Source organism: Zeugodacus cucurbitae, chromosome 5 (genome assembly GCF_028554725.1).
Source record: "Zeugodacus cucurbitae isolate PBARC_wt_2022May chromosome 5, idZeuCucr1.2, whole genome shotgun sequence".
In the NCBI taxonomy this organism is placed as follows: domain Eukaryota; kingdom Metazoa; phylum Arthropoda; class Insecta; order Diptera; family Tephritidae; genus Zeugodacus; species Zeugodacus cucurbitae.
The window spans coordinates 8,207,402-8,475,000 of record NC_071670.1 but is presented as its reverse complement, the minus strand read 5'-3'; the positions used below and the strand labels follow the sequence as shown (position 1 = coordinate 8,475,000).

Genomic DNA, 267,599 nt, shown 5'->3' with positions numbered 1-267,599 from the left:
TAAGGCACTTGCTTGTTCTAATGTTAAATAGTTTGTGCATAATCACATGACGTTGCTGCCACGAAAAATATATGCCGCCTGACTTATGCTCATAAATATTTATGGTTTTAACTAACTTGCATAGCTTTCACACTTAAAATTGCTGTAAGAAATGCAAATTTTTATTCACTAGCTCGCTTTCATAATTCATTTTTATACAAATATTAAATTAACGGAATAATCGACGAAATTCCTCATAGCTATACCCTCCGCGCGGGTGTCAACTGGGCAATGGGTGGCGTTGCTTGTACGGTGGTGGTCTTAGGCTGTCCATGGACGGGCTAAGCCACTGCATTGCAGGCAGGCGTACCTAGCTAAGGCTGGTGTAATTCCTCATCCACCTCGTCATGGTGGTCAGCTCCACATGCAACCTCACGAGGGGGTGGATGAGGGGCTACACTGGTCATTGCTAATGAGGTACCTGTCGATAGGTATAAAGCGCTAGGGGTAGAGTCCCCCGAATTTTAAAAAACTCAACATGAAGGACAAAACGAAGGATAAAGAGCGAGCTTGGATATTAGCCCAAACGTCGGTGGGAGGCGTGGCTGCAACCACCGGCGGGCACAGTGAGACTACAAGCTGTGTCGCCAGCGGCTGAGGGTTCCAACTCTGGCAACAAGAGAGGGCCCGGAAGAAGCCAAGCAAGGAGGGGTTGAAGGTAAAGGCGCGTTATAAGGCGGCGGTCGGGATTTGCAGCCGATTCGAAGGCAAGCCTAACCTGAAAGAGGAGGAAGAGGAAAGGTTGGCTTCGCCACTCGTAATTGGTGTAATGTTTCAAATCCAGCGTTTGCGAATCGCATTGAGGAGCATATTGCGGAAAAGAGGCAGCGCTCTACAGAAGGTGAAACGAAGGCACCTACGAAAAGGAGGAAATGCAAAGACGCAGCTGAGAAGCTAGACGTCAGACATACGGACGAGAAGCCGATAACGTCCAAAGCAGCGGCGGCGGTCAATGAGTTGCGAAACGACACTTGATCGTTGCGCTCATAGATCACAGTAACCCACTGGGACAGATGTCACAAGAGTGGTGGAAGGCAGTGGAGATGAAGCTGTTAGAAGACCTCTTCGCAAGGATGGACTCCGATCCAAGCGCACCCATGCCATGCCACAAAGTATGTAAGTTCAAAATAAATTTTAAATTTTGAAATTGCTACATTTAAAAAAAAATATTTTGTGTAATTAATTGATAATAAATATCGTGATTTAGCTTCCTCCTTTTATTTGCGAATATTGCATGATATTTTTATATTTATTTAGATAAAATACGTGAAATAATAAAGTATATTTAAAAAGAAATCAGAACTTTTATCAAAGTGGGCGTGTCTCCTCCCCCTACTAAGTTTTTTGTGCATATCTCGCAAACTACTAAAGGTATATCAAGGAAACTTTCTAGAGTCGTTTCTTTTAGGTACTACCTTATACAGTCCAAAAATGGAGGAAATCGGATTGTAACCACGCCCACCTCCCATACAAAGGTTATGTTGAAAACTACTAAAAGTGGGTTAACTCAATTACGAAAAACGCCAGAAACACTAAATTTCACATAAGAAATGGCAGATGGAAGCTGCACTCAGATTTTTTTACAAAATGGAAAATGGGCGTGGCATCGCCTACTTATGGGTAAAAAATCATATCTCAGGAACTACTCGACCGATTTCAATGAAACTTGGTTTGTAACAGTCAATCCATCCCAATGATATGTTGTGAAAATAGGCCAAATCGCTTCACAACCACGCCTACTTCTATATACCAGAACTTTGAAGTGGATCTGAATCGTTTACTTTACAATATATAAAGTAAGCACTAGTAAAGATATTGGTGCAGAAATTTGCCCAAATGCTACGTATATAGTGTGGCAGCCCCATTCTAAAAATCGCCGAAATCGGTCCATAGGTTTTTAAGGCCCTATACATCGAACACGAGGACTTCGGTACTTCTAACCTAATATTATGGTTTCCAACTTTCAATGGACTTTATACAATATATATGACGAATATGTGGGTTAAATTGCGTATTATATAATATAAATAAAGTTAAATAAATAAATTGCGAGAGTATAAAATGTTCGGTTACACCCGAACTTAGCCCTTCCTTACTTGTTAAATTAAATTTTTTTTTATAAATTCTTTTGAATTTAAAAAACAGGTTTTTTTATTATTTTTTCAGATAATTTTTTTTTATATTTTTGATTTTTATTTATATTTCTTTAATTCTATTTTTGTTTTAATTCTTTTATTATGTTTTTTAGATTAAATTTTTTTTTTATATTTTTAATTTTTATTTACATTTCTTTAATTCTATTTTTTTATAAATTCTTTATTTATTATTTATTTTTGTTTTTATTAAAAATTTGATTTTTCATGTGAAAAATATTTAACAATGCCACTCATGGTCAAAATATGCATGCATAACCAGCCAGCTTCATACACCGCCTTATTTGTACCGCACATAAATAATAATAAAATCAAAACTCATAATTCCTTTAACTCGACTATGAGTAGATCATTTGCTCGGCAAACATAATAACTGTCAATATTTACCACATTTTTTACATGACAAATCGCTTAAGTGAAATATATGCGTTTGCAATAAAAACAAGAAAAATTTTAAAATAAGTAAAAACAAATACAAGCAATAAAAATTTCTTGGACATGTACAAACATGCATTTGTTTGTGTGTGTTGCATAGAATATTTGTCTTGCTGGCAAAAAAAAAAAAAACACAAAGTTGTGCTATAAAAATTGTTTAACTGTCAGTTGTCTATGCGCATTTGATGTTTGAATTAGCAACATAAATTTATAATTTTAATTACTTACTTAGCACATACTATTGGCTGTTTATTTTTAATGCTTGAAATATAACATTTTTACTGTTGCCGCTGCTCAAACAAATAAAATCAATTGGACGCGGCGCAGCTTTTAATTACGCGAGCGTAAATGTTTGAAAGTTAACAATGTACAAACGTACAAACATAATTTTTAGCAACACATAGGTACAGCGAAATGTATTTATGTGCTGTGATCATTTGTATTTTAAGATTACTATTAGCCAACTTACTAGCCTTACTAGCATTAATTATTGCTTCTACTTATTTTTGCAGTATATAAATTTCCGCATAATTCGTTAATATTTCAATTGTTACAGTTAATAAAGTGTAATAATTTTTAAATGTACATAAATACATAGCATAGACATGTGCGGTACATAAATCGTGTAAATTTATAAAATATAAAAATTCGTCTTAAATAAGGGTAAATGTACGACTGACCATGATCAATTGTCATAAAATATGCTTGTTTTGCAGATGTGCTCATACAGCACGTATGAAGAAGGTCTAGTAAATTTGATAAAATCTCAAAGTAATCTACTTTTTTTTAATAGTAAAACATTAAAAATTTAAACGAAATATTTTTTTAAGAATATTTTAAGTGGTTAAGCAGGAAGTTGTATAAATGTTTCCGCACTTACGAATGAGAGCAATAAAAAATATTTAAAACAATTAATTTTTAGATTTTTTAAAACAATTTTTTTACGATTTTTTGACGTTCATTCAACGGAAATTTGTGTATTTAAATTAATTATTGAATTATTTAACAATAAAAATTGTAATTGTTAATTGTTGTGTTACTTGTCAATAAAATATTTTTATTTTGGATATTTTGTCTGATGAAATTCATTAATTTCAACTATTGCCGTAGTTAGCTGCCGCCTCTCAGCATCTCAAGGCTAAGCATATGACAGTTCACTGTCCGTTAGATACAATACAAATCTGTATGCTGCTGATGTGTACAAATTAGTATTTAATCCAGCATTTATTGAAGCTTGACCAATTTTTAATAGCACACTAGATTTGTGTGGAAATATTTGCATGTGTTAAATGATATTTTAACTATAATTATATTTTATAGCAAGCAGCAGGCTACGTATAATTTCAGTTATAAGTGCGGAAATAAATTGAAAAGATGATTTTTAATGCTAAGAAATTTACTTAGACTTGCTTAAACTATGCGAAGTTTTGTTTAAACACCCTATTCATTGATAATTCAATTAATTATGGTGTTTTACAATGAAAAATGCCAAGTTAGACACACGCGCCAAACGAAATTTTTCAGTTTACACAAGCAAATCACAATATTTAGTTGCATGAACTACTAAATATTATATTCCAACGATTTTATTGCAATTTCTCAATTTGAAATATGCAAATAAAATGCTAATCAGCAAATATTAAAAACAACAATTATCCACATTTGCATATCAATGTAGTGATTGCTGCCCTTTTACTGCCATAATAAGTTAGTAGCAATGACTAACACATTTGCATAAATAAACAAGCCCTTTCACCAGAATAATTATACACTGCGAGCGCGCTAGTTGAGAACTAATGCGAAAATATTGCACTTAATTTAATTTCAAAACCAAATTAATTATAATAATAATAAACGAAAGCACAACAAGAAATTGTAAATAAACTGAAAATAATAAAACAGGGTGCACTAGAGGCGGCATATATATATTAAGTACAGTGTGTTATATAGTATATGCATTATTTTCAATTTAAAAGTGTTTTTATGTATATTAATTATTATTTTTTTATACTTAATTTAAAAAAAATATTTTTTTATATTTGATTTTGCTGTTTGTTAATAATAATAATGTAATTATATTTTTATTAATCAAAAATATTTTATAAAAATATTTTTTTTTTATAAAAAATTTATTTCTTTTTTGCTGCATTTTCAGCATCTGCATGGTATATACCTTTTTATATTTTTTATAAAAATATAGTTGTTTTTTTTTAATAAAATTTTTGTATAATTTATTTAAAAATGTATAAAAAAAATTGCTAAAAAAAATTATTTGTTAAAAAAATATTTTTTTTTTATATTTAATTTTGCTGTTTTTTATACAAATAATTATTTTTTTATAATAATATTACTTTTTAATAGCAAACATTTTTTTTTTTTATTTTTATTTAAAAAAATAATTTTTTTTATATTTGATTTTGCTGTTTTTTTTGCAAATAATTATATTTTTATAATATTTTTTTTAACGAAATTTTTTTTATAAAAATATTATTTTTTTTATAAAAGATTTATTTATATTTTTTCTTTTTTGCTGCATTTTCAGCATATGCATGGTATATACCTTTTTATATTTTTTATAAAAATATAGTTGTTTTTTTTTATTAATATTATTTTATAATTTATTTAAAAATGTATAAAAAAAATTATTTGTTTAAAAAAATATTTTTTTATATTTAATTTTGCTGTTTCTACAAATATTTTTTTTTACAATAATGTTGCTTTTTTATAGCAAACATTTTGATTTTGCTGTTTTTTATGCAAATAATTATAAAAATAAAAAATCGAAAATTTTTTTATAAAAATATTTTTTTTTATAAAAGATTTATTTTTTTTCTTTTTTGCTACATTTTCAGCATCTGGTATATGGTATATACCTTTTTATATTTTTTATAAAAATATAGTTGTTTTTTTAATAATATTTTTCTTATAATTTATTTAAAAATTTATAAAAAAAATTGCTAAAAAAAATTATTTATTTAAAAAAATTTATTTATTTATTTAAAAAAATAATTTTTTTTTTTTTATATTTAATTTTGCTATTTTTTGTACAAATAATTATTTTTTTATAATAATATTACTTTTTAATAGTAAACATTTAAATATAAACATTATTTATTTAAAAAAATAATTATTTTATATTTAATTTTGCTATTTTTTATACAAATAATTTTTTTTAAATAGTATTACTTTTTTATAGCAAAAGTTTTTATAAAAATATTATTATTTTTTATAAAAAAAAATATTTTTTCAATAATCAATTTTGCTGCATTTTTTACGTAGAGTGGTATATTGTTTTTTAATAACGAAATTTTTTTATAAATATATTTTTTTTATAAAAATATATATTTTTTCTAAAAATATAATATTTTTTTCTAATTTTTTTTACTGCATTTTTTCAGCGTATATATTATGATGCGCACGTATTTCTTCTAAAGCATGATGCAACACATGACAACTAGCTTTAAACATTAATCGTGACTACATTTGTCGAATAAATCATATTGTTGTTTGATAATGATCAAACATGGCGCTCATCAATTGTGCAATTAATTTGTTGCTATTGTAAAGGGTAATGTAAACGAAAAACACAAACAATTTTTCGCTGCATTAAATTGTATTAAATAAATAGTGCTTAATGAGTTTGTTGCGTTGCAAAGAAATGATTGTTGGGCGGTAAGCTATTTTATAAAGACGAGTATACACGTACAACTTTTACTACTGATAAATTCTCTGATAGTTTATGCAAGCAATTTCATAATATTCTTTAATGACTTCTAAAGTATTCTGACGAAATAATTACAATAAAAAAAAATATATTGCACAATATTATGAAACAATATTAAGTGCAACTATGCAATGCAAGTAGAAGATAAGAAACGCAAATATTTTTCATATTTGCAACACATCAACGTAAAAGTTAAACGTTAGTACCACTAATTTCGGGAAATCATGCAATTTTATAAAGAAATAAGTTAACGTGCTGTTTAATATTAAACACAGCGAGTTACGTTTGCCTTTTCTATAACAAACTTGTAGTTTCTCTACTAAACATTGAAATCAGCTACTTAATTATAATAAAAATAATAGAAATATGAAAGCAGCAAATTTATATGCAAATTATAGACATGTGCTACAACTTTTGTAGCAAAACTAAATAATATTCTCAACTAAGAATAGAATTTATTAAGCATGTTGTTTTTGTAAATGTTATTTTTGTGCTTGTGATTTCATATAAAGTTTATTTTCTGGTTTACCATTTAAAGTATTTGATTAATGAAGAAATTCTGGTTAACCAAAGTGTATAAGAATGAAAAAAAAATGTGTTTGCAAAAAAAAAAATTGCGTGGTTGCTTTGTGGTATGTTTAGTATTTCAGCGTCTGCTTGTTGCTTGTACGAATATATGTATGTATGTGTGTGTGTAAATAGGTGTAGAACAACGCATTGAAAGGTTTTCAAGTCATTATCTATGAACACTTGTAGTTTATATTTTTCTTTTTTTTATAAATTTTACGTACATATGTATGTATGTATGTATTAGGGAGGAAAGCACAAAATTATTATTTATTTAATTTTTTTCAAATATTTTTTTTAAGAATTCTAATTTTTTTAAAGTCATAATTCTTGTCTTATTTTCAATTAAAGCAAGTTAAGTTTAAAAAAATTAAAACACAAATTTTTCAAAATAAAAAAATAACAATATTATAATTTTAAGCAATTTTTTTTCAAAAAATATTTTTTTCTTTCTTATTAATTTCATAATTATTAATAATTATTTTTACATTAAGTGTTATTATTATTTTTAATTAAAACAATTTAAGTTAAAAAATAGAAGAAAACAAATTTTTTAAAGTAAAAAAATAACAATATTATAATTTTAACATTTTTTTTTTTCAAATTAAAAATTTTTCCTAAAAAAATTATAAAATGTATGAGATAATAAGTGTTATTATTTTTAATTAAATCAAGCTAAATTAAAGTAAAAATTAATTCAATTTAATTTAATAATTAAAAAAAAAAGTATTTTTAAATAAAAAATCATTTATATTATAATTATAAACTTTTTTTTTAATAATAATTTCTTACTTTTTTTTTAAGTTTGAAAATAAAATTTGTATTTTCTCCTAATTGCAGTACTTTAGAACTTTCATTACTTTAGCATTGAACATAATTATATTCTTTTTGCTAATATTGAAGTATTGAAAAAAAAAATTAAAGTTAAAAATATGACCAGTATATGTCTGTTTAAGAAAAAAGTAAAATAATTGTGTTATTTATGCACGAAAAAAATTTTATGTTTTCTAAAAAAATATAAATTCAGTTCAAAATTTTAAAAATAATCCAAAAAGTTCAAATTTTTTTAAAAATGTAAAATTATGTTTTCTATAAAAATAAATAATAAAAAAAAATATAATTTGTTTAAAAAAAGGAAAGGAATGAAAGCATTTAGTTTTTATGCAAGACAAAAAATTGTATGTTTTCTAAAAAAAAAAAAAATAAAAATTCAGTGCAAAATTTTATTAAAAATGTAAAAAAAAATTATGTTTTCTAAAATATAAATAAAATTTCAGTTCAAAATTGTATTAAAAATCGAAAATTTTTTTTTATTGTATTTAAAAAATCAATTAAAAAATGTTTCTACTCAAAATAATTTGAAGGAGTAAAAAATGTTTTTTGTTTTCTAAAATGTATTTAAAAATTTAGGCAGAAAATTTTTTTTGTACTCAAAGTTATTACTTTTCTTTCAAAATAAAATTATTTTACATAACATAATCCCAACTTACATATTTTTTATTTTAATTATTATTTATTCATAGAAAAAACAATAGACTCAAAACACTGAAGCATTATATTAAATATACTTTATTTTTTATGAATTAAAAAAATATTTCTTTTACTGCAATTAAGGAATTTTTACATGGCATAACGCCAATTTATATATATTTTAAATATTATTTTTCCATAAAAAAATTTTAAAAAACTCAACCAAAAAAAAATTTTAATTTTTATGAATTTTTGCTTTGATTATTTGGTAAAAATTCACGCAAAAAAAATATTGATCGAAATTAAATAAATATGTAAGTATTTCTACATCACTGAGCTGGTGTTAAAAAATCGTTTTTAGTTTCAATTTGTTTTCTAAAATTATTATTTTTTAATTAAATAAATAAATATTTAAATTAAATAAATAAATAATTTCGTTTCAATTCGTTTTTTGAAATTATTTTTATTTAATTAAATAATTAAATATTTCTAGATCACAAAAAAATCACTTTATTTATTTATTATTTATTTTTTAAATAAATTAAATATTTTTTTTATCCATTCATTCATATTCAGTTTCATTTTTTTAATTTCCGAAATTAAATATTTTTTATTAAATACACAAAGAATATTTTATCATTTTTTTTACTCAAAATTATTACCTATCCTTCAAAAAAATACGTAGAATTGAGTTAAAAATCGATTTTAGTTTCAATTTTTTTTTCTTCAAAAAATATTCTCTTATTTCATCTTGTTTTACAGAAAATTTTATTATCCTTTTATAATAAAATACCACAACTACACTAATTTATAGTTTTTCGCATTAATAAATATTAATTAGTAAGTATTTATAATGATATTTAAAAAATAAATCTGTGCACTAACCTTTAATTATTTATTTTCCAAAAGTTTATTTTTTTTAATTAAGCCAAGCTTTGCGTTTATTTTTCTTTCCCAAAAAATACGCGCAAACTTTTACACTTTTCTTCTTTTGTTGAATTGCTTTCGCGTTGTTTGTTTGTGCTACGAAATGAAACGCTTTCGTACAGAAAAAAAATATCAAAACTATTTCAAATGCGTTAGAAATATTTTTCTTATCAGCGCATACGTTTCACAAGTAAGTAATCGCGACACTCAATTCAATTGATTTCTACTGCACAATTGTTTATAAATATATGTATTATACTACGACGACTATCAACTTTGACGAAGACGACGACGACGCTCAATTAGAACTTCTGCGCGTACATAGGCGACTTTATTAATTAAAACTATAGTTATGTGTATGTATGTACACAATAATATTATCGCTGAACCGTCGCGCAGACTCGAAACACCGTTTATGCGGAGCACCGTCCGCTTTGAGTTTTGTGAACAGAAGAAACTGAACTTGGACGTCGCCGTTGACTTATAAAGGAAAAATCGCACCGTGTGTATATGTATGGGGCCGCACACCAGCCGAACGCCTTTAAGCGCGCGGGGGTTTATCACTGTTATTGCTGTTGTTGTTATTAATATCGTTGTTATTGCTGTCACTGCTGCTGCGTGCGCGTCATCATCTTGTAGTTCAGCTGATTTTGATTGTTTCTTAAAATTGTAATATTTTTTTGTACTTGTTTTGATACTTGTTTTTGCGCCTGTTTTTGCGTAAAGGCAATAAAAGCAATAAAAACCAAAACACTCACACACACACACTTTGTATTTATATCATTCATGAGTGTATCGGAAAGAACATTCACTGAGCTTCAAACATGTTTGTTACGAACCGCATACAAAAACGTGATTCAGCAGTTAATGAACTTTTTGCTGCTGAACACATTGCTTGCTGATTGTCGACAAAAGAGCACGAGCCCACTAAGCAACAACACGCGCCACGTTGGACGAGACGTCCATGTGCGTGCACTTGTTGGTTTGTGCCTGACTTTCCTTGTTGCATTTGTTAGCTTTATTTTACGCGCTTTTTTGGCTTTGATTTTTCTTTATATACTCGCAACATGTTGCACAGAGTAGAATAGTTTTGTTTACCTAAAGGTTGTTTCTAAGCCCTTAAACTAAACGAGGTAGGTATAGAGTTATATCTACCAAAGTCATCAGGGGTGAAATTGAAATCCGGAAATCTGTCTGTCGGTCTATCTAACCGTGCCAGCGATAACTTGAGTAAAAATTACGATATCTTGAACTTAGTAGACAGGTGCCTTGTGACCGTAGAAGGATTGCTATTGAAATGGGCGTAATCGAACCATTGCCACGCCCACAAAATGGCGAAAACCGAAAACCTATAAATTGCCATTAACGAAACCATAAATAAAGTTATGAATGTAAAATTTGGTAGAAAGGATCGCACTAGGAAAGAGCACATTTGGATATAATTTTTTGGGAAAGTGGGCGTGGCCCCGTTTTTTAAGTTTGTAGTATATATCTCTTATACTAATAAAGTTATATCAACCAAATTCTCTAGAGTCCTTTCATTTGCACATTTCCTTAAAAAGCAAAAAAATGCTGGAAGTCGGATTATAACCACGCCTACCTCCCATACAAAGGTTATGTTGAAAACGACTAAAAGTGCTTTAATTTAGTAAGGAAAAACAATAGAAACCTAAAATTTCATGGTATAGAAGACACAGAAGAGCTGCATTCAAATTTTTACACAAAATTTTAAATGGGAGTGGCTCCAACAACTTGTGGGTCAGAAACAATATCTCAGAAACTACTTGACCAATTTCAATGAACGTCATTATACGCTTCATAACATTTTCCTGACATCCGAATGATATGTTTTGAAAATGGGCCAAATCGTTTCACAACCACGCCTACTTTCCATATACCAGCACTTCGAAGTCGCTCTGAATTGTTTACTTTATTATAAAGTAAACACTAGTGAAGATATCGAAACAGAATTGTGCACAAATGCTGTATTTATAGTGTGGCATCGCCCTTTTAAAAAAACGTCGAAATCGGACCATACGTTTTCAAGGCCCCATATAACGAACATGAGGACCTCAGTGCTTCTAATAAATATGTTATAGGTCTTTCAGATATTTCGAAGAAAATTCAGAAGGAATATTTTTTTTGGTCATAACTTCCCCTAGCTCCCATATACATGCATAATACCATATATATCGGTTAATAAGTGAGATATGTTAGCAAAATTTAGTGAGCATATAATCTTGGATAGAATATAGCTTCTTCTTCTTGTCTGGCGTAGACACCGCTTACGCGGTTATAGCCGAGTCCACAACTGCGCGCCACGCATCTCTCCTTTTGGTAGTTTGGCGCCAATTGGTAATACCAAGTGAAGACAGGTCCTTCTCCACCTGGTCCTTCCATCGGAGTGGAGGTCTCCCTCTTCCTCGGCTTCCACCAGCGGGTACAGCATCGAAAACTTTCAGAGCTGGAGCACTTTCGTCGAACAACACATACAGTTCATCATTCCATCTTCTGCGGTATTCGCCGTTCCCAATGTTTAAGGGACCATAAATCTTCCGCAAAACCTTTCTCTCGAAAAATCCTAGTGCCGTCTCATCGGATGTTGACACCGTCCACGCCTCTACACCATAAAGTAGGACGGGAATGATGAGGGACTTGTAGATTTTAGTTTTTGTTCGTCGAGAGAGGACTTTACTTTTCAATTGCCTACTCAGTCCATAGTAGCAACTGTTGGCAAGAGTGATTCTGCGTTGGATTTCAAGGCTGACATTATTATCGGTGTTGATGCTGGTGCCTAGGTATACGAAATTATCTACAACTTCAATGACTGTCAACAGTGACGTGGGAGCCAAGACGCGAATGCGCTGACTGTTTGTTTGATGACAGGAGATATTTCGTCTTGTCCTCGTTCACCACCAGACCCATTCGCTTCGCTTCCTTATCCAGGCGGGAAAAAGCAGAACTAACGGCGCGGGTGGCAAAAATAGTTGGAATCGGTCAATGGATTACCCAGCCCCCATATACTATATATAATGCTTTTTGTTTCCTAATGGACTTTATGCCGAATATATGGTCCCAATTGTGTGTGTTATCTTAATAACATTAAAGAAATAATTTGCAGGAGTATAAAATTTTCGGTAACACCCGAACTTGGCTCTTCCTTACTTTTTGTTTTCAATTTGTTAATGTTATACTATCTATTCCATCATCTAACTTTGTTTACTATTTGAAGTATGGAATTGTCAGTTATGTGCGTGTCAAAAGTTCACTTATGTATGCCTTTCACTTACTTATCGATTTGTAATCGCCTGGCTACTAAATAATAATTCTTAATCACTTGACCTGAACAGTTATGGATCACATTTTTTAGTAGTTTTGCAATTATTATGAACTCACTAATGGGAACAAAAATGAAATAATTTGCTAGGAAGTCTAATTAACTGTAAATTACAACTTAATATGTTCTCTATACTTAATATCTTTCTCTTGTGTTTTAATTAGCAGTTTAATATTCAGTCAACGCAACAGAAATTATGCACACACTATCTAACTGAGGGTTAGGTGGGAGCATATGCATATTAGAATATGTTTACTTTCGCATAGTAAAAGTAAAACATTGAAGGAAGGAAATAGTGTAAACAAGGTTTCGAGCAAGGTAATTAATTGTAGTTTATGATATTAAATATTTATGTAGCTCAAGCTGCAGACACAATTCAGTTGAAATTACTTGGATATTAGAAGTTATAAAAATGGATAAATATTACTAATATTACTATTAAAACTTGCCAAATGTTTGTGCGTACAGAGATGCAAGATTAAAGCCTCCTTTGAACAGTTCATCGATTCAAGAACAATCGAGAAAAATAAATAAAAATTGGTAACACACGTATAATTTCTAGAAGCACTTTTTCTGACTCAAAAAATATTTACAAAAATAGTGTTTCAAAAAAACTTTAAATTGGCTCGTTTTGTTCGAATAAAGACGAGATTTCTAATGTTCTCAAACTGGGCATCATTAAAAATAATATTGGTCTACAACTTTGCTTCCGTCGTTTTTTTTTGTAAATTTATTTTTTTTTTGTATAAAAACGGTTACAAATGTCGATGAGCCTCAGCCGCACTTTTCTTGGAATTAAAAAATAAAAGCAAAATTTCCCGCAAATGTCGAGAATTCGGCTCAAAAAGTGACATTTTCAGATCTTTCTTTTGTTGGGTTAATGCACACAAATGTTCAAGATCGATATAAAAAAAAATCGATATAATCGACCAGTCTCTACGTCTATTGGAAAACGACGGAAGCAAAGTTATAGACCTAATAAAAGAAAAGGTTCAGAGATATTTCTTGCTTGATATCTGAGAAGAATGGAGTTCACGCTTAAAATAAAAAATATATAAAAAATCGTATTACGATCTCTAAGCCTCCAATGTAATATATGTATGTAAGGAAAATCTAAATACAAGTGTAACCGAACATTTTATACTCTCGCAATTTATTTATTTAATAGCATACAAGGGAACGAGCTTGCGGACTAGCTCGTACAGCAGCTGCAACTAAACTGCTAGGTCCTGAACCTTTTTTAGTAGTAGGTCCCCATACTATCCGGGAAATGATTTGGACAGAAGAAAAGAGGGACAGAGAGGAGCACTGGCGTCAGTCAGCTGTATTGAGCCAATAAAAATGCCTATTTGGAGGTTATAACACAAAAATATTCAAGTGCTTAACAAACCTCCCAAGCAGCAATCTAATGTTAGTGGTGAGAATATACACTGAAGCCACTGAAGCTCAGGAAACACCTTCATAACCAGGGCTTGGTCTCGTCGTAGACCTGCCGCTTCTGTGACATGGAGGCTGAAATTCCCCTAAACATGCTTTAGAATGTGTAGCGCTTCACAGGAGCAGGGGCAATGCCATCCTAACAGAGGGGCACATCGTCTCCCTAACTCCCAGCACCATGCTGGAATTTGTCAGAGTGCTGGGACTAATGGAGTCGTTGTAGACTTGGAGAGGGCACAATAGACCACAGGTCGCAGTGCATTTCACTATTTTAATATTATATTCTATTTTTTTAATTTTATTAAGATAACACACAATTTTACCCATATATTCGTCATTAAGTCCACGAGAATAACGAAAATCATTATACATATATATATGGGATAATATATGAACCGATTTCACAAATTTTCACAAACATGCTACATTTTATACAAGACTATATGCTCGTTTTATTCATTGGGGTATAAAGTCCACAGGAAGTTTGAAAATCCTAATATAAGGTATATGAGAGCTAGGGAAAGTTATGACCCGATTTTAGCCATTTTTGGCACAAAGACACGCTATTAGAAGAAAAATATTCCCTCTTTAAAAATAATGAGAGATTTACCGTTATTTTCGGTAAAAAATTTTACATGGACATTGAGGTCCTCATGTTCGATACCTGGGGTCTTGAAAAATTATAGTCCGACTTTGACAATTTTTTCAACGAGAGATGTCACATCTCCAAAATTGTATTCCGATATCTTTAATGGAGCTTGATTTATATACATATTGTCAAGACAATAAATCAGATGAAATTTGTGTTTTATGTATGGGAAGTAAGCGTAGTTGTTAACCGATTTCATCCATTTTAAATCAATTACATCAGGGTGTCAAGAACTATTATGTACAAAATTTCGTTGAAATCGATTGAATAGTTCCATGGATATGGCTTTTGATCCAAAAGTGGGCGACGCCACGCCCATTTTTCATTTTTTTTACAAAAATCTGAGTGCAGCTAAAGAGCTCATTTATTCTGTATAATTTTACATTTCAACATAACTTTAGTATTTGGGATGGGTGTGGTTGTTTCCGATTTACCCACTTTTCATGCCCGATAGCATTTCTTAATACATTTTTAGAATTTATTTATTAATTTGATTTATATGTTATGTGGCACAAAATTAACGACACCACTTTGACATTTCCGATTTAAGGCTACACTAAAGTCTAACCTTAACGTCGGCTTCTGCTCATCAAGGGATTTTACTGAGCGAGAGAAGACAACTAAAAGTAAGTATATTGTTGTAGTAACGGTAGAAAATTTTTTTTCGGATAATAATGAAAAAAAGCCGATCTTTCAGTCCTTGGTCAGATAAAAGTTAGGGTCCACTCTGGTTTAGGTAGATCCAACTATCATGAGTACGACAATAGTGGGTCAAATTATATATCGTACGTCATAAAATAAACTATTTCGATAGGAAAAGTTTTGAAAAACAAAGTCTACTCATTGCTACTGCTGAGATAAAAGCACCCAATCAGTGTTTACGTCAGCAACAAGTCTTCAGTCTGCCGGTTTCACACCAAACGTAGACTAATTTTCTTGACCGGCGTGCTAAGTCTCGACTTAGATCTTGCATAATTAGCTGCTTTGTAGTATGAATAAGCGTATATACGAGTTATATTTGTTTATAAAAGACATGTGTCTTCTGCTTTGTTTTGTTTTCGTTTTTTCTTCTTTTCTGTTTTTTTACGCAGTTTTGTTTCAGACACATTTATGCATATTTAATTTTGAAGTTCAACATTTCTCAGTCAACTTGTATATTAATAATTATAAATTTCTTAAAAAAAACACAAACAAAAATAAATTCTTTTACTTGTTTAAACGAACTCTTTGCTTACCAACTTGTTTTACCTGCAGTCGTTTGTGTTTTACTCAACTTTTTTTACACATTTTAAAGGGAAATGTTAATTATACATTTTTGTTGTGTTTTTTTTTTTACATAAATAATTGTCGTTTTGTTGTTGTTATTTTCCACACAACTCGGGGATGTTTCCATTGCGGTTTGTTCCATGACTGTCTGCTTGTCTGTCTGTCTTTCTGTGTATTGTCTCGGCAATTTGTTGGGGTACGGCAACCAGATTTGTGGGTTGGTCCATGACGTTCGGAGTGATTCAAAGGCTAGCACTTGGTAATAAATATAAACACATACGCATGTGTGTGTATTGCTTTTAACTTAATTTTACTTTCTTAAGTATTTAAGCATAATGAAATCACGAATTTCTCGCGAAAGCTACATTAATCGATTATCGAACTGATTGAGATTTTCCGATACACTTTTGCTGTTACGTGCTTCGTTCATATCGTTTAGGCTTATAAATTGTTTTAATTACTTAATAAGGGCTTAAACAAAAATAAATGAAGCAAATAATAATAATTACACAGAATTCATTAATTAGTGTTAAATTGTTTGTGGTTTCACGCCTCAAATCAAATAGAATACATTGGTACATACATGTATGTATGTATGTATATGCACATATATTTAAAATGATTATAACGTAAAAATTGTATGTGATATTATAACGTAACCCTTAGATTTACAGAGAAGAAAAAAAAATCAAAATAAATAATTATTAATAAATAGTATTCATAAAAAAATACAACTCTTCACTCAAATTGTATAAGAACTTCCCTGATGTCAGTGCGTATGAGCAACCTTTTGACGAATACTAAGCATTTGATAACTAGTCATCAACTTCTAGAAAACTGAAGAGTTGAATAAATATTCTAAATTTAACTTTTTAATTTAGTGTGTTGTAAATAGACTTATTGACATTCTTCTACTTGATTGGCGTAGACATCGCTGACGCGGCTATAGCCGAGTCCACAACAGCGCGGTATTCATTCCTCCTTTCGGCAATTTGGCGCCAATTGGTGATACCAAGTGAAGCCAGATCTTTCTCCACCGGGTCCTTCCAACGGAGTAGAGGTCTTCCTCGTTCTCGCCTTCCACCAACAGGTACTACATTGAACACTTTCAGAGCTTTCGTCCATTCGAACAACATGATGTAGCCGCTGTCTTTTTATTCGCTGAACTATGTCAATATCGTCGTATAACTCGTACAGCTTATCATTCCATCGTCTGCGTTATTCGCCGTTGCCCATGTTTAAGGGACCGCAAATCTCCCGCAAAGCCTTTCTCTCAAAAACTCCTAGAGCCGTCTCATCGGATGTTGATATCGTCCACGTTGAATGATGATGGAGGACTTGTTGTTATAGCGGTTACACAGGCCTGCCTGGCCGCCAAGCCTAGTCAAATTGTCATCGAAGTCATCTAACGGGAAGCCCAGGAAACGAGCTGTTTCGATGGGGTCGGACCAAAGGAAAAGGGGTGTTAGATGAGTAGGGTTAAGGGAGCAAGCAAAAAGGTGGTTAGTGTCATGCGGGGACTCTTTGCATGCAGGACATATGTTGAGTATGTCAGAGTCTAGTCTGGATAGGTAGAAGTTTAGTCTGCTACAATATACAGAACGAAGTTACGCAAGGGTCACTCTAGTTTCTCGAGACAACTCGAGCTCTGTGTTTGCGGTGGGAGTTGTTTCTCCAAGCACGCCATTCATGGGTAGGTAGAAGGTGTTAATAGCTCCTCTGTGAATGGCGTTCAGTGCTTGTATGTAAAGGGTGATTTTTTAAGAGCTTGATAACTTTTTAAAAAAAAAAAACGCATAAAATTTGCAAAATCTCATCGGTTCTTTATTTGAAACGTTAGATTGGTTCATGACATTTACTTTTTGAAGATAATTTCATTTAAATGTTGACCGCGGCTGCGTCTTAGGTGGTCCATTCGGAAAGTCCAATTTTGGGCAACTTTTTCGAGCATTTCGGCCGGAATAGCCCGAATTTCTTCGGAAATGTTGTCTTCCAAAGCTGGAATAGTTGCTGGCTTATTTCTGTAGACTTTAGACTTGACGTAGCCCCACAAAAAATAGTCTAAAGGCGTTAAATCGCATGATCTTGGTGGCCAACTTACGGGTCCATTTCTTGAGATGAATTGTTCTCCGAAGTTTTCCCTCAAAATGGCCATAGAATCGCGAGCTGTGTGGCATGTAGCGCCATCTTGTTGAAACCACATGTCAACCAAGTTCAGTTCTTCCATTTTTGGCAACAAAAAGTTTGTTAGCATCGAACGATAGCGATCGCCATTCACCGTAACGTTGCGTCCAACAGCATCTTTGAAAAAATACGGTCCAATGATTCCACCAGCGTACAAACCACACCAAACAGTGCATTTTTCGGGATGCATGGGCAGTTCTTGAACGGCTTCTGGTTGCTCTTCACCCCAAATGCGGCAATTTTGCTTATTTACGTAGCCATTCAACCAGAAATGAGCCTCATCGCTGAACAAAATTTGTCGATAAAAAAGCGGATTTCACATTTCGAACCGAACACTGATTTTGGTAATAAAATTCAATGATTTGCAAGCGTTGCTCGTTAGTAAGTCTATTCATGATGAAATGTCAAAGCATACTGAGCATCTTTCTCTTTGACACCATGTCTGAAATCCCACGTGATCTGTCAAATACTAATGCATGAAAATCCTAACCTCAAAAAAATCACCCGTTAGTTAGTCGCGTCCGAAGTCCTGTCGGTATAGTCTTTTAAGTCGTCGACGTGTTTCAGGAAGATACTCTTGATGCCTCTGGGAGGCGGCTCGGCTTCCAACAGGTAACTGCAGGGGTGATTTCTACGAAAGCATCCCAACAGAAACTGCTTGGTAAGTATTATGCTATACTCCTTAACAGGTAGCATGCGGTCCTCATTGTGAAGGTGCTCGACCGGAGACATCAAGAGGTAACCTGTGGCTGTTCGAAGGGCGGTATTTTGACAAGTCTGAAGCTCGCCATCTACATCCTACTGCATCCAGGCGACTATATTGGGGCTGCATAATTAAGGACATGTAGAGTTTCGTTTTTGTTCGTCGAGAGACGAACTTTTACTTTTCAATTGCCTACTCAGTCCAAAGTAGCACCTTTTGGAGAAAGTGATTCTGTGTTGAATTTCTAGGCTGGCTTGTTGTTGTTACTCCTTACTCTAACGTAACCGTTATTACGTCGGGTTTACGTAACCGGAACGGACCCTGAATTTTTGACGCACAGAATTACCAAATTGCCGCAAAATATTATTGTCGGATAAATTCTCAATGAATTCAGAATGAATTCTTGCGAAAAAAACGTGAAAATTCCAATATTATTGATCAAATTTAATATATTAATACTCTCGTAACAAAGATGCAAAGAGAGTATTATAGTTTTGTTTAAATTCGAAATATTGAAAGTTAAAACCTCTTGATTCTAGTTAATACATATGTTACCGAGGTAAATGTCCCAGATTTTTTTTCGTAATTCAGAAGGTCTTGTTTTCTTCTAATAATTTGTCTCTGTGTCAAAAATGGGTAAAATGTGGTTATAAATTCCCCTAGCTCCCATATACTTAATATTAGGATTTTCAAACAACCGGTGAGCTTTATAACGTATATATCGGTTAATATGTAAGAAGTCTTAACAAAATTAAGTGAACGAATAGTTTTGGATATAATGCTACTTGGTGGTGAAAATGAGTAAATCGTTTCAGGAATTACCTCAGGCCCCATATACTATACATATGTATATAAACACTATCATTATTCTAGTGGGATTTTTGCTGAATATATGGGTAAATTTGTGTGTTATCTTAATAAAATTTCTTAAATTAATTGCCAGAGTATAAAATGTTTGGTGAAACCCGAACTTAGTACTTCCTTTCTTGTTTGCACTAATTCTAATTCTTAATAAATAAATGTATATTTAACACTGTGAGATTATAAAAATGAAATTAAAATACATTGCAATTCCACTGAAAAATTCTTTAAAAAACAATTCAAAGAAATCACACACAAGATTCAAACTATTTTCTTCGCATACAAATCATACACAAAAATATGTAGTATAAGCATCTTTGGTATTCATCTTCAACGCTTATCATTACAGCATTTATCTCAAATGCTATCTGACATGTGTATGACGTCACTGTGCATACACACACAACCTATATCATGGCAACTACTAGCAGCTAGATAGTAATCAGTTATTGTTTTTTATGATTGGGGACAGCGCTAGTCTTGGCCATCGGTTGGTTCACCTCAATTTGGTCACGCTTGACTGGCTCGTGATTAAGTCTAGGCGGCTGTTAGCTAACACCATGCGTGCAAATAAAACATTAGAACCGGAGCCGGCTGATTGTCAACAATGTGAAGAGAAAAAAAAAAAATAAAACAAGTATGGAAGGGCTAAGTTCGGGTGTAACCGAACATTTAATACTCTCGCAATTTATTTATTTAACTTTATTTATATTATATAATACACAATTTGACCCATATATTCGTCATATATATTGTATAAAGTCCATTGAAAGTTGGAAACCATAATATTAGGTTAGAAGCACCGAGGTCCTCGTGTTCGATATATGGGACCTTAAAAACCTATGGTCCGATTTCATCGATTTTTAGAATGGGGCTGCCACACTATTAACATAGTATTTGTGCAAAGTTCTGCATCGATATCTTCACTAGGGCTTACTTTATATATTGTAAAGTTAACGATTCAGATTGTCTTCAAAGTTCTGGTATATAAGAAGTAGACGTGGTTGTGAAGCGATTTGGCCTATTTTCACAACATATCATTGGGATGTAAGGAAACAATTACAAACCAAGTTTAATTGATATCGGTCGTGTAGTTCCTGAGATATGGTTTTTGACCCATAAGTGGGCGACGCCACGCCCATTTTCCATTTTGTAAAAATATCTGAGTGCAGCTTTCATCTGCCATTTCTTATGTGAAATTAAGTGTTTCTGACGTTTTTCGTTAATGAGTTAACCCACTTTTAGTAATTTTCAACCTAACTTTTGTATGGGAGGTGGGCGTGGTTATGATCCGATTTCTTTCATTTTTGGACTGTATTAGGAAGTGGCTAAAAAAACGACAGCAGAAAGTTTGGTTTATATAGCTCTATTAGTTTGTGAGATATGTACAAAAAACTTAGTAGGGGACGGGGCCACGCCCACTTCCCAAAAAAAATTGCATCCAAATATGCCCCTTCATATTGCGATCCTTCATAGCAAATTTTATTTCCATAGCTTTATTTATGGCTTAGCTATGGCACTTTATGTGTTTTCGGTTTTCGCCATTTTGTGTGGGATTTTGTTCATTTTCGAAAGCAACCTTCCTATGATGCCAAGAAATAAGTGTGCCAAGTTTCATCAAGATATCTTAATTTTTACTCAAGTTACAGCTTGCACAGACGGACGGACAGACAGACATTCGGATTTGAACTCCACTCTTCACCCTGATCACTTTGGTATATATAACCCTATATCTAACTCGTTTGGGTGTTACAAACAACCGTTATGTGAACAAAACTATAATACTCTCTTTAGCAACATTTGTTGCGAGAGTATAAAGAAAACCTGTTGTCACAGCCATTGTTGCGGATTTGCAAAAGCTTACTTGCATATAGCTCACTACAGTAAATAACTCTCCTTTTCAAAGCGCTGTACTTTTTCTTTACTTTTACGTTTTTTGTTTTATTACACGGCATTATGTTCTTAACGCCATCATGCGCATGACCCTCAATAAAGTGGCATATGAGAAGCATTTGAATTTACTATTGAACATAAATGTATGTATGTATATATGTATGTAAGTAGGTATGCAGCAATTAATTTGCGCCTATAATTGCCTCAAATTGGTTTGCATGCTTAAGCGGATGCGATTAAACGTCATTGTGCAGCATACATAAAACACAAGCACGTAAACACTTACGCACTTACATACGTACTTGAATAGATACGTACATGAATATATGTATATGTACATATAAGCTTTAGCTCAGAATAGGTGAATGTAACACAAATTAAATAATTCTTAGATTTTAAGAACCAGTTTTAGCATCACATAACTGAACAACAAAATTTTTATAATTAAAAAAAAACAACAATAAATTACTTACGTTGCAAAAATTCTGCCATGACTCAGTGATTGCGTAGAAACCGCATATCAATTAGCATCTTTAAGCATCCAATACGCGCATTTTTAGCGCTTTTGGGAATTCCCTCCAATTCCCCAGCGCACATACTTAAATGAATGAAAGCGTGTGTAAATCAACAAAAACGCAAAAAAAAACAGAAACGTCACTGCGTTCCCAATTCACTACAGCAACACCGTTTACCGGTTCACAGTTAAACAACAACATCGCCTGCCACTTAGTATAACATTCGCAGAAATTGTCATTTTGCATAATTTAAATTTTAATTTTGACAAAAAAGCACAAGCGTGGCACAGGTGCTGCTGCGTTGACGTCGGCAAACACTGTTTGTGTATATTTACGCGTTAAAATGTACCACTTTTCTACCACGCTGGGTAAATCCCCAAAAACTGCATGTATGAACATGATATCTTGGTACGGTTATGATTGGATGGTGTGCAAAAACATGTAGACGTCATTACTGCACATTGGAGTTGCCAATCAGATTAATTGTGTGATGTTCGTAGAATTTGGCGCAGGTTTGGTTTGGGAAAAACTATTCAACTGCAAGTAAATGAAGAAAAATGAAAGAAAATAAATAAATAAATATAAAAAAATAAATGCATAGGAAAAAAATTAAAAAGAATAATAAATAATTAATTAAATAAATAAAAAAAAAATTAATTTAATTAAAATTAAAATTAATAATAATTAATTTAATAAATTAAAATAAATAATAAATATAAAATAATAAACATAAATAAATATAAAAACATTATTAAAAATTTATAAATAAAAATAAATGTTGAAAATAAATAAATATGAAAAAAATAAAAGTAAATTAATATAATAAGACAATATGAAAAAATACGTAAAAAAATACATAAAAAATAAAATAGAGTAAAAAATCAAACACACATAAGAAAGTAAATTCAATATTCTCAAAAAATATACATATTGTATTCAGAATGATTTTGAGAAAACAATAGAAAGGACATATGTATACATATAGAAAAAGATATATTAAAAAATAAATAATTAATTAAATTAAAATAAATATAAAAAATAAATAAATTAAAAAAAAATATTAATTAAAAAATTAATATAAATATAAAAAACAAATAAATAATAAAACTAAAATAAATATAAAAAATAAATAAATAATGAAATAAAAAAATTAAAATAAATATAAAAAATAAATCAATATAATAAGAAAATATAAAAAAAAAATTAAAATATGTAAAAAATAAAATGGAGTAAAATATCAAGCACACATAAGAAAGTAAATTCAATATTCTCGAAAAATATATTGTATCAGAATGATTTTGGGAAAAACAAGAGAAAGGAAGTAAAGAAAAATAACAAACAAATAAATAAATAAATATGAAAAACATAAATAATTAATTAAAATTAAAATAAAAAATAAATAAAAAAATTAAATTAATTATTAATTAAAAATTAATTATTAATTAATTAAAAAGTTAAAATAAATTTAAAAAATCAATAGATATAAAAAAATTAATATAACAAAAATAAATTTATATCATAACAAAATATGAAAAAATATATAAGAAAATATGTTAACCCTTTCGACCCCGATTTTCTTCCTGTAATCTTAAAATTTTTTTTTTAGTTTTAATCTCATTATATTTATTCTAGAAAGGTATAGTAAAATTTTCAACTCGCCACTCCCACCCGTTTGAGCGCTACAGAATGTTGCCTGTGAGCAACGTTGGGCAATGGTGGTATAGAATTTATTAATATTTTTTTTTTCTAATCGCATTTTATTTTATTTATTGGGGAAAAATTAGGTATGAAAAGACAAAAAACAGTTTTTATTGTTATTGCAGCAAAGATGGACCTTACATTTAAGACATTTGGACATTGGAGTTCCTGTCTTGCACAACCTGCAGCGCCCTTTTTCACCGAATACTACCCAATGTTCCGTCTTATCATATCGTTTCGTTTCTGGAGGGTTCGGCTGGAATCTGTACTTTTTCGTGTTATGCGACGACACACTGCTCGATGGAGAGTTTGTATCGCTATCATTCCTCTCTGCGTTGGACGGTCTGCCTCGCTTTCTTTGCATAGAAACTGCAGAAGACGTAGATTGCAGAAGGGCATCAGCAATTTCCAGTTGAAATTTTATTTCCTTCAATGCAATCAGAAGGCTTACTGATGTAAACCAGTTATCAAAATAAAGTTTGAAGTTCTTGTGTTTGGGAATAGTTTTCGCTAAATAGAGAACTATATCCGAGGAAAGTCCCAATCCATATGATTGACAGGTGCCTTCACCAACATACAGCGTGAAATCATATACAAGTCCAGACGTTCCAGCACGCGTAAACATTTTCAACCCCCATTTGTGAGGCTTAGCTGGATTGTATTGTTTGTACGTTGATCGTCCTGTAAGCAAAAGTAACAACAAAAATACGGATACAACACATGTGTAAGCACATACCTTTGAACGCAATTATTTGCTCATCAACGCTTTGATGTTCTTCTTGAGGAAGTTTATTGAAGTTTTCTCTGATGATATCGAGCAGTGGACGTATCTTGTATAGCTTGTCATAATTTAAATCTTCTTTTTTAGGCTGCTTGCTGTTATCATTAAAATGTAAACACTGTTTAATTTTGTCAAATCTATTACGAGGTATTGAATCTGTTATAGCGGTAAGCTTAATATTTTGAGACCATGCCATTTTAAATTGGGGTAGTTTTAAAACACCTAAGTACAGTAGAGTACCAATATATCGTCTTATTTCTACACTGGTACATTTAAGTTCAAGGCCCAGTTCTTGAAGTCCATACAAATCAGTTTGCTGCGTGATCAAATCAATAGCACGACAGTCAAAAAATTGTGAAAAATATTCTACGGGCATCATGACGTCGTGAATTTCCAAGTCGACATCTGCCTTCCATACACTTTCAGGAGCTTCAAATGGCTTTGATCTCCATTTTAATGCCTTCGAATCAATTTTTTCAATGCAAAACCCTTCACTAGAACAAGATTCATGCTCGTTGTCTTCCGTAATTATATTGTCAAGAAGTCCGATTTCTATGCTTTCCCCTCTTTCCATAATCCCTTGCAAATTCTGCTCCAGCACTGCAGACACATCCTCTATCTCATCACCACTTTCTTCATCAGTTGAAACATCCCAATCGAAGTTTAAAATTCGTTGTACGTCCTCATTTGACAAACCTTTATCTTGAGGCCTCATAACTAAAGTCATGGAAATTTTATACCACAATTGCCCAAAGTTGCTCACAAGCAACTTCGCATATGTAAAAATTACTCACCTGATGTTGGTTTAAAACTAAAGAAATTTTCTTGCAAAAATATTTCACTTAACAATCGCTGAAAAGTAGTTCATTTACAGATTGATAATTTTTGTTACAATTATTTAAAAAATTCTCTCTTTTAAAAATGTTCTCCTTCATGCAGAAATAAATTTTCGCCGACACTGCTGCAGTCTTTATCAAATTGCTTTGCTAAATGATTTACTAGTGATTTTTTTTTTGATCACACCACGTGCTGACTCATAAGACTACCGTTATCATATCGGTTCAATAAACAAAAACAAAAATAACGCTGGTGGTAGGCCTATGAACTAGCGAAATTGCCCTCAGGCAACATTGGGGTCGAAAGGGTTAAATATAAAATGTAGTAAAATAGCAAACACACAAAAAACCGTAAATTAGATTTTCTCGGAAATTATATTGCATTCAGAATAATTTGTTTAATTTTTCGTATATCCAGTTCGCTGTATAAGTCTTCGGTTTTCAAACAACAACAACAACGTGCACTTGCACGAGTGTCCCCCACGAGCTAAACACGCTGAGTAGCCAATATAAGGGAGATAATTTTGCATTTTTTTTTTTGTTTTTTTGAAAACCAGTAAAGCAACCACTTGTAAAGGAAGTTACTTAAATGCATGTGACAATTAAATAAAAAAATATGTCAACACAAGCGTATAAACGCATGCGTTGAAATGTCATAAAACATTTTATAATCATTATATTTTTAATTTCAGCGATGGACGTTTTTATTGCGAAAAATACTGAAATAAAATAAAAATAAAATAAAAAAAATAAAAAGTAATAACCGTAACACGTTTTTATTATTAATTTATTATAATCGTACAAGTGTTACGTATGTATGATTCATTGCTTCCGTTAACTCTTCAGCTGTCAAATAGCGTCATTTAAATGCGTGTTTACCGCATGGGAAATTTTGTAATTCAATAGAAATTATTAATTTAGAATTTATGTATAATCTAATTTGTTTTGCACGCTGATGTAATTAGAACACGTTGTGTGTGCGCTGTGTGAATGGGAATTACAAATTATGCATAAATACTATCTATGTGTGATTACAAGTTTGTCTAAATAAAAATTAATCATAAGATTAGAGTGCGAAATCAACACATGTCGGAATTGATTATGTAATTTCCAAGTTAAAAATTGGAACAAGTAGAACTTCGCATTAAAATCGTATTCGGGAAACTAAAGCATTAGCGTTCAGCTACGTTTCTAGCATGAGATCATGTTATTGTGTCTCTCAATCACCACTTAGATGCTTTGAAACGTTAGTATTCTTCTAGATTAACTTCACAATCTAGAGAAAAGTAACAACTTTAAACGCTTATCCAAAGCAGAGAAGAGCGAAGAAGTCTAAAAAAAGCAAATTTAATGAAGACAAACTTCTTTTCAAGATTCATAGATACGAATGTACAGTATTCATCCAATGAATTTTCGCCCCTATAACCACACTCTAACTTTTTTTTTTTCAACAGGAATGAAAATCATAAAAATTATTGTTGGTATTTCTTCAATTCATAAAAAATATATTTATTATTTATTTTTACACTTTTCAACTTTACGCATATTTCTTAATACACACTTCATCACCAAAGTCGCGTAAACATATACATACACACTAGAACTGAAAACTAGACAAATTCTTACAACTAATTAATATAAACTAATAAATTAATGAAATCTACAATTTACAGTTATTTTCTATTATTATTATTTCTTTCATAAAGTATGCTTAATAGTAGCAAAACTAAGAGCTAGTAATACAGTTAGGAAAAATAGCATGAAATGAGCGTGAAAAAATATGATAAAATTAATGTTTTTAATAAGAAGCACCGCTTAATGAAAATTTAAATTAAATATTTTTTTGAAAAATCATAAGTTAATTTAAAAAAAATTTAAAATTTATTATTGAAAATTTTAAATTTAATTTAAAAAAATATATTCTTGAAAATTTTAAATTTAATTTGAAAAACATATATTTTTGAAAAATGTAAATTTAATTAAAAAAATATATATTAAAAAATTTAATTTTAATTTAAAAAAATATATTTTTGAAAAATTTAAATTTCATTTAAAAAAATATATTCTTGAAAATTTTAATTTAATTTAAAAAACATATATTTTTGAAAAATTTAAATTTAATATAAAAAAATATATTTCTATAAAATCAAACTTTAATTTGAAAAAATATATTTTTGAAAATAAATAAATTGAATTTTAATAAATATATATTTGAAAAATTTAAATTTAATATGAAAACATATCTCCATTTTTTTTTAATTTTAATTAAGGAAAAATTAAATAGTTAACAAATGTATTTTATATTCAAAGCTAATCTGAAAATATTTTATATATTAAACAAAAAACATTTAAAAATATTAACATAAAAAAAATTTTAACGTAATATTTATTATTAAATTTATTATTAAAAATATTGATTTTTGATTAAAAAATTGTGCAACTTTAAAAAGGTAATTAGTGTAAAGTTGTCAAACTTTGAAATTAAAAAAAAAATTTAAAAAAAACTAAAAAAATTATAAAAAAAATAAAAAAATTATAAAAAAAATAAAAAAATTATTAAAGAAAACTAAAAAAATTATAAAAAAATAAAAAATAATTATACAAAAAAAGTTTAATTATACAAAAAAAATTTAATTATACAAAAAAAAATTAATAAAAATAAAAAAATAATTATACAAAAAAAAAATAAAAAAATAATTATAAAAAAAAATAAAAAAATAAAAAAATAATTATACAAAAGAATAGATAACAAAAAAAAAATAAAAAAATATATAAAAATAATTATACAAAAGAATATATAACAAAAAAAATATTCAAAATTAAAAATTACTGCTGTGAATTTCCTCCGCATAAATATGACAACCGTTATACAGTTAATTGAATACGGATTTCATCCTACTGTCTTTTAAAAACTTTTATGCGTATAATAATTTAATTTACAAATATTGAAAAAGAATATTGAAATTTTATAAAAATATTTTTTATAGTATCAAAAAATAATTTTAAAAGTATGAAAAAATTATTTTGAATTTTATAAAAAATATTTTCAAAATTTTCAAAAAATAATTTTTAAATTTTTAACAAATAATTTTTAAATATTCCAAAAATAATTTTTAAATTTTCAAATAATAATTTTTAAATGTTCAAAAAATAATTTTTAAATATTCAAAAAATAATTTTTAGATATTCAAAAAATAATTTTTAAATTTTTAACAAATAATTTTTAAATATTCAAAAAATAATTTTTAAATATTCCAAAAATAATTTTTAAGTTTTCAAAAAATAATTTTTAAATTTTTAACAAATAATTTTTAAATATTCCAAAAATAATTTTTAAATTTTCAAATAATAATTTTTAAATGTTCAAAAAATAATTTTTAAATATTCAAAAAATAATTTTTAAATTTTTAAAAAATAATTTTTAAATTTTTAACAAATAATTTTTAAATATTCAAAAAATAATTTTTAAATTTTCAAAAAATAATTTTTAAATTTTTAACAAATAATTTTTAAATAGTCCAAAAATAATTTTTAGATTTTCAAATAATAATTTTGAAATAAAAAAAATGTTTTTGATAATTTCAAAAAAACTCAGTTTCGCTGTAAATGCATAGCATTTATATTTATTTGGCTGCACAGAGACGACAGTAGCAAACTGACTTGTCGATCTGTGTAAATTGTATGTTATTTCGAGCAAAAAACAGAGTTTTTTAAACTAAAAATTTTTATACCAGAATTAAAAAAAAAAAAAATATTTTTTTGAAGAATGATGGGATATGATTATTAATGTTTTTTGGCACTCACGCCTTTTCATTTATTTAAACCTGTAGCACATCATTTAAATGAAATAAAATGTATAAAATATTGTTGAAAAAATAAAAGTAATACCTTAATAAAAGCAAAATGAAAAATAATTCATATTGTATGCTAAGAAACAATGTGTTTACGACAAAAAAATACGCAACAAATCAATACATTTTTTTAATTAAATAATAATATAGAATTCTCAAATGATTAGCAGCTAAAGCGGTGCTTGTCGTAAATAGAACTAATGTACTAAAAAATATGTATGTGTGTTTGTATGTAAAACTAAAATGTTTGAGTTTCAAATTTGCTTAAACGCTTAAAATTTTGTTCATTTTGCTACCATTAATTTAATGTGTTTAATTATAGTTTAATAAATATTACTACTATTTAAAATAATGCTAAATTTTACGACAATGGCGCACTTACAAACAAATATATTAACTAAATTATATGTACATGTGTGTGTGTATGTATGTTTAATGCGCATATATAAAAAAAAACTAAATTTAATTATAATTATAATAAAAATGCCTACAATTAACGCTTACCACTAGTAGCATCTTTTACAAAAACAAATATTCATGTTTTATCTTTCAATTAAAGCTTAGCGCCTAATACAAATACTTTTGATTTACATTGGAAATCAAGACGGTGTAAGGAACAGTTAATCATATTTTTTTAGTACACTTGTTGTTGTTATTCTCTTTTAACTGCACACAGAAGACTATTGTTGCACCGTTTCACAGACTTTGCAATTTTTTTCCGAATTTTTTTTTACTTTTTTATTTTTTTTTTAATTTTTTAAATTGCAATTTTTTTCAATATTTTGAATTTTTTAAATTTACAATTAATGCGCGTGCATTTACTAATTTTCCATTTCCTTTATTTCGAACCATAAAAAATTTTAGGTCAATAATGCAGTGACCTATTAAATAAACATATTGTTTTTAGTAATAAAAATTGCATTTTCTTTAGATTTTTGCTTTTTGCAGAATTTCTGTAGCGAAAAATTAGAGTATAAACCAACTAAACGTTATAATTTACAGAAAAAAATATTTTTTGTTACGCCAATTCTCACAGTTTTGTGCCAAAAAATGGCTGGCTTAAACCACAAACAATAACAATGCAAATAGAGCGCACCAATTGTTTACGTTTTCTGTTTTTGTTTTTTGAGTTTTTTGCTTTTTGGATTCAAAACGTTTGGTGTCTAGCATGCTTTCAGGCATTTTTGTACTAAATAACTTCACAATAACATATCGAAATGCAGTAGCTTTCATTTAACGATTCAGTCTTCTACCATTGCGTCCGCCACTACGCGTCAACATAATTGTGCTCGCGCTGCTGCCGCCGCCCACTGCGCCACTACGCAACGCCGTCGTGCGCTTGCCATACGAGGTGGGCGTCAGCGACGTTGTTGTGCCGCCGCCGCCACCACGTACACCACTCGCACACAAACTGCTTGCCGACCCAGCGCCAACGCCCGCCGACTGCTTGGCCATGAGCAGCGCATGTGCGCGCGACCGCGACGCCGCCGCATTCACTCCCGCTGCGCCATTAAGCAATTTCGGCGTCGGCGCTGCACTGGACGGCAATGTGTACGCGCACAGTCCGGTCGCATGCAAACCGGAGCGCGTCGTGGACTTGCCATAGGCATAGTCACGTTGCCCATTGGCAGACATAAGACCGGACGGACTAGCGACGTTGCGCGTACTCAAGCTGCGCAAATTATGGCGTTCGCGTCGCAGCACTGTGGACGCCGTTGTGGTTAGCAGTGTACCGCTGCTGCCGACAACACCCTTCGGACGGCGCGTCGTTTGTGTGTGATTGACTGCTGCCGCGGCTGCTGCTGCGGCTACCGCAAAATGTGCGACTTTACGTGAACGCAAATTGATGACATGTGAGAAGGCAGCCTCCAAATTGTCCGTGCTCGTCGTTAATAGTTTCTCCGCACGCGATCTGCGTCCAACGCTACTGCCGCTGCTGCAATTGCTGCTGTTCGTGCCGCTGCCGCTTCTGTTCAACGACAAGCTACTGTTGGCGCCCCCATTAGCGCTGCGTTGCTGTTGTCGCTGCTGGGCTAACGCTGAATTGCTGCTCATCAGACTGACAGCGGTCTCATGCAGGAATTGTGTGGTCACACGCCGCATTGTTGAGGTTAGCGATGCTTTTGCTTTCAAATCTTTGGTGAGCGAGTTGCGTGTGCGCAAGGTGCGCTTGGAGTAGTCCACAATGCCACTGTTGCTGCGCAATTGACGTTTTTCCAAGGCGATAGTGCCACAGTTGGTGCTGCCGGCATGCGCCAGCGACGCGTTACTGTTGCAGCGACGATTGCGACAGTTGTTGTTGCTGTTTGTGTTATCTGCATCAATATCGGTTTTATTGCTCGTGCTGCTAACCGCACCCAACACAAAGTCATTGTAGGCGTCATAGCGCCGCCGCTTGCTGAGCTCATGCGCTGATGTCGCCTCACTTGCGGCGCGCGCGTTCTCATTTGGTATATTGGGGAATTGCGTTTGTGCGCGCTTAAGCGAGGTGCGCGCCGGACAAGCTTTGGGTGGACGTGAGGTGAATTCGTACGTGGTAACTTTGACCTTTTCACTTTTGTTGTTTGAAGTTGCGTTTGCCGCCGTTGTGGCAGCTGTAGCCTTCTTGTACTGTGTGTGGCGTGGTGTTTTCTGCGTGAGCAGCGTTTGGTTGGACAAACGCTCCAATTTTGTTGGCAATTTATGTGGCAGTATTTCAATCTTTTCGATTTTCTCAATAACTTGTGTTGTCTTGTGGCTTGTAGTTGTTGGCATAGCGGTAATGGACACCAAAACTTCATTATCACTGCTACTGCTATCACATGACGGCATGCTGGACGAGATTTCGTTGATTTGTACGCTAGCATCTTTATTGGGTACTGCATTTGATTCTTCCTTTAGTAGTTGTTCCACATTGTCGGCATCTTCCTCAATATACTCCTCGACCAACACGTCTTCAAGTTCTTCATCAGCAGGTAATGTGGCGCGCTCCGCTTCCACTTCCACTTCTGCTTTACTGTCTTTTACCGTACGCTCCGCGTGTCCCACCGCTACCTTATTCACATCTGTCTCCGCCAAGCGTCGCTGCATTTCGAGTCGTTCATAGGCAACTTGCTGTTCTTCTTCGCGTTCTTGCTGTAGCAGCGAATTCAGCTCCAAAGGCTTTTCATGTTCAGCTGGATAAGCGAGCAACTGGTTGATTGTCGTAGCCAGTGGCGCACATTCCGGTTCCCAGGTGAGTGCAGCCTCCAGTTCGCGCGTTTCCTCAACTGTGAGTTGCGATGTGGCAGTTGTTTGTAGTTGCAAGTTTGCATTTCGCCGTGCCGTTGGCGCAACCACTTGCTGCAGATTACTCTCATGTTGTGCCACACGTTGTGGCACATAGCTTGTGCCACTTGTGTCGAGTGTTTGGAAAATTTTAAACGTTTGTACACCAGTGGTGCAGCGTTGTTGTTCGCGTCGTGTCTCCAATTTAGTTAGCGAATAGCCTTCTTCCTCGGACATGCATTGCTGTTGGTACAACTGTTGTTCTTGTAATATCTCATTTGTACCGCTAATAATTTGACAATTCGAATTGGAATTCGAGCTGTTGGTGCTATCATGTGACATGTGTTCATTCAAAAAAGAATTGTACGATTCGGCGAATGTCATGAAGCCAGCAGCATTGCCCAACTCATTGCTGACATCACTCGATGCATTTGAGGCGTCCGCACTGTAATGTGTATAATTCAAAACAGCCGATTCACTTTCAGCATTATCACTAACTGCAAGCGCATGTACACCATCCACCGCGTTCTCATCGCTGTCACCTGTTATCGCACCGTTAGTATTGCACATTATGTTGTGGCTGGCTATGGCCTTGCCACAAATGCTAACATCACTATGTGTAGCCAAACTACCCACTTGTTGATGATTATAATCGCCAGCACAATCCGATTGACGCTCCTCCCAACTCCAGTTATTCCAATAGGAGAGATCTTCACTGCAATATTTACGCTCACAATTCTCCTCATGCTGCATTTGCAGTGTTGCATTTATAGCTTCTTCGTCTAGCAGATAATCGAAATTGCGGAACGCTTCAGGCATTGCATGTTTCTCGGCAATTTCTTCGAAAGAAATGCCATAACTCTCCGGTGTGGGTACTTCAGCACACATTTCTGTATATTCCAGCCCACAACTATCTTTCGGCAAGCTATTGTACGAGAGCGTATTGGGTGGCACACTGTTGGTATTTGCAGTGTCATTGGCAGATGGATACAGTATGACAGTTACTACAGAAGTGTTATCAGCGCGCATCTTTTTCGACGACCACGTCTTTAAAGCGCGCTCCACTAACCCCTTACTGGGATTTGTCCATTCATTATTGCCACTGTCGGCATTTGCATATGCTTGTAGGCGCTCATTAATGCACTCTCTTTCGTAGACGGTGTCCACAGCCTCTTGTGGTGTTACAACATTCCACAGACCATCCGTACCGAAAATTAAGCATCTAGAAGTGTCAAAAAACAAAATAAAAATTATACAAAGGCCATTCATATAGTAGAGTTGCCATATGTACATTCGTATATAATATACGTTGAACTCACCTAAAAGTCTTTGGATTTATTTTGATCACTTGTACATCTGGATCTGGACTAACTACAAACACATTACGTTTGGAATTATAACTCCACAAATCACCTAAACTACGCGCTACAGCCAAAAATGGCACCTCATCGACGGGTGTATTGCAGCGTATTGGACCTCTATGACCAGCTGTAAAAAGAATTATAAATTATTAATACACACTATTGCATATAATGTGTGTATGCACATACCATTACGTGGACGATTCCAAACGACACGCGGTACACCCGATTTGACCACCACTTTGCCGCCAGAGCGTTGTATACGTGCGCGCTCCTCCGTCGATTCAGGCTTATGATCAACCGTCAACTGTCGTGCACGCCAATATTTTTCACCCTCATTCTGATAGCCGAGCACAATACCCGAATCACCAACATGACCAATATATATCTTTTCACGTCTGATAAAGGCTATGGTGGCGGTGGTGCCTGCTGTGCTCAGCAAGCCATTTGCTGTTTTGGGCCAATTCTCTGCGAAAATGCGAAAAGGATTCGTGTTTTAATTGAAAATTGTAATTTAGTATTATAAATTATACAATTTAAGTCAACATTAATATTTTAATACAATATTATATTTAATATTAAGAAAATCACAACGAATAAGCAAACAAAACAAAAATTAAATGAAAACAAATGTACACCGCTCCACCCCCAGACCTTTGACATTCCAAACACTATAGTGTTGCCTTTTTTTGTTTACATTCGCGCCGTAACATCAACAAAATGTCAAAGTACAAGTGTTTTACTAAATATTCACGTGTGTAGCATTGTCGTTTAGAGATTAATATGAAAGAAACCTTTATAAGATTATAATCAAAAATGTAGAATGAGAGAGTGTGACAAATAGCATGAGACCCCATTCGAAAATGTATGTAAAGGAAAACATGAAAACTAAAGTGCGATTTGAAATGTCAAAATCTGCTTGATATTCGCGGTGTTTACTAAAAGGTGAGTAATCTAATTAACACCACAGAGTGGGGTAGTTATTAAGGCCACGGGTGAATGGCTGTTTTAGAGTATATTTGCATTGAGGGGATAAGGTGAATTCTAGCGTACAGTGTTGCATTTGAAAAAGCGTAAAAAAAAACAATTGCAACATAAGTTGTAAATTCAATTAACGTTTAGACATAAGATATCGGATATTTATAAAATGAATATAGCCAAAATTATATTAATTAATTTAAATTAGATTGTCATCAGTTTTTAAATGAGTTTTCAACGGAAATGCTTGTATTGCATAAGCAGGCAAAAGACACACGCAGTGTTATATTAGAATTGAAGGAAGTAAAGTCTAATTGAATTACATAAAATATGTTATTTATTAGATTTTTATAAAATATTGTTATTTATTAGAAAAATTAAAGAAACTTAAAATTTGTAAAATACAGCGAAAATGCGTATATTTCACTTTATCAAGAAAAAATATATTTGCTCTACAAAAATCATTTCAAAAGATTTCACTTCGACATTATATATTGCACGATTTATTTCCTGCTATTTACTACCCACACACCACTACAGCTACCACCTACTATAATAAACCACCACTCATTTATACCACAGCTATGCAACACTGTACTTGCCATCATTCCACCATTTAAAAATGCCTCACATACATACATATGTATGTAGTACCACTGTAAATTCATATATATTATAAAACACACCACCATTTTACTCATTTTGATACATTGCAAGGGCAACAACACAAATGCATTTTATATAAGTGAAGTCACCACAGCTACAGTGTGCACACCACAAGCACACATACCATAAAAATGTGTATCGTGATACGAGGCGCTCCCGTTTCTCTTGACTATATACGACAGTGTTGTCATACTACTTCTATACTCGAACACTTTTTTATACATACTTCTCTTCACTTTTGTAGTTACTCGTTTTCATACGTTTTCATTGCTTTCAGCTTGTGTGTGGAATATTCCACTGCGGATTTCGCCGTTCCTAGTACACTTTTCTTTCGTGCACAGTATGTTAAATAAACGATGGGGGAAAAACTTATATTTAAATCGCTACGAATTAAGGTTATTTACTGTAGGCGCACATATTGTTGTTTTAAGTGGTGAAATTCACTGGGCGATTGGGCAAAAGTAAAAAAACATATTTGGTGGGATTGCTATTTGATTTAAGATTTCTATACTTATGCTTGATTTTTTAATATTTTGTTGAATTATTAGTTTTATAATGAAAAATAGTATTATTCAACACCGCGCGGCGCGTAAAAACAAATATGGTGTGGCGGTGTTAATATGTAACTACAGAAATTAATTTGAAACTGTTCAGTTCTAGCACGACGTCTCAATATTAATTATTTTACACAAATTATTGTGACTTCCAAGTACTACAAGCTAATAAATCTAGTGTTCTACATAATTCCACAAAAACAAGCAACTACATTTATGTAAGACAATTCGTTTTAAATACCTTGATCCCGCCACATTGCATAGTGTGTGGCGATATATCCTTCGCGTATTGCACGTAAGACATCATGATCTGATTCCGACCAGAATGCTTTCTGACTGATAATCTGCATCATTAGATGCTCTTTGGCAAATGTAGCTGCCTCGGCGCCACCATGCCCATCGTAAATGCCAATAAATGCATATTCAAGATCCTTGGCATTCTCCGACTGTTGATAGGCGACCGAGAAGTAATCTTCCATATATTTACGTCCACCTTGGCTGCATTGGCCAGTTACGCGTAAATTGACACCCATTGTAGAAGGTGTTGTGTTGCTGCCACCGTAATTGCCAACATTCTGGGTGGTGGGTGGTTTTGCTGCTGTTGCATCCATTGTATTATTTGTGTAATTTATATTTGTATTAGCCGTTTGTGTCAGTTGCTCCTGATGAGGATTACTGGAGTCAAGTATAGTTGTACGTACTGGCGTTAATGTTGTAGCAGTATTGTTGTTCTTAGCTTTAATTAAATTGTTCATTGTTTGCTTGTAATTTGTGGGGAATGTTAGATGATGCATATTTTTGCCACGATTTATTTGGCGTTGTTCTTGTTGCAACATTTTGTCATTTGTTAAATTTTCTTTATTGTCTTCTTGGTAGCTGCAACTATAAATTTTTGTTGTAAAGTGTTGTTGCTGCTGTTTGCATATGAGTTGTTGCCGTTGTATCGACTGTTTATGTTGTTATTGTTGCTATTTAGGTTGATATTGTAAGCAGCTTGACATTTGCACTCACTCGATATTTGTTGCAGCCACTGCCGTCAGGGTTTCCGTTCGTATGTAATTTATTGCTGTATTTAATACATGACAGCTGGAGTGCAGGCACATCATCCAATGTTCGCAATATGTGAAAAAGAGATGGACAATGCTACACAACTGCTGCGTCGCATAGAGAACTGTATTTGTGTGAGTATACAAATTTGCTTTTTTAATTTACTTTACAGTTTTTGCTTGTACAATTTTATCGCAATGTCTGCTTCTTCTTCACCACCGCAAAATATTTATTTACAGCACTATATTTACAACTTTCTGTCTTTTTTCAGTTTTGCTTCTTTCCCTTCTGTTATTTACTTTAAGTTTTTTTTTTGTTTTACTTTTGACACTTCTCCTTTTCAGTTGTCACTCCTTTGCTTTCGTTGTTGTTGTTGTTTGCATCTTGTCTTTATATGAAATTAATTTTTTTTACACGTCTAGAGAAATTTTGTTCAATTGTAAAATTTTAATTCCGTTTGTATTGATTTTGACAACCAAGTCGTAGGAAAGAATATTTCTTTCGTTACTATTCGCGTTAGTCAAATGAACGATTGCTTTACACTCTACCCGAAACTTTTTATTTATATATTTACTACCGATAGCGCGATTCTATGTGCTGTAGAGACGATAGCATTTACAATTTTACTTAAATCGGCGTTTATTTTGCACCACACCTTGTTTGTAGTTTTTAAATTGTTTTTTATCGATTTAAAATCATTATATTTCTTCTCATTAAACAGCTCCGTTTAAATTTAAATTTCTTCACTTAATTCGATACAGCTAGCTAGCAATATTACACAGAGACGACTGTGCCCAAGTCAAATTACGAACTGTCAAACAAGGCCAAAGCGAGATGACGCACACATATAACACAAATATTGTATATAGACTTTACTCTCTCTGTCTACCACTACTACCTGTGGTGTGTAGTGTGGTGAACTGTGTTGGGCTGCGTTATTTTATTATAAGTATATGCACACATACAACCCTGTGTGTTATTACAATTCGCTTTTGTTGTTGCTATCGTTTGCCTCTACGTTTTGCCTTGTACCTGTTTTTCTATATTTCACATGCCACTTCCACTGAATTCCGAACGCTTATATGCTTGTTGTCGTATATAAAATTCGTTCGTACGCTGTAGATGTATTTGGATTTCTCTTTTTCATACAATATATATTCGCTTCTGTATAGAGACTTTTTAAACGCAACTCTGGTATTTCTCTACACTTTTAAATATGTATTTATAAAATAATTTTTTTGTTGGCCTTCTCAATAAATTTGTACTATTTGGTGTAATGTTTTGTTTTGTTTTTTGTTTTAGCTACAAATTTGACACTTGGGTGCAGTGTTGCACTTGGTACTGACATTTCTTTGCACTTCAATTATATTTTTTTTGCTGCTTTTGGCGCGTTAATCAATTTTCTTTGATCACCGAAACGGTTGAAATGTCATTTTACAACCTTCTACTTCAACTATCGTCACTCGTTTGGCCAACGCCGTCGTTGTATCGCTTCGTCTCCTCCATACTTTCCATCTATTTACCATACACAAGTTTCATATTGCGTGCTCGCTCGCACGCATACGATTTCTCGTTGCTGTATTGCTCGCTACCCCACACAGCGCTCGTTTGCACAAGCTATCTGCGATTACCCGTTGTCGATATTGCTTGCCTGTCGCCAGTCTGCTTCAATGCTTGCCTGTGTGCTATATACAGCACAGCTCATATTATTTTGAGATTATGTCTTACAGGGTGTGTCGACGTAACTACACTTATGGAAAATTATTTACACGTACTAAGTGCTTGCTTAACAAAATATGCAAATATAATTATGAATTAATATTTTTACAAAAATTATATTATTTTTATATTCAAGAAAATCGTTTTCTTTGTACACAAAAGCCCACATAATATGTATTTAATACACTTAAACCCTGTATGCGCTGCCTATTTTCCCCCATTTCTTGTCTACTCGTTTATTTTTGCTTGCCCTTTTTGTGTGCTCCTTCGCAGTGTGGTTTCACCACTGTGAAACTCACTATATTGCTTCATCTACATATTGTTGTTGTTGTTTTCATGCCTGATATTGTAACATTTTTGTTGTATTTTTTGTCTTCATATATGTATGTATGTGGAATTTTTTTTTCAACTTTGTTCATGGCAAGCGAGCAATTTCATTTCTGACTGTATGCTTGTAATTGTACTGTGGGCACAAATGTTGGGAAAAAATTGTCGATACACTACATGGGTATTTCGATAAGATAATTATTAAAAAGCTAGTATTTAATTTTTTAGGTAAACTTTTGCAGCGTTTGTTTTTATGAAAATGCTGTGTATATTATGATACGTTCACGTACTTATGTTAATGATGCGTTAAACGTAACATACATATTTACAGTACGAAATGTTTGTATGACCTTAAAAACAGTTAGGTGTTAATCAACACTCAAACTGGTTAAATAAAATATAAACAAAATAAAGAAAAAATATTTTTTTTTTTTATTTCCAATAAGAACTTACGTTATATGTAACGTTTAGCATTGCAATCTCCACTGTGCAGCATAATTGAAAGCTGGCGGATTTGAATTTTATTGCTGTTGCTTGTTTGAACGCACACTGTGCTTTGTTTTTGGTTTTTATTCTCAATTGCATTTCCTTTGATTTCTTTTTATTTATACACATGCCGTTGTGCTGTTACTTCGTATAATTCCCAACGACTGCAGTTTACGATTACACTTGACAATCCGCAACAACACGCCAACGTAATGCAACGCAACGTGAACGGCCAAACGGGCTGGCTATATGTACTATGTAGCTATGGGGGATTTAGTGGTGGGAAGCATAAGCAAATTCTGCTACTATGTTGTATTTGTGGTTAAAAATACCGGCAAATGACAGAAATTGCTATGTTTTGAAAAAAAAAAAAAATGCAACTGAGTTGCATAATGCATAATTTATTGTATGAAATTTTTATTGCATTTGCCAGCGGCGGTGGATGATGAGGAGAGTAAAGCCAAAATATGTACATATATGAATATGTATTGAGTAATATTAAAATAAATTAAAATTTGTGAGTAATAGCCAGCTTATGCAATTTTTAAAATTAAAAACGCGTTTTTTTTTTAATTCTAACTTTGATCCTAAAAAAATATTCTTACTGGATTCCTATTACTAAAGCCACCCTCGCGCCCCTTTTGGAATATTTTTTGAAGCCATTTTAATTTTCAATTCTAAATTTCTTAAATTCTAATAATTAATAGGGTTGAAAATATATATATTTTTGTAATTAAATATTATATGTCGTCGTAGGCATCTTTGTAAGTTTCTTCAAATGTTATTAAACACTTTTTTTAATGTTGTTTTGCTTTATTTTTTAATTCTAAACTTTTTTAATTCTAAAAAATAATACTCGAAAATATAATATTCGCAATTTTTTTTGTTTTTATAATTTAATATTATACGTCGACGGACAACGAACAACTTATTTTATTTTAATATTCGCAATTTTTTTGTTTTTATAATTTAATATTATACGTCGACGGACAACTTTTTCATTTTATTTGTTTTTTTTTTAATTCTAAAAAATCTTAATTATATACCGCAGTTTTTTGCTTTTGTTTTTGTATTTTTTTTTTTAATTTAATTTTTGTTTTAATTTTGTTTTATTACTATACGTCAACGCAGTTAAAATCCACGCATACGTTACGCTACTTATTATATTACGGAATAACAGAAATTTAAAGAAACAAGTTAAAACATGAAATTGTTGAACTAACAGTACATGAGCGCCCAAAAGCGCTTATCGCATGTTATTTTTGTGCGCGCCACAAAAGCCGGTCGCTATATCCCACTTCACTGTGTAAATTATGCATATTAGTGTTATCAGCTTCGCGCGCTTCTTAACATTTGTTTGATATGCGCGCGGTCTATTGATGTTTTCGTACACAACACAAACAACAAAAACAAAAAAAAAACAGCGTATCAAAGCAAATCGCAACCAAAACAAAGGTTGTGTAGCACAGCTGATTTTCATTGCTCTTGCAAATGCCTCTGTGTCTATTTTTTTTGGATTTTTTGTTTTTCGAGTGTGTTCATTATTTTTCCTGCTGTGGTGGTGGCGCGCGAAATCGTCAAGAAATTCACCTAAAAACCACAATCAAAACAAAACACAACAGTAGGTAGCACCTGACCCGCCGCCGCCGCCACCTCATGCTGTGCGAAATCCGAACACTTTTTATTGGGTTGACAGCCAGCAATCAGCGGATGGTGTTTTGCTGTTTCTTATTTCATGTTACTCTTTTGTTTACTTGCTTACGCGGATTTGACCGATTGGCGCCAATTTTTGGTGTCTATAAAGTGGGGGATAATTTACCGGCACATCAAGTCAATTGTGTATGTATATATGCATGTGCAATGCTGTGTAAGCTTGTTTAAAAATGCTGCGAGGGGTGGTGTACTGTTTGTTTTGTTGTTGCACATTATTGTTTTTTCATCTCTTTTGGTATGTTCAATATGTTTTATGCTTGTCTCAATCTACTTTGTCACGGCAACTTGAAACGTGAAATCCTGTGTGTGTGTGAGTTTCCTGCATTGGCATGCCTCGCGGACAGTTGGAAACGGAAATGCATGCAGTGCGCTGTTAATAGTCGTTGAATTTGAAATTGTTGGTACTTGCAGACTATGTAGACACGTATAGATGTATGTAGTATGTATTTAATAAAATATATAATGTTAGCTGTATAATGTATTTTTTAGCTGACCTGGCTTGTGCATATTAAAGCTCCAATACGTAAAAAAGTCAAATAAAGGTCAGAAGTGTTCAGAGAAAGAGTTGAAAAACAGTGAATACAACAATATTTTGTGTATATATGTATGCACATAAATATATAAGATAAAATATAAAAGGAAATGTTGGGAGAATTCTACTTCACCTTCTTCTAGGCAGCTTTTGCAGATAGCATCCGGTAAAATTTTTAATTCGACCGCGTGAGTCCCGATGGGACAATGGCCAGTTAGAACACCTACAACTTGGGAAAGATTGATCTTGTATAGGGCAAAGAGTTCCCTTGACCTCTTGCGATTTACTTTAGGCCAGAATGATCTTGCGACAGAACAGGTGCTAGTGACTGTCCAGCGCCTGCTCAGTTCAGCTGAGACCCATTCATCCAGAAGCAAGTTGCAAGAGGACAGCGGCGCTCCTATATGTTCCCATTCCACTGTAAGTGCGACAGAAGTGCCTAGCCTAGCAAGCTCGTCAGCCTTGCAGTTTCCTGCAATTCCGCTGTGGCCAGGCACCCAAACTAGTATGATAGCAAAGTGCTCTGATGCAACTGATAGCGAGGACTGGCAATCCTATACCAGCCTGGAGCGCACAGTCATTGAGCTTAAGGCTAATATTGCCGCCCTACTATCAGAGTGGATCGTCACCTTTCTGAAAGCTGCTGCTCTCCGCAGCAGTGAATCAGCTGCAACCTTTATGGCCGCCACTTCCGCTTGAAACACGCTACAATGGTCCGGAAGCCTGAAGTTGATGAGAAGTTCCGGACAATAAACTCCTCCCCCAACTTTCCCAGGAAACTTCGACCCATCCGTAAAGAAGCTTACCGCGCCTCTCCTCCAGCGACTCCTACCCACCCAACCTTCTCTTGAAGGTATGAGAGCAGAGAATAGAAAGCCTGGGTAGGGTTCGTCAGGATAGGATAGGGCATAATTTACAAGGGATTCTAAAGTGCAATATCTTATGGCAATTTTCACTTCTTGTCCCAGTTAAACGTGTGTGATCTTCCGAGTGTCTATCAGTCCTACCTTTTAGCTCTTAAACAAAAAACTGCACTAAAGTCGTTAAAACACGTTGACCACATCTTATTTTGAAAATTACATTTTCTGAACAATTTCATTTTTCACTAAAAAACCAACTTTCGTTAGGAAAAAAACATCCTAACAAAATTCTGTGAAGAAAAAGTTTCTTAAAATGATTTTTAACCACTTAAATTCGGTCTAGAGTTGTGGGATAACACCAAAGGGTAGCAAAGCAGCTCAACCAAGCTTCATGCAGAGATATAATCCTTAAAACCCCAGGATTTTAATCCATATTACTTCAAGAATATGTGTTCGAAAAATAACGGGAATTGTCGTTTTTTGAAAGTTGTCGACACCACTCATTTCATCTGTTCGTCGAGTTCATTATTCGTCATGAATGAAAATCAACTACAAACTACAGGTTTTTGAGCAACACCCTTGAAGAGACAAAGCTTATGGCAGGCGAGGTCATACTGTCCAGTCTTTTTTCGAAATTTTACTAATAAATTTCACAGCTTTTCGTTGGCTTCTTAAAAAAATTGAGTTCTCGAATACCAAGACCATCCCATAGCATAAAAAATATTAGATTTGGAGCGGATTTTGAATGGGTTGGGTCACTGGTCCATACTTGTTTATATGACATTCATAAGGCCATCAAACTTCACAGTAAATACTATAGATATATAATATTATGATAAGCAACTTTCTTAAGTCGAACTTGAAGGACTTCGACAGCATAACGATGCTACAAGCCACACAACGAACGAAAAGATGCGCGTTCCTCATGAAAGATTTGGTAGAATGGTTGTTAACTGATGCAGTTCTAACATGAACTTACCATTATGATCTAATTTTTGCAATCAAGCAATATCTTGTGAATTTTACTGGAAACTTAGGTGCAGTCCCTGTGTGAACTTTTTCACTTTGTCAGGACCACATGGTAGCTCAATGATGACTCGATAGTGTGAGGGATCTCAGTCCCAGTAGTAACCTAACCTAACCTAAGAACAGTCCCACCCACAACATCATTAAATCCGAAGGCTTTTGTATTTCTTAATGGAGAGACAGGGATATCGATTGCTATTATGGAATATATCAGTAGAGATCTCATATCTGCATTTAGAAATTAAGCACGAGTGAAGATACAAAACTTTCCACAAATACTACATTTATATCGTTCTATAACTTTTCAAGGACCCAGATACCGAACATGAGAACCTCAAGGCAAATTATTAATCGAAGTTATTCCAAAATATTCAGACGAGATGTTTTTCTTATAATAGTGTGTCGTGGTCTGTACCAAAAATGGGCAAAATCGGATCAATACTTCCTCTAGCACCCATATGTATATGTACCTCATATACGGATTTTCAAACTTTCGGTTAATCTTATACCTTATTTAACGGGTAATATGTGAGATATCTTAGCAAAATTAAGTGAATGTATCGGGTGATACAAGTAGAGGTACTTTTTTCAATAGCTGGTGAGAACGTAACCGTCAATAGCGACCGTTATCGTGTTATGATGACTATTTGATGCCTGAAATTTAAGCTCGTAATCTCGACGATATAAGGTTTCAACAAGACGGCGCTACTTCCCACACATCGCATCAACCAATGGATTTATTGAGAGAACACTTCGGTGAGCAGATAATTTCACGTTTTGGTCCGGTCGATTGGCCACTCAGATCGCCATATCAGACCGTTAGAATTTTTCCTGTGTGGATATGTAAAGTCTAAAGTCTATGCGTCCTATAAGACCGCTTCGATTCAGGCCTTGGAGCAAAACATCACGCGTGTCATTCGTCAGTTACCAGTCGAAATGCTCCAACGAGTCATCGAAAATTGGACTCAACGGATGGACCATTTGAGACATAGTCACGACCAACGTTTGAAAGAGATAATGTAGACGCAAAAGAATGTTCTTTTGAATGATAATACCCATTCCCCATTAAATTTTAATTTTCTGTGTTTTTTCTTAAAAAAGGTGAGGAACCTCGAAATGGTTCACTATTTACATATGCTATTTGGAATCGTTGCAGAAATTATCACAGCTTCCAAATACTATAAATAACGATTTTCGTTATTCTGGTAGATTTTATGCCGAATATATGGGACAAATTGTGTATTATCTTAATAAAATTATATCAGTAAATTGCGAGAGTAGCCCATCGAATTTAGCCCTTCCTTACTTGTTAATTATATTATATTATTTTATAACTCAATTCTACATAAACCACAAACGAGCGTGTGACGCAAGCTCTAACAATTTCTAAGACCGAACAGTGCAACAACCATACACCCCACTCAGACGAAAAGCATATATGTACTCCGCACTGAATTACTGGAAATTTGCTTGAGTATGCGCATAACCCCAAACTAAAGCAAAAAAATCGATAACACTTTGAATATGGGTATTCACTTGAGAATATCTTACATTTACGTAAAGAGTATATATAGTATGTATGTACGTACAAAACTAACAACAAATTCGTATGCAATTAACCACAATGTCATGCTTAATGTCGTTTACCCAACACTTGAAAACCCCAAGCAACAACAATTTCGAAATGTTGGTGGGTAGAAATATAGTAGATGTGAATATATAGCCTCAGTATGTATGCTTAGTGGTTTTTGTACGCGATTAAAGTCGCACGATAGGTTTGTATGCATGATAAATAGAAATGTTGAGCGAAACTTGTGATATATAGCATAAGTACAAAGGTAGGTAGCTAAGTATACATATATTTTACAATATTTATTTAAGTGCCAAACCTTTTGGCAAGTCACATACGAGTATACGATGACTAATACGCATTTCAAATGACTAACGAGTACAAGCGGAAACAAGAATAATTGTTCATTAGTTTTCATAGAAATTTTCGTTTGTATGTACATACATACATATGTGTATGTGTTGAGTTAGCAATGCGATAGCAGAGCACGTCTGAGACGAATGCGCACGAAAGCAAACGACTGCAAACGAAACGAACCCAGCCCGAAGTGTATGCTATGAAGGCAGAAACTCGAACGATAAATATATAGTATGTATAGTGACTATATACAGTGAGCAAATGAAATGTGAGTGAGAAAAAGAGATATATAAAAAAATATCGTAATTGCACACTATATAAAAATATATATTTACAAATGTGTGTATATGATTTCTAATACCCAGCGTACAGTATACTTTAAAAATCACTCGACAGCACAGTAAATGAGTATGCATGTATGCCTTACAGTGTTTTCTATTGTTTGCTATACTCGCATGTATATTGAGCGCTGATAGTTATCGCAAACAGGGTGTGTACGTGTAGGCAAAGTTGAAATTTCTATGCTTATGCATGTGTGCAACATATGCTTGGCTGTGAAGCGGATAAAGTTGTGAAAAACATGACACGATATAAGACGACGAGTGGGTATATTGTATATGAATAGCAGCATGAGAAACCCTACAACCAGTTTGACAAAGCATGAATACATTATGATTGTGTGTGTGTGGCTAAGTAGTTTTGCACAGTGGGACAAACGTTGAGAAATATTTGATGATCATAAGGAAGGAAATATAATGGTTTAGTTTGCTTAATTAATTTTTATTTTATTTTAACACCAATTTTTTATATTTTTGTATCGATAATTTGTAATCGAAATTTTTTCACGAAAGTGGCGGGTATTGAAAAATATTTAAGTTCGTACGACAAACGTTGAGAAATATTTGATGATCATAAGGAAGGAAATATAATGGTTTAGTTTGCTTAATTAATTTTTATTTTATTTTAACACCAATTTTTTATATTTTTGTATCGATAATTTGTAATCGAAATTTTTTCACGAAAGTGGCGGGTATTGAAAAATATTTAAGTTCGTAAGTCAGAAATGAGAATGGTTAGAAACTGTTTGTATAGTTTGCTTAGATAAAATCGATAATATAACACTAAAATCAAATGCCGATAACGATAATTTTGTTATCTTTATTTTATCGACAATAATTTGTTATCGAAAAAATGTCTTACGAAATGTATTAAAACATTGTTGGCACTGTTATACCAAATTCGATAACGATATTTTACAATCGATATTTTGTATCGATAATTTATAATCGAAAAATTTTTCACTGAAAGTGGACGTACTGAGAAATTGTTTAAAGTAGTTTTGCATAGTGGGGTATATTCGAAGCTCGAAAATAATAAATGATAATGGTTAGACACAGTTTAGTTTAGATAAAAATCGATAAAACAACACTTAAACCAAATATCGATAACGATAATTTTGCTAATGAGAAATATTTACGTTCGTAAGTAAGAAATGAGAATGTCTAGACACTGTTTGTATGGTTTACTTTGATAAAAATCTATAATATAACACTACAACCAAATATCGATAACAATACTTTTAATATCGAAATTTTACTAACGATTTGTAATCGAAGAAAAAATTCTCACAAAACGTATTAAAACATTGTTGGCTCTATCCTACCGAATTCGATAGCTTTATCGATAATTTGTAATAAAAAAGGAAAACATTATACCATTGTTGAAACTTAACTAAAACTTTGATATTATAAAATTTGTATCAAAAGTCCATATGGAAAAATTTACTATTGATAGCTTGTTATTTATATTTTTTAATATGAATTTGTAATCGATTTTTTTCACGAAAAGTATTTTCGTATCTTTGGCACTGTCAGTTTTCTAGTAGTTGAAGTTTGCTTAGTTATAAAAAAAATGGAAGAAATGGAAAAATTACGCACCAAAAACGTTAAAAAGTTGTTGAAACCGCCAATTTTCGTTAAAAGTGGTTTTGAAAAAATATAATCGAGGTTAAAGTAACGTAAACGTTAGAAATAACAATAATAAAGTAAACAAGTAAGGAAACGCTAAGTTCGGGTGCAACCGAACATTTTATACTCTCGCAATTTATTTAGAGATTTACCTCGGTGAAAAATTACCCTTAGGCACTGAGTTCTTCATGTTTGATATCAGGGGCCTCGATTTTGACAATTTTTCCACAAGTGATGTCACAGCTCAAAATTGAGTTATATGGGAAGTAGGCGTAGTTGTGAACCGATTTCGCCCATATTCCACCAGTGTCATCAGGGTGTCAAGAAAATATTATTAACCGAAAATAATCCATTGAATCTGTCGAGTAGTTCTGGGGATATGGTTTTTGACCCCTAAGTTGGCGACGCCACGCCACTCAGTGCAGCTTCCTTCTGCCATTTCTTATGTAAAATTTGGTGTTTCTGACGTTTCTCGTTAGTGAGTTATCGCACTTTTAGTCATTTTCAACCTAACCTTTGTATGGAAGGTGGGCGAGGTTATTATCCGATTTCTTTCATTTTTGGACCGTATAATGAAACGACTAAAAGAAAAGACTGCAGAAAGTTTGGTTTCTATAGCTTTATTGGTTTGCAAGATATATACAAAAAACCTATTTGGGGGCGGGGTCACGCCCACTTTTCCAAAAAAATTACATTCAAATGTGCCCCTCCCTAATGCGATCCTATGTTCCAAATTTTATTTTCATAACTTTATTTATGGCTTAGTTATAGCTCTTTATGTGTTTTTGGTTATCGCCATTTTGTGGGCGTGGCAGTGGTCCGATTCCGCCCATCTTCGAACTTAACCTTCTTATAGTGCCAAGGAACACGTGTTCCAAGTTTCATTAAGATATCTCAATTTTTACTCGTCACCCTGATCACTTTGGTATATATAACTCTATATCTAACTCGTTTAGTTTTGGGTGTTACAAACAATCGTTATGTGGACAAAACTATAATACTCTCTTAGCAACTTTTGTTGCGAGAATATAAATATAAAGTCATCGATTATAATTATCGTGATAAATGCATGTAAATTATACAGCAGTAATACTATGTTTACATATAACGAGATTATCTCCATTTTCGAGCTTAACTCGATAATCTGTAATTAAGAAACGAAATTTCCCATACAAAATTCCTCTCTGGATAATCCGAGATTATAAAATTATCTCGTTTTATACAACTAGATTTTCGGTGTTATTCCTAGGTTTATCGATAATTTTGGGAAGAAAAGGAGAAATGTCAAATGAAAATGTAAACAACAATGGCCGACAGCGATAGAAATATGTATAATACAACAACAAATGCAACACATTTGACAATTGATAATCTCATTTGACTATATGTAAACGGTTAGATTATCGAACGAGCTTAGAACGAGATTATATTCAAATGTAAACATACTACAAGGTTTATGAAACTACATAAAATTTGATTTTATCACATAAAACGATAATTCGATAAACGATTAAAATTATCGATTATTTGATAACGGCAAAAAATAATATACAAAAAGCGTGTAAATCAATTTCATTGAAACGATACTTAGTAAATATATAATTACGTTTAAATTAACGTAAACATTACCGTTGCGGTTGAAAAAAAATTATCGATTTCTAAACTAACTTAACACACATAATAATCGCGATAAATAAATATGTATGTATGTACATATTAACACCAATGCATATAATCACACACAGCTGCTTATAAACCCAGCATTACCACTTCGACCAAAAACCAGATACCGGATAAGTGGTTCGGTACACAGAAAAAAAATACGCTAAGCTCATACACTCATACATACAAACATACAATGAAGTGAACGTAGGCAGTCGGCTGCTGATTAAAATGAAATTGTGTGCCGGAATTGAATACAAGCAGGCAGGCAGCAAACACAGATGTGTACAAAATAACAGCAACAAATTACGAATATGACTAGCAAAGCGTACTAGAAACAACAAATACAAATATATACGTGCTGTTTGTACGGTATTAAACGCATACATATTCATACGAGAAATACATAGTTGAACACACTGTACATATGTAGCGAATGAAGGCTACAAAGCAATGTGAAATTTGAGCTGTTGTAAAATAAGAGGCAATAAAGCGGAGCGCAATAAATTGTAGATTTTCGATTTGATTGCTTTTGAATAAGAGTGGTGGGCGCGAAGTTGCGCTTTAAAGTAAGAAATTTAATTTTATATTTTTAGGTAGAGAAATAGAAGTAGAATTATGGGTTTAAAATATGGCGCACACACACATTATATCCTTCTAATATTATAACCTTAAATTCTATATGCTATATATCCAAGTCCTTGCGTGCAATTTTCATTTTATTGAAATCAATTTTCAGGCCATCACTTGGCAACACTATTTAATGCCAAACAATTTGTCATCGATATAAAGGCGCTTGGTGCGCATGCTTCCTTTTGACAACGAAGCGCCACCTAACGATAATTCACAAACAGCAGGAGTGAATTCCATTGAAACAAGGATATTAGTGGGGACTTTGGCACCAGGCAACAGTTTCCTGCTTATACACCAAACCCCTCAACCCCCATATTGTATAAATGTATGTATGAAAGTACTGAAGGAAAGTGACAAATGTGCTAAGGAATTGCAAAAACAGTGAATATGAACTGTGTATGCGAGTACGTACCATTTTATTATTGATTTATAAACAGTCAACTTGTCAGCGAGTAGCAGTAACATTAACAGAGGCAAAATCAACGTTAACTTGTGCAACCGCCAATTTGTGATAAGTAAAATATTTAAAGGAGCATGAATATAGTACGAAATTAAAGCACGCAATAAAACCATTGTCTTCGTCGTTTAAAAAATTGTAAAAGTATTAGGGAAAATTAGTTAGTAATTACACAAAAAAAAAAAGAATACAACAAAAAACGAAATAAGTGGTGTTATTAAGGAAACGTAGTAAGTTAGTTACAGAAACCGCGCCAAGTAGTTGAGAAATACCTTTACTGCGTTAGTGAGAAAGCAAGGTAAGTGCAAGACTTTAGCGTACGTAATGTAAAAGAACAACAAAAAAATATTATTAATGAATGTTTAAAAAATTATTTTAACAAAAAAAAAAATCATGAAAGTTTAATACATATAGGATATTACTATAAATAGTGCGTGCACTTTGTCTTGTTACTGTGGAGATATGCACAGTTTGAGAGCCACTTAAATATTACTGAATCAATGTGAGCGCATATGAGCAATAATTTTACTACTTCTTTTATTATTGCTGGCGAATTGTAATTAATTATTATTATCAATCATTTGTATAATTTCATTTGTATTTTTATTTATATTTTATTTTATTCTGTAGTATGTGAAATTTAATTTAATCAAAATTCTTTTTAAATATTAGCAAACACTATTGTGAATAGGCATGTTTTGACATTTCAGTAAACACAAGCAAAAAGCCGTTGTAAGAGTGCATTGAATTGATTTAATTTACACATTTTATAACGCAGATTTTATTTTACTTTATTAAATATTACATTTTAGATTTTTATTTAATTCTATCAATTTATAAATAACAAAATATATAAACCGGCACTTTTGTAGACGTATTTGCAGCAAATAGTAGGTCAATTCACAATGGTATGTCACATTTAAAAACTATTATGAATGTTTTTGGGAAATTTCTTAACACTGTAATTGTTGGGAAAAAAATATTCCCAATACACGAAGATGATAGAAGCCGCCTGCCAGAAGCTGCCTTGTCATCTTTTCTCCTGCTCTCGCATATGCGTGCTCTCTTTTCGCATTAAGCAGAGAACATAAAATGCATTTTAGCATTCGCCGTATAGCAAAATAGCAGAGTACCGCGAAAAGCCGTGCAAACAACACGTTAAACGTGAGTGGAATTTATTTGGTGGAAATTGTATAGCCAAATATATATTTTGAAAAAGTACCTATCTATATACAAAGGAATTTTGATTTGATCTGTTTTATTTTATATATATTCGTTATATCTGAAGTATTGAAATTTCCTCGAAAGAAAATTGCGTTGAAACGTTTTTAAGAAAACTTAGTTTTCATTGAGAAATTCATCGAGTGTGTGAAAGAAGATAACCAAAATTTTAGAGGAAAAAAATCTAAACTAGAAAAGGAATAAGTGCCGAAAAGCCAAGTAAAAAGCTGAAAAATAAGATTTGTTTGCTGAAAACTAGCACAAGTAGCAGAAATTGTACAGGTAAGCTAATGTTTAGCGCTGTAAAGCTACAGAAAATGTTCACATTTTCTATGGCATGTCTTTTGATGAAAAAAAAGAAAAAATATGTACAAAATTTGACCGTAAATGTTTTTCGTCAAAATGCGACGATTTGATTTGGTTGGTGCGACAAACGCATACGTTGATGGTACGGTGAAGTATTTGTTGTTTTTGTTAAATCCTTTGCACAAGTTGAGCGTACGTTGGATGGTCCGACAGGCGTTATTGTTGTAATGAAGATATGTAGAGCAGTTTCGTTTAAAAGTGGGTGGTGATATGAAATCATGCACCTAACCTACCAGCAGGTGGTACACTAGTGATTTTGCAAAATATTGTACCAACATGCTTAGGCGCACCGCTGATTTCATAATTAGCAACGAAATGAAAGTTCGAGAAGCTGAAGAACGTGTAAATTTCATTATTTAACACGCTAATTTCTAATACATTTTAATTGAAAAAAAGTAATATTAGTGTGCTTAGAAATATGTACGCACGTGTATAAAGACCTATGTACGTGTTACATCCAATGAAGTAAACGTGTAAAACATGAGTAAGAATAGAAGAAGCATTTCGCCGTTGTATAGAATACCAGTTTAATTTTGTACTATACTCGTGTTTAGCGGAAGCAAACCAGCAAATTTACATACTCGTACAAAAAATAACAACAATTTTGCTAAATCCAGTATTTTCTTGCATGCTCAGTGACTTGGGCTTGACTTAAAATGGTCATCGGCTAAATATACATTTGTGTGTTTATAAGGAATATGCTAAACCACTGTGTCGATTGACGGTTTGCCGAAATTTTTCTATACTGACGTAATATTTGCTTAAAATAGCAGCTTATTGACAAAATTGGTAACATTTGGACATACCCAGAAGTTCATATGCACAGTTTTGTATAGTTTTATTGGACATTTCACTTGCTTCAAAGTGTTGGTGGTTCAAGCAAGGTTTTAATTTATGTATATTGAAACTGACTGACTTTAACAAATTAGTATTTATTAAATTATAAAAATTTGAGTATATGTGTATAATTTAAAATTTCGTAATATAAAATAATATCGATTACATTTTTATTAAAGGAATCATTTTCACAACTAACAATTCAACAATTTGTAAGAAACCGTAAAAACGGGCAGTATAACACACCACTTATGACTTAACATAAATCATACATTATGGTTTTTACAACAAAACAATTTTCAACCATCATTCATATTGCACACAAAAGCAAAAAAACAGTAAATTGAAGTGTGGGCAATATCACCTGAGCTTCAAATTGCACTGACAGCCGACAGCCTTAAATATTTATGCACCTACATACATATGTATGCATGAATGGTATGTTTGTATGTTTTGCGCAAAAAAAAACGAAGAAAATTGCTTTAGTAAAATTGTAGAAAAACAATTTTGAGAAATTTCACACTATAATTAACTGACATTTCACAGCGGAATGCAAGTGAATGCTACAAGGTAACAGCAGTGTGAGTTGTTTGCAAGGGAAAAAGTTGTTGAAAAAAAAAGCAAACAACAATAGTAAAATGTTGTCTGTGAAATGGGGGCGTTAAAAATTTTCTATAGTGGTGGTGCTCTTTAGCATACTTTTTTTTTGTTGTAATGTATCATATTTTCCTCTTAAAGCTTTTATTTTTATTGAAACGTTAGTATTATTTAAATGCAGTTGAACTTGTATAACTCGAAATTTTCCATAACACTGAAGAGCAATTGGCAATAGAAGTAAAATTTCATACATATTACCTTCCGTAACTCGGAAGTCTCTCTAACTCGAAGTGGATTATATGATTCGAATTAGGGAAGTTCAACTGTATTTCTTTTATCTAGGTAGTTTCTAAGCTTTATAGATAATTTCCAAAAATATTTTCTTAAAAAAAAAATTAATCATAAGCACCTGTACTATTTCAGAGCACACGTTGCACATCAAGCACATGCCAGTCTTCAATTTTGCCTACACAAACAAGTTAGCAAGCCACACGCATTATAATTATAATAAAAAATAATATTTTTAATATATTACATACATACGAACACTTTTTTATGTTTAAAATTCAATTTCATCATGCAAAGTCGTCATCGCCCACACAGATTATATTGCATATACGATGACGATACTTCATTTCCTTCATGAAGGGGATTCATGTGAAATGCTTTCAAGTGTGTATGAGTAATTTTCTGTTGACGCCATGAAGTTATAATTTTAGGCATTTTATTATTTCAATTCTATAATTGAAGCAAAACACATATGTTTTAATTGTTTAAAATATGAGCAAATTATCTATGCACTGCTGGCGCTAACATGTTAAGCACCTTAGACTTGATTACGTGCGTTTTGTAATGCTTCAGTTAATTTAAAACCTTTGCAATCATTTTTACTTTTTATTTATTTTTATTGTTTTATTATTTTTTATTTTTTTTTTTTTATTTTTATTTTTATATTTTTTATTTATTTTTATTTTTTAAATTTTTTTTATATTATTTATTTTTTTATATATTATTTATTTTTTTTATATATTTTTTTTATTTTTATTATTTTTTTATTTTTATTTTTATTATTTTTTTATATATTATTATTTTTTTTTCTTTTTATTTATTATTATTTTTCTTTTTTTTTAATAATTTACACATTTCTCACTTAATATCACTTGATATTCATACAAATGCATTGCACACTTTTACTTTTCATTTGTTTACATTCCTACACATTTCTTTATTTTTTATTTTATTGTTACCATCTTAACCTACACCAATGTCGTCAGCTGTCCCTAGCATCATCATATGTGTCATCTGTTGATAGAGCACAATTTACAATTTCAACGACAAATTGCCATACAGTCCAACAAACGTTTCGCTACATTGTGTCGGTAATATGCATTTATTAAACAGTTGGTGTGGGGGGTATCGAGTGCTGGGTGTCAATTCGAATGTATGAGTGAATGTGCGCTGATTGTGTAGGTTTTTATTCACTTTTATTGTCGTTGATCATCAACAAACACTTTCCGTATATGTATGTATGTATTTTTGCCGGCACTTCTCTTGACATTTCATTTTGATCTTTGCCGTTTGATTGTATTTTGTTGCTGGTCGCATTGTTAGTGTTGTCGTTCATTCACTCACTAATTTAATTGCGTACATTATTTAATAAGCAAATTTTAATATTTAATTTTGAAGAAATTATGACGTTTTTCTGTGTTATCTGAATGAGGTTGTTCGCTAATTGAGTATATTGGTAATTTGAGTCATGTGAGTGTAACACGGCGTATGCGTTATTTTGTTTTGTTTATGAAGTGTCAAAACAGCAGTAATTGTGACTTGCATAAATTTGCTGTTTCTTGATTTTGTGAAAATTTGCGAAATGATTATTATAAATTAAAAAAAATGATTAAATTTTAATTTTTAGTATAAAATCAACAAAATTAATTTTTAATATAATTTACACTGATATGTAGTAAAGCAACGTGCATTGAAGAATAATTTGTGTTTAGTTTTTTAAATTTCGATCACTAAATTAGTGAAAAATTGTAAGCTGTAGTGTGTAATTGTACAACAACAACAAACTTAAATACAAACAACGAAAACATTGCATACTTCAAGGCGTTCGAACATTATACATTACTACAATTTTCAATTTCATTCAGCGTAAATTTTTGTAGCTTACTCTCCTTTGCTTGCACTTGCCACATAATTGCTGGTTTCTTTCTTCTCATTGCATGTACATTTAACAGTGATTTGTCGCGCTTCATGCTCGCTTGCAAGCGCCTATAATGCAATTAACCTGCCATTCATTTGCAATGACAACAACAACAACAAAATGTGTATGCAACAAATAAAGCAGTGCAATTGTTGTTGCGTTGGCCTCACATTGTTTCTTGCCGACATTGGCGACATTTCTTTACATTTCCTTGTGCAAAAACACGCCAACACCACCACCACCATCACTTTCATTTTCAATTGTGTGCTCACTAATTGCCCTCATCTAATCGAATTGCTGACTGCCTTTCTGCTCGTTAGCCGTTTACTTTACTTTTTATTTTTTTATTTTATTTTTCTTTTTCTCTTTGCCTGCATTGTTTGTCCATGAATGGGATCGGTGCTGGCCATATGCTATGTCTATTGCTGACACGCGCATTTATGGTTAATTCATTATCATTTTGTGGCATTTCATGGTTCACATTTAGCTTTTTGTTCTCTTCTGTTTGTCTTTGTATACTACTTTCTGCACTACGGAATTATTGAAATGCCTCTAGGCAGTTAGTTGGTCTACTAGTTGTCCTTTGGCAGTAGAAAGAATTCTACCGCTACCGTAGAACTAGCAAGAATGCGGAATTTCAATTTCATATTGATTGAATGCCTTCTTTGAAAGGAGTGTCAAGGGTTGATTTTACCCCCACAAATACACAGTTACGATGTGTTTATACGCTCAAGCTTTAAAAAGTCGCTTATATAGCACATTTTAGTTGCTTTCCGATTTGCGCCTGTTGATGATTTACTGACCCATTTAAAGCAGTGTAGTCTGCAATTTAGTCTGGCAGACGCATTATTACATACAGTTGAACTACCCTAACTCGAATCAGGAACTCAGGAGTTTTCCATAAATCGAACTCTTCAATTGGCAATAGAAGTAAAATTTCATACAAATTCCTTCCATAACTCGAAGTCTTTCTGACTCAAAGTTTTTTTTGGATCATGGTGATTCGAGTTATGGAAGTTCAACTGTATATCCTAAACGTTTTTGCCTTATATTAGTATATCAAGCTTTTTAATTTTTTTAATTATATTTAATTTTTTTTTAAATTATATTTAATTTTTTTCTCAAAATTAAAATTAAAATTATTTAAGTAGACCGCCTAGTGGTATGCTATGAAATTTTTTGTCTAAAAAAATGAGCACAAACGCCTTGAAGTATGCAATGATTTTCTATACTCTACGTAATTGCATAGTACGTCTTGCAGTATGCAACAAATTTTTCTTTATTGACGTCATCCTTATCAATTTCGGCGGCAAATCCAATGTAATACTTTTACAAAATTTCACTAATATTTTAATACGCCTGCGAGTATATAAAATTTCCCTAAGCTTAACTAAAAATAGAACAAAATTTTGATTTCGAACTGCCTGATATGTGCTTACTCAGCGCTCGAGTCTAATAGTACAGACCATATATAAAGTCGTATATCATGCCACCAGCTTGCGCTTGCCGCGATTCTAACATAAATAATGTGTGTAGTTGTTAAGCGGTAATAACAAAAATAATATGTATTGTAATGGCTTCTGCGCCACAAGGTAGGCTTTATAGGTCGCGTGAGCCACTACCATTTATATTTGTATAATTTTCTTTTCGATTGTTTAAAAAGTCCATGAAATGCAAATATACGAAAGGGGATGATATATGTATGAGAATGGGTGTATGTTTGTTTATAGTCATATATCGTATGATTGTGATTTGCTAGCGTTATTTACGTGATTATAAAATATATAAGAGGTTTCTTTTACTATTTTATAACAGTTTATTGTTGTTTTAATTTGTTTTAGTACTTTGAAAATAGTTCAAATGCGTATTTTCGAAATTTTAGTATTGAAATTTGTTATTTTTTTACTTTTTCATATTTATATTTTTCTAATTAATCTCAATTATTTTCCCTACTTTTCCAGTTTATTTGCAGATTTATTGCTAATTTTTATTAGAAGAAACCTAAAACAAAAAACACAAACAAAATGTCAGATCGCAAAGCAGTTATTAAAAATGCCGATATGAGCGAAGAAATGCAGCAGGATGCAGTTGATTGTGCGACACAAGCCCTCGAAAAGTACAACATTGAAAAGGTGAGTTGCAATTATTTGATGAATTTAAAAATAGTTTTTCAAATATTATTTATGAACGTCCTTAAAAGGGTTTAGAAGAGTGCTTAACCTTTTTATTTAAATTAATTTTTAATATTTATTGTATAGTTTAAGGCATAAATATATTTAAATGCAATTGCTTTGCGGCCACTTTTATCGCCACACGAACAGACCAAGCGCGCATTGCGGAAAAGTTCAACAAGCAAAGTTTGCAAACATTTCTCCGTTTTTTTTATGCAGTCTCTTTGCTTTTCTATCACTTCTATCTCCAAAGCAGATAAAAAGTTAACTGCTGCTGTGTGCTTCTTATTACTTACGAACGAGATAAGTGGCGCAGGAAAGCACGAAATTTTGTTGTTAAACGTTCGCTAAGCTGGTTATCCAGAAAAAAATTGTTAACAAAGTAAGAGTGTACAACTTTAAAGCAAATAAAAAAAGTCAAAAGAGCACTATAAAATCCGATCAAATGCATACAAAGATTTTCGAAAATTCTCGAAATAAATTTAACTTGATCCGGTTGTGCCCTTTTTAATACAGTTTTTTTTTTCAACTTTTGCATTTGTTATGCGTGTAAACTAGCTATTTTATAGTGTATTTTAGTTTTGTTATGCGTTTGTGTTTGTGATTTTTATTCACTCGGGCACCCCTCTTTGCTTAACAGCAAGGATTACATGCATTTTAGCGCTTTGCATATGTACATATGTATGTGATTGTGTGGCATTTCTTCTTTCTCTTTATATTTGAGTTGAATACACGCATTACTCGCCCTATCGCCCCCTTTTTTCTTCTTTAAATATGGTTGTTTCAACTTTAACCCGCAACAAATGCACTTTTAACATTGTAAGCGTCCTTTTGTAGGAGCTGCTTGTATAGACATGTAAAATGTTTCTAAACGTGTGAAATGTTTATACACAATTAAATGCAGTAATTTTACAGCTTTATACAATTTTAAAAAGTTTTGTTATAAAATTAAATTTGACCAAAATGCATATAATTTATCATTTTTTTTATTTTTTATTTTTTTTTATTTTCTTTTAAATTATTTTATATTTTTTAAATTTATTTAATATTTTCTTATATTGCTTTAATTTCAGTATAACTAACTTTAAGCTTTAGATTTTAATTTTATTTATTTTTTTTATTATATATTTATATTTTACTTTATATTATATATTTATATTTTATTTTTTAATATATATTTAATTTGTTTATATTTATCTACACTCTTCTTTTTTATAATAAATTTTCCATCCATGTGTGTTTAAACTGATTTTGATTGACGTCTTTCTTGTTATTTTCTTCTGCTAGTAGTCTTATCTTAGCTCTTAGCGCTCAAAATGCTCTTTTCATGTTTACTTTGTCAACTTAAAATTTATGAATATATCAACATTATTCAGACTGTTTGTTTAATTACAACTTTGAGATAAATAGTCTTGTTGTTGTAGTAAAATAGAGCACGAATTATAATATTTAGATTTTTCTTTAAATGTGTACAAAGTGAGTTAATAAAATCTACTTAAAGCGAGTAGAAATTAAAAAAACATATATTAAATAAAAGTTAAAGCGATGAAACAGTATAAAAATAATTAATCTTAATTTTAAAAACAAAAAAAAAATCAATGTAAATTGATTAAAAAAAATATAAAATAATAAAGAAAAATTTAAAAAATAAAAATAATAATAAATTAAAAGAAAAAAATTAAAATATAAAAAAAATTAAAAGAATTCAAAAACGATAAAAAAATTTGATGAATGATATTAAAAAAAATATTAGAATTACTTTTCTTAACATCCAAAGAGTATGAAACACTCATTCTCTTCAAAACATCCAAAGAAGAAAGAAGAATTAAACAAGGAGTTCCACAGGGTTGTGTCCTCCGTCACCTCTTACGCCGATGATTACACGATAATGACGTTGGGCAATGGAATCGATGACATGTATTTGAAAGTGAACAGCTACCTACTCGACCTTTCGCGCTTCTTCACCGCTAGAAACCTAACACTCTGCCCTACAAAATCCACAGCGACCCTATTCACCAATTGGACGAAAGAGTACAGTAGAGACTTGAACATTTCTGTCGATGGCATCAAACAACCGACTGTCCATAACCCCAAAATTGTGAGTGTTACACTGGATATCTTGTACTTTTTCACTCCCCATGCGACCGCGATTGTTACTATGGTACAGAGCCGCAATAAAATCCTCAAGTCGCTTGCCAACAGCTCATAGAGTAAATACAAAGAAACGTTGTTGGAAACGTTACAGGACCACGGATGCGACAGACTTTCGGCAAGCACTAAACACCATTCACAGAGGAGCCATTAATACCTTCATCGACTCTCTCCCCGTGAATGGCGTACTTGGAGATAAAACATCACTCAACGCTAACACAGAGTTCGAGTTGCCTTGCGAAACTAGAGTGACCCTTGCGCAACTTCGTTCTAGATATTGCAGGAGACTAAACTCCTACCTATCCAGAATAGACCCTGGCATACTCAACATATGTCCTGTATGCAAAGAGTCCCCACATGACACTAACCAACTTTTTGTTGACTGCCCCCTAAACCCCACTCATCTAACACCCCTTTCCCTGTGGTCCGACCCTATCGCAACAGCTCATTTCCTGGGCCTCCTGTTAGATGACTTCGATGACAATTAATTTGGACTTGCCGGTACAAGCAGGTTTGGGTAACCGTTACAACAACAACTCATTCCCTTGGCATAACAACAAACAAAATCGTCATCGATATAAATCAGTACCAGTACTTTTCCAACACACTGTAAATGTGCATTAATGTCTTCATTTCATGAATCCCAACAACACTTCGTGTATCCTACATGATTTCGATTACCAATTTGCAATCAAAATTAAATTTCCAGCGCTGATTATTAAACTGAATCAGTTTCGAAGCAAATATATACACACACACACCTAGCGACGCCGACCAAAGTTGAAGCGCATACATACATACACACACACGTGCATATATTGTGTGTTGACTTTCTCCCGTTTCTGCTCTAGTAAAGCTACAAGGCCGTCAGTGATTGCGTGCCGCCGCCTACCCCATTTGAGACTGCCAACATCGCCCATGAAATCGAAAGAGAATCCAACCAACCAACCCCTACATGTTGCTGATTTATTTTTGCTGCTTTCCCTACTTACGTTCAACACATTTATCATTATCTATTTAACGCTTAACTCCCTAAAAGCGCATCATGTAAAATACAACAACACATACACACAGTCAATGGCAGAGCCAAGCGCACACGCAATAATGTAAAAAGCCACAGTAACAAAACACCAAGAAATTGTATAAACATTGACACAAGCGTTGACAAAAAGCAACCATAACAGCAACAACAGCAACTAGAGCGCCACATTATTGTCCTTCAACGCAACGCATCACATATATACTATGCATACGCCCTCTCTCGCTCTTGCTCTCTCTTGGCCAATATGTTGTTAAATTTACATTTTTAACCAGGGCTCGGTTACAACAAACAATATAAAAACAGCAACAAAAACAACAAAGAAATCGTAACAACATAACGGCATAAGTGCCAATGTTGTAATGTCAACAATTGCGGCCGACGAGACTATAGTGAAAGTGTGTGTTTGTTTGTTTGTTGTTGTTGTTGTTGTATGTCCACCCATTGGGAATCCTGCTGCCACTCAAATGCTGGTGCATTTGTAAGTTAGGTGGTGGTGATTGTCGAGGGAGCAAGAGCTCCCGAATACAAACAACTTAGGCAAAGAGCTCCACTCCGCACGGCTTTCCTCCGCTTTGCTCCACATGTCATTGTCATTAGGAAACATGGCGCGCACGGGTATTAGACTAAATTGTTGCTGCCAACGATTGCGTCGGCATTAATTTGCCACATGCTGTGCAGTTGTGGCGACATTGTGTGTGTGTAGGGAGGAGTAGGGTTTTAAAGGCGTTTACAAACATACGCGTGTGTGGTATAAGAGCAACATTACTTACCGTTATTTGGTGTATTTGAGTAGCTGTTGTTGTTGGTGTTTTTTTTTATTGCTGCATTACCAGTTACAGTTATTATTATTGCTTCTCGCCGCTGTGGGTGTTATCGTTGACATTTTTTCGCCATTTACGCCCAATACTGGTGTGCATGTGCCTTCACATGCTGCGCAATTGTCTTGTGTTTGCATACTTCTAGGCGCATTATAGGCAAGTGTTCGCTATAATTGCGCAGTGTTATTGCGTTGACTGAAAAAATAAAAAAAAATTAAATTGTTTGAGCATCAATCATTTGGATTATATATTATTTTATGCTAATTTAATTTAATTTTTTTCTGTGATAATAAAATAAAATAAAATAAATTAAAAAATAATAAATAAAATAAAGTAAATTAAAAAATAATAAATAAAATAAAATATGATAAAAAAGTTAAATATACAATAATTAATCGTTTTAAAAGCTAAAAGTAGTAAAAAACTTAATTTTCTGTAAAAAATGAAAAAAATGCTTTTTAAAAGCTAAATATGCTTATAAAATATACATAAAATAATAATCACATAAAAATTATATCTCCTTAATTAATATAACAATAATAATAAAATATTCGGCAATATCATTCTAATTAAATAACAAAATTTGAATTTTTCGAAAAATATAAAATAATGAAACAGTAATAATTTAGTAAAAATTTCATAAAATAAAAAGTAAAATATAGTTTTATTTTTGTATTTTTTTATTTTATGCATTTATGTTTATTTTTATTTAATTGTTAAAATTTATTTTGTTTATTTATATTTATTTATTTATTTATATTTATTTATTTATTTATATTTATTTTTTATTTTTTTTATATTTTTTTGTTTTTATATATTTATTTATTATGATTTTTTTAAATTTATTATTTTATTTTTTTTATTTATTTTTTTATTTTTTTTATTTATTTTTTTTTTGTTTATTTATTTATGTTTTTTATTTTTATTATTAGTTTATTTTATTTTATTATTTAATTTTTTTTTTCATATTATTATACTTCTTTTATTTTATTCTATTATTTATTACTTTAATTTTTATATTCGTGTGTTTTAGTTTTTTTTTAATTTTTTTATGTTTTCTTTAATTAATTTTTTTTAATTTTCCATACGCCACGTCTTCAATACCGTTTCTTTCTCCAATACTGCTGAGAGTCCTTGATTTTTGCTCATAATATTCTTTGCATGCTACCATTTCACTGTACGCGCACCGCAAGAACACGAAGACTGTGTCTTTGCCTTGCCTGCAGCTTTACAATACATTCATGTAGCATTCATATAAACCGTTATTGTTAAACTTTTACTACCTCTGGCGATTTAATTTGTCTTAAAATTCATTTATTATTTTTTTCATTGGTTTCTTCATTTGCCACGTTTATATTTACTTCACACTAGTTCTTTTCTTTTATTATTTGTCTGGACACCACGGTTTTTGCATTTCAAATATATTGTTGGCGGCCAATAGTTGCTAGCTGAATTGTTGTTGTTGCTTTTTGAGCCAGTAGTTGCTAGCTAAATTATTGTTGTAAGCCACAACGGCAATTCGTACATTTTTGTTGCGCCGTTTGGCTGGCCGTCCATATTTGGCTTCAAGCTGTTCTTGGCTTTAGTCATTTTGCTTTGAAACAAGTGGATTGCGAGCAGCAGACAAACACAACTATGGCGTGCAAAAGTGACACTCATACAACTAAATGGAAAAAAATAACAATGAAATAAACGGTTTTGGCGAAGGCTGTGACTATGACTATGACTTTGGCTTTGCTCTTAATATTGGCTTCTGCATTTATATTTGGCCTTAGTCAAGGCTCATTTGTTCAACACCAGTTCTCACTCAGTGCGCTTGTGTGTGTGTGCTACTTGTCACGTATTTTTTCGGTTTATTTTTTCTTCTTGATATAGAAATGGCAATATTTGTTTATTCACTTGAACTTTATTTGATTTGCTTGCTGCCTTTTTTGGTCGCCGAAGTACCGTCTTTTCGTTTCGCCCACTTACTCATATCATAGTTATTCTCTTTCTAATTGTTTCACTCAGTTGTTTAGCTTTCTTAGAGTATACTAAAGACATTTCTTCCTGTTTTCTGCTGCCGCTGGTTGCTACTGCCTAAAATAATATTTTTTCCTCTAGGTCTCAGCATCTCAGCTCAATCATTTCGCATATTCTTCTTATTGGCAATTTATTGTTCTTTTGCCTTATCTGACCTTCCGCTATCTTGTGCGTGCCACTTTTATACATTTCGAAGTTTTTGTATAAACCCTTTTTGTCGCTGTGATTTATCTGCTTTATGTCTTCATAGCTGGCAGTTTAGCTTGTGGATTCCACTATTAAGATTGTCCACTTTTTAAAGTTAAGTATACTTTGCTTTTTTGCGTGTCTTGAAGACTTCAATCAACTTTTGTAAGAGGGCCGCCCTATTTTCAGTAGTTAAATATTTACTCATTTCGGCTAACTTTGCGTAAATAGCTAGCTGAGTAAAGCGGGAGGTTTGTTTGTATGTAATTGATATAATGGCATCCATCTTTGTAGGCTCTCATTCGGTCCCTCTCACTTCCATTGTTATTCACTTCTTTATACATTCTTCTGCTGCATACTTTGTTTTGTTGAGTTTCCAAATTGTTGCTCTCTGACGCTTTTTTGCTCAATATCAACGTAATAGTAACAACAAAAGCCACAAAAACTGACAGAAAATCTGTATTGAAGTGTTTGGCAAATAGTTGGTTAAGGCTCGATTTTTTATTATTGTTTATTCTGGATTAATAGTGGGTTGGATTCGTGAGAGGGTTACACCACTAACCAGACAATTCGTTCGAAAATTGATACACCGAGTGATTATGTCCACAAAGTTGTGTTAAACTGAATGGCGAGCTTTTAGGCGCCGGATAATATATTTATTGCCGGTAATTTTGATTTATAAGCTTTACATTTTCACAAAAAGCATAAAAGAGTGATTATTTGAAAAATATATGGTAACAATTAGCTCAGACACGCATTTAAAATTTTCATCGATTGGATGTATACAAGATTTTTGTATGAAATAAGTATCTAAACGTGATGTAGCTCATTGTCTCAATTGTGGAAGTACTAGCAGCTGTTCAAAATTGAAATTTCATCGTTTAGATGAAAAAGTATTCATTATAGCTATGAATAACTTATGATTAATTCTAATATATGTATTATCTGAGTTGCATATTTAGGTAACAATAAAAAAAATAAATTTTTATCCAATAATTGTATATTCGTCCTTTGGAAGAATTGTGTGATTTTGACTAAATAAGGTCTTTTTTAATTAAATAAAAATAGTGATAAATTCAAATATGATCCGTAAAGAAATACTCATCCATTCGATGAAAAATACGTCTTTTAGATGCAAAAATTTCAAATAAAATTCACCACTAAAGTATTTAAAATAATTATTTGATGCCTCAAATTATAATTTCATCGTTTAGATGAAAAATATTTCTAGAAACTATGATGACATTTTTTATTGCTAATTTACATAACAATAACTAAAATAGCTTTTATTTTCAGAAAGTTTACATTCGTCCTTTGGATGAATTGTATGATTTTGAATAAATAACCTGAAATATGTATATTATAGAAGCTTTTTTTGAAATAAATAAATAAATATAACTAATAATAATCAAATGTGGTCAATAAAACAATATTCATCCATTCGATGAAAATGAGTTTAAAAAAGTTCTGATTATAATATGTCGTTTCGATGCATAAATTTTCAAATGTAATTCACCACCAAAGCTGCTGCTCGTATAATAAATTATTTAACGCCTTAAATTATGCTATATTTTCCGCCACTACTAATTATTCACTCAACGCCGGAAAGTAGACAAACAACTTTATATTAATAAATTTGCTTACCACTACCACCATTCACTTGCAATGCATACCAACACACTAATTACCGCCGCCGCCCCACCTATTTAAGCTTTCAAACTAATGTGTTCTCTAGTCGCTCTTCACCTTCAATTTAATTATTTTACACTTCCCACTTATGTACGATACTTTCCAGCACAGGATGCAACAGTCAAATAAATTTATACACTTCCCCGCTTTACATGCGGGAATTGTTGCTGCTATTGTTGGTACGCCTTGGCTGTGTTGCTGCAGGAGCGACAAAGGAGGCGCAGGTAAAAATTAGATTTTCAACTGATGCTTGCTTTTATTAAAGAAGGATGTGTATGTCTTGTACCCAATAGAGCTGGGTTAACTTTGTGCTTTTGGCTCTTGGAATTCAACGCAACGCTCGTAAAGTTTATATGCCGCAATTGTTTGTTGTTGGCTTTTGTTTTTGTTGCGCATGCAATGCATTTATCGTCGTGGTGGTCTAGCGTACAAATTTAGAACATGTCCTTATGCCTGAAAATATGCAATTTTCTCTCCGTTACGCTATGTCTTCCTGTCTATCGCTGTGAAAATGCACTTACAGTTTGAGAGTATACGTCATCTAACGGTATGTGTGTGTAAACTTATACCACCGCCGTTCTTGTGCTGCTCTATTTTTAGGCTGTCAGCTGTGGTTTCGGTTGAATGCGGTGCCAATGCTATACACGTAGCCTACTTCACGGCGTTTATAATGTGTGCATGCATGCGTGTGTGTACTTGTAGTGGTAAACGACTGTTTTGCATACATTTGCATCGTTAACGGTTATAAAAGCTTTATGCATTCCATGACACGTGGCATTGTTGAGGAAAGTGTTTTATTTGGCGCTGTGCGCATTGGGATTAGTTATGTATGTACTTAGATGTGTGGTGCGCATTGTATTTAGCATATAATATTGCGATATTACATATGTTTCATGTAATTTGTATGCGTAAATTATGCAAAATGTTTTATGTAAATAATGCAAATAAATATAATTTAGTGAAACGGTTGAGTTTTTAAAGACTTAATTCGATCTCTATGGTATTGTTGATATTAACTGTGTATTATTTATAGTATTTATTAATTTATGTTTAATTTAATTTATTTTATTTTATTTTATTTTATTTTATGTTATTTTTTATTTTTTTTTTAATTTTATTTTGTTATTTTTTATTTTTTTTTTAATTTTATTTTATGTTATTTTTTATTTTTTTTTTTTAATTTTATTTTATGTTATTTTTTATTTTTTTTTTTAATTTTATTTTATGTTATTTTTTATTTTTTTTTTAATTTTATTTTTTTTATTTTATTTTACTTTATTTTATTTTTAATTTAATTTGATTTAATTTTTATTTTTTTATTTAAAAAAATTCCATAAATAAATGCTTTCAGATTTCAGAAAACGTTTTATTCAGATTTTTTTTAAATACTTCAAGGCCACTCCACGCAGTTTTTATATCATTTCCATTCGAACTAGTAGAGCTAACAAGCACATACATTTTAAGCAAAAGAAAAGACTAAGGCCGGCAAATATACGGCAAACAGTGTCTGCCAAAGCACGCGATCCTGCATTTTATGCACGAACGAACTCTCGCATGCCACCAAACGAGACTTAGGCAGACTACCGCCAGGCCGACGTGTACGTGCCAACGGGCTGCCCGCGCGCATTTCCTGTCTTATTTGTCGAGCCTCCACACGTACTTATGTACATACGTGAGTCTACATAGTAACACAGTAAATACCGGGGTCGTCATATATGCAATATGTACATGTGCATGTTCGTTAGTAAAATTGCACTGCAAAATTCTAAAACTTTTTTTTTTTCAAAACAATTTATACTCTTGTTTTTTTTTGGTTTATGCCTAAACACGCGTGTGACACACGTTGACAGTTTCAAAGCCACTGTTGCCGGTTGTTATGTGCCTTACGAAATCCATGCGTGTTTTCTTACTGTTGTTATGCTAGCAATTGTTGTTGTCGTTTTTGACTTGGTTGTTTTGCGCAGCGCTACAATGTTTAATCAATATGGAAAAAAGCTACATCCCCCGCAGCGTGTGTTTGGTTGAATAGCAGCAACGATAGCTTTGCTATACACATACATATTTACAGTCTAAGTAATCAGTTCTGCTGCCTGTTTGTATGCTACACCTTATTATACCGCGTCTGTATTGGAACTTATTACTTGTATAACTTTGCTGCTGCTATTGTAAATTTTTCCAGCAGTAAGTTTTTATTAAAAAAAGGAAAACTTAATTTGACACAGTTTTATTTTTCTTTTAGGCTGCCGGCAGTTTTACTATTGTTACATTACCGTTTACAATTTCATACACTTTTTTATTGTTGTCATTCGACCTATTTTCTTTTTTGCTTTTCTCCCTCTTTATTACACGCCGCATTGTCACATTTACTTATTTACTCGCACCAGTTAAAGTTAATATTTGTTTATGTAGTTTTAGCTTGCTGCTTTTGCCTCCCTTAAGGCTTAGACTTGTCTGCAACAATGTGCGTTGTTAATCGATAATTGTTGTGTTTAACAAGTTTATTTATTTGTCTGCATTACCTTAACTGCTAACTTGGCCTAAATTGATATGCGTCATAAAAAAGTTGTACTATTAGCAAAATAAATATGAATATTAATTGCTATACGAAGTTCAGACTGCATACATTATATCAATCAGATTTATATTTTTTTTTTAGATATTTTAGTTATTTTTTTATTATTTTAGTTTAATGTTTACCTTTTTCAGTTTTATATTATTATTTTTCTATTTCTAATTTTTTATTTATTTTATTTATTTTTTATTTAATTTTTTTCGTTGTTATTTTTTATCATTTTTTATTCTTTTATTTTTTTATTTTTTATTATTTTTTTATTATTTTTTATTCTTTTAATTGTTTATTATTTTTTTTTTCTTTTTATATTATTATTTCATATAAATTTTTAATATTTAAATTTTTTAATTATGCAATATAGTTAATTATGGTGAGTGCTTTATTCACTTTATAATTATTTATTGCTTAGTTTATCATATTTACTTTTTTAAATTAATAAAATATATTTTAAAATATTTTCCATTTTAATTAAATAATATTTTCTTTCCACAATCTCTCATGTTTTTTATTTTTAATTTAATTTTTTATTTATTTATTTTTATTATTTATTTATTTTACTGTTTATTTTTTTTATTTTTAATTTAATTTTATTTTTTTATATTTAGTTTAGTTATTTTAGTTTATTTTTTATTTATTTATTATTTCATATAAATTTTTAATATTCTAATTTTGTTTATTATGCAATGTAGTTAATTTTGGTGACTGCTTTATTCACTTTATAATTATTTTATTGCTTTATTTATCATATTTACTTTGTTTATATTAATAAAATATATTTTAAAATATTCTTCATTTTAGTTAAATACTATTTTCTTTATACAATCTCTCATGTGCATATTCCTGCTTAAATTTTATTCCACACTCTGAATCACCTTATTTACCGCATGATTTGACAAAAACTCACACCTACTTTCTTATTTGTTTTGTTTGCTGCTTGGTTACATACAATTTACTATTTGTTTAATGATATCTAGGTCAGCGACTGAAGTTACTATTGTTTTAGTTTTGTATGCTTACACACAAACTTGAATAAGTAAATATTTTCGCCTGAAACTTACTATTGGTATGACTTCTAGAACATATGGCACGCAATTTTCCCACTTGCTGATTAATAGCAGTGATTACATGTAAAAAAAAATTGATAAACACACTCACATTTATATGCAAATCAACATTATTATACGTTTAAACTGAGATTATTTGAAATTTATACGTGAGCAGTTTACACGAATTACAATTTACACACATTTTCACTTCACTTCGCTTGCAATTTGTAAAAAACGCAACACCGTTCCATTGCATTTCAAACATGCATAAACATGAACGCATTTAGAGCCAAACATGTAAACAAACGTTTAAATAATAAGGTGTTCACACTGCATTTAAATGATAAATATTTAAATATTTTATTTTAATTTTTAATAATTAAATTGTTTAACTAAAATGTTTACACTAAATTATTTATAAATGCATTTCAAACATGCATAAACATGAATTTATTTGCTTCCAATAAGGTAAACAGATGTTTACAGTTTGCAAGCTTAAATAATAAGGTGTTCACACTGCATTTGTATAGAAAAATGTTTTTATATTTTATTGTAATTTTTTATTATTAAAATGTTTACGCTAAATTATTTATAAAATTGTGTACACCACTTTAATTAGTTTATATTTAGAAATGTACGCCTGGTTGTACTCGTATCAATTATAAATTCTGCAAATCACTTCAATAATTCTAATTTTAGCTCATGCTACTATCGATTTCGGATATTTACAAAATTTTCGTATGAAAATAAACTCAGCTAAGTCCAAACTATTTGCTTACATAATTTTAAATAGTGAATCACGCATATAATTAACGCATGAATGCATAGCAAGTGTAGCTAAATGCCGCATGTTTAAACATACACACATAGATAGGCTTGTAACATGAGCGTAATCTATTTTTAAACGCATTAAATAATAAGTTTAAGCGCCGCCTGCTCGCCTATCTACAAACTATGGCTATTTGTGTCTCGCGTCACTCAAGCTAAGCAATTATATTACAAACCGTTGCATCATATACATACGTGTACTTGTACGTACATATATATGTATACTTAATACGTTTACGTGTTTGCGCAAAACGTAGCGTACTGACAATGACCTCTGTGTGTGTGTATGAGTAAGCGTTTGGCATTGCAAATTCTGTGCAGTTTTTTTTATAAATATTGTATTTGCACTAGTATTCTAAGAAATTTCCAGTTTGTGGGCACATATTCTATTTACCATTGCATTTTTTTTTCGATGAACATTTATTTTTATATGCAACTTGTTGGGGGTATCGGTCACTCCGTCCCTGTTTGCCGCTAGGTCGTTCGGTGGGCTCGTTTTTGCGCTCATTGCAGGCTTTTGTTTTAATTGTTGTTGTGTGCCATGCGTTTTGCAGGCTTTCTTTGCAACGTTTTTTTTTTTTTTTTTTTGAATTTCACTTTTCCGCATTCACATTGAAATTGCGGGAAAAATGCAATTTTATGCTTAAATGGCGTAGAAATGCCGCTATATAACTGTGATTTAAGTGCCGTGAAGGGCAATGTATTGCTTTATGAACTCGCTCTGTCCTACAGCGGCGTTCTGTGACATTCGAAATGTTTTATTGCTTGTGGCTTAATATTAAAAATGTAAGGTCTTTATTAAAAATGCTGAAGAACTGATATTAAATCGATGAAGTAATGGAAATTTATTACTTATAATGAAAATTATTAAAAATGTGAGAGAAATAATATTTAAATCTGAGACATTTTGTATGCCAAAAATTTTATGCTTAAAATTATTATAATTAATTTTTTTTTTAATAAAAATATGATATTATATTAAAATTATTTTTTTATTTTAATTATGCAAATATTTTTTTATACAAAAAATTGCATTATTAAAACAATTATAATTAATTCTTTGTTAAAAAAATTTATTATTTAAATTATTATTTTTAAATTTATTATTATTTTTTTTATTTAATATTATTGTTTTTTTCTTTTTAATTTATTAATATTAATATTATTATTTTATTTTTTTAAATTTATTATTATTATTTTATATTTTTTTGCATATAGCCCAAACTAATATAAAACATTTTCCTTTCTCATTCTCATTGCAGGACATCGCCGCCTACATTAAGAAAGAATTCGACAAAAAGTACAATCCCACATGGCATTGTATTGTGGGCCGAAATTTCGGATCGTATGTGACACATGAGACACGTCACTTTATTTACTTTTACTTAGGCCAGGTGGCAATTTTATTATTTAAGAGCGGTTAAAAAAAATTCAACAACAACAAAAACAAACCACAACAATAAAACCAATCCACAGCAACAGCAACAACAAAATACCACAACAACACACACATACACAACAACTTGGCAAGCAACAACAACTAAAACAAAAGAATTTGTAGTAAAAGTAAATCCTAAATTTCATGAAAGAAAAAAATGGCAAAGTAAAAAATAACAACAACAACAGCTGGAAAAATTCGCAGTCACAAAATATTTCAAAAAGTAAGGAGCAAAGAAAGGCAGCAGGCGGGTATTGGGTAACAGAAACTATGTGCCGCTGGCAAATGTAAAATGTGCAACCAAATTATTTGGTTGATGGTAACATTTTGAATAAAAAAAAGTGCGTAAAAAAGTTAGCTGGACTACGCACAGAATAAACTACCCATACAAAACTAAAAAATGCACGCGTTTGAAATGTGGAGCGTAATTTAAAACAAAGCAATTGGTAGAAAGGCAGAAATCATAGATGTGGAACATAATTTAGAACAATTGAATTCGGGAAAAATGCAAAAACCATAGCTGTGGAACATAATTTTACACAATTGAATTGAGAAGAATGTATAAAACATAGATGTGGAACAATTCAATTCAATTGGAGAAAAATGCAAAAACTAAATGTGGAACCTAATTGGAATACGTTCCCAGCGAACATTTGAACTTGTAATGTACACTTTTGAAATGTGGAACCGAATTTAAAACAATTCAATTGGAGAATTATTTAAAATATTGATGTGGAACCTAATTGAAATACGTTCCCAGCGCACTTTGTAGAACTAAAATAAACCGCACTATGTGTTATCCATGTAATTTGTCATATTTTTAAACTGTGTAATGCCATTCAGCATTCCCTTACCTCCCGTCATTCCGCAAACGCTGCTCTGGCCAACGAATCTGCTACAAGAAATTTACACTGCAGAAATTTAGCGATACATGGACTGGACAAAAGCAACAACAACAACAAATTCACGCGACTACTATTATGGGCACAATACACCAACAACAATAACAACACAACCCACACCGCAGCAAACAATTGTTGTAAGGGAAAAACTTCGCAGATTCGCAGTAAAATGCAGAATAAAATAGTAGAAAATAGCAGAACTTGAAGAAAACAAAATAAAAATAAAAATAAAAAGCAAAAACAAAAACAAATCTCAAATGGAATCATGGAAAATTTAACATTTTATGCGTATTTGTATTAGTAATATCAGCAAGCAACAACAGCAAATTATATATATATATATACACATATATATTTGTTAGTCTAAGTAACAAGAAAAATTAAAATCGATGAATGCAAAAAAAAAATAATATTTCAAATTGCGTACACAACAACAACAACAACCAAAATATATATACACACACACAAACACAAACAAAAGCGAGTAACACTTAAATGATATACGGAGTGGAGGAAGTCGAAAGAAATGCAAAAATTTGCACAACAATTCGAATTAGTGAAAAATCTTGATGAAAATTGAAACATTGTGTGCTGCGGCCAGAAAAGTTAGCGAATTATAAAAGACATAACTAAATATTGCCATCCACAAGCATAATTGGAGAAAAAAATTGAAGGGAGAAACACGCGAACAACAGTAAGCAGACGTGCGACAGTCAGCAAATGTGCAAAAAATAATAAAAACACTTGAAACACCTTTATGTGAACGCATACAATAGCAATAATAACAACAAGAACAAAAAACAAATCTATACAAAACTAAAAGTTGAATGCAAACAAATGCAAAAAGCGGCGAAGGAGTGTAGTGTTGAGCGCTGTTGATTGCAGCCAGGAGCGGAAATGCAGCAAACAACAACAACAGCGCATAACCATATTACTAGGCTAATATATGCGAATTAATAATCATAATTTTCTTCTGTGAAACTTCTATATTTTCTTTTGTGTTAAATAAATTGTAAATGTTTTTTCCCTTTTTTTTGATTTGTAAAAAATGAAAAATCATTTTGAGAGCGAAAAAAATTATCTATTTTAACACTTCTTACATTAGTAATTTAGTAGACGCCATTTTACAATTTATTGAACAAGTGGATGTGTGAGGGTATTTTTTTTGAAATTTTTCCGAAATTGGAAATTGATGAAAGATATGTGTTCAAATAATAAATATAAATTTTATTTAAAAAAATAATTGCTTTCTTTGTGTTTTTGTATTAATTTTTTGTGTTTGAAGTGGCAGTATAAGGAGGCGTGCGCTCGCAGTCATTTGCAAATTGTGTTTGTATGGTATATTTTTTGTTAATATATTTTTATTATTCACTTATTAATTTTGAATTATTTTTATATTGGAAATTATTTGTTTATATATGTAAGTCAACACAAGTTCATAAAAAATTAACACGTAATAAATTATAACAACCATCTTAAAAACAATTGTTTACTAAAATGTAAGAGTTTAAAAAAATTAAATTTAAAAAATTAAAATTAAAAAAAAACAATTTTTTATGGAATTTTTGCTTCTTTAAATTTTAATAATTTAATAAATATTAAATTAAAATAAATCGCTAGACCAGTTATTATTATTATATATAAATAAATTATATAACCAAATGACTTTTTGCTTTAAAAAATTATGAAATCGGCAATAAAAAAGTATATCGAGTGAAACAAATGAAAATTTTTTTTTTTTTTTCATTCAACTCCCACAGCAGCCGGTTCTACGCACCGGAGTTGACCCGGATTTTATCCGGTCAAGGGCTCCCCTTTCGGCGATCTAAAAAAAAAATCTAAAAAAAAAAAAAATTTCATTTGTTTCACTCGATATACTTTTTTATTGCCGATTTCATAATTTTTTAAAGCAAAAAGTCATTTGGTTATATAATTTATTGTATAATTATTTTTTAAATTTATTAATTTCTTATTGGTTTAATTACTTTTTAAGTTTGTTTCCAATTTTTATTTTATTTTATTTTTTTAATTTTTAATTTATTTAATTTATTTTTTATTCTTTTCATTTATTTATTTTTTTAATTTTTTTTAAATAAATTTTTTTATATTTTTTTAATTTTTTTTAATTTTTGTTTTATTTTCATCAATCGGTGGACCAGTTATTATTTTTTGTTTAACACATTTGATTTAATTTTTTACCGAAATAATTGTTTTTTTTAAGCTAAAAGTCACTTATTTTTTATTTACACAATAAATCATAATTTAATCATTTTAATTTAAACTAAATCATTTGACCAGTTATTATTTTTTGTTTAATTCACGTGATTTATTTTTTTAGCTTTATTTGTTTTAAAGTTAAAATTCATTTCATTTTTTTTATAGCCGATATAATTATTATTTCGGTTTTTAATTGTTAAATTTCTTTTTTAATTTTAATTTTATTTTTTATTTTTATTTTATTTTTTATTTTTGTTTTTTTTTGTTTTTTTTTTTGTTTTTTTTTTCTTTATGTTTATTATTTTTTGTTTCGAGTTTTGTAATATTTAATGAAAATCATTTTTATATTTTCTTTGTATTATTAACCTTGATTAAAGTTTAATAAATATGTTTGTGTCTGAAATTATTTAAAATTTTTGTTTACGTTTATATGTATGGAATATTTCAAAAAATTTATTTAACTTTTTGTATTTTTGTGTTGGCAGTATTTTTATTTTATTTATTTTTTATTTTATTTATTTAATTTTTTAATTTAATTTATTTATTCTTTTAATTTTATTCATTTATTTGTTTAATTTTATTTATTTTTTTATATTTTATTTATTTTTTATATTTTATTTATTTATTTTTTTAAATTTTATTTATTTAGTTTTTTTAATTTTATTTATTTTTTTATTTTATTTATTTATTTTTATTTTATTTTATTTATTTATTTTTATTTTATTTTATTTTTTTTTTTTAATTTTATTCATTTACTTGTTTAATTTTATTTTTATTTTTTTAAATTTTTTTTTATTATTTTAATTTTAATTTTTTTTTCTAATTTTTTATATACTTTTTCACCATTTTTAGAGCTTCATTATATTGTTGAAATACCCTCACTCACTTCGTTGAAAAATATAGCAAATTTTCACTAAAAGAAAACTGAAACAGTACACTCATGTAATATTAAAGTAAAAACAAAAAATAACAAAAACCAAAAAACGCGTGTAATTTTTTCTAACATTGTTGCTGTATGCTAGCATAAGAAAGTACATATTATTTTTGTTTCAAATGTATGCATGTGTAATAAAAATATATAATTGTGTTCTGCTAAAGCACAAAAATTTTCAAAACTCGCTACGTATACCAACATGCATGTTTTTCTGTATGTATAAATGTGCATACATGTGTCTCAAAACTCCTTTCGTATAACAAAATATGTAAGATTTTCATTCTAAATTTAATGTATTATCAAATTTTTACAAATACAACAAATTTCTCAACACAAGAACATTTTTATGTGTATCGACGCATTGTAAAGCTAAAAATGCTGCATATTCCATTCAAAAATTTGTTATTTTATACAAATGATATTCCATGTATGTAAACATATGGTTGGTTAGTAGTAAAATAAAATTCAACGTCCCCATTAAATACTTGTACTCTTTGCACGTACTATGTACTTCCACACAATACGCCTTTTCACACATTTAAATTATAATTTTTTTACATTGTATACTCCCTCTATTTACTGTTCTTAAATTGTAGTATAAAATTTATAAATTATTATAAATAAAAGTAAAGAAAAAAAATGATAAATTCACATACACATACAGACACATTTAGCTTTCTACCTACAATTCTTTTCGCGTATTGCTAATACAAGAGAAGAAGTAAAAACAAAAAAACAAATATATTAAATAATGAAAAACTTCGTAGTATAATTAAATATACATTTTATGTAAATGTTTATAAATTATAAATGAGAAATAATAAAATGAAAATGCGATAAAACACAAACTAGAAAAAACGACAACTTTTCTTTACACGCTGCTCTGTCTTTTATGCTACTTATGTTTGTTGCTGTGCTGCTGTGATTTTTTAAAACTCAAATATTTATTAACTGACTTTTTAGAAAATAAAAATTAGAGCACTGTTTAGTACTCTGTAACTATTTTCAAGAATTTTACAAGCTTTCCTACTGAGACTAACTTTTTTCCTCCATTTACTTCAACTTTTCAAAATTAAAAACTCATTTCTTTAACAAATGACATTTTTCAATTCAAGTTATACATACATATGCCAACAATTAGCATAATATATTAACATTCTTATATTTTTAACAAAATTTTTTGTGTATAAAAGATAAAGGGAATCCATTAAGTAAAATATATTGCTAATTCATCAGACAAAACTAAAAAAGTAACAAATACTTATGCATTAATTTGAGGGAAAACTTATTAAGAAGTAATTTTATGCAAATGTAAACAGCCCACTTAATAAAAAAAAATGTAATACATAGATGATAAAAATGGTTTTAACTTTATTCTTACCGATTGAGTGCCAGTTGTGTTAGCAAAAAAGCTGCTGGGATGAAAGTTGCAGGAGGGACTAGCCAATTGCTGATTAGCTCCACTTGCGCTGCACATTTCAATTTTAATCTTACTGATTGTGTTCATAAAAGAGCTGCTGGAATGAGAGTTGCAGGAACGACTAGCCAATTGTTGATTAGCTCCACTTGCGCTCCACTTTTAATATGTAGATGTTGGTGCAGATTGTCCAACTTGGTTAAATTTTGTATTAACATTCTTTAAGCTTCACTTATTTTATTGCAAACATAGTTACAGTTAACATAACTGTAGTAAAAATACCGCTGCAATAGCGCTGAGGAGGATGGAGTCATATGTAGAAGTTCACGTAAGTGAGGAAAGTTTCTGACTGCCATTCACTTGGGAGTGGCCAGGAACGATTCTTTTACATGTGGCTCAAGCAGCTCACAACTTCCGGTCTTAGACCAAGTATCCTCTGGGTAGCCAACAGACATCCGTCTGGAAGCGAGCTAAAGTGAGAAGGCGAATCCCGCTTATGCGGTTGTGCGTAGGGCTTGGGACCCACCACATAAAAACGAATAACCAGTGAATAAGAAACACAGGCCTCGGATGAGAAACCCCCCTTTTGATGACGACCACGGCAAACGTATAAAGGACTATGATTTAAGGGCATGCACCTGGAATGTCCGGACCCTTAATTGGGAAGGTGCCTCTGCCCAGCTGGTTGATGTCCTCGTAAGAGTAAAGGCTGACATCACCGCAATCCAAGAAATGCGATGGACGGGACAAGGACGGAAGAAGGTGGGTCCTTGTGACATCTACTACAGCGGCCATATAAAGGAGCGTAAATTCGGTGTGGGATTCGTGGTGGGAGAGAGACTCCGTCGTCGAGTCCTGGCATTCACTCCGGTGGATGAACGTCTAGCCACAATCCGCATCAAAGCGAGGTTCTTCAACATATCGCTGATTTGCGCCCACGCCCCGACGGAAGAGAAGGACGATGTGACCAAAGATACCTTCTATGAGCGCCTAGAACGTACATATGAGCGCTGCCCCCGCCACGATGTCAAAATCGTGCTTGGCGATTTCAACGCTAGGGTGGGTAAAGAAGGTGTCTTTGGCACAACAGTCGGAAAATTCAGCCTCCATGACGAAACATCACCAAACGGTCTGAGGCTGATCGACTTCGCCGGGGCCCGAAATATGGTCATCTGTAGCACTAGATTCCAGCATAAGAAAATCCATCAAGCTACTTGGCTGTCCCCGGATCGAATCACTCGCAACCAGATCGATCATGTTGTGATAGATGGACGACATGTCTCCAGTGTTTTTGATGTGCGTACGCTTCGTGGTCCCAACATCGACTCGGACCACTATCTTGTAGCAGCTAAGATACGCACCCGCCTCTGTGTAGAAAAGCGCACACGTCAACAAACACAAGGAAGGTTCGACATCGAGAAGCTGCAATCACAACCGACAGCCGAACGATTTTCTACTCGACTTGCACTCCTGCTCTCTGAGAGCACTCATCAGCATCTCGGTATAAGGGAGCTGTGGGACGGCATATCAAACTCCTTACGTACAGCTGCAACCGAAACCATTGGCTTTCGGAAAAGCCAAAAAAACAGCTGGCATGATGAGGATTGTCGTCTCGCAGTGGAGAGAAAACAGACTGCCTACCTCGCAATGTTGCGATCGACCGCAACACGAGCGGGATGGGAAAGATACCGAGAGCTGAAGAGGGAAGCGAGACGCATTTGCAGAAAAAGAAAGAAAGAGGCAGAAATGCGTGAGTATGAAGAGCTTGACAAGCTGGCCGACAGGGGTAATGCTCGAAAATTTTACGAAAAGATCCGGCGACTAACTGAAGGTTTCAAGACCGGAGCACACTCCTGTAGGACCCCCAGCGGTGATCTAGTGGTTGATGACCAGAGTATACTGTGTTTGTGGAGGGAACACTTCTCCAGCCTGCTGAATGGCAGTGAAAGTACAACACCAGGAGATGGCGAACCCGATTCCCCAATCGACGACGATGGAACAGATGTTCCATTGCCCGACCGTGAAGAAATTAGAATAGCAATTACCCGCTTGAAGAACAACAAGGCGGCGGGGGCCGATGGATTGCCGGCCGAGCTATTCAAATACGGCGGCGAAGAGCTGATAAGGTGCATGCATCAGCTTCTTTGCGAAATATGGTCGGAAGAAAGCATGCCCGACGATTGGAATCTCAGTGTACTCTGCCCAATCCACAAAAAGGGAGACCCCACAATCTGCGCCAACTATCGTGGGATAAGCCTCCTTAACATCGCTTATAAGGTTCTATCGAGCGTACTGTGTGAAAGACTAAAGCCCACCGTCAACAAACTGATTGGACCTTATCAGTGTGGCTTTAGACCTGGAAAATCAACAACTGACCAGATATTCACCATGCGCCAAATCTTGGAGAAGACCCGTGAAAAAAGGATCGACACACACCATCTATTTGTCGACTTTAAAGCTGCTTTCGACAGCACGAAAAGGAGCTGCCTTTATGCCGCGATGTCTGAATTTGGTATCCCCGCAAAACTAATACGGCTGTGTAAGTTGACGTTGAGCAACACCAAAAGCTCCGTCAGGATCGGGAAGGACCTCTCCGAGCCGTTCGATACCAAACGAGGTTTCAGACAAGGTGACTCGCTATCGTGCGACTTCTTTAACTTGATGCTGGAGAAAATTATAAGAGCTGCAGAGCTAAATAGAGAAGGTACAATCTTCTACAAGAGTGTACAGCTCCTGGCGTACGCCGATGATATTGATATCATCGGAAACAACACCCGCGCCGTTAGTTCTGCTTTTTCCCGCCTGGATAAGGAAGCGAAGCGAATGGGTCTGGTGGTGAACGAGGACAAGACGAAATATCTCCTGTCATCAAACAAACAGTCAGCGCATTCGCGTCTTGGCTCCCACGTCACTGTTGACAGTCATAACTTTGAAGTTGTAGATAATTTCGTATACCTAGGAACCAACATTAACACCGATAATAATGTCAGCCTTGAAATCCAACGCAGAATCACTCTTGCCAACAGGTGCTACTATGGACTGAGTAGGCAATTGAAAAGTAAAGTCCTCTCTCGACGAACAAAAACTAAACTCTACAAGTCCCTCATCATTCCCGTCCTACTTTATGGTGCAGAAGCGTGGACGGTGTCAACATCCGATGAGACGGCACTAGGAGTTTTCGAGAGAAAGGTTTTGCGGAAGATTTACGGTCCCTTAAACATTGGCAACGGCGAATACCGCAGAAGATGGAATGATGAGCTGTACGTGTTGTTCGACGACATAGACATAGTCCAGCGAATAAAAAGACAGCGGCTACGCTGGCTGGGTCATGTTGTTCGAATGGATGAAAGTGCCCCAGCTCTGAAAGTTTTCGATGCAGTACCCGCTGGTGGAAGCCGAGGAAGAGGGAGACCTCCACTCCGGTGGAAGGACCAGGTGGAGAAGGACCTGTCTTCACTTGGTATTACCAATTGGCGCCAAACCGCCAAAAGGAGAGATGCGTGGCGCACTGTTGTGGACTCGGCTATAACCGCGTAAGCGGTTTCTACGCCAGTTAAGAAGAAGAAGAATAGCGCTGGAGTACCAACGCCTGCCGGATATAAATCAGTTTGTTCCGGTAGTGAGTTCGATAATGCACTTTTCATTACTTTGATGTTATTAATACGCAGCTAAACACATTTACTATTATTTAGCAATTTTAACGCATTTAATTTATTAACTTTACAATAAAATAAAAATTAAAATGCATTTTGCGAACAGCGCACGAAATATCAAAAAGGCGGAAATGCTACGCTAAAGTGCTGCCAATAAGCGCGACAATTAAAATAGGCTATTATGTTGCCATATTTTCTGAAATATATTTTAATTGGCAATGTAATTATTTATTTCTACATAATTATTATTTCTCATACGTTACGCATTAATTTTTTGTTTAATAAATTATTTATAAAATTAAGAATTTCCATTTGCACGCTGTGTTTAGTAAACTTAACACTATGAGTATCGTGCGACACTGCGTTGTCCCAATCAGCTGTTTGCAAACGTCAATGGAAATAAACAAAAATATTTGTGGCAACGAATTAAAAAATTTATATTTTTCCTTAATTTGTGTATATTTTTAAAGAAAATTAGTGAAATATCGGTGGTGGTTTTAGTACAATGGGTTTCCCACGTATATTAAGTAAAAATAATAAGATATATACGAAACTGGGTGAGTTTTGTTTGTCGGGCGATGCGAGCTTCTGGATTGTTTGCCAAGTGTGCCAAGAAGAGTTGCAGACACAAGATCAATTCTGGAAACATATACAAGATGAGCACAACTTCATGCATGGTTTGGGTTTTAAGCAGGTGAGTGGCGTACAAGCAAATAGTTAAAGTAAATATGCTTACACACACAATTGTTTTGCGTCAAATTATCAAATAGGAACAGGCACGTAATTATATGGAGCCTGAGGCGACCACAACACACATTATGCCTTTGCCATTGTATCGTAAGGTAAATGAGGAGGAGTTGCGCGCGAGTGGTGCACTTGAGCATGGCGGCGATAATTCACAAGAGAAACAAGAGCCAAAGGACTATACAGAAATGCGCGCCATCGAACCGAATGCGGTAGAAATTGATATAAAAGTAGAACCGCCTAGTATAAGACATGCATTAGCATTGGCACCGCCACCACCCGTTACGCAGAATGTACACGGCACAGGAGCTGTTGCTGCTGGTACGGGCGCTGGTGTTGCGCATCAAAACGTTGAGGTAAGCACAGCCGCGCCAGCCTTATATCAACTGCCACAAGTGACACCAGCAAGTGCATATGGCACCACCATAATACATAGTGCACCGACACTAACGCACACAATGGGTATGACAAATGCAGCAGCGGCGGCGGCGGCTTTGATGTCACAAGAAATGCCAAAAGAATCGAATAGCACCACGGCGAGCGCCAGTAGTGCGATATCGTCGGAAGATGGTGAACGCTGGTATGTATGCGATTATGAAACCTGCGGCCTAAAGTTCAAATATCAGTCACGGCTAGAATTGCACCGTGCTGTACACAGTAAAGAGCGACGTTTTGCGTGCGAACTGTGTGGCGCCTCGTTCAAACAATCGTGCAATCTGTCGACGCATCGTAAGAAAAAACACTTTCTGAAAGGTTCGAAGGGACTAGTGCCGCAGCGTTTTTAAATTGCAATGCAACAAAAAAAAAATCATAAATTGCGTTTTTAATTTGTACACTGTTTTTTTTTTTTTGTATTTCTATATACTTTTTTGCGTCATTTGCAAATGTAGTTGCAATATTATTTTTTAGTAACAATAACAAGAAATAGTGTAGTTTATAGGGAAAAACAGCCTTTAAACAATTACAAATATTTCACACATAAAAAGGCAGAAAGTGTAGTAGGAAAATATGTTATATTTTTCCCAAACGTTTGTGCAAGTTCAAGTTTAGTCTTAAGAAAAATTGTTTTTTTTTTCTTCTAGTATTAAGTCATTTCTTTTGAAATACATATTTACGAAATATATATACTTTTTCTATACTGTATATGTAATTAACATTTTACATTATTATGTGCTTACGCATATATGTATATAATGTAAAATGTGAATGTTTGATTGTAAACAATTAAACACGATGGTACAATTAATATGTTTTTAAGATTTTAGTGAATAATAAATTCTTTTTGCCCCAATTCAGTACAAAAATAAAATATTGCGTTTTTTTTATTTGTAAATTGAGAAATAAATAGTTGGAGTCGCACTATAACCGATTTAAATAATTTTTGGCACAAGTGTTGCTTATTCAAATACAGTTGTAGTATCACTTTTCAATAAAATTGTTTATTTCACAAAAATCGTTTCATAAAAATATATTTGTATGTATAGTTTTGATTTATATATATTAATATTTGGCGCTAGCTTAAGTTTCTTAAGTTGTTTCTAAACGGAATGTAGTTTATAGTGTTAGACTCCGCCATTTCAACACTTTTATTTTCAATATCGGCGAGCTAACAACATTAAATGCATAGTTACATATTTTTCCTCTTAATATATTGGAATATTAAAATAAAAAAATACTTCAAGTCTTTCGCCCACATTGCAGGGTTAAATATAATACTTATGTACGGAATGTTTCATAGCGACGGTATACGGTTTTTTCGCACGTAAAATATTATTAACACTAAAATACAAGCAAATTACTGCTTCTTTCAATATGAAAATTTAGATTTCACCCACTAAACACTTCTTCAAATACGGAATCGACACTATCAGTACTTTCTTGTTCGTTACGCGCTCGTTTATAATCGCCATTTTGACCATTTGACGTTTCCTTCATACACAGAAAATCACAGCCATTATTTTCCACGTCCGTTTTATTTAATTGTTTTCTTTTCAAACGCTCATGTGCTTTATTAAAGTAGGTCATAGTGCGATCTTTGAAAACGTTGAGCGCCTGTTCGGGAAATTTTTCACGGAAAACTCCTGCAAAAAGCATACAAATAACAAAAACTAATTGAAAAATATGAGTTTTTGTGTACCTTGAAATACATCTAGCATCGTCATATCCTTAATTGGATATTTGACAATTTTGTCCGCGTTTACAACACCACGCCAACAGAACTGATTGGATACTTCATCGGTCATAATGAAACGCCAAAGTACACGACAGAATACATCAGCATTCTCGGTAGCTATAGCAAGTGTTTCCTCATGCTAAAATTTCACAAATAAAATATTAAAAAATGAAATTTTCTACTACAAACAATACAACATACTAGTGCGTCACGCATCTCTTTGCTATGGTGCAGCTCATCATCCAAAATGAGCACTTCGTCCCGACTGGTAAAGGGTTGATCTGGTATTATTTTCATATAACGCTTTAGCATACGACTACCAGGTGCTTTCTTCAATTCGGTTTCAATTAATTGCACTGCCTGTGTTAGCTTATTGAGTTTATATTTAAATTCATTATTAGCGCGTTGCATTTGCTGAAATATGCTTTTCAATAGTGTGCCATTCTCTAACAATTGCTTGGGTGTGAGCTTATCGATATCTATGTTGGTTTTAAGCTTACCATTTTTGCGTTGGGTATCAAGTATCTTCTCTGATTCATTATTGTCAACTGAAAATAGTACTTGTAGTTATAGTAAATATATATTAAAATGCTGTTTCAACTTACTTTGCTGCATATTAGCTTTATGTGGCGTTTCTACATCAGTCTGCGCTTCGGCTGGCTTTTCTTTGAAGTCCAAAAATGTATTTGCTATATCTGTTAGTTCCATAAGCGCATTCGGATCATTTAACACCACATTTTCTAGGTACTCAGCTTTGACATACATCGGTTCATTATTTGTCACCACTTGCGCCGACTTTGTTTTACACTTTTTCTCATCAGCCGTACCGTCCAGACAAATTGGCGAAGTGCAACGACTCTCATTATGTTCTCCATTGCAACTAGTTGCTTCAGGTTTACCCTGCATCACACAAAGCTGTGCTGGTGCATAGTCATGCATCTCTTGTATGTGCGTCCAGAAAGTCTGCTCATTGTGATGCTCCTGCTGACAGAAGCAGCAAATGATACAGCATCGATTTGGTTCTGCCTCTGTAATGCAATAATCGCCAAACTTTTGATAAATTGTATTATTTTGTCCCAGAATACGCGTAATGTTCATATTTTCTGGTTAAGTTAAACTGCAGTTATGTATTTTACTTGTTGGCTGCAAGTGCGTTGTGGACAAACGTAATTTGTAAATTCTACTATAATTTTTGAAACCTTTTGAATACTGTTAATAGTTGTTTATAAAATTATGAAAAAGCCGAAGTTGGCACAAAGAAATTGTGTGCAATAAACAAAATTTGCATCCTACTGCAGAAATTGCAGGGTTGCATTTGTGATAAGAAATTTGCAACATATGGGAGCAGCAGTTTTAGTGCCTTAGTGGAAAAATATTTGAGAGCTTATGTGAAAAATGTTATAATTAAATATTTAAAATAATCTTAACAAATATATTTATAAGTAAAATTTAATGAAACCAATACTAAAACAAATTAGCATTTTCTTTGAATATATTTGGATATACATATGTATTTATCGACGGAGTTAACATTTCTGTATAATAATTGAAAGATTTTCTTAAACAGTTTTAAAGTTTCAGTACTTACCGTTACTTTTGAATCATTGCCTTCTTTTCAATTAATGCATTTTCTTACAAATTATATATTAATCGCTTTAAAATCTATTTGGAATATATTTATGTGCAATTTTTCGTATAAATAATTAACCATCTACATGCATTTACAATTTGTTGCAACATTCTGAAGAAGCTTAAGTTTTGCTGTACAGAATAAGCTTGATTTACGCCAAAATGTTTTTTGCATAATCCGATATATGTAAAACACCATAACGCTCAGAAGCGACGTGCAGGTTTTTACCATTCACCATTTTTGAATTTATATGCGGATTGTGTAGTTCAGTGATCAGAGTACTGCAAGCAGCCGCAGGATCGCCGGAACCGCTAAGTGAGCCCTAAAGTGAAATTTCATTAAAAACCAATATAAATAACAAATTTGGCTGCATACACACCATCCAAAATTCATTGCCTGGCAAAGCGTTACCATCCCACGCATACGCCTCCACAATTAACATATTTTCAAATTCCGATGGCTGCAAAACAATTACAAATAAATAATTTGCTATAGCATGAGCTAATTTAACAAACGTTTACCAGCTTCTCCGCGGGATTGCGATTTTTTATCAGTATTTTAATGCCACCATTTGGATGTGTTTCTGCTGCCAGCAATGCGCCATTATGCAGCATACCGTAAGCATTGTCTCTGAAATGTGAGAAATGCACCACACCGATGTGTGTTAAGCGTGGCGCTAACGCTAGCAGACGTTCGCTAAAAGTGTGCAAAAATATCTTCGATTGATGTTGTACAACACGCCAAACACCCAAGCCAAAGCCGAAAACATGTAGATACACCTGCTTATCAGCTAGCGCACCACGCACATTTGCTTCCAGTAGCAGCGTATCAAAAGAGATGGCATAGCGCTTCTTCATTACTACATTGTCGAATATGAATGCGGTTTGTGGTACTTTATAATAGCGTGGCGTGTCCAATAGACACACCTTCTCATAAAGTTGATCTTGCTCCTCATAGAAACTTGACCAGAGCTGACGATAGTCAACAATGCGATTATCGCCTGTCTGTCGCTCCAACTCGCTCGGATTGTAGCCATAACCGCGTGCTTTAGTATTTTGCGTGGGTGTTATCATTATATCCTGCCACTCCATAACATCTATTACCTCAAAGCGTCCACCAATCATGCCGACAATCACACCAGTCGGCTCAATACGTGATTTATCCACTTCGATAATGCCTTCATTGTAACGATTGCCATCGTTGAGGAATTCTGTATGTGAGGTGACAGAGAGAAAAGCGGAAAGCTGTAGAATAAAAATGATTGAAGTTAAATGTGATTTTTGCTACATTTTCACGGTATTTACGCACTTTTATTTCATCATAGCTCAGCACATGTTTCAGGCGCAAGTAACCACGTTCAGCGCTTGTGCCAACATCATGAAAGCCGCCGCAACCTTGTTGCCCATTCAATAACAAATAACTATCAGATCCACCCACAAAGGCAACACAACGCTTTTCCAGTAAACGTTGCACCAAAGCGGTGAGTGTCATGTCTTTGTAGACGGCGCGTTCGATGGCATTACCTAAGAAGAAATAATAAATTTGTGACAAACTAATGCAGTTGCTGTTGTTGTAGCATTTTATATTACTAGAATACAATAATGTGAAGTTAGGTTAAGTGGTAGATCTCCGCAGCAGAGAAGCTCACTTAGACAAATTCAACTGTTCTTTGTGACATCCGTATACTCCTGACGCATCTCTAAGGCCCTTATGATACGACAAAGCGCTTGAACTGGTTTGTAGATTAGAAGGTGCTTAAATAAATAAAATAAAAATGCATTGCGATGTATTTCTTAGTTAAATAAAATATTTATTTTATACGAAAATATCACAAAAAGAATTGTAATATTAATAAATAGGTCTTATTTAAAAAATCATTGCACAATGTAAGTTTGTATAATTGAAATTAAAAAAAAAAAAATTATATAGCAACAATAACTGTAGCAACGTCAAGTCTGCCTCATGCCAAATATATTTTTAACATAATCTGCTATATGTAATACACCATATTGTGCAGAGGCAATATGCAAGTTAGCGCCATTCACCAGCTCCGTATTGATATGCGGATTATGCAGCTCAGTGACGAGCGTGCTGCATGCTGTAGACGAATCGCCGGTGGATTTAAGCATTTTCTGCAAAAAAAAAATTAAATTAATAAATATGCTTATTAAATAACAAAATAGTTGCTACAAACCATCCAAAACTCGTTGCCTGGCAGCGCATTACCGTCCCAAGCATATGAGACGATAAGCAGCATGTTCTCCAGCTCAGGTGATTTCTATAAAGCATAAATGTGGCAGTTAGAAAGCAAAGCAAATATATATGTAGATATATAAATTTACAACAACAACTCTACATGCATGCATTTATATTAGTCAAAATTACAGTTAATTAGCACTACTTACAGCCGCCGCACCAAATGCACCCGTTGAAATACCCGAAACCAAAGGACAAACAAAACAAAAAATTGTATTACCACATTTGTGCTCACCAGCTTATCGGCTGGATTGCGTTTGGATAAAAACGTACGTATACCGCCATCAGGATGTGTTGCCGACTTATAAATGCCACCGTGTTTCAAATCACCCCATTCGCTCAACTGGAACCAAGAGAAGTGCACCACAGCCACATGCATCAATTTGGGCAGCAACAACTTCAAACGTTGTGCAAAAGTTTCCAAAAATATTTTCTCTTGCTGCACCGCCGCACGCCACACACCCAAACCGATGCCAACCACATGTATATAAGCTTGCTTGCCTGCCGCCGCTGCGCGCGCCTCGCTCTCCAGCAGCAGCGTGTCAAAGGAGATCGTGTAACGTTTTTTCATCAGCACATTATCGAATATGTCATTTTGTGCACGCGCATCACCAAATCGTTTGCCATCACGCGTCACTTGCGCATACAGGTAATCACGCTCTTCATAGAATTGCTTCCAGACGCGCCTGTAATCAGCTGTACGTGTATTTGCCTCTGCATCGATAGGCAAGCCGTAACCATTTTCTTTGGTATTTTGTTTGCTTGTGATTATGATATCCTGAAATTCCATAACATCGCGTCGCACAAGCCGTGCGCCAATTAGACCAATTATGACACCATCCGTTTCAATACGTGATTTATTGCGTTCAATAACGCCACAATTCTGCCGATTACCGTCGTTCAGGAACTCCGTATGTGAGGAAACGGAAAGAAATGCGGAGAGCTGTTTGCGAGTGTCATGATTAGGTTAGTAGTAGTATCAGTAATATATGTATGTATGTATGTAGTCAACACTTACCTTGATCTCATCATAGCAGAGCACATCTTGTAGCAGCAACGGTGGCTTCTCGCCATCCGTGCCTATATCCAAGAAGCCACTGCAGCCACGATGGCGTGATAATAAAAGATATTTATCATTTTTACCGAAGAAACTAACACAGCGCTTCGCCAGCAGGCGTTGCACAAAATCGGTGAGCGTCAAACTTTGGTATATCTCAAGTTCGCGTTTATTTCCTGCAATTTTTGCATATTTCTAATGTATTTATAATACAACAGCAAATTGCGACTTTTAATTTAGTTTGTGCTTTGTAATACAAAGTTTTATAAAAAGAAATTTGTGTGTGATAAGAACAACTGCTAAAACAGAATTTGTTGTTGCTTTTACTGCGGTTTTCAAATTTGTTTCTTTCTTTGTTTGCAAGTATACACATTTATGCCGAATAAAAACAAAGAATTCGAATATCGTACCATGAAAAAAATAATCATCAAATAAAAAATAATAAATAAGAAAATAAATAAACAAAAAATATAAAAAAAAAAAATAAAAAAATATTTAATAATAATAATAACTACAAAAATAATTTAAAAATAATAATATAAATAATAAAGAAAAAAAATTAAAATAAATATAAAAAAAAATTAAAAGAAACATAAAAAAATTTAAATAAATAAAAAAAAATTTAAATAACAAAAAACTTCTTAATCTACAAATGCAAATTTCGTTGTAACTGCAGTATTTCAACAGTTCATAATCGTGTTTTTAACTTTTACATTGAATTGCGAAATGCCAATCAGGTGTTCAGTGTACATCGCAAGCAAAAAAACCCATATTTACATACCATATTTGCATTTGTGTTCCAAGAATGCCAGATACAAGCCCAACACACGTTCATGTATTATTGGATAGGCCGAAGCGATTTGTTTCTGTATTTCCGGATAACGCTCTTTTGGTTGACTTATAACACGGCAGGTGTTGGTGCCGAACTGCGGGAATAATAACATTAAATAATTATACTAAAAAATTTATGACAAATCAAACGTACTTCCACTGGAAAATTAGAAGACTTCTTGATGAAACTTTTAACATCGATATGGCTTACATCCGGCTTGTCAACCTTTAAACACTTTTGCAATAATTTTGTACCAAACTCTGTTAATTTCATAGCTGCGCCCGGCTTTGGCCAAGCCTCATCAAATTCTGCGCCGAAAGTAGACATAACTGCTTGCGTACGAAAGGTTCTTCTACTGCTACTGCCGTGATAATTTAAATACAGCTTGTTGTGTGTAAATTTATGTTGACTTGTTGTCTTGCTTAAATGACGTTGTATGCTTAGATATGTTATGTATTATTTAATAACCATATAATTTTATGCATAAAGTTGTTATATTTTATATGCTATAAAACACTTTCAACTTACAACGTATACGCTCGCAAACCAACTGAGCATTGTCCATGCATGCGTCACAATTTATAACTCGCCGGTGCAATGCGCCACAGAGAATTTAATATTTCACAATGGGACTGTCCCCATACATATTTTCACTCACATTTATGTTTTTATTTTACACTGTCGGTTAATTTCCTTGTTTGTTTTGTTCTTTGCTTCGCTGACGGTGGGAAACGGAAAGTGGGTCAGAAACGCAATTTGTACCTGTTTGATTATGCACGAAAATTTGATGTGTCTGATGAAATTCGCGTTGGAAAAGCAAGAAACAGGAGCTACAGCTGATCGGCGTCCCGCGTTGCCAACTAAACTTGTTAGCTGGAGAACATTTTATAAATAATTAAATAATTTCCGGTTGCTATGATTTTTTTTAAATTGAATTCTTATTGTTGCAAACAAATCCAACAATTTTTTATTGAAAAATATATTTTTTATATTATTTAATTGTAAAATTTGTATCTTTATCAAAACCATATTTGAAAAGTATTATAAAGAATTATATTGTTCTAAAACTTTCTTTGCATAATCTGCAATATGTAAAATGCCATAACGCGGAGAAGCAATATGCAAATTGTTGCCGTTTACCATATCTGTATTAATATGTGGATTATGCAGTTCAGATATGAGAGTACTGCAAGCGGCGGCAGGATCGCCGGAAGAAGCTAAAGCACCCTAAGTAAATAAGAAAATAATAATCTGCATATACAAAGTAATTATAAAGTAAAGAAATTCGCTTCCTTGAAGCTTTTTAACTAACCAGCCAAAAATCGTTGCCGGGTAATGCATTGCCAGCCCAAGCGTATGACTCCACTACCAACATATTTTCAAACTCCGTTGGCTAATACACATAAACATAGATTTGTAAATATAAACTCATTGCATATATTAACCTATACACGCTTTGCTGAGGGTTCGCGATTGCTCATAAATATTTTAATGCCACCTGCTGGATGCGTTTCTGACATAATCATACCGCCGTGCTGTAGATTGCCCCAGGCAGTTAAAGTAAAATAGGAGAAGTGCACCACAGCAATATGCGACAAGTGTGGTAATAACTGCTGCAGACGTTCGCCGAATGTCTCTAAAAATATTTTTTCTTGCTGTGGTACCGCACGCCATGAACCCAAACCTATACCGACTACATGTACATATATTTGTTTGTTAAGATTAGCACCGCGTGCTTCTGCTTCTAACAATAGTGTATCGAAGGAGATGGCATAACGTTTCTTCATCATTAAATTATCAAAAATATAATTGTTATGTGGACCTTTAAAGAAACGTTTTGTATGCTTTGCAATCACTTGCGTATATAGTAAATCAATTTCTTCATAGAAATCGATCCAAATGCGTCGATAGTCTACATTGCGTTTAGGCGCCAACGCTGCCTCTTGTGCTGTAAAACCATAGCCATTCTCTTTGGTATTCTGTGCGGCAGTTATCATTATATCCTGCCACTCCATGAATTCTTTTACTTGAAAGCGTCCACCAATCATGCCGATTACAATGCCATCTAACTCGATTTTAGATTTGTCCACCTCAATCACGCCTTCATTATAACGACTGCCATCATTTATGAACTCGGTTTGCGAAGAAATTGACAAGAAAGCGGAGAGCTGTGAAAAATATAAATATATAACAGCAACAATAATTGCATATAACTACAATACATAAAAGCATAATTTTACCTTAATTTCATCATAACTCAAAACATTTCGTAGCTGCAGCGGCGTCTTTTCAGCTTCAGTGCCAACTTCACAGAATCCACCATAACCTTTTTCGCCTGTGATGAGCAGATATTTATCTATACAACCATAAAATGCAGCGCAACGCTTTTCCAAAAGCCTTTGCACTAGTGCGGTGAGTGTAATGTCCGCATAAATTTCGCGTTCAATAGCATTACCTGCCAATAAGTAATTAAAAAATATAATTTTTTTGTTTTTAAAAATTTAATTATGTATATACATACATACCATATTTGCTTTTATGCTCCAAAAATGCCAAATATAAGTAGAGCACACGTTCATGTATCAAGGGATATGCAGAAGCTATTTGTTTTGCAATTGCTGCACTTCGTTGCACGGGTTGACTCATTACACGACAGTTGTTGCTGCCAAACTGTGTGTGTTAGAAGAGCGTATTATTTTAAATATTAACATATTGTAATTAATACGCACCTGTAAGGGAAACCTGTCTGACTGTGCCATAAAGCTTTCAATATTTATTCTACTGCCATCCGGTTTATTTACTTTTGCGCACTTTTGCAACAATTGCGTGCCAAAAGTTGTTAGTTTTAATGCTGAATTATTAGCTGGCCATATTACGTTATACTCTACACCAAGTACTGGTGCTATGTCATCCCTACTAGGCATTATGCGCGAAAAGAGCGCTCGTATAGTTTCCCACATTATATGGCTTGTTAACTGACTAGCGTATGCACACGTCGATGTGCAAATGTTTAAACTTTACGTTTGCTATTGCTTTATATTAGTTTCTATAGCTAATTGCATCATTAATCTGTGGGGGAAAAACCACCAGCTGCCAGCTTCTTTAGTTACACGTACACCCGTCATTTGTAACTTGTCGTACTGCATTTCAGGAGTTTAAGTAATCAAAGTATATGCACATATGAAATACATATATATACATGTATGTATGTTTTCAGTCAATATTTTCATTAATATTACTACAAATTATTTAAAAATCTAAATTGCGTACTTAAAAATGGTATAACTGTAATTCTAATTGGTTTGTCAACCTGTTGGAAAAAGAACAAAAGAAAATGGGGTGATGTGAAACAGCTGTGTATATGCGTTGCCAACTATTGGCGCAAAGTAAAGAGTTTTAGGGTAGCCGGAAGCAATTAATTGGAGCAAATTAGGTACATGTTTTCCGGTTCCTCACAGTAATAGAAATATTTATGTAATAATTTCATTATCTAAAAATGGTAAAATAATTCTTAATAAACAATAACTGCTGATTTGTGGTACGTAAGTGTATATTTGCGAAATAAGCTCGCTAAAAGTCGCGCAGTGTATCCAACTCTTAAGAAAATATGCCGGAGATGGACGCCAATAAAATAACCGCCATATGCAAATTAAAACGCCATTAGTGATTTTGATTTCGCGTTGATCGCGTCGGTCGTGCGTGTTAAAACTTTAAATTGTAGTACAAAGTAAAATTAAGTATAATAAATGTATAGTTTCGGTGTATAAGTATAATAGAAATGCCAATTGTAATATTTACTACGTTAAAGTAATGAAAAATGCTTATTAGCACAAATGAATCAAGTGCTATAAGCTAAGCTAATATTTTCTTGGCGTACTCAGCTATATGTAAGACACCGTAGCGCTCCGTGGCCACATGCAAATTTACGCCATTCACCATACTTGTGTTAATATGGGGGTTATGTAGTTCTGCAATTAAAGTGCTGCAAGCAGCAGCAGGATCACCGGAACTGGTGAGAGCGCCCTAAAAGCAAAGAAGAATGAATTGTATATTCATACATATAAGTACATATGTATGCATTAGCATATTCGCAAAAATACATATATACACACCTTCCAAAATTCATTTCCTGGCAATGCATTACCATCCCAGGCGTACGACTCAACTATTAACATATTTTCAAATGCCGGCGGCTGCAATGAATTACTATTGTATATTTCTGCTTTACATTTTCAACATCATTATATTACTTACCAATTTCTGCGCTGGATAACGATCATGCACAAACGTTTGTATACCACCGTTAGGATGATTTGCCGCCACAGTCTTAGCATTATCCGTTATGATATCTTTCGCAGCGGATGGTCTGAAATTTGAGAAGTGTACCACCGAAATATGTGTAAGACACAATAGCAGCTCTTGCATGCGCTCTTTAAACGTTTGCAAAAATATTTTATCTTGTTGCTGCACAGCGCGCCAGGCGCCCAAACCAATACCAACCACATGCAGATACACTTGTCTGCCAGCAGCTTTACCACGCGCTTCCGCCTCCAACAGCAGTGTATCAAATGTTATGGCGTAACGTTTTTTCATCAACAAATTGTCAAAAATATAACGTGTAACGACATTTTTATAAAAACGTGGCGAAGTTGTGTTTTCTACTTTATCGTAAAGCAAATCTTGTTCTTCGTAAAAACGTATCCACAATTGTCGGTAGTCAACTTTGCAATTTTTGGCTTTCTTCGCTGCTTTCGCCGTATAACCATAACCACGTTGCTTCGTATTCTGCATTGGTGTTATCATTATATCCTGCCACTCCATTACATCTTCTGCCTCGAAGCGTCCACCGATTATGCCAATAATAACACCTTCAATTTCGATTTTTGATTTGTCCGCTTCAATGATGCCGCAATTGAAACGTCTGCCATTGTTTAAAAATTCAGTATGTGATGATACTGAGAGAAAAGCGGAAAGCTTTTGGCGCAAATTGGCAAAATTAATTATTAATTATAATGGAAATTATGTATGCTTGTACCGGCTCACCTTTATCTCATCATAACTTAAAACATCTTTTAATAACAACGGTGGTTTCTCATCGACGGTGCCCACATCAAAGAAATTTGCCAGAGTTTTTCTACCCTGCAACAGCAGATAGTCATCGAGTGGACCTACAAAGGACACACAACGTTTCTCAAGTAAACGTTGTACGAGATCCATAATAGTCATGTTCACATAAATTGCGCGTTCCAGTTCATTGCCTACAAATGTACAAATAATAATTATTTATAATTCAAAAGGAAAGTACTTGTATGGAAGAGTTGAAATATGCAAATAATAATTATTAATAATACAAAACAAAAGTGCATCGCATTAATTTTTATTTAATTAAATAAAAAAATGTGTGTTTAAGTGTTAATTAATTAATGCGAAATTCTGTGTGTGTAAAAATAAAATTTAAATAATGAAATTAATAAAAAAATCGTAATCCGTAACCGTAAATTGACATTAAAATAATAAAATTAAAAACATTGACATTCAAATATTGAAACTAAATAAACTTTTTCTGTGAAAGACATTTTTGAACTTTGGAAGTATGAAGATTTACAACGTCGTTCAACAGGTAATGTTTTTATATTATATATATGTAATATATTATTTATTTATACATATTTTTTTCTTGCATTTTTTGTCTATACACGTATATGTAAAGTTTAGCTATAGCAGCATAAAATATAATTTTATTTTTTTTTATTTTTTAGACTTCGGCAGTATTAAAATATATAACGACATTGTAACAGGTAATTTTTTGCTATTATCTATACAGATATAAACATGTTTTTTATACATACTTATTTTATTTATTATGATTCATTGTTCATACACGTATATAAACTTTACTTTTTGTAGTAACATAAAATATAAATTTAAAAAAATATATAAATGCAACATATACATATGTACATAAATACGAATATTTACTAAAATCCTATATTTTGTATGTGCACACATATGTATTTATACTAAAATCCTCTATTTTGTTTTATACCAACCCACCATATTTGCATTTATGCTCCAAGAATGCCAAATATAAACCAACAACACGTTCGTGTATTATCGGATAAGCAGAAGCGATTTGTTTTTTAATCTCTTCATAACGTTCCTTTGGTTGACTCATTACACGACATGTATCGCGACCAAACTGTATGTATTTATAATAAAAAAAACCTTCAATTAAATTAAACATTTCTATCTTAATAAAATACAAATACTTGCCTTGATTGGGAAGCTTAATGATTTCGCTATAAATCGCTCTACATCAATATCACTTATATCGGGTTTTTGTAAATTTACCGATTTATGCAATAATGCTTTGCCGACTTCGGTGAGTGTAATATGCGCACCATATGTTGGCCAAATTTGTTCAAATCCTTTATCATCAAATTTAGAAGTTTTAGGTTTAAACCAATTTTTGCAGAGCATTTTTGACTTTATCGTTTTTTGTTTTTTGGTAAAAAATATAATTTTTAACACTTTTCTGTACTAATTGCGTTGAAGCACTTCCAGCTCCAGCGAGCATATGTATAGCTGTTCCATATTTGTGTATGTACATATGTGCATATATTTTATAAGTTGAATATTTTTGGATATATTGTTTACATTATAGCACAAATTATGTGCAAATATCACATAGAAATGCCTCAATGCGCAGTTCGATTTAGTGCAATATATATATTTTTTTTTCTTGTATTCCAACTTTTATTCATATTTCAAAATATCAGTAAATTTATGTGCATGAACAAATGTAAACAAATAATCAGCTGCAAGCTGACGCGTTGCCAACTACAAGATTGCTTTTGTTTTATTCTATGAATTTGTACTTTTTCTTTGGAAATTGTATGAGAGAATGTCAACGTTCTCTAATTGTATTTATCATTTTTGTTTGGAAATGCTGAATATAAAACAACAACAAAAATATGTAAAATTCGAAGATTGTTTTATTTATTTACTTTACCATATGAAAATTTTAATAAAATACACTTTATTGCATTTGACAGTCAATAATTATATGTAAATATTGATAACCAGAAAAAATTATATATTTATTTTTATAATACATGTAAAAGTCAAAATAAAAATAATCAGCAGTTAATACTTTAAGAATTTGAATATTTTCATAAAATTTGCACTATATAGCAGATGAAGAGAACAGCACTTTCTTCGCATAATCCGCAATATGTAAAACACCGAAACGTTCCGTGGCTACATGTAAATTCTCACCATTCACCATTTTTGTATTGATGTGTGGATTGTGTAGTTCCGTGATGAGTGTGCTACAGGCGGCCGCAGGGTCACCGGAAGTAGCTAAGGTACCCTGTACAAAAAAAAAATTCTTTTATAATTTCAAATATTAATTTTTCCATTAATAACACTTACAAACCAAAATTCGTTACCGGGCAATGCATTGCCATCCCATGCATACGATTCCACTACAAGCATATTTTCAAATTCCGGTGCCTAAAATTTGAATTATATACAGTACAGTGAAGTACAGTATTGAGTTGTGAGAGTAAAAATTTTTTCAATAATTTACCAATTTCTGCGCTGGGTTTCTATTGCTGAGGAATATTTTGATGCCACCATTGGGATGCGACTGCGTGTCTAATACACCGCCATCTACAAGGTTTGCATATGACGTCACGTTGAAATAAGAAAAATGCACCACACCAATATGTTGCAAGCGCGTTAGTAGTTCTTGTAAACGTTCGCCAAAGGTCTGCAGAAAGATTTCATCTTGATGCTGTACAGCGCGCCAAGCGCCCAAACCAATACCAACAACATGTAGATACACCTGTTTGCCTGCTGCAGCGCCACGTGCATTAGCCTCGAGCAGGAGTGTATCGAATGTTATAGCGTTGCGTTTCTTCATGAGGTTATCGAAAATATACATTGTGTTTGGAATTTTGTAGAAACGTGTTGAATCTCGAACGCTTACATTATCATATATCAAATCTTGTTGCTCATAGAAGCTGTTCCACAAATGGCGATAATTAACAGCAGCATTCGTTGTACTCTCCGCCTCTTGTGTTGTATAACCGTAGCCATGTGTTTTGGTATTTTGCTCTTTGCTGACTATGATGTCCTGCCAATCCATGCGTTCGCGTGCTTGAAAGCGTGCACCAATAATGCCAACAATAACACCCACGCGTTCAATCTTCGATTTATCCACTTCGATTACGCCAGCGTTTCTACGTTTGCCATCGTTTAAAAATTCCGTGTAGGAGGAAACAGATAGAAAAGCTGAGAGCTAATAGTGCATGTAAAAAGAGAAGTTTATCAAAATTTACAAAAAAAAAAAAACAAACAAAATTAAAAAAAAAAAAAATAAAAATAAAAAAATAAAATAAAATAAAATAAAACTTTTCAAGTCCTTCAACAATTTTTAAGTCTTCTCACGCACCTTCATTTCATCATAGCTTAGCACATCCTTCAACAGGAATGGTGCCTTCTCTTTGTGCGTGCCCACATCATAAAATTTACACAAACCCGTTTCACCGCTGACCAACAAACAATTATCCAGTGGTCCTACAAACGCCACACAACGTTTTGCTAGCAAACGCTGGACCAAAGCGGTTAACGTCATGCCATCATACAGTGCGCGCTCAATAGTTGTGCCTATAAATAAACATTTTTTTTAATTTTTTCCATAAAAATACATATACAATTTTTATTTTGTACACACCGTATTTAGTTTTGTGCTCCAAAAAACCTAGATACAAGCTCAAAACACGCTCATGTATTACGGGATATACAGTTGCAATCTGCTTAGTGATTTCTGCATAACGTTCTGCAGGTTGACTCATTACACGACACGTATCCGTGCCGAACTGTTGAGAAAACAGTTACATATTGCATATATAAGTATAAGTATTTAAATATGCAAAAGCATACCTTTATTGGAAACTTTGCCGATGTTTTCATAAAATCCTCAATACTTATTGCTGTTCCATCAGGTTTCGGCACATCAGCGCATTTCCGCAGTAATTCCTTACCGAAGTTTGTAAATAACAAACTCGCATCTAATTTTGGCCATACTTGCTCCATTTCACTATTTTTCTCACTTGTACGGGATGTGGGTGTAAATATATTTTTCAAATATTGAAGCATTATCGTTGTATTTGAAAATGGTACTAATCAAGATAGTAACTACAACAATGTGCACTATGTAGCCAAGCACTCGTACATACACTAATTTCATTCATGGTATTTCATCACAATGCATAATACATATCGCAATTTCAGGAACTCCATGAGTAATAAAATCATTATTTTTTTTCTCCACCTGTGTATAAGTTGAATTAAACATTTTTTGTTTTGTTTTTTTGTTATCACCGGCTGTTGTACATAGCGGCTGTTGATTGTGTTTGTTCGCATACTGCGTATTTTCGCAAGTTTTAAAAGCAAATGACATAAAAATTGCCTTTTATTCGTTTAATGTATTAATTCTAAATAAATAAAACATTTCTCAGCTATAACTATTGATATTTGTTTATATATTTGTAATTTGCTATTAATGGAAGCGCTTTAAAATTAATTTTGATGTAAACAAACACAGCTGATGACAGTTATCCAATTGCAGTTGTTGCAGTTGGTACAACGCGTTGCCAACCACTGTATTTTGTTACAAAGAAATTAGTTTAATGTATAAATGTAATAAAGTGTACAAAAATTAAATAATATGAAATTCCCAGCTATAAATATCTATATTTGTATGTATATTTGTCATCTTCAGTTTGTTGAATCTTCAGAAAATTAATTTTGATGTAAACAAACACAGCTGATGACAGTTAACCAATTGCAGTTGTCGCAGTTGGTACAACGCGTTGCCAACCACGGAATTTTGTTAAATAGAAATACGTGCTATTGGAAAATAACGCATAAATGATGAATATTTAAATAAACGCATCCATTTTATAGACGATTCGTTGGAATAATTATTTAATGAAATTATAATTATTTAAAGAAAATGTTTACACAAATATTAACATTTAATTACTCAATTAAATGTATGGAATTTGTTGCAGCAATCTTTGTATAGACGAATATTAATGTGGAACGATTTTTTTCTTATTAGACTTATCAGAATTTGCCTAGTGTGTCGCTTTGCGTATATTTTTTTGTGCTCTGCTATATGTGGGTTTTCTTTTTCTAAAATTACTTGCCTCAAACCAGGTGTTCCTTTACCTTGATGGTTGAAATTTGATTAAATTTTTTTTTATTTTTTCCAAGTACAAATAAAACAACATTGCTTTAAGATAGTAATTCCTTTTTTTTTTTTGCTTGGTACTCGTATTTTTTTAATTTATTTCATAATTATATTATTTTTAAATTTTTATTTTCTTACATTAGTAGCTATGCATTTGCATTTCAATAAAATATATTTTTTGACTCACAAATCATAATTAGTTTAAAATATGTATGTATATTTTATTTAGTTTCAGTTTTTTTTTACATTGATAGGGACGTTATAATAGTAAATGTTGGCAACGCGAAATCTTTACAACATTCTAGCGCTCAACTTTCCATAAACGTTTTACTTTTAAACTGCGAATTTTCAATTTTAAATTTTTGTTTTTTTTTTACAAATAATCGTATATTTAGTACACGCCTTAAAGGCGCCGTTAATAGTTGTTGTTTTCTGTAATTATAATCATAAAATTTTTGCTACTCAAACAACGGGAGTTTTTGTTTACTTTTTTTTACAAATTCGCACAGAAAAAGTAGTAATGAATTTGCGTTAAATTTAAATAATTAATATTCAGTTAATTTTTTTTACACGCTAATATTTTGCACTAATATGCCACATATTTTTTTTGTTATAGGCATATTTTTAATACTACTTTTTTTTTCATTTAGATATTTGCTTTGGTTTCAGTTGCTTCGCTACTTAAAAACTAACAGTTTGCGACTTTTTTTTTAATATATATATATATTTAAATAATGTTTTTTTTTTTAATTTTAATTTTATTAATTTTAATATTTAAATACAATGCTTTTAAGTATTTTTCTGTATTTGCGTTTGTATTTTCACTGAGCTTCATACAACTGCATGCCTTACTTTCACTTGCCTTCAAACAAACACTTTTTTATCGATTGCTTCAGTTCTTACATACTTTGCGTCGCATTATCCGCACTTTTACTTTCACGCCATACATATATATAATTGTTTAAATTTAAATATAAATTTAACAAACGAATCCATTTCAATTCAATAATTGCAATTCGACAGGGAGTTTTTGCTATCGCAACTAAAACTATTGTTCAACTAAAGTTAGTATGTATGTATGTAGCTTCCAGTAGGCTTCTATTTATTTACCGTTATTATTTTATATTTTCATCATCTTATTATTTCACCAGAAAATATATAGTATGCATATACATATGTATGCTTGCTTGCTTTAAGTGAAATTAAATTTAATAAAAATTACCATTCATAAGTTCATACGCAGCGCAATTTGACGAGAGTTTAAAAGTACTTAAGTTCACTAAACATTTACTATCCATAATATATAGTGTATACATACTATTTTTTTATTTAATAAATTCAGCTAGATTTTCGGAAATTAATGCACAACTATTTAATAATCATTTGCTAGGGCATAGGTGAAAGTGTGTATGGCAACACTGCGTTACCAACTACAGTGAAATTGTGTGGTGGTGGTGGAAAGGAAAGGTTGCGAGTGCTTACAGCGAAAGCTGGTACTACACTGTGCAAAATTAATTAATAAACTAGCGAGACCACTATCTAATAGATTCATAATCATATTTGTAGTGTGGTGAATTTCAGTTGAGTGCCTAATATGCTCGTTTTTATCATTTAAAAATTAAAAAAACAATATTTTTAGTTAAATTAAAATTAATAGAGCAAAATAAATTAATAAAATAGCGGAATTATAATTCTATAATAATATTTTATGTTGTGGTGAATTTCAGTTGAGTGCCTAATTTGCTTGATTTTAACGTCTAAAATTATAAAAAAATAATAATTTTAGTGAAATAAACATTAATAGAGCAAAATAAATTAATGAACTAGCGAAATTACAATTCCATAATAATATTTAGGGTGTGGTGGATTACAGTAAAGTGCCTAACTTGCTTGCTTTTTTCGCGAAAACTGCAAAAAAAAAATAATTTTAGTAAAATAATAACAAATAGAGCAAAATAAATTAATAAATTAGCGAAATTACAATTCTATAATAATATTTTTGGTGTGGTGAATTTCAACCAAGTGCCTAACTTGCTTGCTTTTATCGCGAAAACTACAAAAAATAACAATTTTAATAAAATAATAACAAATAGAGCAACATAAATTAATAAAATAGCGAAATTACAATTTGATAATAATATTTTTGATGTGGTGGATTTCAGTTGAGTGCCTAATTTGCTCGCTTTTATCATTAGAAACAAAATTGTAAGCTCTGCTGTTGCCGTTTTCAACATTATTTAATTGAGATCAAGTTCGTTATTAATACACCACGGTACTAATTTTAATTTTATAAAAGTTATTAAGGAAATTTGTTCAAAATTAATCACTTAAGGAAATTTGTTCACAATTAGTGCTGGTAAACTGATCAATATAAATTAATAAACTAGTGAAACTACAGTTTATATTCTATTTTTAGTGTGGTGAATTTCATGTGGGCGCTTTACTTGTACCATTTTTTGAATCCTCAGTTGTCTACAACTATTGCCTATACACTGAGCAAAAATAATTCGTAAATTTGCGACATTATAGCTTGATTATAATATTTTTAGTGTGGTGAATTTCATGCGCGAGCTGAACTTGCACACTAGCTTGATATTTCGTTGCTCCTTAAGCCTGTAATTTATCGAAAATTATCAGAAATTCTAGTTTCATGCAAAATCAAAAATTATAAACTTATATTTGCCTGTTATTACATTTTATGGTTTATAGTAACTGAAATTATTTTTATGTATTTGCTTTGAAAAAACTACAATTCTACATAACCCAAAATGTCAATAACCCTTTTAAGGCTATACTATGGTGAAATTTATTGGAGAAGTTGATGGAAAAAAATTTTGCTTTGTCGACTTTCTTATTTTTGCCTTTATTTTAATGACTTTGCAGTGATCTCAGCACTTTCAAATAAAGTTAACGGTTGTTTTTCAAAAGAATTAAATAATTTTTTCACCATTGTTCTCAAACAGCTTTTTCAACTTCACCTCTATTCACCATACACATACTCGAAAATATTTTTGGTGATTTTCTTTTATATATTTGTGTTAAAATTTCCCATTCTTTCCATTTATTGCATTTTGGCATACGGTATTTTTGGATTTTGGTGTTACAGTTATACTATTTTATTATAATATTATATACTAAAATCTCAAAATGTTTATATGTATTTGGGTATGTATGTATGTATGTACGTACTATAGGTATACTAAGTAAATAGGTGGTGAGGCGGAAACTCAAGTTACTGGGTATAGTTTGTATGTATGTAACTAGTACACTTTTGGTTTAATTGTTTATTTTCATATTTTTATATTCGGCATTATGTAGTTGAGAATACTGTCTATATCCTTTTTGTATTTTGTTGTTACTTACAATATTAATGTGGGGTTTTTTTATTGGATACATTTATTAATGTCTATACACTTTGCTATTACTTTATATTGTTGCTATTGTTGAATATGTGTTTTTTTAGAATACAAGTTTATATTTTATTTTAGAAATTTATTGATTTGTAACTTGCAACAATTGTTGTAAATCTATTTTTTTTAAACTTTTTTTGGTTTCTATTGATTTTTATTTTTTATTTTTTTGTTAATGAACTATTGAACTGTCTGTTGGGTCTTAACTTTTTTAATGTTGCCATATTGTTTTTTTTTTAATTTTGTTAATTTTATTTTATCTCATTTTATCTTTATATTTTTTTATTTATTTTTATTTTATTTTATTATATTCATTTTTTTTTTATTTTATTTATTAATTTTAATTTTATTTATTATATTTTATATTTTATGTTTTATTTATTAATATTTATTTTATATTTTATATTTTATATTTTATATTTTATATTTTATATTTTATATTTTATATTTTATATTTTATATTTTATATTTTATATTTTATATTTTATATTTTATATTTTATATTTTATATTTTATATTTTATATTTTATATTTTATATTTTATATTTTATATTTTATATTTTATATTTTATATTTTATATTTTATATTTTATATTTTATATTTTATATTTTATATTTTATATTTTATATTTTATATTTTATATTTTATATTTTATATTTTATACTTTATATTTTATATTTTATATTTTATTTTCTTATTTTTTTATTAATTTTGTTCTGTAAACGTTAAGTGTTACGTTATTAGTTATTGTTAACGCATGTTCTTAGCTTTTTTAAGGTTATAGTTGACTTAAACAAGTAATCGGTGTTAAACTTTAAACTCGTTTTTCAAGAGTTTCTCTGCTATAATATTTCGAATTCATTGCTGTTGCACTTATTTTACACTAGTTTACTAATAATTAATTTTTATTAATGCTAAAATTTTATTTTTTTTTATATATTTTATATATATTTTTTATATATGTATGTTTCTTCATTCTTTGCATAAATATATATATATATATATGTATGTATATAGAAATTTCACGTTACTTTACTATAAATAATTTTTCTTCAATATTCGCTTTGAAAGGTTTTACATAGAATTGCGTTCTAATATTTAGTTTTTTTTTTGTTTTTTTCTAAATTTTTAATTTATACTTTTTACTTGCTATAAATAATTAAATAAATATTAAATACTTAATAATATTATTTCGATTGCATTTTAAACTTTTACATAAGTGCAGCCTCTATGCCAGTGCCAATTGTCGTTTCGTTTGCCATTGAGACAGGCTTACACTGTAAGCGTTTAAGCGTTTTTTCACCACGTTTTTCACCACACCTCGTACACCACACCAATATTATAAAAGTGGCGCCTCCGCTGTTATGCTAGTTGCGTTCTAGGCATAGAATTCAGATTTGCCTTGTATCTTGTACGCCTCCTCCTCCATTTTGTACATATCGAGTAACTGTTTGTTGGGAGAAAAAGGTTGAAAATATAATGCGTGCGGTTAGTTGTATTTTTTTACAGTTTGGTGGAAATAAAACAGCTGACAATCAGTCAAATACTACAAAAGTGACGTTCACTTTCTGGCAATCATTTTATTCAGTATTCTACTGCAGCGCTTTTACAAAATTAAGAATACATAGACAATTATTCAACTAAATAGTAGATTAATTTGCTAATTAATGAACACAAAACTTATGAAACTAAAAACGCAAGCTTAACAACAGTTATGCAAATAAATAATTACATGTGTAACGGTTTAAAGTGTTGTATGTATTGAAGAGAGTAGTGTGAAATATATTTACATGCACGCGAGTAACCGGTAAATCACTCAGAGGTTACTCATTTGAAAATGAAAAGACTATTTGAGCTACATACATACATTGTAGATATATATATTTATAAATAAAAAATATATAATTTTAATAAATTAAATTTATTATTAATTAAAAAATAATAATTTATTTTTAATTAAAATTTTACATACATAAAAAGCCAAAAAAAAAATCAAAAAAATATGCATTATTGCCTTTTAATATTTAAAGTAATTTACTTCAAATTTTTTAAACAAATATTATACTCTTTCTTAAAATGGTACTTAAATTTAATAATTTATAAATAATTAATAAATTATTTTGAAGTGTTGTGCTGTGCTGAATAAAATTTCACAATCAAAAATTCAATAACAAAATTTTCGCCAAAAAATTTTTTCTAAAAATAAAACTAATTTTTCATTAAAATTGAAAAAAAAATTTAAAATTAAATAAAATAACTGAAATTTTAATAATTTTATTGAAATGAACTATTTTTTTTAATTAAAAAAATAACGAGTAATTTTTTGAAAAAAATATGAAAAAGTATTTTTCCCCAAGCAATTTTTTTAAAAAATATTTTTTTTAATTCTTTTCTAATAAAAATACAAAATTTATAATTTATTTAATTACAATAATTTAAATTAAAGTAATTTTTTATAAAATTAAATTTTTAAAAAATTTAAAAAATATTTAAAAAAAATTAAAAAAAAAATAATTATAAAATTAAAAAACATAATTTTCATCAAAATTATAAAAAAAAAATTAAGCAAAAATGTGAAATTCTAAACATTTTATTAAAAGAAGGTAATATTTTATAAAATTAAATTTTTTAAAATTAAAAAATATAAAAAAACTAATAATTTTTCGAATTAAATTTATTTAAATAAAAAAAATTAATTATTTTTATTAGATTTTTTTCAGAAAAAAACAAAAATAATTGTTTATAAAACTCTATAAAAAATTTAAAAGTATTTTTTTTAAATATGAAAAAAATATTTTTCTTCAAGCACTAATTTTAATTTTTTTCTAAAAAATAATACAAAATTTTCATTAAAATTATAAAAAAGTTAAACGAAAAAAAGTGAAATTCAAAACATTTTATTGATAGAAAGTAATTTTTTATAAAATAAAAAAAATAATAATAAAAATCTAATAAATTTTTTGAAATAAATTATTTTAAATAAAAAAATTATAATTATTTATTCACAGAAAATAACAAAAAAATTTTTTAAAATTAAAAAATAAAATAAAATATATTTTAATATTTTTGCCAATCGCTGTAAATATTTGACAGAAAATATGTGCAATGCTCTCAGCAAAATTGAAAAAAATATATAAATAAATTAATAAAAAAAAAAACAATTAAAAAAAATATAATAAATTTTAAAATTCCATTTAAATAAAAAAACGTAAACTTTTTTTTGAAGGATTTTTTACTTTAATTTATTAGTACTAAAAAATCCAATTAATATATACTTTATATGTAGGTTTGAAGAAAAATTTAAAAAATAAAAAGCATAATATTCTAAAATTTTGTACTCAACCAATTCTTCTATCTAATTTTTACTGCAGGCAGACACTTTTTAATAAGAAAAAATTTTAAAATATACTAATTTTGGTGTTAAAAATAGCTACATATTTGCATTTTGTTTGCCAATTTGAAATTTTAAAATGTTCCTTATGTTTTGAACATACCTTCTCTTTATAAAATTATTATTTTTTTACTTTGAATGTCAACTAATACTAAAACTCAACCTATTTACTTGTACTAATTAATTTGTAATTAAGTACTATTATTTGATACTATTTAGAACAGCTGTCATGGTACATTTTCAATGTATTTATTATGTACATAGATGACTTTTACTAAAATTTACATTTTAGTACAATTTTTGTACTATTTTAGTACCATATTTGCATTGAAAATTCATTCACTTTTGTTCTAAATTTAGTAACTCGAAAATGAACTACAAAGTATACTAAGTACAATTTTTGTTCAGAGTTCAGTACTAAAGAATAGTTGTACAAAATTTAGTACTGTATATAGTAATAAAATTTCGTATTTTGAGTTACTAATACAATGATACCATAATAGTAACTAATTAATACTAATAATTCGAACATCAATATTGTACTAATGGATCGAATTTAGAACTATTCTCAAGCTATAAATTTATTAATAAGAAGGTGAGGTAACTAGGGAATTTTAATGAAATAAATCATTTATGCCAAATTTAGTACTAAATTATTTGTTCTTTTGATAACTGTGCTTTTTCTAAATTTAGTTTAATCATATTTTATTAATATTAAAGTTTTTTCACGTTTTAACAAATATATTTTGTACTAAAATTTTTTGTACTAATTATAAAACCAAATTATTTATTGGAAAAATTAATTATTTCCTAATTATTTAGCACCAAAATTAGTTTTCAAAGTTTTCTGAAATTTTAATGCACTAAATCTGTTGTTCCAAATTTAGTACTAATTTTTCAAAAAATAATTTTGTAACTGAATTAGTTCTAAATGTCGTATAACAGTATATTTATTATTATATATAATTAATATATTAGTTTTCTTTACATTTCAAGAAATATATTTTTTTATTACTAATTTTAAAACCGAATTAATGATGGAAAACACGTCTCCAAATAATTATTTCGTAAATATTTAGCTATTTTTAGCACCAAAATTAGTTTTTTTTCAATTTTTCGCAATCGTATGCAGCCATTTGTGCCCACTGTGCTATACTTTTCTACTACTATTTTATAAAAATGTATATTGGTACGTTGCATCGAGCAAGACACATATTTATGCTTTAAAAAGTATTGTTGTGTGTACTTAAAGACAAGTTAATTATTTAAAATATTAAATTTTTCTAAGCATTTACTACTATTTCTACTACTACTACTACTACTATAATTACTTTGTTATGCAATTTAGCACACACTGTTTTGTGGCTGCTTCATTCAACAAGCACAACTATTTGGTCGCTAAGTTTTCAATACTACATATTTTATAGTTTTTGTTTTTGTTTTTAATTTAACTGCACTAAAGTACAGTCTCAATACTGGTTATAGTGTCGGTTTGCCGGAGTGTTTCGTTTAGTACCTTTTGCACGTCAGTACTAAATTCCTCGACTTGTTTGCCGTGTGCCATTTTGAGTTTTTCCATAGCACGTCCCTGTTTAACACCGATTTGCTGGCGGAAGAGAAGAATTGAAAACATATTTGTAGATTGTAAGCTTTTTTGAGTATTAAAATATATAAATGCTACACTGGGAATTTCATATCTTACATTTTAAAGCAACAAGTGTTGTGGAAATATCATTTTTTGTATTAAAAAACTCGGTATTTATACCACAATAAGGTGTAATAAAGTTGAAAAATCAATTATAGAGTTGCTTTAAAGCTTAAAGCTTTATAAACTGAAAGCTCTAACACATACTTATCTCTATAATTTTTATATAACTATCATTTATAAACTTAAAAGCTATATCGTGCTCGTATAAGGTATAAGAAAGCTGAAAAACTACTTGCAAAGTTCCCTTAAAGCTTAAAGCTCTGGAAACTGAATTGAGCTTTTACATTTTCATCTCTATAATTTTAACTGTAACTATCATTTATCGAATTAAAAATCATATCGTGCTCGCCTGGCTTAAAGCTTAAAGCTCCACAAAACGAAAGCTCTAACACATTCTCATCTCCACATTTTTAATATAACTATAATTTATCGACTCGAAAACTATGTTGTGCTCGCCACGCACTTATTTAAAGCTTTAAGCTCCACAAACTTAAAGCCCTAACACTTTCTCATCTCTATAATTTTTATATAACTATAATTTATCGACTAGAACTTATTTCGTGCTCGTCTGACTTAAAGTTTAACCAACTGAACGACGGACTTTAAACTTAAAGCTTCACAAAATTAAAGCTCTAACATATGCTCAACTCTATATTTATATTATAACCATAAATGCCGTGCTCACCTTTTTCTCCTCCATGAAGCGTTTGATATTATTTTGTCGTTTCTCACGCAATCGTCGATCCTTCTCATTCTTCGTCTTCAATGTTTTATCATTTTGCACCTCTTTGGCGGTATCAGCGGAGGTTTTGGCTTGCTTAGCATTCAAGTCTTTAATATCACTGGAGAATATTAATAATAAAAATATTTATTTATAGTCTTTAGCTGAAGTTTCTTCCAAGCTTACCGCGCATGTCGCTCCTCCAGCTGCTTCACTTGCTGCGCCTGCACGGTCAGCATCAAAGCCTTCATTGCTTCCTGCGAGTCCTGCACATGTTGCCGCAACATGTCCCACTCCTCTTTCTTGTGTTTGGCAATCATCTCGGTCCACTGTTGTGTCTGCTCGGTGATTGCATTCTTGATCGTGGTGTCATTGCGTATCTCATCTTTGCTGTAGAAAGAGAAAGTGAAAAAGAAAACCAGCAATTTATTTTCATTCATCAAACTACGTATTACAACCATTCCAAATCAATTGCCAACCTCTTTCCCTTGATGAGCCGATCGATAGCTGCATTCTGATTCTTCTGCATGGTCATGCGTTCTTTGGTGTGTTTCTTTTTAAGCGTATCGAGCTCTTTGTTCTGCTTTTTGGCCACCTTTTGGAAGCCCTTCTCACCGCGCAGTGATTCTAACGTTACCGGCTCGAATACGAGTGGTGGTTCTTTCTTCTCCTCCTCCTTGGCTTTGCCGGCATCACGTGCCGCACCACCGCTCTGCTCTTCAATGCCCAGCGCTTTCATTTGTTCATTTTGTTTTGCTGCAGCGCCCGCAAATCCTCTCGGATCCGACAGCATGGCCATGAAATCCTCAAAGCCATCAGGTACATAAATCTTTAATTCGATGTTGACGAAAAGCATAGGCAACGACATAGGGAAATTCGCTTCGGTACGCAGTGAGACGTGTCGATAGCCGGCCTGTAGACCATCCAACGGTAATATACGCTGTCCAATCATTTTGCCACTCTCTTCATAGACGCCGAAACGCAGCACAGCCAAATCGGGCAACACGACTTTACGAAAGACAAACGGATCCTCATTGTAAACGGGATTCAAACCGTTGTTAGGCACCAAACGTGTACGAAACTCTTTCTTTACGGTATCGGAGGGCAGACCGAACATGTCGACTTCGACGTAGGTGCCGACCTTTTTGTCCGACAAGAATTGACCGGCTATAATTTTCACTGAGCACTGCGCGGCAATCACACCGTCCACGGGCGCATCGGCAAACGGATCGAAATCCTTGTCGGAGCGACGCATAAAATCCGGCTTGAGCAGGTAGCCGCAGCCACCGTTATATTCAAATTTACCCTGATTCAATTGCATAGGCAGATCGGAGGTTTGGAAATTGAGCGAGACCATCTGACAGCCAGCGTTCCAGAACACTTGTGGCATATAGTTGGAAGAGTCGGCGCGTGTGCCTTTCGGGTAAATACGCGACATTTGACGTTTGTTATAATTGACAAAGTCGATGGAGCTCTGTTTGAGATAATTCATACCGGCCGCTTCGGCAAACGACGACATGTTGTGAGCGATGTTTTTCTCTGTGCAACAAAAAAAAAAAATAGTTATATTTTTCAAAAATATTGTTTTCTAAAATACTAACCGATAGCCTTATCGAAGCCCTGGAATTTAATAGGCTGCGCATAATTGACCATCGACGACAGCCAAGGGTGTACATTCGTCGTGGAGCCGCTGTAATTGACCGCTGCTGCCTCGGCCTCAGGCGCTGCACCATCAGCGCCGGGTTCGCCTGCTGGTGGTGCGGCAGCCGCCTCTGGTGGTGGTGGCGCTGCTTCAGGTGGTTTGGCGCTCGCATCTTCTTCCGGGTCATCATCGGTTTTCAGTTCACCCTTCAACCAGAGCTCCAATTCAACCTTCTCCACTTCCGGTTTCATGCGTTTATTCTTTATCAGTATTTTCCGTTTCAATTTATTCGGCGGTGGGAGCGGTAAACCAGGATCGAGCTGTGTTCGAGTAACAGTTAGCGGAATGTATATCAAACTATCGATTTACAACTCACCGGATGATCGGGCAACGGTTCTTTTAGTAATAATTCACCAAAGAAGTCATCACAGTATTTAGCTAATTTATATTGCTGCGCACGATTGCAGTGATTCTCAAAGGATAATATAACAGGATACTCGGAGGAGACAAATGCACAATCGGCGATGGCTTGAATGCAATCCTAGTGACGAGTATACAAAGTAATGACTCTGAAAACAGTTCGTACCAAACAGATTACTCACTTTAAATAGAATTTCAGTACAGTAGGCGTGACCGTGCGTAACGATGGGCTCCTCGTCTTCACCTTTGCCATTCCAACAGTCCAGCTCGACGCATCTGTATGAGACAGTTGAAAAAAGAGTGCGTCTCAAACTTTGTTTTAATCTTCCTAGTCTCTTAAACTCACCTACAACCCGCTAGTAACGTCTGCCGATACATTTCTACTGAACTCTTACCACCAATTTGTCGTCCCGACAGATAGGTATTATGCGAGCTATTGATGTAGTAATGCGCCAATGGATGATCCATTTCCATATACATTTCTAAGCGATCCAAGAATACGGGCGCATTCTCATCGGACATGAGATAACGCTTGAAGCCATCCATCGACAATTGACCTGAGTTTGTGGTGGTATATTAGTAGACTACTCAACTTAGAAGTAATATAGTTAGTAGTACTTACCCGCCTTCTTCTTCTCCTCGTCCAATTCATAATCGTTGATTATCTCCGTGCAACGCTTCTCATCATAGAGCGGATATAAAATTTCATTCATACGTGGATCACGTTGCTTTTCATTCATGAACTGTACGAACTGTACCATCGATATGACTTCCGATTTACCCTTCGTGCTGTTGTGTATGAGGGAGTGAAGGTAAAGGCAAATAAAATGTAGAAGAACAAATATAAATATTGGTTGTGCATTATGGAGTTAAAAAGTAAATAAATAAATATTAGTTGACGTTTAGCAGTCACTCGCCATATAAGACTAGCTGCTACTCATATAAGAGGGTGGTCCCAGTACTATACACAAAACTGTCAAAGTAAGCAATAAAATATTTTCGAGAGTTTTTTCTTCCAAAATATATACTCTCCGTCAATACATGGAAGACTCGAAGTTCATTATATTTGTTTCAATACCTCTCTCAATGCTAGAAACCTGTGGATGGTCCCAGTATTGAACCCAGAACTGTTAAGGAATGCAACAAAGCAATCTCTAAAATTATATTTTTCAATATAAATACTTAGTCAAGATCGATACTCAGAAGACTCGTCAAAGTTCGTTTCCTTAGAATCTTGTTTTAAGATAGAAACTGCTATGCTTCTCAATCTAACCAACTGTACCTCTTGTTTGGTTTCACATCTCTAACCAACACAACGCTTAATAATCCTGGAGAATAATCAAAGAATCTGGCTTCAACAGGATCTTGTGAATATTGATCATAAGAAAGCTGTTTCAGCTTCATCTCCCCGATTTCAGTCCTTCCGATTGACTCTGGTCGATACATTGTTCACAAAGAAAATTCTAAATCTCCTACTTTTTGAGTCCACCCTAGTAACTTCACACATATTCTCTATCCACTTAAATACAAACATTTCACCCATTCATGACCCCATTCTCAACTTACATGGAAGTGAACAGCTCTTCGATGTCATTGCGTGGGCACACCTTGTGGTATAACGCATAAAACTTATCGAATGTAAACTCTTCCTTCGTCATGGTGGCACTCTTATCGTCCGGTAGTCCGACTTCCTTAAAGCATTGATATACCAGCTTTTCCGTTTTGCCGGACGCAAAAGTTTTCGCTACCACTTTAATGGGTATTTTGCCACCCTTTTCCACCGAAAAACTTAAACGCATCCAACTGTGTGGGGTGGAAGAGATATATGTAAAGATTAAAGCGTGAATCGAAATGTTTATAAACAAAAGGGATTTGGTAAGAGTACTACAAATCTGCGCAGTATGTGTAATATTTAACAGTTGCAGCATGCATTTTTGAACCAAAAAGCCCGAAATAAGTACTTACCGTTGAGATCGTTTGAATGACTTACCTTGAGTTAGTTGTAGGCTGAAGGAATTCTGAAAATAATAAGATATTTTTGGGAAAACTTTAGGGGATTGGATTTGAGTCGTCGAAGTAAAAACGACGATCTAAACCTGGTGTTATAAGAAAGGGAATCATCATTTGTATAGTGATCTATATATTTACTTCGAAAATCTCGGATGACAATTAAGGTCTTAAATATTTGTTTTCATTTCATTTCGCCATTCAGATTTTCTAGTTCTGACTAAGATGAAGTTGAATATAAATAGAAGACATTTCGGAGAACTTCAAAATTGGTTCCAAAAGGAAAGAGAGCTTCTTATTCGTATCTAGATACGAAAACCCAACACCTAATTCACCATCCGAATGGACATTGATCCTAAAGCACTGAAGGTTTTCAATATGATTTTTGATGTTAGATGGAGACCTCTCCGTCGTTGAAAAGTTCATGTGAAGTATGGTAGCTATTACCCAGGGTTTTCGATCTCCTCACATAATTTTCGATCTCAATATCAGATTATCTTCTGTGGATCTAGTGGACTAAGTTAAGAAGTTGTGTGTTCATAAACATTTCTGATGAGTCTTTATTCGTTTCATGGCTTTCCGCATAGACTATTTAGGTTTTGAGTGGATTGCTTTCTATCTTGATCTGGTTCTGCTACTTCAATAAACCGTTTTTGAGAACTTTTTTTGAAACTTTTTGCTTGAACGACGACCTGAGCTTGGAGAAAGGTAACCTCGTTCTATTATTTTAATGACTTTGTTTTAGGGTCAGCAGTGTCTATAACGTTTTTGATTAGTGTTTCGAAATAATTTTTGGTTCTGTTTCGATGTTCTGCTATTTTTTGAGGAGCAAAGAGCAATTTTCGATGTCTTACCGTTACTTTATTGATAACTGTTTGACTTTGAGGCTTTTATAGGTTTAGTAGGGACTCTCACGATTGGGATTATTTCTTCGAAGTAATTTGATGATTCAGCTTCGATGTGTTACCGCTCATATATTGTTTACGGTATGACTTTGAAATAAATCTCGATAAATAACTTCGAAGTAAGTTGCTGGTTCTTCTTCGAGGTCCTACTATTTTGTCCGTTTATTTTTTTGAGATTATTTGTTGGATAATATGTAAGGTCTATGTCGGGAGGTTAGAAGAAGATTTTGGTTACAGTTTCGAAGTAATTTGGTGGTTCTATTTCGACGTTATACTATTTTGTCTGCTTATTTTCTTGAGGTAATTTGAAGAATTGGGAGATTAGTAAGAACAGTTTTCGATGGATTACTGCATGACATTGAAATAAATGAGACCCTCTTAGGGTCAATATGACAGATGGATTACTGTATGACATTACCCCTCTTAGGATCTTTAGGGTCTTTCACGATTTTTATTACTGCTTCGAAGTAATTAGCTAGTTCTACATCGATGTTCTACTATTTTTAAAAATATTTTTGAAGTTATTTGTTGCATAATATGTAAGGCCGACGTAGGGAAGTTAGAAAGAGCTGTTTTCGATGTTTTAACGTTAATGGATTGATTACTGTATGACTTGAATTATCTTCGTGAAGTTTTTATGTGTTTCAACTGTCAACTTTCAGTCTTCTTTTAAATCGAAGAAACCAACAAAAGAAAAAAGTTTTCAAATTCCCAGCAATTTTTACTTATTAACAACCCATTTTCTTAATTTCTTTCCCGTGAACTAAATTTTCAACCTAACCTCTTTTTCAACTCAATGCGCTACTTTTTCGCTCTCTCTTTCTACACTAATTGCAAATAATTAGTTTATAATTTATTGACTGTACAAACAAATTGCGGGCAACACATACATATACACTGATGGCAATGCTTGGGTTGTATTGGTCAATTTCCTGTGCAACAACAAAAACAAACTGAATGTAAAGGATAGCAAAGGACAATGCAAAATGTAGCAGCTCTCAACGCTAGTACACGTGCATATTACAACTGTGTGTGCATTAGTTTTTGTATGTTTTTTTTTGTATTTTTTGCTTTTACTCTGCTCCATGTTTATGTGCATGTCCTTCATTTCCTGTTACATAGTCAACATTTTTCCATATGAATAAGCAAACATACACACATACATATGTATGTGCAGCGGTGCGCCACAGTGCCAGCATTTATTTACTTATACTGGGTTAAAGTGGTCGAGACAAATAGCAAACGGAAATTAGGTTAAATGAGTGCAATTTGAATTAGTCAAAGTAACGGTGCATAGCAAATGGCGGGAGTAGATAATTTTTCAGAAAGTATATAACTTTGATAATTATTTTCGTTCTGTTTATTATTATACTTGTTGTTATTTTTGTTGTTGTGTGCGAGAATACTTTTTTGGTTTTTTAAGTAAAAGAGAGTAAATGCACTAGGTGAGTCCAATAAATAATCTAGACACTATTTTTAAGCGCAAAGTTTGTACATTTGGACCCATGAAACAGCTCACTTCACTAGCTTGGTTACCAGTTATCATTTTCTAAGCTCCTAGCATTTCAGGCTACCACTTCTGTTCTTTTTAATGAGTTTATTACTGTGTCTGAGTCCCCAATAAAAACTAAAAACTGGCCTTTCTCCGTTAAACTTCATATTTTCTGATTATTTAGAAGGTCCTAACCACAAAGAATATACCATTATAGTAGATATGACAAGTTATAGTCTAGTTCAGCCAATATCTTTGTCAACATTTTTGCAAAGAAAGAAAGTTTTTGTAGCAGTCTTTGGAAGCATTTGCCTCAAAGTATCTTTCTGATGATTCAACTATTCTCTTTCTGATAAATGTAGACTTAAACTCCCTTTTTAAAGGTGGTCTACTTTTAGAAACGGGTACTGTTGATATTTTAATAGACCTCTCTTAGGTTTTTTTTATGGGAGAATTGGTACTCTCTTTATCTTTCCAACGCCTGTATTCAAATGTATGTATCTACGGAAGCAAATAGTACTTTCTAGACCGTCCACTTTAAGCCCAAAGTCACTTTATCTTTCCATATATTTTAAGTCCAAACCCTTTTTGGAAGGCAATCACAAATAAGATAGAGAGATATAAAAAATCCGCCGGAGAAAATTTTGTCGTCCTCATTTAAGTTCATTAGTTAGTAAGAAACTCTTCTGTGGTATTGCTTGCTCTTCGTTGAATGACGCCTTTGACTCAAATAACACAGCCACACAGAAAAAAATTGCAGCATGACCTGGGGCTTTTATTATGTGTATTGTATGGTTATGGGGTCACTGAATCCGAATCCGAGGTCCATTCAAACTCATCAGATCAGGGTTTTGAGATAAACCCAGAAAACCAATATGGCCGACAGCGATTTTTGAAATTCATCGGATTCGTTTGAAACTCGATATTCGGGGGTTTTCGGGGTCGCTAATTATGAATCCGGTGCCGGTTTTTCAAAATTCAAAATGGGGGATCTATTATGGCGGACGCTTTTTTGAACAATTCATCGGAATCGCTTCAAACTCCTTACTCGGGAGTTCTCGGGGTCGCTGAATCTTTATTTTAGAATTATTTTAATCTTGATTTATTAAAGACTTTTCGGTTACTGAGACAAAATGTGATGGATTTCTTGTTCTTTAGACTAATTACCGAGATTTAGTATACTGCATTGCTCAGCATATTCTAAGTGAGATGAAGATATGTATAAGTTAGATCTAAAGATAGGTTATTTTGGTATAGAAGTTACACTAGGGAAAGTTTTGGATCTGAGGTTCCATTCTTGAGGAGTTTAAATATTATTCATGTCTTTTTGGGACTGGTTTCTTCAAACTTGTCTGAAAAGCTTCTTGAGTAGGATGACACCGAAGGAATGACTGGTTTCCTCAAACTTGTCTAAAATGCTTGTTGAGTATGAGGATGAAATCTTAATCGGCAATGTCTCTTGGTCGAATTAAAAGCTTTTTCGTATTCGATCCACCATCTAAATGAATTTTTTCAAGCCTATCGAAATTTTATAAATTTTTTAATGAGGTCTTTTATCTATTTACATATTATAGAACTAATTACCGTTAATATTTCGAATAAACATGCCTTGGAATTGTAAAACTAGATGTTAGGACTTTCAACTGCCCAACAAAACAGTTTCGGATTACTAAAAGACGACACATTTCGAACCGGTTAACCAGTTCATTGCAGCTCCCTGCATTCAGTTTTTTGCTTTGAAGAAACTTACGAAAGACAATAAACGTGCCTAATTTAATTTCTAGGTTGTCGAAAGGCCAATAAAATATGTTCTAACTGTTCTAAATTGAAACTAAAACTCCTAAAACTCCATCGTTGGTGGCTACTTTATCTCTCACACTTCCTTCGCAATTAATCTACTCAACGCACTCACCATAACCTCCAACTTTGGACAGCGGTTTCGCATAAACAGCTGATAAACAGGTTCACAACCAAAGAACATATGTTTTTGCCCCACACTACTAGCTCAAGAGCGCTTCCCACTCACACTGACCAACTTCACGCCTAAACAACACCCTCATTACTGTGCGTACTTCATCTATATAGTATACAGTTAGTCTGCAGCTTTTATGTGTTCTACTGCAATCATAAATATCCACCGAAATCCGACATTGCCACTAAAAGTCATTTATTTATTTTTTTTTTGTATGCGTAACTCTTTCGCGCGCTCAAATACATATAAATACGCGTACAATATGGCCTGAAGCACAATAATGCCACTCAGCGTCTCATAAGGCAACAAAATGCCAATAAGAAGACACACTCAAGGGCTCAAGTGCGCTGCGGATGCTGGTTGTAATGCGGAATGTAATATTTCAGGGGTAAGAAGGGAGCGTGAAAGCATAAAATGTGTGTTGCGAAAGTCAAGCAAAGCAAAATGAGAAGATAAATAAAATGAAGGCATTGCGAAAAAAACGAGAATTGAAATCTTTGTTGGCTTAGAAGCGCAACAACGCAGCGACCGCGGCAGCGCAGCCTCATTTGCGTGGCAGCGACTAAATATTTATTTATGCAAAAATATTGTGTTGTTTGCATAGTCAGGGGTACTGTTTGATTTTCTCCGCAGCAATAGCGGTTTTCATGTTGTTTTTGCCCGCGTTTATACTAAACAATTATGCTGCATAAATTTGCGCTGCGTTATAAATGTCTATTTGCCATGGCTTTTGTCTAAGTATTTCAACTGCCGCCGGCTTTTTGCGCAACTACACGCGTAAGCTCATCTACTCCAAACCTACTTTTTTGTTAGTGTTTCTTTACTTTCTACTGTGATTTAGCGCGTATTTCACAAATGCATTTCAGCCACAGCCTCTAAAACCTGTTGACACAAGGCGCTTGGCGCTGTAGCAAATCTAAACAGTTTCTCTTACATTCACTCTCTCGCTCCACCATCTGTGCCATAGTAGTCCTTGTTGCTCGGTTTACTGTAGGGATTTGCGAAATAGCAAAAATGTGCGCTTCTGGTGCTGCTGCCTATTTATCACTGAAGTGTTTGAACGTTCTTTGTCGTCTTCAATTGTTTATTGTCATTGATATTTCTAAGTGTCGACTGAAGCATGGCAATGGATTTTAATGGTGGATTAGGGTTGTGAGTGAGAACTTATACGCAGCTGGTACGGTGGGTACGCGTAGCTGGATCGACCAACGTGTCTGTGAAATATAATATTTTAAAGGGAGTGCAAAGTGTATTTCTCGATTACAGTTAGTGATTTTGCAATACCGTCAATACTTTTGGCATCATTAACAAATAATAAATTTACTCAAAGACCGGAAATTAATATCTATTGCATAAAATTTGACTAGTTCTAACTGTCTTTAGAGTTATTTCGTTCATATTTACTCGAAAAAATTTACTACTGCAAGCTCTATATTGCATCAGTCTGGCTTAAGCTTCCATCTAAGTTGACATAACGGTATATAAATGTAACTCAAATTTATTTTAAACGGATTACTTCATACTAACAACTCTCGTTAAGAATTCTTAAATAATTAGAACAATTTGAGCCGACGGAATTAAAATTTATTTTATAACAAAAGTACTCCCCAATGTTCCCTCTCTCAATCACTCTCCATTTCAAGTCACTTTCTTCGTAATTTCAGTGAACTATAATATCAAAAGATAGAGAGAGAGAAGAAGAGAGTTGATTTTGGTTTCTAATAATAATGAGTTCATACTTATTCCCACTTTTCTCAATTGAGTGATTTTTATTGCTTAGAAATTAATCAGTTTAAAGTGCTCAGATATCTGAGTTCTATATTTCACGCCATTGATATGCTAAAACTTGAGACTTTAGCAGGAAAAAACTGGTAAAAAATTGAGTATATTAAGTATTTCACGCACAAACACTTTTTTTTAAATTACTCCAATTTATTTGAGTGCTATCTTAGTATCACTCGAAGGTATTATAAATTTCAAGTTATATATTTTATTAAAACAGTTCAATAAATATTTTAAATTACATATTTTTTCTCTAAATTACTCATGTTTGAGTGAGATAAGTATTTCCGAAAAAAGTGCTCAACATGAGTGAAGTAAAAAGTATTAAAATTTTTGTTTTCAAAATTTTTTAGAGTGCATTTTTCATATCACTCAAGAGTAGTATAAACTCCTCTATTTTTTATAAATATTATAATCGCTCAAAACAACTGAATTTTGAGTGAGTGTAATATTTGTATAAATTTTGCGCGATTTGAGAAGGAAAAAGTGCTCAAAATGAGTGATATTCTACTGGAAGTATAACTACAATTTTTTCTTTCTCTAATACCCACTCAAATTGCTCAAATTTATTTGAGTGGGATGTTGGTATCACTCAAGAACAATTTAAACTTTTAATTTTATAAATATTATATTTGCTAATATAGCTGTCGAAATACTCAAAATGTGCTCAAGAGGACTAGAATATACTAAACTACTCAATAAATAACTCAAATTGTAAATTTTTACATAAATTGGGTGTAAAGAGTGTTTTCAAAAAATGTTAGCAAAATATTTTATTTATAATTTTTTAGTGTACATTTTACTGTTACTTAAGATGTACTTACCTTCTTAAATGTTTTGTAAATCGAATTTTGGACATGAAAATGTTTAAGAAAAATATTTTTTATATACATTTTTGTACTTACTGTTTCATTAAATTAGTTCTCGGGCACACATTGGTGGCCTTATTATTATGTGTTATGTAACGCAAACCCTCTTGCCAACGCTGTTTATTTACATTTAAATTTATTTTTTTTATATAATTATAACGTTAAATATTGAATTCGTGCAAATAAAATGTGCAGACATGCAAAGTAAAGAGAGTTTTATGAAAATAAATTAAATAATTTAATTGAAATGAAATAAATATTTAGAATATATACAATAGAATAAATTTGAAAAAGATAGAAATGGATTAAATAGTAGAAATGTATTTTAAAATTTAAAAACAAACACTTTGCAGAACGACTTAATGAAGAAAAGTTCATTCAAAGGTGACCGGAAAAAAGATCGAAATTAAGGTGACCAGATTTTTTTTTTGGAAAAGTGCACAAATTAAGTGTTGTTAGTGTATATAATAGGCAGAAATGAAATAAATACAGATTGAAATATTTTGTAAAATTTAGAAACAAACAAATTTCATTTCACCATGAAATTCATGACCAGAAAAAATATAAAAAATTCAGGTGACCAGAATGTTTTTTAATACACAGATTAAGTGGAGTTAAAGAGGAGTGGTAGTATATGTTTTTAATAGTTCTTAAACTTAATGACATTAAAATATAATAAGACGCACAACGCAATATTAAACGCATAAGACAGTGTAGTGTGAGACAAATGTATATACACAGAAGCAATTAATTGCTATAGTTAATTGCAAAAATCATGCTAAAGTAATTTTAAAAAGTGTGTTATATTAAAAAAAATGTCATGCTTTACTTAGAATTTTTTCATTTAATAAATATTTCATTTTTTTTTTACTTATTTATTTTTGTTTTATTTATTTTATTTTATTTTTTGAATTGTTTTTTTTTAATTTTGTCTTATTTAATTATTGTTAAATTAAATTTTTTTTATTTTTTTTAAACCATTTTCTTGAACTTACTGTTTTTTTAAACACATCATCGGACATATATTATTCGCTTTAACATTATGTGTGATTTTTCGTATGCCATCTAACCAGATCTAAAATGAAAGATAAGTGAGATGAGGGTGAATGAGATTTTGCATGATTAAACCTTTTTGTGATTTTCAAAAAAATATTTCGTATATTTTATTTGTATTTTCATCAATAATTAATAATATTTTATCTTCAAAAGAGGATTTCGAAAAAGTAAATTTTAATAAATTGAAATAACTAAACAAAAAGTTAAAAATACTTTTCCGAACAATTTTTAAATTTTATTAAAAAAAAATAATAAAAAATTAAATATTTTAATTAAAAATAAACAAAAATTTAATATATTTCTTTAAATGAATTCATGCAATTATTTTTTAATTATACCTTCATTTTTTTCATCTTCTTTAATATGTATAGGATAGGAATTATAAAGAGTTTAATTTTTTAGAAGAATTTAGTTTTTGATTGAATTCAATTTAGTTTATTTTTCACAAAAAAATGAAAAGAATTATAAAAAAAAATTTAAGTAATGAAAATAATTTTTTAAAAATTGAATAAAAAAATTGATAAGTTGTGCAAAATTTGTTTATACAAATTTATTTAAAAATAATAATTTATGAAAATTATATAATAATATATTTTTTAATATTAAAAAGTAGTTACATTAAAAATTCTGCAGTATAAATATGAAATTTTATTTTTAAAAACATATTCGAAAAAATAAATAATTATTTTTCATTTTTTGTTTAAATATATTAAAGTTTTTCATAATAGAGTTAAACAAAAAAATTTAAAAAAATTTTTAAATTAAAAATTTTAAATTTTTTATTTAAAAAAATTAAAAATTAAATTAAAATAAAATAAATTTAAATTTTTTGTTATTTTATAAAATTTAGAAATTTATTTCAAAAAATTATTATCAAATATTTTAAAATATTTTATAACAAAATAATAAAAAGCAATGTTATAAAGAAAAATTCGAAGGTTTAAATATGAAACTTTGTTCATAAAAACATTTTAGAAAAAAATTTCAAATTTTTTACAACAAACAAAAATTTTAACAAAAATTCGGACTTTTTTCCATTTCATCTTCTCAGCAAACACGTGTTATTTCTCTACAATTCCAAACAAAATATCTGTTTCCAGTATTTAGTATTTGTTGTTGTTATTGTTTTTTCTTCTGGCAACAAACATTTAATTATACTGCTTGCTTTCCGCCAACAACTGTTGCATTTAATGTGATTTTTGGACAAGCTACAATTTTAATTAAGAATTCTAAAGGGTCATTGTTGTCGAAAAATAAAACCAATTGTAATCAGAATGCATGCGTGTGTGCATGTAAGATGACACAGTTTTCGCATGCAGTACAGCATGTCAGTTGAAGCTTTTCTTCTCTTCATCTTCTTTATCTTGCTCGAGTACTCGCAGACACTGCACGCTGGCATTGTTAGCGTGCCACACAAAAGCCATGAAGGCTCAATAAATAACTGTATACATATTTGTGTGCATGTGTATCAAACGCTTGTGCCAGGAATTGCATTTATTGCCACAATTTTCATTAGCCACACTGATCCTATGCTCAGAAATTGGCAAAAAAATTTTGATTGGAGTTAAGTCATTGGTGAACTGTACTTCGCATTGTACGTGGGTGTGTGTGGGAGTAAATGAAGAGTGGGTGATCACAGGTATGCAAATGCAATCAATATTAAGCTCTCAACTTCGATAAATTTTTCGAGTTTTTTGTGTGGAAAATGATACGTATTATTTCTCCAAAAAAATTTATATTGGTTTAGTTTCATATTAAAAAAAAAACTCAAAAATTAATTTTTTCGACAAAAAATTTAAAATTATTTTTCGCAGAGTTGCATATTTGCTAAAATAATAAGTTTGTTAGAACAAATTTTCTAAAAGCAAAATAGTTTAAATCAATATATACTATTTTCCAAAGCAAACGTTCTTATTTACAACCCCGTAATATACAGGGTTGCATTTTAATTATGTCAAGGTTGCAAATTTTCTTAAAATATTAGTTCCGTAGTTATAAAAAACTCTCTCTAAACATGAAAGCTTTATATAAGAGTTAAAGCTTTTTATTGAATTGTAACCAGTTAACTGTAATCAGGGTTGCATTTTCTTTGAACAAAATGTTGCTTATAGGGAGAAGAAAGAATTTTTTATTTAACCACTTGTATGAACAAAAATACAAATTGTTTAAAAAAGTAAAAAAAAAATTGTATATCATTTTGTGGAGCTTTTTCGTGTGAGATTTTAATGAAAGTTCATTTTTAGGCTATTTTTTTGTTATCTACCTTTTTTTCAAACATATTCATAAGTTTTGAAAATATTTTATATCATTTTGTTTAGCTTTTCCCTGTGCGCTTTTAATGAAAGTTCAACTCTAGGCAATTTTGTTTAATTAAATACCTTTTTTTCATACAAATTCTTTAATAAAGTATTTTTATATCATTTTGTGGAGCTTTTCAGTGTGAGCTTTTATGAAAGTTCAACTTTAGGCTATTTAATTAACAACCTTTTTTGTTCATACAAATTCCTAAAAACAGTTTTGAATCAAGTAATATCACTTTGTGGAACTTTTCCGTGTAAGCTTTTAATGAAAGTTCAACTTTAGGTTATAAGACCGTAATTTCATAATAAAAATATCATAAAATTATTCATTAATAATTAAAATTTGGTTTGAAGTAACAAAGAGCTGCATTCGTAGAACAATTTGGGCCAGGGTTGATTGAATTTTTGAAAGCAAAAAATTGCATTTTTTTGCATAATATTTTATATTTCATTAGGAAAGTGAGTTTTTTGTCACTACTGGATCATGTTGTTGGTATTTTTCTTAAATACAATTTTTTTGAATACAATACAAAACAAATTGATTTAAAAAAATTTTGAAATTTTATTTCTTGAAAATTTTTTGAAAACTTTATTCAAAAATATTATTATAAATATGCAACACTCTCATTATATTAAAATAAAAAGGGATTATTCTTTTATATTTTATACAGTGTTGCATTTTATATCGAAAAGCTTTTTGGATTCATCAATTTTGTACTTTTTACTTTTTTTAATTTTTAAATTTTAAGATTATTTATATCTCAATTTCAGTGTTGCATTTCCGCTAGCACTTTCACTTAATAAAATATAATATGGTATGTACATGAGTCGCACACCTTTTAACAGTTCCAAAGTTTTCACCTACTTTTATCTTCCTTCCCTTTTCCCAAAATCCAATTGCTTGCTGCAGAAGTGTGATAACTTTTCAAACATTTCTCGGCACAAATATTTTATACTCGTAAAATCCCGTTAGCAAACATTAAAGTTTTAGCCAAACGTCAAAGTGTACCCAGTTGCCTATTTTCCTCATAGTGGTACTTGAGCGGTGTTAAGAGAGATAGAGCGACCTGGCTGTCGACTCACAATTTGTGAATTTAACTATTGCATTTGGCTTTAATAATCTTTTTCAACTGCGAGAAAGTATAATATGTATATACATATGTAGCTATTAAAATATTTAAAAGCGTTTGAAGCTGAAAACTTTGAAAACTTTAACAGTTGGCCAAAGTTACTTACTGAGCTTGCCAAAATTATGTTAGACCAATTTTGTAGGATAAAATGCGTAATTTGGCAATGCAGGCAAGCCAGAGATTTTGAGAAATTATTTAAGTTACACTGGCGCTTTCTAGGGGATCATTAAGTATCAATAAAAGTGTCTTTTCAACTCATCGCTTTCAAAAAGTTGTGATGCTTTCGGACATGAATCATTTTTTTGCTATTATTTTTGTATTTCATCACTTAGGATTCATTTAAACGGAAAATGTAATACATTAGGGCAGTATTGCAAACTAACAGGGTAACTGAAAATTAGGATATCTATTGAGCTTTCATCATTTTCGGTACTAAATGAGCTTTGGTTTATCTTAGTGAAGCTTTCATGAAAACTAACCTGAAAATCTTAGTTCGTACAAAAATTGTGTAGAACTTTGTTTAAGCTTTAGGGAAACCTGAATTGTTCAGATATTTTCAAAATTTTCACTCAACTTTAAAAACCTACTTTCAAAGCTTTCATATTTCTTAGCAGAGCTATCATGAAAAGCTTAGTTTTTGCCAAAAAATCGTACAAGCTTCTGTGTAACTCACTTTCGTCAACTTCAAAGCTTTCACAAAAAGTTTCGATATTTAACTTTAAAATTAGAAGAAAATATTTGTGCCACTCACTGTATGTATTTAGAAGCTTTTGGTGCTTGCATTTATTAATTGAAAGCTTTGCCAAAGCACGGAAATATTGTGGAAATAATTTTGTGCTTACTTTGGTTAAATGTGCTTTCCTCAGAAAACTTCATAAGTCAGTTGAAGCCAGGATTTCACTACTTTTAAGTGAAGGTTTTATAAAAAAAAATTATTATTTTTTGCTTAAAAGCTTTTTGTAAGCACAGCTGGTTTTTGGCTAATAAAGTGAAAGCTTTTGTGAAAGCTACTCTTCTGCGAATATCGTCGCATTTCCATTTTTTTTAGTGTATAATATATTAATATTTTTTTTTTTGTTTTTACAACTCACCTTTGCCGTTGCTGCATCCGGACAAATAACATGATGATATGTTATATTTATATAATCTGTATTCGAACATATTGTCAGTGAACGTTTATCCAAGGCCACCATATCGGTGCCATTCTTTTTCGTCACTTTATCGAGAATTTTCGGATCCTGTGTGGAAGATAGAAAGAAATTGAATATTTATTCGAATTAAAAGATGTTTGTTAGGATAAAATTGAAAATATTGAAAATTAAAAAGAAATTTTTAAAATATTATACATAAAATAAAATTTTTTTTTTTTTGAAAACAACAATTTTCGTTTAATATTTTTTGTTTAAATTTAAAAATATTTGTTTTTTATTCGAAAATATTTTTTTATAATTTCATAAAAATATTTTTTTTTTTAAATTTGTTTGAAAATAGATTTTTAAAATTTCACAATTATTTTTATTTCGACGAATTTTCAAAAAAACTCATATTTTTTTTTTGTTTAAATGTGAATGTTTTTTTTTTAATTTGAAAATATTTCTTAAATTTCATTTTTTTTTCCAAAATTTGTTTGAAAATAATTTTTTAAATTTCAGAAGTATTTATATTTCCAAAAATTTTAAAATAAATTTTGCAAAAAATTTAAAAAAATATTTTTGATTTTATTAAACTTTCGTTTTATGTTAATTGAGATTTTTGTTTTAATTGAGATTTTTGTTTTAATTGAGAGCTTCGCATATTTGTACATATACACTCTTTTCACTGTACCCCTCTATCTTATAAGTAAATGATGTGCTTCCTTCCATTCCACCTTTTCTCACACTTTTACACAAGTTTGTTGCTTCTTTGTTATTTCTTCCTGGTTTTGGCTTACAAATATTTGTTATGGTCTGAATAAATATTTTACTTTTACATCCAAGTTTCAGAAAACTCCCAGTAGTAGGGGTAAATCAAATATGCTCATATTTCTACTTGTTCCACATAAATTTGTTGGAATGGGTATCACAAACATACTCGTTCACTTCATTCATCCATCATTATTTTAGATTCAAACACGGCAATGTTCTAACCACAAACTACTATAGTTTGTATGTATTATATAAAGTTGCTGACTACTCTCAAATGCATCACTGGTCTCGTTAACTGTATATACGAGTACTTAAATATGGAGTATATGCAAGTGCCGTGAAAATGAGTCAATGAGTTTGTGAAAGCTTCTCACTCTATTTTGTGTTGTTGAAAGTTATCGAAAATATTGTCGTAATATAAGTGGTGGAAGGTTTGCTGGAGAAGTAGTTAGAGCGCTTAAATTTAATGGTTTAAGATTGAGCAGAAACATATATGGACAAACTTTAAGTTAAATATTAGATAGAAAGCTTTAGCTTCAACCATAAATATGATGAAGTGATCTTTAACAAGTAAGGAAGGGCTAAGTTCGGGTGTAACCGAACATTTTATACTCTCGCAATTTATTTATTTAACTTAATTAATATTATATAATACACAATTTGCCACACATATTCGTTATATATATTGTATAAAGTACATTGAAAGTTGGAAACCATAATATTAGGTTAGAAGCACCGAGGTCCTCGTGTTCGATATATGGGGCCTTAAAAACCTATGGTCCGATTTCGGCGGATTTTAGAATAGGGCTGCCACACTATTAACATAGTATTTTTAGAATGGGGCTGCCACTCTATAAACATAGTATTTGTGCAAAGCTCTGCACCGATATCTTCACTAGTGCTTACTTTATATATTGTAAAGTAAACGATCCAGATCGTCTTCAAAGTTCTGGTATATAGGAAGTAGGCGTGGTTGTGAAGCGATTTGGCCAATTTTCACAACATATTATTGGGAATAAGAAAACTATTACAAATCAAGTTTCATTGAAATCGGTCGAGTAGTTCCTGAGATATGGTTTTTGACCCATAAGTGGGCGACGCCACGCCCATTTTCCATTTTAAAAAAATCTGAGTACAGGTTCCATCTGCCATTTCTTATGTGAAATTTAGTGTTTCTGACGTTTTTTGTTAGTGAGTTAACCCACTTTTAGTAATTTTCAACCTAACCTTTGTATGGGAGGTGGGCGTGGTTATTATCCGATTTTTTTCATTTTTGGACTGTATTAAGAATTGGCTAATAAAAACGACTGCATAAAGTTTGGTTTATATAGCTCTATTGGTTTCCGAGATATGTACAAAAAACCTATTTGGGGGCGGGCCAACGCCCACCTCCCCAAGAAAATTACATCCAATATGCCCCTTCATAGTGCGATCCTTCATACCAAATTTTAGCTTTTTTTATGACTTTTCATAGCTTTATTTATGGCTTAGTTATGGCACTTTATGTGTTTTCGGTTTTCGCCATTTTGTGGGCGTGGCAGTGGTCCGATTTTGCTCATTTTCGAAAGCAACCTTCCTATGGTGCCAAGAAATAAGTGTGTCAAGTTTCATCAAGATATCTTAATTTTTACTCAAGTTACAGCTTGCACAGACGGACGGACGTACAGACAGACATTCGGATTTGAACTCCACTCTTCACCCTGATCGCTTTGGTATATATAACCCTATATCTAACACGTTTGGTTTTGGGTGTTACAAACAACCGTTATGTGAACAAAACTATAATACTCTCTAGCAACTTTGTTGCGAGAGTATAAAAATATAAAAAGGGCAAATAAAAGCCAAGGTGGTTCTTGAGGTGGTTCTAGGGCTTTGTGAAGCGATAAAAATTGATCAGAGAGATAGGTAGAATGATCTCGGAGGGCCATTTGTTCTTTATAGAGCACAAGTAGATAACACAACTCTCATTGCTTCTTTTCGTATTGAGATCTATCAAAGAGTCGTCTTCGAAAATAATTCAATCAGGGTCTGAAGATAATAGTTTGGTTATCTTTAGAAATTCGTGCGGCCATTTCTGTACTTTGTGGGTATGTTCTCCTGAATCTGAAATATTTAGCTTATTTTGGAAGATCCGGGCTTTGGTATTTTATGAATCGACATTTTACCGACTAAGGAATCTAATGGATCATTGAAACACCTAAAAGCTGTCAATCTTCTAATGTATATAAAATAGCAATCATATTTCGAAGGTCACGATTTTGGGATTTTAAACCTCGACACTTTGCTGACTATATAATCTGGTGGCTCTTGGAAACATTTGAAAGCTCTCAATTTTTTAACGAATCTGAAACAGGAAGCCTCTTTCGGAGTTCGCGATTTTGGAATTCTAATCTTCGGGATTTTGCCGACTATAGAATCTAAAAGCTCTTTAAAAGCTTTTAATCTCATAACGCTCTATTCGTTTTTAAAGATTTTTTCTGTGCTAAGCTTCCAAAACTTTATACGGTCATTTTGGGTTATCGGTTTATGTATCAAGTTCTTTTGAAAATGAGAAACCAATTTGATTACAGAGTTCATAATAAAAACTGGCACACCTTTTGGCCATTATACCAGTACCTGAAGTAATGAGAATACTGAAGCTTACTAGTACATTATGGAATATGATATTTAAACTTCCATATTTTAACAGTTATTGCTTTCTAGTTTTCTCACACTCTTCTTTTCAAGCAAATACTCACACTAATTCACTTAAATAATGCCTCTTGCTCGATTGACAGTCAGTCACATAAGGTAGCATCTAGCTACAGCGGCATAACTTCGTCAAAAATAGCCGTCGTATGTTGTCATTTGAAACCGGCATAGCAATACACCCACTGAAAATTCGGAAATTAAATTTTAAATTTGCAATTTCCTTTTCAACATTGACACAATTTATGAGCGGTACACACGCATATTGACATACCTATGCGGTGTTTAGTGATAGATATTACCATTAACAACAGTAGCAAATGACAAGTTTAAACTTGTTGTATGGTGGCAATAATAACTAATATTAACTATATTGGTGGGGTGAATGGTGTGGAAGGAGAGAAGGTAAATATGGAGTTTCGAAGTGTAGCTGACTGACAGTAGAGAGTATGGGGAATATTGTGGAGGAAAGTGTTGTGGGATAAGTCCCTAAGGAATTGAAAACATTTGTGTAGTTAGATTGAATGCGATACTTCCCCTGCCATTCTGGTCTTCCAAAATAGGTTATGGCGGTAGAAATGGTGGATAGATTTGTGATAAAGATACTGCTTAGACCAAATCATACTCTCGTTCTGTTTGTCTAAAATAGGTTCTAGTCGATATCTCTATTATAAAGATTGGGGTTAGGTCAAGGTAGTTCCGGTAAGATTGAGGATGACAATTGTTGTAGTGCTTGTTGTGATACTAATGAAGAATGAAGAATGTTCGTACGAAACTGAAATAAAACACTTTAACGACAAAAAAGCTCAAATACGACTTCCAAACGATCGGCTTGCAATCTTACGATTATCAATATTGCGTGCAATCGAATAAAATGAGAGCATAGAAAGGACAAATTATTGAACATATTACAACAACAAAATAAAATATTATATAACAACAACAACAAAACATAAATTACAGTCAAATAAAATCAACAAATTTCGTATAAAATTAAAATAAGTTCAACAACAACAACAACAAAACAAATTTTTATTCTACTCCAATCGAAAATAGTTGAATTAAATCGTCAAATTCTATCCAGTGCTTTATGAACTATTCACCAAAACTTGATTTGAGTTGACCTGTTATAAAGCATTTCTGATTTCCCATTCTAGAAGTATCTTTATTATAAATGATTAGGGTCACATGGAAATCTTAATAATGACCTACCTAATTTTCGTGTTTCTTGAGTAAAATGTATTGTTGAAAGTGTTAAAATTTGGAAAGATAATTCTGAACTGTTATAAAATAAAAGAAGACCGAGCTGAGAAATAAAAAAATAGAGAATACGATTTTTTTTACTCGTGATCATTTTCGAGACTTGGAGCCACAATTCGAGGGAATATCTAACTTGAAAAAGCCACTTTCTGCCTTACTATCATTCAGTAGTTTGTGGAAGTCTTAGATCTAGTAGAACTCTTCATTTTTATACAACAAAGCTGCTACGAGAGTGTTATAGTTTTGTGTTCACATAACGGTTGGTTGTAAGTCCTAAAACTAAACGAGTTAGATATAGGGTTATATATATCAAAATGATCAGGGTGACGAGAAAAGTTCAAAGTCCGTACGTCTGTCCGTCCGTGCAAGCTGTAACATGAGTAAAAATTGAGATATCTTAATGAAACTTGGAAGACGCACCATAAGAAGGTTAAGTTCGAAGATGGGCGTAATCGGACCACTGCCACGCCCACACAATGGCAATAACCGAAAACATATAAAAAGCTATAACTCAGCCATAAATTATTGAAAATATTGAAGTAAAATTTGGTATGAAGGATCGCACTATGAAGGGGCATATGTGGATGTAGTTTTTTTTGGGGAATTGGACGTGGCCCCGCCCCTACTAAGTTTTTTGTACATATCTTGCAAAGTACTAATGCTATATCAAGGAAACTTTCTAGAGTCGTTTCTTTTAGGTACTACCTTATACAGTCCAAAAATGGAGGAAATCGGATTATAACACTCAAAATGTTATACAAAATTTTAAATAGGCGTGGTTCCGTCCACTTATGGGTCAAAAACCATATCTCCGAAACTACTCGACCAATTTCAATGAAATTTGGTTCATAATATCTTCCTAGCTTCCCAATGATATGTTGTGAACATAGTCCAAAACGGTTCACAACTACGCCTACTTCCCATACTTCCTACTCTGAAGTCGGTCTGAATAGTTACAGTATATATAGTTAGTACTAGTGAAGATATCAGAACAGAACTTTGCAAAAATACTGTATTTTAAGAGTGGCATCGCCCTTCTAAAAATCGTCGAAATCGGTCCATGAGTTTTCAAGACTCTATATATCGAATATGAGGACCTCAGTACTTCTAACAATTTTTTTACCAAAAATATAGGTAAATCTCTCAGTTATTGAGAAGAAATTTTGAGGGAATATGTTTCTTCTAATAATATGTCTCCGTGCGAAAATTTAGTGAAATCAGGTCATAACTTCCCCTATCTCCCATATATTTAATATTAGGGTTTTCAAACTTTCGATGGACTTTATACCATATATATGCCGAATATGTGAGTCAAATTGTTTGTTATATTCATAAATTTAAATAAATAAATTGCGAGAGTATAAAATGTTCGGTGGCACCCGAAATTAGCCGTTCCTTACTTGTTTGGATCATATAATCAGATTATGCTTGAAATAAAATATATTGTTTTTCAATATTTCTCTGATTTTTCCTTAAATATTTTTTAATTCAAAATATTTCTGACTTATCTACCTACCCTCGTCCACCGCCGTGCAAATTAATTTTTTTCCTTAAATATTTTTTAATTCAAAATATTTCTGACTTATCTACCTACCCTCGTCCACCGCTGTGCAAATTAATTTTTGACAGTTTTCCCCCACATAAAACTGCATGAGCACACGCTGCTTCAGCATAGCATTGCTGACCTAGTGGACCAAACATTTTGGTTTCAGTTATGCAACACAGCATAATTGAGTTGTCAACGTTAATGGAAATTGCTAATTGTAAAATTTATGAGGAACTCAAACACACACACAAACTTTTGCATGCTTAATATTATTTTGTGTGCAAAAAAGAGCATTTCTCGTGTATTCCACACGCTTTTTTGCTGCTGGACGTTGAAATTCACAAGTAATCATGCCAAAAAGTACCGTTAGTTTGAAAATTGTAATTGAAAATTTTTACTACATTTAGGGGGAAATTTAATTAATTGGCTACAAGTGTGTTAGAAATGAAAGCGAAGAGTGAAATTAAAGTTCTTATACTGAAAAGAACACACATAAACATTTCAAAATGATTTTCACAATAAATCATTGCGTTCATTACAGTTTGGCGAGCAATGGTTTTCTTTGCAGTACTTCCAAATAAATTTTCAAACATATATACATACAAAGCTACAAATAAGCTTTCTCTCTCTCCCCCGCACGCTTTGTCTACTTCTCACTTGCTTAACGCCATTCGCATTGGCGAAGGTCAAAGTTGACATTGACATGTTTGATAGTTTTAATTGGTTGTATATGAAAGGTCAATTGGGAATATGCAACTATTTAATTTGTTGAATGACTGCAAAGTGCTTGGCTGCCTCGGAGTGGACAGTACAGGTGGACGCATGCAGTTCGTAATTAATTGGAAAACAAAAATTCAATTGTGAGAAGTAAAAAAAAACTGAATTGGAAAATCGTATAACAAAAGCGTGTAACGGTAATTAAATTAGTTTGTTGGAGTAGGGTTAAGGAGAGAGAGTGATTGGTTGATATAAAGGTAGTAAAGAATAAGTAAGTGATCGTAAAAATGTTAATTAAATAAATACATGTTAACATTTTAAACATTTTAGTTTGAGAAATGTATCCAGATAACTGCAAAAATTTTAAAAGAAAAAACAGGAAAACAAGTAAAAAAGGCTAAATTCGGGTTTAATCGAACATTACACACTCTCGTCATTTATTTATTTAATTTTATTAATATAACACACAATTTTACCCATATATTTGGCACAAAGTCAATTAGAATAACGAAAATCATCCTATATTGTATATGGGGACTGCAGTAATTTCTGGACCGATTTCTTTAAATTTTTCCAACAAGCTAAAAATTATTCAATATCTTACGTTCACTTAATTTTACTAAGATATCCCACATATTTACCGACAAAGCCCACCGGATGTTTGAAAAACCTAATATTAGGTATAAGGGAGTTAGGGGAAGTTTCAATCCGATTTTAACCATTTTTGTCTGAGGGCATATTATTAGAAGATAAATATTTCCTCTAAATTTTTATAAAAAATAGCTGAGAATATTTGCGATAAAAAATTTATGGATAAGTCTGACGTCTTTATGTGCAGTATATGGGCCCTTGAGAAATTATAGTCATATTTCGACGATTTTAAATGAGTAATGCCAAAACTCCAATGCAGTATTTGTAAAATGTTTTGTTACGATATCTTCACCTGGAATCTCTGGAAACTGAAAAGGATGCAAGGGAGGGTACCCTAACAACATTGGCGCCGGAGTGGAAGCGTGTGGGTAGTCCGTGGCCCACCTGTGTTAGAGCGCTGGATTCACTGACTTCGGGTGAGCTCGCCAAACGCTGGAGAACAACCAGCACCTGTGCAGCACCTGTGGTGTTTCTGGCCAGCAGTGGATCGAAAACAGTCATTTCAACTGCTGTCGCTTAGTAGGCCATCTCTCGGCAATCGTTTGTGGGCTTATTGGTCATTGTTCAATTGGCACACACGCGGAGTTAGACGCTAGTTAGTCTTAAGCTGTTTGGTTAAAGCACCTCGGTAGGTACACCTTCGACAAACCCAATGAAGTGATTGGAATCGACATTAGCCGACTTAAGAACTTTATAATATAGTCCAAGCGCTTTGTCGTATCATAAGGGTCTTACAGATCCATAAGGAATATTCTGGTATCACAAAGGACAGTCGAATCTGTCTAAGTGACAGACTTACCTATATATTCCAAAGTGAACGAATCAAATGGACTTCAAAATTGTCCTATTTAGGAAGTAGGCGTTGTTGTGAACCGATTTCGCACATTTTTATAAAAATCATAATAATTCTATAACTACTGTCAGCAGTGAATAATTTTGAGAGAAGCATGAGTTAACAGACAAAAATTCAATATATGTATTACTTAAAGGGTTAATTTTTGGTTGGAAATCAAATATCGCGAGTTATTTAATTTGACTGATAAGACTTCTTTTGCATAATTTCTTTCTCAATACTGTTGGCGAAGGGGAAATTTGGGAAAAACACTCTTACAAGGTGTGTTCAAAAAATAACGGGAATTTTACAATTTCGCTGGTTTTGGAGAGTCAAATGTTGATATACATTCCCTTGAAGTACTTGAATTGATGTTTTTTATATGTATTAAGTAATAAGTTGCTCTAAGCGTGATATTAAAAGATACTTAAAGTATATTTATATCCAAAAGTATTATTGCACTCGAACTTAGTCAGTTAGGGTTCCAGGACTGAGCGCCATTTCATTTGATTTTAGAAAAAAATTTAAGTTAAAAATTTTAATTAACTAATTTTATGATTTTTTTCGAATCTCAACTTATACCCTTTTTATGTAAAAATTTTGAATATCTCAAAAAAAAATTAATTTTTATTTAAGGAAATATAAATGTATGTAAAAGCTTCAAATACACTTTGAAGCTCAACACTATCGCCTCAGTTGTTATAAAAAAAAACATTTCTAGTATTCAATATACCGTTATAACTACATATAGACAAGCTCTACTCACACACATCATTCACTTCCAGCATTCCAAATGCGCTACAACACTTATGACACAAGCAATTTAATTAATTGAAGTAGCTGAGCGTGCTTTTCCCCAGAAAAACTTTAGTCAAGAAATTCGCCAGAATACACGCCAATGCCACCCGTTTTTTGTTTGACTAAAACTTTTGTTACAACAAAATTTGCAATTTACAGCTCATCAGTAGCATGCAATGGCAGCAGCACCAGCTGACGCCAATGCAACAATAAAAACAACAAGCGATAATGAAAGTCAGTTTAATTGTGTGACGAAATGTCCACACACACACACATACACGAAGGAGTGTAGAAGTTTCGGAAGTGCACACGTGTGAAGGAGGAGGTGAATACTAACAAAAGCACTTAAGCGTACAAATGCTAATGCTAAATGCTTGCAGATATATATGGATACACAAATACACATTAGCACCCCACAAGCAAACACATCGAACATTTAGTGCGAACATTTGTCGCAATATGTCACTCATACGCCACCGCCAGCACCATGCGACAGCGACGCTGCTAGGGTACGTATACGCCCGGTACGTGCTTGAATGCTGCAAACTGATTGCTCGCAAACAAATTGCACGCTAATATCTACAACTATTTTTGTTGTTGTTGTTGTTGCTGCTCATTTATTATTGTTCACATGTTGTTGTTGTAATCCATTATTTTTTTGTTTTTTTTTTTTTGTTGTAAGCAAACATTTTAATTTAAAGTTTTATTTTGTTGGTGCGCAGCTTCTCGCTCACTTTTCGAGCTCTTTCCTGCCAGTTCATTTCTTCGCTGCTTTCTTCGCTAGCTTTCTGCAGCTACTTTATTATTGTTTTTTTCTTGGTTTTTTTTAATAAAATTTTTTTAATTAAACAAAAACAAGAAAAAACGTTAACTTCGGCTGTACCGAAGCTAATATACCCTTCACAGGTGCATTTCTTTTAGTAACTATGTGTTTAAGCAAATCTAAAGATGTAAGAAAAAGTAAGTAAAAAAAGAAAACATTTTACTAATTCTTTTTAGCCGGGTTGTTTGCTAGAAACATTAAGGTTATGTAGTTAATCGACCTGAACAATTTCTTCGGAGATTATATTATTACCTTAAGCAGTAATCCATGTCAAATTTCGTGAAGATACCACGTCAAATGCGAAAATTTTCCATACAAGCCATTGATTCCGATCGTCCGGTTTGTATGGCAGCTATATGCTATAGTGAACCGATCTGAACAATTTTTTCGGAGATTAAAGTATTTCTATGAGAAATAATTCACACCAAATTTCGTAAAGATATGTAGTAATATGCGGAAGTTTTTCATACAAGCCCTTGATTTCGATCGTTCAGTTTGTATGGCAGCTATATGCTATAGTGAACCGATCTGAGCATTTTTTTCGGAAATTAAATTATTTCTATGAGCAATAATTCACACCAAATTTTGTAAAGATATGTAGTAAAATGCGGAAGTTTTCCATACAAGCCATTGATTCCGATCGTTCAGTTTGTATGGCAGCTATATGATATAGTGGTCCGATATCGGCAGTTCCGACAAATAAAGAGAAAATAACATCTGCAAAATTTCTAAACGATATCTTAAAAACTGAAGGACTAGTTCGTATATATGCAGACAGACAGACAGACGGACATGGCTAAATCGACTCAGTTCAACATACTGATCATTTATATATACACTTTATAGGGCCTCCGACGCTTCCTTCTGGGTGTTACAAACTTCGTGACAAACTTAATATATCCTGTTCAGGGTATAAATATTTATTATAGTTTTCCGCCTTTATTTTCTCTTCAGTTTTAGCTGCAACTTGTTTATTCGCTGTCACACGTCGGCATGCATGCCGTTTTTGTCGCGCATGATGTGACAGCTGGAAATGCATGTAAATGGGAAAACAAAATGGCGTATGCGTTTGCTTTAATTGTCACACACACACACACATGACAGAGTGTGAGCGCGCATCGCATGTGTTGTGACAGCCATGTGACAGATGGCTAAAAGGTAGCTAATGAAAAAGTGAAAGCGAATGCAAATTGTGCAAATTGTGCAAATGTAAGCGGGAATTTGTAGTGAAAAAAGTGAAATTGGTATATGAGTTCGCCCTGCTGTCCTTGGTGAGGGAAGAGTATAGTCAACAATATTTAGTTGCCTGTTTTTGAGTTGCACTTGAACTTAGTCTCTTGGGGTTACAAAACTGAAAGCTAATTCATTCGATTTCTAAAATAAATCGAAATTCTAAAATAATTCATTTTATAATTTTCAAAATTTAAAAATCTCAATTTATGCGCTTTTTAAGTTAAGTTTTTAAATATCTCATTTTAACTGTACAGATTTTGCATGAATTTTTTCAAATGTAATTCCTATTATTTTCAGTTAACTGTAAAATATTTAATTTTATAATTTTCATAACTTAAAAATCTCAATTTATGCGCTTTTTATGTAAAATTTTTGAATATTTTGTTTTGACTTGTAAAAATTTTGTGCGTTAGTAGAAAATTGTAACTAAAAAATTGAAAATGTTTTATGCTGCGATTTTCAAAACTTAAAAATCTGAATTTATGCGCTGTTTATGTTAAATGTTTGAATATTTTCGTTCGACTGTTAAATGACTATTTCTTTTTAAATATAAAAAAATATGAAATATATCGTATTTTAAATTAATTGTATTTATCTTTAATGCATATTTTAGCTTGGGTTGGTTTGATGTATGGCATTTTTTTTTTCAAATTTTTTGTTTTAATTTTCAGTACTTTCTCATGACTTTGTTGGAAAAAAAATTAAAATTTGTCAAGGGTTGCCAAAAGTGAAAATACTGAATTTATGTATTCTACAGTAACCAGTAAATAATCTGAATATATAAAAAATTATAAGGAGAGAAGTGGTTAAATAAAAAAAATAAAAATTAGGGTTGCCAATTATATTTATTTCTATTTGTACTCGCAAAAAATATTAAAAAATGCTTGTAGGATTGGCAAAATATTGCTTCTTTAAATTTATATTAAAAATTAGATTTATACTAAATCGTAATATTACATGTAAAATTGCAATTTTTTATGTTGGCAATCCTAAAATAATTTTTTCATGTACGCCACTTTTTTTCAAGCATTTTCCTTTTATTTTCAAATACTTGCCCTATAGTTTTTTTGGAAAACCTTAAAAATTTGTTAAAGGTTGCCAAAACTTCAAAAACTGAATTTACTTATGTATACTGGAAAAAATATTAGAAAATGCTTGTAGGATTGCCAAAATAATAGTTCGTTACATTTATATTAAAAACTGGAATTTAAATATAAATTGATTATAAAATTTATTTTTATTTTATTTTTTATTTTGGCAACTCTAAAACTAATTTTATAAAATGTGCATTTATGGGTAATTTCTAGAATTGTTTGAGATTTCTTATTTACTTATTAATAATCATTTTATTTGCAATTATCAAAATAGTTTAAATTTCTTTTCATAGGGTTACCATCTAACGGTAATGCAGTTTTTTATATATTTAAAATTTTTTTGAATTACACAATTTTAGGAATAATTTGAATTCTAAAGGAATATATATTATAAGAATATATATTGATTAGGGTTGCCATATGTTTAAATCAATAAAATTTTAATTTTGTGGTTTCATTAAAAATAAAGTCTCACCAATTCAATTAATTTAACATTTTCGAAATTTTTGTATACAGGGTTACCTACTTTTATACACAAAGAGAAGTTTAATATGTTAATTGTTTTAATTTGTGTCGATTATATCACCAGGGTTGCCAGGGTTGAATATATATTATAAGAATATATATTGATTAGGGTTGCCATATGTTTAAATCAATAAAATTTTAATTTTGTGGTTTCATTAAAAATAAAGTCTCACCAATTCAATTAATTTAACATTTTCGAAATTTTTGTATACAGGGTTACCTACTTTTATACACAAAGAGAAGTTTAATATGTTAATTGTTTTAATTTGGGTCGATTATATCCACCAGGGTTGCCATTTGCATCAAAATTCAAAATTACTATGGATTTTTGGAATTTACTTTGGTTTGTTTTAAAGATCGGAAGGGAGAAAGAAATTAATTTCGGGCAATTTAAAGCAAAAATTTGTAAAAAACTTCTTTAAATTTACGGATTTTTTTTCTTTTTTAACCTCATTTCGCCGAAAATTCGCTTTGTAGCACAACGCTTCAATGTGTGCGAGCTAACAGTGTTTTTTTTACCTTATATCACGCTCATTTCCAACTGGTGTCAAAGTGAATTGCAGCACACTTCAGTTTTTCCTCCTCAATGTGGCGGAAAATGGCGCACTTTAGTTGCGTCTAAGCGTGTGCATGTAATTGGAAAGGGACACACACACATACACTGCAGCATTTCGTTGAAGGACTTTACATGCATTTCAACAATTTTATGCTTTCATTTCACTTCGTTTTCGTTTGCGCTTCATTATTTTCTTTATTTTCTTCTTTTTATGAAATTTTATTTAATTTTTTTCTGCGTTTTGCACACGCATACAAAGTCTGTTTGGCTTACGCTGTTCCTGTTGTTGTTGTATTTTACCCCCTAATGATTAATGCACGAAAATTTTCACGCTCATTACGTTTGCATGGAATACACGCAGACTCGCGCGCACACAAAATAAATAAGCCAACCAACCCAACGACTGACTGTATTTTCTTTAGCATACTTTTGCCAGCGGCCCAGCAGGAGATCCATAGTTGCAGTACACTGACGATTCATTTGCATTGTTGGCATTAAGAGAGAGAGCGGGGCAGTTTGCAGCTTACCTTTGTAAGTATAAATACCTTAGCTTGCTCAACAGCTGGCTGCGAGTCGTGTCAGTGTGGCAGTCAATTTTGGCTGTCAGTGGGTCAAAAAAGCTGTCAGTCAGTCAAAGAGGCTGTCATTCAGGCAAATTGGCTGTCAGTCTTTATGAGACAGCAAACTAGTTAGTCAACCAGTCAGTTGATTAACTACCAAAACTTTGCGCTACTCAGCGTTCTTTCACACTCAATCTCTCACCCTCTCTTTCTCTCTAACAATCGTTTATAACACCTTCTGCTTAACCCACCACACACTGTCTGTCAGTTGTCACATATAAATCGATTTGTCATGCTGTCGATTTGTCATGCTGTCAATTTGTCATTCAACAGTTCGTCAGTCGGTTTATGCACACGCACACATTTTATATTATTTTCCAACAACACTTTGTTCTTGCTTTAGTTACCAAGTCAGCGCACACCTCTCTCTCTCGCCCCTTTTCACTGCTTATCTTTCATCGTTATTCTTTTGCACAGGCTTTTGCAAGTCAAATGATATGCAATGCAATTTTAATGCATTATTTGCTCGCCTCTTGTGCGTAGTTCTCTTTGGCGCTTTTGAGTTGCACTGTAACGGAATTATATTAAAATGTTAACTAGGCCATGGTGGTGGCAGTTGGTCTTTATTTGTTGAAAAGGGTTGAGCTATCTTAATGTACTATACAGTTGTTGTAGAAAGTTAAGGCAAGAGATATGAAAATTTGTATTCTAATATATAAAGTTAATGTCGAAGTTTAAGTCAAATTATAATGTTACGTCTAAAAGTAAAGTTTGAATCTATGTCTAAAGTCGATCTAAATTAAATCTATGTAAGTTAGTTAAAGTTTAAGTTTAAGGTTAAGTTTTTAGCTCAAAGTTTTAGTCAAAGTTTAAGTGAACATATATTTTAGTTTATCTTAATTTTTTTCCTTAGTTAAAGTCTAAGTTTAAGTCGACATTTATTTTATAGCACCTTTTTTCCAAAGTTTTTTATCTTAATTTTTTCCAATTAAAGTTTCAGTCTATGTTATGGCTCAAGTCCAAGCTTAATATACATTTTAAGTCTAAGTTAAGTTTTACTTTCAATTAAAATATAAATTAGTTTAAAGTTTAAATTAATTAATTTAATTTAATTTAATTTAATTTAATTTATTTTAATTTAATTTAATTTAATTTAATTTAATTTAATATAATTTAATTTAATTTAATTTATTTTAATTTAATTTAATTTAATTTAGTTTAATTTAATTTAATTTAATTTAATTTAATTTAATTTAATGTAATTTAATTTAATTTAATTTAATTTAATTAATTTAAATTTAATTTAATTTAATTTGATTAATTTGATTTGATTTAATTTAATTTAATTTAATTTGATTTAATTTAATTTAATTTGAATTAATTTAATTTAATTTCATTTCATTTCATTTATTTTAATTTAATTTTTAATTTATTTAATTTTACCTTAATTTTTCCGTGTTTTTCCCAGTGTTATTTGTTCTTCATTACTCAAATTAATTGCATATTGTTTTTACGCAATTTTTGCACTTCATTAATCCATTTGGCGTGCAAATTAAATATCACCTCATTAACAACATTAACAATCAATCACTCATCAACAGCATTGCCAATTTTTGGGCGCATTCGATTATTCCACATTAACACATCATTCATCTTCTGTGTTTACATTTGTGGCTTTCACGCATATTTGAATTTAATTCACTAATTGATGCAATAAATAGACTTACAATTAAATAAACAATGTACGGTAAGTTTCTATGGAATTCATGTGGTATAATTTGCACATTTGGTAATTGTTGGTGTTATCTAATGTTTTCAAATTTCACATAAAAATAATTAGTTTTTGATGAATTAAAAAAAAAAAAAATTTTACTTTTAATTGAGTAGTAAGCCACCATGTGTGGATAGAAAAAATAGATTAGTGGCTAAATATATAGGCATTTTCATGTCAAATCACCCACTGCTAACATTCTACCTCGAAAGTAATTTAAGTTGTGAGTTAGTATGACTATTGTGAGGAGCTTTTAGTAAACAAAGAAACCCGAATTTCTTTTAACTGTGTCTTTTCAAGTAGAAAATTGAGTTAAGTTAATTTAAAGAGAAAGAAATTACCAAAATAATGCGTGATAATAACAGCTACAATAGAGTCGCAGAAAATAAACAGCTAAAGAGGCCTTTGATGTTACAAGATTAAGAAATAAAGAAATAAATACGTGTTAAGTTCAAAATTGTCACACAATAATTGTTCTTTATTTTTCTTTATTGGGGTTTGAATGGGAATTGTGGTGAATGTTCATGTCGGTACAACAAGAAAAAAACATATCAGTTGTTGTAGTTTTTCACAGAAAACAAGTTTTAAGTTTTGTTTTAAAATTTAAGTTTTAAGTTTTAAGTTTTAAGTTTTAAGTTTTAAGTTTTAAGTTGTAAGTTGTAAGTTGTAAGTTGTCAGTTGTAAGTTGTAAGTTGTAAGTTTTAAGTTTTAAGTTTTAAGTTTTAAGTTTTAAGTTTTAAGTTTTAAGTTTTAAGTTTTAAGTTTTAAGTTTTAAGTTTTAAGTTTTAAGTTTTACGTTTTACGTTTTACGTTTTACGTTTTACGTTTTAAGTTTAAAGTTTAAAGTTTAAAGTTTTAAGTTTTAAGTTTTAAGTTTTAAGTTTTAAGTTTTAAGTTTTAAGTTTTAAGTTTTAAGTTTTAAGTTTTAAGTTTTAAGTTTTAAGTTTTAAGTTTTAAGTTTTAAGTTTTAAGTTTTAAGTTTTAAGTTTTAAGTTTTAAGTTTTAAGTTTTAAGTTTTAAGTTTTAAGTTTTAAGTTTTAAGTTTTAAGTTTTAAGTTTTAAGTTTTAAGTTTTAAGTTTTAAGTTTTAAGTTTTAAGTTTTAAGTTTTAAGTTTTAAGTTTTACGTTTTACGTTTTAAGTTTTAAGTTTTAAGTTTTAAGTTTTAAGTTTTAAGTTTTAAGTTTTAAGTTTTAAGTTTTAAGTTTTAAGTTTTAAGTTTTAAGTTTTAAGTTTTAAGTTTTAAGTTTTAAGTTTTAAGTTTTAAGTTTTAAGTTTTAAGTTTTAAGTTTTAAGTTTTAAGTTTTAAGTTTTAAGTTTTAAGTTTTAAGTTTTAAGTTTTAAGTTTTAAGTTTTAAGTTTTAAGTTTTAAGTTTTAAGTTTTAAGTTTTAAGTTTTAAGTTTTAAGTTTTAAGTTTTAAGTTTTAAGTTTTAAGTTTTACGTTTTAAGTTTTAAGTTTTACGTTTTAAGTTTTAAGTTTTAAGTTTTAAGTTTTAAGTTTTAAGTTTTAAGTTTTAAGTTTTAAGTTTTAAGTTTTAAGTTTTAAGTTTTAAGTTTTAAGTTTTAAGTTTTAAGTTTTAAGTTTTAAGTTTTAAGTTTTAAGTTTTAAGTTTTAAGTTTTAAGTTTTAAGTTTTAAGTTTTAAGTTTTAAGTTTTAAGTTTTAAGTTTTAAGTTTTAAGTTTTAAGTTTTAAGTTTTAAGTTTTAAGTTTTAAGTTTTAAGTTTTAAGTTTTAAGTTTTAAGTTTTAAGTTTTAAGTTTTAAGTTTTAAGTTTTAAGTTTTAAGTTTTAAGTTTTAAGTTTTAAGTTTTAAGTTTTAAGTTTTAAGTTTTAAGTTTTAAGTTTTAAGTTTTACGTTTTACGTTTTAAGTTTTAAGTTTTAAGTTTTAAGTTTTAAGTTTTAAGTTTTAAGTTTTAAGTTTTAAGTTTTAAGTTTTAAGTTTTAAGTTTTAAGTTTTAAGTTTTAAGTTTTAAGTTTTAAGTTTTAAGTTTTAAGTTTTAAGTTTTAAGTTTTAAGTTTTAAGTTTTAAGTTTTAAGTTTTAAGTTTTAAGTTTTAAGTTTTAAGTTTTAAGTTTTAAGTTTTAAGTTTTAAGTTTTAAGTTTTAAGTTTTAAGTTTTAAGTTTTAAGTTTTAAGTTTTAAGTTTTAAGTTTTAAGTTTTAAGTTTTAAGTTTTAAGTTTTAAGTTTCAATTTTTAAGTTTTAAATTTTAAGTTTTAAGTTTTAAGTTTTAAGTTTTAAGTTTTAAGTTTTAAGTTTTAAGTTTTAAGTTTTAAGTTTTAAGTTTTAAGTTTCAAGTTTAAATTTTTATAAATTTAACATATGATTGTTATTATAATTTTCCTCCATCTTTACTTTTTCTTCACACTTTAAACCCTTTAAACCACTACCTCTTTCTGGCAAGCCCCCATTTTGTCACTTCAACACCTTACGGTTGTTATAAAGCAGGAAACAAAACCACAATTACAGCAACAGCAAAAGCAACAGAAAGCTCGTATAACAGTCACAAAAATGAATTATGATTGTGGTTGCCTGACACTAGTGAAAGCAACGAAAGTGCACGCAAACACACACACATACATGTGCACTCGAGCGCGTATAGAAGCCGACATGTATAGCTTTAATCCCATGAAATGCCACTCGTTGACCTTACTATATGCCATCGTGCGTATATATGTTACCCACACAAACACATATAGAATACTGAAAAAGCGCACATTACGTATACACCGTGTACTACCACTCCTCCCCCACAAGCATAGTGCAAAGCATAGACTGGTAGTGAGAATTTGTGGTGAATTCGTGCAGTCGTAGCGGGAAGTCAAGCGCAGAGGACAGACCGAATTCTGGTGGCGAAAATTAGCGGCGTGTGAAGTGCATAGAAGACGGATTCGTTAAGGTGAAAGGTGTGCTTGTGCGTGCAAGCTTCTGCGGTGGCTGTGGCTTTTGCGGTTGCAGCTCGTCAATTGCGGCATTGTTCGTATAATAGTCGGTTATAGTTGTATGCACGATGGTGGAGTGTGCATGAGTGCGCGTGTGGTTGTTTTGCTGGCACGACAGCTTGTATATCATAGGTGTAGATGAAACGCGCCGTATTTGATTTTGGCAATTCAATTGAGACAAATTTAATTTTATATTTTTGAGTAATATTATTATTGAAATTGAAATACCGAATGTAATTGGAAAGACCGAATATAAGAAAGTCTATAAATATATGAATATTACAAAATATAAAAAATGGATTAACTTTTGGACATCCAAAAATATATAATATTTAAAAAATATAATTTTTTTAAATACATTAATTCTTTTTTAATTTTTTTTCTTGAATAAAATATATTATTTTATAATTATTTTTCTGAAAATATTTGTTTTTAAAATCAATAATTAATTAATCACTTTTTATGAACTTAAAATAATTTAATTTATTTTAATATGCCATTATTTTTGTTTTTATTTAATTAAAATTAATTTTTTAATATCTTAATTTTTTCCTATTTCATGTTTCTATAATCTTCAAAATTACTCACCTTCGGCACGCCACCCGCTCTTATATCACTAACTTGACACAATTCGATGACGTCACCTTCCTGAACAGGTAAGTGGAGTTATTATGAAAAGAAATTTTAAAATTTAAAATTGTTAGTAAAGATTTACATTATATAATAATTTTTTTTTAATATTACTTTTTTTCAAATCTCATTTAATTTATGAAAATATATTCGTGAATTAAAAAAAAATATCAGCAAATATTCTAAATTTTTTTTGAATTTTTTTTTTAATGTAAAAATGTTTTGAAATTAAATGTTTCATTATATAAAAATATTTTTGATAAAATTATTATATTTCTAATATTAATAATTTTTTTTTCAATTAATTTTTTTTTAATATTAAAATTTTCAATGGATTTTTATTTTTGAATTTTTTTAATTTTTTAATTCTAAACTAAAATTAAAACAAAAAAATAAAAAAAATGTTTGTTTACAGATTTTGTTTTAACTTTATTATTTCTATTTTTCGTATTATTCTAAAATTAAATAATGTTAAATATTTTAATGAATTTTTATATTTGAAATTTTTTATTATAAAATTTTAACAAATTTTAAAACTAAAATGCAAACAAGAAGAAAAATAAAATTTTGTTTATAGATTTTCTTTATTATATTTTTTTTAAACCATATTATTCTAATTTTTTTATTATCTAAAAAAATAAATTTATTATTTTTATTTAAAATATCTAAAAATGATTTGAATTTTTTCAAAACAAATGTAGATGTTTATGAAATTTTGATCCTTATTAATTATTAAAAATAAAAAATTAGTTTTTTGAACTAAACATTAAAAAAAGGAATTAACATTTGAAAAAAATATATATATTAATTTTTTGGAATTTTAAATGTGAAATTTAATTTAAAACTGTCGGAAGTTTTAAAAATTTTTTTTTAGCTTTTAGTCTCTAAATTTTAATTTTTACTAAAAATATATCAAAATTTTCCCTTTATCATTTTTTATAATTAATTATTTCTTTACAGCAGAGGTAAATATTTTTTGGTTACAAATTTTCGAATTTCAATTTTTTTTTTAATATTTTTTCATTATTTTTTATTATCAAAATAATATTTTAAAATGTTTCTAAACAAAACATTTTTTTCTCGTTTTTTATGAAATATATATTTTTTTTATTATATAAAATTTTATATATTTTTATTACATTTTTACTGCTTATTACCTTTCATATATATTTTTTTGAACATTATTTGATTTTATATATTAAATATTAAAATTATTCTGAGAGTTCAAATATGTATTTGAAACAAACATTTTCCTATAAAAATGGTGCTTTGTACAAAGGGTTTCTATCTTTTCAAAAATTTCAGGAATATTAAATATTTTTTTTTTTAATTTCCTAATTAATTAAAATAAAAAACTTAAAACTTTTTAAATTAGAAAAAGGTTTAATACTGATGTTAACTCACCCTCCCATCGCTTTTCCAATACAAAAAGAATCCGTATTCGTCCACTTTGAACATGGCGTCCTTCTCGAAGTCATTCTCCTTGGTTTCCTTTTCATTCTCAAACCAGCGATCGAACACACAGCCGGTGGTCAACTCCTCCGGCACGGGAATGATCCAATCGAATTCGTACTTTTTCGTCATTTTGAATTGCCGCTCACTTTACACTCAATACTCACAGTAATTATATTTGTTTAATTATTTATTTACAACTACAATTCGCCGTTATTTCTTAGTTTTTCAAAAGCCAACCGACTTTTTGGCTTAAGCTTTGTAACAGGAAACTAGTTCCTGCTTGGCTTTTGCGACTAGATTATCATTGTTGTTTTTGTGACTCTGCTTTTGCGTTACTTTGAAGATTTGCTAAGCAAAAAATTACATTTTTGTAGAATCTGTTTATATAGTTGAGATTGCGAAATTCGATTTTACTGAGAGTGTTGTGTGATTTTTTGTTGTAGTTAACGTCAAAGTTTTGTTGGTAGTTGTTATAAACTTGTATGTGTATGGAATGGTTGAGATCCTTGGTTAAAATCTGGAATTAGTATAGAATAAATACTTTTTTAAAGTAACAGTTTTAAAAATAATTTAAATATGGTACACCAAATGTCAGATATAAGTTTTCTCCGGAGAAAGTACTACAAAGAGAGGCAGAGAGAGAGAAAGGGATAAATAATATAACAATTTTATAGGTCAAGGTAATTTTCAGCAGTGGAAGGGAAATAGTGAAGGGTAGGAAAGATTCAGAAAGGGAAAGAAATGGTGAAAGAGGGGGAGAGAGAGGTAAAGAATATAATAATTAGGCTCCGATACTAATTCTCTAAACCATTGATTATGTTCACATTACATTCTGGGGTCCAAGGAGGATTGAACATTGAATCTTGCAGTGAGAGGAAGAAAAGATCGTTTGAAAAAATGGTGAAAGTCAAAGAGATAGAGAGAGATATATGGAGAGGGATAGATAGATAGAATGAGATAGAGATGTAGAGAGAGCTATAGAGATAGATATAAAGATAAATACAGAGATAAATGGAGAAATGGATAGAGAGAAAGTTAGAGATAGAGATAGAATGAAAGAGAGAGAGAGAGAGACAGATCATATAATAATGTTGCTCTGATACCTTATACCAAGTTTTAATGAAATTTATTTCCCAAAACTTCTCTAAACCACAGATTATGTGGAAATTACTTTCTGAGGTCTCAGGATGATTGAACCTTAAATCTTCTTGCTTTATTTATATTTCATTAAATTATGGTTCCATAAATAGTAGAAATATGGTTTAAAACGATATAAAAATATATGAAAATTTGGGTCACAGATCATTATAATTTAAATTACATAAACCCGACAAGAATTTCAGCTGACATTTGCATTGCGAACGAAATGCTTTTGTTGATTATATATTTCAGGCCTTTCATTATTCATAAAATTTAAATAGTTACTATTTTATAAGAAAATATTTCTTAATTTTTATATTTTTTTGGCTTCACTTTTTCCGTATCCATTTAAGTTCAGAAATCCCGAACTCTTGACAACTACATACATAAGCCATCTAACACACCGCCTGAAATTCATGCAGTAGCTTTAATAAACCAATTAATTCGATTATGCAGTCATGCATAATCTGTCAGTCAATTTTATTTTCTTTTTATTGTTATGCTTTATACGTTGTTTCGCTGCGAGTGTCTTAGTTTTGTCTTTCTTTTCAGCTGTCATTTCTCTTCTTGTACCCATTTGTTTTGTCCTGTTTTTAGTCTACTTTTAGGTGTCTAGGCTTTTGATTGGCTTTATCTCCCGTAGATTGATAGCTTAGGCACTTCTGCTCGAGTGCTTATGCAAGAAGTGTGGCTGTAAGGCGCCTAAAAGTATGCACTACACTACAATGCCTACGCTCTTCTCTATGAATTATCTATTTTCCAATCGTGTGTGTGGGTCATTAACTTTTAAGCGCACAGCCCAACCGTATTGATAAAAGAATATAAATTATGTTTGAGTTAAGTGCGAGCAGGCGGATATGTTGTGCAAGCACATACTGTTTCGATTACTTTGGTTGATTTATGATTTCTGGCGAATTTTTTGAGTGGGACGCGCTTAAGCTCTAAAAAATGATGATAAATTGGCTTTTAATAACTGCAGGAGAGATATTAAATACAGTTTCTTTAATGTTGAAATGATTTCAAAACTTACAACGCCTAAATATATACTACGTATTTGTATGAAATAGTTAAAATTGAACATTTTCGAACGATATTAATATTATTTTTTTAAAGATACTTCAATTTAATTTGGAATTTTAAAATTTTTAGCTTTTACCGACATAAGGCGCCCAAAAGTATGCTATGTTTTGTGTTAAAATTGTTGTTCCTCCGATTTTCCCATATTTTTCAATTGTTTTGTGTGTCATATAAAACTAAAATCGTAAAAATACACTTGCTTTTCGATGTCAAGTATGTGTACAAGCAGCTAAAAGTATGCAACAACAGATAGAGCTGCTTATGGTCCTAAATGTAAGCAAATCCAACAATGGATGTCCTAGTTTGGGATATATAATTGCAGGAGAGATATAAGGTTTAGTTTATTTAGTCGCGAAACCCTAAATGTAGCTTACTGCTCCTAAATGTATGCTATGTATATTTCTGAAGTAGTTAGAGGTAACATGTTTTCAAACGAAATTATTGTTATTTGCTTCATGGTGCTTCAATCCATATTGAAATATGATTTTGTTGTGCTTTTGTCAGCATAATGCGCATAAAAGTATGCTACGTTATTTAGTTAAAATTGTTGTTCCTTCGATTTTTCCATATTTTTCAATTCTTTTGTGCACCAAATAAATCCTAAATTGTGAAAATGCACTTCAGAGTGGATGTCAAGTATGTGTACAAGCAGCTAAAAGTATGCAACAGCAGATAGTAGCTGCTTAACTCCTAAATGTATGCAAAACCAACAAAGAATCTGGTGCTAGCTCTTAAGTACCCATGCAAGCAACTGCTGTAACGCAAAGCAGAGAGAGAAAGAAATGCATGAAAAGTTGAAAATATTTGAACAAAAATTCTTCTGAACATTTCACTCGAATGCGCCCGAAAGCTAACTAAATTTTTTCCTTATACTCAATGCAAATGTAATTCCCTCTGCATAATTTTGGCAATTGTATGAATATTGGCAATATATATTGTATACATACATACATACATATGTATTGTACCTTCACATTTATTTTACCACTATTAAGTGGTATGTATTGGTCAGTGAAAGCAGCTCTGCACAATTGAAGCACTCAAGTGTAAACGACAAACACATTTTGCCCACTTGTGTCAGTTGTCATCAATAATGTTTGTTGTTTCGACGACAGCATGTATTTTTGTTGTTTTGTTGTTACATAATAACTGTATATATTCTAGCTGCGTGTAAAAATAGTTGAAAAACAACGGACACATAGTGTTATAGAAAAATAAATGTTATTTTGCTGTTGTATTTTTTTCTCTCTTTGCTTGCTTTTCCTACTGCATACTTTCTTAATCCCGTTTATTTTCCGGCTGTCTACTTCTATTTTTCTGCTGTTTATTTTATTTAGCTATTTTATTTATGTTAGTTTTACTGGTGCGAGTTGTGTGTCTCGTGTAGTCTACTTTTAGTTGCTTGCGTTGTAAGAGAGGGAGAGCGGTAGCGCAGAAGGCAAATATGTGACATGGCGTACAATTAAAGGGTTTATTTATGAAAAGAAATGTGTAGCAGTGCATTTTTTTACTTTAATATTGCGTACTTTAAGGCGTAATACCGGGCTTAGTTGTATTAATTGATAACAGTATCAATAATTGGAAACCACTGTAGGCCTTAATTATGAAGCCATCTAAATTTTAATACATTTTAGTACAAATTTTTAGTACTGTTTTAGGGTGCATGGCGTTGTTTTTATTTAAAACACTGACGGTAATTTTGAATACCTCGAATAATTAATAAAAATAAAATTAGTACTAAATTTTAGTACACTTTAGTACACATTTTTAGTACTGTTTTACGGTGGTAGTAGCTTTTTTATTTAGAACACTGAGTGTAATTTTGGATAGCTTCAATAATTTATAAAAATAAAATTAGTACTAAATTCTAGTACAATTTTTTATTACTACTTTAGCTTACTTTTTGTTTGATGGCCCAAATATTTTACATTTAGGAAATTGTCAGCATAATCTGAATTTTTAAATTTTTAGTACTAATTTTTTTTACATGATTTTTATTAAATTAAAATTAAATAAATTAATTTTATTAATGAATTGATTCTACTAAATGTAATAAATATAAATTATTACTCCATTATGATATTTAGCGTAAAAATATTTAGTACTAATTTTTAGTACACTTTAGTACTTATTATTTTAGTACTGCTTAAGGACGCATATATGTTTAGTTCTTTATTGAGCACACTAAGAGTCATTTGAACCCTTGAAGCCTTCAAATGGTTCAAAATTATGAAACATATTAATTGACTTTTAAAGTTTTAGTACTAACTTTTTCAATAATTTCTGTAACCTATTAATGCTTAAAGAGTAATAAAAATTTGATACTAAATATAACCAAGGTCATATTATTACTCTCTTATGATTTTAGCATATTCGATATTTAGTACAAAATTTTAGTACATATTTTTTAGTACTGTTAAAGGCTGCTTTCAATTTTGGTTATTTATTGAGAACACTGACAGGGATTTGAAGTTTTAGTTTTCATGTATAAGATAAAATCTTAACATTAAAATTTTTATTACTCTGTTTTTTATAAAAATTACAACTGAAAATCTGAATTTTAGCATACACAATTTTTAGTACTAAAATTTAGTACATATTTTTTGGTACTATTTTGTACTAAATTGTAATAAATTTAAATTAAAAAAATGTTAAAGCCAACCCTTCACTTCATACAACATTCAGTCACCCTCTCTTATCCTCCTTAAACAAATTCAGCCGTTTATACTCCCATACCCACATCGTTCGCCAAAAATTTCCATTGCTTTATGACCCGCATAAAATTTCATTCAATCATCTTCAGTCATTTCATACGCTTATCACAGCTCTTTGTATGCGTCATAGTCAGTGAAAGCTTGTGTGCGTGTGTGTGGATATTTTAACATAATTTTTGTAAATCATATGGTCGAGGTCAATGACAAATACAAACTTATGTACATACGTATCTTATAGAAAACAGACGTAATATCTATTTCATATATTTGATAATATAATTCAAATACAATGACAGTGGAAAGCAATTCACAAATGCAACAAGAATGTGCAAATTCAAAGCTTTATATACACAATATACTCGTGTATATAGGAAAGCATGATTTTCAATGGTTTAATCTACACGCGTCTAATCAACAAACAATGCGCCGTAAACCATTCGTCTGTCAGTTAGTCATTCATGGGCAATTCAATCAAATATACTATATATCTGTTATACAGAGATTATAACATAATCGTTTGCATTCAAAGTAATTTAACTATATATAACTATTTTTATATTTATTTTATACATTAGGGTGAGCGATGGGTGAATGTAAATAGCTGTTATATGGATTATGTGTAATAAAAGTATGTCGACACATTCAATTTTTGGGGTTTAGTTATATGAAGATATAGTAATGGAATTTCAAATTTTAGTACTATTTAGTACACCATTATTGAATCCAAAAAATTTATAAACTCTTTAATTTGTATTGCTGATAATATGGTTATATTATTTTTAGAACTAAACCCCTGTTTATTTTATTTTATTTTATATTATTTTATTTTCTTTATTTATTTTTTATTTTATTTTATTTTATATTATTTTATTTTATTTTATTTTATTTTATTTTATTTTATTTTATTTTATTTTATTTTATTTTATTTTATTTTATTTTATTTTATTTTATTTTATTTTATTTTATTTTATTTTTATTTTATTTCATTTCATTTTATTTCATTTCATTTATATTTATTTTATTTTATTTTATTTTATTTTATTTTATTTTATTTTATTTTATTTTATTTTATTTTATTTTATTTTATTTTATTTTATTTCATTTCATTTCATTTCATTTCATTTTATTTTATTTTATTTTACTTTATTTTATTTTATTTTATTTTATTTTATTTTATTTTATTTCATTTCATTTCATTTCATTTCTTTTCATTTAATTTTATTTTATTTCATTTCATTTCATTCCATTTCATTTCATTTCATTTCAACTCATTTTATTTTATTTTATTTTATTTAATTTTATTTTATTTTATTTCATTTCATTTTATTTCATTTCATTTTATTTTTTATTTTATTTTATTTTATTTTATTTTATTTTATTTTATTTTTTTAATTCAGCGCTGCATCTAACCAACTTCACCTAACATTGCCTTAAAACTAAATTTAACTTATTTATATATGGTTTCGAAATTGCTTTCGCATTTGTTTACTCCATTTTATATTGCCTACATTTCGGCGCTTATGCAAATATAATACTATTTAGCACTTTGAGAGTTACCAACCGTAGAAACCATAAAAGTAACTAGTTTTCAACAATTTCTGCACGAAATTTGACCTACGCCACATAGCGTTCCCTACCCCTCTGGGGGTTGATCTCCGCCGCAGGCAAGTTTTGATGTACACCGGGCCACTTGTTAGCCGATTAACACATTCACTCGCCTCACTCATGCTCCCCACACTTCATTTGAGGTTTTTTTCTGTTGCTGTTGACACTGCGTAAACATTGAAAGTTGTAAGGCCAGCGCTGGGGCGTGTCGGGGTGTATTCGACAGTAAAACGCAGAATAGTAGGCGTTGCCTGCCGCGTTTGTGCGTTGGTTGGGGGTTGTTGTTGTTTGTGTAAGTTGTTGCATATACCCGGGCATTATAATACCACAATATGTACAACAACAAATGCGTTAGACACCTGTTGTGGCTTATAGCGTAGCATGTATACCAGTGTTGTTATGCTTGTTGTTGTTGTCGACTTATGTTGGTCCCCATTACAGTTTTTGTTTATCACCCGGTGCGGCGGTATACGCTTAAAATGCCATCAGCGCAATTTGCCACTGCTGGATTAATCAATTAAATACGCATTCGTTTCTGGCGTTCGTTCGGCCGCGCCGTGTGGGTCATGCTCGGTCCGTTGTTTGTTGTGCGGCCTTAAATGCTGGCGTATGCGTTGAGCACATGGTAGGCAGGCTTTTGTTTTTGTGTGCATTGTTTGCGTAATACCATTGTTTCATTGTACAAAAGCTTATAAGTTGCATATTATTAGGCTTTACGTATTACAAGCGCCGACAAAACAACGCACAAAAACATATCACACGTTGGTTTTTAAGCGTATCGAGGAGTATTGTAATCCGTTGTGTTTGGTTTTAAAATTGGCGCATGGTTGATTGGTTTTTGGTGGCTTGTGGGGAAAATTGAAGTATACTTTTAAGTGCGCAGTTTTTAAAACTATAAATTTATACAACTTAAAAGCATACATTATACTTTAAGTGGGATGAACTATAAACACTATTGAAATCAGTAAGGTCTATAAAGTAACAAAATATATTGCAAATCGTAGCATAGTTTCAGAATTTTTGGGTACAAGTAGTATATTTTACGAGTAATGAACACACTTTCTATTTAAAACTCCTTTTTTGTTTGTTTATTTAAGTATATTTGAGTAATAGAACTAGATCAAGAGTTGTTTCAGAATGAAAGCATAGTTTCAAGCGTTTAAAATAAACTAATTTTATTGCAATCATGTACTTTCAGCAGTTTTTTGCCAAAATAGTATACTTTTAGGCGCATTTAAAGCAAAGTAGTTGCTTTTAACGAGTACAAGTCTAGTATCCCATCATTTTCTGTTTTAAAGGCATTCTAATATACGTTTTAAAAATAAAATTCTTTCATTTTCATTATTTTAGGTTATTTAGTCACAGAATTTTTGCTTAAGAATAGTATACTTTTAGGCGCATTTCAAGCATTGTAGTACCTGACAAGAGTAGTGAAGACAATTTCTGTTCAAGGATGCTTATTTGCTTGTTAATTTAAATATATTTTAATAATTAAACTGGATTAAGATTTGTTCAACAGTCAAAGCATAGTTTCAGGCGCAAATATTTTTATACAAAATTATAAAAAAGTATGCCAGTTGATAATTCTGAAAAAATGTTATTCACCTTACATGTAATAGTAGTTATTACTTTGTTATTGCTTTTAGGCGCAGCGGCAAAACATTTAAAATTTTCTTAATTTTAATTGACTTTCAGTTATACAAATAATACATAAAATATAAATTTTCGTTATTTGCCTTTAAATTTGAATTTAGAAACTGTCTATGTAGTACAAATAATTACTGAAAAGCATACTTTTAGGGACTTATACAATATATTTTGTAAATTAATACTTGGTTTATTTTTAAATAATATTTGTTACATAATAAACAAATCACCAATATCACTTCCAAGTGTTTAGTTTTGAATATATGAAATATTAATATTTTCGTAGTAGAAAAAACATACTTTTAGGCGCATTTTTTTAATTTTTGTATTGTTAATATATAAATACCATTATTTCAATTTAAATATCAAAATAGTTTTATTATATTCTCCAATTAGAGTACGAGCTGATTAATGAAGTCGACTTTTAGGCTTAACTTTTTAAATTTCTTATTTTGATTTATTTTTAGATTATCGGTTTATGGCCATCAGTTTAGCTGTTGTTAGCGAAAAGCAAAATACTAAATTTGAATTTTTAGAAGAAATAACGAAGATAACAAATAGAAAATTAGTATAATCTTAGGCGCATTTTCTAAAAGACACGGTTCCTGAACAAAATCTTTTTAATTTAGTGAAGAACTATATTTTCTAGATAATTGTTGCACTATTTCGTTGTATTTTAAATTTATATTTCGCAGAATCTGTTATATCTCCATATAGTTAGAATTTGCTCGCATACCTTTAGGCGCTATACTTATATTATAAATATAATTTTTTGTCATAAAACGCTATTATTATATTGAAGATAAGTATATAACACCGGCAGATCATAAATTTGAAGTATTTATACGAATTATTTAGCATACCTTTAGGCGGTGTACATATATTATGTACCTTCAAGAAAATCGTTTGCACCAGAAGCTCTTTAAATTTGATTTATTTTAAATATTTTCCTTAAAGATCTATATTTACTTACTTATTTCACCCATTTAAAGCATACATTCAGGCGCTCGCTACGCTACATATTTTTTAAGACGCTGTACGCAGTCTTCAGTTTGGCTGCTGTCAAAACTTTTTAATTTCCACTTTTCTTATACAACACTGCGAGAACTGGCTGCCTCACGTTTGCCGCCTACAACATTTCAACTAGTCGTTTGCATTTCACTTTAGTCGCAGCAAGTTTTAATGAACTACATACTTTTAGGCGCGTTGCACGTTCGGTACAACTTTTTTATATTTTTTATTATAAATTCTTTTTTCTTTTTTCGCAATACTTTACAGCAGCCGTTTACAAATTTATTAACCAGTTCTGGTGTTGCGTTGCCGCTTTGCCGCCTGTTGCTTCGACTTTCTTACAACTTTGCTGCGCTTCTCACTTTTCACTTTTGCTCTGTGTGCGCAAGATTGGCATTCAGCCGTAGTTGCCACGGCAAATTATATCCGCACAGGTTTGATTAAGTTTCTCATAAGTTTTATTACACTTCTGCCGTTGGCATGCGTGCGTCGGTGGGCAGGTGACGATTTCACTGAATGAAAAACTATGAACTTACAAAAAGCTTTGCATATTTTTCAGTGCGCGCCTGTTGTTGGCATGACATGGAAATTTGTGCGACAGATCAGACAGATGTCACTTTAAAAGTTTGTTTGATTTTATGTTGATGATTTCTAGGAAATTTATGTGCAAATCCATCGAAGAAGTATGATGAAAGGGAAATGTTGGAGGAAATATAGTTGATTAAAACTGAAAAATGGTGGTGTGAGGTTTGTTGGAAATTGTGGAGTTTATTAAACTTTGCTGATGCTTGAAGACAAAACAGTGATTGGTCTCTAACCTCATAAAGCGAGTTCTTAAATGACATTTTTGGTAGCACATCTCTAGAGCCTACCAGATTGAAATTAATTCTGAAGAATCCTTATATTTGATTGATGTACTTAGCAGAATTGTCGCCCGACTTTGACGCGACCTTTTTAATTTGAAAACTCCCTAAAAATAGTGTAACACTTGAATAAATATGGTTTAGAGTGTCAGCGTTCTAAATTCGTTTAGTCTGACCTTTATTCATATATTAAAGCCTATGGGCATGAATAAAATTTTAAAACATATGCTTTATCTGTCTTCTTAAACCTAAATTAGATCTCAATATACTTATTTTGAAGTCTAATATCCATTTCACACAGCCAAATTAATTGTTCATTTAACATTTTATTTGAGAAATCAGTTTTTGCTCTTCGCACTGCGGGCTACTCGATAATCGATCAGCTGTTATACAATTTTGTTTTTTCTTTTCATTTAAAGTTGGTAAGTTTCAACAGCTGCTTGCTATTTTCTCAATAACCACTGACATTATTTCCAGCAGCGAGATCTACCGTCGAGTAGTATTACTTATAAATACATTATTTGTCGCAGAGTGGCATTTCATTTTCAACTCGATTAAAATTCGTTCAAAAATGTATGTAGAAAAATGTTTGTTGTGTTTGGTAAATCGATCTAAATCAGCGCTTAAATCGAGCAAAGCCCGGTTAATTGAGCAATTAGCTCCTGTGCGAAAAGGCTATAAACCTTAATATTCATTTCATTCAATGCTTAGACCGAACAAAATTAATATTCTTTTAACTAGAAAATACTTTTGTATAGTGTTGCCACTTTGTTGTAATTAAAAACTATATTTTAATAATATAAGTATAGTGAAAAAATCTAATAGTATTTAGCTTACTTAACCAATTCTCAACCAATAATATTTTTTTAATAGAGTTGCCACTTAATTATAGAAAATAAAATATTTTTATTTAGTAGCTGCTTAATGATACCTATTTTGTATAGTAAAAAAAAACATTTTAATTTTTAATTTTTTTTCACTTAAACATTTTTTAAAAGTTGCCACCTTTGTTTCTTTAATAATTTTAATAATATTAATATTAATATTAATTATTACTAATAAATATTATTATATTATAATAAAAAATATTAAAAATATGTAAATGATAAGTTAGAATTTTCTTTTGTTTTTGTTATTAGTAGGGTTGCCAGCTTTCGTTACTATACAAATAAATTGTTTAATTACTATTAATTTTTATTTTATCATGACATACCACTTTATTATGGTAAACTTTATTTTAAAATATTAAAAATTTATCTACAGTGTTGCCATATATTTGTAAAAAAAAATATAATTTCTAATCAGCTTCTGCGGAATGATATTTTTTTTAATTTTGTCAATATATAATTCCTAGGTAATTGACTTGGTCTCATTCTGTATAATTAAGACTAATTTGATTTGAAAAATTTGCCATTATTTTGTAAATAGGGTTGCCCACAGATATATTGTTGTTTTCCTTTTGAACTAAATAAAGTATACCATGTAAAGATTTTCAAAAATCAGCCGTGGAAATTATTCAAGCTTGGTGATTTTATATATTTTTGTACCAGAGTTGCCACCTGCACTCAAATAAACTAAATTTGATTTAAACTTTACTTTTAGTGCTTATTGAAAATATGCTATGAGACTTAGATTTATTTTATTATAACGTAAAAATTATATGGTGTAGGGTTGCCATATTTGTATATGTTCATACATATTTCTACATTTTTAATATTATAATGTTTAATGTGAATTTTTAATGAAATTTTAGTATGCAATATTGGCATAAAAACATAATAATTTATAACAGTATTTTCATGGAACAGTGTTGCCATATAATTGTTATTTGAAAATACTTGAAACAAATTTGGAGTGTTTTTCATAAAAATTGAGATATATTTATTTATTAATTCTTGTATGATTTAAACAATAATTATTCTAAAAGCGTTGCCATTTGATTCAATTTCAGTTAAATAATTTTTTAAAAATTCGAATTTAAATTTAAATTTTCAATATACATATGTACATGTATATGTATGTATGTAATAAATTTATATATTAAATATAAATCGGCTTATCGAGGGTTGCCATCTATTATATTAATATTTTTTAAATTTTATTTTTTTCGCTACTAAGTTAGTAAATCAATTTTAGAAAAATAAAATAAAAAATTCCAATTAATTTCAATTCATTCTTACGACAGCCAGAACTAACGACTTAATAAACGCGCATAACTTCCATTAACAAGTCAATGCTCATATGCGTGATATATTGAAATTTGCGTGCTCAATTGAAATGCTGACAGCCATAGAAATGTCAGTTAAAAATAACAAAAGAAAACACCAGTTATAGCTTTAGTGGTCGCCTTATGATATATATAAGCATTTCTTTATTTTCAACACTCACATTTTTCTTGCCTTTCAACCACTTGCTGCCGCTTCACGCTTTGAACCAATAATTTACACGCACGAATTATTTCATTATTCGCCGGCAATTCAACGCCTGAGAAATGCTCCGACAAAAATTAAAGAAAAAGGCAGGCAGGCCGGCTGACAGGCACCGGAGCATACTTTAAGGCGACTGCGAGTGGAGAGCTCAAGTGCGTGTGACCCAGACAAGCGCGCGCGCAAACAATTGTTACGCTTGGCATATTCGGTCGTCAGTTTGTCTCGCTCGACACGCTGCACACGCACTCGCACACATACACAAACGAAAAAATGTCTTTTGCAATTTATTTCTAGCAACACGAATGGCAATGGTATTGGTGTGCGGAAATTTGCCGCATTTTAGGCACAGTGCCACCGTAACACGCAAGGCACTGGGTGCTGACTGTAATGACAAGCAACAACTGCTCAACTCATACAGCACACAATTTAAGAGCTTTTAAATTGCTTGCTCTTAGCAGGTAGTTGCATACTATCAGGCGGATATACATGTATGTCAAATGTGACAGCTGTTTATGCTTGCGCCGGTTGTTGCAACACGCAAATCGCATCCATTTAATGTCAAAATTTATGCGTGTATGACATGAGTGTATAATTTATGGCCACGTGTGTATGGAGAAAGTGCGAGTGGTGGATTTTTAGGCGCCTGCGGAATTTTAAGTTGTTGTAGGAGTTTACTAAAAAATACATATATGTATGTGTGCTCTTTAAGCTTTGAGTTAATAAATTCGTTGGTATCAGTGCTGTCATGGCATGTGAAAAGTGGGACAGTGTATACTTTTGGGGGTTAATACTTGTTGTGGATATTAAATGTAGAATGTTAGAAAAATTTAAATTTTTTGTTTAGGTACACATAACTAATATATATTTAGGTGTAAATAAATTAAATTTTTTTATATTTTTAATTGTGCATACTTTTAGGCGCAAATTTAATTTTTTGTGTTTAATAACTTTAATTTAGTGTTAAAACTGTTAAAATATTATTAACAAAAAAATTTTACTGCGAAGTGAGGTGTTGCAATTTTTTTAAATATTTGTTGCATACTTTTAGGCGATTATTTTCTAGTTGTAGAAAGAATGTAAATGATTTTGCAACAGTTTATGTCTTGAAAATTTACATTGGAAGAATGTAAAATATATGCCAATTTAACAGCGGAGTGTTGTGCTGTATTTTTTTTTAAATATATGTTGCATACTTTTAGGTGAAAATTAATTTTTCTGTAATAGTTCTAGAAAACATTTAAAGGATTTTCTAGACAGTTTATGTCATGAAAATTAATGTCTGAAGTATTTAAAATGTATATGAAATTTTATCCAAGTTTGATTGGAGTCTCAAATATTTTTTAACGACTTTTATTTGAATAAAAAATAGTGTAAGATGATTAAAACGTTTTATTTTTCAAATAATTGTATGCTGCTTTACTGCAAAAAATTAATAAACACAATTTCTTTGCAACTAGTTATAATTTTAATTATTGTTGCATACTTTTATGCGCTTCTAAATATCAAAAACTTAGAAAATAACAGCAAAATATGTATAAACTTTTATTTTAGTTTAGTAAATTTTTCAGACTATGGGCTACAATTTCAGCTATAATTGAAAGATGTGTATACTTTTAGGCGCAATATAGCATTACTATAAATTCAAAGAGATGTGATTTTATATTATGCAATACATTAATTGACTTAATTGTAATGGTTACACATTCTTTCAGCATATATGTATGTTTCGATATTTGGAAGTATAAACATATTCCAAAATAGCTTAGCATACTTTTAGGTGCTTAAAATTTGTTTACACTTCAAAATTTTCAGTACCCAGCTACACCGTTGAAATTATAATGCGCAAATAATGTATATAATAATAAGTTGGTATTTTGAAAAGTATTGCCTACATTTCGGCGCCAATGCCAAAAAAACAAATTCTCTGCCTAACCTTAACATATTCGAAGCTCACACCACCAGTTAAGTAAACTTTTCAATATTATTTTTACGGCATACTAAATTGAAATAATTTCACATACTTTCAGGCGCGCACACACTGCCACAGCGCCGCCCAAACCATTAATATATATTAATTTATATATACAATGTAGCTGTTGTGCCTTTGACAGATGCTTTGTGCAGCTAATGCGCACTTAACTGACGTATGTATGTATATATGCATATAAAGGGGAGTACGCCTAAAAATATGGCAACATCGAAAGCATAAATAACCTAACGCACAGCTGCCGCAATGCTGCTAAAGTAAATATATTTGCAAGTGTGTCAGGCAGCAGATCGAAGTCACAACAAATTAATGAATTCCACTTGCTGTCATACAAACTGCAGGCGCCTACACATATGCTACAAATTGTGGCAGCACAGCACAGCAGGCAGTTTGCTTACAAAGTAACTTTGTGCTGCGGCTTTATGCTTTTGTTTGGCAAACGACAAACGATTAGGATGACATGCAACCATATTACAAAGACGACGCCCAAACTGTTGTATATAACTATATGTATGTGTATATACTATATATGTATATATTATATGTGCTGTTGTTGGCAAAAAGTTTGCTCAACTTTCTGGAACAAACGCTCTGTGTCAGACGCTCTGCTGCTCAGCGCTATTTTCGTTATAACTGATTGAGATTTTCAATATTTTTTTATATTTTTTTTCGTAGCATAATTTCTTTTCTGCTTCATGGCCTGGCACTTTAAAATTTCCATATGGCTGCACTGCGGCGCTCTCACATTTCCTGCCTTGCCAGCACTCAGCGACTCTGTCTAAGTTGACTGACTGCCTTGTTGAGTAAACCACAGCATATTCAATTCACTGCCTTTGCCATATAGCTTGCCTCTGATATCACCCCACACTCCACATCAACCTTTCAACCGTCTTTTTCAGTCGTCAACAGAATCTCGAAACTCTACTAAATATCACATACATAATGGCATATGACAAAAGCCGCTCAGGCGCTTGCTGCGCTCACATGCATATCACATTTGCATAAACCAAAATGCGAACGAGTGTGTGTAACAGTTTACGAAGCTCAACTAAGTAGATTCGTGTATGTGTGCTACTTAAGCAACTAAAAGCTTAGCGTTGTAGCACTTTAAAGCCGTATAAGACATTGGCAGGCGCTGAACTGATAAGAAATTTGTTGTGTCTTCGTGCAATAAGTGGTGAGAAATGGCGTAGAGACATCTTTCAAGCACGCCTACACTGAGAAATGTAAATTATATCCAGCTTAAGCGCAGATTTTTCGCTTTTAATATTATATATAGCATACCTTTAGGCGATTACTAATTAACTGCAAAGTAGCAGAAACGGAGAAACAGCAAAGGAAATGCGTATTCATGTAATTTTACTTTGTGGTTTTAAAGAAATTTACAGAAATATACGCGCTAATTGCATACTTTTTGAGACATTATAACTAATTGCATACTTTTAGGCTGATAATTTTACCTTTTTTTGACGTTGCTGTAGTAAAACGAAATATTGCGTATATATTATTATTGAATGCTGCCGTACCGATAAAATTTCAAAAAAAAAAAAAACTTATCCTACTTCGTTGTTGTTGTTGTGAAACTTGTTTTTTTTTAGTTTTTGTCTCATTCCCAACTATATGAAATTAAGATTTATAATAAAATAACTGCAAAAATTGCAAAAATACTGAGAAATCCCCGCAAGCATTGACTTTCTTCGTATTTTTCGCGAAAATAAAAGCATGCTTTCAGGCGTTGGTTCAAGTTTACACTCATAGCTATTGCACCATTTGCTCGGTGGCTGCAAATCAAACAATGGCAGGAAGTTAAAATAGAATAAACAACTTTGCTTTTCTCGTTTTCACTTTTAGTACAATAGTTTCGCTAATAAAACAAAAGATTTTCTATTCTCGCGCTTATCCTGAGGCGCTGTACTTGAAAATTATGTGACACAAAATGCATATTTTTTTGTGTTTCAGGCATTTTCTCGATTTTTACTTACACTTTTCTCTTTCATTTGGTTCATTTAGCATGCATGGTAGGTGAATAAAGATTGTGTGCGCACAAAGGTATGCTATGGTGTAGGGAAATATATTTATACAGCGCTTTGGTGTTAAAGTCATGGCGCATTTTTGGTGCTATTCAACTTTGAAATTATTGTAAGTTGAAATTATATATGTACTATAAAGTATACAATAATTTATATATATTTCTATTTTGCATACTTTTAGGCGTATTTAAATTTATACTATAATTAATAGTAAATTTGGTTGTTTTCTCTTAAGTGAGCCTTATTTTCTAATAAAACGAATATAACTACGATTTTGGCAGCGGCGTATGCTATTTATTTAACTTTTCATTGAATGTCGTTGCATACTTTTAGGATCTATGAAGTTTATATATGTTTTCGGTGATGAACATTTGATGGTTTTCTCATTAATAGTACTATTTTCATGTCAAAATAAAGAAAATAAAGTTTTTCACGCCAAAAAGTATGCAATTTATTTCACTCTCTTACTGAATTTTTATATCTTATTTTTGTTATGTTAGGTTTTCGCCTTCAGAGTCGGTACACATCAGTCTGAACAATGAAATGTATGCTATTTTTCACTTGAATTCTGTTTCTAATATATAATAGATATCCAGCAATTTTTTAATTTCATTGCATACTTCAAGGATATATGAAGTATATATTTTTTATTTATTGATGGACATTTGCTTGTTTTCTTGTTAATAATACTATTTTGTTTGCCAAAAATAAATTGAATTAACTAGTAATCCTAAAAGTATGCAATGAAGTTAATATATCCTAGAATTTCTGCTTAGTATACTTGCTATATTACGAATTTGGCATTGGTTTTTGCACACACCGTGGTGACAATGAAATGTATGATATTTTCCACACGAGTTTCTACATATGCAACAATTTGTTAAATTCGTTGCATACTTTTAGGATATATGGAGTTTTTATTTTTATATATATGCATGTATATCTGATGAAAATTGGTTTGTTTTCTCGTTAGTAACACTATTTTTGGTAAAATAAATATAATTAAGTTGTTATCCTAAAAGTATGCAATTCATTTAATTTTTCATAGAATTTCTGCTATATATATTTGTTATGTTACGAATTTGACATTGGCGTTTGCACACATCGTGGTGTCAAATGAAATGTATGCTATTTTTACGGTGATTTTGTATATAATATATATACATATGCAGCAATATACAGAATTCATTGCATACTTTTAGTAGCTATGAATTTCATATATTTTTGATGATGAGCATTTACTTATTTTCTCTTTAGTAATACTATTTTTTCTTAAAATAAACAAAATTAATTTGTTGCCCGCCTAAAAGTATGCAATGTATTTCATTTTTCATTGAATTTTTGCTTGGTTTTTTAATTATGTAACGTTTTCGCCGTTAGCATTTGCTTGCACAATGGCACCAAACGTGAATCGCACTATTTTTTAAACAGATTTTTCACATTTTCCGGTCTAATTAAAATTTCACTAGAATTCGTACCAAACAATGGAACTAAAAAATCAAAAAAAAAAGAAGAATTGAAAACATGTAAAAAACTTTTTTAATTGCTTTTCTACTTAGCCTGCCATTTCACTTTCACCACTACGCGCTCATGTGCTCATAACTGTAACCGCGTTATGCGCGCTTGAATTCTAGTTGGCGGAAAGCATGTAATATATGTGTGCATATCTATATCTGTGTGTGTGTATCTATATTATTTGGATACGTTGTAAGCCTGCCCCTTTGGGCTTGCTCCTAAAGCTATGACCTTGATAACCATACTTTCGCTGCGTCTACATGCACATAAGCCATATTAAATAAATTTTCTACGCGCTCCAGTGCACCAGTTTAGATGGAATAACTAGCATGGAATTTGAATATTTTTCTCGTGGCTGCGGCGGAAATTAGAATAGAGCAGCGTTAATGTGTGCATTTTATGTGCTACACAAATATGATTTACAAATTATGTTGTAGAGCGAATTTCTTTCAGTCTTTATACACTGGAGATATATGTATGTACATATATTTGGCTGGAAAAACTGAAATTTCAATAGAGTAAATTAAAAATTTTCTCAGTGTAAGTAAAAATTCTGAAATATGATTTGAAATTTATAAAAAAAAGTGTTTTTGAAACTTTTGATTATAAAAATGTTATCAAAATCGTTTTTTAGACAAAGAATTAATAGAAGAACGAAAGTAGCCACGAACAAATATAAACTGAACCTTCGGATAGTTTTACTCTTTCACTTCATCTTAGTACTGTCAAGTACAGATATTGTCAAAATAAACTCTACAAAAAGGACCTGATAAAATATGGTATAACCCTATGAAAGAGTTAAGTAAAGAATAATATCGTAGATAAGAGATCCAGATTACTCAGTGACTAAGATTTCCTCTCGCCATGACTCAAGTATAGAAAAAGTTCATGTATATTATAAAATTTTCCATATCATATCTCTCCAGGGATCATCTCTCTCCCTCTCAGCAATATTTCATAATATCTGCAACATAGAATATCTCTGAAAGATGCTTCTGCTTGTATAAAGCATGCATTGAATGATACGGATGGAGATCCAGATCATCCATAGGCGTTTATTCCCCTCCATAATATCTCTTATATAGAAAATTCTCATGCAGTTTATTTGATAATTATAATATTGATAGATGTGGTTATAGATCTAGGCAATTCGGAGGCAATAATCTCTTTTTTTCTCTCTTCAACATCGAACAGTTTCTGTAGCATAGAAAAGCTCGATTTCAATCATATCCTCAATATTCGGAGTATAGAAAACACAATTCATTTTATAAGATCACGTCTATATTGAAAGAATCGGAGAGAAATCGGTCATAAATCTATATAGAAATCCAGATAATTCAAAGTCAAAAATATCCCTTTTTTCATCAACGTACTACTTCCATGCAATTTATGAGGTAATGAATATATTGTAAGATTCAATGAGATTTGGTTCTCACAACCTCTGGGTTATAGGAAAACTTGATTGCTGCTATGCTGTTTATTTCATAATGTCTATATTGAAAGGTTCGGATAGAGATCCAGATAATCATCACACTCTATCATCAACCGCTTACAATGTATGAAGCAAAGAAGAACACGATTTTCATGCAATATATGAGATAATGTTTAAATTGAAAGATTATGATAGAGATCCAGACAATAATTGCTTATATATACGGAGTGTAGAAAACTATGAATTTTATATGATATTTTTTATACTAAAAGATATGGAGAGCAAATCGGTTAGAGATCCGAATAGAGATCGAGATAATTCAGAGGTAATCATGTCCCTCTATCATCAACCGCTTACAATGACTGGAACAATGAAGAACTCGATTTCTACGCTATTTATTTCATAATGTATATATTAAAAGGTTAGCGATCCGAATATAGACTAATAATTCAAAGGCAATAATCTCTCTCTATCATCAACTTCTCACAAGAACTCGATTTCCATGCAATTTATTAGTTATAGGTATATAGATCCGGTATACATAGATCCGGAGAGAGATAATGATCCATATAACTCAGAGGCAATCACCGATTGTCACAATTTCTGGAGCATAGCAGAACTCAATTTCAATGCTAATTATTTGATCTATTGAAAGATTCGGATACAGATTGAGATATATAGATTCGGATATTGATTCGAATACAGATTCAGTTATAGATTCGGTTAGAGATTTGGATAGAGATCCGGTTAGACATCCAGATAATTTAGAAGCAATCATTAAAATAGTTATAATGGGGGAACATAGTCCGTAGAAATATTTTCAAAAATTATTTTGAAGTTGAAGCTTCAAGTTAAAGTGTAGATTCCATAATCAACTGATGAAACTAAAATGAGCTTTTCAGTAGAGAAAAAGAATAATAAAATATTTTATTTTATAATCGCTACATTATGTTTAACAGAATACACCGAAATGCACACAAGCACACATACAATAAAACATGCACCAAAACAACAACACCAACAGATGTAAGCCAAAAACAAGAACACAAAACTTGATGACTGATGATTCAGCAAACAAGTGGAACGTGAAAAATTTCATTTCCTTTTTGTATATCGCTATAAAATTTATGAAGTACAAAAATCTGGAAAGATTACATTCAAAACACAAACGTGCGCAAATATATACATTCATATACATGTATGTATATATAGTAGATATATGCGTTAATAAATACAGCAAGTAAATTGTAAACAATTTGGAGATGCATATATTTATATGAAGAACGCGAGACTAACAAGTGGAGGTGCTGTAGTGCCTGATTTAAATGAGATAGCCATTCGCTGTCGATGCCCCACTGTGTCTGCCACGCATAAGTGGCAAGCAGTTGGCGCATTAAAATCAACAAAAGTGTGCAGCAAAGTGGCAGCAGGTAGTCTCTGGGTGTCGATGAAAATATCTTTATTTCAATATTTCGATCTTCTTCACAGAAATTTTGAAATTAATGCTTTGCTTTGTTAATGGGTATTATGTATGGCTGATGGAGAATCTTGAGCAGCTGTGGGGTACATTATTGTGTAGAAATTTAAATGGTAAAAAAAATTATTAAAATAGAGAGAGAGAGAGAGAGATAATATTATTGAATTATTTTTTTACTCAAATTATCTTAACACAACACTGATAAGTCAGTATTGTAGATGCACCTGCCGAAAGATCTAAAAGAGGCTGAATAGTAATAATAATCATTAGAAATCTCTTAATTTTGTAGAATTGAACTTTGTTAATTTAAAGATATTTTTATTTCATGTTTTTTATTTTTGTTTTTATTTCACTGGGGTTTCGAAGTACCTTAGGAATCTTAATCAATTTAATATAGTTAGTTAAAGACCACCGAACCTTAATTATGTTCTCAAAGGTTTTAGTTACCGTAGTCAGTTATCTAATAAGCACTGCGTTAGTACTGTTACTCATGATAATAGCCTCACTCTCTCTATCGCTTTCACTTTGTTTGAGACTAGGTAAAACAGAACTGTTTCTTTGTTCATGTCTGGGCTCTTTCATTACCGTATATAATGAGTATATACGTTAAGTATAAATGAAAATCGTTATCTCACAGATCTTAATGATTTGTTCAAGACCTTCCACATACTTACCGTAACTCAGTTTCATATATTACTTTTTCAAGCTGAACATACTGACCGTGTTTTGTAATTGGAAAGAGAGAGAGAGCCTGAAGAATAAATATAACTCTAGAGTTCCGTTCCTTTATCTACAGTTGTTCCGATTTCTTCGTAACTCTGATCAAAAAAGAATGGAGAGATTTTTGTGACCTGTTGTAGGTTAGGTTAGGTTAGGTTAGTCTGGTCGGCCTGCAGGCCACGCATAGACCAGTTATGGTCCTTTGCGATACCAGAATGGAGTGCCTTTACGTGTTCCCTGAGTAGTAGTCATCGTTCAGGATGCCTGCGCCTGTCGCGAATTTTAATAGTTTATGAGGCTTCACTGACGATATCTCCTCTAACTTATCGTACTGTGGGGCCCCTAAGTACCTAAAACGTTGTCTCGCTAACGCAGGACAAACGCACAAGAGATGCTCCACTGTTTCCTTGGTACCCTGCTCTTGACATTTTCTGCATTCCTCCCCATCTGACAGCCCCATTTTATAGGCATGCGCCGCTACAAGGCTGTGACCGGTAAGAATGCCTGTTGTATAATATAAAAAGATTTTAGAGGACTTTTGTTTTACTTAAATTTAATTAAAACCTTCTTAACCTCCATCTCTATCAGGATTAAAAGAACAGTGCAATTATTGTGAACAAGTAAATAGAGAGGTCATAGAAGACGTTATCAGCTGAATGAGACACTTTATTACTGCCTTTCTTTCAAGATTAAATTTTAGTTTCATATAAAATCTGAGTGAGCTTTGAAGGGTCTTCAAGCCTTTCTCTCACTCTCTCTGAACAAAAAAGAATTGAGAAACTCTTGTGAACTAGTAAATAGGGAGGTCTTACAAGACGTTCTCTGCTGATCACTCTCGAGATTATTATTTTGTTTCATATAAAATCTGAGTGAGGAGACCTTTAAAGCCATTCTTTCACTCTCTCTGAACAAAAAAGAATTGAGAAACTCTTGTGAACTAGTAAATAGGGAGGTCTTACAAGACGTTCTCTGCTGATCACTCTCGAGATTATTATTTTGTTTCATATAAAATCTGAGTGAGCAGACACTTCACAACCTCTCTCTCTGAACAAAACAAAGAACGGAGGGATTCTTGTAAAGTATTTCTTACTACTTTTCTCTCAAGTTTTATCCTCTCTGTCCCTTTGAAAAAAATCCGAGGCATTCCTGTAGACTGGTAGTCTTAGAAGACTTCCTCAGCTCCCTCCTATTTGTGACTATCTCTTGAAACTTTTCTATTTATATGATATTTATTTTCATGTTATATCCGCCCCTCTCTTATAAAAAAGAAAATATAATTTTTTTTTGGACCGGACCATCTGAGACGCTCTCTCTTTTCTCTATCATTACGGAAGTCAAGCAACCAGAATTTAGTTGCCAGAGAGCTAAGGTTGTGTCAATGTACCGTTAAACAAATAAATGTACATAAAACCTTTAAACAATCAGGATTTGTAATTTGATAACCTTGAAACGGTTCAATTAAAATAATTAATGAAAAATGTTTATTATTTGAAATTGAAACCTTGAACGAGCTTCATATCATTATTTTCCAACTTTGACCTTCGACCTCTCAGTTTTCATTTACAATTTCTAGTCACGCAGCAGAGATTTTTTTAATAGAAAAATTATTTATTCAAAAGTAGCGCACTGTGAAAATAATGAATGATAACGATAAAGACAGAAAATGTAACAAAACATGAAAATGTAAAATAACAACAACAACAACATCTACAATATTAACAAATATAAAAGAAAAGCCAAACGTCTGAATGACGAACTGACAGTGACTAGGATAGTTGGCAGTTGGCAGCACGCAGGTCACATAATGTCAGTGTTGTTATATAAATAGCCATGTCCGCAATTTGTGGATTAACACACATATACACTAGCTTGTGTAAATGCAATGTAGCTGGGGGAAAAATACTCTACAAATGATGAGTGGAAAAATGGAGCACGTGCCAGAATTTTAGAAATTCCACTAAAACAACAAAAAAAAATAATAACAAATACGAGGAACGCATGCCGAGGAAAGGAATTGCATACATACATACATACATATATATGTATGTGTGTAAGGCATGTAAAGTATGCATATTGCATTAAGCAGTAGACCCACAAACACTCTAATGTAATATATGGTGAATGTAAAGCTGGAAATGAAAGTAAAAAAACCCCAACTTGTGGAGGAATTACAGCATTCGGACATGTGGCAGTCACCTTTCACAGTTAAGCACATCAGATAAACAAAGTAGAATGCGTGCTATGGTAATGCCACAGTAACCACAGAACTCACCTACACACATTTACTCGGATATGTGAAAAGCCTCAACCACAATCAGAGCAATGTGGCGTCGTCTGACGAGCGCACTACGACAAGCTGTTGTGGTAATGGAAATGTGAAAAATACAAAATAGCAACAACGCACAGTGTGACGAAATGAAATTTATGTTAAAAAATAGTTTTTGAAATGTGATTGACATTGCTTGCTTGTGATTGATGTGTACAAAAGTGGTAAAAACAGCGAAATTTTGTTATGAACATTATACCACTATGTAATAAAAGTAATAGGTATGCTTGAAAATGATGCTTGAACATGATTGTTTGCTTGCTGGTTGTTCAAAAGTGGTGAAAACAATGAAATTTCGTTATGAACAACACACAAAATAGTGTTAGAATGAAAAAAAATATTTCAGAAATATGATTGACAATGCTTCCATGTGATTGATGCGCACCAAAATGATGAAAAGAGTTAAGTCAAAGCAATATTTCATTCTACAATACATTTAACTGATAAAGTAACTATAAAATATTCATTTTTAAAATACTTGAACATGATTGTGATGATTGTGTGCTTGAAGAAACGTTTTGGCGTCATAGTTAATGACATAAATCCACTATTTATAGTACAACGAAATCGCTTTATATGCTTGAATATGTGATTTTTGCGCTGTAGAATTTTCGAATGTAACATTTACCAGCTATTAAAATTATATAAGATGTATTTCTGAAATCATATATGTACATATCAAGAACTTATAAAATATATAAGCGTGATTGAAAGACTTGAATATAAAATTTGAGATTTGATTATCAAATCCTATTTGATTGTTGGGAAAATTTAATAATTATTTACAAATAATTAGTATGATTGACGAAGATAAATTACTTTTTGTTATTATTATTATGATTGAAGTGGCCTTTATAAATCTGCTAGAAATGATTTAAGTCTAATTATATCATTTTATTACTTTTTAGTTTAATAGCACTTTAGCCTGAACAATCCACTTGTATGCAAACAATGATTGATGGCTAACATTTATGCCAAAATGTGCAAAGATCAATCTACACAATCGGTGCTCTTATTTCCGAAATAAAATATCAATTTTAGTATATGCTTGAATATGATTGACAGCATGCTTGAATGCAAATTTCAACAAGTTTTGAGTATTTTACAAATACTATTAGTGGCTTATTGGCATTGTAACTAAATAAAATGTCAAAATGGCTTGTCCGAGTTTCGTCATCCTAAATGTATGCTACATACATGTATGTATTTTTAATTTATGAAAATGGAAAAATTGTTTTTTTTTTACCAAACAAACTTTCAAATCTAGCACATCATATTTGATAATTTGTTGTGTTGAAATGTACATTTTTTCACTTTTTTTTTGTTTATTTTATTTTCGGCTGTGCTTGTGTCCATCGCAATGACAAGCATATGTTACCATGGTTGGGTCATTTAAATGATGGCCACGTGCCGCCTGGCATTTGTATTTGTATGACCAGCAGTAAACTTAGTACGTTTGTATATAAGTCTCTTTATATAAATAAATGTAGACATGCCAACGCCCCCACAAAACCGAGTTGAGGCATAAAATCACATCAACAAAATTGTTGACAATTGCAAATAGATTTTGCGTGCCAACTTGAGCACATTAACAATCAGAAAAAAGGGTTGGATTGAAAAGTAAAGGCAGCGCATAAAAATAAAAACAAAATAATAATATCCAGAGAAGACAGGGGAAAAGAAATAAAAATAAAATATGAACATTGAAAACAATCTCTCTTAAGGGCCTCATTTGCATACAAACTAATAGCAAACATTCAATCATTTTTTGTTTTTTTTTTCACACCTGTCAGAACAAATCAAACTTTGACTGAGATTAACTGTAGTGTTGGGGTGCTTTTAATAAAGTCATATTTGGGGGAGGGGCGTAAATATTGACTGTTATGAAATTTCAGAGGTGTGAGCATATGCTGTAAATCCAACTGACAGCTGTCAAATTGTGGCTTATTGCGTAAAAATTTTAAATTTGCTTCCCCATCTGTTAAAGTGCTGCCAGATGTGAAACATTTGAGATAGATGCTTGACATTCTACGTTTTTGTATTTTTCTGTGCTTGAATGTTGAGTTTCAAGCATATTTATAACATTCAAATCTATTCTATTCAAATTGTAATTTTAGTACTTCTTCCTTAAAGTCTGTCATTGAAAGATATTTTATTTGATTGACAAGCATCATACTTGTTCGGAAATATTTAATTTCGTGAATCTTCGTCGTATTACTATTTAATGTTTTATATATTTTGTAGCATGTAGGCAATTTACATATTTAAGTACCGGTTGGTTACAAACTGGTCCAAAATATACTAGTATACATTCGATGATTTATGATTTTATATATATATAAGTATAAATATATAGATATATATATAGTTTCCACTTGGTCTTACTAACGGAGGGAAGATCGTTCTCTTCCGCGGCTTCCACCAGCGGCTACTGCATAGAACACTTTCAGAGCTGGAGTGTTTTCATCCATCCGTACAACATGACCTAGCCAGCGTAGCCGCTGTCTTTATATTCGCTGAACTATGTCAATGTCGTCGTATAAATCGTACAGTTCATCGTTCCATCGTCTGCGGTATTCGCCGTTGCCAATGTTCAGAGGACCATAAATCTTGCGCAAAATTTTTCTCTCGAAAGCTCCTAGTGTCGTCTCATCGGTTGTTGATATCGTCGAAGCTTCTGCACCAGGAGCTTTAAGCTAGCTAGGATAAAGCAGGACGGGAATGATAAGCGACTTGTAGACTTTGATTTTAGTTTGTCGATAGAGGACTTCACTTTTCAATTGCCTACTGAGTCCAAAGTAGCACCTGTTGGCAAGAGTGATTCTGCGTTGGATTTCAAGGCAGACATTATTATCGGTGTTGATGCTGGTTCCCACGTATACGAGATTATCTACAACGTCGAAGTTATGACTGTCAACAGTGACGTGGGAGCCAAGACGCGAGTGCGCTGACTGTGCTGACTGTTTGTTTGAAGACAGGAGATATTTCGTCTTGTCCTCATTCATCTCCAGACCCATACGCTTCGCTTCCTTATGCAGTCTGGAAAAGGCAGAACTAACGGCGCGTTTGTTGTTTCCGATGATATCGATATCATCGGCGTACACCAGCAGCCGTACACTCTTATAGAAGATTGTACCTTCTCTATTTAGCTCCGCAGCTCGTATTATTTTCTCCAGCATCAGGATAAAGAAATCAGACGAGAGTGAATTACCTTGTCTGAAACCTCGTCTGGTATCGAACGGTTCGGAGAGGTCCTTCCCGATGCTGACGGAGCTTTTGGTTTGCTCAACGTCAGTTTACATAGCCGTATTAATTTTGCAGGGATACCAAATTCAGACATCGCGGCATAGAGGTAGCTCCTTTTCGGGCGCTCGAGCTTTGAAATCGATGAAAGTTGGCGTGTATAGAATCTTCTCTCTCGGGTCTTTTCCGAAATTTGGCGTATGGTGAATATCTGATCCATAATTTATGATTACAGGAAAAAAAAGAGCCGTTTGAAAATAATTTAGGGTTCTGCTGGACAGATTGCATGACATGTGTCATTTCTACTGGCTTCTAATCTATATAGTTAACAAAAGTGGTTGAAACTTTTTTCATTCAGTGCTAGTATACACAATTGGACTAGTTAAGGAGATAAAATGTTAGTATTATTTCATTACATAGTAAAAATATAATAGATTTCAATGCTTATAGCTATATACATATTTTATTTAGTTTAAACTAGTTTCATTACAGACTTGTTTGAAAAAATTTGGAAGTATTTCAAATGAAAATGTTTTTCTTTGCTTAAAGTTTGAGATGAAATAATTTGATTTTTTACTTAGTGGGAACTAGTTATATTTAGACTAGTCATAGTATACTCCGAAAGTAGTTTAAAATATGTACTAAATACTTTAAGCTATTAAAGGTATAGTGTAACAAATTTTACTCAAATTTTAGTTATTTTAATACGGTCTCGTTTAAAATGGTTCTAAATTCAATTCAATTAAATTTAATTTATTTCACTTCAACTTATAATATCTATATTTACAGTGACTAATAATAATAAATGTTAAGAGTACAGGCGATATTACCTTTTCTGCTTAGAAAATAATTTACTTTGATCATTGATTATTAATAACTTAAATTTTAGTAGGGAAAAATTTACAGAAAAACCCTTGAATAATAATGGCTTAATTTACTTACTTCTAACTTATTTCTAACTTATAACTAATAACTAAGATAACATTAGGTAGTGGTCATATTATTAACTCATTAATATGTGAGTACGTTGAAAATTCACAACGATCGTGAATTCATGTAGTCGGGCTAATCTAGTTGCGACTAACTCAACATTAGCTTTGTCATGTAACTTCGCGGTAGAAAAGTGCCATGGAAGATTAAAAATCATTTTTAGCATTTTATTTAAAGTCACTTGAAGTTTATGGACGTGGGAGTCTGCGATGACTGCCCACACTGGTGCCCCATAAAAGACTACCGACTGGTAAATAGACCTAAACAGATACATTTGGTTAGCTTTGCTAAGTTCTGATTTCCGGTTTGTAAATGGATATAATGTCCGAACTAACTTGTTAATTTTCTTCGTAATATAAAGTACGTGGTCTTTAAATGTCAGTCTAGGGTCTAGTATCAGTCCTAAATATTTCACACTCTTTTGCCAGTTCACGTCAATAGAATTGAGAGTAATGTGGCTTGCTGGAAGAAAAATGTAAATTGTAAAGAAAATGGCCTGAGTTTTCTCAGTATTAACTACAATTTTCCATTTGTTGAAATAAAAAGCGAGGGTGCTTAAGTCCTCTTGAAGTGAAATAGTGATATCAACAGCAAGATAACCCCGAGCAGAGAATTGCAGTGTCATGAGTGAAAATGGATGCTGTGCAATTTTTTAGCGACGGAAAATCGGAAGTAAAAATGTTATACAATAGTGGAGACAGGCACGAGGCTTGGGGACAACCGGAATATATGTCAATTTTGTGAGCTTTGATATCTAAAAGAATCATACCTGTGGCCTTTGAATTGGTATAATTTGTTTTGACGATTCTTTAAATTCTAAGCAATGGGTACATAGTATTATGTTCACGTCGAAAACCGAACTGTATTGGTGGAAGAACTTCATTATCTTCCATGATGCTAGACAATTTTTCTTTAACGATTTTTTAAGGATAACAGACTAATTGGGCGGTAGGACGCTGGGAATTTGGGTTTTAATATCGGTATAACTTTCGACAGTTTCCACCTGGTTGGAAAATAGCAAAAGCGAAGACATTCGTTTATAATTTTTGTGAGATACTTACATCCAATTCGAGGAAGAGCCTAAAGACATATATTTTCTATGTCATCTAGACCAGGCGATTTTCTACTTTTAAAATTTTTCTGGTTCTAAAGTTTTCAAAAATAGAAGATTTTGCTGCACTTTAAAACGAAAAATAATTAATTAGTAAGCCTTTATTTTATAATAATGCACATTATGATTTTGAAACATGGTAACTAGTTCAATCTGGACTAGTTGCGGCCCAATTTGAAGTAAACTAGTTTTTTGATTCTTAAACTAAAAATAACATTTGCTGGCTATAAATAAATATAGATCCCTACTTTTAAGCAAGGTATCAACTAGTTAAATTTGGACTAGTTACGGACTAGACTGAAGTAAACTAGTTTATTTGAATTTTTGACTGAAAATAGATAATTTTGCTGCACTTTAAAAAGGAAAATAATTAATTAGTAAGCCTTTATTTTAAAATTATGATTTCGAAACATGGTTGTAACTAGTCCAATCTGGACTAGTTGCGGACCAATTTGAAATAAATTAGCTTTTTATTCTTAAACTAAAAATAATATTTCCTGGCTATAAATAAATATAGATCCTTACTTTTAAGCAATGTATCAACTAGTTAAATTTGGACTAGTTACGGTCTAGTCTGAAATGAACTAGTTTGCTTGATGTTTTGCCTGAAAATTATATATTCTGCCACTAAAAATAAAGGGTGATTTTTTAAGAGCTTGATAACTTTTTAAAAAAAAAAAACGCATAAAATTTGCAAAATCTTCGTTCTGCATCGGTTCTTTATTTGAAACGTTAGATTGGTTCATGACATTTACTTTTTGAAGATAATTTCATTTAAATGTTGACCGCGGCTGCGTCTTAGGTGGTCCATTCGGAAAGTCCAATTTTGGGCAACTTTTTCGAGCATTTCGGCCGGAATAGCCCGAATTTCTTCGGAAATGTTGTCTTCCAAAGCTGGAATAGTTGCTGGCTTATTTCTGTAGACTTTAGACTTGACGTAGCCCCACAAAAAATAGTCTAAAGGCGTTAAATCGCATGATCTTGGTGGCCAACTTACGGGTCCATTTCTTGAGATGAATTGTTCTCCGAAGTTTTCCCTCAAAATGGCCATAGAATCGCGAGCTGTGTGGCATGTAGCGCCATCTTGTTGAAACCACATGTCAACCAAGTTCAGTTCTTCCATTTTTGGCAACAAAAAGTTTGTTAGCATCGAACGATAGCGATCGCCATTCACCGTAACGTTGCGTCCAACAGCATCTTTGAAAAAATACGGTCCAATGATTCCACCAGCGTACAAACCACACCAAACAGTGCATTTTTCGGGATGCATGGGCAGTTCTTGAACGGCTTCTGGTTGCTCTTCACCCCAAATGCGGCAATTTTGCTTATTTACGTAGCCATTCAACCAGAAATGAGCCTCATCGCTGAACAAAATTTGTCGATAAACACATTTCGAACCGAACACTGATTTTGGTAATAAAATTCAATGATTTGCAAGCGTTGCTCGTTAGTAAGTCTATTCATGATGAAATGTCAAAGCATACTGAGCATCTTTCTCTTTGACACCATGTCTGAAATCCCACGTGATCTGTCAAATACTAATGCATGAAAATCCTAACCTCAAAAAAATCACCCGTTATATTTTTTTTTCGAAAATTTCTACAAATTTTTTTATTACTGGAATTTGTTCATACATATTTATATAATAATTTAAACAAATATTACCGTACCACAAAATTTTTTAAACAATTCTACAGAAGCGTGCTTATTTTGAGTGGTTGACTTCCTCATATGCAATATTTTTGCCAACCATTCCTTTAATTTACACGACACGTGCCACATGCCACATGCCACATGCAACGCAGTTGCACTATGTATCAGTCGCCGAATTGCCGCAAACTGTGCACACCATTTTATGTATTTATTTGTATGTACGACTGCCATTTTGGCATAAAACCAAAGAATTTTTTTTTTGCTGCTCGTAAACTAACCGTTAACGCACTACTGCTAGTACTACTACTGCGAAAGCACTGCCCGGCATTACCGTTAACCGCCAGCCAGATTATTGTTTTCGCACAAAGCCAGTCTAAACAATAACAACGGCACACGTATAAAAAAATGTCGGCCAAAAAAAAAAGAAGAAAAACGATAAAATAAGGAAGACAAATATGCGCACGGGTATGAAAATGAAATAGTATTCCACTACAGTTGGCAGCAGAGGAAAAAATGGCAGCAAACATAACTTTGTGTGTTTGCTGACTAGCGGACTTTGTTGTTGTTGTTGGTGTTTTTTTTAATAATTTTTTTAATATTTTTTTTTTTTCGATTTTCACTCGCACAAAATGCCTTTCACTGTCTGAAATTGAAGTTTTCGCTTGTATGGTTTTGATGAATATTTTCTATTTATTTTAGAGGTTTCTTTTGCAGCCATTTTCATTTCATTTCATCATACACACACACACACAATGCATATAAATGTTTTTTTTTGTTTGTTTTTGCTGTGTGCATTTGAACTGCAACTGACCCCACTTGCGTGCGCCCTAAATAGAAAAGTTTTTGGCTACCAAAATCACTTATTATACGCTCGACGCTACAGTCTCGTACATACATACATCCATGAGACTAGAGACCGCATGTGTGTGTGCTTGTCTGTTTGACATTCTTCAAATCGCAATTGCGAAAAGTAATAAAAGTTTTGATGTGCTCACCATAAGCCACAGAGCATTTCACTGAACTTGAATAAATATTGATGTTTTACTTGTTGTGGCGGTGGCGGTGAGCGGGTGTTTGCAGCATTTGGGAGATAGCGTCAACTTTGTAGCTGTTTGCTCGTTAATTTAATGTAGTTTTAAATGTTGTTGTTGTTTTTTGTATGATTGATTCAATTCAATTCCACGAAAAATATTTTGTTGGCAAGGATTTTGTGCGCACGCTTTGGTTGATTTTAAATTTTTTTCCGTTGTATATGCCTGTTTGCATTTAAGTTTGTGAGTTACCCGTGCGTGGTAATCATACAGAAAGTACACACATGCCGTTTTGCTTCAGCAAATATGTTGTTTTTCGTATTACTGCCGTATAGTGCAGTAAAAATGCATTTTTAGCAATATTTCCAACTACAGCGCCACCTGCCGGATGTAATTTTGTTACTTCTTATCATACGTTAAGCATAGGGATTTAAGTAAATATATGGAATATACAAAATCAAAATTTTTTTCCGAATGTTTTCCACATTATTCAGTTAAAAACATTATTTTAACAAATTTCGTACTACAACGCCATCTACCGCATATTTTTTACTTATTATCATTTTAACCAGTTAACTAAATATTAAAATTTTGGTAACTTTGACCAAGAAATTAAATTTTTAGTAGTAATTTGACTGCAGCGCCATCTAACGAGTAAATTGTCGACTAAGATAGACATTTCTACCAAACTAGTTGAACAAGTAATAAGAATCAACCTTTCAAAAATAACAATTTCAGCGCCACCTACCTATTAAAGTTAAATAGTTAATAATCAATTAAAATTTTAATTGAGAAACCAGTGCCTTTTACACTGCCGACTACTCGATTAGCTGTTACACATTTTTGTTTTTGCTTTCGATACGAAGTTGGTAAGTTTCATCAGCTGATTGCTATTTTTTATTTTATTTCCAGCAGCGACATCTACCGTCGTGTAGCGTGAACAACAAAGCACGTATATATAATTACAAATACGGTCTTTGTCGCAGAGTTGTATTTCATTTTCAAGTATTTTGTATGGTAAATCGATCTAAAAGCGTTTTAAGACAGCCAAATAAATTGATCAATTTCAATTTAAATCGAGAAACCCACTTTTGTCGTTTATACTGCCGGTTACTCGATTTACGATCAGCTGTTATACATTTTTGTTTTTTCTTTTCATAAGAAGTTGGTAATTTCATCAGCTGATTATTATTTTTCAAGTCGATTTAAATTCAATTTAAAATAAATGGAGATTTTATTTTGTATGGTAAATTGATATCAATAAGCGTTTAAATCGAGCAGAGGCCGGTAAATTGATCAATTTGCTTCTGTCTAAAAACGTTATAAATAAGCGTTTTAATCGAGCAAAGGCTGTTTAATTCATCAATTAGCTTCTGTGTGAAAATGCTGTAAAAATATCTTTAAAATCAGGCTAATTAAATAAATACATGGAATATCAAACTAACTGACAAAGAAATGTGAGTTTAAGGCATAATCTCTTCGTTTAATTTAGAGCGCCATCTACTGAGTATTTTTTGAACCAGAATATACACTCCATTCCAAGCATATACATATGTATTACACTAAACACCAACTTTCAATAAATAATAAAATAACACCCGCAACTAATCTGGTAGCTCGATCTGGACCGAGAAATTTATTTTAAATAAAATTATCGAATTTGCAATTTTTTTTTATCAATAATTGAGACATTTTAAAATATTCCTATTACAGTGACATCTACCAGTTAAACATTCGGTTGTTTTCTTTATTTTAGTATCTACCGAACTTAAATCGAATAAGTTTAAAGTCTCTTAGTACTCGAACTGAACTAAAAATCTTTTAGTATTTTTTGTCAAAAGAAATAGGTACTATCTTAAGTAAACCCATCACCTGGTATGAGATAACGGCGTCAACTTTATAATTTCCATATGCGAAATATTCTTTAGTTGATTCAATCCAAGCCAAATTTTGAAACATTTCGATAGCGCCATCTATATTACCCAAAAATATATGAATGATCATGAATATTTCGGCTTTATTTGTTTTATGGAAGTTAAAATTTGAGTAAAATTTCTGGCTTATAAATTGCATATAATCTCTGTATACGAATTTTTCAAGCATTACTTTCCATATTTTGATTTCCAAAAATTATTTAAAAGAAGACAACTAACATGAAATTGGTATTGGATTGATACACACCTGTCTATAGGTCTGTCATGAAAATTGTATCGGAATAAATGTATGTAAGATGTAAGCTTTAAGAATCTCTTCAGAATTATTTTTCTCCAAACATTTTGCCTAATTAAGTACCTAAGGCAGTAATGCGTCTTATCGCTGAGGAAGTTGATGGTTTGAAATTTGAATTGCCGATGAAAGTTTCCTTCATACTAAGTGAGATTTTGAAATTTTTACAATTTTTTATATATTTTATAGGTGTTAGAGTAATTTGTCATAGTATAATTGATATAAATATCAAACAAATGTTTTTAGTGTTACAGTGTGCTCTGACAGTTTATTTGGGCAACGGATTCTGTAAGATAGCTTTTTTAGCAGTTCAATTTAACAGTTGACTTTGATAGTTTACATTGATAGCTTGTTTTGACAGTTTGCTTTGACAGTTCACTTTGACTTTGACAGCTTACTATGACAGTTTTTTTGACAATTTTGTATGACGGCATATTTGGACAGTTCACTTTCACTTTTATAACTTACATTGACAGTTTACATTGACAGCTTACATTGACAGTTTGCTTTGACATCCTGCTTTGACAGCTCACTTTGACAGTTTGCACTGACTGTTTGACAATTATCTTTGAGAACATCGTAGGCAGTTAATTTAGACTGCTAACATTTTAATTTGACAGCGATATATAATTCCTCAATAAATTCCATATCTTAGAAATTGCACCCTTTATAAAAACAATAAAAAATATTAAACTGAAGTATCTCCGTTAGTTAGCGAAATTAATTCTCACACAATTCACTCCCATCACCGTGCCATACCGAATTTAGTATTGTCCATAAAGCTAATGAATTTCATAAAGCATGAAGCGATTATATCCATTTGAGACAAAATTAAAGCTGCCTTAGGGCAACAAAGCCTAGAAGCGAACGCCTGACACAAGCTGTGTTATATTATTAATAGTCTATCTCATTCTCTAACTCGCTATGTCTCTCGCTCCCTACTACTATATATATATGTATATATATATGAGTGCACGTTTTTCTGTGCTAATCTGTCTATGTTTCTTTCTATCTGTCTGTCTGTCTAAAAGTAATAACGAAAGTTTTTTTTTCCTACGCTTAACACTTTGTGTGCCATGTGTGGCCGAAGGCGTCACTTCACACACACGCTTTCAACCTTCAAACCAAACTCTGGCGATATCTCACGTTTTGTAGTTGTTAGATGTGTGCATTTAATCACGTTCGCATGTGTGTGTGTTTGTACATATATGTATTTGGCGGTAACTTGAGCTTTGGAAAGGTGCTTGCTTTTCATGTCACCGTTGTTGTTTTTGTTATGTTTTTTTTTGCATTGCGACTACATTGGGTACGCGTAAAAATAGAAAGGTCAACTTGATAAATTTTCACTTTGTTTTTGTTTGTGTTTTTTTCTGACTTATTTTGCCCTTAGCATACCACACACTCACCGCTCACTTGCGGAATAATGATTTATTTGGCGAATACTCATACAAAGAAGTAGCGCTCAGCCAAACAACAACAAATGTTGGCTCAAAGTACCAAAAGGTCCTTAAGTTCATGCATACACACATACACACAGACTCTCTCCATCACACATTCTCCACCTTCTCTATAAAATTTGGCAAACGCGACGGCTGTAGATGAGTTATTTATTTATATGTGCATCAGTCTCAGCAAATCTGTTAGTCAGGTTTCAATAAACAAAGGACATTTCTCACGTTCCAAAGGTTTAAAGGTTGTATTTAATTTGATATAAAGAAATATTAAGATTAAAATTGTTTCTGGAAAAATTTTAATGAGAAATAAATAAATAATTTGACGCCTAGAAGTATGCCCCGAATTTGATAAAGCTTGTTTTTTAGCATGTTGAATTCAAACAACTAAGATTTGATTTAGATTATGATTTACTTCAAAAACACCACAAGCATTTGAGAAAATTATATGAAGAGAGCGGCCCCTGTTATCACTATACTTCAACTAGTCACCTTCAGTTCCAGAACACTAATCAGATGTTGCCATAACAGAGAGTGAGAGAGAAAGTAATACTCTTACTACTCGAAATAATACTATTATTTATGCTCAAATTCTAATTGGCAAAAGTCACTGAGTGTGAAAAAAGAGACATGGAAGTAGAAAAGATTATCATTGTCACATTATAACATTCAATAAAAAGCTAAACCAGTTGACCAAGTACAATATCGATAAGTTCGATAAGTAATAATCTACAATTCAAGAATAAAATTCCACAACAAAACAATAATAAGTAGTTACAGAGCGTAAGAAAGAGAGAGGGAGAGAAAAAGAGATGAAAGCAATCTACTGCTTTACTTTGAGAAAATAATTCGTAATTAGGGTATGAGCAGTTGTCACAAAAAATGAGATACAGAGAGAGAAATATAGAGACATAGAGAGAGAGATAGAGCTAAAAAACTGAAAGAGAAACAGTGAGGGAGGGAGGAGCAGCTCGACAGAACAGTGATTACTTTCCACGGAGGTGTAATGTGGGAGAGAGAAGGATAGGGAAATAGAGAGATACAGAGAGAGAGAAAGAGAAAGAGGGATAGAGCAGAAGCTCAACATAACATTATAACATTGACCACAAAGGTTGTGTGAGAGGGAGTAAGAGGGAAAGAGAAGTAGAAAAATGATCAGCTCTTCTAAAGATGATGTAAGTGAAAGGGTTTAGTGCTCAAAGTAACAACAAAAGCCTAAACTAGCTAATAAAAAAGTGAGGAAAAGGGAATGTAAAAGATCTCGAAGCAATAATATTATAATATTCAATCTTATAATATAAATCCAATGTCAAGAGCGAGCAGTTGTCACAGAGACGAATTATGAGACATCAAGGGAGAGCGAGAGCGTGAAGTAACTGTAATGTTCCATTCTAAAAAGGAAGGCCATATATAGAAAGATTTAGATAGAGGGAGAGAGATAAAGAGTTATAGAAAGACAGAGATGGAGTGAGAGGGAGAGAAAAAAAATGATTGAGTGAGAGATATAGATAGATAGATATAGAGATCGAGAGAGCTACATATGTAGATAGAAAGAAAGAGAGCAAGCTTATTCTTAAAATCCATATTTTTCCTTCTGAAAGAGTACGACGGATGACTGTACACAATTTATTCTCCGCCCCCCAACATCATTTATCAAAACAGTGGCTCTCCAAGTAGCACATTTCTCTCACTTCTTTTTGAAATTGCAATTTATAACCAGCATTTATTTACTTTCTGCAGATTTCACTCACATTAAGCGTAGCAAATAAATTAAATGCAACCAATATGAACGCTGGCAATAGCGAAAGTGTGCGGAAAATGCGAGAAAAAATTAGTTGTGAATAAATGTGCGGAACAGAAAGTAATATAAGAAAAGTAAAGAGATAAATGCTGCTGGCTGCTGATGATGACTGCCCTTGGCTGGTAATGGCCATGCTATTCGAAAATTTATTAAAGTTTTTGTTAATATACTAACGGTGGGGGATTTGATAAAAGTTTTAAGGGCTTGCCATGACAGTCAAATGCTCGTCATCAATCAGATGAAAGAAATTGTAAAGAATATTTGGTATTAAATAAAATATATTTTTTTAAAGTATGGCATGGTTCAATAAAACTTTTGTGTGGAGATTTCTTGTAGGGGGAAATTAATGTACTACTATACAAATAAAATATACTGAACATTTTCTTCCGAAATTATTTTACGGATAAAATTATTTATTCAAAAATTTTTCAAATCCAACAAGTTTTCAAATTCTAAAAATTTTGAAATGCAAAAAAATGTTTTTATTTGTACACATAAAATATTGTACATATATCCAAAACTTTTCCGCTTTTAATTTTTTTACTCAAAAAATATTAAATACTAGCTGACTCCGCAGTCGTTGCACTGCGTGAAATTATTTGTTTTGAAAACAAAGTTGAATTCGTATAGTGTTGGAAAACATTTATTTGCGATTTTTCTCAATTTTTTTTCAATGTAACTCAGCTTAATAAACAACATTTTTTTGTTTTCTGTTCCGGTGCGTAAATGTACAGAGAAGATGATTTTTCAACTCGTGAATGAAATTTATGCCACACACCTCCAGCGACTGTCTTTGAGACCTGTTGATTGTCATCCCAAATGCAAGTCCTATTGGAAACTGAATACGTTTGAACTGAAATGGCAAATCGTTGGAACTCAAAGAAATTCGTGGAATCAAGCATTCTGCCCCCTTGTAAGTCCCTTTAAAAAATTCTTGCAACTATTACATTATTCGATAGCTGCTTGAAGATTGCGAAGCATAATAAATGACAATGCATTATAATGACAAAGAATTTAGAAAGTTCACTGGATAATTCACAGCTTCGTCTACATTTTCAACATGATCGATCGATGTGTATAAACACAAATCTCCCGGAAGTTGACTTTAAGTCGTATAGATTAAATCATCGACATCGGTATTTTTGGCAGTTAAAAATCTGCGTGCACTCAACCAATCGTAGTTACGATAAATTTGGCTAATGTTCGGATTGATATCAAACCATTAGAAGTATTAACCAGAATTTGCCCAGTACTTTGCAAATCTTCTGCGGTGCTTTCCTGTTGCAGGAACACACGTATATTCATGGTCAATCATATGGTTTTCGCGTACCGCCATAAGTACGATGACTTGAGACATGCGTTCAATTCCTCCGCCGCTGTTGATTTCGAAATAACAGAATGTGTTTGTCAATAACAGTCAGTACGCCACCAAAGCGACGATTATTATTCCACAGATCTTTCATTGTTCTGTCAAGTGCTTCTAGAAAATTGCGCTCATCCCATAGATGTTTCATAGATTTGCATGTTTAACTGAAGCTACAGTGTCGAATGTGCCGTTCTTCCAACTTCAAGTAGCGTTGCTGCAATTCCAGTAGATGCGAGAGCCACGTAATGCCATTTGAGATCGTATTGTTGCCAAAATCAATGATATCAGAATCAATCAGGATCTCAGTTCCACCGTGCGTACCATGAAATAAAAGTCCACCATTTTCATCATGGTCAGCCTTCAATTCATCATTGGTTGTCTTTTGCTGCTCATTAAATAATGGAACATTTCTTTATACTTGTTGTTCCAAAGTTATTCTGTCGTATGCACGATTCAGTACATCTCTAATTTGACGATTCATTTGCAATTCTGAATTCTCTGTTGCCACTTGCCAATTTCCTACTTTTCCGAATTGTTTTTTTATAGATAGATTGAAAAAAAAAAATGTATGGAAAAAAGTCACTTTTTGGAATTTTACAATTTTCCGACTAAACCTTCCAAGATCCACAACGAACAACCTCTGAACATTTCATCAAGAATGGTCCAACTGTTTTCGATCCTTAGCGTATCTAATCTAAGATAAATAATTTCCCCCGTTTTTTACACATGTACCACTGTTTCTTCGCTCCTGATGCTATATAGCCTATAGCCTTCCTCGATAAATGGACTATCCAACACAAAAAGAATTATTCAATTCGAACCAGTAGTTTCGGAGATTAGCGTGTTAAAACAAACAAACAAACTCTTCAGCTTTATAATATTAGTATAGATTAAATTTTTAACATTTTATGAGTTTTTACAAAAAATTTGATAATTCTTAAAATTTAAATTTTTCACAAAAAATATTTTTTAATATTTTTTTTTTTCAAAATATCAAAATTTTGTGTTTGAAAAAATACTGTATTGTCTAAAATTCTATCGTTGTTGTTGTTCTTCATAACATTTTATGTTGTTGTTGTTTTTTTTTTTATTCAAATAATCATGAATAAGCTTTGTACCTACCCACAGGCCAATAATCATTTTTTGTTTACCTGTAAAAAGAAGAAAAATATTATTATTCCCATTATAAAATTAAATATTTATGTGAAATTAAATATGTATGTCATTAATGCATATTTCATAAACACTTTTCTGCGTGGCAACAATAACACGCAGTAAAATTTAAAATCAAGGCCTTGTGCGCCAAAATGTATGCTTCGTAGAAAAAAAATATTGATGAGACGAAAGAGCGAATGCATTAAGAAAGATAAAGAGAGAAGAAATACAAAAGCAAAAAAGTACACAGGTAATGAAAAACACTCTGTCATATATGAACTGAATGGAAAAATGGAAACGCAACGTAGCTGAAGCTGTATATATATAAGTGAGTGCAGCAAACGGTAAGAACAAAAAATCGTATTAGAAAGGTGTCTGCTAAGGCAAGCTGGCAGACAGCACGCTCTTCCATCAATGCCAACAACCAATAAGCTACAAAGTGGCGCGTAATGACATTTGCTTAAGTGAAACACAATGGTGGAAGGCAAGTGGAAGCAAACAAAGTGAAAAAGAAGGGAAAAATTAAAAAAAAAATAAAATAAAAAAAATGAAAATAACAAAAAAGGAAAGTAAATGAAGAGCAAAATGTGGCAAAGAAAAATAAAAACAAAAAACAACGAAAAGAATAAAAATTTTAAATAAAAACTCCAGCAAGAAAAACAAAAGTTCAGCAGCAAGTGAACGGATCCAAACAAGCTCTGACTGCCTGCAGGCAAATGCTATGCGCTCACTAAAGCAATAACAATGAACAGCACACACACAAGATGAAGTTAAATGCTGCAGAGACACAAAAAAACAAAACCAAAAAAACGTACAAAAATATTCACACTTGCAGAAATTCAGCGTTTTCCTTGAAATAAAATAACAACAACAATGCCAGAGCAACAACAACAACATATGCTGGTTATGTAGCATTTATTATTTTTTGTTTCTATGTTTACGTGTGTTGGTGTATACAAGGCAAATTGCAGGAAGCAGCAGTGTACTTGTTGATAAGCTTTAGCTACTTCCTAAGCCATGGCGTATACGTAACCTATGGAAGGTGAAATAATATTTTGGCTTTTCTTTTATTTGGGGAAATTTTAAATTTTCCAGTGTTGGATAATGATAACATAATGATAATGATATGAGGCAAAAAATAAAAGAATTTTGAAGAAAATTTCAATTTTTTTTTTATAAATTATTATATAAATAAATAAATAAATGTAGATATAAAAATATTATATAAAAAATATTTTTTAAAATTTGTTACAAACGACAATTTTTTGTCATAAATAACGAATTAAGATGTAAAAAATTTAAAATCCATTTTAAAATAAAAATATTTTATATTGACCTAAAAACAGAATTATTTCAATGAAAGAAATTCAAAATTGTTTTCGAAAAAATATGTTTTTTAAATATTTAAAAAAATTTAATTCTTTGCATAACGATGACTCTTAAAATGAAAAAAAATTAAAAATGCTTTTGAAAAAATATTATTAAAAATTATTATTTAAAATTTGTTACAAACTTTTAATTTTTAATAACAATATTATAAAAAACTCTTTTATATTGACCTAAAAATAAAATTATTTCAACGAAAATAATTCAAAACTGTTTTAAAAAATATTTTTTTTTTTTAATATTTAAAATTGTTCAATGTTTGTTTGCATAACGATGGTTTTGAACATTAAAAAAAGAAGAATTAAATTCGAAAAAAAATTTTAAAATTGTTTTTAGACAAATATTACATTTAAATTAAAAAAAAAAAATCAGTGTTGCATAACGATATTTTTTAGTCATTAAAATTAAATAATTCTGAAGAACGAATTTCAAAATTGTTTGTTTTTTTTTAAATATATTTTCTAAAATATAATATATTATACTTGCTTAAAGATAATTTTTAGTCAGGAAAACATAAGCAAAAAAAATTCCAAGAGAATATTTTAATAATTTTATAAAAAAATGTTGCTTAAAAATTATGAATAATTATATATTTTTTAATAAATATGAATATAACGATTAGTTTTAGTGGTAAAACCTGAAATCATTAAAGTATTCAATTTTTTTTACATTTTTTTAAATCACAATTTTTATAATTAAATTTTAAATTATTTTTACTATATTATTTTCGTGAAATAGTTTCAATGTCTATTTAATTTTTTCCCTAAACCTCAATTTTTTTAACATTTTTTCACATCTCTCCCACCATTCCTCGCAAATTTTCTCAACTACCACAACAAATGTGTTTTCTCCGCTACCTATATTTCCCCCAAAAATTTTTTCTTTTTACTTCCTTCCCTGCTCTTGCAACATTTCATTGCTTAAGAAAATGTAGATTTCCATTTCAATTGGCCTATATTCGCACTTGCCATTGTTTCTTTTTAATTCCTTCACTACTGCTACTGCTCCACTTGTTTGCTGCTGCCTAGCAAAATTTTAATTTAATTGGTTAATATGTAAAGCCGTTGAATGCGCAGACAAATTGGTTTAGCTGCCTTACGTCGTACAACGCTAGACCAACAGCTTTCCCCCCCTTTTATATACATATATCTGAGTTCAGTTTCCCTCTCTGGCATAATTTCGCTTGTTTATTTTTCTTTTCTATGTTTACTTGCTGCTGTTTATTTGTATCATTATTCTCTGCTTCCTTATGTTTATGGTAGTAATATAAAAATAAGCAGTGTTTCAGTTGAAAACCCCGGAATTACAAGTAGTACTTTAATGAGTTTACTTAAAATGTGCTTGTAAAACAAATACAGGGTACGTATAGGGTTTAAAGATGAAATGTCTCTTACTAAGTGAAATTTTTAGGCACTTTTTTTCGACACTTGTCATTTCATAATTGTCAATTGTCAGTTGTCACGTGTCATACGGCATACTTCTCCTTGTTTCTTTATTTCTCATTAACTTTAAAGCTGTCATATGCATTATTAGTATTTTTTCATTTATCAATATCGATAGTTCATACATGTTCTGCCATTATGAATTTGTCAGCTGTCACATGTAATATGACATCTTTCGCTTTTTAATTTTGAAGCTGCAAATGTTGTCCCAATTTAATTTAACTTACTTATGCTTACTTTCCTGTCATTTCCCATATGACACTTGTCATTTTACATCAGTCATTTGTCATCTGTCACTTGTAATGTGGCAAATCTTTCACCTTAACTTTATAGCTGTCATATGTCGTTTAATATTAGTAATCTTTCATATATCAATAGTAATATTTCATATACCATAACTGATACATTTTCTGTCATTTGGAATTTGTCCTATGTCAGCTGTCACTTGTAATGTGATATCTCTTACTTTTTAAGTTTGAAATGTTATGTTGTGTTTCAAATCTAATTTAACGTACTTAGGTTTACTGTCACCAATTCTCTTTACACATTGATCATATTACATTTGTCATTTGCCAGCTGTCACTTGTAACATGTAAAACGGTCATTATGTTATGTTTATTATTAGTTATAACTCATTTATCAATAACATAAGTAAATATTTTTTTCCTTTTCGATTTATCATCTGTCAGCTGTCACTTGTAATATGACATTGCTCAACATTGCGGCTCTAGTAAATCGTTTATTATCAAAATTAATCACATTTAGCCATTTATTTTCTGTCTTTTGTCATCTGTTATCTATGAAATGTCACTTGTCACTTGTAATGCCGTTTTTAAATTCTCTACTGTCACCTACTGATCTCAAAAGTTGCAAGCAAATTAAACTATCATCTCATTGTCTTAACTATAAATTATATCACCGGCCCCTTTTTTGTTAAAATCATATTTTTTACGCTTGTCAGCTGTCACTTGTCATGCCAATTATTGCGTATTACTTGTTGGGGCCTAGCGATCGCCACATAAATTGCTACCAAATCGCGTTTAGTTTTGTATTTTTCTACTAGTATGTAACAGCGACCTATTTTAGAAAAAAAGAACCTCTTATTTTTTTTAATAATGCGTCACACCCTGTTTCGCACACTGATTTATGCTTCAATAATTTTTTTGTCTGTTTTATGTGCTGTACTTCTTTCAAGAAATGTTCATTTCACATTGCTTCTTATTTGCCCGCAAAAGTATGCAACGAAATACAGCATACAGCAGACGCAGCAGCGACGCCTCAAAGTAGATTTAAATAATTGTAAACATTTGTCAGCAAATAAATAAATATACGGGAAGGTCTCTGCACAGCAATTGTCGGTGCGCTTATTTGCATATACGAAAATATTTTTTCAAGTGCTCATGAGTGGGTTTTTGTGTAGGGGTATTTTTGCGAAAGTAGTATGAACCCTCTTGTGAAAATATGTGTGCACCTTATTTGCTGTGGCAACCGAAAGAGGAGAACAGACAAGTACATTTGCATACAAAAATTTATAAAGCTCAAAGAACATATAAGTAGAGAAATTTTATAAGAAAAGCAAAAGAAAATTTAAAAAACAAAATCAAAAATATCACATCAATTTCAATTTTAAGCTGATTATTCTTCAGACAACCTCAAGGCATACCTAAAGTCTTCTTTTTGTATAACATACACTTGTGGTACTTCAGTATAATGTGATATTAAAAAATCTCGTAGCATAATTTTAGGCGCATATACCCCTCACATACAATATACTGCGTACACTCTTCTCCAAATTCCGCAACGTTAAATTATTATCACTCATACTAAGCTATTTTCCCGCTCATTTGATCGGTCTTCTCCGCGGTCTCATTTGCTGTGCGTTCGTCGTCTGCCATCTCACTTTGAATTTGAGCGAATGTTAATTGCGGCAATTAGTTGTGTGGTAAAATGAAAAATTTGATGTGTCAGAAATTGAAAAATGCTCTTAAATGCGCATAAATGTTTAACAAGCGCGAGTGCGTAAAATTTTAAATGGCGGATTACAATTACTTGAGCGTGGTCTGTGTGTAAGTGAGTGAAAATGAGAAGCGTAAAAGAAAGAGAAATGTGTGAAATGAGCTTCTGTGGTTAGAGTAATTATGCGGCATTATTTTAATGAAATTTCGTAGTAGTTAATAAAATTGTAGCATACAATTGGGTGCTTTGAGATTTAATAATTTATTTATTAATAATTTGTATTATTACATTGTATATATTTTTTTGTGCAGAAAAAGTATGGGAAATATAAAATTATAGTTTTAAAATTAATTTTAAATACATAAACTTGCTTTAAATTAATAAAATAAATTAGATTTAAATGCGCCTAAAAATATGCTCAGAATGTGGGAAATAAAAATAATACTGATTGAAAATTGTATATTTATAAATAAATAATAGTATACACATATATTGAAAGGCAGGAAATATAATATTATGCGCCTAAGGGTATGCTAGGATTTTTCTAATCTACTTTGGAAAAATAATTTTTGGGAAAAATTAAGTCTAAAAAAGAAATAGGCCGAAATGCGTGAGTATGAAGAGCTTGAGAAGCTGGCGAACAAAGGTAATGGTCGAAAATGTTACGAAAAAATGAAGCGACTTAACGAAGGTTTCAAGACCGGAGCATCCTAATGTAGAGACCAAGATGGTAATCTGGTAACCGATGTCCAGCGCATACTGGGATTATGGAGGGAACACTTCTCCAGCCTGCTGAATGGCAGTGAAAGTACAACACCAGGAGATGGCGAACCCGATTCCCCAATCGATGACGATGGAATAGATATTACATTACCCGACCATGAAGAAATTCGAATAGCAAATACCCGCCTGAAGAACAACAAAGCGGCGGGGGCCGATAGATTACTGGCCGAGCTATTCAAATACGGCGGCGAAGAACTGATAAGGTGCATGCATCAGCTTCTTTGCAAAATATGGTCGGAAGAAAGCATGCCTGACGATTGGAATCTCAGTGTGCTCTGCCCAATCCATAAAAAGGGAGATCCCACAAACTGTGCCAATTACCGAGGGATAAGCCTCCTAAATATCGCCTATAAGGTTCTATCGAGCGTACTGTGTGAAAGACTTAAGCCCACCGTCAACAAACTGATGGGACCTTATCAGTGTGGCTTTAGACCTGGAAAATCTACATCTGGCCAGATATTCACCATGCGCCAAATCTTGGAATAGACCCGTGAAAAGAGGATCGACACACACCATCTCTTTGTCGATTTTAGAGCTGCCTTCGACAGCACGAAAAGGAGTTGCCTCTACGCCGCTATGTCTGAATTTGGTATCTCTGCAAAATTAATACGGCTATGTAAGCTGACGTTGAGCAACTCGGGAAGGACCTCTCCGAGCCGTTCGATACCAGACGAGGTTTCAGACAAGGTGACTCACTCTCGTGTGATTTCTTTAACTTGATGCTGGAGAAAATAATACGATCTGCGGAGCTAAATATATAAGGTACAATCTTCTACAAAAGTGTACAGCTCCTGGCGTACGCCGATGATATTGATATCATCGGAAGCAACAAACGCGCCATTTGTTCTGCTTTTTCCAGACTGGATAAGGAAGCGAAGCGTATGGGTCTTGTGGTGAACGAGGGCAAGACGAAATATCTCCTGTCATCAAGCAAACAGTCGGCGCACTCGCGTCTTGGCTCCCGCGCCACTGTTGACAGCCATAACTTCGAAGTTGTAGATAATTTCGTATACCTGGGAACCAGTATCAACAACACCAATAATGTCAGCCTCGAAATCCAGCGCAGAATCACTCTTGCCAACAGGTGCTACTTTGGACTGAGTAGGCAATTGAACAGTAAAGTCCGTTCTCGACGAACCAAAATCAAACTCTACAAGTCGCTTATCATTCCCGTCCTGCTTTATGGTGCAGAAGCTTGGACGATGTCAACATCAGATGAGACGACACTAGGAGTTTTCGAGAGGAAAATTTTGCGCAAGTTACACTTGGAATCTCCAACTGGCGCCGAATTGCGAAGGAAAGAGAAGAGTGGCGCGCTCTCATCGATTCGGCTATAACCGGCTAAACGGTTGAACGCCAATAACATACATATAGAAAAAATTAAGTCTTTATTTATTATTTAAAAATTGAAAAAATTGTTATTGCGCCTAAAAGTACGCTTAAAATTTAAAAATTAAAAAAGTTGATTCGTAAATTAATAAATTAAGTTTTTCATCAAAAAAATTTTGTGCTAGAATTTCTTTACCATCTCTTAATTAATAGTATTCAACTTCTTAATATCTTTGTTCTTAAATTTTTGCTCCTACACTATATAATATCTTCACGTAATGTAGAAATATGGGGTAGTGCAGTACAGCGAAGAACGCCATTTCAGATCCTTCATTTCATACTTGTATGAGCAAAGGTCTTCAAAGTACAAGGGAAAAGAGAGAGTGAGAAAGATAGAAAGAAAGAGAGAGATGAATATAGATAGAGAGATAGAATAGCTATGATTGCCACTTTTAAAAAAAAAAAATAAAAACCGTTCTATATACACATTGCAGGGATACTAGATTCTGAATATAAGATGAATTATATTTAATAGAGTTGCCAGCTTTTTATGTAATTAATTTTTTCTATAAAACAGAAGAATATATATATTACAGTAATCAAATATCTAACTAAAAATATATGAAAACAAATTTTGTCAATTAAATTTTTTGTATTGGATTGCCCACTAATAAGTGTTACATTTACAATGTTTTTTTTTTTTTAAGTGTAAAAAAGTGCACATCTTTAAAGAAACAATATAAATTATATTAGTCGTGAAACTATTATCCGGGGCGCTTTAAATTGTGATAGGGTTGCCACCCTTAGAAAATAATTTATTTTAAAATGTTTTTAATCGCACGTAACTACTTATGTTATATATTACAGCTTGGTTAAAACTTTAAAAGTTGATATTTTAGTTGTAGGGTTGCCACATATTTTTAAAATATTTTATTTTCAGAATTTAAGTCGCAAAAACCTACATAGTAAGATTATTATTTAAAATTCGAAGAAAATTACTTATATTAGTCATAAAATCAATAACTTGGGCGTTTTAAATTATGACAGGGTTGCCAACTTTATCAAATAATTTATTTAAATTTTTTCAGCGCCATATTCGCTTCCATTTATTTTTTATTTCACCCATATCAAGTGAGTTTACAAACCCTGCTGTCGCTTCTATATCCAAAGGCAAATCGCTAGCGACTGACAACATCAAATCTGTCATCATTGAAGCGATAAATATTTCAATCAAAAATCATAAAAGCGCAAAAGTGTATATGAACATTAGCGAACTGAGTATTCAGTTGAGCCATACTATCACTGGGTGCTGAGTAGATCTTAGAAGCGGAAAATCTAATAGAGAGATGTATATTTTAGATAGCCAGTGAAGGCATTTCACATGAATATACAAAACTTGCGCTTGTTGCTGATGTGTCTCTATAGTGTATACACAAATATATGTGTCTACATGCCTCCACTAAAGGCTCATAAAATTTCACTTTAACCAACGCGCAAATGGCGCAATCAATAACTTTATTTGACAGTGCAAAGGTGTAGATTTAAATTTATGCATATACATACATAGTTACATGTGTGTATGTTAGTTTGTATGTGATTGTGCGGCAAATGCATGGCTGAGCACGACTGCTGCGTGCTGAAGCGCTTGATGAACGAATTTTAAGAGCTAAAGTGCTGAATTGTTTGAGTGAACTGCAGATTTTTTTTATATGTTCGTGATATTTTTTTCGAGTAAGGCAAGGCTTTCATATGTTTTTTTTTTTGTATTTATATTTTTTATTTATTTTCTTTTCAGTGCCTCATCAATTTTCATATATTCAACAGCGCTTTTACGTTCGCACATTTTCTCTTTTTGTGTAACCAATAAATCACAGTGAAATCGCAGTAAATTTTTATTTGAAGCATAGTTTCAGGCTGCACAGCTATATCGTTAAAATTTTATGAAAATAAAGATTTAAATTGTTGGTGTATACGTAAATTTTTATTTTTTATATCAAAAACTGTTTTTACGAAATATTTATTAATAAAAAATTAACGAATTTTTTTTTGAGATTCCAAATTGCTCATGAATTATTTATGTATTTTTTCTGTCATTAATCCAATTAATACCTAAAATATATTCCATTTCAAAAAAATTTTGTAAAAAACTGTATTTTAAATATTTATAGCATAATTTAAGGCGCTTATCAGTAAATTATTTTCATATCAGTTATCAAAAATTAAGCGCACATTTTTTCCACGCGACATTAGCAGTCACAAAGCCAGCCAAAAACGCTATATTACATTTAATTCCATTAAGCGCCTAAAAGCATGCCTTAAAATATAACTCACTTGACTGTGCGAAAAGTTTAATTTTGTGTTGCATGCACAAGCGAAAAAAACTGTTTCATACAATTTCATTAAATCAGCTCGTAAAGCAAACACGCAAACATTATAAAGCCAAAGCTATAACAACAAACGCATTTTTTTTTTTTGGGAGTAGGTTGTGCATTTGTCAAGTGGCGCCATTTAGCAGTCATTGACCGCTGAAAGTATGCCGCCAGCAACGAAAATAAAAAGAAAAACCAAGCATTTAACTCAGAGTTCAGATGCTAAGGGTTTTAAAATAACGAAAAGAAGGGGTTTGAGGGCGCAAACATTTATTTTTTCTTTACTTAAGTAGACAAAATGAAATTTTGGTGAAAGTAAACTTCAATTGTGCTTAAAGCAGTTAAATACAGTTTTTAAATTTTAGCAAAAGTAGCAATTTCCACTAAATTATTGATATTCATAGCATACTTTTGGCTGTTAAATGCAGAAAATAGCAATAACATTGCATATGTTTAGGCACTGTAGTGAGTTTTAATAATTGAATTGCTTTTAAAAATTTAGTTTTCACAGTACAACAATTCTTCTCTTGCCTCTCTTGCTTAGCCATTATTAATAAAATAAAGCTTTTTAAATAAATATTGCATACATTTAGGCTGCACTCGAAAAATATTCCATATATAATTTTTTTTAGCTCCAAATCAAAATTCATATCAACTATTTTGTCGCTTGCACTAAATTTTCAAAAAATGAAAATCTCGTCTACCACCTAAAAGTGCGCTAAGCCATATTACTTCTGATTGACGGCATTCAACAATCGATTTGATGTATGCGAAAGTGTTCAGAGCACGTAAAATCTGTTGCCATCCGCGTCAATTACACATTTTTTTATTTACAATCCGTGCAAACATATACAACAATAAGCCTGAAAATATGCAACATATGTGCTTTTAAAGCTAAAGGGCTTGGGGCATAAAGTAGCGAATTTGTCACTGTGGGATTTAGTGAGTTGTTAGTTATTTTAAATTGAATAATAGGAATTGAAACGTAATAAAAAGGAAATATAAATATAATATTTGTTGTTTTAGTGAATATTAATGTGCCCAGAACTAGTTTCTATACTATTTAACTGCCAGTCCTAATTTTTCTTACCTCCAATTATTTTAAATTTGTTAATTTTTTATTTGTTATTTTTATAAGTACCATTATTTCACTAAAATTTAACATTAAATTATAACAATAATTTTTAATCCCGATATAGCATATTTATTTTATTTATTCTATTCCATAAAGTTGGCAACCCTACCACAAATAATTTTATTTACTACTCGTTAAACTTTTTAGTACAATAAAATAAATCATAATAAATTTCTTAATTTTTTTTTAATTTTTGAGATAATTGGCAACCCTTTTACAGTCATACGCCCATATTTTAGACAGTTATGTTTAAATAATATGCTTGCATTAGCAGCACAGATTTTTAATATTTATAAAGCCAGCTTATTTAATGTATTCCATTTCATAAAGTTGGCAACCCTGTTCCCATGTAATTTTATTTATTTTACGTGTAATTATTTTGAAGGTATATTATTTTTCTCTTTTAAAAATTTTTGTTTAAATAATTTCTTATCAAATTTGTATATTGTTTGCAACTCTATTTACTAAAGTTTGTGTATTTGAGAAGTTTTATTAAATTGAATTATAGCTAGATTTGTAAACAAAAAAATTTAAATCAAATTATGAAGATTAATTTTGTTATTTTAAAGTAAGTTGGCAACTCTAAAGTATTTTAATATATTTTTAGTTGTAGTTAGTTAGTAGTTAGTTAATTATAGATGCATTTTTGAGATAATTGGCAACCCTTTGCAATAATATATGTGTCTTTAATACATTTACGTGTAAGAAATGCGTTTTCATTAATAACAATAATTTTTAATCCCGATATAGCATATTTATTTTATTTATTCTATTCCATAAAGTTGGCAACCCTACAACAAATAATTTTATTTACGACTCGTTAAACTTTTTAGTACAATAAAATAAATCATAATAAATTTCTTAATTTTTTTTTTAATTTTTGGGATAATTGGCAAACCTTTTACAGTAATACGTCCATATTTTGGACAGTTATGTTTAAATAATATGTTTGCATTAGCAGCAAAGATTTTTAATATTTATAAAGCCAGCTTATTTAATGTATTCCATTTCATAAAGTTGCAACCCTGTTCCCATATAATTTTATTTATTCGTGTAATTATTTTGAAGGTATATTATTTTTCTCTTTCAAAAATTTTTGTTTAAATAATTTCTTATCAAATTTGTATCTTGTTGGCAACTCTATTTAATAAAATTTGTATATTTGAGAAGTTTTATTAAATCACATTTATCGCTATAATTGTAAACAAAAAAATTTTGAAATCAGATAAAAAAAAATTGATTAATTTTAAGTAAGTTGGCAACGCTAGAATATTATTTCTTCTTGTTGTAAGTATACTTGTAGTTTTAAAATATTGTATTTTCTAAAAAATTTAATCAAAGTTTTTCTTTAAAAAATTTAATATTGTTGGCAACTCTATTTCATAATATTTATGTATTTGAATTATATCTATTAAATGCAATGTGGTTTCAAATGGAAAAATTATTCTAAAATAAAATAAAATAATTATAAAAAATTTAAAATTTAAAATTTTTTTAAATAGGTTGGCAACCCTGAAATATTTTCAAATAAGGATATCAAGAAAATTTGTCTCATATTTTTTACTGTTTATGCTTTGCAATTTTTTCTTGCCCTCAGTGGCGAATTTCAATTCATGATTTCGCGTTCATTTTTTATGTCATTTTTACTTTCGTTTTCCTTGCCATTTCCTTTTCGCCCGTGTTCCCATTTTTATTATCTTGCCTTTCGCGCTACCTGCTGCACAAATAAACAGTAACAACGTTGCCTTGCTTGTGTCGGTAGCAATTTGCTGGCAGCTCTCATCCAACACGCCTAAATGTATGCTAATAAACCTGGAAGAGTTTTTCTCCATACATACATATGTATAACTGTATGCATATATCCCTGCTTTGTATTTTTGCTCGTTGATTTCCAACTTTTCAGGTCGCTTGCAAAACCATTGTTCGCAAGTTGCTTTGCAACGAGCTTTAGTAAGTGATACACACATATAAAGGTGTGTAAGTGTGCGTGAGTCTGTGTGCACGCATGGTGAGTGTTAAAAAATTCCATCATATTTGCCTGTGCGCTGCCGTGTCGGCATCATTAAAGTACACACATCAAGGTTTATGCTTTTAGTATGCTTTTTAAAAGCATAAGCGAGTGCTCTTGCAATTGTGTGTGTGAACAAAGCTGCGAGAAAGTGGAAATTTTTAGACTCACATACACATATGTATATGTATCACATATGGATATCTGCATATGTGACTGCAATCACTCTTCTATGCGGTATCTATGTTAAGGTTATCTTGAAAAGTATGCACTGTGTTGCGTAAGTATGTGATAATAAGTATAATAGCAGATAGTGGAGGTGGAGTGCGAAATGCTAAGAAGATGAGAAAATTCTGCATGGAAAATAATGAACAAAATGAAAAGCATTCAATTTTTATAAATCACAAATACTTGCAACGCTATTTGGAATTAAAAAAAAAAAAAAATTGTGAAAAAAGAACCAGGATGGCAACTTTGGTCTTTATATATTTGTATAATGAAAACTATTTCTTGCTCTATATGTTATAGTATAGAAGAGTATAAAGTTTAAAAAATATTTTATGTGGCAACTCTATTTGACAAAATGGTATACAAGAAATCTGGCAACACAGTACGATTTTATAAAAGTAAAAAAAACATTTACGGGTTGAAATGTTGAAAATGTTGTTTGGTATTTTGTAGATAATCAATAAAAAAAGATTTCTACAAAAATAACATTTAAGTGGTAACCCTGCTCTTTTCTGTAACTAACTAACTAAAAAATCTTGCTTTAAAATACTAAATATTTTTTGTGCTATGTATGTATTTATATTTCTAATAAATATATATATATTTTAATGTACTTTCTACAATCTAATTTCTTGTTGTGGCAGCCCTAGTTCAAGTTTATAATATTTATTTTAATTTAAGTATTCTGCGTTCAAGAAAAATAAATTAAACCTTAGAATTCTATTTGTTTTTCATTTCTTTAATATTAAAATTAGTTTTTGTTAAAAAAAAAAAATCAATTTATTTATACTAATGGCAACTCTATGAACAATTTTTTAGTAATTTGTATTTTTAATTTTTGTTTCAGAAATTTATAAAATATTTAATATAGTTCTGCGAAATAATAATTTTAGTAATGTATTTGTTCTTGGTGGAACAGACAAATTCCCAACAAATTTGTTTTAATGGCAGCTTTGTTCCTAAAACAATAAAATATAACTTAAATTATTTTGTCATCGATTATATTAAGTTCAATTTATAAAGCTTTCAAAGAATTTTCTCATTTAAAATAAAATGCTATCATTTTATCAACAGTTGGCGACTCTCTTTATGGTTTTATCAAAATATTTTAAATATTTTCGCTTTAACTCTTATACGAAACGCTAACAATTTAATTTCTGCACTATTCCCTTTTTCAAACATGAAATCCGTTAATATTTTAATTTATAAAGTTAAGTGTATTTCAGTAGTCACATTATTTTATTAGTTTTTATTATAGTATTTATTATATTTTCACGTCACTACTCACAAATAATTCTCCATAATTTTCCAGTATTGAAAATTATTTTTTCTTTGACCTCATTAATTAGTCTGCTGTAATTCTCAACAAGGTTAATAAATAATTGATAGCCTCCAGACTAATTTAAATACTCTCATGGGGTATTTGATGTGATATATTTATTTTTCAATTGTTGCTATATGAATGTTCAAATGATTTTTAGTATATATTAATATTAACTGAAAGTCTTGTTATCAGAAAGTTTGTTTTGCTGTTTGCTTTACTTAAAATACGCCAAAAGGTAGGCAACGCTTATTATTTAACCAAATAATTTAAAATTGAAGACTGAAATTTGCGCTGAATACTTGTTTTTTTTTTCAAATTCCGATGCGCGCCTAAATGTGGGCAATAACTATTCTTTCTTTACATTTGTAGCTTTACAGATTCATATTTTTGCGCCTAAATGTATGCAGCATTTATTTTTTAGTTTAAAATGCCAATATTATGTAAAGTATGCTGGAAGTTTTATTCATATTGTTTCGCTGATATATGAGCGCCTAAATGTAGGCAATAATAATATTTTTGATAGTAATTTTATTAAAATATTGCACAGTATTTGCATCAACCTATCTATAAAAAATAGTTTAGCATATTGGTTTGATAATGTACATAACTTATACTATATTTTTTGTTGCAACTGCTTTAAGCGCCTGAAAGTATGCAATAATAGTAATATTATTTATCCACGGCTTTGCTACACTCATCTACTAAAGTTTGCTAACAAACCAAAACATTTGCAAATGCAATTCCACTGAATTGCAAATTCTATTAAAACTTTAAGCGCCTAAAAATATACCATACTCTCACCCACACAGCTGTCTATTTAATTATGCATGCCATTTAAATCGACTAAAATTGCTATGTCTGCCATTTCAAACAAATTTTGATTGAATTATCATACTTGTGCGCTCGAAAGTATGCAACGAATTTGCTAAATTTCGCGGATACTGCAACTATCAGTATAGTTTTCAAACAAATCACTTGCTCAACTCAATTACAAACGCAACAAATGCACATAGCGCCACCAAAATGTACGCCGCATGAAGTGAGCGCCTAAAAATAGCCACACCATAGCCATAAATAAAACAAACGCACTGCAACATATCGACTAATACGTTATTCATAATAATCCGTTGCGCATATTTGTGGCGAATATAAACAGTGCATTGGCTAAAAATACATTGGAAATGCTGGAGTGCAGCGTTGAAGGGCGACTTTTTGGGGGAAGGAGGGAGTGAGTGAGTATGCTTCAGAAATTCCGTCGAAAAGCGCAGTGCAGTCGAAGTGTCAGGCGAGTGTCAAAAATATATTTATTTATTTTGTTGAAAGCGCCCGCAGCAGCAATAACAACAAGCAGCTGGCCTGTCAGCAAGTTGCTGAAATTTTCAAAATCATTTTGTTGTTTTTGTTTTTTCCGTAGTTTGTTTTGTATGTCAATGTCCTGCAACGTGCCGTCGCCGACGCCGTCAGCGCGTGCAGCAAAACAACTACAACAATTGCAGCACTGCTGTAATAATATTATTCCATTTGCAACAGACTTGTCCGGTGTGGTGTGGGCGCGACCACGCACGCACTGTTCCCAATGGCTTGGTATTCCATGTATTTTTAGTCAATCACTTGTAATTTTATCGCTTTTCTAATATTTTCGGTATTTTCACAGCATCCTATTATTTATTTTGTGTGAATTTATTAATATTTTCATTTTATTGTTGTTGCATTGGCTTTTATTTGCTATTTTTTTTCGGTTTTCGTTATTTCGACACGTGTCTGTCTGCCACAAGCGCATTTATTTGACTTAATATAGTATGTGAGCGCTTGTGAGAGGTTAGACAGAGTTCATTAAGCAACAAATAACGGTAGATAGCAATATTACAAACCAACCCACATCACACCGTGACACCTACCAGTTAAGTAGTCAAGTCAACAACCAAAAATCTGAGGAAGGAGTATAAATACTCCAGAAAAAAAAGTAAAAATTCTTCAAAAATGTTATATTGACTTCTTGGCTCGCATACCAAGGCACTCATACATACATACATATGTGTTTACTTGTTAAAACGTTATAGTAACTGTTACATTGTTATGCTTATGGCAGCGTGCTGTGTTTTCGCGTTTGAAACGTGAAAGTTTAAGTTAATGAGCTGAGTTGTGGGCGTTATTTATATTTTGTAACTTGAGTCGTTGAACTTATTAATAACAGTTGCCCCTGCTTTTCTACTGTTCTTTCTTTGTACTCGACACGTGAGTTATTATTTCTATATTTATGTATAAGTAATTACTTATGGCATGCAAGCTGCGACAGAGTTATTTTGAAAGTAATGGAATTACCGTTAACAATCCTAAATTTGTTCTTTCAATCAAATTTTATAATTTGATATTATTATTATTAATTAATTCATAATAAGAAGTTAAATAACTCTTATTTTTTTTAATTATTTAAATAAATAAAAATTTGAAAAAAAAAATAAAAAAATAAAAAAAAATTAATTTTTTTTTTAATTTTATTTATTTTATTATTTAAAAAAATTAAAAAATTAATATTTTTAATTAATATTTTTTTATAATTTTTAATTATTTAAATGTTTATAAAATATTAAAAAAAAAATCATAATTTTTAAAAATATTATTTTTGTTTTACATTTTTACCGTATAAATGCTTATATTTAAATTGAAAACTAAAACAAGTAAGGAAGGGCTAAGTTCGGTTGTAACCGATCATTTTATACTCTCGCAATTGATTGAAGAAATTTTATTAAGATAACACACACATTTACCTATAAATTCGGCATAAAGTTTAATAGAATAACGAAAATCGTCATATATAGTATGTATATGAGGGCTGAGGTAATTCCTGAATCGATTTCATTAATTTTCACAGCAAGGTGCACTATATCCAAGACTATACGCTCACTTAATTTTGCTAAGATATCTCACATATTAACCAATACAAATATGCGGAATAAAGCCCACCGTATTTTTGAAAAACCTATAATTAGGTATATGGGAGCTAGAGGATGTTAGATCCGATTTTAATAATTTTTGGTACAAAACACTATTTGAAGAAAACAATTTCCTCTGAATTACATTAAATTATCTACGAGATTTACCTATATTTTCGATTAAAATTTACCCTTAGGCGCTGTTCGATATCTGGAGCCTTGAAAAGTTATAGTCCGTTTTCGACAATTTTTCACAAGTGAAGTCAGAGATGATATGTACTATTTGTGTAAAGTTTTATTTCGCTATCTTTATTGGTTCCTTATGTATATATTATAAAGTGAAGGAATAAGATGGAATTCAAAATTGAGTTATAAGGAAAGTAGTTGTGGTTGTGAACCGATTTCGCCCATTTTTTGTCCGTGTTATCAGGGTGTCAAGAAAATATTATGTACCGATTTTCATTGAAATCTGTCTAGTAGTTCCTGAGATATGGTTTTTGACCCATAAGTGGGCGATGCCACGCCCATTTTCCATTTTGTAAAAAAAATCTGAGTGCAGCTACCTTCAGCTATATCTTCTGTGAAATTTAGTGTTTCTGACGTTTTTCGTTAGTGAGTTAACGCACTTTTAGTAATTTTCAACTTAACCTTTGTATGGGAGGTGGGCGTGGTTATTACGCGATTTCTTTCATTTTTGGACTATATTAAGAAGTGGCTAAAAGAAACGATTGCAGAAAGTTTGGTTTATATAGCTTCATTGGATTGTGAGATATATATGGTCCCATTTTCGAAAGCAACCCTCTCACGGTCCCAAGGAACATGTGCTCCAAGTTTCATTAAGATATCTCAATTTTTACTTAAGTTATCGCTTGCACGAACAGACGGACGGACTTGTGTGGGTACTCGGTCACCGCGGAATCTCTGGAAAATGCAAAGCGGATCGGCTTGCAAGAGAGGGTACGCTCGCAACCTAGCCGGAGTGGAAATGTGCACCTACGCTAGAGCGCTGGACACACAGACTTCGAGTGAGTTCGCAAAACGCTGGAGAACAATCAGCACCTTGCGCAGTAACGAGGTCTTTCTGGCCCCGCAGTGGAACGAAATCGGGGCTTACAGCTGCTGTCGCTTAGTAAGCCTCATCTTCTCAATAATTGATGTGCTAACTGGTCATTGCCCAATAGGCACATATGCGATGAGGCTAGGGATTCAGTCAGACGCTAGTTGCCAAGCTGTTTGGAGGAAGGCGAAATGAAATCACCCATTTACCAGACTTAGGTTAAAGCACGTCGGAGTTACATCTTCGGCGAACCCAGAGAAGTGACTGGAAGCGACATTAAAAACTTTATCACAGAGTCCAAGCGCTTTGTCGTGTCATAGGTGTCGTAGTGATCCATTTGGAGTTTTCCGGGTGTCAAATCTGTCTAAGTGAGTTTCTCTGCAGCTGCGGAGACCTACTCCTTAACCTAACATAACCTATCTGTATTTTATTTAATTAAAAAAAATATCGAAACATTGAAATATGGAATTTTTTTTTAATTAATAAAAAATAGGTTTTTGAAGAAACTAAAACAAAATTTTAAAATTTTTCAAGAATTTCATCTTTTTGTTTTGACAATATTTCTCAGTATATTTAAATAAAAAATGTATAAAATAAATATTTTTTCAATATTGAACTAAAATTGTAAATTAGAAAAATATATAAATTTTGTGGAAAAATAGTTTTCGTTATTAAACAAAATATTTTTTTTTTTCGAAATGTTTCTTTATTATAAAAATAAAACTATAAATAAAAAATAAATTAAATTTAATAATATTAAATATGTTTGGTAAACTGAAATTGTAAATGAAAAAGAGATGAAAATAAAATATTGTTTCTTCATAAATCAAGAAAATTTTGACATTTATTAAAACATATATTTTTTTAATCTGTACATTTTTTTTAAATATATTTCTTGTTTTTTTTCATATAAAAGGTTTTATTTTGAAATCCTATTTATTTTTAGTTACCTTAACTAATTTTAAAATCAGAAATTACCCATAAATATGGAAAAATTTTAATCCTACAAATTAGTTATTTTACTAAAATAAATTATTTTGCAATAAAAATATTTAGAAATTTTAATTGCAATTTAATTTTAATTTGGTTTCCAAATTTATTAAAAAAATAATTATAAAAATGTGTACATTTCGAAGTGAAAATAATTGTAAATAACATGTCTAGTATTCATTAAATTTATATTTTATTAAGTTCTTTAATTTTTATCATTTGGCTCATTTTTACACTCACTACTCTGAAAAATGTATTAATATACAAAATTTTATGCATAAAAGTAGCGTTTTAGGCGCGAAAGCAAATCACAAAAAAATTATAAACTGCGATCTCACTACCTACGTGCTAAACGTTTTCTCAGCTAAAATAAATAATATAATTTTCAGATAGAGAAAGCTAAATTTCAATTTATCAATCTGTAAATGAAAATGATATTTATAAATCTACATAAGCAAATGACGTAGTGAGCAGTATGACGTATGAGACTGCTTAGTAAACACTTTTCAGAAAGTTAAAATCTCATTTTTCATTCAACCGCGTCACCACTTACAACTTTTGCAATACTAAATTAAGATAGAAAAATGTGAAAAGCATATTTTTAGGCGCAAATTGTTGTGTATGGCAACTGACTGCAAAATTTTTGCTGCGCTCGAAAGCTCGAAACTTTAGCTTTCTTCATTTGCTACAGCATTTTAAACACTTTTGTTCAAAAGTAAATGACGTAGCATACTTTGAGGCGCATGATATTTATCTTAAAATTATTTGTTATAATTTAAAAATATCATTTTACATTTAACAGAGTTAAATCTCCTCAAGTTATTTTAAAGCTAAATAAAAAATACATTAATTAAAAATATACGCTGCATACTTTTAGGCGCTCACAGTTGCTTTTAATGTCTCTCTTTATAATTTTTGCTGCTCTCGTAATCACTTGCCACCTTTTCTCACTTGCTCAGCATTTGCAACACTTTTGCTCACATTCAACATGTATTTGCGAAAATGTGTAGCATACTTTTCGTCGTTAAACACTTGCTATTTTGACTCGCACGCATACTTGAAATGATTTTGCGCTTTTCCACAACATACATACACACATATGTTACATTTCCAACTGCTACACAAAAGTATTTCTTGTGCTCGAGTACGCACAGCCGTTCCGTAATCTATTTTTAGGCGCACAAATTGCTCTTTTATGTGTCTGCGTTACTTTGGCGAACTTTTTCACGCGCTTTATTTCTCAATTTACACATATTTGTGCCTCACTTGGCACGTTTTCGCCAAGCATTCGTTGAAATTGTAATATTTGCGCCGAAAAGTATGTTTGTGCATTTTTTGTATGTTATTTATTTTTAATTTACTTCGCTTATCTTTCATTTGCGCTAAACAAATAGCACCATGTGATTTACTTATTTGCTGAAACATTTTTTTTTTTCATTTCCAAAAATAAAGGCAGTCTACATTTAGGCGCATATTATCACGTGCGCTTCCCATCCGCGCTGCTAGAGCTCTGGCGACTTTTAGGCGCTGACTCTTCAAGTGTTAATAAGTATTCGTTATTTTTGTTATTGTTGTTGTTGTTTGCATAATTACAAGTAATTTAACAATACTAATTAAGCAACACGTATTAGTTGGTCTTATTGGCACATTACTTCCACTTGATTAACGCTGGCGGCCGCTTTCCCAGTCCAAGCACGCCAGCAACAGTGTGGGGACCTTATCTAATGTTGTTGCCTATTTTTAGGTATTATGCGCTTTTATGTTAATTTGATACCATATGTTAAGTGGTTTTAGACATATTTGTTGTTGTTGTTGTTCATATATATATTTTTTTGTAACCCACATGCCGCGCACACAAAAAGCATTTCAGTTGCCAGGAGCACAGCACTTGTGCTTTCACTTTATTAAACTGTGTCGCTTTGCTTTTGGGTTGGGAGGCGTTTGAGCATTATACCTGGCATACATTTAGGTGCCGTGATTGAGTGCTGTCATTGCTGTTGACATCTATTGATTTTTTGTTTTCGTGTTAATGTAGTTTTTTTTCTCGCGGTTTTATATTGGTATGCGGTATGACATTTATTGGTGAGCAGTGAAATACTGCTGAATTTTGTAAACTGAATTATTTTATTACAATTTCTGCATTTTGGAAGTAATTAATTTTGCTAATTTGAAGTTTATTAAAAATAAATGAAAGCTTTGCTGGCAAAGTGAAAGCTCCCCAAAATTGTTTCTGTTGTTTAAATTATTATCAAATTCATATTTTTTTGTTCATTTGAAATTTAAGAACATTAAAAATTACTATGCTGGCAATGAAAGCTTTGCCGGCAAAGTGAAAGCTCCTTAATATAGTTGCTGTTGTTTCAATTACTTTGAAATGCATAACTTTTTGTTCATTTGAATTTTTTAGTTTATTAAGAATTAATGAAAGCTTTGCTGGCAAAGTGAAAGCTCGTCAATATACTTTCTGTTGTATAAATAATTTTTAAATCCATAACATTTTCTTCATTTGAACTTTTAAGTTTATTACAAATCAATGAAAGCTTTGCTGACAAAGTGAAAGCTCCCCAAAATTTTTTCTGTTGCAGAAATTATTATCAAATTCATAATTTGTTGTTAATTTAAGTACATTAAGTATTACTATGCTGGCAATGAAAGCTTTGCTGGCAAAGTGAAAGCTCCTCAAAATAGTTTTTGTTTTTTAAATTATTTTGAAATTCATAATCAAAATTGTTTCTGTTGTTTCAATTAATTTGAAATGCATAACTTTTTGTTCATTTGAATTTTTTAGTTTATTAAGAATTAATGAAAGCTTTGCTGGCAAAGTGAAAGCTCCCCAAAATTGTTTCTGTTGTTTCAATTACTTTGAAATGCATAATTCTTTTTTATTTGAATTTTTTAGGTTATTAAAAATCAATGAAAGCTTTGCTGGCAAAGTGAAAGCTCCTCAAAATAGTTTTTGTTATTTTTTTTAATTATTTTGAAATTCATAATTTTTTGTTCATTTGATTTTTTAAGTATTTTAAAAATTAATACAACTTTGCTGGTAAAGTGAAGTGGTCTGATACTTAAATTGTCTTAAAAGTCATACAGTTGTATTTATTTGAATTATGATAAGTTTATTAAAATATAATGAAAGCTTTGCTGGCAAAGTGAAAGCTCGTCAATATGGTTATACGTTTTCGAGTTGTTTAATTTTTATTAGTATACGCTTTTTTTATGTGCGAATATAATATAGATATATTTGAATGTCAGCATTTTGTCGGCCTATGAGCTTTCACCTTTTTTAAAATATAAGAAAAATTACGTTTACAACTATTTTCACTTTATTAGTTTCGGTTATTTGGTGTATTACAAAATAATTGTGGCTATGTTACACAATTTGCACATTTCAACAGAAAGCTTCTAGAAAATCTCCCAAACAGCTTTACGTAGACTGCATAAAATTACCGTCGAGATTCGGGAATATGAGAGTATTTTTAATTTTCATAAACTGTACATTCTTAATATAACAAACAATTTCATAGTTTTCGCATAAAGCTTCGAGTCTGTAAATCTCAAATTCAAGGATCGTAGAGCTTTCAGTAATTATTTTCAACTTTAAAATTATATCATTAATTAATAAAGATTTTAACACAGCAAAAACTATTTCATTAGAAAATTTTCTTTCAATTGTGTTTACAGAAAAAGCTTTCATAATATCGGAAAAGCTTTAATAGCTTTTATTTGGACTAAAGTGGTTTAAAGAATATACTTTTCAGAGACTTGAACTAAAAACTCGCTGGTATTTTATTTATTTAACTTTCGTATATTTTAAAGCTTTTTATGAAAGCTTTCAACATTCACATTAAATAAATATTTAAAGCTTTCATTATAGTAAATAAAATCTTCAGAACCACTTCAAAAATCTTTCAAAAAATTACTCCAGCTGTGTATAAAACATAGCCCGAAACATACTGACACTCATATGAACAGCTACAGGGAGTAGCTGTCACTGGAGTAAGAAGTTTAAACAGTGTGTTGTTGAAATGTGGTGTAAATCTCATTAAAATCACAGATTCTCAAACAAACAGACGAACTTCCACACCACGCAGACCCACTAGCTGACTAACGGACACGCTAAATAAAAAAAAATGCCAAAATTGTAGTAAACTCTGGCTGATTGTGAATGAGCAACGGAAAGCTGAAGTGCCAGCAAAGGAACAGCTAAGAAACACAAACTTAATTGCGGAAGCTACAACGAGGGAAGGAATATAATTAAATGCATGTAAATAAAAAGCAGCATAGCTTAGAAGACAACTGAAAGACGTAAAACAGAAAAGCCAACAGCGCAATGAAAATTAATGAATTATATGTTTGTAAGCTGCTGTAAGTATAGTGGAAGTAGTAGAATTATAAGTTGTAAAGCTTAAATGAACGCTAAAACTTTGAATTTCAATTAGATTTTTTAATGTATTCGGAAAATATACAAACACTTCATTAAAATGAAGCAATATTTTTTATGTTCCACATACGATCCACACTATTTTTAGGCTTTCAATGTTGAAATATGAAGTTTTGGTGTCAACATACAAAAAATAAATCATTTATACTTACAATCCACATACGTTCCACGCGATAAAAATGCTATATCGGGTCTTTTTTATATCTCTCGCATTTTCTTAGTGTTAGCTTTACAAACTTTATCTATTTTTGCTACTTGTATGAAAAAATCTCAACATTTTTGCGTACATCATAACATTTTCCGCAATTAAACAAAAACGTATTTTCCGGAAGTCACACATCGTCCGCATCATTGTTTACCCTGAACTTCACCATTGCTTGCCACCAATCGTAAACAATTTACGTGTGTAAATAAAAAAATTAATTTCGTGTTCACACATAAGTTTTGTGAGTTGAGCGGAAAATAAATTTAAATCAGTACACGGCTGGGTGGATAGCTAATATAAGAGTATATGGAAATGTATATGGAAATGCATATGAGAAACATATGTACGAGTATGCATAAACTCGGGTGTGTATATATATAAATTAATACATATTTCCAAACCAACCAGATAATATTTTAAAAATTATTTATTAACACCTCATTAGTTAAGTACTTTACTAAGTGCAAAGTATTCGAACCAGAAGTAATACGAAACAGTTTATCAAAAATTTGAATGTACCAATTGCCTTGTTTCAGCCGTCATAAATTTAGAACATTATTAAGTAAAGTTGATGAAATGAAAAAGTTTATAAATTGATTTACAACACAGGAAATGTTCACAAATGTAAATGTTTGTTGAAGGAAGTATTTTTCAATTAAAACTGTCGTATGTTCTAAATTCATAGCAAATGTAGACATTTAAATGCCCAAAAAGCTCAACGAAATCGTGAGAATAATAAGTTTTTTTTTTATTATTGGTTAAACAAGTTTTCAGGTTAATTAAGAAAAATTATGTTGCAATCCACATGCATTCCACATATGTTCCACATTATTTTTAAACGAAACTAAAGAAACCAAGTAAATTTGTAGTTTTCAGTAAAAATTTTTGTAATTACAATAAGTTCCACTTACGACCCACACGTTTTTTTTTTGATAGCGCGAGTTAAAGTTTCCATTTATGTGTTATTTTATCTGATATTGCCATTAGAAAATAACTCCAAATTCATATTGTATGTACAGTTTGAATACATTTGCATTACAAAACCCAAAACTAAAACTATTCTTCTTATTTTTTTTTTTTTAATAACAATGCCACAATTTTACAAACACCATTGCAATCGGAAAAATACTAACGGGAAATTAAGTTGCCGAATTTATTGAAAGCCAAAATTCCAATAAATTATTTTCCAAACGAAAAGCAGAATGTTATTACATCAAAAATGCAAACTTTTAAAATCAATACAAAGAGTTTTTTTGATTAATATATAAACATCCTTTGCCAGCTTTATTGCATCATAAAAACTTAACGGTTAATACGTTGGATACATTGCGAAATACCTGTGAAAAGATAAAGCAGATGTAAGTTTTCACGCTATTTGTGTTTACACGACTGCCGAAATGTAAAAAAAGAAAGAATTCTATTTTTAATAGGGTAAGACAATTTGTTCTTTAACTAAATTTTGTTCTCAATGTTGCTTTTCAAATAAGTTCCACATTGTTTTTGTGTAAAAAATACATTCCTTAACAAATTTAAATAACAAATATTTAAATTTCAGAGTAAAATGTTACGTTCCACATACAATCCACATATGTTCCACATGGAATTTTCGCGTTACAGTAATTTTTGAAGTTGATAAATAAATAATGTATATTATAAGCGGCACCAAAATGTTCCACTCACATTCCACTCAATATTATTGTCTACAAAATTCCTTAAAGCTTGTGGGAGATCATATATTGTGCACATTGTTTGTTTACATACATATATGTACATATATAATTTGTATTATTATTTGGAATACTTTCTGCCAAATAAATCGATCCACAGTAGTGCGTATTCTTAGTAAGTAAATAAACAAAAACAAAATCTTTTGTATACATTAAATAATTACATTTTTATGTATATATAGGAATATATCAGTGTTTATATGTATATTCCTTCTGTTATGCACACTTACATCAATGACTACAAATGCCTTTGCGTTTTTTTTCCCCCACTATAGCATTCGAGCTGGAAATATGTACATTTGTATATACAAAATGTTTCCGCGTGACCAAATATATAAAAGCATTTGTATATACAATATCTTTACGTTGAGTATATAAACATGTATACCCGTACATAACATAAAATATTATTTCCATGCATGCTCTAACGCGTCTATGTGCATGCATATGTTTGAATATATGTATATAGTCGTACATATATTCTAATGTGTGTCTTTGTAAATTTACTATTTGATTTCGGCAATTAACACCTATAAATCACTTTAATTGCCATTTAAGTTAATAAAAGCGATTAATGTGAGCCATAAGATAAACAATGAAAGCGGTTAAATGGATGGCATAGTTTAGCGGACTGAGGCAATAGTTATGTATGTATATTAAATTCAGTGTGTCTTTTTTAATATTTGGAAAACAATTTTATAAACTTAAAGAGCAAAAACTCTGTTATAGATTCCAATATACTATCCAATCTAATAAGATTATATGGAACAAGATATTTTATTTGGATTACATATCATACAAAGTATTTATTTTGATGTAAGAGGCGTGAAATTGATAGTATTAATGTGTATTTACAAATTTTATTTACGTTCCACATATGTTCTACATATGTTCCACATACGATCCACATCAACTTCGATTTATTTTCACTTTGCGTGAACTATTTTTGAAATATTATTACAACACGATGTCTTAAAGGGAGGAGGGGGGTAAGTTTTGTTTCGCCGAAAAAAGAGCTTTTTCCATGAATTTTTTCAGAAAAAATTATTGCTGTTGATTTATTTTACTTATTATTATATGAAAGTATAACATTTGAAGGATACTTAAAAAAAAGTTTTATCGAAAAATACCGCGGAATAACGGATTTATTTGGGAAAATATATTCAAAGTTTTGTACACTCAGCGCTGGTAGCTGGAAGGCGCGCAAACCTAAGTTAGACGTACCGTTATTCAACCTGCTTGTAACTTCGTTAGTTTTTCTCCGAATGATAAAACTTTAACACAATATTCTTGAGATGTTGATGGTTCAGAAAAAAAAAATAAAAAAAATGGGGAAAAAAAGTTGACAAAAAAGTTTTGTCCGCAGCAAAATTTTTTACTTTTTACTTCAGTTCAACATATTTTTTGAATCAGGGATGGTTACTTACAGCATTTAAAGAGTTGTGATGCAAAAAAAGCTGCGAAAGCAATGCAAAACCAACCAAGAACAACAAAAAACAAAAATTATGCAATTTTGTTAGTGTCAAGAAAAACTTTACACACTTCGATTATTTTACTTGTTAAGCACGTGTTATACAGTTAACCGTACTTCACCGTTACCTATTCTTCGCAAAGGCATTTACAATGAATTTGTCAATTAGTTGGTGATTAATTTTTGCTTTTTTCATATCTAAAGTACCCAATATTGTCTTTTTAATATTCCTTGCAAAGGGTTTAGTTTGAAGAGGTCCAACTATTGTCCCATAATCTCCAATGGGGTAAAAACGTTTAAGATCTAACAGCAATGTTTTCTTTAACCCTCTAAATAGTGTATAATGGCTAAAATTGATCGGAAAATATGGAAATACAAGAACCAAAGCCAGAAAAAGGGCCTCAATTATAAATAAGTGGACATGTACAGTGCTTATTGTCTTGAAAACTTGACCATAGTTATTCATAGTTTTAGTACCAATTCCGAAATTCCTCTGTATTTTATTGAATGAATTAGAAAGTCAACATTTTCCTTCTTTACGATACTAAGGAAGTTAAACTGGTATAAAATCACTACAGTGTACATCACTGTTATACTTCTAACAACTGGTCGAACCACAAAACCTAAATTAAGGTACAGTTTTAGGGCATTTGATTAAAACTTTTCTACTGTAATCAAATAATTGCCATTAACTAAATTTGGTATAAAGTTTGGAACTGGTATAATGTGAAAACAATACATTCAAATATCGAATGCATACGTACAATCTTAGTTTTAGTTGATGCTTACAGCAGTTTTTTAAAAAATTTAAAGAAATTGAAATTATTGCCATTAATTAAATTTGGTATAAAAAAGTGTAAAGTTTCGAATTTGTATAATGTGAAAACAATGCTCATTCAAACATCGAATCCTTGATAATAATCTGAGTTTTACGAGCGACTTAAAGAAGTTCTTTAAAAAATTACAAAAAATTAACAAATATTGCCGTTGGTTAAATTTGGTATAAAACATAAAAATGGTCTAAACTAAAAACAATGCATTTAAAAGTTTTTATGTTGTAAATGAAACAATTTTAATAATATATGAAAACTGGTATAAACTGGTATAATTTTTTTTGGCAACTGGTCGAATTTTTTTCAGAAGAAAATCCAGTGGTATATGTTTTTGAAACACATTTCGATAATGTATTGCAACTTTTTTACCTCGAAATTCGAGTTTGCCGGATGGCGTTAGTCAACTATTATGCATATAAAAACTAAGTAAGTAAGCTGACTAACAAGCTCATAAGCTAGTTTAAATACACATATATATATGCACACAATAAGTTGTGCAGTGGCACATTCATTTCTATACCCATAAATAGCCACACGCTTTAAGCCCACGCATATGCTGCAATTGCTTGCGAACCAAATGAAAATAAATATTGCTAGTCTAGCAAGCAGTTGTTGCTGATATTGAAAATTAGTGCATTTCAACGCCCACATTTGCTATTGTGTGCCATTTTGCGCCAAACTGTGTAACAGCAGCGCAATACACTGTACTACTTTTTGCATTGAACTATGGAAAAAATTGGAGCTTGCCGAGCTAAATGCAATGAATTGCGAGTTTCATGCATGTGTGTGTGTGTGCCGCTGCTGCGCTATAAATTCTCATACAAAATTTCCGCCCTTCAGGGTGCATATGTATATACCATATATATGCGCCTGCCACCACTTGCCTGTCGTCGACATTTCCTGACCCAAAGCGGCTTACAATCAACAAAATCACTTGTGCTCACACACACACACACATTCACATGCGCCTGCAAATGAATTCTTACTTAAACTTGACTACAATTGTATTTTCTCTTTGCATTGTACTGCTTTTCATACCAAGTTTCTTTTTTTTCGATTTTTTTTTTGCATTTTTTATTGCACCTACCTCCCACTCACTCTCGTTTTATCAATGCGTGCGTCAATAGTAGCGCAGCATTTTTTTATTTGTTATTTACTCTTCTTCTTTTGTGCATTCATTGTCGTCGGCGCTCTGCATTATTCGGTTTTATGCTGCCTCTACTGTTTCTTCTGCTATTTGTGCATTTTATTTTGCATTTGGCCCCACACGGCGTATGATTAACATTTTATTTATGCACTCATGCGCCCAAGTCATGTTACGTATACGCCATGACGACAGCTGCTTGACTGGAGCGGCGGCCATATGTTGGCTGAATTTTCAAGGTTTTGAAGGGCGTATGTAAAACGAATAAAAACGTGTGAAATGTTATTGGATTAAAGGCGCAGAATTTAATTAAATTGTAGTGAAGTTAATGAAAATTTATATCACTTTTAATTAGCGTTCGCTTTTTGAGTGGCATATAAGTAAATAAAAAATAAAATATATTTATCCTATATGTAAAAGAAAAAAATATATATTTAATCACTATTTTCACCACAAGATATGTGAAAACATAATACTTTAAGTGCTTGATTTCTTAATACCATGCTTACTTAAGTACTTAAGTGCTTAAGTTAGTTTTTAGAATAATGAATGCACGCATTAAATAAAATCCACCATAATCACATTATGAGATTATGTATGCAAATATATAGTTTTTAAAGGCTGAAAATAGTTTCTGCCTCGTTTGTAGTAATTAAACCCCTATACATACATACTTTTATACAAGATATATACGAGTACATGCAAATACATACTCAATATATAATTCTTGTGGACTTCTCAAACACAATTCATTACTTATTCTTGCATAAGAACATACAAATTTATTAAGTGGAAAGCCATTGTAAATTCGAAAATTTCTTTGAAATTGTATTGAAAGCAAATTTTACTTAAAAGTTCATATTATTAATGTGGTAGTTTACAAATACGTCATTCTAATCCACTTTCTTCACATGCGTTGGAAAACAAAGTCTGTTTTGTGAACTTTTCTGGCTGTTATAAATTTAAAGAAGAATTGGTGAAACTTTTTGATACATTCCACATACAATCCACATAAGGTCCACACAGGTTCCACACATAATTTTCAATTTTAATTTACTTGAATAACATCTATAAAGTATTTCCTACTTTTTAATTACATTTAAACCTTTAGAACCTCAAATATTATTATCAGATAATGAAAAATATTTCAAAAAATCTTAGCTAGTACATTAGAACATTTAAAACAACAAATATTTATCCAAGTCCACTCATATATTATTATATTAATATGGTAACTGAAAACATGGCATCATCCACCGCTTTCTTCACGTATGCCACAAAACAAATTATGCTTTATGACTTTTTCTAACCATTATAACAAATAAACACATGATTTTTTAATTTCTTTCTACAATACACATACCATCCACATAGGTTCCACATATGTTCCACACATAATTTTCAATAAAAAATTACTGTAATCACATTTATAGGGGATTTACTCAATTCTAATTACTTTTAAACCTTTAGAATCACAAATATTTCATTAGAAAAGGCATTTACTTAACGTTAATATTGTTTTTATAACACTAGTATCCGGTTTATCACTATGTTAAATATTAATTATGATTAACTTAAGTACACAACTCTTCGGGGAAATCGCGTCCGATAGTTGCGATTCTTTTCCTATACAGAGCCTTATATCCGCATAAAAAATGTGTTATAGTTTCCTCTTCTTTATTAAAGGTATCCCCAATCTCCTAACATGTTTCCCAATCAGATAGTGACTTGTTAACACTCCTACTAGGGTTATGTCATTCCTTTTAAATGTTTATGCTTATACTAAAGCAAGGGAAAGCATTACTGCAAACATCTGTGTATACTCTTCTATGGTTCTTTAAACAAACGTCTTATAAAAAATTTGGTATTTTATTTATTAAACTTTTGTAGACTGAATATTTTACATACTGATAAATTAATTATGTTATCGGCATCAAAAATTCTCCCCAAATTAATATCTCTTTGCAATGTGGAATGTAATTGAAAAATACTTTATATTTACACGCAGAATATTGTTGTTTGTGCATACAATCGTTTAGAGCATCAGTATTTAGCATATTTCATACAAGCATATTTAATTTAAGCAAATTATGGCATGTTAGCTTTATTTTTTCTGCGTATGCCTTACATTCCACATAAAATTCTTAATATTTTTAATGAAAATCTTTCAATTTCGTGTTAATATGTTTTTATGTAGCTTTAATTGCATTAAACTATTTATTTCACACACAATCCACTTGAGTTCCACATATGTTCCACACCAAAATTGTTTTTCTTTATCTATGTTAATGTATAAACTGCTCTTAGTTTTTGTGTCTCAACATTTTAGGCATACGATCCACATTGTTTTACTATTTTCCAGCGTATTTATAAAAGAAAAGTTCCATGAAATAAGTTGAAATTACAAATAATTTCTTTATCAATATACATTGCTTACCTTACTCTGATTTGAGACTCTAAAATTGTTCATGGACCCAAAATAATTATCTTGTGAGTTAAATTATATGCTTTTTACTGATAATACTTGTTCAACTTTGTCTTGCTCATCTCACATTAATTTTAAACCCCTTAATGATTTTACATAATTACATATTATATCTACATTGCATATAATATAGCATACACATTATTTTAATAAATATTTATGGGTCTTTGTGAAAGAGCAAAACATAGAAAAGGCACACACATACAACATACATACATATGCTTCCCGCTTGTTGCATGTTTTTTACATTAACACTGTTTATTTTCTTGATCCAGCGCGCTGGTAAACAAAAAGCTAACAAACACAACGCCCCAACAAGTGACAGGACAAACATGGCTAAAAGCCAGCGTATACCACTTTGCCTATCGCCAGGCCTAGGAACATGTAAAATATTATAGTAGATATATATGTGCGTGTGTCTGTGGCGCGCAAGGGTAAGTGAGCCTCCCACAGAAAACGCTACTCACAGTGTCAAGCAAACAAAAAAGTATGCAAAGAGGGAAAGCGAAAACAACACAATACAACAGCAACAAAAGTTTGTCGTGTACATTGCTGTAATTCGCACAGAAAACACGCATACGCCACGTCGCACCGTCAACTCTTAAACTCACTTTTTGTTACCCCATCTTAACGTATCGGCACTTTTGGGAGTTATTGTTCTGCGTTGCCAAATTGACAAGCACACAAGCAGCAGCATACAGCTGACCCGTTAGATGGTCGGTGCCACGTAGCAGCCACCAACTAGTTAGCAAGCACATAAAACCAACAACAAATTGTAGTCCAAATCAGCCTATTGTGTTAGTGTGTTAACGAATTTGACTGCGTTTTGGGCGACTCAAGAGATTTGTTCATCAAAGCATTACTAACTTTCGGCTTGTAACCTTTTAATTTATTGTTCCCTGTTGTGAATTAAATGCGCACCACTGCCACTCGAAATGTGTGTGTGTGTATACTCTGTTACACCAATACATTGTTGTAAATACGTATTAAATAGATGTAGCATTCTTAGTGTTAATTAAATTTATACCCTTTGTTCACTGAATAACTGCCGAAAAGTGGTGTTTACATAGCATGTTTAGTAATCTAACACCGAGCGATGTGAATTTAAGTTGTATGTTGTATATAAATGTAATATGTTGGACTGCTTTTGACACCTACTTGTGTCCGTATCAATTTAAATATATTAATAATATGTTTACAAAAGTTTCAGCATCATAATGGGAATTTTTATTTTACGTTCCACATACGATCCACTTAGAATCCACACAATTTTCTCTCCAATTATTGCAAAAGAATATTTTTAAACTATATCACATTTCATTTACGTTCCACATGCGATCCACTTACGATCCGCAACAAATTTTCTGTCCAATTGTTGAAAAAACTATGTTTATTAAATATTTTTATCACAGGTATACTGTTATGGAACAGTTTTCGTAGCCATTTACATATTTATTGGATTTGTGATGCACTGAAAATATTTGAAAGCATATCTATCATTTTCAACTAATTTTTTAAATTTAGCTTCCATTTAATTTCAGGTATTTAAAAGGAGAGTGAACATGACATGTTTTTACTTAAGTTTTGTTCAAAAAATATTGAAAATATGAAACTACAGTTGAACTTCAATAACTCGAAGTTTCTTTAACTCGATTATTTTTTTTTTTGATTATGGTAATTCGAGTTAGGGAAGTTCAACTGTATATTAATAATGAGTTATTTAATCAGCATTTATTCACATTTTGGAAGTTTTATGCAAAGTGCATTTAGTCTCTTCGTACTGAGGCCTTTCTTTTCACTTTTACATTAGAATCTATTTAGAAATATAGTTTGGCCTGCGTAGTATTTCAATTATTTTAGTATTTTATTTCTAAACTACATTTTTGAAGAACATAATTAAGTTCCACATACGATCCACATGGAATCCACAACTTCAAAATCATATTCTCTAGCAACAAATTAAATTTGTCACTTCTCCATAATATTTTCAAGAATATAACACTTTGTTAACACGATCCACAAATATTTTTATACATATTTATTGAAATTGATTATTTATACTATTGAAATCGCTTCATATTTTAAATGTAAGCAAATTTTTCAACTTAATTTTCATTGTTTGCTTTACTTTCATTTGCAAAATGTTTTTCAACAACATCATTTTTTATTGATTGAACTGTTTGCTATATGAATGACGTTAATATACGTATGTACTATGTATATAAAGTACATGCCATTAGTACGTTCATCATTTTTGCTGCTTGTCGATGCGCACATGCATAAATGCTTAATCATGTATTATTGAGTACGTATTTGTATAAAAACAATTGTTTCCATACTTTTTTGTGCAGCTTGAACGCACTGACTCGCACAGTCATTCATTCATCTATTCGCACATCTGTTATTCATTTGTTTGCTCATTTATTTTAGTGTGGCGCGTTCGTAGTATTATTTTTGTGCGATTGTTTACGTTAATGTTTTTTCGTGATTTGGGAAGTGTGTGGCCACGAAAATAAATTCAAACACAACCTAATTTGTATATTTGTATATTTTTTAGATTTGCTTTTTTTTAGAGATGCTTTAATTGTTAAGTTCTATTCCCATTAAATTTAAGATATTAAAATTTATAAATATATATTTGTTATTAATTTTTTTAATTTTCTTCTTCTCTTTTCATTTCATCCGTCATTATTTCGGCGCTAAAGTTCAAGTGGTAAGTGCTGAAAGCTTTTATTTTAATTCAATTATTAATGAACCAGCAAATTTTATTGTACAATTCAATTAGATATTTACGCTTTTACTTTTCTTTGTAATAATTTGAGAATCAAAAATTGGCACATGGTCATATAAAAATATGAAATTATTCGTTAAAAGCTTATGGAGTACATATTTCATTGCGAATTTACGAGTAATTCTGAAAGCATTACATGGCATGCTTTTATATCAAATACAAAAAGTGCATATGATTTTAATAAATATCTGTGATATAATACTATATACATATAATCTAAGTATATTTACATTTTACAATTTAAATATTTCTTTTCTACTTATATTACTGTTATTCTCAAATTTTTGTTGAATTTGTTTGAATTTCTCAATGGAAACTACTACTTATATCAAATTTATTCATATATAAATTTTTTATGTATTAAATATCTTGTAAAGCTATATTCGACGAAATTTAATGTACGTTCCACATACATTCCACACGAATTTTTCTCATTTAACACTCTTTTACAGCCAAATTTTGCATATATGTTAAATTTGTGGGCGTATTTAAAAATTTCATTTACGTTCCACTTACATTCCACATGATTTTTTTTTTATTTTAACACACTTTTACGGCAAATTTTCGCATATATGTTATATTTCTTGACGTATTTTAATATTTTATTTAGATCCACTTACATTCCACACAAAAAATGTGATCACGTTTGAATATGGTTTTGCTGGAGTCTATTTAAATGAAGAGCATTTAACACTATTTTACAGCAAAATTTTGCATATATGTTACATTTGTGGGCGTATTTAAAAATTTACTACATTTGAAGAAATTTCATTTACGTTCCACATACATTCCACATGATTTTTTTATTTTAACACACTTTTGCGGCAGATTTTCGAATATATGTTATATTTCTTTGCGTATTTTATTTAGATCCACATACAATCCACACAAAAAATGTGATCACGTTTGAATATGGTTTTGTTAGAGTCTATTAAAATAAAGAGCATAAATATTAGCAATATAAGAGTAAAGTACGACTGCAGATATGCTAAGTTTCTTGATATATTTACTTTTTTTATTAAAATATCTATTAAAGTTATGTATCCCTCGGTTATTTTCTATGCCTTTATTGCTTTGACAGTGTCTGTTTTGATTCACTTTGATTTCAATTAACTTTTCTACACTTTCACATATTTTTTTGAGGGTTCTCTACTGGTTCTTTGTATACTTTATCCGATTTCAATTTTTGTAGCTTCTCTTTCAACAATGCTTTCGATACATACTCGATTGAACTGTATACCTTGGCCACTTGTTTTGTGCCTGCTTCGTGCAGCCTTAACTCCCAAAAGCCCCAAAGAGATTATTTCGAAATGACAGGCAATCGCACTCCTACTATTGGCTACAAGCGTAAGAGATGGCTTGCTCTGCAATTTTTTCAACCGCATCAACCGCTAAAGCCCCACCATTGCGTCGGAACAGAAAAAAACAAAATAAAATCCCACGCACACACAAACAAAAATAAATTTACATGTGTTATCGTGAACGCAGGCAGCAAGCAAATGAAGTTGAAGAATATTATATATTTTTTGTTGTAATCTATATTTTTTTTGCGGCTGAGACTACCTTCATTCGTATGCACACAATGCCGAAGACGCAAAAAACGAATATTATAAAAATATAACAAAAATTAAGGTAGCTCCATTGCTGGCCGCAGGGATTTTGATGCAGCCTCCGAGATGACCACTGAGACTGAGTGAATGGCATCGCTGCGTGACAATGTGGTATGAGTATGTATGGTGTATAAGCTTTAGAGTTTTTGTGTCTGTGTGTGGTCAGGCAATTTTCTTGCTTTTATTTGCCGCTTATCGAATGGCGTATTATTTTCCAAAAACGCAGGGAGAAAAATAAATAAATTTTTTGGATGCAGATTTCCACATATTTTTGCTGGTTATTAGAAAGTACACTGGAGAAAATGAAATATGGAATTTTAAAGGAAAAAACAAAATGTATGTTAACAGAATCTATTTGCAAGAAAGATATTTCTTTAAAAATTTAAAAAATTTACAAATAAAAAATAAATTTTTTATAATTTAAAAAATGTAAATAATTTAAAAAATAAATAGATGGCAACACCAAGTTTCCAAAAATAAGACAATAAGCTATCTTAAACCCATTGCATTTGATGGATTTTCTACATTTGTTATATTATTCTTTATCATATTATTATTTTTATCCTATATTTTTATACATATGGCAACCCTTTACAAAAATATCAGCAATATATTTTTAAAAGCTTTTGATTTCTGTATTATTATATTCAATTTATTTTATCAATAAAATTCTATAAAAATTTCAGGTGGCAGCACTATTCTCACAAAAAAAAAATTAAATGGAAACTTTTTTCCATTCCTCTTCCAATAATATTCTACTTATTTATTTTAATAATATCTTTTTCAAATTATGTATCCAAATAAGTGGCAACGCTTCTTCAAAATATTTGTGATTTTACGTCCTTTTAAACCTTTACTTACTTTTCTTAGCAATTTTAAGATTTTAAATTTTCAAACAAGTGGCAACTCTCTATACATTTTTTTAATACTATATTTTCTGAAATATTTATAGTTTTAAGAATTTCGTTATATATGTATATATGTGGTATATTTTTTTTGGACACAGGTGGCAACCATAATTTTTTAAATTATTATTGAAAGGTAACTTTTTTTTAAACCTCTTTCGTTGATTTCTTTCCTTATTCTTTTTATTAATCGTTTTGCAAATTAGTTTTTTTGAATAAGTGGCAACACTTCTTCAAAATATTTGGAATTTTAAGCCTTCTTGAACCTTTTAAAAACTATACCTCTCTTTTTGTGATAAGTCACTTTTTGTATTAAATTTAAGGTTTTAAAATTTCAAACAAGTGGCAACTCTCATATATTTTTTTTTCTTAAAGGTTTTTTTAATCTCTTCAGTTGTAAGCTCATCTTACAAATCTTTTTATATATTTTTTCAAACAGGTGGCAACTCCCTTATTTTTTCACTATTTTCTACAATCTCTTCATTTGTTAGGTTGTCTTATAATTTTTTAATTTTTTTTTTCAAACTGGTGGCAACATTTATTTTTTATGTATAGTAAATCTTACGACTATACTTGTAACACCCAATCTTATGATACAAATAATTCGGCGTACATATTGTAGCACTCTGTATTGAAGGCATTTTTTTATACCTAATACCATCCACCGACTATTTCTTCCAGTGCACATTATCCCCTTACCACAATTGACAGAAATCTCTCAAAGGAAAAGGAAATCATCATATTTTCTTTCTTTGTTCCCATAAAATTGTGTCCACCCACACCACAGCAGACAATTATTTCATGGCACATATAGCTTTAAGTTCATTGTACTGCCAAGCGCCTAAAATGCGGCTACGTTTCTAAGTTCATTTGCGGTTCAATATTACGGCGGCGTTTGTTTCATTTTGCTCTCCAATGGCCGTGGGCAGCAAATAGCACAAATTGAATAAACACACGTAGCAGAGTGAAGAAGAAAAATGTAGAAATGCTGTATGCGCCTGAAAGTATACCATGCGATAGCTATCGAAATCACTAATACATTAGTAGCGCAAAGCGTAGGAAGAAAAAATTGCGGCAAACAGGCAGCAAATCTACTGTACGAATTATGTTAGTTTGTTTAATCCAAAAATAGCCAGAGAAAGTAAAGAAATAAAGCAAAAAAAAATTTGTGTTGCCTGATGTTTTTTTCATCTCTTTTTGCTTTACTTTTTTACTGGTAACAGTATTTTTTGTTTGTGGTTTTGTGGTGAAATTCCTGATGACGGCCGTCATTTGGCGACACACTGCTTCATTTGCAAATAAAATACACTTCAATTTTATGACATATTTTATGACGTAGTGAAGTGTGTGTGCGCGCGCAAAAGTATGCTTACTTTTAATGACGGGTTTTCCTCTTTTTTTGTTATTTTCCTTCACATTTTTGTTGTTTTTTTCCTTCCTTTTTGTGTTTTGTTGTTTTTGGTTTATGAGTGTCATTCGACTGGAAAACTTACCTTAATTAAATTATTGAATTCCGTGAAGCATGCGAGGCGCTGAAATGATAAAATAAAAATGCACAACAGTTGGTTAGATTAGGTTTATGATTTTAATAAAAAAGAAATGTAAATTTAATAACGGTAATTTAGTATTCACGGCGGCTTAATTAAATTTTCGAAAGTAGTACTACACTGCATTAGTGGAACTGACATACTTTGAACATTTTCATTGCATGCATTTAGGCGTATACAAATTTTTTCTTTATAAATATTATTTTTGCTCATATTTATGACGACTACAACTAACTTCTTGCATTTTAGTCATATAAAATTGTTCCATGCATGTTTAGCATACTTTTAGGCGCTATGCTATGAACTACTTTTATTGATTAATATTTTAAATAATCTCAAGTTATTTAATTTATAAGAAAATTTATTTAAATATGCACATGCAACATGAGTTTTTAAGTATTACTTAATAAAATTGCGTGCTGAAGTTTTGTTGCATACTTTTAGGCGCATGAAAATTTAATTTGCTGGAAATTTATAACAAACAAACGCTTAAAAATAATTGAAACGTAGTATGCACTACTGTCATTGCAAATATAAAATAAAAAATGTATATATTGTATATATATGTATACTACTAGGCGCTCACAAATTTATTTTGTATTTTCCAAATATACATATGTGTTCAATAATTGCCTTCATCAGTGTAAATTGCGCTTAGACAACAAGAATTGAATTGTTTTAATTATTTTGCAGTGAAATTTACGTTCTCTCTAATTGCTTTGCCTACTTTTCGGCGAAAATATTTAATTATTATATTTTAGAGTACTAATTTCCCACCCGTCAACAACAATAATTGAAATATTTCGTGGAAAGCAACAAATTAAATTGTAAATCATGTATAATATTATATACATATGAAAACAAAATATTGCATACTTATAGGCGTATGTTTTATAAATTATTCATATCAAATTTCAGCAGAAACAATATATTGCATTATACATTATATGTAGTAAATATGCAAAGCTTCAGAATTTTATGCCACCAAAAAAATATGTTGAAATTATTTCGCACGAAATTATTGCATACACACAGGCTGTCCACTGTAATACGGCTTAACAAAAGCTGCAAGCTTGAATTAAGCATTTTTGCATGCATAATATAGTTAATATGTTGTTTATTGCATTAACATGGCATATTGTTAATAAATAAGTGCATGCATTGCATACTTATTGGCGGCTTAAAGAGAAATTTGCTGGCTACCATGAGGTATGGTAAGCGTTTAATGCAATAAATTAAAGTTTCTCTGAATTATTGTTAACGAATTACGCCGAGAGAATTAATACAGTTATGCTCGACCAATATTAAAATATTAAAGCATACTTTCAGGGCCTTTAGCCTTACACCTTGTATGCGTAAGACCTTTGGTGGACAGGCAAATGACATTATTGTATTTAATTATGCACTTTAAACTTACACATGTGCGAGTTTTTTTATTTTATGGATGTAATTAATGGACGCAAGTATTTTCCATTGCATAGTTTTATGCGCGCTGTTACTTTTTTGGATTGTATTGCACTTACTTGCTGAGCAAAGCGATTTTATTTATATTTAAAGGCAAGAAGTAGGAAATTTTGTTGACAAAATACATTTTTTAATCATTAAAGTTTTGTAGCATACCTTTAGGCGCATTTAAAAAATTAAGAGACTTTTTTTTCACTTATCAAGTAAAGCGTTTTTATTTATATTTAAAGCCAAAATGTGAGCAATTCTGTTCTTAAAATATATATTTTAGCTTTTAATTTGTATAGCATACCTTTAGGCGCATATAAAAAATTCCAAAAACTGCTTAAAAATTTGTTTTTTCTCCCTAATTAATAAATAATAAAATACTTGTCATTCAAATATTTTCCGATAATTCATTCTTTTGGGCTTTAAAATGTATATTATGCATACTTTTAGGCTCACATAAATTCCTTTTCATGCTATTTGTTCGGTTCTATACTTTATTGGTGCTATTCTTACATAGAATTCCATTTTTCAACTTCCCTCCATGTAAAATATCATTAAACTTTTGAGTGTTGCATACTTTTGTGCTTGGAGAATTGTTATTTTGTACTCTATAGAAATCATAAATAATTTTTGAAACAATGCGTTCATATACTTCTAAAGAGCGAACAATTACCTTATTTATATATTGAAAATTTTAATTAAAATCTCCTAAAAGCATGCACAACAACAAATATGACCTTCCAGCAGCATTAGCAGCACATACATATATATACAAATAAAGACTTTCCGTCCTTCCCAATGCGCCCGAAAACTTTGACCTCCTGACCTAAACTCTCTGTGTGTGAACTCAACTATATGAAAACGCAGGCAAAGTGAAAGTGAAATCATGAAAGCAGCGCCTCAAATTATGCTCAGCATAAAGTAGTCTAAAGAAAACAAATAAACAAAAGGCGGCTTTTGTAACTTTGCGCCTAAAATACCCCATCAACACTTTGAACTTGTGCTAACCCTTTTACTTTCACTTGATGTGATTTGATGAACAAACGCACTGTTGCCGCACGCACGCAGCCACAAAAAGTAGAGACTGTGTCACTTTTTCTTGTGTGTGTGGCGGGCGTTAGTTGAGTTAACTTTGCAGACACGCCCCCAGCACACTCACACACATGTATGCACACAACTTTGCTAGAAAGTTTATTAAAATTCTTAGAAAATCCGTATAAACGCCTGTTTGTCTCATTTACAGTTAAATGCAAATGTTGCTGCTGCTGAGCTGTTAAGCAGCATGCTCTACGGTGGCTGTGGTTTTTGTGTAGCCTACTTTTAGGCTAAAGTAAAAGGCTTTTGTGTATGCGCCCTTTTTTATAAAAAATTCAGTGCAACTGTGCTTGTAAATTCAATCCGTTGGCATTTAAGTACAGCTTTAGTGTGAACTTGGTATCAAAAATAGCTGGTATAGAATTTGGGGTAAACTTTTAAGCGCCTTAAATGTGGCTACAACACTGTGGGTGAAGTCAGAAACTTTCGGCAGGGTTGATTGAGTTTATTTAAATTAAAGAAAGCTGGAAAATTGAAGGTAAGAAGATGTTTAAAGTAAGTAGGACACAGCTAAAAGTATGCAATAACTAATGTTAAATATCGTTAGCGCACAAAGGTATGCTCTGATATTTAATATATTTAAAAATCATAGTTTTATTGCCTTAATGGTAATTTAATTAGAGACAATAATATAATATTAAATAAATTTCAAATTAATTGATATGTCAGCAACTAAAAGTATGCAATGAAATTTCAATCAAATTACCAATTAGGCATTTTCAATTATGAAAATTGCGTCAAGGGATTTTGAAAATAAAAAGTAGAAACCGCAAATGCGCTCAAAAGTATGCTATACATAATTTTGTAATTAACGGCATTTTTTAACCTTTAAAATTAATTAATTAGATTTCTTGTCCAATAAATCAATAAAAAACAGAATATTTTCAGCATTTCAAACTAATATAACATAATTAAATGCGCGCAGAAATGTATGCTACAAAAAATTTAATAAAAAAATTTAAAAATAATAAAGATATTGAATTATAAATTGCTCATTGTATAAGTTGTTTGTTGTTAGAATTATTAGACATTTTTATTGCGCTAATTCATAAATCTCACTGCGCGCCAAAAAGTATGCAATACAAAATTATGAAGCTTATATTAGATCAAATGATAGCAGAACACAATACAGCAGTCTTATCTTAAATTATATACCCTGAACAAGCCTAAAAGTAGGCAAAATAGTCTATATATATTTTTTTAATATATTAAACAACAAAAAATGCTGGTTTTACTTAGTCTACACTTTACTCCCAAATGGCGCACAATTCTCCAGAGTTATACGCAGATTTCTACTAATTTCACTTATTTTTCCTACCATTTCATATAATAAGTACTGCCTGCCTACAGCGCATATGCTCTTGCGTAAAATAAATTATAAATCACATACAGTTAATTAAATTGCTTACACACCAACTAACACGGTCTTATCGCATTAGCATTAATCAATGCTTGAATGAGTGTGAGCGACGCCTGTAAGTATGCCACAAGCGGCACGCGATATGCTACTAAACAATAGACTTTGCTAAACGGCGACATGCTAGGTATATACGTACAAAAAAATCTTTTTCGTGTCTATAAATATGTATATTTGTATATAAATATTGTTATGTACTAGCTATAAGCTATTTTTAGGCGCTTAGAATAAAGGAAGTCCTCTGAAGTACACAAAACAGGTGGGTGGGTCAGCCGGTGGAAGTGCTAATGAGCAACACAACAATAAGTGTAACATTTTTCTAACAATGCTAACAATTTAAGGCATATTAAGACACATGCAGCCTAAAGGTATACCGTAAACTACAGCGACAACTTAAATCTCTAACAAAAGATCGCACGCAAAGGCATAAATGAGCATAATACATTTAGGGGGCTTACATACGGGGTCTGTCCGTTATTTTAACTACGCAACGCCTCAAAGCACCAACAACAGCCGAAAAATGTGACCAAAATGCTCATTAAATAATAAACTCACGTCTTGCATGTTAAAAAACCGGCGCCTAAATGGACTTTAAAAGGAAGCCCGAAAAGGCAAGCATCTTCCGATGGTAGAGAACGTAAAACCCGTTTGATTTATCTAGTAAAAAATATGAAAAAAGTGGATACACGCATTTCTTGTGTCTACTTCCAGGCGCATACACAGTTATACGAAAACCAACGCAGTGAACAATTAATTTTTTTTTTTTTGAGAAACCACCCAAGCATACTAAGTATGCACTAACCAGCCGTTCGTAAGCAGCAGCACTCACCTCAGAAACGCTTGTAAGCCTTGCTTGCTGACGCTTTCCCCTTTCGAGTTTTTATATACTCCTATACCTATATTATTTTCTTACCTGTCTCATAGCTAACTCCCTTATCTTACATTTTATTACACTAACACATAAGCCTAACATGCATTGTAGCCGCTTGCAGGCGTTAAATCCTCAGAGGTAACGCCATTATGTTAATGTCCTGCAAAAATGTGTTTAGCAGCTACAAGCTGCACATAGCACACGTTTGGGCTCTAGGGAGATACATACTCACAGCAGCAAGTTACTTTGCTGGAATTAGTTTTTAAAGCATGCTATTAGTATATCATGGAAATAGCAGTTTGTTTTAAGGAAATATGAAAATGCGCCTAAAAATATGCTAAATATTTTGAAAACAATAATTTATAGTAACTTATAAGCAAAATATTTTCATAGAATTTATTTTGAATTCATTTATTAACACATTCCCATTAAAAGATTATTTCGATGGTGTCTAATTAAAGGAAAAATAGATATGCGCCTAAAGTTATTCTAAGAATATTCAAAACAACTATTTATATGCATTTAAAAGCAACTCACAGTCCTAGAAGTAATATTTAATGTATATTATTTAAATTATTAATTTAAAGCATGGAATTAATATATCATGGAAATAGCAGTTTGCTTTAAGGAAATATGAAAATGCGCCTAAAAATATGCTAAATATTTTGAAAACAATATTGTATAGTAACTTTTAAAACCACTTCTTTTCTTAAAATTTTAATTAATATTTAGCCATGAATAAAGTAGTCCTGTGACCGCTCTATAAAGAAAAATATATTTGCGCCTAAAACTATACTTAAACTATTCAAAATTATTATTTAAATAGATTTAAAAGCAACTTGCAGTCCTAGAAGTAATATTTACTGTATATTATTTAATATCAGTCGTTCAAAGAAGCAGTTCTGTGGAATAATAATATATCTGCGCCTAAAATTATGCCAAAAATATTGAAAATTTATATTTATGCATCAAGTTTGTCCATTTTTTTCCAAAAAAAAAAAAATCTTTCTAATGTTTTTTCCGCGACTAAAAATATGCAATGAAATTTATATTTTTTTATTTTGCGAACAATTTTTCTATCTCTGAAATATTAAATATACATTTTTATTTAAATTCGTTTTAGTATAAGATTTTGCAATTCATTTATTGGTAATATAATGCGTAAATATTTTTTTTGAGCTCCGAAAAGTATGCAATTATACTTTAATTTCATACCTCTTGTACGAATTTTACTTAAGTAACAGAGATGTATTTTAGTTTTATTTTGTTTTTACATTAAAATTTGTGGAAATATTTGAAATTTATAATATTGGAGACACCCAAAAGTATGCTATATAAAACTTCCGTTATAAAACCATTTTTCAAACTTTTCTAGCAAACACAAACTTTTCTAAAATATTTGGTAAAACTTTACAATATTTAAATTTTTTTTTCCCACAGAAAATTTTTGTAAAATTTCGAAAGAACCTACAACCTAAATATTTTTTTGACGAGTCGAATAATCAATGTTCATAATCATTGAAGTAAAAGTAATTAAGCCATAGAAAATGTTTTATATAAAAAAATAATCCTAAAAGCATGCAACGAAAATTTAAATTTATAACATGAAACCCTAAAAGTATGCTATAAAAATAAAATTAAAGCAATTGCGACAAAGTCTCTTTAATAAAACAATTTTCAAAAACGTTCTAGCAAAAATATTTTTTGAAAACCATATTTCGGTAAAATTTTTACATTATAAAAAATTTTGTCTCGAAAAAATATGAGCAAAATTTCGAAACAATGCAAAAAAAAAGTAAAAAGATTTGTAGGAATAAAATCTAACTTAATTGACATCATATTATTGAATCATATATGTATAAACATATGTAAAAAATAAAAATCCTAAAAGTATGCAACAAAAATCTTATTTTACGCAAGAACGCCTAAAAGTATGCTATAATGATAAACTCATGTGAACGTGTTATTTTTTTTAAACAATACATTTCACTGAACCGCTTTCATCCACCCCTCAAATGTTCACGTCTCGTACCACCACATCAGTAGTTGCCTTGTAGTAATTGTATTATAAATAAGAAAATAGAAAATTCAATAAACGTATTTTCTACAACTTACTAATGCATATGATACAAATACGTATTCCCTGCCATACAGGTGTATCAATTGCACACATGTTGTGGCTTTCATGTGGTTCTTGTAATATTAGATATATTATCGATTACTTAAGTGCCTACTTACAGAAGTCATAGGCCCGACCATGGCTGCTGGGTGCAAAACTGTATGAAATGAATTGAATAGGCTGAAGTTGTGTGTGTGTGGCAGTGCACAGATACTTATGAACACACATCACCAGTAAAGGTGGAATCAGTGCCTGACATTAGGCGCAAACGCTGGGGGAAAACAAAAAAAATTGTGTAGGAAGCAATCGAGCGTTCATAATTTCGCACAATTAATCTAGCCGTAGGGGAACTGCATGCAAAGACAAGTGGCAAGTGTAGAGCGGGTGTGTGCGAAAACCGTTACACGACAGCTACATGCACACACGCACTTGGTGTTGTCCTCAGCTATTGACTAAAGGGCAATTTTCTACATGACCGCACAGTCCATTGAACCCAGCAGCAGTCATACACACGGGGTAAATTTACGCTTCCCCATAACTGTAAATACTTATAAAAACAGGTGGAATATTACATTTACATGCCACTAAAGCGCTTTTTGTTTCAAGCTACACAGTGTCTTTAGCACCCCCTTCATACCACTAACCACTTTCGCGCAGTCTGTCTACATTTTCCCCACACCCAACTTTGTGTTTTTGTCTTCGCTTTTGTTGTCATTAGCGCCTTTTATTTATGATTTTCACACTCCGCCGTTTCTTTTGTTTATTATTTCTCGTTTGCTCGCAATTTCGTCCCTAATATCCTGTTGTGTGGCACTTTTCATGCTTAATGAACTAATTTCTGGAGCACTTTGCCTGCCACACACCCTCACCCGTTAGCAATACAGTTCACTAATTCTTGTTGTGTAGGGTCACCATTCGATTTGCAAAGAAATCAACAATTCTAACCCTTTTCACACTTGTTTTGATTTTCTTTTTAATTTAGCAAAACAATCGAACAGCAGCTGCTTTTTCCCAGCCAGTAGAAGAAATCGTTTGAAATAAGCTTTTAGCGTGAAAAAATTATTTGTTTGAACCGCTAACTGCGCTAGTTATAGGGTTTATGAAGAAAAATAATAAAAATTAAAGCATACATTTGGGCGTTGATTGAATTAAAAGCTTGGTTTTTGGGTATTTCAATGATTTTAGGAGAGATGTGTGCTTAGAATTGATATATTAATAAAATGATAAATAAAATCCCTCAAGAAAATAAATTCAAATCTAAAAATTAATTTAAAAAAATATTTTTTTTTTTGTTTTGTGTTAAAAATATTTTCTTGTAATCTGGTTTTGTTACTTAAAACTAGAATATTCTTGTATTCAAAATAGAATTTGTTCATAAATTCTTTCAAAATATTTTATTTGAAAAAAAAATTAACGACTGTTCCTAAATGTATGCAATTTTTTTTCATTCTGAATGGAATTATTGTTTACTTCTTTCATTCATTTTTTTTAATTTTTTTGTAATTAATCCGTTTTCACGAATAAATTTTTTCCCTGAAAAAAAAGAGTTATGCGCCTATATCTATGTTTCAAATATTTAAAACTACTATTTATATATATTTAATAGCAACTTGAATTTCTAGTTCAAAGATACAGTTCTCTGGAATATATCATACTTGCGCCTAAAAATATACACAAACAAATTTGAAAAATAGTTTTAAAGATCAAATGTACCTATTTTAAAAGATTTTGAAAAAAATATAAATACATTTCTTAAACTAAAATTCGATTTCTTCAATTTTTCGCTCCTAAAAAAAAACAAAATCATAATTTTTTTTAAATTATTGGTTTTATAAAAAACAAGTAAGGAAAGGCTAAGCTCGGGTGCAACCGAACATTTTATACTCTCGCAATTTATTGCTATATTTTTATTAAGATAACACACAATTTGACCCATATATTCGGTATAAAGTCCAATGGAAAAACGAAAATCATCATATATGGTATATAGGCTGAGGTAATTCCTGAGCCGATTAAACTCATTTTCATCACCAACATACATTATATCTAAGATTATATGCTCATTTAATTTGGCTAAGAAATTTCATATATTAGCCGATTTATAAGCTATTAAGCCCGTGGTTTTTTTGAAAATCCTATAATTAGCTATATGAGAGCTCGGGGAAGTTATGACCTGAATTTAACCATTTCTGATACAGAGACACACTATTAAAAGAAAAAGATTTCTTTTGAATTAAATTGAGATATCTGAGAGATTTACCGAAATTTTCGGCGAAAAATTACCATAAGGCACTGAGTTCTTCAAATTCGATATCCAGGGCCTTGAAAAGTTATAGTCCGATTTCGACAATTTTTTCACAAGTGATGCCACGGATCATATACAGTATTTATGTAAACTTTTATTTCGATATCTTCATTATGTATATCTTATAAAGCACAGGAATTAGATGGAATTCAAAGTTTAGTTATATGGGAAGTTGTTGTAGTTGTGAACCGATTTCATCCATTTTCCGCACGTGTCATCAAGGTGTCAAGAAAATATATTATACCGAACTTCATTGAAATCTATCGAGTAGTTCCTCAGATATGGTGTTTGACCCATAAGTGGGAGATGCCACGCCCATTCTCCATTTAAAAAAAAAAAATCTGAGTGCAGCTTCTTTGTGGTATTTATTCTGTAAAATTTAGTGTTTCTGACGTTTTTTGTTAGTGAGTTAACGCACTTTCAGTAATTTTCAACCTAACTTTTGTATGGGAGGTGGGCGTGGTTATGATCCGATTTCTTTCATTTTTGGACTGTATTAGGAAGTGGCTAAAAAAAACGACTGCAGAAAGTTTGGTTTATATAGCTCCATTGGTTTGCGAGATATGTACAAAAAATTTAGTAGGGGCGGGGCCACGCCCACTTCCTCTATAATACTCTCTTTAGCAACATTTGTTGCGAGAGTATAAAAATGCTTTCTATATCACTATACTATTTTCTCACAAGCGTGAAAAAACTCTCATGCAACTAAATTACTAAGTACATATTGAGCTATATATAAATATATGCATGTACATATGTATGTATGTATGTATAGAAGTGCATAAAAATTTTCCAGCTGCCTTAACGCATCACCCAGGCAACGCCTCAGCTTCGAAAGCGGAAGTGTTATTGCACTTGAATAGCACCTAACGACATTCAATTTGCCGACAACTGACTTAACTATTTTCTTTCGTGAAAACTCTCACTCACTCACTCACTTTGAAATTCAAGCTGGGCATATTGGCGTTGCCCACTCAGGCCATTTGGCTGCTGCCATTTATGCCAGCGTTTAACTAATGTACACTGGTGTACAGCAGCGTAAATAATGAAAGATGACCGTAGAAATAAGCAAAAACAAAAATGCAAAATGCATAGAAATGTCTCAATGAAAAGAATAATGAAACACAACAACAATAACAACAAATAAAAGTAGTAATAATAATAAGCCAACTGTGGAATTCAATAGCTTGTTGTTTGCATACACCTTTAGAGTGGCTTTAGCGTCAGCAAGATGTTGAGTGAAAATGTGAAAAAAAAAATATTTTTTTTTTGTTCTTGTTTTTGTTGCTTCCGACAAATAATAAGTAATACGATATTCATTTTTGTTACCCTAAGCAAAAGCGCGCGCTATAATAATGACAAACACACACATACATACATACATACAAGCATGAGCAAAATAAATGCGTCGCTGGCGTCATATGTGTCCGCTGCTCATCCCCTCTCCACCGGCTTTTACTAATTGTCTCTCATAGCTTTTATGACGCTTTCAATAGCACTTTATCTAAGGTAATGAGTTATATGCTAATACAAACAAACACATGCACACACACTTATACACTTCTGGGCTGTATCTAACAGCCATATACATACATATATATTTGCATAATTAATATACTTATATATCGCATATATTCGGAAATGTATAAAAGTACTTAAATAGGTAGCTAAAATTAATAAATTATTGCTGTGGAATTGCGACTATAGAGCAAAGTGCACGCGCCGAGTAATTATATGCTTGTACATGGCAAAATATGCATTAAAGTGGTCCAAAAGGTACTAGTTTTCAACTAGTTCAGTAAATTTGACTTGTAAAAAGTTGAAGATTCATTGAAGTAGTCTAAAACAGTTTAGTTCACAACTATTCTAGTGAATTATATTATTTATTTACCTTCAAATTAATTGATGTGGACCAAAAGGTATTAGTTTGCAACTAGTTCAGTGACTTTTGCATGTAAATATCTATTGATTCATTGAAGTAGGCGAAAATAGCTTAAACCATGATTAGAGTAGTGAGTTATATTATTTTTTAAATATTCATATGATATACATTCATTAAAGTGGTCCAAAAAACACTAGTTTGTCACCAGTTTGCCGTTGATAACCGTTTAAACGGCAAACATATTCACTGAAAAGCTTCAAAATAGACTATTTTTTTAATTATTGAGGCAACTAGTGTATATTATTAGCTTGTAAATGGCTAAAATTTACGAAAGTACTCCGATAAGCACTAGTCTGTAACTAGTTCACTGAATACTTTACTTCTTTATGGGCTTATATGGACCAAAATAATCAAAAAACACTAATCTGCCATTACTTTGCTGAAAATAAATGCAAAATAATCGGAATTTCAACTCAGATTCACTTTAAGCAGGTCGTATACTAAACCGAAAAGCATAAAATGAGGTTAGAAAAAAGTCTAAAAGCTATGAAAAAAGTAGATATCATGAACTAAATCTGCTTAAAATAAAAAAAAAATAATTTTGTTTTATATCCTCGTTCTTATTTCCCTAGTTTCGTACCTTACTAAGCACACGGCCTTAGATTTAATTAAAAAATTTCAAAAAGAGCTTTTCACTCAATTTTCTTAAAAAATAAAAATCAAATAAATTTCATTGCAGCTGAAATATGGAGACTGAATATTTACCCGTGCTTTTCCTTCAAGAACTCTTCATATCGAGTTGTCATATGAAAGCTCCAGAGCTCAGTGGAAGTTAGGTTTTTAGATCTTGCTGCGTTTTAAAGCACCTTATAAGCTTACTATTTGGTAATTCTTCGATGCATCAGTGCAGCAAATAAATGTAATTGGTTTCCGGAAAGCTTTCTGAGAGCTTTTACTACTTGAAAAATCGACTACAGTAATTATGTCATAATATTTCAGAACATTCCAAGTTCCCAACATATTGTTTCCCACACATAACAGAAAATCAGACTTTTAGGTCTCCTATGCTGACAGTTTGTTCACTTTCGAACAAGTGAAAGCTTTACTGAAGATGTTAGAAATCTCGTTTTGCTTCCAAAAGATTTTAATGTATTTCAAAATACTGCTAAGCTTTTTATTTACCAAAGCTCATGCGATACCTTAAAGCTTAATGTCTTTACCAGCTTATGAATTCACACATTCTGTGATTTTGAAGAGCCTAATTTTGAATCCTGGAAGAAGGATATGTAATATTATCTTCAAATGAATGGACATCCAAATGAGCTTTAAGCTCTTTTAAGCTTTTTGGTGTCTCATATTCGATAGACCCTGACAAATAATAGAAATTAAACAATAGAACAGCCTTTATACTCTGCCAACAACTTTATTTATATTACATACAGACCGTGCTTTCCGAATAACAGTGCTGAATAAGAACTCTTACTAGTACAAATTATAATGAAATTATGGAAATTATCTGAGGTTATTTCACAGAATAGAAGAGAGGTTATATAGGTTTTATATGATACTAGTGGATCCCGACTAAACCTGGAGTGACCTGATTTCACATGAAACTATTCCATCCCATAATAACAAAGGCCTTGACCTTGAGACACACTTTATTAAAGCAGTATTCTACAATGGAGATGAAAACTCAATCCTTAGACCTCCGTCTCTTGATACCAATATACAAACACCCATGCGAGGGATAACTGCATACATATGTATATATGTATGTAAGGATTACAAGAGCAAAATGTAGTTTGAAAATGATTTTCCAACGAATTGCCATTTCAGTTTATGTGACAATAAAACTAATTTGCTAAATGGCGCACAAATATGTGCGAATAGTAATTACATTACACATACGTTCCACACATATATGTGTTCCACTGAAAAAGGGACACTCCTTTACAGTTAGTTCAGTGTATATACGAGTATATATTGTATCGAATTGGTGTATATCTATTTGTTAGCGAGACAGCGCAATTTACAACAAAAAAAGTATATGTATGTATATCCTTTTCCAGTTAATGTTAACCGCCTATACTTATTAACACGTCTACCCGTCTACATATAACATCCCTTTTATGGAGGGCCCCTTATGCTCAGCCGCTCAGCTTAAGCGTTGCGATAAATCATGACGTTAATGGATTTAAATTTAACCATTTGGGAAATAGTTTTGGAAATGGCAAATTTGTGGTATCAGAAAAAAAAGGTGTTGAGACAGTTCACTAATGGTTGGATGCATAAAGTTAAATGTGAGCTAAGTGAGCTGAGCTTTATTCGATTATAAATATGTCTGTGTAGGCAGCTAAGCTGTAAATATTAAGCGAGCGATGAGTTAATTACATGGCGAAATTTCAATTGGGTTCAGTGCTATAAATAACGTTTAATGTCAGGCAATTTATAAAATGCTTAACATTAGTAAGTTGGCGAAGCTTTTTAGATCAGGTTAATAGAGAACGATTTAGTATTAATGTAGAAGCCTTATATAATGAAGTTTTTGTCTTTATTAATTAGACTTGAGATAATATATAATATCACAAATATTTTCGGGCCTTTGGAGCTTTTGATATTTTAATGAGCTTTTTTAAACTTTTTTAATTTCTGAAATGAGTTCAACTCTGCTCTTTTATTTTTATCATTTTAAGATTATTTTCAACAAGTTACGTTTATCAGATAAACATTTTCTTCGAAGCTTTCAAATATTTCTACCGATTCTAGTGCTAACCAGAATATTCTAGTGCTAAACAAAGCTCTCACTGTTTAAAGCTTTCATCCTATTTGTAATATTTTTGAGACAATTATTACATTCATAATCAAATATGAATTTTTCAGTAAGAGCTTTCCGTAAAACTTTCAAGCTTTTAATCCATTTTTATATGTTAACTTTGAGTTATTCAATGAGCTTAATTTTACTTTTTAATATGTTTACTTTTTTGAAAATCATTTTCAACAAAATTTGTTTATGAGTATACAAATTTTCTTCAGAGCTTTTAAGAATGTCCACAACTTTTAATACTTTCCCAAATATTCGAGTGATAAACAAAGCTCTCACTGTTTAAAGTTTTCATTGTATTAACTAACAAAAGCTTTGGAGGCATTTTGAAAGAAGTTTAATTTAGAGCTTTCAAGCTTTTTAGAATCTTTAGTAATATTAATGTTTGCTTATTTGCGCTGACTTTTATAATAACTGACAGTATTTATGAGATTATTATTACATGCATGCATCATCTACAGAAAGTAACTATTTGGTAAGAGCTTGCTGTAGAGCTTTCAAGTTTTTAAAATATTCACTTATTGAAAATCTGTTTTTGACTACTGGAAATTGAAGAGAGTGTAGAAATTTAATAAATAAAAAATAAATAAAAACAAAAAATAATAAAAGCTTTCGTTTAAGAACTTTTATCTTTTACATATTTTGGGATTTTAAAACATTTTGTTTCAAACTGTGCAATTTTGAAATCTTTGACTGGCTGTTTGCAATTATAAGTTTTTCCGTAAAAGTTTCCTTTGGAGCTTTCAAACTTTTGAAATATATTTTTTATAACCTTCTGAAAGTTTTACAAATTTTGAAAGCTTTCCTTATAGAGCTTTTTTTCATTTTGAATAACTTTTTCAGTACATATCACGTGACGATCATAATAGTTTTTCTTTTACAGATTACTTAATAATAAAAAAGTTACTTCCAAATATCAAAAAAAAAAAGCTTTTAAGTTTTTATTAGAAATATAATTATTTGTTTTATATAGATATATATATATATATTTATTAGATATATAATTAAAGCTACCATGATATAAAAATTCTTTAAATCTTAAACTATTATCAATCCGCTAATTTGTAAATACAAGCTTTTAAGCTGGCGAAGTTCTAAGCCCTCGAATTATTAACTATTTTAATGTCTTATATTTTTAATATATTTATAACAGCTTAAGTTTAAGTTTTAAAACTTTCATAATTTTGAAATACATACTTTAAAATTTAATCAATTAACAAAGCACAATATTTCAATTAAAGATCTTTTTTTGGATATAAAGCTTTTATTTTTTAGTAACTTTTTTTAAATATTATAATTTTTTCTCCTGTCATTCAATAGTTTGTGAAATTTTCACTGCAATGTTCGCAGTTGTCAAAATTTGAAAGCATAGCTGAAAGCTCTCATGAAAGCTCTTCATTTTCATTTTATTTTATGAATTTTTCGTTTTCTTATTCCCACATAAGCTTATCAATTGCTTATATTCTTATACGTATAATATCGAAAAATGCACATCAGTTTCAACAAATAATAGTGGACAACAGCTTTTATTGACAGTTTGTTTGACAAAAACCAGCAAACTTTCCATATCACTTTCCAGCTGTGCGTTTACTCCCACAACGATCTCCCGCATGCGTTTTGCCATATTTTTTTTCAATTTTTTCACCGCCTGACTTTGACAGTTTGAGTGCCTTTGTCAAGTTTCGCCCGCAAGTCATTCATTTATTTTCAATTTTTTTGTTGTTGTTGTCATGGCTGTTGTTGCTATTAGCAAATGCTGTTTTATTTGTATTTCATATAAGTTTTTTGTCTGTGTCGCCACCATAAATTTAAGTTTATGCCATTTAATCATTATTTGCAACAACGCCTTTTGTGGCTAGTGGCAACAGTTTCCACAGCACTTTTCCCAACTCCCAAACGTAGTAGTAACTGTAACTAGTAATCACCGTCGTTCGGAAATCCATAATTTTTTTGCACTTTGTGGGGGAGGCAATAAATTTGTGCCTTGTGCCTTAAATAACCAATAGCCTGCCTGCCTGCCTGCCTGCCTGCCTGCTGGTGAAGGTTGAATAGTAAAAGTTTTTATCGAAATATTGTAGTTTTATTATTTATTTTCATTTTGTTGTTTTGTGGTCCATATTATCACTTTGCTTTTGTATTTGTTTGTCCGTAGTCTCCGCCTAACGAATATATCACTATATGTAAAATGAATTATTGTTTGCAGTATTATGTCATGGGCATTGAATTGATGAATATTGGGAACGTTGGTTGGTTCCTTGAAACAAAAAAAAATATTACAACAAGTAAAGCCAAACAATAAATTTGCGTATCGACAATGTTGGTGGCTTAAATTGATACATGCCATATATTTGGCACTTTTATTGTAGTTGTGGTGAATATTTATGGTTGAAAATTGTGTGGTTGGGAAATTGTTAGCGCTAATTAAAACATTTTATTGTAAATTACAAATTTTTAATGTAATAAACAATCATTTTGGATTTTATATTAATTCGAAATGAATTTTGAACAAATTTGTAAAAATTTCCGCACATTACATCATTAAAAATTATTATATTTCACTGATTTTTTTTATTTTTGCATAATTTTCATACTTTTCTATGAACCCTGGAGCTTTTGTGCTTTTAAAAAAGCTTACGAACTGTAATAAATATCACTAATTTCTAAAATGCTGAGAACTTTGTACATATTGATAAATCACTATCATCTCATATTTTCGTTCTTACTATTTTCAAAGCTTAAAGCTTTTATACTTTCTAAGGAGCTTTCATAGCTGAAAACAAATATTAATATTTTCATCTAAAACTTATTCAAGGTATATGGTATTTTCAATAAAAAATTTTGCAAAGCTTTTAAGGGTGTATAAAAGCTTCAGACTACTGTATGAAGCTTCAAACTGATGAAGAAGTTACAAAATAAGATCATACAGTTTTATTGTATTTAATAAATTTCATTAAATGTGAAAGTAATTCAAAAGCTCTTATATGTGAAAGCTCTCAACAAGAGCTTGCGATGAATTTTGAGGTCTTCAAAAACTTGACTGGTATTTCAAAAGTTGGAAAAATAATCAGAAATAATATTTAGCTCAACAAAAGCTTGCAATGAATTTTGGGGTCTTAAAAACTTAACAGACATTTCAAAAATTAGTACAAAAAGCTCACGAGAATTTTTATGTTTAAAAAGCTTGAAAAAAAAAATTCAAAATTATAGTGTGGAATCTCAAGCAGTTTTAAAAACAAGTGTCATAAATTATTTAGTGTAAAAAGCACTCACAAAAAGCTCACTAAAAATTTTATAGTGTGAAAGAGGTTAATTGAAAGCTCAGTGGTATTAAAAATTTTAAAAACATGTGCCTGAAATTATTTAGTGTGAAAAGCTTTCACAAAAAGCTAACTGAGAATTTTGTTGTTTTAAAAAGCTTAAATGAAAGCTAACTGGTATTTAAAAAATATTTCACACACTTCATAGTGTACGAAAGCTCATGTGAAGTTTTTAGGCGCTTATAAAGCTGCTTCCAAAAAATTATAAGGTGAGAAAATTATATGAAAGCTCAATAGCTCACGATAAAAGCTCAAGTAATATTTAAATTAACTAAATATTTTCTGAAAAGCAGAACACTACTGGCCACCCTACTCATTCATATCCACTTTGCAGAATACAAAAAGAATTAAGCTTTCAAGTATCTACAAATAAGTCAAGTGGCCGACGGAAGCGGAAGTTTTAAAATCTCGAATTAGAATTAAGATAATTTAAGGTTAAACGCTAAGTGGTTTGTTCGATTGGTGGGAAGCTTTTGAAAGCTCACATAGGCCTACATGTTATATAGCGGTTTGTAATAGAAGAAAATATGATTATACTTGAAATTATTTTATTAAATGTATATAGAAGGTAGAAAGAGCTTGTTTCAACCGTAGCATTTTTATTAATGTTTACTAATTGTGAAATACCTCAAAGCTTTTCAATAGAACTAAATATATGATTAAGAAAATTTATCTTAATGATGAATTGTAATTGCTTATATCAACCATGCGATATTAAAATGCATTTGAATTAATTTGTATGAGTCCCTTCCTCTTTGCCTTTTAATGAAGAAGCGATAAGGTCAGTGGCGTTTAAAATAGACGAGCGCACGCGACCACCACAAACGTTTTGTCAACCAAATGAGCATTTTCACTTTCTTCTGACATACATCACGGCGAAAAAATAATTTTTTTGGCACAATTTTTATTTTTTGAATTTTTTTTATTATTAATTTTTTTTTGGAAATTTTTTTATTTATAATTTTTTTAACTATTTTATTTTTTTGGAAATTTTTTTTTTTATTTATTTTTTAATTTTGTTTAGAAACTGTTTATTTTTAGAAATTTTTAAATTTATTTTATTTTTTATTTGTTTTTTTTTTTATTTTTTTTTTATTTAATTTTTTATATTTTTCATTTGTATTTTATATATTTTATTTTCATTTTTATTATTATTAATTCTTTATTAATGTTTTTTATTTTTAATTTTTTTAACTATTTTATTTTTTTTTGAAATTTTTTTTTTATTTTTATTTTATTTTTTAATTTTGTTTAAAAACTGTTTGTTTTTAAAAATTTTTAAATTTATTTTATTCTTTTAATTTTTGCTTTTTTTTTATTTTATATATTTTTTTAAATATTTTTCATTCGAATTTTATATAATTTTTTTTTTATTTTTATTGTTATTAATATTTTTTACAATGTACTTGTAATTTTGGCTAACATGCATTTCTTGGAATTCCTCAAGAATTCTTCTCAATTATATTTGCATTATTTTTCTATACTAAATATTTTGCACATTGATCATTTGCTTTGCTTTATATGTATGTATGTTGGTATGCATGTAACATTTCATTTAATGTCATTTCACTTGGCCATCTGCTGTCAGACTCATTCGCGTTAACGTCCGTCAACGTGGCGTTTAACAACAAGAAGCACTAAGTAAACACAAAGCTTGTGAAAAAACGAAGAAAAAAACAAAATCAAATGAAAAGTAAAAGCAAAAGCAAAAAATAAAAAGCAAAAAAATAAAAAAATAAAATAAAATAAGAAGAGAAATACAAAACTAATTTCAAAAAATACAAAATAAATTATAACAGAAACAGATAAAAAAATAAAAAAAAACTCCGCTAATAAATAACAGCGCAAATGCAAAACAATTTACAGCCAAACGTCACCATTCAACAAATGTCAGCGCGCAGTCATCAAAGCGGCAAAATAGCCGCTGACAGTTGCGCTCATATTGCATGTACTACATACATAGACCGAAGACATTTCATAGGCACTCATTCAGCAATTCACTGACTCACGCAAGCATCACATACACTCACGCGGCCACTTAAAGCAGGCTGTAGTATGTAGTATGTATGTGGTGTGTTTTGTTTAAACATTCCGTCAGTTGGCTTGAGGCGTTTTTTCACTTTTTTTCTGTTGCTGGTTTCAATTGACAGTCTACTTGGTTCAGCAGTTGTTCTGTTCCACACAATTTTCTAACCATTGTTTTTATTTGTTTATTTGTATTTCTTGTTGTTATCATTTTTTCATAGACATTGTTTGCATAAAAGTAGCGTCTAAATAAACTATAAACTAAGTTTGTGTAAATAAAGCATTGTTTAAATTGAATTTGAAGTGTTTTTACTGCAACGAAGCCTAAAAAGCACAGCCTCTAGCAATTAAAGTGGTGTGTTTTTAGGCGCTTTAGAATGTTTCAAAAGTTGTGAACTACCAGGAAAACGTTGCTAAAGCACTTAGTATCAAAATGACGTCGAATTTTAGTGAGGTAATGAATCCATAATGAGATCGTACTAAGCTTTTTCGAAGCTCAAACCCCCAATATTGATCTAAATGAACCCTTTGTGAGGTCGTACTAAGCTTTACGAATCAAAAAAAGTTCTATCGAAGCTCAACACCATAAAATTTATCCATATGGTATCAAGAAGTCTCATTAAATCACTCCGGGGATCCTTTAATGGAAAATTCTTTAGTTTATTCCACCTTGTAAGCTTACGTTTTTTAACTCTGATACAAAATACATTGTTTATAATGTTTGATTTTGTCTATAAATCTATATTTTGCCACCTAAGTGGCTCTTTGAGTTTTTTTCTTTTTGAAAATTTGAAATTATTCAAGCCTTCATGGAGACACACAAACTTATTTAGAAGACTTCATAACGATATATATGGCATTGAACCCAAAACCAAAACCAAAGTAACTTAAAACGCTCTCCAATCCAACTGTCTCTTTTCTTGCTCCCAACAAGTTCAGATATATTTCTGTTTCAAAATGGTACAATTTATCTTTATAAATTAAAGAGAATACTTCTTATATTGGGTTTGTTCATCAAACATCGATAAGCTTTGAGCTTTTGTTCCTTCTGAAAATGTGGAACTACTTAAGCTTCTGTTCAAAGGAGTAAAAATTTATCTTGTAGACAAAGTACCACTTATACCCTAAGCTTAAAAGCTCTCCTGTCTAAATGTCTTTTTTATTGACCCTACTGAGTTCAGTTAATTTTCCTGATTCAAAAAGGTACAAGTTATCTTTATGAATACACTAATGGCCCCTACCATCACGCCTCATTGAGGTTTGAGCTTTTGTACCTTCTGGAAATTTCGAACTAGACACATTGCAAACTGCATAACGGTATAATCATATAACATATACCTAATACTCGCTTTCGAACGAAAGCTAACAATTTCCAGAAAGTACATATAACATAAGCTTAAAAAACTCCAGTAGAGTGTGTCATAACTTTTCAAATACATCGTCATAAAAATTAATTAGATTTTGAATCAATCTTTTAGGTGTTGGAATACATAGAAAAAAGTATTTTTCAGCCTAGAAATCAGGCATATTTTACAAGCATATAGCCTTTTCACACATCCAAATTAATTAATAAATTAAAATTTTGATTGAGTAATTAATTTTGGTCCTTCACACTGCGGGCTACTCGATAATCGATCAGTTACACATTTTTGTTTTTGCTTTTCATAAGAAGTTGGTAATTTTCATCAGCTGATTGCTATTTTTATCAGCGAGATCTACCGTCATTTATCGTGAACAACAACTCGCAGACAAAGAACGTATATATAATTACAAATACAGTATTTGACGCAGAGTTGCATTACATTTTCAAGTCAATTAAAATTCAATTCAAAATTATTGTAAATTTAGTATTTTGTATGGTAAATGGATCTAAATTAGCATTTTAATCGAGCAGAGACCGGTTAATTGATCAATTAGCTCCCGTGTGAAAAGGCCATAACACTCAGTTCAGTTTCGATATTGTAAAATAAAAATATGAACTGTCTTTTTCTTGTACTGAAGTCTCTCTCGTTTCTTCTTGTACTAAAGTGAAATATATCTTTCTAAATTTTTTTATCCGAGTACTACGTTTCATATGCAGAATTGTGACCTTAATTTTTGTATAACAGTTTTTATATCACTTTTGATGCAAAATTTGTTGATTTCATAACACAATTGAAATAAATATACTGTTTTTCAGAAAAAAATATGAAGTTTGAATTAAGTATAAGAATTTGAAATATATGTAACTGGATCTGGAAAAATCATTTCAAATGCAGATGACACACTTTTCAATCAGTATAACAGTTGTTATAGCAAAATGTATTGATTTGATAACACATTTGAGATAAATAAGTTGTTTTTTTGATTAGATACAGGTATAACAGTATAACATTTTGTATAACAGTTTAACAGTTATTAAAACAGTATACCAGTTCGAAACAGAGTAACGGGTGATTTTTTTGAGGTTAGGATTTTCATGCATTAGTATTTGACAGATCACGTGGGATTTCAGACATGGTGTCAAAGAGAAAGATGCTCAGTATGCTTTGACATTTCATCATGAATAGACTTACTAACGAGCAACGCTTGCAAATCATTGAATTTTATTACCAAAATCAGTGTTCGGTTCGAAATGTTTTTATCGACAAATTTTGTTCAGCGATGAGGCTCATTTCTGGTTGAATGGCTACGTAAATAAGCAAAATTGCCGCATTTGGGGTGAAGAGCAACCAGAAGCCGTTCAAGAACTGCCCATGCATCCCGAAAAATGCACTGTTTGGTGTGGTTTGTACGCTGGTGGAATCATTGGACCGTATTTTTTCAAAGATGCTGTTGGACGCAACGTTACGGTGAATGGCGATCGCTATCGTTCGATGCTAACAAACTTTTTGTTGCCAAAAATGGAAGAACTGAACTTGGTTGACATGTGGTTTCAACAAGATGGCGCTACATGCCACACAGCTCGCGATTCTATGGCCATTTTGAGGGAAAACTTCGGAGAACAATTCATCTCAAGAAATGGACCCGTAAGTTGGCCACCAAGATCATGCGATTTAACGCCTTTAGACTATTTTTTGTGGGGCTACGTCAAGTCTAAAGTCTACAGAAATAAGCCAGCAACTATTCCAGCTTTGGAAGACAACATTTCCGAAGAAATTCGGGCTATTCCGGCCGAAATGCTCGAAAAAGTTGCCCAAAATTGGACTTTCCGAATGGACCACCTAAGACGCAGCCGCGGTCAACATTTAAATGAAATTATCTTCAAAAAGTAAATGTCATGAACCAATCTAACGTTTCAAATAAAGAACCGATGAGATTTTGCAAATTTTATGCGTTTTTTTTTTAAAAAAAGTTATCAAGCTCTTAAAAAATCACCCTTTATAAGAAACCGGAAGATATGTAAATTGATATTGAGTATAACAGTTTTCATAACACTTTATGGTACAAATGTTTAGTTTGCGGCCTAATAATTGATTGAACAATTTCGCGTAATCTTAACTCATAGGTAGCTCAAAATTACTAAGAAGTATTCTAGCTAATACTTGTTTTCTTCTACAAGTAGAATTGAACAAAACCCCATAAAATGTGCTACTAAAGTGTAAAGAGCAAGACCCCCCCTTATTAACTACATGCTTTCATAAAACTATTTTTAATTTGATAATTAACTTACTCACCTTCTTATCTGCTCCAAAATACGTCTGCTTTGCTGCTGCTTCTTCTTACTGTATTTTCATTTAATTCTCTACACTTCACCACACTTATTTGAGATTTGCTGCACGTTTTTGTATTTTTATTTTTATCATTACACTTTACACTCCCCTTTTGCACTATTTTATCGCTTGCTTGCGTTGTGTTAATTTTTCGTTTTCTTCATTATTTTTAATTGCAATTAAATTTAATATGTTGTTGTTGTGGTTGTCATCATCAGCTGTCGGTTCAGCCGTAGGCGCTGCAAAATTACCAACCAACCAAACAACAACAATGTAAGAAGTTGAAGCGGCGTTACCAACGCAGACGTCAAAAACAATGGCCGCAAAGCGACTTTGAGGGTAATTAATTTTTTTATAGATTTATTTTTAAAATTTTTAGTAAATTTTTTTTATATATTTCTTTTTAATATTTTTTAATTTTTTTTTAATATTTTCAGTAAATATTTTTTTTTAAATATTATTTTATACTTTTTGTTTGAAATTTTTGTATATTTATATTCCTCTTCTTCTGAAAATATTCCGAAATATTGTTCAATTGCTTAATCACTTGCTTATGCACTTGTCTTTGGTTTTCTCTAACTCCACGTTTTTCACAACTTTTACTTTTAATAATTTCATTCTTTGGTGGGATTTTTTTTTTTTGTATATTTTCTTTTATTCTTTTTTGTTTGCTTATCAGCCACTTATTTATTACTCACTTGTCGTCGCGCTACTATTTCTCACTTCAATTAGCTGCACTTTTATTAATTCATTTGCTTGCGTGTACCGTACGCCGGTCTTGTCGCTTCAAGTATGTGATGTAAAGCTGAAAATATTATATGGGTAAACTGTATTAGCGCAACGAAAATAGTAATTGGCATACAACTTTAAATACATGTATGTGTGTACATATCAAAAGCGAAATGCTCGTATATAGGCGACCACGCGGTTTTTTGAATCTTGATAAAATTTCCGTGTTCGATGACGAAAAGCTTGAATGTTTAGCGACCACAAGTATTTGGTCAAGGCAGTGGTGTAGGTGGAGTGGAGGGGGGGTTAGATTTTAATTCTAAAAATTTCATATAAATATTTTTATGCAAATTTAGTACGTTTTAATTAAATTTAATGCAATATAACTTGTATAACACTTTGTATAACAGTTATAAAATTTTAATATTTGTTGATTTTTAAGTGTAGTACTGCACATAAAAATATTTTTATGCAAAATGAGTATATTTTAACAAAAAATCAATGCAATTTAGCTTGTATAACACTTTGTATAACAGTTAAAACAACATTATATTTCTATTTTTATATTTAATACCGCACATAAAAGAATTTTTATATAAAATAAGTATATTTTAACAAATTTCAATGCGATATAAACTGTATAACACTTTGTATAACAGTTTAAACAATTAAATTTTTTTGTTTTTTTTTATGTTTAATACTGCACATAAAATTATTTTTATGCAAAATGAGTATATTTGAACCAAAACCAACGCGATATAATTTATATAACACATTGTATAACAGTTATAAGTTGGGTTTTCAGTTTGTTTTCAAATTTATTATGCATTACAATGCGATAACCAAACAATTTCGTGCAAGAAATACATATACTATGATGTATAACAGTTTATGTAAAAACATAACAAAGCATTCTAACGTTGCACATCTGAAAATTTTGCCCCATAATTTTTAGAACGAAACTTTATTCCGTTTAATAAAACAAAAACACACTTAATAGCCTTTTAAACATTTAAAAAAATTCTGATAACAATTTTAGAATTTTTCTGCCAATATAACAGTTTTTTTTTAATATGATAGAACATAAATATGCAAGTTTTATGCCATAAAACAACTTTTATAGCTTTTTCCACACATAAAAATGCAGTATAACAGTTTTTATAACAGTGTATAACAGTTTTTATAACAGTTTATAACAGTTTTGCGACATCAATATTTTTGTTATTATTTTAGTGCAAAAGTTTTTTTTAAATTTAATGAAAATTTCGTCTCCAAAATACAAGTTAAGTGACTTCTGCAATTAAATTTTCCAAACCTGCAACCTCAAAAATCGTTTACTGTAACAGTAAACTGCTTACAGACACTACCTTATTCATTTTCCGCAAAACTTTCCTAAAATTATTGGCATTAACTAATGCACCGCCCAAAAGTTGCTCCTCCAATCGTACGCCACTGCACATAACAGTCATTTAGTAAACGTAATTGTTTGTAGTTTGTTGTTGTTGCTTCAAATTGCTTGTTTCATTACGCTGCGCCAAGACTATTTGCTGCTACTCTCGCGCATATCGGTATCGCTATCGTCTTTGAAGTTGTTACATTTTTTTTTTTTTAATTTTACTACAAACATACATGCATACATATTTACATATATACAATTATCTGCATATATGGTTGTATATATATAATTGTAGATTTATTTGAAAATTTGTTATTGTTACTTTCGGCTGCTTGCAAAAAGCAAACCTACACATAAATTTGTATATGAATACATACATATTTACGTACATATATGCCAAATAAATTAAAAATTTCTTGTTTCACTACACCGCCTAGCTGATTGTTGTTGCTATTGTTATTTTTTTTACTATTGAAATTTTTGCTCTACTTAAGCTTATTACAAACCGACATTTTTTTGTTGCCGTTGTTGGTTTATGTTTGCTTATATTTTGTTTGTTGTTATTATTATTGCACAATTTCGTTATCTTGTCGTGTTTTCTCTAAGCAGCGTAGAATTTCTAAGTATTTTAAACAGCAGTGAAATATTTTTTTTTTTTGTTTGACTACTTCCGTATTAATGCAAATATTGTGGATTTTAATTAAAAAAGTTTAGCAATTTTTTTGTTTGAGTATGTGTGACCGCAGTTTATTTGAGAGATATGTATACGAATCTGGTTTATTTGAGTTAATCGGCATACATTTTTTTTATAATAATATAAGTAATAAACAATATAAATAATTTTATATTTATTAATTTTTTGATTTTTGGCCACTTTTATTTTATTTAATGAACATTTTTTATGTAAAATTATAAAAATTTTTTAAACAAATGCACGTAAAATTTTACACTTATTATAGTAAATATTATTTTTGAATCTTTCTTTTTCCATATTAAAAAAAAAGATTAACTTTTGAATATTTTTTTAATCATAAAATGGGTTAATCATAAAATCAGTTTATAAAAATAAATTCCTTAGAAAATTTTAAGGGGGTAAGGTTTGTTTCGTCGAAAAAATACCTTTTTTCATGATTGTTTTTAGAAAAAATTATTGCAGTAGGTTTATTTTACTTATTATTATATGAAAGTGCAACACTTGAAGGATACTTAAAAAAAAGTTTTATCGAAAAATAGCGAGGAATAATGGATTTATCGTCGATCTCTGCAGGCACCTCAAAAAAAAGTTGTTGTGCGGTGACCTGCCTACAGCATCACTGGATCATCCGAAACCAAAAAATCAAAATGCTTTCTTTAGTTTATTAGTTTATCTTTCAATTGATGTCGAGTTTTTTTTAATTTTTCAATTTTTCAATTTTTGGTACCATTTTCAATCCAAAATGACGATTTTAGACGAAAAAATCGACCTATTTATTATTGTAAAATTGTTAGTAATTAAAATTTTTGGAAAAACGTCGACGTCATTCGAGAGCTATATATATGTAGAATATTTGTTCGAAATTTCAAAACGATCGATGCAGTAGTTTTTCTGTAGGCTGGTCACCGACTTTAAAAATTACATATTTGGAAAAATCGATTCAAAGTTTTGTACTCTCAGCGCAGGTAGCTGGAGGTACCGTTATTCAACCTGCTGTAACTTCGTTAGTTTTTCCCCGAATGACCTAAAACTTTCACACAATATTCTTGAGATGTTGATGGTTCAGAAAAGAAATAAAAAAATAATAAAAAGTTGTCAAACCTTAATCCCCCCCCCCCCCCCTTAAATAGCATACAGATATATTTTTTATTTTTTAAATTTAGAATTACGAAAATTTTAATTGTTAATGTTTTTTTATTCTTCTAAATATAATTACATTAATTTCTTTTTATGTATATATGTACAACGTGTTTAAAGTATTTTATTATTTCATTTCAACTATTATTTTTAATAATTTAAACTATTTAAAAGAAATAATTATACATTTATAATTTTTGCAATTTTTTTTTAATAATTTTAGTAATTATTTTTTCATTTAATTCCTAAATAATTTCTCAATATCTCTTGTTAAGGGTTTTAATATTTTCCATATAATATTTAAGTAATAATAAAGGGTTTTTCAAAAGTAGACCGTATGCGTACCTAACATCGCCATATTTGTTCCCGCTCTTTTGATATTTCTCTTTAGTAAGGTTTGCCATTTTCAATTATTTTCATTATTAAAATTTACTACCGAAACTCGGAGTCAGTGGCCACAACTTTAAGGGCGCTACGTTCCATTTATGGTCGCCTCATTGCTGAATGGCTTCGTCAATAAGCAAAATATGCGTAATTGGTCGGGCAACAATTCACACGTACTCCATGAGTCACCATTTCATTCCGAAATATATACGATTTGGTGCAGTTTCTGGGCCGGCGGTGTCATTGTGCCCTACTTCTTCAGTGATGATCAAGACCTCCACGTTACTGTGAATGCCCCAATCGATTTATTGAAAACCAAGTTTGGTGAACGTGTTATCTAGACTATTTCCTATAGGTCTATGTCTAGTCTATGGTCTATGCCAGAAAGCCGGCGACGATTGACGAATTGGAACTTCTTACGAATATCAAACGTGAAATTGCAGCAGTATCGGTCGATTTATGCTTGAAAACCATCGACAATTGGGTTCAGAGTCTGGACTTCTGCAAGCATGCCCATACATAATGGCATCGAATATACTTTCACATGAATAAATAAGGGCGCTACGTCCCATTTATGGTCGACTCATTGCTGAATGGCTTCGTCATTAAGCAAAATATGCGCAAGTTTGGTGAACTTGTTATCTAGACTATTTCCTATAGGTCTATGTCTAGTCTATTGTCTACGCCTGAAAGCAGGCGATGATTGATGAATTGGAACTTCGTACGAATATCGAACGTAAAATTGCAGCAGTAGCAGTCGATTTATGCTTGAAAACCATCGACAATTGGGTTCAGAGTCTGGACTTCGCAAGCATGCCCATACATAATGGCATCGAATGTACTTTCACAGGAATAAATAATTTAATCCCAAACCGTTTTTGTACTTTTGTAGCTCTTATTGAAAAAACTTTTACTAAATTTTTATTGTAAAATATAAACTTTAATTTTTTCTGTAAGCCAGAAAATATTTTCATTAAATTTTTATTTTATATTATTTATTTAATTATAGTAATTGAAATTCTTAATTTCTTTTTAATATAAAATTGGATATATATAAGTGTATTCAATGAGGCTATTTTTACAAATAATTAATATTCGTTGGTTTTAAAGCCGAATATGTGTTGAGATGACTTCGTCCAACCATTTTATTTGTGAAAAAGCTTATAATTTAATAAATTAATGAATTTTTTTGTTTTTTCATAAATTTTTAATAAATTTATTTATCTATAATTTTTGCACTTTTTATTTAATTTAACTATTTTTAATATAATATATGCTTTAATACTTTAATAATTAAAATTTAATAATATTTGCATTATATCAAAAAAATATTTAATTTTTGCGTTTGTAATATTTTATTTTCATAATTTTAGCGTTTTTTTTTTAATTTATCTTTTTTTATTATATTTATTATTATTATTTTATATAATATTAGTAATTCATAATGTTTCCTTTCAATTAATATTATAAAATATGTTTTTTTTATCGAATTATATGAACATAAACAAAACCTACTCTCTTCATTTATTTTTATTTTTTACCACCATTTTATGTAATATTTAAGAAAATTTTGTTTTTAAAAAATATTCTTTATTTTTTATCTGTTATTTAAAAAACAATATTATCAAAAAATTAAAATAATATTTCATTTATTTTCTTTTCAACCACAAATGGTTTTTATTTTTCAAATTAAAAACCAATCGCTTCTTAGAAAACTTGCGCAAATAGTCTGCACCACAAAATGCGAACTTTCGCACGAATTCAAATGAAAGTATACACTTAATACAACAGCAACAAGTACTACAACCGCAAGCCCAGCAAAAAGCATAATACTTAAAAAATAAAAATAATCACAAAAATCTTCACATCTGCCTTACCTACACACAACGCAAAACGCCAACCGAGAATTAAGAATTTATAAACACAAATAAAATATTAAACAAATAAATAACTAAGTAAGAACAATTTATGCATGCAAGCTATACAAGCTGGCGATTACTCACGTCTGGCATACATACAAACATGCATAAGTACAAACACCGTCCAACCCCTCCCTCCCCACAATAATGATAATGCGCGCATTTCGGCATACACAGTGCATAATTTACACGCACCCGCTCCACACCACCGCTGACCGACCGGTGTCGCAAGGCCTACGCTCCCACCTGCAATTTACCGCTGCCTAAAACAGAGACACGACTCGCCTTGCCTTGCATTGCTTTGCCAGCTATCAATCAAATTGACTTAGTGTTGCTCTAAATTACTGCATGCCTCACCTTGCGCTCGCTCTCTATTTTTCTCGCGGTCTTTATTTCTCGCTCGGTCTTTATATTAACCTCTCGCTCTCAAACGCTCGATCGTTATTTGTACATATCTTTTCTTTGTTTGAAACACACTGCTACTCTCACTCTCCTCTTCTGATTATTTGAATATTTCCTCTCTCTTTATATTCCAATACCGCCTCTCCCTCAACACTGTTGATCTTGCTCTCTGTATACATTTTAGTACAGCAAAAATATTTAAATTGAAAAGTGTTCACAAACAAAAAAAAAAAAAGCTTAAAGAAAAGCGAAAACATTGTTTATTGTCGGCTTTGAGGCGGTGTAGAAAAAAATGTGCGCCGATCACCACTTGCTCGTTCTTTGCCTAGAGAGTGTGTAGTACGTTCAGCGTTCGGCGTTCAGTGATCGTTAAAGTAATGCAATAAAATGCAAAAATTCGGTTATTTATCATGTACGGGGCAGCAGCAGCAATTGATCACTACAGATCATACTACATATACTGTCTTGATCAGTGTCGATCATTTGTTGTATTTGCTTAGAGATCGCTGAACTGTTATACATACATATAGTACATATATTTGTAGGCGTTATTGTGTTCTCGACAGGAAAGAGAGTTGAAATTTATGTTAATTTAGTTTTGGGCGTAAAGTTGAAAGGCACGGGTAGGTGTTTAAATACAAATTTATGATAACTGTGTGAATTAAAATGTGTACAAATGATCGCGAGTATTTATAGAATATTCTACTTTGTATAGCGTCATATAAATTGTATTGAAGTATAGTGTAAATAATGACAGCATTGGCGCTAATCTCAAGCTCAATTGTGTCTAGCAGCAAGTTAGGGCTTGAAAACGATAATCAAATTGTGTAAACAATTTAAAAGCTTACCAATTTAGATTTAATTTAGAATTTTGTGTGAAAACTCATGTGATTAACAATGAGTAGAGAAGCTTGAAGGCATTGGTGGGAATAATTGATATCACTATGTCTATAAAAGAGCAAGTAAAAAAAGCTAATTATTATGTGTATAACAGTTTGTATAACAGTTTTATAGGTAGTATAACCGTTTTTATTGTGAATTCGTTGCATTACTAACTCAGGAACTATATATCTTCTATAGTTCTACGTTTATAAAGCTATACGTGTCATTGTATAACAGTTCTGTCAACTATATAACAGTTTTTAATTGATAATTCGGTGCTATTTTGACTAATTTTTGTATATCCTCTTAATTTCTACGTTTTTAAAACTATTATTACACGTATAACAGTTAGCTTAATTCATTATGCATACAATTTTTAACCACTGATTAATTGATAATGTTTATAAGCTACAGCGACTAAAAAATTTAAAGTTCAGGCTTATTAGGGAATTCGAGCTTGTTTTACAACTATTAACACTTTTCCTGCTTAATAAGCACTATATAACAATTTGTATAACACTTTATAGCAATTTTCCTACCACGATTTTAATTTTTTGAATGTAATGAAATTACTGCCTTACTATTAGTAACTTGCAAGTGCTTTTTACACTATTTTTTACTGTATAACAGTTTGTATAACACTTTATAACAATTTTTTCCTACCACGATTTTCATTTTTTGAATGTAATGAAATTACTGCCTTAATATTAGCAATTTGCAAGTGCTTTTTACACTATTTTTACTGTATAACAGTTTGTATAACACTTTATAACAATTTTTTCCTACCACGATTTTCATTTTTTGAATGTAATGAAATTACTGCCTTAATATTAGCAATTTGCAAGTGCTTTTTACACTATTTTTACTGTATAACAGTTTGTATAACACTTTATAACAGTTTTTTTATAACTTGACAATCAGTCATTGCGTGAATTGAGCAAATTTTCATAGTGTCTACACTTTTGAAAACATTTCAAAACTTTGTATAACACTTTATAACAGTTTATTTTCTGAAGTTTTCAACGAAATATGCATGGATTTTATGAATATACACATCTAGTATAGCTTTATAAACTTTATTTTATAGTTCTTTGCCCAAAAAATATACTGCATAACACTTTTCTGCATTAAAACCGTACTTTTCTCATGCCTTTACACATATCATGTGTATACAAATATTTTCCCACTATTTTACATAGTTTAGTCAACTGCAATTTGTAAACAAATCTCTCTTTATTTGTATAACATATTTATTTATATAACACTAACATTTTTCACACACCACCAATAAAAGCTAATCGTTTGAAAAACGTTTGAAAATACAATAGCAATTGCCCAGCGATTTTCTTTTACGCTATTGAAAATGCATTCTGTTCGCCATGTGTCACTATTTTTTTCTAATATTCACAAACTTCCTGCCGCCCCTAATGCTGCACAGCAAAGTGTGAATTGTATATTGCTTTAGGCAAATGATCCATGCAGTGTTGCTATACGCTATCCTAATATTTATTTATCCATTACAATAAATTTTTCAGAATTTTTCATATTTCTTTTTTTTGTTTTGCCTTTGCTATAACTAACTGCATGTTGATTTCCATGACTGAAACGAAAGGCTGGCGAAAATTTTATTACATGGCAGATGCATATGAATGAGTTTACTTGCATACAAAAATTTCATTTTTTTTTTTAATATTAAATTTTAAATTTTTGGTGGAACTAATAGAAACAATAAATTTTAGCTGCCGCTTGCATATGTTTTGAAAATGATTTTGTTTAAAGAAAACTTACGATAAAATCTTCAATAAAAAATTGTCCGAAAATTTTCAAACAAATTTCAAAACTTTTCGAACAAAAATTTTCTGATTTTTTTCAAATCTTTTTCGAAAAGATATTTTCAGTCTAAAAATAAATTTTAAAAATATTTTCGTAAAAATATTCAAATTTTTCCCCTTTAAAAAATTTATTGAAAAGGAAATTCAAAATTTTTGAAACATTTAATTTCAAAATATTTTTGAAAAGAAATTTTTCGATTTTTCCGTAATATTTTGATTTCAAAAACCACCAAATCATAAATTAAAAGAATTTGAAAAATATTTTCGAAAAATATTCAAATATTTTTCATCAAAAAATATTTCAAAACTAGAAACAAAAAATTCAAAATTTTGTTTAAAAAAAGTTTTAAAATATTTTGAAAAATGTAATAAAGAAATTTTCAGATTTTTTTTTCAAAACTTTTTCGAAAAGATATTTTCAGTCTGAAAATAAATTTTAAAAATATTTTCGAAAAAATATTCAAATTTACCCCTTTAAAAAATTTATTACAAAGAAATTTTTGAAAAATTTAATTTCAAAATATGTTCGAAAAGAAATTTTTAATTTTTTTCCTTAACATTTTTATTCCAAAAACCACTAAATCATAAATTAATACAATTTCAAAAATATTTTCGAAAAAATATTCAAATATTTTTCATCAAAAAATATTTCAAAACTAAAAACAAAATATTCTAAATTTTGTTTAAAAAAATGTTTTAAAATATTTTGAAAAATATAATAAAGAAATTTTCACTTTTTTTTTCAAAACTTTTTCGAAAATAAATTTTCAGATTTTCTTAAATTACTTTTGTTTCCAGAATTCACATAAATTTCAAAAATTCCCCTGCCTTCCCATCTCACTGACCACGCAAAAACCATTGCAATCCATCAGAACGATCAAAGCAACCCACAAAGTCAACCAGATCAGATCAGATTTTGGCTTGCACACACGCTCCCACATGCATGCATGGGTGCCCTTTAACTGCGTGGGTGCACAGGAAATGCACACAAATCAAATGATAGCCCCAAAGTTCGTCTTACATTGTATGAAAATTGAAATATGCAGCTGTCTCTCTTTATGTCTATGTCTGTCTGTGTGTGTGGTAGTAATTTCGTTCAAGACTACAGTAAACAACAACAAATTGATGGCAAACAAAGGACACAATGACCACATCAACAGTCGTTGTTACGCTGCGAACTGCAGACTGAGATGCTGCGAGTAGGGCTGAGCTGCCCAGCGGGCATACAAAATGACAGATTGACTGCCATGCACGAACTAACTGCTTCTTTGAACGTTAAGTATGCTTATGTAAGTGTGTGTGTTTTGCAAGGAAATTGGAGTGACTGTAGGTCTTGAGTATTTTAATGCATTTCAGGGAAGAAGATGAGAAGTAGCTGATATTTCTTTATTTTTATTATTATTTTGTTGATTTTTTCTTATTTTTTGCTCTGCGTATCATTTTTCTGTTAATAATTCTTTTTTAAATAAATGTATAACAGTTTAATTTTTAAGTAAAAATTCTTACTAAATTTGTTTCCAGCTTAACATTAAAATATTATAAAAATAAAAGTGTTATATTGATGTCTAACAGTGAGTATAACAGTTTGAGAGTATGAAAAGCTAAACTGTTAAACTATTTTTTATAGGTTTCGTTTTTTATATTTTTCCTTTGAAGATAATTTTTGTTATTGCTAATTTTTTTAAGTGTATAACAGTTGTATAACAGTTTAATTTTTAGGTAAAAAATTTTTTAATCGTATTTCAAGCTTTACGTACAAATATGGCAAATATCTAAGTGTTATATTGACGTATAACAGTTAGTATAACAGTTTGAAATTATGAAAAAATTGCTCTTTCGTGTAGAAATGAGTATACTTATTGAATACAACAGTTTTTGCGTACATTTTAATGTAATTTGGTACATAAAGGGACATCTGAGACTTTGTATAACAGTTAAATTAGGTATATTTTTAGGAAATGTTATTAGACATTTTTCTATACTACGCTTTTTACTGCACATACTTCATCTTCAAAAATAACAAAATCCTTATGCTCAACGCCTGCAAGTATGCAATCACTATACCAATATTAAATTCATAAATGTATATACACCTTCTATCTCACTCCAGCAAATCCAAGTGAATATAAAAGCAATCCGGGCGCATTGAAACAATCCTTGAAACAACGCCTAAAAGTGTGCAAGCACTAACAGCTGTTAACATGAAAATCGGCCGAAATAGCACAAGCACACACACACAAAGTAAAAGCAAAGAAAAACAATTTAAACGAGGCGTTGATTGTGCTACAAAAAATACTTTCGCTATTTCGCCATTATAAAGCGCTGGCAAGCACGCCTACAAGTATGCTTGACTTAGCGTGGATTTTTTGAGTGTTTCGCCTTTTTTTCATTGCAAAGAAATTGCAGTTGATGGTGCATGTGTTTTTAGAGTTTTTACTAGATTTTTAGAAATACTGAAAGCATTCCAGGAGATTTGTAATTAAAGGAAATATGGAAAATTGGTGGTATTAATTATAGAATCTTTGAGGATAATAGTATGGGCTTTGAAATTCGAAAAAATATTTTGTTTAGGGTTGACTGAGCATATAAAAATCGATATCAAATAAAATTGATAAGAGTAAGCCCAAATAGTTGGATTCAATAAATTCGAAAATTTCTGATAAATCCCTTAATTTGATTCTAATCGGTACTTTTTTCAATACATAACTGTTTATGGTATATTAATCAGCATTAATGTAACCTAAACATAACCTTATCCTATAAACGAACACATAATGCCATTTTAATGATTCATTATTTTTCAATATCTCTAAATATATATGTATTACCTTGGTAAGGGGTTGTTTACCCTAAAACACTATTTCTATTTTATATATCTAATGATTTTCACTTAATTATTATTTAATTTACTTTCTATTTACTTTTATTTAATTAACTGTTTATATTATATAAAAGCATACGTAACCGCTCATCGATCTAAATTATTAATCGCACATCACTTAAACTGCCTCAAGTAGGCTTTACCATCAAGTGGTCGTCAATTAAACATAATTGGAACATATGTTATGCAACAGGTGCTCTTTCGGCAATTTATTATTTTGCTATTTATAGTGAAAATATATGTAATTAAAATTTCTACTCATCTCTTCCTTATTTTATTCCTTCTAATATTTAGATTTATATTTATTTTTCTCCTTTAAGAATTAATTAATTTTTATTTTAGAGAGATTCCTAATAAAATAAATTAAATTTTAAATTAGTTATTCATTGAAACTTTTCCAATGGATGAAACTATTCGTCGAAAGTATGAAATAATTCTAAAACCCATGTTTAGTGTGAGTCTGAGTTATTTCAAAAATCCTATTTGCCCAATATATGTATTTACCTCCATCGGAAGAAATACATTTTAAAGTAAAAAAAAATAGCTTTTTACTATTACAAACATTCATCCAATGGATGAAAATATTCGGCAATAGGATGAAATGATTCTGAAACTGATTTTTGCTGTAAATGACTAAGCTTATTTAAAAAATCAGTACTCCCAGCATAAATCCATCAACGGAAATACACTTTGAAGTAAAAAAAAATTCAAAAAGTTCTCTTACAGAAATTTTTACTATTGCAAATATTCATCCAATGAATGAAAATATTCGTCCAAAGGATGAAATAATTCTAAAACTGATTTTTAAAGTTAATTGCCAAGAATATGCATGACTGTACTCTACTGGCATTTCTTAGTTATTTAAATTTTCAGATTTTCCTAGCATACATCCATTGGATGAATAACATTTTAATAAAAAATTTTTAATTTTTTTAATTTAATATGCATAAGTGAATTAAAGATTTGCAAACCATTTATAAATGAAAATTGTTGTATCCAAAATGTCAGAAATGTTTTTAAGCTACATATATATTGCAATGTAATTACTTTATATATTTTTTATTTAATTAATAATTTACTATTATTATTTTTGTAATAATATTACAATTATTTATTAAAATTAATAATATTAATTATTAATGAATAATAATTATTTTTTATGAAAGTTATTGATTTTACCTTTTAATTTTTTACATTTATTTTTTATTAGCATTATTATTTTTAGAAACATATTTATTTTTATATTTTTTTTAATTTACTTTCTTAAATGTGAATTTTTTTATAATATTTTTTTATCAATATCAATATATTTTGTAGGAAAACATCTATAATTCCTTATATTTTTTTTTAATTTTTTTCTTTTTAAATTTTTTATACACTCTTATTAAGATTTTTTAAATACAATAACCAATTTTTTATTCATTTTTTTATTATTTTTTATTACTAGTGTTTCCTACGTATTAAATCATATGTTTAAATAACCTTTCAAAATAAAAAGAAACTTTTAGAATTTTTATTGTAACAATATTTTTTATTACTTTGATATTATTGTTACTTACATTCATTACCATTAATATAACTTTATTATTATTTGTATTTTATAATTATATTATTTTTTTCAATTTTTAGTTTTTATTTTTGGCATTTCTTTCTATTTTTTTTTTTTTTGTACGCAAAATACAGTTTTATAGCATAATTTTAAATTTTTCATTTCATTTATTTAAATTATTTTATTCACCTGTATTAATTTTTATTCACAATACTGCATTGGGTATACTGAACAGGGTATATTAAGTTTGTCATGAAGTTTCTAACACCCAGAAGGAAGCGTCGGAGGCACCAGTATGTTGAACTGAGTCGATTTAGCCATGTCCGTCTGTCTGTCCGTCCGTCCGTCTGTCTGTATATATACGAACTAGTCCTTCAGTTTTTAAGATATCGCAGATGTTAATTTCTCTTCAAGAAGCTGTTCATTTGTCGGAACTGCCTATATTGGACCACTATATCATATAGCTGCCATACAAACTGAACGATCGGAATCAAGGGCTTGTATGGAAAACTTCCGCGTTTTACTACATATCTTCACGAAATTTGGTGTGAGTTATTGTTCATAGAAATAATTTAATCTCCGAAAATATTGTTCAGATCGGTTCACTATGTCATATAGCTGCCATACAAACTGAACGATCGGAATCAAGGGCTTGTATGGAAAACTTCCGCATTTTACTACATATCTTCACGAAATTTGGTGTGAGTTATTGTTCATAGAAATAATTTAATCTCCGAAAATATTGTTCAGATCGGTTTACTATAGCATATAGCTGCCATACAAACTGAACGATCGGAATCAATGGCTTGTATTGAAAATTTTCGCAAAATTTTCGCGAAATTTGACATGGATTACTGCTTAAAGTAATAATATAATCTCCGAAGAAATTGTTCAGATCGGTTAACTATATAACCTTAATGTTTCTAGCAAACAACCCGGCTAAAAAGAATTAGTAAAATGTTTTCTTTTTTTTACTTACTTTTTCTTACGTCTTTAGATTTGCTTAAACACATAGTTACTAAAAGAAATGCACCTGTGAAGGGTATATTAGCTTCGGTACAGCCGAAGTTAACGTTTTTTCTTGTTTTTATTATTATTATATTTTGATATTATATATGCATATTTTTTATATATTTGAAATTTTATTTTTTTTTAATGTAATCATTTATTTATTTTTCATGTAAGCGTTATTATTATTTTGAATTTTTTTGTTTTAATTTTTATTATTTTTTTCCTTTTTTTGTTTATTTATTATTATAATTTTATTTTTATAAAAAATATTTTGTTTATCTATTTATGTTCTCTAAATTTTTTTTGCTGTTTTTATCTTTTATAAATAATTACTTTTATTTTATTTTATATAATTATTTTATTATTTTTTTTTTATGCCTTTGCCGAATTTTTTCAATTAACATATTTTTTTCGTTTTCTTGAATTCTTTTAATATGTATTGATATTGGAATTTTTGTATAAAAAATAATTTATTTTTTTTATTTTTAAACTAGTTTTTGTACATTTTTTTTTTTTTAAATATATAATATTTTCTTTTTAATATTCCAATTTAGTTCTTCTTTTAAATTTCTTTTTCATTATTTATCATTTATATTTTTCATTTTTATATATATTTTATCTTACCTTGATTACCTTATTTCTTATTATCTTAATATATATTTTTAATTAACATATTATTTTTTATTTAAATAAATATTTTTATACATTATCGGTTTCGCTTATTCTATAATTGTTTGTATTGATATTTTTTGTATAATTCATTTTTGTATTTTTCAAATATATTTTTTTTTATTTTTCAACTTTTCATGAAATAATATATATATTTAAACTTTTTATTAATTTTATTATTAATAACTTAATGAAAAATTATTAAAAAATTATTTGTTTTGTTTTTTTTTTATTTATTTTTTTCCATTTTCCTTCAATTTCATTCTGATTTCTTAATTTGTAATTTTTCACACATTTTTTATTTATTTTCCCGTGTACTTATTTGCCAGCTTGTAGGCTTTTATGAATTTTTCATATTTGTATACATTTCTTCCATGCTGCCCATACACGTACACACCGCCTGCATGCTTGCAAGGCTTGCACAAGGAGCCAGCGCACGTGTATATATGCATGCCTATTGGCGTGCGTGCGAGTGGCTGTGTATGTGTGTGCGCCAGGACCAGCACAAACATTTACAATACAACAGACATTTTTCACCTTTGCCTTGCGAAAATTTCGCAAACATTTCGCTTTTCGTCACTGCACAGACACCAAATACATATGTATATGAGCGAGTGTATGTATGTAAATATAAATGCGTTTGTGAGTGGTTTTTTTCTTGATCATATTTTTTTTTTATTTTTTTTTCGCACAATATTTACCCCACAAATGCCGCAACTGCTGAAGTAAAACGGAAATTTCACACAAAACTTTGGATTTTTCGTCGCACAAATTCGCACTTTTTCCCCGTTTGGCAATTATTTTGCAACAACTTATACGGTTGGCCACATTTCCTGCATTTTATTTGCCACTTTTCTTTCACTTTCTCGCTTTCTAACTGCCCGTTTTTGTACTGTGTACTGTGTGTATCAGGACAGGACAGACAGGAAAATTGAAATTTATTCCGAATTTTGCGCGCTGCTGCTGCTGCGCATACGGCCGCCGACGCTGAGAGACTGAACCTTCGTTCAGCGCGACACTCAGCAGCAAGTCGTTGGCAATTAAAGCACAACAGCAACTCGTTGGAAGCACGACCGACGACCGACGAACGAACCAGCGAGCGCTTTTGTTTTGGCCTGTAACGGCGCTTGCTTGGGCGCCGAGCGTTAGTCAATGCGTCTGTGAGCCGAGCAAAAAGTGAAAAGCTCACCACCACGCGCTGCACGCTCAATGCGACGCGCGAAAGCTCCGTAGAAACTAAGGGCATAACAATGGTGTATGCAATGCAATCCAAAAGATAAAAATTAAATTAAAATAAAGAGCGAGAGAGCGTACGAAGAGCAGCAACGTGCGGTGCTGGGGGTTGCATTTACCGTTGCTTTGTCGTTCTGCCACTGATAGCATTGCTACCTGCGTAATCATATTCTTTTTTTATTTTATTTGCCGTCTACTTCGGCTCCGCGTGAGCATTATGAAGTTGTTGTTACTGGCGCTCTAGCTCCAGCGTCGCTCCATCGGCTCCATACAAACAGCTGCCACCTAATTAGACACCTACTTTGCTGTTGCTGTTGGACGCGCCATTGAAATATATTTGCAAGTTGTATAAATAGACAATTTGTAGGCGCACATACATATATGTACATACATATGTATTTACAGAGAGTCATACATATGCGTAGGTATGTGAGTCTGGAGCACATAAGAACTTTTTATATGTATAATGTATAAGCGACTCCCTGTCGCTTTTGATATTTGATTAAAACTGATGTTTAAGAAACGTGACGTTACGCGCTAACTAGATATACCCTTTACATATATTTTTTTAAATATTTAAAAATATAAAAAGCTTCTAAAATCGTTTTTATGACAAATAAAAATGTTTATTTTTTTTTCAAAAAACAATCGAAATAATTTTTGTATGTTAAAATTTTAATATCAGAACGTTATTTGTGAAAATTTCAAAAATACATCCAATGGATGAATTGCTTTAAAGTCACGTAATCAACTGATAATCAGTAATATTCAACAACATAATTGAAAATATATCAATTTCAGTCACTTAAATCATTTATTTCATACAATTCATCGAAACGATGTACGATTTCCTGCGTTTTGCATTGATAATGTACAAAAATATGTGATTAAGTACTATAAAAATACAGAAAAATTCACGTGGCAGAGCAAAAAAAAATATTTTCGGTTATACATCCAATAGACGAACAAGTATGCACATGTCAGAATTACTAAAAATGGAAAATAGTAAGAAATAAATATGTTATTTAATGAGTAAGTAATTTAGAAAATTGCTCTGGCAGCCAAAATAAATGTTTTCTAGTATACATCCAAAAGACGAAAAAGTACTCACCTCGCAAAATTATGTTAAAATAAAAAATTAAAAAAAATGTTACAAAAATATGTTTCTGGCTCACAATTATTATACAATATAAAATAAAATTCACTAAAATTCTACTTACAGCTGAAAATCTAAAAATAAGAATTTATTTCATTAAAACACTTCATTTCTAAATAAATAAATTGATTTTATGAAAATATTTCATTCCTAATTAGAAAACAACTTTTCTTCAAACATTCTTCGAAAGGATGAAACATTTTTCACTTGATGTTAATGGCTAAAAATAATTCATTAATCAATTTCCTTGTTTTCAAATCGTTATTAGACAAAAATTGAGCAAAAAATACATACTTCCAAAGGATGAAACTATGTAAAATTTTATGAAAAAGCATAAATTACAGTTTTATTGCACTCGTGTATTAAAAATATGTATAAATATGCTCCAAAAGCAAAATTTTAACTAATATTCGCATACTTCCAAAGGATGAAAATATGTTAGATTTTATGAAAAATCTCAAATTATAAATTTTAATGCACTTATGTGTTAAAAGCTTTGTAATATATGCTCAGAAAGACAGGAATGTGATTATTTGCTAAAATTTTTATGAAAAACATAAATTCATCTAATGGATGAAAAACTCAATTTCGCTATTATTTGCCATAAAAATACTTTTGTTCAACAATATTCACTATTATACATCGAAATACAGTTTACAACTTTGACTTACTTTTGATTAACTTTTCTTTCTTTCTATTATATAAAAACAACAACAAGTTTCTTGTTTTTCTAAGATTTCAATTTTTGCTTCCCTATTTTTTTCAGTGTATTACAATTCATCTACTCTAATTTTAACTTTTTTCTTTTATTTTTTTTCTATTAAATAGTGTCTGAAATTTGACACCTAAATTATCGAAATTAACATAACATAAAATTCAACCTCATACCACCACCCTTCATTTCCATGCACTAAAACTGCTACAGTTGCCACAGTCTCAAAAGTCAGTCGATAAGATACCGTTATTATATTATTACAAACATACTTAGTTGTTGTATATTGTTGCACTTGTTTTTGTTGTGTCGCTCGTCAAAATGCTTTTGGGTGCTTGTAAGGCTTTTCTCAGTGTCGCGCCAAATTCACATTGACCTTAGCGCAAAAAGCTGTTGAAGCTCTTCGCTGCTTGCTGTTGACTACCTGAACGCCTACTGTGCGGCAACCAAATTACAACAACAACAATTTATTAGCGATTTTTTGTGGCCAATACGCTGTGTGTGCTGTCTATGAGGCTACCACTAAATACTTTAGTGGAAACTTTTAGCTGTTTGCTATCAGCTTAGCTGTGGCAGCTTATGTGTGTGGGCGGTTATGTGCACGCGCGGCGTATGAGTGATTTATGTTTGTATGTATGTAGGTAGGCAGGCAGGCAGGTAGTCAGGCTTGTTGACAATGTACAAGTATTTAGTTGCATTGGCGAATGCTTTTGCCACGGCTGCTTTGGCAACGTTTGAGGTCAGCGCGAGTATTTTCCTTTTACTTTTACTTAATTTAATTTGTGAACTTAAGCCATTTTGGCAGCCCATACAAATACAACAACAAAATAAAAGCAGTAGAATAATCGCAGTGACGCTTGTGATAATTCTAAGTGCGTAGTAAAGTTGACTGCGGTAAGGAAGGAAGCCATAGGAAGGCTGGTAATGAGGCTGTCTGCAGTCTTAAGTCGAAAAAGGTCATCAGAGAACCAGCTCTCCACCGTCTTCAGTCAAAAAATGTCTTCAGAGAACCAGCCCTCCACCGTCTTCAGTCAAAAAAGGTCTTCAGAGAACCAGCTCTCCATCGTCTTCAGTCAAAAAATGTTTTCAGAGAACGAGCTGTTTGATAAGAAAGTACAGTAGTCCGTAGCCAAGAATCAAATATCGTCTCGATAGCAGTGTACCTCATCTTACCAGAACCCCAACTTTCCAAAATAAACCTCTTTGACCAACTGACGATTAGAAAGATTGGTAATGAGACTCTCCACAGTCTTCAGGCAAAAAAAGTTCAGCAGAGATCCAGTTGTTTGATAGGAAAGTACAGTAGTCCGTAGCCCAGAATCAAATATCGTCTCGATAGCAGTCTTCCTCACCTTACCAGAACCCCAACTTTCC

The 267,599-nt window shown here is 31.2% G+C and overlaps 11 protein-coding genes across 21 annotated transcripts in view; 2 read left to right on the top strand and 9 right to left on the bottom strand.

The window, feature by feature from the left end:
• Window positions 1-9,788, bottom strand: part of LOC105216239 (putative metabolite transport protein HI_1104) — a 28,847-nt gene extending 19,059 nt beyond the window's left edge. The window contains exon 1 of the mRNA XM_054231212.1: window positions 9,274-9,788. The gene's annotated coding sequence lies outside the window, so the exon portion shown is untranslated. The remainder of the gene's footprint in view (window positions 1-9,273) is intronic.
• Window positions 9,789-23,757: 13,969 nt separating this feature from the next.
• LOC128922095 (piggyBac transposable element-derived protein 4-like) lies at window positions 23,758-25,830 on the bottom strand. Of its 2 annotated transcripts, XM_054231584.1 has the most exons (3): window positions 25,434-25,830; window positions 24,595-25,356; window positions 23,758-24,539 (listed from the first exon to the last, which is right to left on the bottom strand). In XM_054231584.1, the coding sequence occupies exons 2-3, from the start codon at window positions 25,352-25,354 to the stop codon at window positions 23,941-23,943; spliced, it is 1,359 nt and encodes a 452-aa protein (XP_054087559.1). In that variant the 5' UTR covers window positions 25,355-25,356; window positions 25,434-25,830; the 3' UTR covers window positions 23,758-23,940. The 2 variants fall into 2 exon arrangements, with proteins under 2 accessions (XP_054087559.1, XP_054087558.1); XM_054231583.1 differs by having other exon boundaries at window positions 23,759-24,539; window positions 24,595-25,829.
• A 3,927-nt stretch (window positions 25,831-29,757) lies between these two features.
• LOC105216241 (uncharacterized) lies at window positions 29,758-38,830 on the bottom strand. The gene is made up of 4 exons (XM_011190630.3): window positions 36,373-38,830; window positions 34,123-34,401; window positions 33,892-34,060; window positions 29,758-33,794 (listed from the first exon to the last, which is right to left on the bottom strand). Exons 1-4 carry the CDS (start codon window positions 36,965-36,967, stop codon window positions 30,560-30,562), a joined length of 4,278 nt encoding a protein of 1,425 aa, XP_011188932.2. The 5' UTR covers window positions 36,968-38,830; the 3' UTR covers window positions 29,758-30,559.
• A 12,702-nt stretch (window positions 38,831-51,532) lies between these two features.
• On the top strand, window positions 51,533-73,114 carry LOC105216244 (dynein light chain 1, cytoplasmic). Of its 2 annotated transcripts, XM_011190634.3 has the most exons (4): window positions 51,533-51,651; window positions 51,776-51,990; window positions 57,676-57,846; window positions 71,502-73,114. In XM_011190634.3, exons 3-4 carry the CDS (start codon window positions 57,739-57,741, stop codon window positions 71,661-71,663), a joined length of 270 nt encoding a protein of 89 aa, XP_011188936.1. In that variant the 5' UTR covers window positions 51,533-51,651; window positions 51,776-51,990; window positions 57,676-57,738; the 3' UTR covers window positions 71,664-73,114. The 2 variants fall into 2 exon arrangements, with proteins under 2 accessions (XP_011188936.1, XP_011188934.1); XM_011190632.3 differs by having other exon boundaries at window positions 51,604-51,990.
• Window positions 73,115-81,157: 8,043 nt separating this feature from the next.
• Window positions 81,158-82,866, top strand: LOC105216242 (AT-rich binding protein). The gene is made up of 2 exons (XM_011190631.3): window positions 81,158-81,494; window positions 81,571-82,866. The coding sequence occupies exons 1-2, from the start codon at window positions 81,306-81,308 to the stop codon at window positions 82,327-82,329; spliced, it is 948 nt and encodes a 315-aa protein (XP_011188933.2). The 5' UTR covers window positions 81,158-81,305; the 3' UTR covers window positions 82,330-82,866.
• A 468-nt stretch (window positions 82,867-83,334) lies between these two features.
• LOC105216245 (uncharacterized) lies at window positions 83,335-85,042 on the bottom strand. The gene is made up of 4 exons (XM_011190635.3): window positions 84,323-85,042; window positions 83,919-84,265; window positions 83,682-83,856; window positions 83,335-83,625 (listed from the first exon to the last, which is right to left on the bottom strand). Exons 1-4 carry the CDS (start codon window positions 84,813-84,815, stop codon window positions 83,372-83,374), a joined length of 1,269 nt encoding a protein of 422 aa, XP_011188937.2. The 5' UTR covers window positions 84,816-85,042; the 3' UTR covers window positions 83,335-83,371.
• A 245-nt stretch (window positions 85,043-85,287) lies between these two features.
• Window positions 85,288-90,326, bottom strand: LOC105216249 (uncharacterized). Of its 6 annotated transcripts, none has more exons than XM_011190640.3 (7): window positions 90,021-90,326; window positions 89,646-89,931; window positions 89,442-89,586; window positions 86,656-86,870; window positions 85,869-86,591; window positions 85,727-85,807; window positions 85,288-85,669 (listed from the first exon to the last, which is right to left on the bottom strand). In XM_011190640.3, exons 1-7 carry the CDS (start codon window positions 90,059-90,061, stop codon window positions 85,499-85,501), a joined length of 1,662 nt encoding a protein of 553 aa, XP_011188942.2. In that variant the 5' UTR covers window positions 90,062-90,326; the 3' UTR covers window positions 85,288-85,498. The 6 variants fall into 6 exon arrangements, with proteins under 6 accessions (XP_011188942.2, XP_028898702.2, XP_054086893.1 ...); XM_029042869.2 differs by lacking the exons at window positions 85,288-85,669; window positions 85,727-85,807; window positions 85,869-86,591; window positions 86,656-86,870 and adding exons at window positions 87,135-87,479; window positions 87,542-87,625; window positions 87,824-88,546; window positions 88,622-88,836 and having other exon boundaries at window positions 89,646-89,913; window positions 90,021-90,314; XM_054230918.1 differs by lacking the exons at window positions 85,288-85,669; window positions 85,727-85,807; window positions 85,869-86,591; window positions 86,656-86,870 and adding exons at window positions 87,135-87,479; window positions 87,542-87,625; window positions 87,824-88,546; window positions 88,622-88,836 and having other exon boundaries at window positions 89,646-89,909; window positions 90,021-90,314.
• LOC105216248 (uncharacterized) lies at window positions 90,077-92,452 on the bottom strand. Its single transcript, XM_054230920.1, has 6 exons — window positions 92,222-92,452; window positions 92,018-92,162; window positions 91,733-91,947; window positions 90,944-91,660; window positions 90,805-90,885; window positions 90,077-90,719 (listed from the first exon to the last, which is right to left on the bottom strand). The coding sequence occupies exons 1-6, from the start codon at window positions 92,450-92,452 to the stop codon at window positions 90,534-90,536; spliced, it is 1,575 nt and encodes a 524-aa protein (XP_054086895.1). The 3' UTR covers window positions 90,077-90,533.
• Window positions 92,453-92,497: 45 nt separating this feature from the next.
• LOC105216247 (uncharacterized) lies at window positions 92,498-96,324 on the bottom strand. Of its 3 annotated transcripts, none has more exons than XM_029042871.2 (7): window positions 95,766-96,324; window positions 95,547-95,691; window positions 94,536-94,750; window positions 93,747-94,466; window positions 93,605-93,685; window positions 93,370-93,515; window positions 92,498-92,632 (listed from the first exon to the last, which is right to left on the bottom strand). In XM_029042871.2, exons 1-7 carry the CDS (start codon window positions 95,970-95,972, stop codon window positions 92,614-92,616), a joined length of 1,533 nt encoding a protein of 510 aa, XP_028898704.2. In that variant the 5' UTR covers window positions 95,973-96,324; the 3' UTR covers window positions 92,498-92,613. The 3 variants fall into 3 exon arrangements, with proteins under 3 accessions (XP_028898704.2, XP_028898703.2, XP_054086896.1); XM_029042870.2 differs by lacking the exon at window positions 92,498-92,632 and adding an exon at window positions 92,661-92,802; XM_054230921.1 differs by lacking the exon at window positions 92,498-92,632 and having other exon boundaries at window positions 92,838-93,515; window positions 95,766-96,323.
• Window positions 96,325-96,469: 145 nt separating this feature from the next.
• On the bottom strand, window positions 96,470-99,109 carry LOC105216246 (uncharacterized). The gene is made up of 6 exons (XM_011190636.3): window positions 98,442-99,109; window positions 98,233-98,377; window positions 97,951-98,165; window positions 97,084-97,797; window positions 96,927-97,007; window positions 96,470-96,864 (listed from the first exon to the last, which is right to left on the bottom strand). The coding sequence occupies exons 1-6, from the start codon at window positions 98,655-98,657 to the stop codon at window positions 96,679-96,681; spliced, it is 1,557 nt and encodes a 518-aa protein (XP_011188938.2). The 5' UTR covers window positions 98,658-99,109; the 3' UTR covers window positions 96,470-96,678.
• Window positions 99,110-103,915: 4,806 nt separating this feature from the next.
• LOC105216250 (1-phosphatidylinositol 4,5-bisphosphate phosphodiesterase) lies at window positions 103,916-264,227 on the bottom strand. 2 transcript variants are annotated; one of them, XM_011190645.3, is made up of 18 exons: window positions 263,826-264,227; window positions 247,604-248,444; window positions 224,590-224,628; window positions 146,494-147,061; window positions 145,048-145,107; window positions 125,654-125,800; window positions 120,113-120,192; window positions 112,616-112,852; window positions 111,672-111,838; window positions 111,396-111,606; window positions 111,232-111,325; window positions 111,006-111,170; window positions 110,589-110,949; window positions 109,467-110,526; window positions 109,174-109,377; window positions 108,952-109,108; window positions 108,075-108,164; window positions 103,916-104,614 (listed from the first exon to the last, which is right to left on the bottom strand). In XM_011190645.3, exons 4-18 carry the CDS (start codon window positions 146,671-146,673, stop codon window positions 104,546-104,548), a joined length of 3,282 nt encoding a protein of 1,093 aa, XP_011188947.2. In that variant the 5' UTR covers window positions 146,674-147,061; window positions 224,590-224,628; window positions 247,604-248,444; window positions 263,826-264,227; the 3' UTR covers window positions 103,916-104,545. The 2 variants fall into 2 exon arrangements, with proteins under 2 accessions (XP_011188947.2, XP_011188949.2); XM_011190647.3 differs by lacking the exon at window positions 120,113-120,192 and adding an exon at window positions 121,072-121,151 and having other exon boundaries at window positions 263,826-264,223.
• Window positions 264,228-267,599: the final 3,372 nt, after the last annotated feature.

What these genes read in the sequence shown, in the direction of transcription:
- LOC105216245 (XM_011190635.3), bottom strand. Translation starts at nt 84,815, where the DNA reads ATGAACATTACGCGTATTCTGGGACAAAATAATACAATTTATCAAAAG. An exon ending in AAGAGATGCGTGACGCACTA is followed by an intron (nt 83,857 to 83,918) that starts GTATGTTGTATT and finishes GTGAAATTTTAG; the next exon opens with CATGAGGAAACACTTGCTAT. An exon ending in GATGCTAGATGTATTTCAAG is followed by an intron (nt 83,626 to 83,681) that starts GTACACAAAAAC and finishes TGCTTTTTGCAG; the next exon opens with GAGTTTTCCGTGAAAAATTT.
- LOC105216249 (XM_011190639.3), bottom strand. Translation starts at nt 90,061, where the DNA reads ATGCATGGACAATGCTCAGTTGGTTTGCGAGCGTATACGTT. An exon ending in GGTTTGCGAGCGTATACGTT is followed by an intron (nt 89,932 to 90,020) that starts GTAAGTTGAAAG and finishes AACATATCTAAG; the next exon opens with CATACAACGTCATTTAAGCA. An exon ending in TCTGCTATGATGAGATCAAG is followed by an intron (nt 88,547 to 88,621) that starts GTAAGTGTTGAC and finishes ACTCGCAAACAG; the next exon opens with CTCTCCGCATTTCTTTCCGT.
- LOC105216241 (XM_011190630.3), bottom strand. Translation starts at nt 36,967, where the DNA reads ATGTTGCAACAAGAACAACGCCAAATAAATCGTGGCAAAAATATGCAT. An exon ending in TTGGAATCGTCCACGTAATG is followed by an intron (nt 34,061 to 34,122) that starts GTATGTGCATAC and finishes TTCTTTTTACAG; the next exon opens with CTGGTCATAGAGGTCCAATA. An exon ending in ATAAATCCAAAGACTTTTAG is followed by an intron (nt 33,795 to 33,891) that starts GTGAGTTCAACG and finishes TGACACTTCTAG; the next exon opens with ATGCTTAATTTTCGGTACGG.
- LOC105216244 (XM_011190634.3), top strand. Translation starts at nt 57,739, where the DNA reads ATGTCAGATCGCAAAGCAGTTATTAAAAATGCCGATATGAGCGAAGAA. An exon ending in AAAAGTACAACATTGAAAAG is followed by an intron (nt 57,847 to 71,501) that starts GTGAGTTGCAAT and finishes TTCTCATTGCAG; the next exon opens with GACATCGCCGCCTACATTAA.
- LOC105216242 (XM_011190631.3), top strand. Translation starts at nt 81,306, where the DNA reads ATGGGTTTCCCACGTATATTAAGTAAAAATAATAAGATATATACGAAA. An exon ending in ATGGTTTGGGTTTTAAGCAG is followed by an intron (nt 81,495 to 81,570) that starts GTGAGTGGCGTA and finishes ATTATCAAATAG; the next exon opens with GAACAGGCACGTAATTATAT.
- LOC105216247 (XM_029042870.2), bottom strand. Translation starts at nt 95,972, where the DNA reads ATGCTCTGCAAAAATTGGTTTAAACCTAAAACTTCTAAATTTGATGAT. An exon ending in GTTATCCAGCGCAGAAATTG is followed by an intron (nt 93,686 to 93,746) that starts GTAAGTAATATA and finishes AATTCATTGCAG; the next exon opens with CCGCCGGCATTTGAAAATAT. An exon ending in GGTGTCTTACATATAGCTGA is followed by an intron (nt 92,803 to 93,369) that starts GTACGCCAAGAA and finishes TTTTTCCAACAG; the next exon opens with GTTGACAAACCAATTAGAAT.
- LOC128922095 (XM_054231583.1), bottom strand. Translation starts at nt 25,366, where the DNA reads ATGACTTTAGTTATGAGGCCTCAAGATAAAGGTTTGTCAAATGAGGAC. An exon ending in GCAAATAATTGCGTTCAAAG is followed by an intron (nt 24,540 to 24,594) that starts GTATGTGCTTAC and finishes TTTTGCTTACAG; the next exon opens with GACGATCAACGTACAAACAA.
- LOC105216246 (XM_011190636.3), bottom strand. Translation starts at nt 98,657, where the DNA reads ATGCTTCAATATTTGAAAAATATATTTACACCCACATCCCGTACAAGT. An exon ending in TAAGCTATGATGAAATGAAG is followed by an intron (nt 97,798 to 97,950) that starts GTGCGTGAGAAG and finishes ATGCACTATTAG; the next exon opens with CTCTCAGCTTTTCTATCTGT. An exon ending in CCGGTAACGAATTTTGGTTT is followed by an intron (nt 96,865 to 96,926) that starts GTAAGTGTTATT and finishes TTTTTTGTACAG; the next exon opens with GGTACCTTAGCTACTTCCGG.
- LOC105216250 (XM_011190645.3), bottom strand. Translation starts at nt 146,673, where the DNA reads ATGACGAAAAAGTACGAATTCGATTGGATCATTCCCGTGCCGGAGGAG. An exon ending in ATTGGAAAAGCGATGGGAGG is followed by an intron (nt 145,108 to 146,493) that starts GTGAGTTAACAT and finishes TTACCTGTTCAG; the next exon opens with GAAGGTGACGTCATCGAATT. An exon ending in AACCGTTGCCCGATCATCCG is followed by an intron (nt 110,950 to 111,005) that starts GTGAGTTGTAAA and finishes ACTCGAACACAG; the next exon opens with CTCGATCCTGGTTTACCGCT.
- LOC105216248 (XM_054230920.1), bottom strand. Translation starts at nt 92,452, where the DNA reads ATGTGGGAAACTATACGAGCGCTCTTTTCGCGCATAATGCCTAGTAGG. An exon ending in GGAGCATAAAAGCAAATATG is followed by an intron (nt 91,948 to 92,017) that starts GTATGTATGTAT and finishes ACTTATTGGCAG; the next exon opens with GTAATGCTATTGAACGCGAA. An exon ending in TGAGTTATGATGAAATTAAG is followed by an intron (nt 91,661 to 91,732) that starts GTAAAATTATGC and finishes TATTTTTCACAG; the next exon opens with CTCTCCGCTTTCTTGTCAAT.